At 41.9% G+C, this 218,941-nt stretch overlaps 3 protein-coding genes and 4 long non-coding RNA genes across 29 annotated transcripts; 3 read left to right on the top strand and 4 right to left on the bottom strand.

Moving 5' to 3' along the window:
* Window positions 1–4,031: 4,031 nt before the first annotated feature.
* Window positions 4,032–7,739, bottom strand: LOC311431765. The gene is made up of 2 exons (XR_014689631.1): window positions 6,770–7,739; window positions 4,032–5,219 (listed from the first exon to the last, which is right to left on the bottom strand). It is a non-coding gene; the product is annotated as an uncharacterized lncRNA (long non-coding RNA).
* Window positions 7,740–7,741: 2 nt separating this feature from the next.
* On the bottom strand, window positions 7,742–9,127 carry LOC311431763. The gene is made up of 2 exons (XR_014689628.1): window positions 8,951–9,127; window positions 7,742–8,572 (listed from the first exon to the last, which is right to left on the bottom strand). It is a non-coding gene; the product is annotated as an uncharacterized lncRNA (long non-coding RNA).
* On the top strand, window positions 8,805–37,867 carry ABHD3 (abhydrolase domain containing 3, phospholipase). 4 transcript variants are annotated; one of them, XM_084509607.1, is made up of 9 exons: window positions 8,805–9,058; window positions 10,126–10,289; window positions 12,815–12,997; window positions 14,358–14,403; window positions 17,183–17,295; window positions 28,441–28,614; window positions 29,261–29,309; window positions 29,393–29,558; window positions 35,846–37,867. In XM_084509607.1, exons 1-9 carry the CDS (start codon window positions 8,912–8,914, stop codon window positions 36,022–36,024), a joined length of 1,221 nt encoding a protein of 406 aa, XP_084365733.1. In that variant the 5' UTR covers window positions 8,805–8,911; the 3' UTR covers window positions 36,025–37,867. The 4 variants fall into 4 exon arrangements, with proteins under 4 accessions (XP_084365733.1, XP_084365732.1, XP_084365735.1 ...); XM_084509606.1 differs by lacking the exon at window positions 35,846–37,867 and adding an exon at window positions 33,153–35,837; XM_084509609.1 differs by lacking the exon at window positions 28,441–28,614.
* LOC311431764 lies at window positions 37,372–42,042 on the bottom strand. 2 transcript variants are annotated; one of them, XR_014689630.1, is made up of 3 exons: window positions 38,687–42,042; window positions 38,390–38,542; window positions 37,372–38,305 (listed from the first exon to the last, which is right to left on the bottom strand). It is a non-coding gene; the product is annotated as an uncharacterized lncRNA (long non-coding RNA). The 2 variants fall into 2 exon arrangements; XR_014689629.1 differs by having other exon boundaries at window positions 37,372–38,542.
* A 120-nt stretch (window positions 42,043–42,162) lies between these two features.
* Window positions 42,163–75,431, top strand: ESCO1 (establishment of sister chromatid cohesion N-acetyltransferase 1). 7 transcript variants are annotated; one of them, XM_084509583.1, is made up of 12 exons: window positions 42,163–42,288; window positions 44,981–45,084; window positions 45,289–45,487; window positions 46,067–47,438; window positions 48,115–48,226; window positions 49,266–49,329; window positions 51,559–51,673; window positions 60,898–61,029; window positions 68,282–68,371; window positions 71,183–71,326; window positions 71,730–71,917; window positions 74,568–75,431. In XM_084509583.1, exons 3-12 carry the CDS (start codon window positions 45,291–45,293, stop codon window positions 74,713–74,715), a joined length of 2,562 nt encoding a protein of 853 aa, XP_084365709.1. In that variant the 5' UTR covers window positions 42,163–42,288; window positions 44,981–45,084; window positions 45,289–45,290; the 3' UTR covers window positions 74,716–75,431. The 7 variants fall into 7 exon arrangements, with proteins under 7 accessions (XP_084365709.1, XP_084365714.1, XP_084365715.1 ...); XM_084509586.1 differs by lacking the exon at window positions 42,163–42,288 and adding an exon at window positions 42,355–42,500; XM_084509587.1 differs by lacking the exon at window positions 42,163–42,288 and adding an exon at window positions 42,842–43,533.
* A 548-nt stretch (window positions 75,432–75,979) lies between these two features.
* On the bottom strand, window positions 75,980–202,735 carry GREB1L (GREB1 like retinoic acid receptor coactivator). 10 transcript variants are annotated; one of them, XM_084509573.1, is made up of 34 exons: window positions 202,526–202,735; window positions 150,312–150,415; window positions 135,940–136,111; window positions 135,534–135,731; window positions 127,048–127,224; window positions 124,205–124,381; window positions 121,846–121,983; window positions 118,316–118,450; window positions 116,350–116,487; window positions 115,881–116,000; window positions 114,021–114,158; window positions 111,998–112,183; window positions 108,133–108,459; window positions 107,192–107,320; window positions 105,844–105,978; window positions 103,112–103,309; window positions 101,077–101,257; window positions 99,321–99,513; window positions 97,697–97,830; window positions 95,903–96,242; window positions 93,121–93,236; window positions 92,514–92,758; window positions 91,252–91,814; window positions 90,629–90,731; window positions 86,759–86,914; window positions 86,430–86,569; window positions 84,583–84,744; window positions 84,059–84,263; window positions 83,222–83,387; window positions 81,979–82,206; window positions 80,523–80,664; window positions 79,888–80,088; window positions 78,849–78,987; window positions 75,980–78,470 (listed from the first exon to the last, which is right to left on the bottom strand). In XM_084509573.1, the coding sequence occupies exons 3-34, from the start codon at window positions 136,106–136,108 to the stop codon at window positions 78,307–78,309; spliced, it is 5,943 nt and encodes a 1,980-aa protein (XP_084365699.1). In that variant the 5' UTR covers window positions 136,109–136,111; window positions 150,312–150,415; window positions 202,526–202,735; the 3' UTR covers window positions 75,980–78,306. The 10 variants fall into 10 exon arrangements, with proteins under 10 accessions (XP_084365699.1, XP_084365707.1, XP_084365706.1 ...); XM_084509581.1 differs by having other exon boundaries at window positions 121,846–121,968; XM_084509580.1 differs by having other exon boundaries at window positions 135,952–136,111.
* Window positions 202,736–203,239: 504 nt separating this feature from the next.
* On the top strand, window positions 203,240–212,392 carry LOC311432180. 4 transcript variants are annotated; one of them, XR_014689871.1, is made up of 4 exons: window positions 203,240–204,147; window positions 207,671–207,830; window positions 208,753–209,992; window positions 211,025–212,392. It is a non-coding gene; the product is annotated as an uncharacterized lncRNA (long non-coding RNA). The 4 variants fall into 4 exon arrangements; XR_014689872.1 differs by lacking the exon at window positions 211,025–212,392 and having other exon boundaries at window positions 208,753–208,870; window positions 209,729–210,518; XR_014689873.1 differs by lacking the exon at window positions 211,025–212,392 and having other exon boundaries at window positions 208,753–209,333; window positions 209,729–210,518.
* Window positions 212,393–218,941: the final 6,549 nt, after the last annotated feature.

Genomic DNA, 218,941 nt, shown 5'->3' with positions numbered 1-218,941 from the left:
ATATGCATCTAAGGATATGCATGTTTTGTATCACTCTTTGGTACGGTTGAATAAAAAGGCCTTTTGCAACCACTGCATGTGTGCCAGGAAAACCAACAAAGTCTGAGATGAGAGTTAGTGACAGCTCCCCTGGACAGAATCTGAAGGGACTAAATCTTCCCAGAGATTAATTTTTCCCTTATTTTTTTTTTCCAGGAAGGATATCTCCTGAATTACAGGTCTTAAGAGAGAATGCTGCTGCAGTTCAGCAGCAGTGCATGTGTGCAGATACTATCCTAGAGATTTTTCTCTTCTGAAAATCCTTCTCCTGAGCATTCCTGCTCTATCCCAACAGTCCCTTCCTCTCCTTCTGTTCAGGCAAATGCTCCCCTAACAGCTATTAGAGAGTTATACCTCAAAATACAGAGGCTGTATCATTTTACTGGTGTGGTCGAAAAAAATTAGAATCATACATTATATTATTTATGCTGTGAACCTGCTTGAAGGTTAACCAATTAGTAAGGGAAAAAAAAAAAAAAAAAAAAAAGATTTTCAGTTCTTGAACCTTTTATCCAAATTAGCCTTCAAAATAACCTTTAAATACCAGTTTCATAAGGAGACTTAAAAAGAGACAACAGAAAATGGGGAAGCTTTGGTGAAAGATTTCTTTTACTAGTGATGTTGGACATTAGTGGTTCTATCTAGTATATTTTTCTGCTATCAGCCACAGGAGCGTATATCAGCATGGAAATTAGAACTAGAGTGATATGCAAAATAAGCCAATTCTGAGTAAGCACCTGAAGGCTGTTTGAGACTCACAGAAAGATGGAGACAGAAGCACCAGAATGTGAGCAGCAAAAGGAAGAAGAGAGCTCTGAGCTTTGAAAAGAAGCTGAAGCAGAGCTAGAAATAAATGACTCAAAGGAAAGGTATAAACAAGAGGGAGATTCCATAGGATGTTGAATTCGCTTAACATATTGTGGCAAGAAAAGTGCCAGATACAACATTTTCAGGTGTGCATCAGCATTTCATTTGTAGACTGAGAAAGTAGTCACTGTAAGGAAACAGCTCGTTTCATTTTTATAACAGAAACAAAACAAACAAACAAACCAAAACAAAATATGTTGGCTTAGGGCCTTTTGCAAGAAGAGAGGGTTAGTTGTTTGGATGGTTAGTATTACACAGAGTAAGTGCACGTGGCATTTTCAGTTGTTTCTTCCATGTCTTTGGTCCCAAGACAGGACTGTTCTTTTTTGCTGATGAATGCTGAGAGTTTATCACATCCCCTAATCTTGCATTTACCCCTCTTACCTTGTTGCACAGAACAGCTGTTTTACAGCCTTAGAGCCAACACGTGTTCATACTTCAGATAATTTATCAATATTCAAATTGTGGGGAAAAGTGCTACCTAGAACCTTGCTACTGGAGTTAGCAGAAGGGTTTTTCTCTTTGTTTTTGGGGGTTTACAATGTAGAAATCATACCAGCTCATAACACTGCTCAACCCAAGCAGCAGCAGAAGCTGGGACTTAGGCTTTTTTCTGCCATCCTGGTTAGAGGAGGAGACCAGCAGGACAGACTGGCAGAGCAGTAACATCTGAATGTGCTGCAGCAGAAGCAACCAAAGCTCAACTGCCAAAGGCCTTATTTACCAGACCGGTGCTGCTGTAATTAACCACTGCTGCCTTCATGGTGAGGCAGAGCTCACTTTGAATACCTCAAGTAGGCACGGCAGAGCAGTTGGATCACAGGCGGGAGGAAGGGAATCCTCTGTGCTTTAGGCACACTCGACTGCAATTACAAAGGTTCATTAATATGCACTCAGCGCAGGAATCTCGATGCACGAAAAGACCTACAGAACTAGTTCCCTTCTGGCTACCCAAAATTACATGTAGTGCTGAGTCACACCATCCTCCAGCTGGTGATTGTGGTCTTCCCCACTGTCTCCTGCCATAGCAGAGCAATCCAACAAGGGGCCACGTGAGAAGAGCTCTGGTTTATGCAGAATTTGACACTGTTCTTCAAAGCCATTCCAGAGAGCTGCTTGCCTGAACTCTGCCTGGTTGCCTTGTGGTTCTGCAAAATGTCACGCTCCACCAGGGTATCTTAATATATGGATTTCCATGTACTGAAGACAGACTTCAGTAGAAGTTTTTCTGGACCGTCCTGTTTGATTAAAGCTGAACTTGCAACGTAGGAGCTGGAATATGCAGCGCAGAAAGGGGACTATGCCTATTCCAGGAGAGAATGTCAGGTGAAAAGTCTGCTTTTACAAGGTTTAGAAGAAAAGAAAAAAAAAAAAAGGAAAAAAAAAGACAAAACAAAAAAAAAGAAATCCAACTTCCTTGAAAGACTACTAACTCCTGCAGTTTTGAGGTTTTGTTTACTATCTTGCCATGAATTCTGAGTTCTCAGACGTTTTTGAACGGAGGATATATATATATTGCTTCCTAGGAATTGAAGAAGACCACCATGACTTTGTGGGAAAGGAAGAAAGGGAAAAGGGAACGAGAAAGGAGCGTAATCATCCTCCACAGAAACTTCTGTCTGATAACTTGCCACATCTTTTTAAGCAAATAGAAAGAAAAATGTTGTCCAGCTCAGCATCATCTAATGTATATATTCTAGAATCTGAAGAACGAGTTACGACCTGCAGGCCACACCTCGTTTGTCTGTAGTTTATTGTAGGAAATAAAACACCAACAATAAAACACACGACTAATTCCTCAGCCTCTGCTGCCATCACGTGGCCATGTGTCATCTCTCATTAAAGCTGAAATGCCCCTATCCTGTTCACTGTTATCTCTGCATTTCCTGTCTTATTTACTAGATTCATTATCCATCATGCAGTCCAATTTCTTCTGCAGTTTTCAGAAATGGAATAAGTAATTGGCATTGGATATTTTCCTAGTTTCAGCAGATTAAAATGTTTTTAATTGCAGATAAGTGAGCAAGAGTTTTGGTGGGGTTCAGGTTTTTACTGTGCAGCTGGCATCTCCTATGAAAGTGTTAATTACAGCACATGTAATAACTGACAATGTCAATGCCACTGTTTCGTTCCCTAACGAGTTCTATCTGCTATTTCTCTTCTAGGAAAAACAGCTGAACAGGGAACAGATTATAAATAAATCACTTTATTCTCCCGCTGTGAAAATAAACTAACACCTTGGAGATCTGCTAGGGAATGAAATGTCCCTGAATTTGGCTAAAATCCTCACCGTGATGAGAAAAAAAATAAAATAATAATAATAATAATAATAATAATAATAATAAAATACAACTCATCATTTTAGATTAAAGAGTATCTTTCCCTGAAAGGCCCATCATGGAATCTTCTCCCTCGTTTAAGGTTTTAAGTTAAGAGAGAAACCAACATACCTGAAAAGGGCATACAGACTACAATGCCACGTACTTCTGTTTGCACATCGACACAAATTCTCCTACTCAGGTGTTCCTCGGAGGGTTAAAGGACGTATACCCAGCTGACATTTCCAAATGCAAAGCCCCCAGTTGCAGGCCACCCAGCTGGGAAATTGCTCTGCAAGACAGGATCTGGGGGTCCTGGTGGACAACAAGTTGAACATGAGCCAGCAGTGTGCCCTTGCAGCAAAGACAGCAAATGGTAACCTGGGCTGCGTTAGGCAGAGCACTGCCAGCAGGTGGAGGAAGGTGATCCTTCCACTCTGCTCAGCACTGGTGAGGCCACCCCTGGAGTGCTGGGTCCAGTTCTGGGCTCCCCAGTACAAGAGAGGCATGGACACACTGGATAGAGTCCACCAAAGGGTCACTAAGATGATCAAAGGACTGGAGCAGCAGATTCTCAGCTGTAGTCAGAACTAGCCAGGTCCTACTTGTAGACTGAGAGGAAAATAAATTGGCTTCATGGGCTATCGAGTTATTTTAAGAATGTTCCTAATTTATGTGCTTGACAATTTTTATTAAGATCAATGGAACTAATCAAGTGCTTAGTCAAACATACAGTACAGTTCCTTTTGTTATGAAGGCACTCAATATGTAATACATAATGCCTGACAAAATGAGTTAGGCACTGAATAATATCTAGGTTTATTTTTAATAGCCTGCTAGAGCAGTAACAAATATTGAGTAACTCAAGCAGAAACTAAACGCTGTATGTTTTGTCGTAAGAGAAGTCTCAGTCACAACACAATGTAATCTTAAATTCTAATAAGTATGATTTCCAGTGCATTCTGACAGACTTGTTGAAATCTGCATTTAATAGAAATACAGCTAGAAAATTTCAAAAATACAACATTTTTATAGGTTGCTAAGCAAGACTATATGCTTTGCATAAAGTAAATATTTTTAATATACATCTAAGATCTTGTCTAATTATAATAAATTCACTATTAACATACTAATGAAAAATCTATGAAGAAGAATCTAAAAGAAAGAGTGATTGGACAAATTTCTGACCCCACTGGATTCAGCTGAAGCCATAGTATTCATGTGGGCAGAACAAAAGTTTACTGAATGTATATGGCAGTATTATATTTTTTTTCCATAGTATAAAGCATTTAAAATGCTTTGATTTTGTGGTTGAAGTAAAAGATGCAAGTTTTTTTTTTCCATTTTGAACTGTTTATAAAGGAATTAAAATAAGTAAATAAAAATGAAAATGTTTCATTTTAAGCTACAGAACAGATACCTTGGAACCAGGAGGAAATTTAACCTAGATTCAACGTTTAATTCTACTGCACATCTTAGGACAATTCTCAAGTCCTGTAGCAGCTTCTGATAACATTTTTAATTAAAAAAATAATTTGACTAAGAAAAATGTCTTCAGTGTATTTGCTCGCCTTATACTGAATTTAGTTTATTTTATACTGTCTTGTATTCTCAGTTTTGAGCATGACACAGATTGTCATCATTGGTTGCTGAACAAAACAATCACTTTTAAGTTAATTCACATTTCTGAGAATTATTTTCAGCTATATCTCACAGAGTTTGAACCTGTATTTTAACTCTTTGGTGAACATTTCGTGAACACAAAACAAAGTTTCATCACCATTCTTTAAATGTTGATGACGCCATTATCTACATGGTGATGAGCCAAATTTATGTGATCCTCTACTAACCACGAACTTGTGTTTAGCAGTTTGTCAGCTGTATTCGGATGCAGGGAATTGGTTTCACGAAGATCAGATCTCATAAGAGTCCTTCCAAGGGAAGTGAATATTAGGCAGCCTTCACGTTGCAACAGCTGTTGATATCTTCAACCACCTAAAAAGACAGAGAAACGGTGCTAAATTAGGAAGTTGCATTTGTGCTCAGGATACCTGCTACACCTGCTGAACTGAAATTCACAGATTTTAATTGAAGGAAATATTGTTAATACAAACATATTACTAAATTGTTAATATTGTTATACAAGGCATAGCATTCCTTTTAAATGCTGTGTTCTTTCCAGCTTTACATCTGGAAGAGCTGAGGATTGTTCCCTGACAGAGTGAAGAGAAGCAGCATGGTATAAAAAGGTAGGGAAGCATGAGAAATTGGAGATTAAAGTCAAAGTAGCAAAGCTCAAGAAAGGGAGAAACAGAAACACCTTTTCCTCATGCCACAATTATTGATTATTTATGTATTTATTTTACTCATGGACACCAAGAGTACAAACATAAACATGGCCTGGCAATTTCCTTCAAAACTTGAAGAGTCTCCAACATAGAACATTTGCATGGACTTTATTAATCCCTGACTGATTCACACTTTAAGGAGAAAAAAAAACTGTGATAGGCATGAAGAAGGCTTGAGAAATGCTGAGCTGAATTTTTCAAATGCATTTTTCTTCTTCTATTCTACTGCTGATAATAAATACCAGTAATAGGGAGTAACCCTTCTTTGCATTGATGGAAAACTTTTCAGATGTTTCATACGTGGACTGGGAACTTTTTATGTATCCCCAAGGTAGGTCAGGTTGACACAAAGGTATTTTTCCCATTTTGTTTGAGGAGTGGCAAAGTTCAGCTAATGTTAAAAGACCATAAACAAACAAAACCTTGAATTTAAAACTCTGAGGCTAAATGTCACTTGTCCTCTCCTCGGAGGTGCTGCTGTGCCAACTGAAGTCAATTCCAAGGGTGAGGCTACAGAGAACGGCGCCAGGACCAGCTTGCAATTGTCCACTGGGACATCAGTAAGAACATAGCACACACCTCTCCACCAGCTCCAAATGATCACAGAGACACTGAGCTTAACAAAACAATAAAATAACAAAGATAGCATAGCACTAGTGTAGCCTCCTCGTTAAAAGAAAACGCAAATCAAGCTGTGACTCACCACTTGCTTCTATAAATTATTATCTACTGATTAGGCAAAAAAATGTTGGGAGACAAGGAACAATCCCATGGCCTTTCCTTTTTGTCTAATCTATAACCTATTACAACTGGCTTGATCCAAGCACACTGGTAAGCACCAGGGAGCAAAGTGCATATACCAAGTGTCTCTAGGAATGTAGGACTCTGCTCCTTGGGAAAAAAAAATGCAAACAAACAAACAGTAAGAGTTCAAAAAAAGCTTATCAACCACCTTGTTTCCCCCCAAACCCACCCACACACACAAATTTGCAATAGCTAAATCACTTGGAGGTGGTTGCAATACAGGCAGAACATGGTATTTTCTTTTTCATCCCTGCAAAATTTGATGTAGGTCAAAAGAGAACCTTTTAAAGAATTAAAAGAAAAGGCACTGGAATCGGAGGATCTGATAGGAATTGCTTAGAAGAGAAGAAAGTTACTAACATTATTGCTATTGACAGTTATTGACATGCTTACAGGGTAAATCAGCCAGACAAAACTCAGCCCTTCTCAGTACACGGGTTTGTTTCGGTTTGCCTGTGGCCTGTCAGATACGCCTGACGTTCTTAACAGTCCCATGAGTAAGCGATGTGGGGTAATGGTCAAAGACCAGATAAACCTCATCAGCCTTTGTGTCCGGATCTGGTTTTATGAATGCAATCTCTCTCGGCCCTTGATCTAGCCACTAAGCTGCTGGTTTTGTACACCTCAGAAAGGTTTCTTTAACCACCAACATCCACACCTTCCGCTCTCTGGTCTTGTGTGTAGGTGCACTGATAATCCTCCTAGCCCTGTAGACACACGCTGTGTGCTCTTCTTTCTCAGCCACTTGGGATTTTTCTTTTCTTTAGTTTTTAGGTGACTCAAGCACTGTGCAGCTTAACTGGCATAGGACATGAATGTGGGAGAACAGTCTGCTGTAAGCAACAAATGCTTTCCTCCTTCAGATGTAGCAGGTTCTCATCCATCCTAAATTGTAGTCCTCAGTTCAGCCAAATTACAGTCTCTCAAGGTTCCTAAATTCACCTCGCTGATGAAGCCAACATGTTTTCTGAACTAAGCTCTCTAGCCCAGCTGCTCACAGCAGAGCGTTCCCTTATGGTTCCTACTTTGATGACAAAAGGTTTTGTCATCACCCATTCAACTTCCTTTTTCCGTACCAGAGAAAACAAGCTGCGGGGGAAACAAAACCCAGATCCTTCCTACCCTTTCCTTACTAATTCCCACACTCCTTTCAACAGCTGCAGTAGCTCTACCCCTTTGTCTCTGGAAACTGCAGACAGCTGACAAGATAGGAAGAAAAGGTATTTTTGAATTTCTTCAGAGCATGGCAATATATTCATAGTAGTTTACCTTTGTTAATACATTATTTTGTATATAAATAGAATTTGTATAGAAAATTTTTCTTAGAAAAATCCTAGAAATCTTAAAAATCTCAAGTCTTAGAAATTCTTAAATCATAGAAACTCCTCTTACTTGGAAAAAGAGAAAGGAAGACAAGTAACAGATTTCTGCTTGTCAGACTGAATGGCAAAGCATACTTGACTTTTCCAAACACCATAGCCCAATTAGCACTGCAATCAGAAACAGCCATTTGACTGCAAAATCTTTAGATGTTGCAATGGGTTTTTACAATAGTTCTCAAACCAGGACTGGAATCCACTCTTGCTGCACCAAAGCAGCACGTTTGACTCCATGATAGGAACATGGTAGCACTTTACACTGCAGAAAGCTTGAAGTCCCTTTCAATGTTTCCTTAAATTAAGCTCTGCAGCCCTATATCCAAGAGATTAAGGCACTTGCCATCACCATTTCATGGTGAACAAGTTGGGCCCAGAAATGCTTTCAAATTCTGTCAGATTTGCATCTCTCTGATAAGATCTGTCTGAATGAGAAGTAACTGAAATGGGCCACATGTCATGTTCTGCTTATATAGGTTTGTTTTTGGTGGTGGTGGTTTATTTTGTTTGTTTTGTGTTTGTTGCTGTGGTTCCCCATTCAATTAGACGTCAGAAAGTGGGCACAGCAAGGAAACACAGATAAGGCAAGCAGTGGAGGTGAACAACTGAATTTTCCTTGCAAGGCACAGTCTCGGCGAGCCAAGCCTGTCTTCTCTCAGCAGTTCACGGAGCTGAGCCGTGGAAGCAGGAGCAGGGAGGTACCGCTGCGTCCTGAGGTGTGTGCAGGGATCTCCATGCCAGATGCTCAGCGCCAGGATGTATCACCAGCTGCGCTCCTGTGACTTTGCCAAGGAAAGACGCGGACACGGGGCTGCTTGAGCTGAAGAGGGAAGCACCACAGTTAGCAAACACCTGAGGGCCTCAATGCAGCAGCCCATGCCGCTGACAGAGGAGCAGGCAGAGCTTCCCTGGGGCTTTAGGGACCGCGTCCAGCGCACCGAGCCCAGTGCCCAGCGCTGGGCATGGCACCGGCGGCGCTGCAGCGCCCAACGGCCCCCGGCGCGGCCAAGGGGAGCCGGGCGGCGGCTCCTCCTCTCCCCCTTCCTCCTCCTCCTCCTCCTTCTCCTCCTCCTCGTCGTCCCCTCCCTCCGCTCCGGGGCGGTCTCGGCCGCCGAGCTCCGGCTGCGGCAGCCCGGGGGTGCGCAGCGGGGGCGGCGGGATGGACTGGCAGGTGCTGACCCGGGAGCTGTCCCTCTACCTGGAGAGCCAGGTCCGCGTGGGGCTCTTCGGCTCCGGCGTGGGCTTGTCGCTGGTGCTGGGCTTCGGCGTCGCCTACGCCTGCTACTACCTCAGCAGCATCGCCAAGGTGAGCCGGAGGGCGGGCGGCCACCCTCCGGGGGACAGCGGCGGTGGCAGCCCCCGGGCAGGCAGCGGCGGCTCCTCAAATGGCGGCCGCCGCCGCCGCCGCGCCCGGAGGGGCTCTGCACGGAGCCAGCACCGCGTCCTTGTGGAGGGGGCGGCCCTGCCGAGCCGTGCCGAGCCGGGTGTTGGGCCCTCGGGGGAACGGGACGAGGCTTTTCCTTCCCCCTGGTCCGGGAAGGGGCGAGGGGAAGGGGAAAGGGCGAGGGGAAGGGGCTCCGTCGCCCGCTGTGGCGCGTTGGGGACCCTCGGGTTGCTGCTGCCGTGTGGTGAGGGCTGTGGTGCCTCCTGTCCACCTGCTCAGGAGTGGTTTCAGGAGGAGGTGATCAAAGCGTTTGGGAGCTCTCAAAGCGTTTGGGACCGTGGAAAGTGGCCCCTGGAGCAAGAGGGAGAGCGCCTCGTTGAGCGATCCATCAAGGAGAAACGCGCGTGTGGAGAGATTTCGGGCTGCTGAAGGCTCGCAGGGTGCCACAAGCCTCCGTAGACGGGCTGAGAAGGCAGCCTTCCTCACAAAAGGATGCTTTCTTTTCGTCAGAGGAAGAAAACGAGGGGTCAGGAGGACGTGCTGCCGCCGCTGCGTGTGCGTAGCAGCTCTCGCCACTTGTCCTCTCTCCTCCTGTTAACGCGTGCACGTTAGAGACCCTAGAAGAGAAGTTTAAGAAATGTGGCCGCTCAAACCCCATGCGGGGTGTGATGATTGCCACCCCAATTCCTCTGTGCAAATCTAGGCTGTGAGAAAAATACCTGTATGCTGGGCGTTATTAGAGGTGAGTACCCTATGCAGCTGGGCACCACACTGTGGGATGGGAGGAGGAGAGTCCTACCAGGCTGAACTAGGTACTGCAAGCGTTTGCTGTCGAAGCTTATGTTTGTATATCTCCTTACCATGAAAAGAAAAAGCCTTATAAGTAAATAAATTAACAAAAACAGTCTACTGGGAGAAGATTGAAACAGGCTCTCATTATATTTTTTTTTCTATGAACGCCCATGCCTGACTGTAGTCTCTCTTCCTAGAAACCCCAGCTGGTGGCCAGCAACAAACGTTTCTGCCGCTTTCTGGAGGAATATTGCCCTGTTGTGACAGAAACTTACTATCCCACGATTTGGTGCTGGGAAGGCCGGGTGCAGACACTCCTACGTCCCTTTATCACGTCTAGACCCCAAGTACAGTACAGAAAGTAAGTGCCTTTCTTCTGGAAACTGATCGAATTCTGTAGCCAGCGGTTACTTTGCTCTGTGTCACAGCTACTGTCATTGCTCAAGTGTGTGCCCATGTATCTGCTTTATGCCTCTCTTTGCAACTCCGTCCTAGGCTTGGAACCATTTCTGTCCTGGATTCAGCATGCAGTGGGTTTAAAAGGTCCCACAGAGCCCTGTTACAGCTCAGGGAGTCTGGGAACACTGGACTACTGGTGGCAATACAGGACTTGATGTGGTTATATGTTCACAGCTTGGTTGAAGTGGGAAGGGACCTCTGGAGGAAACTGGGCTAACCCACTTAGACCAGGTTGCCCAGGACCCTGTGCAGGCAGCTTTTGAAGATATCCAAGGAGGAGACTCTACCACCTCTCTGGGCAACCTGTGTCAGTGCTCAGTCACCTGTACAACACAGGAGTGCTGCCTGGTGCTCAGAGGGAGCCTCCTGTGTTCCAGCGTGTGCCCTTTGCCTGTTGTCCTGGCACTGGGCACCACTGAAAAAAGCCTGGCTCTGACGTCTCTGCTCCTTCCCTTCGGCTATTTATACACATTGATAAGATCCCCCTGAGCTCTCTCAGCCTCTCCTCAGAGGAGAGATGCCCCTTCATCATTGTGGTGGCCCTTTGCTGACTTCACTCCAGTATGTCCATGTCCCTCTTGTACTGGGGAGCCCAGAACTGGACCCAGCACTCCAGGGGTGGCCTCACCAGTGCTGAGCAGCGGGGAGGGATCACCACCTCCCTCCTGCTGGCAGTGCTCTGCCTAACGTAGCCCAGCTTACCATTAGCTATTTTTGCACGGGCACACTGCTGGCTCATGTTCGACTTGGTGTCCACGAGGAGCCCCAGGTCCTGTCCTGCAGAGCAGCTTCCCAGCCAGGCAGCCCCCAGCATGTCCTGGTGCCTGGGGCTGTTCCTCCCCAGCTGCAGCACTTGGCACATCCTTTGGTTGACGGGCATGCGGTTCCTGTGAGCCAGTTCCTCCAGCCTGTTGAGGTCTCTCTGGATGGCAGCACAGTCATCTGGTGCGTCAAATATTTTGGCGATTGAATGCCATCATTTCGGAAGGGTCATGCTGTCATTCTCTCTGTCCATTCAACCAACACATGCAACCTTAACCATCGCATGGCCACTTTCAGCCCAGTTTTAAATATATCAAACTCCTGGGATTTTCAGATTAATTTTTCACCTATCAGGTCTGTCTTGTGTTCTTTGATGCCTACATTCTAAGAGGCAAAAAATTATATATATTGTTTGTCCTCAGCTGATCTCTTCTCACACAGAAGTGAGGCTCGGTCTGGCAAGTGAGGCATTTGGCACAAGAGCTAAGGAGAAGTACTTTTATACTCCGGAACCTGGACGCAGCACAAGTTGTTTCAGCTCTGTTTGCATGGTAGAATAGATCCAGCATTTAGCAGCTTCCCTTAGTTTTAGTAACTAGGAAACATTTCAGTGGTATGGCCATGTCCAGTTTTTGTAGCCCTTCTTGTATGCTCTCCATTTCGAGGTTTGTGAGGAAAGAAATGTAGTTCCATGGGGCAGTGCTTCATTCGCACCATTTGAGATTGTGCTGGCAGCACACACCAGCATTGCATCTCCTGCCCTTTACTAAGAAAGGGTAAAGCTGACCTAATGAGTCCAACAAGGCTGATAAGCTTTAAAGTTTGGAGTAGGTGCTATGAAAATTGTGCTTTCAAATGAAAAATCAAATGTGAAGTAAACTTCAGTTTTGGTAGTTCCTGTGTCATACAATACATTCATTGCTGGAGAATGGGGAAGATGTTGAATGTTTCTCTCTCTCTATATATATATATACATATATATATAAGGACTATAAAAGGACTGTAACCTTCCTCTCATGGTTGAAGACATGCTTAGCTTCTTGGGATGGGATCACATTTATTGATTCTTAAGTTGTATTTTTTAAGCATGCATGCTAGCAAAGTTTGTGGAGATGAGAGTGTGAAATTCTGGCTTCACTGAAGCTGTGAAGATGTAGTGTCTGTCTGTGTTCCACATGTTAAAAACATAACAAAGAGCCATCCAGCATATGTGCTTATTCTTTGGGTAAAGAGAAAGTAAAACAAAAAGAACAACAACAGACACGTGATAGATGGTTAACACGTTGCCCAAAGCAGAGCCAGAAGGTTCTCAGACCACCCAAAGGAAAGCTGCGGGACACAAGCCCACATACAGTAAAAGGCAGTGCCAAAAGTCACATTAGTTACAAGCTTCCAGTCCATCAGCAGTGAGTGATGAAAGGCCAGCTCTTCGTTTACTGTAAACTGGAATTGTGCCATGAACTGAGTGTGCTAACTCATGTCAGCTGGAGGTATGGCTCTGTGTGAATGGTGAATGTGCAAACATGATTAGGTGGTACTTGCAGCGTTAAAACCTAATCAATGAGGCAGATTTTATACCTGGTATTTTTTACAGTTTAAGCACTCTTAATAGTACGCATTTATTTTTTAAATCTAATCATTGTTGTCTTGAAACGTGCCTTTCAGTGAGCTCATTAGAACAGCAGATGGAGGACAGATTTCGCTGGATTGGTTTGATAATAATGACAGCTTATATTATCCGGATGCCAGCACAAGACCTACTGTCCTGTTACTGCCTGGTCTGACAGGAACGAGCAAGGAATCCTACATTCTTCATATGATCCATCAGAGCGAAACACTGGGATATAGGTGCTGTCACCCTTCATTGCGTGTATTTTGTGTGTGAGATCACAGCTAAGTATGTATATGTAGAAGGTGTCTTCCTAACGCAAATGAGATCTAAAAAAAAAAATAGTTTATGTAAGAAAGCAGTAGTAATAATAATAATAACCACATTATGTAACCCGCAGTAAATTCCGAAGGGCTGCTCTGGTATCTGCAGACGTGCTGCAGAAATTGCAGTGAAGGCAAGCTACGTCTGCATAGGTCTTTGCTGCTGTGTCCTAAACTGTAACATCAGCACTCGCGTTACTTTTGTGCTTTCTTGAGAAGAGGTTTGTATTCAGCTCCACAAAGACTTGTATGGATGGGTTGCTGGCAGAAGGCCTCGAAGGAGGTCAGCTGCTGAGTGCCAAGATTGCTTGATTCAAGTCCCTGAGTGCAGCAAGGGGAGCCAACCTACTCCTGCTGGTGTTTTAGGAGGAGGTTTGTCACCTCTGAATTGTCACTGCTTAATTTATTTTTGTTATTACGGCTTCTGGTCAGAATTGGGTAAAATAAGTGGATTAGTCAACGAGTAAATTCCTTTATGTAATCATATTCCTGCCACTGTGCTTTAAAATACGTTGTCATTGTTCCAGGATCCCTATTTGGAATATTGCATTTTGCAATTGCAGATTGGTGTCTGCTACAGACTACATAATGTTCTTCAAATATATGTGTGTGTGTGAGTGCCTGTGTATATTTCTGGCTATCTGTTCTCTGGGGGTTTGGGGAGCTGCTCTACTAAATTCTGGAAGTAAAACAGCGCTTTAACCATTCAAACTACCTTTAAAATCACTTTAAAGCTTACCTGTAAAAATACTAGAGGAAGAGAGATCCCAAATCAACAACTTCTTAGAACTAATTCTTTAAGTATTCCTGAAGGAAATACCTGCATCTGATTACCTAACAAAGAAAATTATAACATTATGAAGGAGAACTTGAGTTTTGTTTTTTTTTAAACAGCAACATTTGAAAAATACCAAAATATCTTTTCATGCCTTTAACCCAGCTAAATATAGCATATGGCTCATAATTGGCCAGCTCTGAGCTCAGGCAGAGCATGATCCATATTCCGTCTTCCGGTAACCCCAGGGGTTCTTGTCCTGCGGGCTGACCTTGACTGACAAAGCACAGAGTTCACATAGAGTCCCACTGACTACAGTGGTATAAGGGTCATTCTGCACATGTCAGATTTTAGCATTTTTAGGACAGAAATTATTTATCTGCTGAACTTACCCATCGAACTGGCTCATTTTTCTTTATGTGTTTTCAATTTTTGGTGTAAGTTGTCCTTTTCAGGTGGACGAGCAATCTATATAACTCAGTTTGCTTTCTCAATTTTTAGATGCGTGGTTTTTAACAACCGTGGAATTGCTGGTGAGGATCTTTTGGTAAGGATGACTTTTAAGATAAACATCTTCTATGTGTAAGCAGGATGTATATATGTAATCATCAGTGCCTATTTGTAAGGCTGGATTTAACTGAGAGGAGCTCATAGCATATGTTGAAGATGCAGAGAAGAGAATCTAGTTATCTGGTAAATCAGTAACATGCCAATGTACATCTTTTATTTTAAAACTCAGAGACCAGCTGGTCAACACAATTGTTTTGTGAACATTTTGTTCTAGGAAATCACTTAAATTACCAGCATCTGTGACAGTAAAGTGAGCAATCCTTATACTTTTCTTCCTCAAAACACCAAGGTATTTAAAACGTATACGTCCAAGAAATTCTGTTCACTCAATGTGATTTTCTACTGTTGTTTTAACTTAAAAATCAAAATATAAACAGTGGCAATTACTTTCCCAATTGCCAATAGACATTTAAGCTATGATTTGGTTAAAAAGCCGTGCCATTAAATTGACCCGTATTATGTGGTATTGAATTAACGAATCCGATTTATACGGGTAGTCATACCCTGAAAATTAATTTTGTATTTTTCTCAGCAATTACGATACTAGCTTAGCTCCAGCAGATTTTTTTTTTTTTAATTATTTCTGGGACATACAAACCACATTTGCTTAGAGATAACTGGCAATTCCACAGATGATGAAATCGTGAAGCGAAATGTTTTCTGCATCTCGGCACAAAGCATGATGAAATACTGCTGAATAAGCCTCGTTTGCTCCTATACGTTTTGTTGACAGGTCTGAAGCTGGTATGAGTGTGCATAATACCAAGTATTGTTTTGCATTTTTTAATCCCCTTGTTTCAGCCTTAAAAGCTCGGAATGTTTTTCCCATAATCAGATAAAACGTTTCAATGCAAATATTGCTATGTTAGAGTAGTTTTCTGCATACTTTCAGAGATGGATCTACAAAGCAGTTTTGTGGCACACAAAGTCCTTATTGACGAATTTCTGAATCGCTAACAGAAAAGATCTCTTGTTTGGATGCATTGTGTGTATTTTAGTGTAATCGGATTTACATATTTAAGCATTATAAGATCTTACTGCGAAGCAAACCAGCTGAAATTATAGCATTTTCTGTAAGGGGGTTTCTACATTTTAATGTAAAATCCCTAGTTAATGAGTTTGAGGCATAGCTGGGCAACACAGTAGAAATAGTCATGCAAGTAATTCTTCTACTAGTCTCTTTAAAGATAGATGTAAATTTACAGTCTACAATAACTATTTAAAGAATCAGTTAAACAAATGAGAAGAACATTTTTATTGAAAGTTACTGTGAATTTTTATTATGGAATGTTCAAATATTGGATGACCACAGCCAATGTGAGCTAAGATGATGTTTCAAAATATCTTTGTACGCTGAGAATTAACTGAAATTAAAATGCAACTTCCCTCTGTAGTTTTATAAACTTTTAATCAAATATACTTTAACTTGGAATACATTAGACCCTAGGTACTAAAAATAATTTATTTTTCCTTGTAAACTTGACAACTTAATTAAAATGAGACACATTCACACCGTTTGTAATTAATAGGATGTAATAAAGGGAACAGTGATTCATGTGGATGAGAATTGGAAATGCAACATAAATGGAAAACATCTTCAGATTTAATTATCCAGATTTAGCTTTTCTCTCCTTTTTTTAATCTGTGACTTCAACGTTTTATTATTCATGTTAAATGTACTTTAGGTAATTATCTTCTTTTAATTAAACTTGTTAAAATTGTCCACAAATATCCAGCCTGTTTAGCTGAGAGAAAATTAAAAAAAAAAAAAAAAAAAAAAAGCACCTTAAAATACAGCGTTGCTTCAGGCAACAGATATGTTCAATCAACTCATAATTAAATATTTTTGTATTTTAGTTTTAATGCTTGTACTTAATTTTGGCATGCTAGCCTCTACCTTGAGTTAAGTCAGGGTTGTTAACATGTTTAGTAAGAACTGTATAGTTAAAATCTCTTGCTGTAGATGAAATCTAGAGAACTTACTTTACTGTGTTTTACACCTAAAAGTATTTATCTCCCTTACACTGCTGCAGAAGAGTCTGCAGATTGTAGCCTGTAGCAGTTGTCTGTGCAGGTGAGGCTCCAAAGCTATGCTTATCCTTCAAGTGAGTGTGTGTGGGGGATATCCAAATCCCAGGGATGGCCATGGAAGTCATGCTACCTTCCAACTCAAGGCTTGAAGAGATGCTGCTGCTGCTAGACAGAAAAGGGATAATGTATATGTTTCATTGCTTTTGTTAGTGTGTTAGTAAATTAAGTAAACAGCACTGGTAAATTTATCCATCTATTTATTTGCTTGTATTGTTTATAGAAGCTAAATACTGGATATTTTTCAAATGCCAGCTGACAGAACTTGAAGTCTGATCTTTTCTTTTGCATTTGAATGTGGGTGAAGACGGTCAAATTGTCATTATAACTTTATTTTCTCTAAATTACAGCCTTTATGATGTGTTTTTATTTCTGTAGGGTATTTCAAAAATACCAGTGCCTATCCAGTTTAGCTAGTGACTCTGTGTTCAGATTTCATCTAATGATTTGGTGATTGCAGATAGTGAATATGTTTATCACCTGTTTTGTTTTGTAATGATAGCAAGTATAATTCCTTCCTCCCCCTCTTCCTGAGATGTTTGCCATTTAGTGCACTTTCACGCTAAATTTATCTTATTATATAAAAGAACTGCTGTACATTTTTCTTTGTCCTTAAAGGATGATTAAAAAAAGCTTATGACGGTGTTTTTCCCTATGACTCCTTACAGACACCGAGGACTTACTGTGCAGCTAACACAGAGGATTTAGAGGCAGTTATTCATCACATCCACAGCCTGCACCCCTCAGCTCCGTTCATGGCAGCCGGTGTTTCTATGGGAGGGTAAGGTATTATGTAAGAGAAGTCTCAGCTTAACTATGATCATAAATAGGACTGTTGTAGCATGACTGTGAATGATTACTCTGCAGTGCTTATGGTACTTACCGAACTGCGACTAATTTCAGTCTGCCTGTAATTGTCAATATATGGAAGGCTCTTAGAAGCTTAACGCCTTCGAAGCTTTTAGCTTTGTGTCCAGTAAGGTGAAAAGTGGCCAGCATTCAGAAGCTGTCTGGGAGAGAAGACAGGAAACACAGACAGATTGATAGACAAACAGGTGGGCAATAAAATCTTTGGAAGCTACGGAGCCCGTCTTTGGAACAGAGGGCTAAAAAATAGGAACTAGAATTAACGTACCGTGTTTCTTAGCAATCCCTGGATATTAGAAGATTTATCTTCATTCTCTTTGGGTTCTGAAGGGTGGGGGTAGGTTATGCTGGAAGAGAGGTGATTATCTGCTCTGTCTGGCTCAGAAGCCAGAAGTAGTACTGCTGTTGAAACCAGTATGGGTTGATTATAACGTGGTTTTAAGACTTGCTGTGTCCTGGCTTCTCTCCAGAAAGCATAGCTAGAACAGACAGTGATAGAACAGTTCTTAGAAAAATCACTGCTAGAAACTAGGAAAAATATTCAGCCAGACTCTTTAACAGAAACTCGAGAACTTCCATTAAAAGTACTGCAGACAGGAGTCACTTTTTTGAGACTGCCCTTCTTTCTGATAAATTGTCTGTTGACATTAATCTTCTAATGACTTGCAGGAGCTTTGGGATAAATACAGATTTGTTCAAACAATAATGTGATTAATAATCAAATGAGTAACCTGGAAGCCCTGTAAGTCAGTTAAGCCACTCTTTTTCCCTTGGGATTTTGCTAGTGTCTTCAGTACGAATACGTACAGCCCTCTTCAGTATTTCAATGTCAATCTTTCTGGGAAGTCTAAGATTGGGCACACGACTCCAGATAGTCTCGTAAGTGCCAGGTACAGGGAAAAAATGACTTCACTAGACCTGCTGTTTTTGCTTGTGCTAACATAGCACAGTGTCGCTAGTTATCTTCACTGCTGCAAGGGTGCACAAATCGCTGATTTGTGTTCAGCTTGCCCTGGTCTTTCCCAGCAGTGCCGTTGTTTCTCCAGTCATGAACCTGTCTTGGGTGCAACACTTCGTGTTTTGTTTTGTTGAACTCTGCCGTGTGTCCGCCAGCCCATTTCTGCAGCCCGTTGAGGTCCCTCAGAATGACAGCTTTGTCACCCAGTGCACCAGCCACTCCCCACAATTCGACCTGCAAGCTTGCCAAGGGTGCAATCCATCTCATTATCCAGTTGTTAATAAAGATGTTGCACATTCTTGGCCCCGGTATTAACCCCTGAGTAACACCACTAGGAACTATTCCGCAGCCCTCTCAGCCTGGTGGTCTGAGCCAGTTTTCCACCCACATTGCAGGTCACCTATTGCCACCCTGTCGTTTCCAGTTCGGCTACGTGGAAGGTTGTCAAAAACCCTGCAAGGTCAAAATAAACAGCCTCTACTCCTTTTGCCTAATCAAGGAAAGCAGTCAGCTTGTCATAGAAGGCAGTCAGGTTGCTCAGGCATGTGTTGTCCTCAGTAAGTCCACTCTGGCTGTTACCAGTCACCTTCTTAACCTCCACGTTCTTGGAAATAGCTTCCAGAGGGTAGTCCCATAGTGCTGATATTAGGCTAACCAGACAGTATTTTCTCCTGTTTTTGTAGATGTGCGTGACATTTGTGTTTTTCCAGGCTCCAGGATTATCCCGTAATTGCTGCAGCATTTCAAAACGATAGGCTTACAAAAACCTTGGCTGTCTCCTTCCGGAGCTTTGGTGCACCACACCTGGTCCCGTATATGTCCAGTTTGCATAACTGGGCCCTAAGTCAATCTTCCTCTGCTGTGAGTAATACTTCACCTTTCCACGCTCTGCCAGTAGCCTCAGGGATCTGGAAGGCTGGAGGGCAGACTTCAGCAGTAGAGACAGGGAAAAAAGGTAGCCTAGGCCTTTTACAAATACTTTTGTCATGAGGTTCCCTGCTCTGTTCAGTAGTGGTAGACCAGGAGGGAATACAGGATGCTCAGCCTAACCTCGGTTCTTTGGGAAATCCTCTGGAAGCCATTTCCAGTCATAGGAAGGACAAGAAGGTGTCGTGGTTTAACCCGACCGGCAGCTAAACACCACGCAGCCGTTCGCTCACCCTCCCCCCTCCCTCTCTGGGACGGGGGAGAGAAATGGAAAGTGAAGCCCGTGAGTTGAGATAAAGACAGTTTAATAAGACAGGGAAAAAAAAATAACAAAATAATAATAACAATAATAATAATGATGATACAATGGTGATAATACGAAAGTAATAATAGTATGTACAAACAAGTGATGCACAATGCAATTGCTCACCACCCGCTGACCGATGCCCAGCCTAACCCCGAGCAGTCCGGCCCCCTCCCCCCGGCTAGCCACCCCTATATATTGTTTAGCATGACGTCAGATGGTATGGAATACCCCTTTGGCTAGTTTGGGTCACCTGTCCTGGGTCTGTCCCCTCCCAGCTCTTACTGCACCCCCCAGCCTGCCCGTTGGCAGGACAGAGCAAAGGCTGAGATGTCCTTGGCTTAGTATAAGCACTGCTCTGCAACAATTAAAGCATCGGGGTGTTATCAGCACTCTTCTCATTCTAAGCCAAAACACAGCATTCCACCAGCTACTAGGAAGAAAATTAATTCTGTGCTAACTGAAACCAGGACATCTATCCACCCCTTATTCCATACCATTTATGTCATGCTCAGGTTACACTCTTTTCCATACATTCTAATTAGTCACCTATAGTAATCATGGTAGTGATAACATACAGTATAATATACTATTTAACATGGTGCAATTCAGTTCATGGGCTATTCTCACCCAGTATTAAATCTCCTTGAGGTACACACCGGACCTCTCCGTTCTTTTGCATCACCCACCAAGTATATCCAGGTCCCTGAGCGAAAACAATTCCACGAATAGGTTTGCCTTTTCCTGAGGCAGGAGTAGCCCAGACTGTTTTACCCAGCATATTTTTTACATGCACTACAGGAACTTTATCCCCATCTACAGTACGTAACAGGTTTGATTGGGCAGGTCCAGCTCGGTTGGTAGATCCCCTAGTATTGACTAACCAGGTGGCCTTTGCCAAATGCGTATCCCAGTTTTTGAACGTCCCAGCGCCCATTGCTTTCAAGGTAGTCTTTAACAGGCCATTGTATCGTTCAACTTTCCCGGAGGCTGGTGCATGATAGGGGATGTGATACACCCATTCAATACCATGTTCTTTGGCCCAAGTGTCTATAAGGTTGTTTCGGAAGTGAGTCCCATTGTCTGATTCTATTCTTTCTGGGGTGCCATGTCGCCATAGGACTTGCTTTTCAAGGCCCAGGATGGTGTTCCGGGCGGTAGCATGAGGCACAGGATATGTTTCCAGCCATCCGGTGGTTGCTTCCACCATTGTAAGTACGTGGCGCTTGCCATTGCGAGTTTGAGGGAGTGTGATGTAATCAATCTGCCAGGCCTCTCCATATTTATATTTCAGCCATCGTCCTCCATACCAAAGAGGCTTTGACCGTTTGGCTTGCTTGATTGCAGCACATGTTTCACAGTCATGAATAACCTGTGCTATAGCGTCCATGGTCAAGTCCACCCCTCGATCACGAGCCCATCTGTATGTTGCATCTCTACCTTGATGGCCTGAGGTGTCATGGGCCCATCGGGCTATAAATAATTCACCTTTATGCTGCCAATCCAGGTCCACCTGAGCTACTTCAATCTTAGCAGCCTGATCCACCTGCTGGTTGTTTTGATGTTCTTCAGTAGCCCGATTCTTGGGCACATGAGCATCTACGTGGCGTACTTTCACAGCCAGGTTCTCTACCCGAGCAGCAATATCTTGCCACAATGCAGCAGCCCAGATAGGTTTGCCCCTACGCTGCCAGTTGTTTTGCTTCCATTGCTGTAACCATCCCCACAGGGCATTTGCTACCATCCATGAATCGGTGTAGAGATAGAGAACTGGCCATTTTTCTCGTTCAGCAATGTCTAAAGCCAGCTGAATGGCTTTCACTTCTGCAAACTGACTCGATTCACCTTCTCCCTCAGCAGCTTCTGCAACTCGTCGCGTAGGACTCCATACAGCAGCCTTCCATCTCCGATGCTTCCCCACAATACGACAGGACCCATCAGTGAACAGGGCATATTTCTTTTCATTCTCTGGCAACTGGTTGTACAGTGGGGCTTCTTCAGCACGACCCACCTCCTCCTCTGATGATATCCCAAAGTATTTGCCTTCTGGCCAGTCCATGATCACTTCCAATATTCCTGGGCGACTGGGGTTTCCTATTCGAGCCCGCTGAGTAATCAGTGCAACCCACTTGCTCCATGTAGCATCAGTTGCATGATGCGTAGAGGGGACCCTTCCCTTGAACATCCAGCCTAGTACCGGCAATCGGGGTGCTAGGAGGAGCTGCGCTTCAGTACCGACCACCTCCGAAGCAGATCGAACTCCTTCATATGCTGCCAATATCTCCTTTTCAGTTGGAGTATAGCGGGCCTCAGATCCTCTGTATCCCCGACTCCAAAACCCCAGAGGCCGACCTCGAGTTTCCCCAGGTTCTTTCTGCCAGAGGCTCCAGGTGGGGCCGTTCTCCCCGGCTGCAGTGTAGAGCACATTCTTTACATCTGGTCCTGTTCGAACTGGCCCAAGGGCTACTGCATGGACTATTTCCTGCTTGATTTGTTCAAAGGCTTGTCGTTGTTCAGGGCCCCATTCAAACTCATTCTTCTTACGAGTTACTTGGTAGAGTGGGTTTACAATCAGACTGTAATTTGGGATGTGCATTCTCCAAAACCCCACAACACCTAGGAAAGTCTGTGTTTCTTTTTTGTTAGTTGGTGGAGACATAGCTGTTATTTTGTTGATCACATCCATTGGGATTTGACGACGTCCATCTTGCCATTTTATTCCTAAAAACTGGATCTCCCGTGCAGGTCCTTTGACTTTATTTTGTTTTATGGCAAAACCGGCTTTCAGAAGGATTTGGACTATTTTCTTCCCTTTCTCGAAAACTTCCTCTGCTGTGTCACCCCACACAATAATGTCATCGATGTACTGCAGGTGTTCAGGAGCTTCCCCCTGCTCTAGTGCAGACTGGATCAGCCCATGGCAAATGGTAGGGCTGTGTTTCCACCCCTGGGGCAGCCTATTCCAAGTATATTGGACTCCCCTCCAAGTGAAGGCAAATTGTGGCCTGCACTCTGCTGCTAGAGGGATGGAGAAAAATGCATTAGCGATATCAATTGTGGCGTACCACTTGGCTGCCTTCGATTCAAGTTCATACTGAAGTTCCAGCATGTCCGGCACTGCAGCACTCAGTGGTGGCGTGACTTCGTTCAGGCCGCGATAGTCCACTGTTAGTCTCCACTCGCCATTAGACTTTCGCACTGGCCATATGGGACTATTGAAAGGTGAATGAGTCTTGCTGATCACTCCTTGGCTCTCCAATTGACGAATTAGCTTATGGATGGGAATCAGGGAGTCTCGGTTGGTGCGATATTGCCGCCGGTGCACAGTTGTGGTAGCAATTGGCACTTGCTGTTCTTCGACCCTCAGCAACCCCACAACAGAGGGGTCCTCTGAGAGACCAGGCAAGGTAGATAATTGTTTAATGCCCTCTGTCTCTAAGGCAGCAATACCAAAAGCCCACCGGAACCCTTTTGGGTCCTTGCAGTATCCTCTTCTAAGATAGTCTATGCCAAGGATACATGGAGCATCCGGACCAGTCACAATGCGGTGCTTTTCCCACTCATTCCCAGTCAGACTCACTTCAGCCTCCAATACAGTCAACTGCTGAGATCCCCCTGTCACTCCACAAATATAGATGGGCTCTGGTCCTTTATAGCTCGATGGCATTATAGTACATTGTGCACCGGTGTCTACTAAAGCCTTATACTTCTGTGCGCGTGATGTGCCAGGCCATCGAATCCACACAGTCCAATAAACTCGATTGTCCCTTTCCTCCCCCTGGCTGGAGGCAGGGCCCCCCTAATCCTGGTCAGAATCTTCCTCGTTTCTGTGTTTGAAGGACTGTCTGCTGGAAGTTGGAGCAGCAAACTTTTCGGAGAATCCCTTTTTCCTGATTGTTTTCTTTTGCAACTCACGTACCCGTGCCTCTAGGGTCGCGGTAGATTTTCCATCCCACTTTCTCATGTCCTCTCCATGGTCTCGTAAGTAAAACCACAGGGTGGCACGGGGTGAGTACCCACCATATCGTCTTCCTTGTGTGGGTGAACGCCTACCCCTGACAGCTGAGACACTGCTTTGTACAGGTGCGAAGGAGAATAATCTCTCTTCAAGTTGGTGCACCTTTTCAGAAAGTTTCTCCCAAGTGTTCTCCTTTGGTCGGTGGGCACTGGTTGGTTCAGGTGGGGAGGACAATAGATTCTCTTCAAGTTGGTGAACCTTTTCAGAAAGTTTCTCCACAGCTGAGACGCAGGCCTGTAAGGAAGAGGAGAGACTTTCTTCGTACTGCCGGAGTTGTTTAGCCGCTTCACCCACTGTGGGTTCCTCATCCTCTTTCCAGGCCATTATTGCCAATGAGCTGGCATATGATGATGGTGCACTCCGTACAAACTTCCGCCACATGGGTCGTGTACACTTGACTTCATCTGGATCTGTGGATGTTTGTTTGAGGTCTGGATCCTCATAAATCACTTCCCGTACGGCTAATTCCCTCAGGTACTGGATTCCCTTCTCCATAGTGGTCCACTTGCCTGGTAGACATAAAATATCTTCCTTGAAGGGATACCTTTCCCTCACAGCTGAGAGGAGACGCCTCCAGAGGCTGGTGGGTCGTGCTCCATCTGCAATTGCTTTGTCAATGCCGGCGTCTCGAGCAAGGGATCCCAGCCGCTTGGCTTCCCTGCCGTCTAATTCCACACAATTGGCTCCAGAGTCCCAGCACCGGAGCAGCCAGGTGACAAGCTGCTCACCTATACAGCGACCAAAATCTTTTCGCACATCTCGTAGCTCGCGCTCGTTTAGGCTTCGGGTAGTTACTGTTGCTCTTTCGGCATCCTCATCTTCCTCCTCCTGAATCCTTGACGGCCCAGCGTCGTCATCATCTTCGTCATCTCTATACTTAGTTTTGGCAGAAGCCTTACCTGGATTGGCAGAAGACTCTCTGCGTTCTAAACGACTTGAATTTCTATACCATATTTTCACCTTCTCTACAGGGGCAGCTTGCACTGCTACTGCTCGTTTCTCTGACACGGCCACAGGAGCTGGAGCGGCTACAGGAGCTGGAGTTGGAGCTGGAGCAGTTGCAGGAGCTGGGACTGGAGCAGTAGTAGGAGCTGGAGCTAGAGCGGCTTCAGGAGCTGGAGCTGGAGCGGCTTCAGGAGCTGGGACTGGAGCAGTTGCAGGAACTGGGACTGGAGTAGCGGCCGGAGCTGGAACTGGAGCGACTGCAGGAACTGGGACTGGAGCAGCTGCAGGAGCTGGAGCTGGAGCAGCTTCAGGAGCTGGGACTGGAGCAGTTGCAGGAGCTGGAGCTGGAGCGGCTGCAGGAGCTGGAGCTGGAGCGGCTGCAGGAGCTGGGACTGGAGCGGCTGCAGGAGCTGGGACTGGAGCGGCTGCAGGAGCTGGGACTGGAGCGGCTGCAGGAGCTGGGACTGGAGCGGCTGCAGGAGCTGGGACTGGAGCGGCTGCAGGAGCTGGGACTGGAGCGGCTGCAGGAGCTGGGACTGGAGCGGCTGCAGAATCCACCGTAGGGGTCACAGTGGCCGTTGGATCTGTCACAGGGTTTGGAGTGGCCGCAGGGTCTGTCACTAAGTTGACAGCAGTATCAATGGCAGCTCGATAGGCATGAGCCAGGCCCCAGCACGTTACAATGATTTGTGTTACTTTGGAACTGCCAGAATCATTACACCTTTTTTTCAAGCATTCTGCCAGTTTTTGAGGATTTTGCCATTGTTCAGGGGTGAATTTCCAACACACTGGGGGTGCCAACTGCTCTAGATGCCTGCCCATATCCACCCATACTCCCTGCCACCCACAACTATACTGCCTCCGGGCAGATCTCCGGATGAGCTTCATAAGTAGTTGTTTAACTTTAAGCAGAATCTGAAGTGCATTCATGAGGCAGAACAACAAGACTATGGTATTCTGAGTATTCCAGAAATATTCAATATCTTGGAGAGCTATTGTGACAAGCTCAGGGGATAAGAGGGTGGTGAAGGAGGAAGGCAGAGTGACCCAGGAGGATACAGGGGTGGTGAAGGAGAAAGGGAGAGTAAGCAAGTAAGGAAAAATATCCTCCCCTTTCCCCTCCACAGATTGACTCTCTAATGGAGAAAAACAATAGGTATAATTGCTAATAGTTCCCAAGATGCTGTTTCCAAAGTACAGAGTCCACGATGTTACTGAGTATAAATACCAAGTTAGAGTCATGACCAGATATCTTATCGTCTCATAAGCCATTGCTATAACACTTAGTACCATAATGGTCTGAAACCAGGGCCCGGAGAGGAGAAACAACACTACAGAGAGCAAATACGGAAAATAATGTACTATAATACTCAATTTGGAAAACAGGCGCAGCAGAGTTGTGATTAAAGCAATCAGCATTATGACAAGTGACTATTAAGCAGGTCTAATCCTTACACCAATTTTAGTTTAACACACTCTGATCAGATCTGCCGTTATCTCAACCTTTCGGGCCCCACGTTGGGCGCCAAAAAGACTGTCGTGGTTTAACCCGACCGGCAGCTAAACACCACGCAGCCGTTCGCTCACCCTCCCCCCTCCCTCTCTGGGACGGGGGAGAGAAATGGAAAGTGAAGCCCGTGAGTTGAGATAAAGACAGTTTAATAAGACAGGGAAAAAAAAATAACAAAATAATAATAACAATAATAATAATGATGATACAATGGTGATAATACGAAAGTAATAATAGTATGTACAAACAAGTGATGCACAATGCAATTGCTCACCACCCGCTGACCGATGCCCAGCCTAACCCCGAGCAGTCCGGCCCCCTCCCCCCGGCTAGCCACCCCTATATATTGTTTAGCATGACGTCAGATGGTATGGAATACCCCTTTGGCTAGTTTGGGTCACCTGTCCTGGGTCTGTCCCCTCCCAGCTCTTACTGCACCCCCCAGCCTGCCCGTTGGCAGGACAGAGCAAAGGCTGAGATGTCCTTGGCTTAGTATAAGCACTGCTCTGCAACAATTAAAGCATCGGGGTGTTATCAGCACTCTTCTCATTCTAAGCCAAAACACAGCATTCCACCAGCTACTAGGAAGAAAATTAATTCTGTGCTAACTGAAACCAGGACAGAAGGTGACCAGACTTAACAAAAACAAAGTATGCTCGAGTGATCTGTTTGCCTTTTGTGATGATAATGACTGGCTTCAGTGCTGAGGGGTAAGGAGTGGTTGTTGCTTGCTCCAAGCCTTTCTTTTGGTACCATTTTATTTATAGAAGCCCTTCTTGCTGTCCTGCATATCACGTGCTAATTCCAATTCCAGATGAGCTTAGTTTTTCCAAACTGCATCCCCTGAATGCTTGGGCAATGACTGTTTCTCTCAGGCAGCCCCACCCCTCTTCCACCTTCATGATACTTCCTTTTTGATCTTCTTCTGGAGTCCACATGGGGACTGTTTCCATGCTTCAAAATTAATTGGAGCACTTACATGTTTAAAATTAGGCAGGAGCAGAGATGCATATGCCTTACTAGAGGCATATTGTGCAAGTCATCCACTTGTCCTAATCTTACAACAATTTTCATAATTTATTCTTTTTCAAATTATTGTGAGGAGCCAGTTAAGTTATATAGGACATGTTTGCCCAATTGAGAAGTAAAATAAGCATTCCATTCACAAATGTTGCTACTACTGCAACATTTTTATTGATTTATGACTCAATTTTATCCTTAGAGAGTACAGACCAGTGGTTCATAGGTTCCTCCTGCCCTGTAGGTGAAAGGGAACACACGCTACCTAACTCCTATTTGTGCAACAGGTGACTTTCCTCATTGGGTTTGGCTGCCTGAGTAGTTTCCAGATGCACGTTCCCAAGCAGTGTTTGATGTTCTTTTCCAGCTGGTTCCTACCTGCTGGCGAGTTGGTAGGAGCTCATCTCCCTTTTGCACTGCTATCCTGTAATTTGGTAGGTAGTGCACGGGGATAAATTCTCTGTGCTGGAAGGTGGTTACGTGATGTTTTTGCTACAGGTTGCTGTCTCCTGCAGTATGACAGATGAAGCTAAGGTATAGAGTGTTGGTGTTCCAGGGAGCTGTATTAAGTCGTGGAGCTTATAATGTTTTGAGTTAAAGACTCGGTGTTAAAATGCTGGTTGGAAACCTTGAGGCCTCAGGCAGTAAAGTAAGACAGCTTTTCTGTCGCTATTTTTCTTTTACTACCTTCTTGGTCATTTAATTTTTCAACGTCTGAAGGGTCAGGTACTGGTGAACTCTCCTTTTTTAACTCAATTATACATCTTCAATACAGACTGTAAGTTGCAATTGGTCAGAAAGGCAAGTTTTATAGCATTTATTTAGCTCATAATTTTGTTAGTTTTATTAATTGTCTTTCATTTCATTCTTTGTACTCGCATATGCGTGAGGTATGGGAAAGGTATTCAAGCTTCAACTAAAAAGATAGCTTCTTAAAATGGGCAGGCATGCCAGGGATGGCTTGCATTTATCAGGCAGACTGATGAGATTTACCAGATCAGGAAGACTGAGTTGTAAAATTGCAAAACTTACTAACAATTAAGTATACCCGTTCCATGAGTAAAGTACGTTTACTTGACCTTCTCCCCTTCGGTGATACAATAAGACTAGTACATCTCTCTTTATTTTTAAATGCACTCCTACCTACATCCTACACAGTGCACTCAGCTCCTCTCTGAACGTAGAGAGAAAGCAAACTTCATGAGTCATATATTGATGACATTCACTACCCTGTAGAACTATTAGGCACAACTGTAAGGCTGATACAAGAAACTATGTGGAAAAAAGACAAAAAGGTGGCTGATTGTTATATTTGCTTTAGATTGAAGCAAACAACTTGATAGTATATATGTTTCTGTTTTTCATTTCTGTTTGTAGCATGCTTCTTTTAAATTACCTGGGCAAAACTGGCAGAGACACTCCTTTAATGGCAGCTGCAATTTTCTCTGCGGGTTGGAATGTTTTTGAGTCTGTAGAGTCTCTGGAGAAGCCACTAAACTGGCTTCTTTTCAACTATTACTTGACTACTTGTCTACAATCCTCCATCAGCAGGTGAGTTGCCTTCTGAACTATTTGGCAAGGTGGAAGGATGTTAGCATGAGATCTACAGCAGGTACAATAATATTGGCAAAATTAATGCTGTTATGACATTTCACATAGTTGTGTGCATTCTGTGGGCTTTGAAATCAAAAGGATTTTTGCAAAAAAGATTGTTATCAATGTGACTAAATTTCTCTGCTCCTCAAGGGTGTCAGCACAAGAGCAATGCACTTCTAGATTTATGGATGAAGTGAACTGCTTTAATTTTTTAGACATCTGTACATACTGAATTTGAGTTTTATACATGCATATATTTATATACTAATTCTTTTAAGTCAGCTTTGACTGCAAAAGCATGGAAAGGGCTAGTTCATCTTTTGCTTTATAAAATTAGGGTGTATTTTATATTCCAAATACTTAATTTTCTTATCTTTGGCATCTTTGTCATGTGGATTTTGACTATGTTGCTGGATGTGCCTGCGTATGAATGAACAATTCTTCTGCTCTTGGATTCCAGACAGATTTTGAATATGACAGAAAATTAAAAACAAGCATGTTCTTGTTAGGAAGTTATTTCTTCAAATGTATCTGTAAAGCAGGAGACTTCTGTTTCTACTGCAGAAAAAAAGTCCTCCAATTTTTCTTTCTTTCTCTTTAGGCATCGACAAATGCTGGAAAAATTATTTGACATGGATCTCGTGATGAAGGTATGTGGAAATGTTGCTTCTGATTTAGCTTGATGCTGTTTTCCAAATGCTGACATATTCCCTATTTGAATTCTATATTCCAGGCTAGAACTGTTAGAGAATTTGATAAACAGTTCACTTCAGTCATGTTTGGCTACCGTACAATTGATGATTACTATGAAGACGCTAGCCCATGTCGCAAGCTGAAGTCAGTAGGAATTCCAGTGTTATGTCTGAACTCTGTGGATGATGTTTTCTCACCGGGTCATGGTAAGTTTCTGATTTTTAAAATATATTTCCCTGTTTGTGCAGTCTTTTAGGACCAACTATACAGGTTTGAAAATGAACTATGTGTGGAGATTTATATAAATATTACTTGCATGTAGGATCACAACCTCCAGGAGTGGATCAGTCTTGCAATTTATGTAGTGTAAGACATGCAAAATAGCTGATTATAGAGATGCCTGATTAGAACAGAATGCAGGAGCACACGGGGTGGCAGTCATCAGTCCTTAGTAGGTAGGCTCTTTATAGTCAAAAGAAATATGCACGTGTAGGATGTGAGTTATTTCACTATAAGAAAGATGCCAGGTGTATTGCTCCCAAAAGTGCCCATTCCTATTCACCAAGTATGGAAGCAGCCTATAAAGAAGAACTCAGATACATATGTCTGGATTGTAGACATTCAGATTTGAACATAAGTGAAACCAAGTATTTTCCATTACTATTTTTCAAGCCAGTACCCTACAAAGAGTATCCGGGACTTGCTTATGCTTCAGATGACTTGAAATTCTCAGCTGTTGTTGCTCATGATCCCAATGACATAAACTCCGGTGCCTGAAAATGAAAAAGTAAGAAAACATGTAGGTTAGCATGTGGACCAGAATCTAGGGTAAAGGAAGAGATACAGGCAAGGTGAGCTTCTCAAAGGAGACACAGTGAAATTAATAAAAAGCTAAGTGGATGAAGCAGCAATACCAGCTAGTAACTGATAGGCTGAAAACCCTGTTTTCCTTCCTCTTTCTATTTTCAGCCAGCCACATGAGTATTATGAACATTTTGCTTTTGATCTGTAATCCTGTTGCTAACTGTCTTAAAAAAGATCTGATTGTTCCTGCAGTCTGTGTATTGGTTTCAGTGTCTGAGACGAACAGAGAGAACAAAAAAGTTAATGTAGAGGAAAACTGCTATAATGAGCAGGTGATGAGCACAGTCTCCAGTAGTAAAGACCTCCCATGTTTAAAGTTGAAGTTCATTCACTTGATTTATTTCAGGAAAGTTTTTTTCTGCCACCACAAGTGAGATTCTTGTAGAATGAGACACAGAATTGAAGCGAGTAAACAGATCAGAACAGCAAACAGAAGAATGAAGGAATTGGAAGGGGTTGTGTATTGTACCAGTTATGTGTGCCCACATGTAGAGCACGTACAGAAAGACACACATACTTCGCGTTACTGTTAGTAGTTTGAAGAGCTGTTGGAGACAAATATGACACAAAGAGAAAAGGGCCATTCCAGTGGAGTGCATCTACTTTCCACTTCTGCATCTAGTGCATCTACTGTTCACAATTAACAGTTCGGGGATGTTCTGAGACAGAGTTAATCCCTTTGTATTTACTGGCTTCTACAGGATTTTTTTCTTGAAATTGGCCAGTTGTGGTTTCTGTTACAAGCATATGCTGTCATGGAAATGAGAGTGGACCCTAAAATCCGTGTCCAAATGTAAAAGCAGCCCAGTCACCTGAAGATGAAGTTTGGTGGGTCTTAAGATTCCAGTGATGACTTCCCCCATAGTAACACGAGACAGGTGATCTAGTGTGCCATGCTTCTGCCTATCAGGTGTCTTAGAGAGGGAACAATGGCTTCCCCTCCATGCTTAGCCCTAGCTCAGTTTGTAATTTCCATTCTAAAATAAAATACTGTGACAGGAGTAAGATGTTTAGTTAGCACAAGTAATAGCAGCAGTGAACCAGACAGCGTGCCTGTGTCCCTCCAGGGTATGTTAACCTTTTCCACCTTTTTCCCACTGAGACTGGGACCTCTGTTAGACTAAAGCAAGCGCAGAGACCCTAACCTGCCTTTCTCCATTAAAATGCGTGGGTGGATAGGCATCAATTTATTCCTTCTCCACAGAGTTATGCTTTTGGCTGTACACCAGTGCCGTGGTGGTGACTAGTTTGCCTCAGGAAGGGCTACCGGAGGAAAGGTTGATTTACAGCTAATAGCATGACTTTGTCACGCGCGTGTGTGTATCCTTGGCTCCTTTTTAGTTGGTGAAAAGTTGTGCTGGCAGGGGACAAAGGGCACCCTGATTAACAGCCTAGGAATTACGGCTGATGCCACCAGTTACTGGAGGCCGCTCGTCTTCACGCTTCTGCTGTCTCTTGCGCTAGCAAACATAAACGTCTGGTGTCAGTCTGGGAGGTGACTTCATTCTGGCAACTGCTCTTCTGACCTGAAAGTGTGTGGCCACAGGTTAGCCTGTGGCAACCAGCAGCAGTTTCCACTGACAAGTGTACGAGGGATTCAAAGCCACAGACTTTCTTCTCAGCCAGCCCCAGTCTTCTGCTGCCTTTGGGAACTGGTTGTTTCATGCCTCATCAAGCTTCATCTCTCCTAATAATACCTATCAGCTTTTAAGCTACCTTCCATTGCTCTCGTGGATAGCTGTAGATGGTTTCAGGCATCTGGGAAACAGGCCTAGAGAACCCGTTAGGGAGAGAGCTGTGCCAGAATTCCTTCGTGATTAAATGGCCTTTATACAGCCAGCCACACCTGCCTTCCTGTAACGGAGTCTGGGGGATGCAAACCCAAGTCTCCTCTGTCATTACACAACTGGGACTTCAAGAGAGACTTCCTATAAAAAGCGCAGATGCTGGTTTTGTTGCCTTTTACTACCTGGCCACTTCTCAGCTAGCTTGTGATACATCTTGTATTTTCCAGGAATCATTATTGAACATATTGTGAAAATACACCCTTTGATCCTAGCCCAGGATTAGGAAGAAACAATTAATTTGCATTCCTTCCTTAATGTTGATGTTTAATGTGCATAGAGCTTGGCAGCTGATGCATCTGAAATTTAATTTCGGGATGCAGTTCCCGTACTGCATATGACTAAGTAATGAAAGCAAATGCTTTCTTCACCGTGTGACACTTCGCTCACCATCACTAATCGGAACAAGCTATTGTTTGAGGAAGTGTGTAATATAACCAAGTCAAGCCCTTTTATTTTGTAAGGGACAAATTAAGCAGACGGAATGATAGCATTCGTTGCCAGCGTCATATTTAACTTTTCATCTGAAGTGGCGTTTTCCTCCTCAGAGACTTTGAGCAGCTTATTAGGCGTCCAACTTAAATCCAACTTAAATTTCACCACACTAACACATAGCTCATTGCTGCTGGTGTGTGCTGTGCTGTGCCCGAGCTGAAAGCCTGCCCTTGAAGTTAGGTACTCTGCCAGCTCCCTCCTGATCCCCCGTGCCAAGTAAGTGCATGTCTGAACGGCCATTGTCCTGAACTTTTTGTTGTATGGAACTTCTCTGTCCCTCTGAATCCAAACTTAGAGTGTGTTATTTTGTGTCCAATTACGTAAACAGCCCAACTGATTGTGTTGCTTTATTGTACATAAAACACACCGATGTTGAACAAGGTAATTCTGCACGCCCATTTTTACGTTGTGGTTCTAGTAACACATAACAAGTCTGTGCACTGCTGGATCAAACAGCAGTACAGATTTTGATCCGTAGAACCAGATGGACGAGGTTAAATTTGGGCAAAAATGACCAGTAGCGCCTTTTGGCATGCCACTCTGTAACCCAGAGCACGTCACATCCAGTGCTCCATTAGCCTGCCCTTTACATTGCAGAATTTGCTCTCTCGCATTGTGGGTCTGTTTGTGGATGGCTAAGAGACCCTGGAAGCAGTCTTGAGAAAAGCACCACACCGCTGCCAAGCATCATTTGCATTTTGGCACTGGAGGGCACCACAGAATTGTTCAGTTCTTCTCCTGAGAAGCTGCAGAGCAAGGAACTCTGCTGGGGAGGAATCACACAAACGGTGACCCAGCTGTGTCAAGGCTGGCTGTGCCGGGGGCAGGCTTTCCTGTGCACCGTGGGGGAGGTAAGAGCAGGGATACAAGATTTGGCAGCTGCTAAAAATCTTCACTGCGGATGGAAATCGAAGGCTGCATATCCAGCACCGTGTGGCAGCTTTTGATGAGCGATAATCTGTGGCAGAAGTCTGTTGTGAATGACTGCGCGATGGCATAGGGCCAGCTTTCAGGATGGGGAAGGTGACATTCGTCAAGAGCTGTGTGTGGCTCACGCCTTCCCCAGCAGCGTACAGATAGGTACAGATACCCTCGCAGTAGGCAGAAGCTCACATGAATCACTGCCAACACCTTCATACACCACGAGGTGTTCACCCAGAGAACCCAGGAGAGCCAGACAGGAGACTCCTGGGCGCGTAACTGAGGCAAGACTCCAGGCGAGTGCTTGCAGAGTCTGGGGCCTGAAGCTCTGGCATGCTTTGGATTGCAAGAGCTGACACACTGTTTGCTGCACCTCTGGTTTCCAACCTGTGCTATATTACCTTGTCCAAGCTGTCAGGCCCTGTGCTTTTATCTCCTCGACTTCTCTTTCTAGCCTTGCCTCTGCAGTGCTATAGAAAGCCCAGGTACCGCAGATGCTATTTCCAGTTTTCCAGCTGAACAAAGGAAAATCCGAGGACTTTTTGTAGAGACAGTGAGAAACACAGTTCCTTCCAGCTAGTAAAGAATCAAAATCATTTATTAAATGATCAAATCGATGTAGGGGTTTAAGCATCCATGCTGAATCCATCCTGCAGGCCCCTGCCCCATCTATTTCAAGGTCCAGTCATTGCATTCAGGGTCCTGTGCGCCTTGCCCTGCCTGGCTGGCCTTTTACCCTAGCTGATGAAAATGAAGGCAAATTGGCATCGGAGGCACACGGCAATGAGTCTGCCAGCACCCACAGGAAAGGAAGGACCATGGGCATAAAGAAGCTAAAGATACGCAGAGATAATGACTGCTCGTGGACCTTTGAGGTAGCGATGTAGAAAAGTTAATGAAAAACCCCTAGAAAGGAGGGGAGATCTCGCAGGAAAGTTCAGTCAGAGGGAGATGTGGACATCTGAACCGCCCCCCCAAAAGTAGCCCTGAGTAAGTGTCTCTCTTCAGAAATACTTCTTAATAAATAAGGCAGCCGTAGAAGTCCTGTGAATGACTCACTGCTTTCTGTTGTGCCAAAGCATTTTTAATTTAGCAGTGTATGACCTAAAATCAGATTTATTTTCTTGTGGAATCACAACCTTTTTTTGACAATTCAGTGCAACCTCTATTACTCCTCTCTGGACAAAATGTGTGTTCTTTTGCTGCTGTTTCTTTTCTGTCAGCCTGAAAAATCAAAAAATCTGCATGGATTTTGTGTTGTTTATTTTTTTTTCCTCTATTCCATGAGGTACATTATTTCAAAACTAGAACTTCCAAAGGCATTCTTCACTGAAACGCTTGAGATTTCTGCTTGTTCAGGAGTATATTCAGTGCACTTACAATTTCTGAGGAAATCACTTAAAGTAGCTAATTTTTACATCAAGAGCACAAACACCAGAGTTCCATAAAGCTCCATCATTGTGTCAACCGGTTCACAGGAGCAGCCCTGATCCCACCACCCTGAAATACTTTGCAAATCCACATGCTTTCAGTGCTCATTTGAGTCTGCCTGCTGCCCTTTGTATATTGGTATTAGCGTGGTGACCCAGGCCAGGGAGCTGAAAACGAACCCAGTAGAAGAAAACCCCTTGGTGTATCTGCTCTAATCATCTGAATTCAACATTAAGGCATTTTCTGGTGGTCACAGTACGGTAGAGAACCACAAACCTCTTGGATAACGTGGGACAGGTTTTAGTGTCCTTGTGCAGTTGTTCGTCTTCCTCTTACTTTGTTTCCTGGGTGTATTGAGACAATGAGCTCCTCAGGGAGAGAACTGTCTCCCACTTTGTTTTCACGGCGTGCTCTAAACATGCAGTGTCAATGTATGGCAGTACAGATAGAATGATGATGACAACCTAAAACCTTCTTTAATTTTAGCTCGCGATGCCATTATTAACAGTTTTGTGTTTGCAGTCCCCTAAGAAAAGAATGGGATTCACAGTTAAGTTCCCAAGTTCCTCATTTTTTCCAAAGTCGAATATTGCAGCAAAGGTTAAAAACTACAGGCTTGATTGCCCTTTTGTTTGTATGACATGCACCGAATCATAAATATGCATCAACATGAGTGCTGTTACGATGAACCCATGGTTTCTGAAAGTTTTACAGCAGCCAGGAAAATCCTACAAAAAAGGTGAGTTAACGATGAAGAGAGAAATGTCTTTTAACACAGCTATGGTTCTAAGTCCTGCTGCGGTACATTTAAACATGCATTTAACATAAACGTGCATTTTTATTCATATGTAGCGTGACAAACATTTGAGAAAAATTGTTTGGTGGCTGGCATTTCATAGAAGAACGAGTACTTAAAGTTCTCCCCCCCACCCTTTTAGCTATACCAGTAGAAACTGCCAAACAAAACGCAAACGTGGCTTTGGTTCTGACTTCTTGCGGAGGCCACATTGGTTTTCTGGAAGGAATATGGCCAAGGAAGTGCACTTACATGGACAGAGTCTTCAAGCAGTTCGTGCAAGCTGTGTTTGAGCATGGAAACAAAATCTTTAGCATGTAGCTTTGGACCACTACTGTAGCACAGTGGCACATTCTGACAAGGGCAGTTAAGCTTAATGCACAAATTTTAACTACTGTAAGCCAGCAAATGGATGAAGTCCATTAGTACATGCAAAAATATTTTTTGCCTAAGATTTTGTAGCGAGAAACTAAATATTATGTTGTCACTTTTGTATTTATTTTTAATATGCCTTACTAAGAATGACCTTAAATGAAACAGCATTCTGCATACATCAAATTGCACTTAACCAAAACCATCGAGTAAATAGATTGTAATTCCTCAGGATTTTAATTTAAACTACTATATATTTAGGAGACTTAACGTAGGTGGCTTTTAATATTAGAATGGCAACGCTCAAAATAGCGTTTATTATCCTGTCACACATAGTTAAAGCTGATCTATTCCTTAGGTGAAAATCTTAAAATATGAAAACAAAAGGAAGGAACATGAAGAAGCACTGGTTCTTCACATAAGTCTAAATTGCAGCATACTATTCCGTAGCATTAGACTGATCTGCTTGTGCTGTTTTACCCTGAGAGTATCCAGATTTAGGGCTAGCTACTGTTTTTTAAACGATGTCAATGCCATATTCATTTTACATGATTTTTTAAACAGTTTATTTATAGTGTTTACATATAACCAAAAGATTCCTTTAAACCAGTACTGTAATAACTTATGTAATTGAAAGACATTTTGCATTTCAATGTTTGTGTATAGCCGGGTGTTATCACATATGTAATACATACTTCATATAACTGGTAATTTCAGTTATTCTGTCTGTTATGTTTATATTACCCTGCGAGAACATTTCAGTTTTAGAGAATAAAAATTAGAGCATTAGGAAAGTATTCATAAAGTTTGTTTTAAATTAAAAAAAAAAATAATCCAAACCCATTGTCTCTGCTGTTGTTTCAGATAATTTCTCAAACGGGTGTAACAAAGTGTTTAAGGAGACGTGGGAGCTGGGGGGTGGTCTCTGGTTTGCTGTTTGATCCTTTGTCAGCACCTCGGCAAGAGGTTGTGAGATCAGTGTTCTCCTCAGCCCTGCAGCAGAGCGAGAGCCAAAGCGGGTCCCTGAGGAAAAACAACAGTTAGATGCATTTTGAAACTGCTGGGAAGTCCTAATCTAGGGCACGTTGAAATTAAATCTTGTAACCAGCTTCTGTGGAGGTCCCCTCCCATTCTACTGCCTGATTCGGGCCTAGCCACGCAAGATCAGGCAGTAAAAGTGCAAAGGTGTCTTTGTTTTTATGTTTTGAGCAGGGTTGGAACCACAAGAAAACGTGGATAAAAAAGCAAGTCAGGTCTTCTGTCACAAGCAGTATGCGAACAGTCCTCTTGCGAGGCATGTTTCCTAGTAACAGCAAAGGCAAAGGAGGAACAAAAATACTTTTTGTCTTTAGAAGAAGAAGAAATCAGGACGTGCTATAGGAAAGCTAGTTTTGTAAGGTGGAAGGTTAAAGTAAAAATCAGAAAGTGCTTTTAGGTTTTGAGTTTTTAGGGCAAGGCATTGGTCCTTGTGCAAATAATAAAATCTAACTTCTTCCCTGGTAAGGAGAACAAGGAAAGTGACTTGTAAAAGTGAAACAAAATTTTGTGCATGTGTCTGCAACAGATGAAATCAACATGTTAGTAGGGTGCCTTATTCATCCTTACATTCATTTCCATTACAGAAGTTATGTTCCTGCAAAAACAGTGAGCAATAAACTGTGTATTGAGTATTATATTTGTAACATTATTCAGGTGCGGTATGTTCAAAACTCAGCATCAACTATGAATAACAAATGAAACCGCTTATATTAAAAACACACCTTACTGTTTAAATAAAAGTAACGTGGCAGAAGTTGTGTCTCTTTGCACTGTCTTATTTCACTTAGGTCCAATCCCATGTAGAGAGCCACACGGGACGTTTCTCTTTAAATGTGTTTATAAATGCCTATAAAGATGTTTGTTTAAAGGTGTGTTTCCCCCACCCCCAGTGTACAGTGCTTTTGCTTACAACCTGTTAGGGAACATTCATTGTTCAAAGTGACAAAAATCAGATTTACTATGGACATCTTCAAGCTTTCGTAGGTCAGATTTTCTGGAACACAAAGTGTAGCCACCTCAGATCTTGCAGGAGACACAACAGCAAGTAAGAAGTACTAGAAGCGCTTCTGCTACGTGATATCTGCAGACCTTGTACGCGTTGGTGGAAACACGGAGAATGAAATTCCAAGTCATGAAGGCTGCAGGCACCTCTTCAGGAAAATTTTCCTCCTCTCTCAGAGTCAAATCATGGCTGAAGTTGGAAGGAACTTCTGGGGAGATGGCAATCCCCGTGCTAGCAGCAGTGTGCGTGATGTAAATGCTCCAAAACATTTACCTCTTCGCAGCTTGCTCATGGAGCCAAGGCAAGGAATGGTTGATACCTGCGAGGCCTTCAGTCACCCAGGAACCAACGCTGTCTCAGTGTCAGAACACAAAGTCCAAGATTTGAATGTATTAATTTCACTCTTGCCAAACGGATCTAGAAAGCCTGAAAATGTAAAGCAGAAGGGAAAGCATGGCTCTGTGAGTGCACAGAAACTAACCCGTGGCGTGTATCTCACACGGCACAAAGGAAGGATCGGCGCTTTTTTTAGAAACCAGGGCACACAGCGGTACCTTTTACAAGACTTACCCAGCATGGGCTGTGGAGAACAGGACGCGACTCTGCGGGAGCTGCTGACCTGAGGCAGCTCGTCAAGGTCATGCCAGTATGGCAGCGAGTGTCAAGCTCCAAACAGCCACGTGCTGATCGTCACAATCACTCTGCGAGCTAGGCTGATCGCTACAGGGGTTAGAAAAGGGCTCCGTTTTCAAGAATTACACCAAGGATGTGGTTCTGGAAGCTTCTCCATACCTCCTCTCAGCTGCATGTTGCCTTTTCCAACTGAGTTCTAGCAGGCAGTTGTTTGGGTCCCTGAAGTCAAAGAAATGAAGCAATTCCTTAAAGATTCTTAAATTCAACATGCGAGCAAACTGGACAAGTCCCAGTCCAGTCCAGTTTATTCCGACACACTGTCACCCTGTGAAAAATGAGGAAACTCACTCCCAGAGTCATCGAGGTCATCCACAGCTCCTCTGGGCAGCCTGTGCCAGTGCCTCACCACCCTCTGAGTGAAGAATTTCCTCCTAATGCCTAATCTAAATCTTCCCCTCTTTTAGTTTAAAACCATTCCTCCTTGTTCTATCATTATCTAGCGGAGTAAAAATTCACTCTCCATCTTTTTTACAAGCCCCATCTAAGTATTGAAAAGTTGCAAGGAGGTCTCCCCAGAGCATTCGCCACTTGCTTGCTCAGATGAGATGCCTGATAACCAGCAGGGTGTGTTAGCGTGTCAAAGGGGCTGCAGGACCTCTGTGCTGGCTGGGCTGCTGTGGTTGACCTCGGGATCCTGCCCTAGGGCTGCAGTTTCACCAGCAGCTGCAGCAACGCTAACAGCTCCCTCCTGCCAAAAGTAGAAGGCTTGCTCTTCCTCCTCCCCTACCTTTCGGTATCCCTGATTCAAGTCATATGGCTCTCGGCCTTTAACTTTTTGGTTTTACCAGCCCAGCAAGTTAAATTTCCATGGCTAGCAGGGCAAGGTGCTAGAGAAAGGGTGGCATGAGGTAAGGAGCTGGAGCCCACCGCTGAGAGTGGCATAACTTAGAAGCAAGTAATTTTTCACTTAGCTGCAGTCAACAGGTGCCCCATCAGTTTTACAGTTAAACTTGGTAAATCGGGCTTAAATTAACATCAAATCTTTTTAGGATTACACCTGTTCTATCCAGATACTCCCTCTGTGTGACTGCAGTTCCTCCTTCCTCCCTCAAGTCCCCGAGTCCTACAGTAAATCCGTGCCCGAACGCTCCTGTTCACAGTCACCACAACGTCTGAAGAGAGCACATTTCTGAAAAGCTTGTGAAGATTTTGCTCTTTCAGTTAAGAAAGTGACATTTGCTAGCACGTTCACGCTGAAATCAGCGCTTCAAAATGCTGCCACCTCGTGTGGAAAGCTGGAAGTTTACTCATATCCTATCCCATGAGCCGAGCTTTTCCAAGTTTTCGGAGTTTAATGCTTTACGAGAACGCTTGCTTCTTTACAACAACATCCCTGCTGCTCAGCAAATTACTCTTCCATGGAAGGACGTGAGAAAATCTACCTTGACCTGCTTCGTGTTCGTAGGAAAGAGGGATGTGAAAACATGGTGTTAAATTTACAAAGCTAGCAGTAACATTTAGAAAAAAAAAGCTTTTATCATCCTCCAGGAGGTTTACAGGCTGCTCAGTGATTAAGGTATCTTTCATCTGGAAAGTATCCTGTAGGTTACCCTAGGAAAGCAGGAGGCCACATGTTGCTGCATTCGTTGTAAAGTCACAGCAGATTATCAAGCATTAAAGAGGAGCTGATACAGGGGGTTATAAATAATACGATCAGCTTTTTCAAAAACTGCAGCTGCTGAAAATTGCCATTTGTCTAGGACAAACTGTGCTTCAATGAAGTGTGTCGAGAAAGAATCACAGAATCACAGAATTGTCTAGGGTGGAAGAGACCTCAAGATCACCAAGTCCAACCTCTGACCTAACACTAACCAGTCCTCCACTAAACCATATCCCTAAGCTCTACATCTAAACGTCTTTTGAAGACTTCCAGGGATGGTGACTCCACCACTTCCCTGGGCAGCCTGTTCCAATGCCTCACAACCCTCTCAGTAAAGAAGTTCTTCCTAACATCCAACCTAACTAATCAGAAGACTTACCAAGGTAGGCAGTTTCCTGTTTTAGTTAATAAAGAGAGAAATTTACAGACAGAACAAAGTGTCTCAGGGAATATGATCTATACACAAGAAATCCTTTTTTGTTCAGCAACGTCGCTACACCTTCTAACAATTGATCCAACGTATGTAATACCAGTAGAAAACAATAAAATATTTGGAAAATCAATTTTAAAAGGCCTCAAAGCTATTAAAAAAATCAAAAATACCACTTCATAAGTATTTCAAATATTAACAAAAGAATATTTGTGGAAGGTTTACACTATATAGCTTGCCAGTACTGAGTTACTTGTGTGGACTGTCTGTTAGACCAGGAATCTGTTACCAGAAATCTGTATAGGAAAACAGAGATCTCTGGGGTTGATGGGTTGGCTAACACCAAGGTTCACAACACTGTTTTCCAGTCGTTGTGATGGAGGGAGGTGTACACATCACTGTGTAAATCTGTAGGCAAATAAACCTGGGCAGTGTCCACATTAGCAAGCAAGACGTACAAATAGGGGTGGGCACTCTGGAGAGACAAGCGGCCACCACACTGGGCCAGTGCTGTCTGGAAGAGCAGATCCTGCACCCGGCGTGCAGTAAGCCACTTCTCACACATTTGGGGGAAATACTGCTTTTATTCAGGCCTGGATATTGGTGGATCTTCCACAAATCGAGCACACCCAATGCTGGCTTCTTTGTTACATTTCATATTCCGTCTAATAAATTTTCGCTGTATATGAATTGTGCAGTAATGTGGTGTCATCCTTCTTGTCCCCTTTTCAGGCCCTCTGGGCCACGCTCCTCCTTTCCATGGGGGTCTTCTCTGACAAAGTACCCTCACTTTTTTTTTATTCATATATGGCCACACACCACCCAAAGGCAACTTAAGGCGACTTTCTCTTGCCAACTTTCCATTGTTTCTCCCACGAGGAGCACCTGTCCTTGATCAAAGGCAGCCTGGGTCAAACATTAAATGTAATCCCTGTCATGTACTACATCAATGATAGCTGATTAAAGGGGTGCTTAATTAAACACAGACAATACCCCTCCTTTTTTTTTTTTTTTTTGAAGGGAAACTTTATTCGACGGAGTTTATTGTAAATATATTCGTCTATTTATGCACAGTGCTGCACTTAAGACTTCTCTGGGAGACCTGGGAAGACACCAAAACGCGTTGTTAGGGACACTTCTGAGGCAAATCGCTCACCCTGAGGGGCGCCCACCTCAGGGCAGCCGTTACCCCCTCCAACGGCCGCCCGCTGCGCACGCGCGCGCTCCCGCCCCACCCCTCCCACCCCGCGCGTGCGCGCGCACACCCCCTCCCCTTCCTCCCTCCCTCCTCCCTCCTCCCTCTCTCCTCCTCCTCCTCCTCCCCGCCCCTCTCCCCCTCCCTCCCCTCCCTCCCTCCTCTCTCCTCCCCCCCCGCCCCGCGCCCGCAGCTGGGAGCCGGGCGAGGAGGGCGGCTCGCGCCGCCGGCACGGCCCCGACGCCCCGCGCGAGGTAAGCGGCGGTTGGCAGCCCAACGGCCGCCGTGCGCGCCCCCTCCCTCCCTCAACGGCCGCCTGCCCTCCTTCCTCCCTCCCTCCCTCCTCTTCTTCTTCCTCACGGGCAGCCCCGCAGCGCCCAGCCCCTGCCCGCTCCCGTCCCTCCCCGCCTCGGGCCTGCCTCGCCGCCCGCTGGGGCCTGGCTGCGGCCGCCTCCGCGATCGTGAGGTGTGTGTGTGTGTGTGTGGTGGGGGGGGGGGGGGGGGCGTCCCTCTGTCTGTCCGTCTGTCTGTCTCTCTGTTTGTCCCCGCGTCCCTCTGTCCCCCTTTCACCGCCACCCCCCCCCGGCTCCTGAGGTGCTCGGCCGGCCTCGCTGCAGCCCCCTTCTTTCCCCCCTTTTCCTCCCTCCCGGCTTGGCCGCGCTGGGACCCGCCTCATCCGAAGCGCTGTCAGGGCGGCGGGTGGCACTGGGCCGCGCTTGGAGGCCTCGCCTCTTCTGCCTGCCGCCCTGGGGGGGGCCGTGCCGCGGGGGTGCTGTGCTGTGCTGTGCTGTGGCACCCCCTGTACGAGCTCCCTCCCCCCCCCAAACCTGCCGTGCACCCCCTCCTGCCCGGCTCGCCCCTGCTCCGAGGACTCCGCGGTGTGGGAGTTGCGCGTCGCTGCTTCGACTTGATGCGCCGCAAGCTCGGGCTGCTGTTGCGTAGTTTGGTGTCGCCTTTCTTTCTCTGCCTTCTTCTTCTTCTTGCCGCGATCTGGCTTTTACCGGAGGGGACTTCTTCAGGGCAGAAGCTGCCGGGTGTTGGGCGTCCGGTGAAGTCCTTGCTCGGCTGCAAAAAAAAAAAAAAAAAAGTGTTGGTAGGAAAGGAATGACTGCTGAGGAGCCAGCTCGCTTTGTGGGAGGAGAGCGCGTTTGTCAGTGCCCCGAGAAGTAATCGTTTCCTCGGTGGATTGCGTTTTCTGTTGTGGTCTTGAAAGTCTTTCTTGAGTGTGCCTGGTCATGTGGCGGAGAGTGACAGTGATGTCTGTACAGGGCTGGGGGAAAAAAAAACAAACAAGAAGGTCTAGTTTAATACAGGGTGTGCGTCACGGTGTTTTCAAATTGTGAGAGTCAGTGGTGTGCTCTAAACTGCGAGAATCTAAGACCACAGACTCGTCCAGCAGCTATGCCTGTTATTCTCATCGTGAGTGCAATTTACAGTGGCCGTACCACGTCCCTGACAGGCTGTGGCCAGTGGAAAGCTGTCGGTTCGCCGAGTGTCATGTAAGAGCTCTTTCTCTATTGGTAAGGCATGCAAATTCTCTGACCTGCTTCTTAGGGAGAGACGGGGAAATGGCACCGTGAGAGGTGCTATTAGAGACTTTTTTTCCCTGTGTGTGTTCTTTAATGCCATCTCAAATACGACTCTCTAGTCGTGCAGCTTGTTTAAAGGAGAAAGATAGAAAGCAGCATTGGTGTCGATTTGAATGCGAGCATTACTTATCTTGTGTGTTTAGAAGTGTCTTCAGAAGAGAGAGAATAAATGAAAATGGAGTGAAGGACAATTGTAAGTCTGAAAGAATAGAAAAAGTTTACAGCTCTTCACTTTTTCTGTTTGGATAATTAATAATTATTAAAAGGAGCTTAATGTAAGTGTCTTTCAGTTGTTAGAGAAAGGCCTGTGGCTGTCCATGCTGGAAAGCTGACTGTAGTTGAAGTGAAGTGAAAATATCTGCTCAGTGTTACACAACTGGTAATTATGAAGTTTGACCTTAAAATCTATCAGATTTAATACCAGCTGAGTTAAAGTTTGAAAACTAACACAATTTTGTTTTAGATTTTTTTTTCTAGTCAGGCTGCCCTTGGCAAAAAAAAAAAAAAAAAAAAAAGGTAATTCTTGACCTAAAAAGGTAATATGGAAGCTCCCAGCACTTAGTATTCCAGCAAACTTATTTTTAATAGACTTGATTACATCTTTATGGAACAATTATTACTAATGCTGCAATACAACAATGGTTTCTTCGAATAAGAGATCTTAAAAGTTCCATAAGCTACAGATAGGTGTGAAAGATACAATTGACAGAATCTGTGGAGACTTGACTGAGAATCTCTGCTAGGTTTTAGTCTCTTGTTCATGTTAACTGCTGCATCATTAACAGCATTTCAGAAGACATCATTTTCTCTAACGCCCAAGGCAAATATCTCAAAAACATCATTTTCTAGGCTTTCTGTCTCTGAACTGTAGCCTAAGTGGAATTAGAAGGCATGGTTATTGACACTTGCTGGTGCCTGTAAAGTTCTGTAGTAGGAGCCACAAAATGTAGAATCTAGTGAATTTATCTGCTGTTGCTGTGGGGCATGGGTTTGACAGGAATCCCACTTTTTGGTGGGCTGTGAGAAAGAGCACCAAACTATTTTCTGGAAAAAGGCAAAATGCCAAGAAACTTCTCTTCAGATGGTACTAAATCTGCCACCTTTCAAAGAGTAAAAAGGTGAGGCTTAAGACAGCAAAATGCCAAAAATTGCTGGGTGTGAAAGGCTTTTGGTTTCATTTTAAAATTGGATGTCAATTTTTAAATGGCTCAGCAATTCATACTGATCATCTGTAAACTTTAAGCATTGTTTGAGGAGATGGAAAAGGGTGGGAACACTGAATTCAGAGCCTGAGAAGGAAGTTAATAAAGTGCTTACTGCATCTAAATACTATGTGAACATTTTATGTTCTTCATAGGTGTCATGAAACGCCTTGTTCATAAACATATACATAAGGAATGCTCTTGGCACACCTTGATAAGTCACTTTGGCCTGAACATCGATTGCCTCTTGTAAAAACCTGTAAGTAAAATAAACGTATTTTGATTTGATAGTGCTTTGATGATTTGTTCTCTGATCGTAGTTAGCATGCTCTGCCTCAGAAGGGAAAAGAGAGTATCAGTTACCTTGTTTTGTAAAATGGGCAAATCTTGGGTTATATTAACTGACACTGCAACAGCAGCTGATAAGGACTCTAAAAGCTGAATCAATTATTGTGTTTTACAGAAATGGCAGCTCAGAAAAGGAAGTCTGCGTTAGTAGAGCCTTCTGCTAAACGTCCAAAACTGGACAAGAACAGCAGACCATCATCAGCAAAGAAGGAAAAAGAGGTGTCAGATACAAAACATGTCTCAAGTAAATCCAAGTCTAATCAGTGTGCAGCGCAGGAGAAAACTGTACTTAAAACCTCTGTCAAATCAAACAGGTCAGTGACAAAGCAATAAGTAATTATTCTATATTATCTTGCTAATCTGCATTAGTGCAGAAACAATCTAAAGAGAGTGAATTTGAATTAAAGATACAGTTAAAATAGTTAAATAGTACTAGTGGGAAGATCAGCCCTAAATCATTGTGTGATATCTGTTACATGATCTTTCTCTGGAACCATGGTAGTGTCTTCAAATCCAGAAGGACTTCATCCAAAAAGGCTTCTGAAGGGGAAAAAAAAGTCTAAGCTAATACTTAATTTAAAAGCTACAAGCCACAAGTGACAACAATTCAAAAACTGCTAGAAATGTTAGAAAGCATTCATGTGAGGTTCATAGTTCAGTCTTGCAATGCATAAAAAACATTAAGCACTACATGTAAGAACAACCAGGTGGAAGTGGTGTCTTTTTAGAAAGATTCCAGAGAAAATGATTCTTATAAAAACACTGAAGATGTAGAATGTGTTATTTAAACAAAGAAACAAAAATATTAGAGGGCAGAGGCTTTTAGGAATGAGAAAATTTTATTACGAGTTCTACTTTCTGGATGCTGAAAAATAATTATTTGAATCTTTCAGTAATACTACCAACGAACCTGAAGTGGGAATGCGCATGACTACAAGATCTTCGGGATTCAATTCAAACAATAAAACAATACCTGACAAAAAAGTCCAACAGCAGCCGAAATCTACAAAAAGCAAGGAGGTATGCCAGAAAAAATCCGTGCAAGAAATTCCTAAGTCAAAATGTGCAACTGCTCCAGACGAGCCTGTTACGAGGAGATCCCAGAGACTGCAGCAGTTAACACATGTAGAAGTACCAGCAAGATCCCTTCGTAATAGAGAAGTTAAAGAAGAAAAACCTTTGGAAATCAAACAAAGTAGCCAGGCAAAAAAAAATGCTCACAGTGTTCCAGCAAAAGCAGTGAAACCTGCTGGAGCAAAAACAGAGCAGAAAAAGACAAAAGCAAAGCCAAACAATGCAAATGAAGATAAAGAAATACACGTAGAAGTGACCAGCTCTCTGAAAGAGAAAAAGGGTAAGGCAGACAGCAAAAACGGTAATTCCAACAGCCTTCAACCCAGTGCTCAGGAGTCGTCATTGTGTCACGATGACAGTCTCAAGGAAGTTAAGAAAGACCAAATGGGCCCTGTATCTCCGAATCCTAGCAACACAAAGAAAGCGGAAGCAGATTCTCCTAAGCCAAATTCTAAGACAGTCACTAAGGAAAAGCAACAAATGCATCAGAACGTAAAAACCAGTGCAAAGCCAAACAAGGTTTCACAGCCATCTGTAAGTGAAGCAAATGCAGCTGATCAAACAGAGAACGATGTAAAATCCAAAAGAGTAAGCATCCTGGAACTTTGTGAAGAAATTGCAGGTGAGATTGAATCAGATACAGTAGAGGTGAAGAAAGATTCCCCTAATGCCGAGTGCGGAAAACCAGAAGAAAAGCCTGCTGAAGTACAGCTGCAACAGAGTGAAACGCTTCCTCAGAAAGAACCTGGTCAAAATACTCAATGCAAACGTTTTTTCCCTAGCAAAAAAGGAATGCCTGTCAAGTGTACGCTGAATGGTAGAAATAACTCCTCAAACAAAAACTCTAAATGGACCAAAATTAAATTACTGAAAGCAAATAATATGAAGCAAAGTAACTTGCATTCTGCAAATGCCCCCAAGCTTGCTTTGTTAAAAAATTACCCTGAAGTTTCAGAGGCAAGTCAAACAGCCCCAGAAGCACAGCTTTCCAAGGCACAAGGCAAGCTGTCCCTAACAAGACTCTCGGAGAATGAGAGTGCAGCTTGTGTGCAGGATAAATCAGACCCTTCATCTGAAAGAGCTGGAAGTAAAGAAGTGGCATTAGAAATAAAACAGCCTGCAAAAAGAGGTGCGGAGAACGGTTTATTGCGAAACTTGACAAAACATTTCTCTGAGCCACGACCAGATGAGGTAAGTCATTTTAATTATGGTGGGTGGTGGGAGGGTGTTGTAAATCTGTTCTGTTTTCTGAGAATGCCATGGTCAGGAGGTTTGTCTCAGCAGTCACTATATTACAGTAACTTAAGAGTTTCAGATTGTATTAAAGGTCCTGTTACTGGAGTGTTATCGTAGATGGCGTGACAGTAACCTGGAAAATTAATCCTAAATTCTGTAGTTAATTAAATGTTGATGGTTAAAGTTTCCTGCTGGAGGCAGAGGCCGTACAGATTTCATACGGACACTTCTTGATGACTTAGGTTTGCATGGTTATTCTGTTCTGAAAAGTCGTGTTAAAGGAGGGAAAAATTTTTTCTCTACCTGAATCAGCTTCCATTACGAGTTAAGGTTCTAAAGGTAAAGGGGTACTATGGAAAGTATTTTGCAACCTTATACATAAAATGAAGAATATTTTAAGCTAAATTAATATCACAAACTTGAGTTTGTGATAATTAATTATCACACTAATAAATTAATATCACAAACTAGCTAATTAATTGCATTTTGTCTGCTTGAAATAATGTAATAGAAAAATTGGTGCTGTATTCAAGACGTTAATACTGAGTTAACGGAGTGGTTCCAGTAATAAGTTAAAGGCATTAAGTATCTCTGTTTTTTATTGAAATCGGATGTTTTCTGTTTTGTCTAGAGCTTTCAGTTACGTTTGGAATCAAGTCCAGAAAGCTCTCCTGTAAAGTATCTTACAGCTCCTAAACCACCAAAACAAATAAAAAAAGAACCTGGAGAAAGTGAGCCACAAGGTAAACACTTAATAATAATTTCTCCTCTTTTTCTGACCAGTTACACTGGAAGTATAATAAGTCTTCCTTTCAGAGGAATGATTCACAGAGTAAGGTACAGTTGGTGCAGAACTAAACTTTCAGGATTGGAATTTACAAACAAAAAAATCCCCTTTCTTTTTCCATGTAATAAATAAGCAAGCCTTCAATTTTTCAATTGGATTCTTCTCTTGCATCTGTTTCTGTTAAGGATCCTCTGTTGGTTACTGCTTCTTTTGAATAGGTATCTGCATTTTCTCCTCTACTTTATTCTACTTAATCTTGACCAAATTATTAATAGAGTAATTGCTCTCTTGTTTTTATTAAGTAGTTTTCATTTTTCAGCCTGTGAATGCTGTTAGTCAGACCTTGTGATGCATGTGATATGAATTTTTGACTCAAGTACATTTGACTAAGAATTACTATCAGTGGATCACTAGCATATCTTCTCATTAACTTTCCCCTTGACATTTCATCCTTTTACTTTGTGTTCTTGGTTTGTTGGGTTTTGTTTTGTTTTGAAAACTGAACCTGATTTTGAGTGTACTGTTTAACTATTTAGTTCTACTAAATAGTTACAACTTTACTGCCATTTTAAAGTATTTTTGCAGGATGTAAAAATGCGTTTTTTCTTTTGTCTATTCTTTTTCCTTCTTTTTCTTCTGTTACAGAATACACTCTGGGTGGTTGCATTTATGATTCTAATACTATGGAGAGAACTATTTCTATAGATGCGTAACCGTTATAAACAGATTTAAACTCTGGTGTAGTTTCACTACTGCACTTCCTTAGCTGCTGGCACACTGCTCTGCACAACTGACATGAAAATATTAAAGAAAAATGCATGCTTTTTAAAGTATATGTGGCAAAACACGAATACTGTCTCAAAGTTGCATCTCTTTATTGTTTATGAGCAAACTGCAGAATTGTCTTGAATGCGTTTTCAAAAAAACACAGTTTGTGTTATTTCCTTCGTAACTATAAACTTTATAATGAGATTACATTCTTTGATTAATTGTAGGTTTGGCTCCCAAGCAGGTGACGCAAACTTCCTCTACAAATCAAACTTCTGAAACTGAGAACAGGTATAGTATTTCATACATTATGAAATGACAGTCACCTTCCATAAAGTTAGGTCAATTTTTATTTTAAGACTGTTCTTCTTTCTCTAGCCTCAACTTCCAGTTTCAAATAAGTGACTTGCTTATAAAAAGGATTGCATTTTACCTAAATTATTGGGTGTTTTTACTTTGTTAAGAAAATTATTAAGTGAGATATGTAACTGTGCATTGATTTTAAAAAGTAGAATTTTGCAAAGTTGGGAAAACATTTGTAATAGTCTATTCCTCAAATCAGGTGAAAACCAGAAAGTATGGGAGGGATTGCTACATGATTTTCACTTACTGAATTATTTCACGTGCTTCTGGAAGGGTTTTCCCTTCCAGAATAAATTCCCCCTAATTTATTAGAATTAGTATAGTCTTCCCTTTTTTTTTTTTCTTTTTTTTTTTTTTTTTTGTATGGAAGAAGAGATTTAACTTGGGATTATTTTGTGATTGCTGTTAAACTAAGGTTCCATGCTCTTAAACGGTCACTTAGCGAGGCTTGATGTTAGTACTACTAAACTTCAAACTGACATTTTATACTCGATCATGTCACCTTCAGTTTTTGACTGTAGTTCTGTGACATAGTAAGAATAATTTTTTCATACCTGACGTCTTGAACAGCAATATAGTTGGCACAGTAGTTAGTAAATTGCTACTGTTTTCTGTGTTCATAATGGAAATAAGGAAAAGGTTCAGTTAATTTTCAGTACTCCATCTGAGGCCAGATTAACAATTCTGACTAACCAGCCCTTTTGTATGTGTTAAAAAAAACCTCTACAACTATGGAATTTTACAGAAAACGAGTGTGAAGGCAGAAGTTGAGGGAATCTTCCTAGTTAAAGGAAGATTTTCAGATTTTTCCATAACTACTACAATAACTATTTTTTTCATATTTTTATTCTTAACTTTAAAAGTTTTATGACATCTACTCGAATTTATTAACTTTATTAGCTGAACAAACCCGTATCGCCTTACTAGTTTGTGTGTGTATGTATATATAAAGTATATAATATATATATAATTACATATATATTATATATAGTATTACATAATAATATATATGTGTATTAGTCTTCTGAGAGCTTTTTTGTCCAGATTTCCATACAGTACTCTTGATTTATCCAAGGCTTAAACTATCATTCTATTTTGTGCTACTCCTCTTGTAACATGAAGAGTAATGTATATTATCTACAGCATAGCTCTTTTTTTGGGGGTCCTTAAAGTAGCTACTTAATGCAAATTTTGGGGCACATGGCTGGAGAAAAAAAGATCTTGGATTTTGCAAGAAAAATGCTCTTGCACAGAAAATGTTCCTTTAAAATATCTGGGAAAAGGTGTTTTTGTTTTGTTCTGTTTTTCAAAAGCTCACTTAGTTAACTTGCTGCATGTGCTACAGCAGCAACTGCCATTACGTATTTGCTCTATATCTTTAGTTTGCTTAGAAATAGAATACGTAAATGTGTGCTTTCAGTAGTTTTGTGTGTTTTCTTCTGGTTATCTCCACACGTTTTATCCAACTTTGGAATTGATGTTATCTTTCCCCCGAATATAGTAGAGGGTTAATTTTCTTGTTGATTTGTTATAGTGCTTTCCAGCCTTTCTTTCAGTTGTAACAAAGGGAGACTTAGCTGAGCGAGAAGATTGCAGTAATATATATCAATTTATCCCTTATGTCCTCTTCTTCCTCCTTCCTTCTTTCCCATCTCCCTTTACTGCCTGTAGTAAGAATATAAGTTTGAATTGAGTTTGAGAGATTTATGACGTATGTTTTATATTGCCCACTTACATTTGTGGGAATATTTATATGATCTGCTTTAGCAGCCTGATGTGTGATACCTGACACTAGAAACCTAAACCTTGTGTAGGAAATGTATAGCATGAGGCATCATCCTTCACGCTCTGAAAATTTCTCAGTTAATGATTCTGTTAATGGATGTGAATAACCTACCCTACTCAAAATTTTCTGGGGGGCGGTTACTAAAATAGTCTTGTAATTAGGCTGGTCATGGACTGTGTTTTTGTTTAATCCTCTTATTTGCCTATTTTTCCAGTAGAATTGCAAACTGAAATATATATGTCTGTTTTAGGTTATTAACTTGGATTTGCATCTTGTTAAAGTTTAGTTATACTAATCAGAAAAGCTTTAAGTGTCTGGGATGACAGATATAAGCAGTCCCCTTTTAACGTGAAATATGTTTATATTTCAAGGGTTCCATTGTCAAATCCTTCATTAGCATCAAAGTGCAGTAACTTCCTACCATCTGAGGAACACATTCAAAAGCTAAAAGAAGCAGGAAAAGATGGCGATAAGCAGCTAATCATAGTAAGTACTACCCTTTTAGTAAGGTTTATGTTTCTCAAACAAATTACTTTGGAATTAGCAGTGCTGTGTTTTTATGAACTAGTCTAAAAATCATTACTCATACATATTACTATTGCCATTGTAAATGATTTGTGAAAATTGAGCCCTTATTAAATTGTCATTCAATAGTTTGGAAAAATGGTGGCTGACTGACATTTAAAACTGATTCTTTTTTAAAAATGCTCTTCTGGAAAAGAGTGACTGTACAGTAAAATTTTGCTTTAGAGAGAATGAACTTGCCTTTACTTAGGTGCAAAATCTGTTTCTTAAAATTTCAGATGCATAAGGGGATTTGCATCTGGCAGGCTGTGTACAAAATTAATATGAATGGATTTATTCTTTCATTAATGAAGTATATGTTGTTCGGAGAAAACCTTTGTCTTGGAACAAATATATTTTTCCTGTGAACGCACTAATTTTCACCACACTGTTTAAGTAGCATAATGGTTTGGTTCTTTGTTCTCACCATCATTTGCCATTAGTTACCAAATGCAGGTATGTCCTTTAAAACAAGTGAATGCAAAATGAGAAGGAAGAGTGGTGTTTTTTTATCACAGAAAAGACAGTTGTTTTTCTGTCTTGTAGAATCACGCAACTTCATAGTGAAACAACCGGAGTTTTTGTTTGCTTCATTTTACTTTTTTGTTGATTAACATACCAGATAATCCTTGAGAAATTAAAAATTTGAAAAATGGAGCTGGGAATCTAGAATGGGAGGGGAAGCCAGGCTGTGAGAAAGAAGGGCTCAGTAGGACACTTGTCAGCAAAATTACCCCTCTCATATAGAATTGGTGGTCTTGCTAAATTGCATTATTTTTCATGTAAAGCATGGATTGTATAGATGAAAATATTAACCAAAATAGAACCAGCTGAACTCTGAATACTTTCTTGCATCCATACTTTAATATTTCAAAAGCAGAGCTTCTGAGAAGTAATTCGATAAGTATATCCTTGATTTGCCTAAATGATACAAATCTAGACACTTGAATGCCTACTCACAAGGTGATAAATGGTGTATATGAACAACATCTAACACTTCCTAAGTAGTTCACCTATTGTTTCTTTTAAAAGTCATTTTACCAACAGAGTTAAAATGTGTGATTAAATACCTTAACTATATTAAAAGGACTGTAGGAGTATTCCTTTTCACTACAGTGAGGTTAACTTAATTTTTGGTCATACAGTAATAGAGCTTAACTTAACAGTTGCCTAGGACCCTTGACAAGAAGAAAGATATAACTTGCTGCTTAGCTACTGGGGAAAGAATGTGGTTTTTTTTAACCATATATTCAACGGGAAGAGTTGTAAGTTCCCTAACCTAACAACAGTTTAGAATATAAAGAATGGATATCTATGAAGAACACTAAGGAAAATGGGAGAGACCTAGTTTCTTGTTTTCTGTGTGTATTTCTGGAAAATGCAAGCAAGCAGCATATTTCATTTTTAAATGTGAAAGTAACAGCTTCATAGTGTCTAATATGTTTCAACACTTCACACAAATCAAATTCACTGAGTTTGGAGCAGGCTTTTTATTCTGTTGAAGGGGCATTTTGGTAATGCCTGTAGATCACTTTACCAAGAGACCATTAGGGAAGGTAGTGCTCTGATATTCTTTTACCTGGGGGGAAAACTGATTTTAGCATTGTCAAAACATGTAGGAGATCTCAAATATTTGACATGTCACTTCGTAAACCACTATCCTTGACATTAGTTACTGTGCTGACAAGACATATGTCAAGTTATGTCAAGAATAGTTTGTGCTAGCGTCTGGAGGGAAAAGAAGCACTAGGTGGTCTTCCAAAGTACCAGACTTTGTTCATACAAATACTCAAAAGAATGGGATTAAATATGTCTAATACGGTATGGTACTTTTTGAAAGTAATGGTTCTGTTTTGCATATCCATGGTGAATTTCGTAAATAATGATGCTGAATGGCTCTGAGAAGGGTTGTTTTTTTTTGTTTTGGTTTTGGAGATACTTTCAAAGGTGCTTATGTACTTCTGTAATGATCGTCTTAAGAACAGACAAACGATTCATTTGGTTCAAAAGCTGCTAGCTGTTCACGTTGAAATTTCCCCCATACAGAAAACAGGCTTACACAGCCAGATCAGTGAAACTAGCATTTATAGTGTTGGTAAAAGAAAAAAGTATAGTTAATAGTTAGAAACTTTTTTTTCTTTGAAGTTTCTAATGAGAGGTATTAAGAGAAGCAGTCTCATTCTTCTTTAATTTGAGCAAAGATGGGGAAAAATCATTACTGTATTCTTTGTGGGGAATCACAGAAAGTCTCGGGTTCGAGGAGACCTTGGTCCAAGGACCCCCTGCCATGGGCAGGGACACCCCCCACCAGCCCAGGTTGCCCAAAGCCCCATCCAGCCTGGCCTTGAGTACCTCCAGGGACACCACCATCCACAGCTTCTCTGGAACATTTAACTCAAACTTTATTATACTTTTTTTTTTTTTTTTTTTTTTTTTTTAATAAAAAAAGTCTGAAAAGTTCAGTTTTGGGGTCTCTACTGTGAGTTCTGATTTCCTGGGTATCTTATCAATCCAGTCCCTATTAACGTGTACAGAACATTTTTTTTCTAAATATCTGAAAGGTTAGGCTTTGGAGGGGAGTTGGGCCTAGTTCAACTCCCCACAATACTTTGTTGTTTCACTATTTCTTTTTTTTTTTTTTTCTCTAATGAACTTCCCTAGTCTCCTTTGTTTAAGTTTGACATCTGTCCTTTTAATTGTCTTTACAGTATCTGAAGGCTCAGAGTCTGAAATGTTAAAAATATTGTCTGTGTATTCTAACTGTTTTATTTCCTGAGATACCTTTAGGGAAGTGTTATTTAGGGTAAAGCTAGTCTTTGTTTTCCATAATACGCTTTATTTTTTATATTCAGTCCTTAAGGATGTATAATACCTTCCTCCTTTTCCCATATGGTAGCTTTTAATGAATAGATTTGTTTTCTATTTTTCTGAAGTTACAGAATCCTTAACAAGCTTCTGGGCTCTGTGACTGCAAGAAGTAAAACTGTAATTTCCAGTTTTAGAAGTACTTAGTAGCTGTTCTTTCACCATTCTCTTTCTTGCTACACCTCATACAGTTACCTAAGCAGCTTTCAAACATTAAATTACTGTTGTTTTAAAGAGGCAGAGCTAAGACAATGTGCTGTTTTTTGTGTTCTTCAAATTTGCTTGCTCTTATACATCTTAAAAAAAAGCAAGGCTCTTCTGAGTGTGGCACTTAAGCTGAAAAAAAAAAGGAGGCATGTAATGCTGCAACGACCTTTGTAAAAGTGTGATAGGCAACAGTGGTACCCAGAGCGATGTCCAAAGATTTAGGTTCTGACCTAGGAGAGTACGATCGGTTCTTCAGGAGGAAATTCAGACTGAGGTCTCAAATATGTTAGGTTCCAAATCCTTTACTTGGTTTCAAGAAGCAGTCTGTTCTGAATGTTTGTGGACTGCACTCTCACACTTCATTTAAGTACTAGGTGTATGGTTAGTAGATTGACATCTTAAGTGAAATTCTGAACTGCAATATAGAGTAGTGCACTAAAATGATTTTTTTTTCCAAATACTTGAATCTCATGTGCAAATGTGAGAAACTGAATATGAAATTATGTGTTCCTTTAACTTCTGAAACTGAAAGAAATCCAAATATGCAAAGCATATGTTTTCAATTTTCATAAGATGAGATTTGTTCCTTTGAAAATAAAGCTAGTCTCTTGAAAATGATACTCAACAGTTTTCGGGAAGATCATGTAGAAAGATTGAACAGTGAAAACAAATCACTGATGTGATAAAAAGATAGTATAGAGACTTCTCTGTCTTTCTAAAGATCTGATTGAATTAATACCTGGATGGGAGCAAGTGTTTAAGAAATGTAGATCCTTACATATCCCTAAATATCAGCAAATGTGTGGATCAGGAGGGCTTGATACAAGATGCTTTTGATTCTGGGGTTTGAGTTGGTGCTATATGTAGAAGGGGTGTGTAGGCTAATTCAGTTTACACACCTGGCTATCATACTTGAATTGTTGCCTACTGATATTTCGTTTAAGCTTAGCATAGTTTCTTATTTGACTGAAACAGATAATATATAAATGAAATGTTTTAATTTAAGTTGAAAGCACAATCCTTGATGGAAATAATAAAGGAAGTGTAAAAGTGATTTCTTAGAGTCTGAAGAAAGTTGCCTAAGAAGCATTTAAAATTGCAGCTTTCTTCCTTGCCCTAGTACAGTCTGGTTCGCAGTTTCTCTGAAGAAGCGGAGAATGATTCAGGGGCAATGTTTTGTTGTTCATGTTAGTTAAATACTGTCTCTTGTTCTTTCCTGTAGTCCCAGTAAGAACATGACCAGGGAGGGAGTTTAGTAGAGACAAGAGAAGTCACTCTCCCTCACTTCTCACAAATCTTACCCTCTGGGACAGCTCTGTCCTTAGCGGGGCAGGAGCGGTCATCCTCTCCTACAGTCACTCCTTCCCATTTCAGCTCCAGCACAGGAGCCCAGCCTTCTCCAGCAAATTCAGGTGGCTTGCGTTCAGTGTCGTTGGTCCTGAGAGTTTCTGAGAGAATATTTCATACGGTTAGCTGGGACCAGCTACAGGAACTGAAGCAGCAAGGCTACTAGCAGTGTAACACACTCTGTAATATACTTGAGTTATGTTCTTACATGGGTTGAGAATGAATTGATCATCCCTAGTAAATATCGTGCAGGTTTGTTGTTTAACTTTGTATTTTTTTCATACTGCTTTAGCTAATGACTAATGATGTCATTTCATGATGGAAAATGACCCCTCCATTTTCATTTTTTTTCCAAGTCTATCAAATCAGATACATAACAGTTCTGAAAGTTTCAAGTTGGCTAAACTAGCTTTTCAGAAAGAGGGGCATTACTAATGTTTTAGTTTTTTTTTTTCTTTGTCACTGCTGTTGTAAATTCCATATGCAGCAGTTCATTTCAAAGTGAAACTTGTTTCTGAGTTGGGTCATGTCTTCTGATCCTCCTGGTCAGCAAGGGGATCCCCACGTCAGCTTCTGTCTTGAATGCATCTTTCATTGAAATCGCATTCTTTGACATTTTCGTTTTCTGTGGAGAGCCCCAAAATCTTTGTGTTGCTCCTTCCTGCTCTTCATTGTATTTCCTTGCCAGCCTGCCTGTTTTTATGGCTGGGGTTTATTCTTTGCTCTATGAGAAGGCAAGAGGAAAAAGTAATCTTCCTCTGAAACACACTAGGTAATAAAGAAGGAGGTGACCTAATCTGTGCCTGAAGAGAGGAAAAAAAAAAAAAAAAAAAAGGGCCCCTTTTTGTCTACTATGGAGGCACCAAATGCCTTTTTTGCTTGCAGGGCTCCTTATTCCACATATGGAGGATCAGCAGACATGCACCTTCTCAAAGAAGATATTGGTAAGACTTTTCTTTGTCTAACACAGAATTGAGAAAAACTTCTGGAGATTAAGACGACATTGCCGCAATGTTTGATTACAGTTAGCCCTGAAACAGTGGATCTTGGATATCCTGTGCTTACGTTAATGATTGCCTGATATGTCAGGAATGCTCAATTGTCATCTACACTCCCAGAATTTCCTTTGGAAATAAAAGTATCTTTGATCTTTATTGTTATTGTTTAGAAAACTGAGATTTAAATAGAGCAACACATTTTTATTCCTGCAACATCACGTTTTCGTAGAATCATAAGATGGTTTGGGCTGGAAAGGACCTTAAAGATCATCTCATTCCAGCCCCCGCCATGGGCAGGGACACCTCCCACCAGACCAGGTTGCTCAAAGCCCCATCCAGCCTGGCCTTGAGCACCTCCAGGGATGGGGCATCCACAGACTCTCTGTGCGAACTGTGCCACTGCCTCACCACCCTTGGAGTGAAGAATTTCTTCTTAATGCCTTATCTAAATCTTCTCCTCTTTTAGTTTAAAACCATTCCTCCTTGTCGTATCACTACACATTTTCTTAAATACAGCTGAAAAAGTCTTTCGCAGTAAGGTCTGAGAGTCAAAATTCTTACAACCTTTATTGAGTGCTTTAACAGTTTACTGCCCAGTACCTAGTATCTGGTGCTTGCTGAGAATATTAAAGTCCATCGATTTGAAGTTAAAGCAAGATAAATTTCATTTCAATATTTCTTTTTTAAAACTTCAAAAAAACATGGCTTTTTTGACTTTGATTCCCCAAATCTCAGTTTTAAAGGGTTTTATTTACTGTCATGTCTAGTGCATAAAGTTTGGTTTTTTTTCATTTGTTTGCCTATTTGGGAGGACTGGCAACCTTGAATGAACTATTGTTGTTCAGGAACACTTCTTATATCTTGATGTGTTCCTTTTCTCATTTTGCTTACGCAGTGACATACGGTTGAAAATAGATTCTCTAGGTGTTTTCTTCAAGTATGGAAATGTATTCTTCGTAACTCCTGACTTTATTTTGCATGCCCTGTTTTGTACAATAATCCGCATTAGATTTACAGAGCTTTTTTCTTTTTTTTTTTTCCTTCCCTGAAGCATTATGTCCTGTGGTGAGGGTTTGAAATAGTATTTAATTTACACAAAAAGGCCATCATCCTTGTAACCCGCAGGATATTGCAAAGTATTTGCTAAAATGTATAACCACCATTTGTTAAGGCTACAAGAGTCTAGAAGATTGCTTTAGATATTATCATGTGTTTTTCTGATGCTCCTATAACAGGTTTTTAGTATTAACCTGTGTGTGCCACCCTTTAAGTGCTTGCCAAAATTGTAGTATCAGTGAAATCCTTTTTGAGGACAAAATAAAACAAAACCCTGATATAACATCCAAGAAAGTTGGACTGTAAATTATGGCAGTACCATGCCAGGGAAATAATCCATTCCTAGAGACTTCCCCCACTGCATATCTATTTACAAGGTTAGATAGGATGAGTCAAGGAGCTTGATAGCTTTGAGGATATTCTTGTCCCTAATTCTTGATGTCTTCCTACATAGCTATTGTTTTTTGGTTAGCAAACTAATAGATATTATAGCTTAAATACTTAAAACTGCTCAATCTGAACAGAAATTGTTTCATGAAACTTAACCACTGTACTAATATTTTAAGAGCAGCTTTATGTAGCTGATTTTCTCATTTTTCTTTTAAGTGTATTGTTAGGCACCAGAGTTGACTCCCTCTTACTGTACCTTAGACATAGGGGATATGTTCCCCATCCTCAAGATAGGAATTACTGGTTTGATTCGATCGGTTCATCGTAAGGTGATCACCAGTTCCTGCTGAACAGCCTTTTCTCCTCTCATGTATAAACCCTTGAAATGGAGTACATCTTGGTGGCCAGCTTGGTTCCTTGTTTTGAACTATGTTGCTGCTTTAAAGGAAATCTGTAGGTAGAACAAAATGTGTTGGGTTCAGTTTTTACACCTTTAGAAACTTCCTGTTCTGACTTTGCAAATCTGACCTCAGGATTCATCTCTCCTCTTTCTTTTGTAAAATTAATATATACCCGTTTGTCTTTCTGTAAACATATGAACATACAAATTGACATCCTAGTAAAGCCATGGCTTCTCAGATTCAGCTTTTTTCTTCTGGCTGACTTCCAGCCAGAAGAAGCTGTTCAACTCTGAACTTCCTAAAAAGAAGTCCAGCTCTGAATTTGCATGACCAAAGCAGTTGTACCTTTAGTCTCTTCTTGGAAAGAAACTGATATCTACATGTTGGACTTCTCTAGTGACTGCTTGAAATAAGTTGCTGTTGTGTGGAGCACTGAGCTGGCATCTAGCTCTTAGACTTGCTTAAAAATATCTTTGAAGATGGAAGAAGTGATTTGTAAATGCTTCTGCAATATTACAAAATGGTTTTATCTGTAAAGTGGGCTTTTTTGATTGTGAATAAATCAACTATTAGAAATCAAAATTAAATTCAGGTGATAAGTTTTCTTGTGGATTTGTGTACTTTTGATTTGGTGTAGAGGTCAGTTTCCTTTAAAACAAAACAAAGTGGCAAGTGTTTTGTTTTTATAGCAATTTTATACCCTGAAACATACAATACTGTTACATGTTAAAATAGATTAAAAGTGACATTTACTGTTGCTTTCATAATCTCAACATCCAAATGTATTTAAAAAATAAAAAATAAAAATAAAACTGTGTTGGAACATTAAGCCATACCTTCAGACATGCATTTTTAGCTAGAGACTTCAGGCTAACTGGTATTCTTTAGCTCTTTGCAAAGGAGCACTTTCTACAACGGACGCTTCCTTCTTTATTAGGCATTGACTCCTCAATCTGAGTATATTTGCAAGCTGATAGTACTGTTTTAATGACTAAATCACAAAGCAATAGGTACTGAGTAGTGCCCTTACTTTGGTAATAGTTGGTTATAGAGTAGGAGAATAACACAAAGGTTACAAGTAAATATATGATCTTCTGTTTGTGTTGTAGCTGCTATCCAGTATATGAAAAATAAGCCATGGACTATTAAGATAGCAACTAAAACATGATAGTTACCAGCTTCCAATTAAGAGTGAAGACTTAAGTCCTGAGAATATCTTAAATATGAGGCTTTTAATCTGTACAAACTATAAAGTAATGGGGAGAGAGGTTTTTAAAACAATCATAATGCTATTTGATTGCCTTGAAACACCTGTTTTTTATAAAAATGTGATCAACAGTTGCTGACATATTGCTGGTCTTAATGATTATTTCTGTAATGTTTGTTATGTATGGTAGCCTTCCAAGCATTCAGGAAAATGGCTTACCTCAAAAAGAACAGCCAAAAGAACAAGCAGCAGCAGAGCTATAGAGAACACCAAATAGTGTGGGTCTAGATGTGGTTCATTTATTTTCTGTATGAAAGATGCTTATATTCACTGCAAGCAGCGTAACAACGGAAGAGTTACTTTTTAAAATTTCTTGAAGTAAAAGAGAAGTTGGTTCTTTATAATGTGGTAAGGAGAAGGCTTAATTTTGATGTTGGTTACTGTTTCCTTTGTGATTTGGGTTTTTTTGAGGCTGTGTGGATTTTCAGAAGATGGAATTCTAAATTCTGTACTTATTCTTGTGTTCCGCTCCATTTTAGCCTCTGTGTTGATTTTACTGAAGATTGTTTATACATTTATAACAGGCGTATCTTATTAGGCGGAAGCTCTGTTGAAGTTTGTTTACTGTGCTTGGAAATGACAAATAACTTTTTTTCTTTTCCTTTTTTTCAATAGGATGCAGGACAGAAGAGATTTGGTGCTATTTCCTGTAATATTTGTGGAATGCTTTACACTGCTTCAAATCCGGAGGATGAAACCCAACACCTGCTCTTTCATAACCAGTTCATAAGTGCCGTAAAATATGTGGTAAGAAAAAAATTCTTTTCTTCCTGTGTACTAGTTACAATTCCTATTATTATGTTGTTGTGCTTTAATAAATTAATATCACAGGAGGCCACAAGTCCACTTTTGGAAATAGTTTCCAAAGCCATAGCAGACAGACTATACATCACTTAGAAAGGTATTCAGTAGGATAGTGATGTTGCATTACTTTTGTATTCTATCTTTTACAGTTCCTTAGTCTTGTGGGATGGGGACGTGGTGGTGATAGGAAGACAAAATAATGTTACTGTTTGAAAGCGCTAAATACAGGCTGCTTCTTGCAGCGGTTGGATTAATTGTCAGATAAAGAGCTGACTGTTTTTGTAATCGTGTAATGTTAGATGATTTCTAAATTTGTCTTAATTATGTGTAATTAATAGAGAGGCTGCCTAGCAATCCAGTTGATACAACGTCATCGTGTATCACATACCAAATTAGTAGTGTGATTGTAATCTTTAAATATAAATTTAAAATATTATTCTATAGGTTCATTATATGTGTTATAGCTGAGTATCTGTCATATTAAAACACAGATTTGAAAAACCTTCTACAATTTTAAGGATGGTGTAAAATCAGCTATTTCACAGTAGCTGATATTACAAGACTTTCAGGAAATATCTGTTCACATGTCTGAAATCCAGAACAGAATCCACAAAGTCTATTTTCTTTATCACACATGTTACCTTCAGTACTCTACACTCGAGTAGATAAGACCTCCAGGATAACTGAACTGAGGCCACCAATTCATTTCATGTACGTGCCAAATGGCAGTTGGGCTACTCTTAAATCTCAAGCTCAATTTTATCCCATGATTCATAAATACAAAAATATATCTTCATAGCTCAAGTGTTTGAAACTATCTAGTAAATAGTTTTGGTATTTGTTCTGTTCTTGGTTAGTTTTTGCTGAATAATCCAGACATCTTAAAAGATCTTTTCTGATGTGCAGTAACTACATTGTAGGATGAGACTGGGCAGAAATGTTTTTTCATAATATTCCTGTTTGTCTTCTCCCCACAACCCCAAGTATTTTAGGATCTTGAATGTTACTGGAGCTGTAAAGATAAGTCATAGAAGATGGTGTTAGTTCTTCTGGACAGAAGCTGGCATATGAGTTCAGTAGTTATTTAAAGCTGCTAGGTTCACGTGGTGGAAGGAAGCTGCACTGAAATTTGAAATTGAATATTTTGGAGCTTGGAAGAGCTGAAATTTCTTACATGTATGTAAGTCTAGAGTAACAGCATGATTAACAAAAAAGTGAAAGAGCAGACTTCCTTAAAACAGTTGTAAATAACTATACATAAGTTAGAGAAAGTTTCCTTTGTTATAAGTACACCAAATGTTTCCTCAGCTGCTAGGTATCTTGTTAAAACTTCACAATTTTTATTCAGTCAAATTGTTTGTATTGTCAGTTCAGTGAGTAAACATTTTTATTTCTGAATCTGTTAGGAGTCTAGTTGTGTTTCATGATGGAATGCTGTGGAGTGAGGATGTAGCTGGTAACTGGTGTATAACACAAAGGAAGGAGCCTTATGAGTCTTTAAATCCTCATCTCTGTTTTTTTCCTTATAAAATTTTCATTGACTCAGTTTTCTGCCTTGCTAAGTAGATACATCTTTAATATTAATCATTTGACCCATAGTTGGTGGTTCTTTTTTGATTTTAGTAATGTCTATGACAGAAACATTCTCACCTCCTCTTAAAAAATAATTTGAATTGTAGATAAACCTTCTTGCCAGTGAATCGGTACACCATGTCTCTATCTGTTAATTCTTAGTTGCCCAGAAATACCAGAAGAATGATTGCTTGGTAGGAGGTTCACAGTGAGGATTTTTGGAAGGATGATTTGGAGATTTGCTTGGTTTCTAAAGATTTATATGTAGAGTTACTGTATTGAAAATAGGGCTGTGTTCCTTTCCCTGACACAAAGTGTTAATGGGACAGTAACATCATGCAGTTTAAAAATTGTACTAGAGAAGATCTTAGTTTGACGCAGGTGACCTTGGGATCTTACTACATTAGCTCTCTGGATGTTGTTTTTTATGTAGTTAACACACTTGTCATTGCTGTTGATTTGGAGGCCATTTTGAAATGTTTTCTAAGCATCTTTCATTCTCCTGTTATTGACATTCTTCATGCCATGTGATGCAGTCCCAGTCAGACTTGAGAAGACTTGTGTCAGCCTTTCTCCCTGTTGAGTGTCTCTTGTTACGTGCCTGGTCGTTTTATTGATGATTCATTTCACTGAATCACAAGAAGATGGCTGTGTACATTATCACACTAGAGCTTCTCTTGCTGTGAACTGTGAAAATGGACTTCATAATTGTTTGTGTCTAGCCTGCCTGCATAAAGCTTGTGTTTTTTTTGCCTTTATTTTTTCAAAGTACTGAGTGGCCAGAAGATAGTCTGCACATAAATAATAAACCTTATTCTCTTCAACAGAACATATTTTTAAAACTTTTTTTTTAAACCTTTATTAAAAAATCCTTTTTAGATATCTCTAAAAATACTATAATGTCTTCAGAGGTAGGACAAGGAGATGATATTGAAAAACACACTTTACACACTTTGTCACTGATGGCTGATAGAGACAAAAAGGAAATTGTGGGCATTATATGGAGAGAGAGAATTTGGCAAGTATAATGGCACTTTCTAAATGTGGGAATAGAATATTGGCAAGGACTGCTATGAGTTTCCTGAAGGGTATCATTCTCTGTTGATAGAAGCGTGGTAACTGAAAGAGCAAGAGGGTAAGGTAGTTGAGGACAGTCCTGGAGCAGGAATAGGGCAGTGTGAGATTGATCCACTACCATAGACAATATAGGAGTCTGTCTCACTATCCTTCTGGTTTCAGACATCTGAAAATCTCCAGAAAAAATAAGCCATTCTAGCACGTGCTTGCAATTGCATGGCTATATACATACCAATGTTAACTCCAGTAGTAAAACTGTAGGAGGGATGAGTGGTTCAGTTTTGGTTTAAAAAATAAATAAATACAAATCTAGCTATCTTTGTAACACCACTTACCATCACTTTAATCTCAGCAAATTTTTTAAAGAGCAGAATGTTTTTAATGAGGTTTTTAAGTTGCAGAGACAAATATTTAAGTTAGAAAATGCCTGTGGATCCAGGTGCCTGAGGTGAATGCAGTTAATATATTTGTATTTCAAGCTCATCCTCTTAGTTAAGAATATCTTGAGCTGAACAAAATTGGGAGAAGCTGTTGTTTGGGCTAATGACTTAACTGTCTAAGATTTAAGTAGCTATTCTGCTATAACAGCATCCAAGCCTATCTGTGAGGCTTGAAGATGTTGGTGAATTTTGTCATCTTAATATTTGATGCTTCTCTTGATTTGCATTAATTCTGAAATTGATACGTGTATGCAAAATAAAACATAACATTTCAAATAAAGTTCTTACCATTAGCTATCTTCTGTAAGAATCTTAGTTTTAACAGTATTAAAACAATGGTTACATCCAAGGATCTGAGTGCATTCTGCAGTCAAAACTTCAGTTTCCACATTACACTTGGAGGAAGTAGCGACAGAACATCTGTAACTTGATGAAAAAGTCAGGAAGAAGAATGCAGTAGGCCCATTTCTCTGCTGCAAATTATCATAACATTTCATAATAAACCTGATTATTAGGAGAAGAACATTTTACAAATGTTTCTCTTAGTCCTAATATCAAAAATGGTACCCTATTAACTCAGTTTTCCTCACTTCTTCAATGTTTTTTGAGGAAAAAATGATATAAGAAAAATACACCAGTTTTCATCTATATGTATTCATTTTGGAAATAGTTCTGGCTTGTCTCTACTCCATGACAGACATACACACATACCTATTAAAAAACAAAAACATATATAAAAGCAGATTTGCTGAAATTTGTCCTACTCTTACATAAGGACTTTTAAAACAAGGAATTGTGCAAGCAGTCTTCCATGTCTTCTAATTTATTTAAGTATTTTTAAAGACAAATCTGCATAAGACACAAACTATATCTTAAACTATAAGCAGAGCATATTTTGTGTGAAACTGAGCACCTGACATATCAGCTGCAGTGCTTTTGGAGCCATCTTTCCCACTGTGTTCTACACTGGTTGTTACATACATATATAATAGCCCGTGAAAGCACTGCACTGCACGCCACAGTTGTAATTACTAATTGTCCATACTGCTGTGTCCTGGTGCAGTAGCAACTGCCACGCTCTATTGTCCTTTTTCTGAATTACTTTTTTTCCTTTCGTAATTTTATTGCCATTGCACTTCAATAAGCAAGCACAGCCTTGTATGAATTGGGAGGAAAAGGTACAGGATAGTTTGAAACACTCAGATTAAAAAACAAGTTAGCTTTTCAGGGCATGTTTTGTATATGAAGTACCGGTAGGATAAGCAGCTGTGAGATGGCAAGGAGGAGGGCACTGCAGCTGTTACCACACACGATGGGGCTCTGCAGCACTGCTCTGCCTACCTGTGGCGATGAGGTTTATATGAGCCACGTTACAGCTACTTACAGGTAACCTGCTGTTAAGCACAGGCTTCCAGCGTCAGGGAAGGGTGGTGCAGCCATGTACTTTTACTCCAGGCCTTGCCGAACATGTGTCCTGACAGGAACAACAGCTTTCCTTTCAACTTGGTGTATCACAAGCAATGTACATGAATGTTTGGGCGCCTTGTGCAACAAAAAGTCCCAGTGCCCTATAGTAATGGCAAGCAAAAAGAAAGGGAAGAACAATTTTTTGACGCTGTAGTAGAAGATTATAAAATACCTTGCAGATACAATGCTTTTGTTTCTTCCGGTAGTAATGATTCCTGAGTTAAGGAGTCCTACTTTAGTTCTCAGTGACTGAAATACCTTTCAGGTTGTGTTTTGTTTCAAGTCTTTTTTTTTTTTAAATTAATAAGTGTGTTAAGGGAAATCATCTTCTGACCACGTGGAAGATACTGGTACTAAAGTGCATTTGATGTATTCTAGATACTTAACAGGATCTGTCCCAGCTGAAGCTATAGAACATTTTCCTTAAAAGCTTTGATGTTAGAATATGAAAGAGCAGTGACAAATCTTGTGCATTATTTCCATTAGTCTGGTTTAAAGGAAGCGCAGTTCATTCCTTACTAAGACTGAACAGTAAGGATACTGAAAAAGCAAAGCAGATAGATGAAATATTAGTTCATTTGTTTGAAGTACACAAAGCTGCATCAAAAACAAAGGTATAAGGGTTGAAAATGCCCTTTCTGATGTAAACCAAATGAACTGAAAGTTTTGGATGAGCTTAGAGTTTGCAGGAAGTTTTTGAAGAACTTCATCTAAAAGATACATTTCTGAATAAATTTCAAAGTACTTGAATTTAGAAGTTGCCCTTCCTGTGAATGTGGTCTGATGTTATAATGATATAATGATAATCACTTAAGAAAATAAATAGGCAGACGATAATAAAAATAAGTTATATGTATTAGAGTAATTTTATCTTCCCAATTAATTGCATTTTTACTGAATCATATTTAGACTTCTGCTAATAGGCTGTTGCTTAAACATATCACAACGGTCTGGTGGTAATAGAAAATGTTTCTGAACAGACTGCGTTTTGTTGGAAATGCCTGGCTGCTAGGTCAACAGAACACCGTAGCTTCAAATTTAGAGTAGAGTTTTCGGCATTAGGCCTGCACCATTCTGGATACTGTAAAGGAAGGACTGTCAGACGTGTTTTATTTCTCTGCAGGCATGTTGAGTGATGCTCACAGGTGGTTTAAAGTAGGCTACAGAAAGCTTTTGTAGGGCAAACAGGTAGCCAGAAGGCAGTGAAAGACAAAAAATGGAGAGAGGATGGTGTTTGAAGTTGGAGAGGCAAAGTCCGTGCCTTTTCTCACAGAATCAAAGCGCATGTCACAGTCCCACCAATGGCACTTCTCTGCTTTCATGGATATTGTAGCACTGCTGGTCATTGCCCTTCATGTTTAGGTCATAATACAAATTTTAGTAGTTGTCTTGGCATTTAGTGCAACTGCTACTGAGCAGAAAGGCAGGCAGGATTTAAATGGTATCTGTGTTGCAACTGTTCCCTTGCTGGGTGCTAAACTTGTACTTAAATAGTTCAAGACTACCAGCAAGCAGGTGAATTTCTAAAATTATTCTTTCCATGACTTGTTTGGGGTAAGGGATTAAAATCAGTGTGATTACATTGAGGTACAGATCAAGTGTTGTAACACCTAAGTTTGACATTTTTTGTGGTAGTTTATATGGCATTCATTCAGTGCCAAATTCCATTGCTCGGTCTTTAGCTGAACATTATTTTGTGGAAAGGTACAGATTTCAATGAGAATTATTCCATCAATATTGTTTCTTCAAAGGCTTTTTTATTTAAAGTTGCTTTGAGTTAGACTTGTAGATCAGCCTTTTCAGTGGCTGAAGTTACTTCTGCATTCAGTACTTTTAGGTCCCGTCAAAGCAACTTGATTTCTAATATCTACCAGTCCCATCTTACTAGATTTAAGTGGCTTTTTTGTTTTGTTTTTTTCCATGCAGGTACTGCTCATTATTCACCACGAGTGTGGATCTGAAGAAGAGTTAATTACCTCTATTTTTTTGAGTATGTTTATACTTCAGATACACACAACGTAGCCTCCTTCCCCATTAGATTCTTAGAAGGTAGTTATAAAATTTTTTTTTATAGTATCCTTCTTGTGGCTTTATTAGTTATGATCAGTAACAAAATAAACTATTCCTTACATTTTGGGCAACTGCATGCCAATCAGTTCACTTAGAACCTCCTGGAGGTCTTTCGCATGCCAAACTTTAAAACTGAGTGTGTATTTGTGGAGGTAACTATGTTAAAAAGAAATCTTTCAATAAAACTTAGGGTTTTTTCCATTCACTGGACTCTGGAAAATAAATATTACCTAGGTTTGGAGATCAGTTATGTGAGCCGAGTTTGCTACTTCAGTTTTAAAATTCAGTTTGCACTGCAGTCCTTGGGGGAAAAATCTAGTTGGGAAATAAGACACTTTGCTAAATTGCTTCTAGTTATAGTTAGGCTGTTGTATTGTACTATAAATAAGATCTTATTATATCTATTGTGCTCATTTTAAAAAGCTAGCTGAAGTTTCCTTCACTAGCAAAACAACTGCTAAATAGTTCGAAGTCTCTGCCTAAGTTCAGTGTCTAGAACAATAATATGCAATTTCTGTTTGTAAAGGTACATCTTGTGTATGGTTTAGATAAATTTTTGTTTTATTTAGGGATGGAAAAAGGAGAGAATTCTGGCTGAATATCCTGATGGGAAGATAATAATGGTTCTTCCTGATGACCCAAAATATGCACTTAAAAAGGTATGGTGAAAAGGACTGGACTTGTTTGTCTTATTTTGTTATTTGATATTTGATTCTGAGTAATGAGGATGTAAAATTTGTAGAACTAATGTGGGAGCAGTTGAAGGACTCAAAACTGATGTGGTTCTGTAGCTTTCTCCACAAACAGGTCAGAGCTCTCACTCCTACACACTGCTGCACCCTTCATAGGGGGATGGGTCTGAGCTAGAACGGAAAGCAGGGGTGGGAACAGCATCAACCAAATGAATTTTAATTTATTTTTTTAATATACGGAATGTCTGCCAGATATTTTGTATAATAAAAAAAAAATCTACTCTATTTAAACAGGTTGAAATGTATTGATCTTATTACACAGCGTGAATACCTGCACCATTCCCTAGATGATTTTTGGCTAAAAAGAGATTCAGTTAGAAAGTGGCCTCAGTCATCTATTCCATTCCCCTGTGCAAAGCAGGATCAGCTCTGGTTATGATGCATCTGATAACTTTCTAAAACTTCTGCTTTTTTTTAATAACTTCCTGAGGCTTTGTTGCAGTGCTTCACAGATTTCCCCTAAATGTCCAACAGAATCTCCATGCTGCAATTTTAGCTCATTCATGGAAGTCGTACTTCCCCAGCTGTAGGTAACATCCTTCTTTTCCTTTTTGCAACAGCTTCTGTGTTCCTGAACAAACTGTTGTTTTTGCCTTAAGAAGATTGAAAGGGTGTGCTGTTTTTCAGTTTACCCTCTTAAATATTATTTTATAGAGCTCTAATCATTGTCATACTTTCCACTAGATTCTTTCCATCTGTGCCATATCTCGTGTCTCTTTTGAAACTCGCCATCTAAATCTGAGCACAGTACACTGGCCGGGCTGTAGAGCAGAAGCATCTTGCTGGCTAGCCTGCGTTAGTACCTCTTAATATGGCATTCCATTTTTCAGTAGTATGGCACTGATTCACATTTTGCTGCTGGTTTGCTGTGACCAGGAAGTACTTTCTCACAGTACTGCACTCACAGAACGGCTGAGGTTGGAAGGGGCCTCTGGAGGACCTCTGGTCCAGCCTCACTGCTCAAGCAGGGCTACCTGGAGATGACTGTCCCACAGCACATCTGTACTGCTCCAGGGAGGCTGGGCAGCTCTGTCTGGGGAGGTTTTCAAACCCTGAGTCACAGGGTTCGATCTCATAGCTGAACCTGCTTAGAGCAGGAGCTTGAATCTCTTGAGGTACTTTTCCACCTGAGTTATTCTGCTATTCCATGGCTTGTGCTCCAGATAGTAATATTTAAAACATTTTTATTGTTGGTTGTACTACTCCAATCTATGTGTTTTAATGTGTTTCTGGTTTTCCTGAAATTAGCAAGCTGTAAGCTTTAACATTTTAATTGTGTAAGTCAAGAATTTTAATTGATTCCCTGAGATGCTGTGACTGCAGTGGGTTTTCTTTAGACTAAAACAGAATTTTCTAAGTTGCCATATTGAAAAAAGAATCTATGGCTTTTCTTACGGTATTTAATGCAGATAAGTTTGTTTACTAAGTTTAGTTTTTCTGGTGGCTTTGTCTGAATTTTAGTATTACATCAGTATAAAGTTTTGCATGTAGTTGCATTTTTTTTTTTTTTTTTTTTTTTTACTAAAATGACTGAGGAAGAAACAAAACCAAGCGTAAAATACCTAATTGGGGCAGAGGAAAAGAAAGCTGTAGCAAATGAAGTCATTTAGGACAGAGTTCTCTGTAATCCTGCATGGTTAAAGTTGAGAGCATCTACAGTGGTCAGCGCTGTGGCTGTGGAACAGCACTTTAAGAAAGGTGACATAATGTTTCAAATTGTTTAATCTGAATTGTCATTAAATGACTGGTGCATGAAGGTTAGATGAGAAAAGAGAGTAGCTGATACCAGGAATTTTTGAAATTACTTTAAAAGCATGTTTTGAAAACAATTTTCCTTTGATCACCGCTAATCTTCTATATTCAAAGCATCCGTAATTCCAGTATTGTTTTAGTAATGTAACTACAACATGCGTTGAAGACACTTATGCCATTTAATGCACTGCATAGAAAAGGCCACATTTATTTCGGACTCCTGTAAGTGATGAGATGTTTCAGTGCCTGGTTACAGGTATAGGATTCCCCCAGTAAAACCTCAGCTCAAGCGTAAGCTTTTCTTTATATTCATGCTGGAGTTCATAAGTTTCTTTTAAACTTGCATTAGCAAGTTTAAAACTTCTTTAACTAAACATTTTAAACTAAACATTGAAATTTTGAGTTCCAGTTAAGCTTTACAAACTAACGGAAGAGCCAAAAGCTGGAGGAAGGAGGCAACAGCTAATCATTCCGTTTCAGCAAACACATGCATGATCCCTTATGCAAACCCCTTGGCACTGTGCTTGCTATCATCTGCTCAAGACCCTTAATGGATTCATTATTTCAAGACTTTAAAAATAACCAGCTAAAAACCTTCCACTACACTTGTTTAACTTTTTGTATAGACCTCATTTTCTGGCTAAAATACCAGAGTCCACAGTTAGATAACGTGCATCCTCCCTGTTAGCCTTTGGCTAAATGAGTCTGGACTTACTGGAAGCTGATTTAGAGGTTTCTGCTCTTCATGTTTCCAGACAAGTATAATTTAAGGAAAACTTATGTGGACTTGTGTGTTGCACTTTCCTTCCAATAATCCTTAACTTCTGGAATAGTTTTTGGTGTTCTAGATAACTTAGTGTGTTTCTGTAAATCTGTAATTTTAATGTATATTTGTAAAAAAAAAAAAAATATATATATATATTTATACACGTGTTTCTTATGCAGCATTTCAACTTATTTTGACAGGTTGAAGAAATTAGAGAAATGGTAGACAATGACTTGGGATTTCAGCAAGCTCCGCTCATGTGTTACTCTAGAACGAAAACTCTTCTTTTTATTTCTAACGACAAAAAAGTTATTGGCTGTTTAATTGCAGAGCACATCCAGTGGGTAAGTGATTGAACTGGAGAAAGGTAGCCTCTTAAAGTTGGTGCTTGGTGACTGTGTTCTTCAGACATGCTGAAACTATAGAATTACCTAAGAGTTTGAGACTAGCCATTTGGCAAATAAGTACAGACACTTTAATGACAGGGGGTAATAAGAATTAGATTTTCTTTGTTGATATTATTTTAAATCAGATAAGATTTAGGTTTTTTTTTTTTTTTGTGAGGTTAAATCGTTTATCTTATATTTCAATTCTGAAATTGTCAACAGAAATCAAATTAGACAGATGCATTCTTTTTGGTGAGGCGTTTAACATGTATGTATGTTCAGCTGAAATATATTACCCAAGAATTGTATTTAATCATTAATGATGCTTTTATATAGTAACATATTTTGACGTCACCTGCAGGGCTACAGAGTTATAGAAGAGAAGGTTCCAGAAGTTAGTTCAGAAAATGAAAAAGTCATATTCGAAAGACAGAAAGCATGGTGCTGTTCAACGTCACCAGAACCTGCTATTTGTGGGATTAGTCGAATATGGGTATTCAGCATGATGCGTCGAAAGAAGATTGCTTCTCGGATGATAGAGTGTCTCAGGTAATACCAAAAATGTTTCCTTGGTTATATGAGTTTGATGGGCTGGAGTCCAAGAGATTTATTGCATTCCTTTGGGTCTCAGGCTTGCATCTTTACATTTCCAGCGATACTGGCAATGTAGAGGTGAGCGCAGTGGATGATTCCAGTGTTCTGTGGTGTTCAGTAACTAACTGAACTCAGTGTTCTGCAGGTTGTCTTAACAGTAACCTTTATGCTAAGTGCAGTTGTAATGAGCCAGCCTAGTCGACTGCAGATGAGCTTGGGTAAATTCCTCTGAGGTAATTACGAGTGGAGGAAGTGAGACTGTCTTTGGTCAGAGCATCTAAGGTCACAGTGTTAAGGACTGTGACCTAATCATTGGCCAAGTGTCTGTTCCGTAGAGGTAGCAAAGGGAAAAGAGCAGAAACAAGTACCTGGAACTATTTGATACAGTCAAGTGGCTAACAGCCGTACTTCAGTGATAGTTTTAACCTTTTTATTTTTTTTTGGCTTTGCTCAGGTTTGCTGAGACTTCTGAAACATTAACTTCCATAGAGATTTAGTAGCTTGTAATGAGTGTATTCAGCTGAGGACTAAGTACTAGATGCATAAAAGGACACAAAAATTCACACTGCTGTTCAGACAAATGTTAAAAATGTTGAATCTCCAAACCCTTGTTCATCTTTTTTTCCCCCCCCCCGTTCTCTGGAAACTCCTAAACATTAAAATACTTTCTTCTAGTGACATTTCCTAGAAGTCTGACTCCCTGTCCTTAGTGATGCGTAAAACTACCCAACTCTTGTTATTGCTGGGCTGTCAGGTTTGTGCCAGCTGCCTGGCTAGCCTCATCCTGTTGGAGTTTGTGGCACAGGGACGCTTGTGTGTCTGCCAGTCCTCACACTCTCAGCTATTTGGAGAGCCTGGCAAAGCTGTTCCACAGCAAGATAAATGCATCCAAATGGCTGGTGCAGTGACTCGAAATTTCCTGTTAGGTCACGTTCTGTCTGAACTATCAGCTGTAGAACTGGATTCAGATAAGCATATTACCATGATGATTTTGGGGTGCTTTTCTTTTTGGAGGCTGATTTTTAATCCATGTATTCAGTAGTGTCCTATAAACTATTTATGCTGGAAGGACTTCTTCCCAGAGCAATGCTTGAGCTGTTCCCTCAGTCACAGCTCTAAAGGATCCTTGGAGTCCTTTTTAATGGATTGTTACTGCTATCAAGAAGAGGTGTCAGTTCTCCTCTTAGCTGTGCACTGCACCTCACCTTTTACAGTTTTCTGGTGCTCGTTTAGCCTTCCACTAGATCATTTTTAATTTGCTAAGTAGTAGAAAGCAGGTTCACCCAAAAGAGCTCTTTTTTGATGCCCAGTTAGCTGGTTTGCAGAAAGGCAAACCAGCCTTTCTGCAAACCAGCTAACTGGGCATCAAAAAATGTGCACTGGATTTGGTGTGAGGGAGGGAGTGCAGGAAGTTGCAGAAGGCGACGTAAAGGAGCAAGGCCTGCTTTTTAATGGCAGTAAGCAGTTGGATCTGCTCAGCTGCTGGTGAAGCTTCAGCCTCAGTGTCTCCCTGAGCAAAAGGCAGTATGAACAGGATGATTCTGGTAGCCAGCTAAATCCCGCCTTCAAAATGTTGAAGGTATCCTAGCAGAAGTTAAGTTCACTTTGAGAGCGTCTGCTCCATTTCACTTGAGCTTGCAACGCTTGGAGTCAAAAATACACAATGCAATACATAAATAGGTCCTCAGACTGTCTTGACTGGTATTTTCCAAAATCATCTTCCTAAAGGTAGTAATATACTATTGAGAAGGCAATAAAGCTGGTAATAATTGAAGAAAGACTTTGTTGCTGTTGTCTTTTCCTCAAGATGTAATGGAGATGTCCATATATGATAGGTGTTAACACTTGCTCTGCAAGTACCTGCAAGTATATTTTACCAGAACTCAAAAAGGTAACTTTGGGAGTTTCTTCTGTTTCCAAAGAAGTTTATTTTGTTTTTCCCATCACCAAGGTCTTAAAGCCTGAGATCAGTTTTCTAACTTTGCTCACGTAGCCATCCAAAAAAATACAGTGGTATCTTTGATTCTTTCCTACCTTCAAGTAAGAACAGAACATGTATGTGATATTTTCATGAAGTTAGATCGAATCTTCATGTAATCGCTATTGAAAATGTATCACTTAGGAATTTTGTGCTATGTTCTTAAACGTCCTAAATTAATCCAAGCTGTGCTCTATCCAAATGTCAAATGTTTTGTTTATTTGTTATTTGTTTCTTCAAACTAGAAACTTGAAATTTCATCTGGTCTGTTGAGACCCCTCAGTCAGGACCCTAACTGCTTTGCAGCTTACATTTTCATTCCTGGTGATTGTAGCCCCATAGTTCTAGCAGTGTCTTTTCTGTGAAGAGATAGTTGGAATGATTTCAGACCTTCTTTTAAGCTCTGAAATCGAACTGTTGCTGCAACTCGGATGAAATTGCCCTCTACAAACACTTTTTAAGATACCAAAACCTTCCTAGCACGAATGATTCCTTTTGCCATTTGGGAAGAGGATATAGCAAATACAAATGGAGGTTTCTGATGGGTTGTAGCCTAATAGCATAAATACTCTTACGTTATTTCCTGAGGGTGATTAATGTGTTGTGTTCTTCTTTTCTTCCAAACAGGAGCAACTTCATATATGGCTCATACTTAAGTAAAGAAGAAATTGCTTTCTCCGACCCCACTCCTGATGGAAAACTCTTTGCGACGCAGTACTGTGGCACCGGCCAGTTCCTAGTATACAACTTCCTCAATGGACAGCATCAGACTTAACTGCTTCTGAAGGAATTCCCTTTTTATCAGGAGACTTCTGCCAAAATGTACTGAATTGGTGCAGACCTTATGCAGAAGCCAGGGCCATTTTTCTTACCGTGAACTCAGGACTGGTAACAACCAAAAGGTTGTACTATTTTATTAAAATTGTAAACAATGCAGTAATAGGCTAACTTTGTTTTTTTAAAAGAAAGATATTTTATTAACTTTTACAGAAGTTTGATTGTATTTTATCTAGTTAGTCATGTTTACATGCAGCAGAAAATTGTTCATAGTGGACTGTAAACTAAAATGCAAAGACTATAGTCTCACTGATGAGTACCTGCTGAAGTTCTTAACGTGGTGATATACCAGTGCTTAAACACCGCGGGCGGGTGAGGCAGCAGAGTCCAAGCCTGAGCTCCTGGCATGCATCCTGCGCACGGCCGGGCGTAAGGGCAGCCTGGGTGATGGCTGCGGGGAAACTCGTTTTACCTCCCGTCTCCTGCAGAGGTGGAATGAAACCCCCACGGAGCAGTGTGCTCTTGGTGTCCCTGCAAGTGCTGTACTGAGTATATACCTCTGTTAGCGGACTTCACTTGGATACTTGTCGCTCCTTCATAAAGCTCTCCTCTTTTAAAGGGTTTGTATGTTGAAAAACTGCTGTGGCCTTTCTTGATCTGTACATAATGTAGATAGATTGAAAATAAAATTCTTGATAGCTTTTTCTAAAGTTACTCTGTATTGATACCGAGTGTGAATGAATCTTCGGTGTGTTTTATACTTTCGTTTCTGTGAGAGATTACCTTAGCAGCTAAAGGCAGCTGCTGGGCGTTTGGAAGTGCTCCTTGGAAAGCAGCCACTGCATCTCACCTGCTTGGGACCGGAATCACCTGACTGACAACGCGTTTGCATTGCATGCTTACGGTCAGTTCCCAGCAGCTCTGGCTCAGTAGCAACCTGCTATGAGGTAAGATGGGAGGTAGTAGTAAGTTCATACTTGAAAAATGGCTTAAAAACCCTGCTGTGGGATGGGTAAGATTCAGGTGAAATTTAAACATTTGTGTTTTTTTAATTTTGGAACTCTAAGATCACAGGTACCCAGCCTGAAAAATCCGTAGGACTGGCAGGATGCTGAACTAACCTTTTTGTAACAAGTAACACTCAGTGTAGCACTATGCTGTGAGTTTCTCCGGTATAAGCACTACGTTTTAAGGCATTTAAAAAAAAAAAACAACAACAACATAAACTTTGTCTGGTGCAAACAGTTAAAATAGAGGCAGTCTTAAATGGTAACTTAATATATTCAAATTTAATGAAAGCACATTATAAACATACCATAGCCACAACTTCAGACAGTTTCAGTTCATAAACAATAACATGAGGTAGACTGACTAGTGAAGCTAAATTCACCAAGTTTTTGGTTAAGAAAACTTTACACTAGGAAAGCAACGTTTTGAACCCTCCTCCAAAAGTCACAAAAAGCAATTACATAAGTTAAGCAAAAAGCATTTGAATATGATTCTTTAAATCTTAGTTTACATTCAAATTTAACCTGCGAATAGACAGTAACATCTACAGGAAAAATATAATGCTGGCCAATTTAATACATTCATAAGAATGGCCTTGATGGTGAGGCTTAAACCGAAAAAGGAATAACGATAACCCAGATGTCAAATAACAGTATCCTTTCCAGGAATTCACAGGCAACAAGTTAAGTTTTCAACCGGCCAGGCCTACAGGGTTTGAGCTTCTTAGTATCTATCCTCTTTTCCATTATAAAGCTCCTTGCTTCTGCATGGCAGAGAGAGAGGTAAGGAAACTGGTTTACTGTTCCTCGGTAAAGGAAGGCAAATACGCTGACGTTCTGACTTCGTGCTCAACCTTCAGGACAATTTTGCACTGTCTCACCAGAGGGCTAACTTGCCAGAGTAGTCTCAGCACCTGGACTTTTAAGAACTTAGTGCAAACATCAAATACACAAACAAAAGGGAACCTTTTCCTGACGGCTCAGTACCTCACGCTTCACACTGAGACTCGGGGTGTCCTGCAGCCCTTCTGGCAAAACCAGAAACACTGGAACGCAGTCAGCTGCGTACCAAAAGCTTCGAGAAGCATCGTGTGCATTCCTACATCTTCCAAGTGTTAAATATAAGGCAGGTTGTGTCTGAAGGAAAATATAAGTGTACAGAACTGGGTTGTTCACGTGAAATTTGCCAAATGTACAGCATCAGAGTGAAGCTACATTAACACATTTATATGCAACCCATTTTCCTTTAGCCTCAGTCTAATACATGTTGTTTTTCCCATTTGTAAACACCTTTTCACCAGATAAAGAAGTTGCTCAATTGACACTATGTGTTTAAAAAAAAATGCAGCTTTGGCAAGTCCTTCTCCAATGAGTTGTAGGTCAAGGATAAAGCAAGATGTGTTAGGTTTGGGGGGATTAGATGAACGTACCTGAACCTCTTCTAAAAACATGCTGCACTTTTTAATAAATGGGGTTATGATGTGCAGGGATATTTTTATTTTGGAAAGATCTGGAAACACCAATCGGTTAACTGCACGAGGAAAACAGCGTACTGGTGTGCTTCAACCCTGAAAGCCGAATCGTACCGCGCTGCATTCTTTCTGGAGCAGCTCGCAGGCCACAGCCACTATGCACAGGGGTCAACCAAACGAGGGGCTGGCGGTGCTAGGCGGGGGTTGCTTCTGGACAGAATCTCTCCTGAGCAGCCCCAGCTCCTCAGGATTTCCCCCCTAAGCTGTTGTACGCGCTGCTCTCATTCAGTTGGACTCTTCTTTTCTCTCCCCAGTGCAGCCCCGGCACTGCTGCCCTCCTGGCACCTGAATCACCTACGGCTGTGAACAGACAGACCTGATCTTACACCTGCAGCCAGCTGGAGCTGCGTGAGGACACCGAGCAAGCCAAGGTACTTAGCGGGTGAAGTAACGCTGCTGGGAGCACCTGTGTGCACGGTGCCTGCCACGCCTCTGCTGATTTGTTCAGGTTTAAGTAGTAAACTTAGAACACCTGTGGAAATTTTGCCAAAGACAGTTTCAATACATACACAATTACAAATCTTCAACTAACACTGCACAGAGAACAAGACTATTCCTTTTAATACAAATACCTACGTTACATTGTAGTTTCAAACCCCTGAGTATTCCCGTACCGAAGTACAGAGCTGAAGAGAAACAGCGGGCTCTCCTCCACGTATCTTCAATAAATCCCATATGCTGCGCTGAGTTTCTTGTAACACATTCAAGCTAGCAGCTGCGGAAAGCAGCCTCTTCCCCTAGCTCAGCTGAAGGTAAAGAGAATTCTTCATTGACCAAATCACGTCCTCTTCCTAGATCCTACGCCTCGGCTGGCGGTGTGATTAGTGCCAGCGGTTGGGACTGATGAGAACATAACACGAATCCATGATCCTTCAAATCGTAACTGCTGTGGTAATTTTATACCTAGGAATAAAGCCTACTTTAGAATTTTGGGGAATCCTTTAGAGAAGTCTAGATAAATATTGGTTGCACTTTGCTCCACAGTGATTGTACTTTTTTTTTTTTAAAAAAAAGTTCTTTTTTTCTTTGTTATCGGTGTCTTATCGAAGCTTATATATGGCGTCCAGTAAGAAAATAGAGCGGTTTGTCATCGCTGCTGTTAGCAGTTTGAAACTCATCCCGGAGGCGGAACTGCCACTCGTCCTCCAGCTCCAAGCGGACTATCGTCTGCCGTAGCGAGCTTCTGTCTTGACATATGACGCACAGCGTGGCACCTTCAATGGAAAAGCACGTTAGATCCTCGGTACAATAACAACTGTCTTTTCTCAATTCATTGCCCTAGGCAGTGTAAGTACAAGGCGTTAGTATCAACTGTAGCAGAGCGCATGATGTCACTTTATAATAACATAATGAACGTGATTTATCAAAGCTTAGCTAAGGTTCAATTGCCTGCGCTTACTACTAAAGGGGCAGCATTTTACACTCCAAAAATAAACAATCCATCTGCTGCTTCTGAAAACAATGTCAGCAGCAACCGCAAATGGAGCTGCTTAATGAACCTGCTTGTTCTTCTAACTGTTCCCTTTTCCTCCGTGCTACCGCTTCACAGGCAAGCAAGGCAACGAGGCTGTGCAGCAGGGCAAGGTGATTACCTTTCAGAAACCTGAACCGCTTGAGGAGGTCCGCGCCCACAAAAGAGTCACAGAGATAGAGCAGAAGTCCGCTGAAAAACACCCCTTCGCAGTTGACGTTGACCGAGTGCGGGCGGGAGCTAACGTAGCATATCGCCACCTGGAACAGAAGGGGAAAAGAAAGGCAGCCCGTCTCCATTAGCAAACGTTAGTTAACTAATTACACGGGCACTGAAACTAGCAAAGCACCAGCTCCTTTGTGCAGCCGCGTGTCTTTTGCTGGCCGCAGTGGCCAGCCAAGTGGTTGCCACCACTGGGACTCTCCCGCGTTTCAGTGCCGTGACGCTTCCTGTACTGAAGGGTTTCTCCTCTGCCTTGCCACTGACCTCCGTGAAACAGGCCAGAAAAAAACTCGTGTTGGGCTTTCCCTCTGCTTCAGACCCTGTTCAAACTGACTGAAGGGTTCAAAAATTACATCTGCCTATCTATAGATACACTTGCAAAAATAATAAAAAAAGTTTCCCTAGAAGCCCATTTCACAAAAAGAAGAGCCTGTAAATAAATGGAGAGAAGCACTGCACAGAAAGAGCTTCGTCCATCAGTGAAGCGAGCTACCAGAAGAGTCGCATCAGAAACTCTCAGCCAGAACAAGCTTGTTGCAAGGATAAAGCAAGCACAGATGATAAAATGCTGTAAAAATACGGGTGTGACAGTGATCTGAAAACTTCTGTGGGTAGCTGTACAGAAAGCTACAGAGCACACCCAGTTTTGTCACAGCAAAACAGCATCACTTCAGGACTTTTGCTCTACGTGAAATATTATTTACGTAAGATGGACGTGCTCCCTCCCTCTGGTCTCTGCCCGCACCACCCAGCGAGGAGGTTTTACTGCCAGCCCCCCAGAGCTCCTTCAAGCTCAAACACCAGAGATGTTTTACATCAGCATCTTCAAACTTTACCCGTGGTGCTGGGGGTTCACAAAAGGGGGTTTTCAACCTAAAGAACGAGTCGCAGTGAAGATTGGTGTTTACCGGTCCCCGTTACCCCTGTGTGTTTTGTACCTCGAGCCCGATGTTCAGGTAGCAGTCAATGGCCAGCACCGGGTTCTTGAAGTTGTGAACGGCCTTGGGGAAGAGTTTGTACGTCGCGTGCTGAAGGAACTTCTCCAGGAGGAACTGCGATGGGGCTGCCAACAAGGTATGCTCACTGTCCGGGGCACAGACGTACTGAAGAGGCATTATTGGTGCCAGGCTGTCCGAAACCTGCAACAAAACCAAGGAGAGCAACTTTTAACCCCCCCTCTAAGTGCATCTTCTCTGCAGGAGTTCATCCAGTTAGGGAAGGGGTCACCATGGCAGAGAAGCACCCACAGCTTATCCGGGCAGCCTGTGCCAGTGCCTCACCACCCTCTGAGTGAAAAATTTCTTCCTAATGCCTAATCTAAACCTCGCCTCTTTTAGTTTAAAACTGTTTTAGTGTAAAACCATTAATAGATCAGGAGGATTGTTGTTAAAAATTTATAATTAGCCATGTATTTATTATTTTCTATTTAGGTGGCAGCCCTACCACAGATTATAAATGTTAGATTTCAAATAAGCCCTAAATAAACATAAAGGGCTAAAAAATTCATTCTTTCTAAGGTAACCAGGTCCTGACTTTACCCTCAGTGTAGGGGGGAGCACACACATACACTCACCATGATTTTAGGCTTAACGATGAAGTCCTTTTGTCCTCCAACCTGGATATGTTTCTTCATGACACTGAAGTTGTTGAAGCGACAGATGAGCAGGCCACTGCTGTTGGTCCTCAGATTAAAATCTACATCTTCACAGAAATACCTGGACATTAAACACAAGTTGACTAAACCAGCTGTGCTGCTGCTGGGAGTAAGCCAGCTTTCACACAGCCTCAGCTAAAATGCATCAGAGCTGGCCTAGCAGTGATTTCTGGAGACAGTGCGATACGGTTCCTGTACAAATTCTCTGCACAGCGCCTAAGAACCATTTCCTCAGCGTGTTCCCGGTGTAGGAAAGCGGTTTCAGGTAATCCAAAGACAAAACAAATCTTCACTTTTCAGCATGCCTGCAGGTTTCTTCCTCGTAGCAAGCTTGGCCATGCCTCTCACCCTCGTCATGTACTGGCACCGAGCACTTCGTCCCCTCCCTTTTGTTTTCCCTTCTCTTTTTTATTTATTTTTTTTTCCCTGTATTTTAAAGTTGACATATTTTAGAGCGCTGCAGTGTCCAGCCTCCAGAGAAACGGGCTTGGACAAATATTTGGCTGCGGGAGACAGAGCAGCAGAGACCTAACGCGTACCCTGCGTTACTTCAGATGTGACGGTCCTGTCTGTGGGCTGACTCCCATCTCATGATTCAGCCAGGCAGAGAACATGACATCAAGCGCTCTGCAAGCCATGCCAGACCCTGGCTTGCACTGGCTGGCTGCAGCTCCTCGCTCAAATACACGGGCTCCCTGAAAATAGCAGCAGGAGATGCCCCAGGGCCAGAGAGGGGGTTTACTCCAAACTCACTTGGCCACGATCAGGGGGGACAGGGAATTGGATTTTGCCAGCCCAATGTCTGCGATGAGAATTAGAGGTAAAACCCCATGACAACAGTGGTTTATTTAAATGTTTTAGGATGGAGTTAGAAGGAGGAAGGGAAAAAAAGGAAGTTTATAGCGGAAAGTTAACTGTTCATCTCTTTAATTCCCAAACCAGGTGGCAACAGGGAGGAGAGGTGAGTGAAGTGCCAGGAATCCCTCCTCAGGGCACGTGGCGTAGCAGTGCTCAGCCTCTGCCTACACTCCTGCTCTCAGTCACACAGCAGGCTCCTGCCTCTTACAAAGGCTCCACACGCTTCCTGTGACTGCTGTCACTTTGGCCTCTTCCCTCTATTATTGCTCTCCTCCTCATTTATTTTTTTCTCCTGAAGCTTTTCTTCTTTGATCCCTGCCCCTTCAGTCCTCTGCAGCCCTCCCTTGCCTCGCCTCACGGTCTCCCTCTGGCAGCTCTTTTGGTGCAGCGCGCACCGCTGTGCTGTGATCATGTACCTCAGCCCGGACCCTCTGATTTATCCCCAAAGCATTTAGAAAACGCAGTGACAAGCTGCTCGTCACGCCACCCCCTTTCAGCACCAGCACGTCTTGCCTACCTGTTCAGATCATATTGCACATTCTGGGTCAGGTCTATGTTGAGCAGTATAAAGTCACGCACGTGGCACCTGGAGAACGGAGCCTTCGTGCTCCTGGCATTCAGCTTGCTGTTCCACTTCTGCACGCCCAGTATTGCATAGTGAACGATTTTGGGGGTGGCTTCCATGTGCTGGAGAACACTCTTCAAGGAGACGTTCTTACTGGTACCCTCAGGCTCCAGGGACTGGCTGCAAAACGTAATCATACAACATACAAAGCTGGCTGATTATGCTTATAGAACACGTGCCATATATAAGTGCTTCTGTGTGTGAATATATCTATATATTTGTATAATTAATGGAATGTATATACAGGTCCAAGAAAGTCCATTAGCAATCATTACTGTTTATTCTCCGTGCTGTAAAATATATAAACAAACACAGACTTTAAACAGCAGCCAATTCATCTTATCCCCTCAATTTACTCCTCCGAGGAAAACGGGCTCTTCAGCAGAATCAGGTCTTGTGCAGCAGTGTAGAAAAGGAAAAGGAATCACCTCGTGCAGCATTTCTGGAAGGCTGTTTTTTCGGTAATGAACAGCACAAGCACTGAGAGCGACAGCTTAAAGCCTTCTGAAAAGCAGAAGCTTCCACAAAAAACCTTTCATTGGTAAACATAAATTGAATCAAACGAAACGAGGGAAGTAAAATACTGAGAAATCACCCCAAATAGTCACTGAAAGCGCGAGTGGCTTTCGGCACAGCTGTGCACAGGCAGAGGTTTGCTGACGATGCTCGCTGTGGGACACGGCCGTAAGGGCAGAGCCAGGTGGAAGCGTGTCACAGCGTTAGGTTGGACGACGGTGGCAAGCAGGACAAATCTGCAGCCTTCCCACTGCTCTGAGTGAGGGGCAGATGGTAGCAAGGAGAAGGATGTGTTTTTTGGCATTTTAGGGAATAGATCTAGTATCCAAGCGTGCTGTTCCTGGACTATTTAACTAGCAATTGAGTAGATAATGACTGCTGTGAGGCCTTTTGGATAGCCTGCCTGATGTTTCTGCATCCAAGTCACTGCCAAAAGCGGCTCTCTTAGCCGTATTTTGAGTGCACTCCCAGCAGTTCCAGCTGCCCTGCTTTCCCAGCTGTCTGGTCTTCCACTCGCTGTCGGATGCTACAGATGAGCCGGAGCTGCGGGTGCTGACTGGAGCGGTGCTGCTTTCCCTGCTGGGTCAGAGAAACTGCCCTGCGCTGGGTGGTGACTCACCTGGACTGTTCGTGGACGCTGTGGATGTTCCACAGCACGCAGGAATCATCCATGACCACAATGAAAGGCCACACACACTGGCGTTTGACCCCCAGCTCCTCCAAGCGGTTTCGCTCCAGCTCCAGGTTGTGGTAGGACAGCTCCTTAATCAGAAACCTGGCAGCACCTGAGGAAACACCGGAATGGGGACGGACAGAGAACTCGGTTTGACTTCATCGCTCTCTCTTCCCAAAGGAAGGCTACGCAATGAGCTGCAATCATTACCCTTTATGAACTTGGTGCTCAGAACATCTCAGTTTAAAAGGAAATCTAAATGGCCTCTTTTCAGTGTGACTGCAATCTAAAAGGCAAGCTATGAAGAAAAGCAGGCTTTTTAAGAGACTGCAGAAAGTGATGTAGTGGGCACTGAAAGAATAACTTGAATCAAAGAGTGTCTGAGATCTGAAAACTGAAGCTATTTAAAACTTCTCGCAGGAAGAACTCCAAAACTCCAGGAAAATGAAGTCCAAAGTTCAAGTCCCCAGTGTTCAGCTGCAGTTAATATTTAGCTTCAGCTAACAGAAAAAGAAAAATGTGTAAAACGTCTAGAATGAACATTCACACAGCAGGGCTGAGCAAAATGACCAAATACGGCCGAAAAGCCATCAGATTTTAAACTGAGAAGGCAGTGATCACTGCAAATATCCCCCCTATGTCCCTCGCAGCATTTCTTTCAAACCACCACATTCTGCACACAGCTTGCTGCTATTGCCACAGCACTGTGAAGCGTTTCACAAGGTGACCCGTGTTGCCCAGCACGGATGTTGGTGTTTTCACAGCACTGCCGGTGTCTCTTACCAACGCCAGCGTTGTTGAACATGCCAGGCAGGACGAGCATGATGTGGTTGGGCCAGTACTTGCGGTACAGCGGCATTTCGTACTCCTTGACCACCAGGAGGTGGAGGTGGCTGATGCCTTCCATGGCGTGGTAGAGGTTCAAGAGGCCATGTTCGTGGCGTCCGCTTGATGGAGTGAAGATTGGACTCTTGACTGCGTTCAAATTCTGCTAGAACAGGAGACATTTGGCCAACATTACATAAAAACCTGGTTATTCCTGACATGGGTTTTTATTTGTTATATATTCTGGTCTTGAACGTTATTGATCATTGCAACACGCCAGGACTGGGATACTAGGAAGACAAATAGGGACAATTCTCTTCAAAAACTCCAGTTCTAAGGAGAGTTAGGTAAGAATTATGCAAAGGACTAAGATGAAAGAAGGAAAAAATAAACCTGCCAACCACCACTGACTTGCAAACGTCTGTCAAGCTGACTGCACTCAGCGTATGCAGCCAGCAGATGGACGAGAGCAGCACACGCACCTTGTCAGAAACAAGTGGGAGCCGCATGCTTTCGAGATGTTTTCCTTGCTTGCTGAAGACAAAATGGTTCTCTTTGGACTTGGGGATTATAAAATGCAGTTGCACTTCTTCTCCTAGCATCGAGGATGAAAACGTGAACGCATGCAGGGTGGAGTCAGACACCTGTATAGAACAAAAAGAAGCGGGAGAAGGATTTGCAAGCAGGTAATCCAAAAGGAGCAGTTGGCAGCCTGCTCTTGCAGTCACAATACTGGCAGCCGCCATGAAAGAACATCCACAACGTTTTCTTTCAGTAGCTAACTTTATTATATTCTCATTTCCTCTCCCATAAGCTGCATTGTTTAGGCATGAAACTTGCCTCGCTATTACAACAGCCAGCCTTCTGTACCAGTAATGATCTTTGGCCCACCTGGGCTCTTCTGAAGGCTATCTGAGCTGGAAATTATTTGTCGGCATTTACAAGGAGAAATGAAATACACAGACACAAGGAAAGAAACCGTCCCAACAAATTTTCCCAGAAGATTCAAAGACACAGGTAACAGCGGGCTCTGCCTCCACAGCAGAGAGCTCTGCCATTCACAGGCAGCAGCAGCAGCACAGCCGCATTAGGGTGGTATTTGTCCTGTGGCAGCACTCTGGTAAGCAGCTAAGTAACCAAGGCAGACCCCGTTAACAAGGCTGTGAGGTATCTGGGTGAGCCTGAGTTTGCACAGTGCTGCACGGAGCCATGTACGTGGATACAAAGTGCCTGCGTATCTGGTAAGACTTCATCCTCGAGAGGCATGTGTCTTAGCTCAAGGTCAAACCATTTACTCTTAGCAGTCACCCCTCTATAATCTTTACTAAACAACCAAAATAATCAGCCTAAGTGTGGATGAAGAATATAAAGGGTTTTATTTAGGTTCTGCTAGAGCATTTCCGTATCTTTTCCCCTCCTCATTACCCAGTGACTCCCCTTTGGCTATCTAATTTCTCTGAGTTTAACTCTCCTAATTCTACATGCACAGCTCAGGCGTACAAGGGGATATTCATATTTATTACTCGTCACTGTGTTTGACAAAGATGTGTAAAGGGAACAAAGGAGTCCTTTGGGAGGATTTGCTTGTGTCAACACGCTGAATGAAGCACGAGGTTTCAAACAGATCTGCTGGGGCTGCTCTGCAGTACCTGACACTGTACAGTTCCAGGTCAGCCTGCTGGGTTAATAACAAGCTGTTGGGAAGGATTAGTAAGCAAGGAAAGAATGAACTGGGGTGAGAAACCTCCTAGCCAACCATTGCTGGTGGTTAATAATGTCTGAGCTATCAACCAGGAAAAATCTTACCTGCCAGCCTCCCGTGAGCACAGCTGTTTATTCTGGAGCTCAAAAGGATTACGAAACAGCTAAAAATGATCCTTTTTGTCCCGTGACTCGTAAGCTACTGTTGAGAAGCACGCACAACTACATGCAAAGGGAGGCAGAAGTAAGGCCTTCAAGCCTCCCATCAGAGGTGTGTGGATGGCTGGCATTTAGGAAAGACAAGCATCTCCCTCAATTTTACAGTCCTCTGCCACGAGACACTGTGAGCCCTGTGGGCAGGCTGAATAACGCTTTGGCTCGAGACAACTAGTCACAATATTCACCCTTTGTCAGAGGCAGCTGGAGAAGAGAACTGCTCGTGCAGAACGCAGCAGACACAGTTGATGCTCCAGGGTCTGTAGCTCAATATCTCCCCTGAGAATGGAAGAAATTAAACAGCTCCATCTCAGGGAAGGTGAAAGCATGAGTCCTGAGGCCAGAGCGGTATGCCTGGGGAGACCACAAGAAAAATCAAGGATGCGGTTTAGCCGTGGGCCTTGGCACCAACCTGTGCAGCAGGGTTCATGTCCATGTACTGATGGCACTGCTCGCAGTGGTGGAACGTGTTGTAGGCTGCGTATTTTGTCAGCATCATGGACACGGTCTCTCTTTTCTTCGCTTCCTCTGGTTTTGTTTCTTTGCTGGTTTCTGTAGAAGAAATGTTGTGAGTGATAGAAACCAGAGCCCGGGAGCCTGGCAACAACTGTAAAGAACAAATTGCTTTGTTCTGTATCGTTAGGAGATAAAAGGCTTGTTTAAGCTCACGTGTCTAGTCAAACCAACATAAAAATAATTTCTGAAGGAAAAGTATTCCTAGAAAATTCTCCTTTGGCTTACCTTGTTTCACTCTTGACAGTTGTTCTGTGTACACTGGGCTTATAGTTCTGTACTTGGGGTCGTGTACACTCAGGTCGAAAGGCATTTTACTGAAGGTCTCGATATCTGGCCAGTGGTCGTTGCTGGACTGAGTAATTTCACTGCTTTCCGTATGATCTGCAACAACACACTTGAGGTGAGCAGTACCAGGTACCCATTAAATGGTGTTTACGTGACGTTTGCTGATTTACAATTGCACAGGAGTTCCCAGAGGTGCACAAATACACGCACAAAAAGACATCTTTTAATGTCATAAGCATTATATCCCTGCCCATAGCAAGGGGGTTGGAAATAGATGATATCTTTAAGGCCCCTTCCAACTCAAACCTTTCTGTGAATATTGCCAAAATTCAAATTGCACTTGGCATAAAGACATTTCAAAGAAATGGCAATTTATTTGAATTGGAAACTGTGGGGTGAAGCAGCCTCTTTCTGCTCCGCTCTTCATCAAGCTACCGAGGCATAATTCACTCTGTGAATGATGTTATGTTTATACATGAAGTGCTCAGATGAACAGTTCTGTCCGTGCAGAAGGTACAGGCAGGTCTCCAGTCCCTCTGTGGATCCCTTTTTAAGACATGGAAAGGAGAGAACGGGGCAAACAAGAAGCAAAAGCATCCAAAGGCAGAAGGATGAAAGCAAGGAGAAAGAAGGTGCATAAGTTTATGAACTGATATGTATTATAAGCTGATAAAATATATGATAAAGGTGGTAAAAACACATTCTTGAGAATGGGATGCGACCAGCAAGGATCAGCTGGAACATTTTTGCTTCATCCAACAGAGCTAAGTCCAAGGTAGAGAATCAAGTCTCAGTAACGTGAACATGAGAAAACGCTGGCCAAAGGTGACAAGCTGGAGCTGGGACTGGAGCTTGAATATGAGCTGATTCCGTTTAAAATCAGAGGGAAAACCACACAAAAGCAGGGAGCTGAGGTTCCTGATTTCAGAAAGGCAAACTCAGACGAAACGAATGCTGGGTCTACACACAAGGACACGCTCACCCTGCCCAGACTGCCCCACAGGGCTGTGAGCCAGCTGCAGTTCAGAGGCTGTTACCTCACTGGCACTGCTCAAATTAACACGTGCCACGGATGAAGTGAGGCTCATTAATGTGTTCACAAAGACAAATCCTGAGAGAGCTGGCTCAGTAAGCCCACTAGACTGAGGACACCAGGGACTTGCCTGTGAGTGAGGCTTGGATTTCGTGCAATCCCGGCTGCCAAACCATCAGCAACCACCACACCGAGCAATGCAAGAACGCCGGGAGGTGTTCAGAGGCAAAAGGGACGCTAAGAATGAACAAAGTCCAAGAGGAATGGAAACAGCCCATCAGCAAATAAAGTTCTGACTCTCACACATCATCAAGTGCAAGATAAATAAATAAATAAAAAATAAAAATAAAAAAAGCTTTGCAAAATGTCAAGCTGAGGAAGACCTCAGAAAAGTGCATGGAAACAAATAAAAATTTTCTTGGCTATAGCAAATGCTTCACTGTAAGCTGAGATGGAAACACATCTCTAAAAGCTTGATACGCACTGAGAAGAATGAGAAAGAATAATCTCCATGCCACTTTCCTGAAAAAACAGGTGTTTGAAATCAGGTGCAAGCCTGATTTCAGTGCAAGAATAATGCAGATACCATCACCATTTCAGAGGAGATCTATGAAACTCTGCGTCCATTACTTTGACCTTCGTGTTATTCAAAACTTGGGGAGGATGAAGGAAATAAAGATGCTGAAGTAAATGAAAAAATGCAATAAAACTCAGCATGGGTTGGCCAAAGAAACACCACACTACTTTCATCACACAGATATAACATACCTATTTCTTTAAACAAAAAGCAATGCCCCACATCTTACCTCTTGGCAGGTAAAGTATTTGATATGATGCCGTACGACAAATTATTGGCACATTGGAAGAAAATGGAGACAATGAATGGTCTGCAAAGTTGATTAAACAGAAGATGGCAGCATGTAACATCATAAGCATTAAGGCAGATGGAGATTAGCAGCAAAGTTAGCAGAGATCAGCAGAGGGGCATAGTGCTGAATACTTTCCCTAATGTCACTGTCTCCAAAAAACACCACCCAACAACCACCATTGCCTTAAGTTTGCTGGTGACACAAATCTAGGAGTCACTGCCAATATAGGGAAGGACTAGAAGAGCATCCAGAAAGAATTCAATGCCCTCAAAAACGGTAGCAACAGCCACTGGATAACATTCATCAGAAAAAAATATGAGTCATAGGACTGAAATCAAGGACTAATAGCAAGCATTTCTGCAGTAGGCTGGGAGTCCCTCAGCTGGAAATGACTGAGGTGCAGAGGCACCCGCAAGGATCAGCATCAGTGAAATGGGAAAATGGAGAAGCCAAGTGGTTTCCCCAGTCGGGGGGTTTCCGTGGAGGCAGGGAAACACAGGAGCTGTAGCAGTCTGGGTTGGTTAAACGCCCCGCAGGGTCTCACATACAGCTCTGGTCAGCCAGGTACCAGAAGAATAAATTGCAAATGGATGTGCAGAGAGGAGGTACGAAACCGGTGAGAAGAATAATGAGCCTGTCATTTGCGAGGATCCTGCAAGCCGGCTCAGGCTATCTAGATGAAAGCCGAGAGGGAAGACGATTGCTGCATGGCTACATCACAGAAGCAAACATCAAAAAGGAGCAGAAGTATTTTGATTTAAAATAACACTGTTTTCCTTCTCCCCCAAAATGTTTACAATAGGGACAGGAGTATCTTTGGGTTGGGGAATCAAAAAAAAAATATTTTCAATCATCAGAGCGTTAGGGCTCTGGAAAAGCATTCCAGTAGAAGCTGTGGGAGCAACAAACCCACAACCCAAAACCCCAAGTAAACCCCATCTGCTCTTCTGACGCAGCTTCATGCATTCCTGAGAGGGGCGTGACACAGCTGCTGGGATCACAACAGACCAGACTGCATGGCACAGAATTGTTCATACTTTTTGATTTCATCCTAAGTTTCTGGGGAACTTTAGTTCAAGTAATGAGGTAGTAACAGTCCCCAAAGCTCCAAATCCAAGGGGAATGCATTTTTCAAAAAGTTAATAGCACTTTCTGAGCAGAAATGCAAATTAATCCTTTCAAAGGTTTGAAAACAATTGCATTTTCTGGATGTCAGGTCACAAAATTCATGCACCACAGAGTTAACTTCACTACAACCACAGAGTTACGTAAAGAACACCCTAAGAGGAATCAATTTGAAAAGGGTTTGTGCTTCTCAAGGCCAAGTCCTGCCACAGCAGTTAATGGATCTGTGAGATCTGACAAACGAGCACAAATTCAGAGAGGTGTCTTCCCCCCAGCCTTGTTCTTCACCATAAGATCTGGAAACTGGTTACAGAAGACGGTGTTACTAAAAATTGGTATCTAACTGGCAATTAAACACAAATAAATAATTGCTATCTAACTGGTAATTAAACATAAATAGTAATACTGATGTTTCAGCCAGAAAAGTGATGTTCTTCAATCTGTTTTGTCTGTTTAAAAGCAGCCACAGCTTAAAAACTAGCAAGCAGATGTTTCCCACATACAGTTTTGTATTCATGTTCATTTCAGTGGCATAAAAATAACACCAATCCAAAATACACTTCAAAGCTCTCAGTTAAGACCCATGTCAAATTTACATTTTTAATCATCTCTGTTTAAATATATGCAGGTGCCTACAACAGGTCTAGCTGCACAGAAGTGGACAGGACAAGTGGCAGGGGTCATTGAGGAAGTCTTTGTAAGCCTAAAAAACTTGTCACTGCTTATTAATATGTAACAGAGTCACTTAATAACGCATATTAGCGATTACTTCTGAATACTCACTGGCATTTATTTCCTCTTCATCGTACACATCTACTTCCAGCAACCTGATCAGCATGCGGAAGAGGATCCTGAGGAACTGCAAATACGAGCCAGTCTTTCCCACCTGAACCAGAGGTGAAAAACAGTCTGAATGCCAAGCCAGGCTACCGCACAGGAAGGATATATTTCAGATCAATGCATTTGGGCCTACCCCTGTTATTTTGCCATTCTAGTGTTGCCTGCAAACAGAACAAGACTCAGTATTGCCCGTTTTGCTGAATGGTATCACAAAATGTGAGGGAAGTCTGGCCCAGAGCAGAGCCTGTATCACATTTTTTATGCAGGGAGATCACCACTGATAAACTGTTTACCCACTGCTATGCTCATGGCAATTTTATGCCCAGTGCCATCCCCCAGTATGCAACATGCCTTCAAAAACCAGGACATGTAAAGAACCACCCTTCCTTTCCTCACCGCTTCCAGCATGAACTTAACCTTACATTCTGACCGATTTTTGATCTCTAAACGCATCGCTGCGGGCGAGTTTCACGGGGCCTCTCAGGCACAACCTCCACCTGCCGCAGTCCTCAGCGCCCGTCCTCTCACCCTGCGAGTAAGGCCAGGGGAAGGAACCGTGCTCTTACTTGTGGTGGGCCCGTCAAAAGCAGCCGCCTGGGGTGAAAGCTCCTCAAGCCAGACGCCTCACCCTGGCCGCCGAAGTCCGCGTGGTGCTGCCGGGCCGTCGTCCACTGCCGGTAGTAGAGCGACTGCTCCTCGCTGCTCATGTCCTTGTGGAGCAGGGGCCTGAGGGAGCTCAGCCAAGCCACGTCGGCGTGAGGCAGGAGGGACGAGGAGGAGGGCAGGTTGCCGCTTTTCTGCGAGCTCAGGAGGCAGTAGGCCGCTTTGGAGAGGATGACGATGCGCGGCAGCGCGGCGCGCAGGGCCCGGCTGTCTTTGGCCGAGTGGCCGGGCCACCGAAAGGCCTGGGAGACCGACGACAGCGACGAGAGTTTGGAGGTGGTGCTGCTCGCCAGCTGGTTACCCAGGGAGTCGCATTCTTGCTTCAGGGTCTCCCCAGCCGTGAAGGCAGGGTAAGCCCCCTCGTCGACCGAGCTGTGCGCCACGGTCTGGAAGCTGAGCGGCGGTGCCTGCTTCTGAGACTTGTCCGCGGCGCTCGAGGAGCTGACGCCGTTGTCAGCCAGGGAGCCTGGCGAAACAGAGAGCAGGCAGTGAACAGATACTGGCTGGCATGGGAACAGGGCATTCGTTTCACTGCAGCCTTTAGGTGAAGTGGGCTCTGCTCCCTCCTCCGTACCAGGCAGCTTTAAGTGTGTGGTAAGATCTGGTGCCTGGCAAGGGCTTGATTCAGCTGCCTTAACACCTCAAATTCATAGGGAAACAAAGGGAAGGAGCTAGAAGTGCCAGGCAGAAGCGAGGAAGGAAAGGTCTGGTGGGAGAGGATTCTCTGCTGAGGCCTGAAGAGGTAGGGCAAGACCCAGCCACCCTGCTGGTCTTGGCCAGGAGGCAAACACCCACTTCTACCCACAGCTCCCCCCCCAGTTACACAGCGTTTTGCTATTCCTAACATCAATGCTGTTAAATTTCTACTCTGATTTTTAAGATCTTCTCAGGATCCACCTGACAAAACCATCAGCAAACGTGAAATACAAGATTAAAGAAAATAATAACAAAGGACCCGTCCTCCCACTGCAACGCTGCTGCGTTTTAGCTGCAGCCAGGGAAATTGCTCCCCACGGCAAGAACCTGCACATAATATTTCACAGCTCAGCCTGCAGCAGGGTACAAGCCGTTCCCGTTTGATGAAGCACCTCAGTATTTACATACAAATTCCAGCGACGGATAACCAAAGACTTACTCTTTAGAGCAGCAGCAGCAGACAACTGACCTGAGGTCCCGGTGACGGCGCTGCTGTTACTCTGCGGTCTGTCCAAGTCTATCAGCAGCTCATCAGAGTCATTCTCGCTGCCATTAGCCTTCTCCTGCTCCTTCTCGCTCAGGTCAAGAGCTACAATGGGCCCTCGGATCGCCTCCTTGGAGACGTAGCAGCATGCCAGGCCCACTTCTTGCTCTAATGCAGTCCGAGTTAAGTAGCTCGAGTCAATGAGCCGCAGGTCGCAGTACTTCAGCGACCTGCAAAAGCCAAGCCAAGAGGAAAGGATGGTTTGTTTTCTCCGACCCTGAACAACACTCCCCGTCTTTAATTGCTGATTAAATATTCACGAACAGTTCAACTAGTGAATATCACATCATTTTAAAACACGCTGTGCTCCTTGGTGCTCTGCACAGATGTTCCCTGACCCATGCAGTGCAGGAGCTTCACTTTTCACAAGCCAGACTTTCCAAAATTTGAAACTGTTCCTAAAGTCCCTTATAACGTGCTTCTTTATGAAAAAAATGACCCGTTGGTATCAAACCACATAACTTCCCCCCCAAAAAAAATATTTATCAAAACACATTAGAAAACACCCATATTACAAGAGCCGTAACAGCACCTGGGGAAGGTTTCTCCCAGCGGATCCTTGCCCGTGAGAATAACAATGCAGGGCAGCCCCTCCAAATCCTGGTAGGTGCGAGGAATCCAGTCATCCTGCTCATTGCCCCGCCAGGCCTGTGAACAGAGAGCATCCAAGTCACGTCTAAATGAAACCTTCTCAGCCATCACCTCTTGTTTTATTTTGTTTGTTTTCAGTTCCTGACTTTGCTTTGCACACAGGGCTGCGCTTGGCTCAGCAGGGCTTGGTGAACGCGGCTGAGTTCATCAGGGTTCTCTGTTTTGGGTGAAGCCTCCTCAAGCACTGCTCTGTCTTGAGCAACTGTATCAGCATTCAAGCAAGAGAAGCGTGAGCACCACACAGCAACTGTGAGAAGGAAGCAAAGCTGACAGACTCAGGGACCATCGCTTGGAAAGGCAAGACGCCAGCCTTCCCTTTTCCAGACAAGGAAAAGAAGCCCCAGTTGTTTCAGAATCAGCAGGTATCTGAGCTACAGCATTCGTTCTGCTGGAAGAAGATTCTTCTTCTTTCTTTTTAATAATGGACAAAACCAGGTTGGAAGAAAATTCAGACCTAGCTGAGGCACGGAGTCTGTTGAGCCAAGTCCTACCGATGGCGAGCCCAAGCACTCAAACTGCCCATCAAAATATTGACCTGTGCATGGACAGATATCGATACAGATTCACCACAGGTGTATCAATTACAGACTCATGCAAACTCTGTGGAAAACACAACCTAAAGCAAGAGCCCTGTCTTAAATTCCCTCTCGGTTCTTCAGTTCTCAGCCCGTGTGCTCAACCTGTTCTTCCCTTACGCTTCCTCCTCCCCAAAAGGCCACGTTTTATGACTCATTTTCTCAGGCAGATGAAAGGGATTGGAAAAGAGGACTCAATAGCAGACCAGTGACTCAGCATGCCATTTTACCTTCTGAAAATTTCCACTGAAATAACCTATGACTAATTTTTTCTTAGCTTCGGAAGAGCATGATTTGGAACAGCATTCCCCTTCTCTGTTACGTGGCTCTAATTTTCTTTCCCCAGCCCTGATTTTTTTCCCCTGCTGATTTCTGCATCTTCTGTGTAACATGTTCGTAGAAAAAAAAAAAAAAATCCTCCAGCTACCTACCAGCCTCTGCTGGCTCAGTTAAACAGCCCCAGCAGCAGAGAGAGATTTTCTGGCCCAGCAGGGTCAGCCTGGCTGCGCCTTCCCCGTGCTGGAAGGTTTTAAGAAAGTGCACAGCAAGAAAATGAAATGGGGGAAGGCAGATTCAAAACTGATTTTTCTTTCTTCTAGCCTAAAGAATGAAAAAGAAGCCTGAGTGCCTGGAGGTTTGAGCTGGAAACCCTCATGCTAACAATGTATTTTTTGCCCAAAAAAATACTCAGGAGGGGCAGAGAGCTGCAGCCCTTCTGAATGGCTCCCAGATTGACTTATTACACTTAAAAGGTGACCTCTATTGCCATGACAGCATTGCTGGTCTCCCCTCCTCGCCAGGGCACCCACAGGTGCCTATTTCTCTTCCAGGTGGAGACCAGAAACAAGCGGTGACCCTCAGGGGCTGCTATCAGGACTGGCATTATCCAACACCTTCGTTGATGACATGACAGAGGGATTGAGTTGGGGTTGTTCAGCCTAAAGTAGAGAAGACTCTGGGGAGACTTTATAGCAGCCTTCCAGTACCTAAAGGGGGCCTGAAAGCTGGGGAGGGACTTTCTATCAGGGTAGTAATAGGACAAAGGGCTTTAAACTAAAAGAGGGGAGATTTAGATTTGACATTAGGAAGAAATTCTTTGCTCAGAGGGTGGAGAGGCCCTGGCACAGGCTGCCCAGAGAAGCTGTGGGTGCCCCATCCCTGGAGGTGCTCAAGGCCAGGCTGGATGGGGCTTTGGGCAGCCTGGTCTGGTGGGAGGTGTCCCTGCCCATGGCAGGGGGGTGAAAGTGGGTGATCTTTGAGGTCCCTTCCAACCCAAACCATCCTGTGATTCCCTCTCCTGCAGCAGACGGGGTTTGAGAAACAGAAGGGGTGGCTACTTTAAAGGACATTTTACCTGGTTTTGGTTGTAGAGAAGCTCTTTAGGAAAGATTCACAAAATTCCTTCATTTTCTGTGTGCTTTAAACGCACTGTAACTCATAATGAAACTGAAAATGAACCTCTGTGTGAGACGTGAAGCAGGGATCAGGACAGATAACCTGAACTACATTCAAGCTGGTAAGAAAGGCGACCAAACTTTTTTTTAATGTAGCAAGGTTCATGCAGGAAGTGGATGTGGCTCGTTGTACCAGCCTCTTATAAATCCACGCAATTAGCTTGGTGCATATGTGCTGTGCAGAACAGGCTTTCAGCACGCAGCGGTTTGAGAAAATAAGTGCACAACAAACAGAATATTTTACCAGTTGCCAGAAGAGCAGAAGATGGTTAAGGCAGAGCAGACAGTCAGATACACTCGAGAGATAAACTGGTGGAAATAATTAGTTTGTCTAGGGAGATCCGAGCTCTGCTTTCAGAGGTTCAAAGAGGAAACCTGTCTGACTCATGCTGTTATTCAATTTTAACAAGCAAGATAACATCCGGTGTTTGACTTCGGGGACCAGAAACAATTCAATTTTTTCCCAAGTTCCTAAATCATTAATGCTCATCAGAAGTCCTGTATACTTCCCTGGAAAAGATAAAGATCAGGGGCTCTTTTCCTACACAATAACGAAGTTTAAAACCTGTGGGAACACACACGAAATGCGTCCAGCGGTCAGATGACGACACCGAAATTCGTGGTTTCTGCTCACCTTCAGCCGGGTCACAAAGTGTTTGGCAACCGTAAGCTCTGAAGCGGGATTCCCGAGGAGGATCTCGAAGCGGTACTGCAGACCCAGCTTGTCCCTCACTTCTTGTAACCTCTCCTTGGCCAGCATGGCCAGCTGCACGGACGGCACCCTGATGACGAGCATGTGGCCGCAGCCGTTCTTGTCCTTGCCGGGGGAAGTGATCAGGTCATCCATGATGCTGAGCGTCTCGGGTGTGCTGTGATCTCTCAGCGAGGCCATGGTCGTGAGAGCCATCAGAGCCTGGGAATACTGCTGGATGAGAAGGTAGCAGCGAATCACCATGCTGTGCAGCCGAGGGTACCTTTCGGGAGATAAGGGGTCTGCGTTAGCGCATGCAAAATCACAGCAGTGGCTGAAAATTCACCACAAAACAGGACTGTGCAGTAAAGATGTACCCATTTTTTTCTGTAGTGCTTGAAGAATGGAGCCTTTAATTTTCACAGACCAAAATTTCGCTCAAAACCCAACTGTGTTTTAATTATTTTCTGCATTTGGAGAATGTTTAAAGTGCAAAGTCCTGCTCTTGAGTAAAAGGAATGACAAACTCCTGTCGTCTTTATTTGGGACAGAACTTCAACTGAAGATCTTTAACTTAACGGAGATACGGATCATCTCAGATCTGCTTCACCCCAAGAGCAGGGGCTAATAAATTTTGCTCTCCAGAAGTTTTCTGCTTCTATGAACTCAGAGGACCATCACTGCTTCAAGTGGTTTCTGGAAGAAGTACTTCATGATTTCCTATTTCCCACTCTCTCCACCAGAAAGTTAGACTTCTCTATAGGGATTGCTGGCTCTGAGACAAAACTTTCTAGTCTGATCCTAACCTCAATACTAGGGCAATATTTACGTGTGTACTAGACCTCCTTCATCCTCTTCCCAATCCACATCTTAAGAAAAGAAAGAGAGCAATAGTGGCCACTGTCTCTTCCCTTGCCCTTGGTCAGAAAGGCAATAAGAAACTTAAAGAACTGATCTACTGAAATTACTTGACCTTACTAATATGTATCACGTTTATTAATTACATATTTTTAGACAATATGGATGTATTTAATGATTCATGTTGCTAATTTGATATTGCATTTTACTTGTTAAATATAGATACAGTTTCAATTAATCATATTGACTGATATAGAATAGCAAAAAACCGGAACTGAAGGCAGAACAATCCCATTCTGTTAAACATGGAGACATGAGAACTATATCCCGAACAGTTACAACGGATCCATCCTCCTGATTTGCAGAACAGGTTAACACCACGTTGCTGGAAACCATACCATTGCTTTTGTTTCTGTAATGTGAGCATTTAATTCTGTCCTGGGGATGTGCTATGAAATGAGCTTGTTCAGGCAGCTACAAGGTACTTACAAGCCACTTTCAAGCTCTCAGCTGCACGAACCAAAAACCAGCTCATGAAATAATAAAATTGCAGTTTTTGGAATGACATCGCTCTCCTGGGCCACCAATGACAAATTTCCTGGCAGTCTCAGCAGAGAGACAGCAGAAGCAGTGAGGTATGAAACTTCTGCTACCTGCCTAGCTCGGACTGCCACTGCATGGGCCTCATCTTTCCATAAACAAATGAAGTACATCCCCTGCTTCTTCAACAGTACAAAATTTGTTATGAAAATAAAAATTGCACATGCTTCACGGATTCCCAGATCAACATCAAATGTCATCATGTCTTCATCTGCCTTATATGGGGCTCATCAATATATCTGTACCCTTAAGATCCCAATTAAGCAGAATCCTATTTACCTTTCTAAAAGCGTGTTGACCATTTTTTCAAAGGTTTCATCACATCTCAGAAGTGGACTTGTGACTCCCCATTGGAGGGATTTGCTGTATTCATTCAAGCCAAAGTACAGCTTGTCTTCACTTGCAGCGTCATCCTGTTCCATACAGAGTTAGCAAAAACATAAGAAAAGCTGGAAACAATTTTCATTTCTTTTGTCATTAAAAAAAAAAAAAAGCAAAAAGTATTTTCCAAAGCTAAGTATCCTTTCTTTCATTTCTTATTCCTCAATGATGTTATTGGTTTGTTTCAAGGAATACAATAAAATGCAAATTGTTTATTACAACTTACTATTTGTCTACACTTAGGGAAAGACAGGTGTAGGTCCTTTCAAATTTTTCAATATATCTTCTACCTTTGATTGCAGGAGGGTTTCAGAATCCTGATACTTCTTTTCTGGCTCCCTATCTCTGGCTTTATATCTACTGACAACTGTTATCTCATTTCTATTTAAAGCAGAACCTGAAAACAGAAGCATTATTCATTTCCAAAACTCTTCTTGATCATCAGATCCTACACATCTCTAATGACAAACAGAAATTGATCATTTCTTTGCTGGAACATAAATCTGCTGACAGCAATCAGAAAGGCAGAGCATTTACTGCCTGAAATTTCATGAGGTGCCTGCTGGCAGCACAGCATGGCCTCCAGTGCATTTACATCACCAGTGATCACTAGGAAGGTAATTAATCACATACAAACTCACCCTTTTTTGTGAGTTATCTGTTTAATCAGAAGACTGAAGTTATTTATTTTTTACTTTGGGGAAAAAAAAAAAATGTCTAGACCATTTTACAGAACATCACCACAATGGCTTCTATTAACAACCAACCAAAAAGCAAACTTTGAGTATTCATTCACTCCTTCATTTCCACTATTTCATTTGACTGTTAACATACTGGGAGTCTATGGAAATGGCTTTTTAATTTTAACTTTAACTTCTTTCCAGCTAACATTTTAAAATATAGAAACCAATGGCCCACTCAGCACATTAAAGTCAAACTTGATATAATTTTTTTTTCAAACAAAGAAAAGGAAAAAAGGGTATTTTTTAGCAAGGGTAGGCAAAACATCCTCAGAAACAGCTGGCTGGAATGGTGAGTAAAGGTAATGGTACGGGATGTCAAAGTGACTTCTCGCCTCCTGTCTGGCACTTGCTACACCGTGACTTGTTAACCTAGCACACCATTTTTATTAACATTTGAAAAGTTGTGAATAGACTTGACAGGCTAGATGACATACCACTTACAGTCAAAAGTTAGACTGCTTGAAAATGTAAAGCCAGCTCCAGAGGTTTCCAGCATGTCTACAGAGCTTTGTCTGATCAGAGCATAAAAAGTCATTTTTGTCTTCTTATCCATCTTATGTGACTGGATAGAGGAAAACACAAAATTCCTGGGCCTAAATGTCAACGCTACCTCTACTGTCATCATCCCAGGACTGTGTAGCTAGAACCTGACTAAACAAACTCCAGCAGAGAAAGAAGTCCCTTCTAACACTTCGTTTGAATGTATATATCTGCTAGGTTCTGTTAGGTGAAGAGTCAACATTAAGATTCACAATTAAAATTACAAATTAAACACTCACCACGGTATCAAATTGTATCCAATGTACCTCATTGCTAGAGCTGATCCTGGACTGCTGCGTTTGCAAGGCGTAAGGAAAAGAGCTGACCTGAAGAACAAGGAGGTTGAATGCTTCAAGGACCTCCCTGCAATTAATAACTCTATCAGCCAGACCATGACTAGGCTCACCATGTGACAGGGAACTTGAAATGGCACTGCAGAAATAAGAATGCAAAGAATTGCCTTACTGACATCCCGAGATTCAATGGGTTACTCTCCTCCTCCAGAAAAATCTCCAAATGACCATGGCACTGAGAATCACAGCTCAAAAAACTCTTTGAAAGGGTGAAAGATGTCAAAACCATTTGAGTGTTCTCTGTGGGCAGAGTCAGGCAACAGGGGGGGGAAAAAAAAACACTAAATAAAGGACCAAAATCTGCTGAAAGTAAGAAGTTTAATTAGTGTGCCAATTTAAAAGATCATCAGACAGAGGAAACCAAAACTAAGCCAAAGCTGATGTCCTTCTTACTGAGGAACACTGTTGCATGAGTTGTGGGGTTACGATATAGTAACAGGTTTATAAAATCTACTGGATTCTTCACGCAGATACATTTCTCTAAGAGACTGGGAACCTGCTGTCATGATTTCCAGCTCCTGGAATCACCTTGGCCTCCAGGATAGTTTAGTGTAGTGATAGGACAAGGAGGAATGGTTTTAAACTAAAAAAGAGTATTGTTAGATTAAACATTAGGAAGAAATTCTTTACACAGAGGGCGGTGAGGCACTGGCACAGGCTGCCCAGAGAAGCTGTGGATGCCCCATCCCTGGAGGTGTTCAAGGCCAGGCTGGATGGGGCTTTGGGCAACCTGGGCTGGTGGGAGGTGTCCCTGCCCATGGCAGGAGGCTGGAACTGGGGGATCTTTAAGGTCCCTTCCAACCCAAACCATCCTGTGATTCTGTGATAAACAAGAATTCCAAATTCAGTATAGCAAAAATTCAATGGGGAGGATAAAATAGGAAGAATGTTGCTTTTATCTATTTTTAGCTATCTTGCAAGGAAAGTATTTTATTATCTCTGCTATCCAAATGAGTCCCACAACCTAATGCACCATGTCTAAATCACATTAAATTTTTTCTCCTCAGTTTATTCAGAAAACAAGACCAGAACTATTTATTTACTTCTTTCTTTTTGTCAATAGTAAAGTTGTGATTCAGTGTGAAGAAGTGTTTTTGCACATGTGTACGTGCTGTTCTGTGCAGATCTGACACTGACCAACTTCAACAGTTTTTTAAATCCTTTTCTTACAGGAGCTAGTAAAAAGTATTAGATATATATAAGTCTTCTCGTAATAAAAGCAATGTTGTCATCAAGGATAAAAGCATGAATTAAAACATGGCTAGTTTGAGAATGTGAGACAGCTTCAGGTTTGCATACAGAAAAAAAAACAACAGGGAAATAGGAAAAAGGCAAAGGAGGAAAGAAAGGTGCAAATTTCAGCCCTTTTTCCTGCACTTCAGTACCATAGCTCTTACCCCTGTGAACGGTTTTATTAGGGATACAACGATCTGAAGCTAGTCTCATCCAACTTCAGCTGAATCAGAATTAGCTAAGTAATTAGTTAATTATTTATCAGGCTCAAGTACAGCAGACCATTTCTGATTTTGAGGAACAAGATGCCTTAGGCCTAGAGGAACCTCTAAGTGGTAAGTCTTTTGGAAAAGCTAACAGAAAGATACTGGGAGAGGATTGTTTTCCTTCAGTACATCGAAGCACCTACCTTGTTAAATCTACATGGGCATTGTCATGAACCAGCACAAACAGCGTATATGGGTTCTGCTTCACTCGTTTCATGAAAACCTCAAATTTTGTTTGAATCTCGTTGTCTAGCCGAACCACGTACTTCTCAGCTCGCTGATACGCTGTTCCATTGTCTTCCAGGCCCAAGTCCACAAGGACACCTACCAAAAAGGAGAATGCAAAAAAAAAATCTTTTCCTCTGAGTACATCCAATAATTAATTGTCATCTGTAGGTATGGTCTGACAAGATCACAGCTTAGACAAATCATTGATACGCCTCGGGAAGAGGATTATCACAATGCATCTTCTCTCACAATGGAGATGGACATCTGCTTCTTCACTTCTGGCTTTCCTACAAAAAGTGCCTGAAGACCTTCCAAAGACTTCTCACATTACCAAAAAGGAAAAAAATAAAATCCACAAAAACTTCCAGAGCAGCACTCAGTTGGCTGTGCTCCACGATACTAGGCCAAACATCCCATTATTATTAGGTAATATTTTAACCTTGCCACAGTCAGAAGTAGTTACTCGGGCCTTTCCTTCACAAATACCTTAAATTTATGTAAAACTAACTCTAGTATCATTTTTTCATACCTTGCCTCTGCCTCAATATTAGCAGCTAAATGTCAGTAAAACACAACTACTGTCTAGCAGTCTTTGTAGTGACAAACTGCCATCATATTCATAAAATAGGCAAGATGTGTGTAGCACTGAACACCTTCGGAGTTAAAGAAGGAGCAATAAACCACAGTGACATGTGGGTCAACTATCTATTTGCCAGGCTCTTAATCATTTTTACAATTGTGTAAAACGTAAAGTAGAAACCACTCATTTAATATAATAAAATGAATGTGAAACACTAGTATCAGACAACCTCTGGTGTAATGTGCAGCATTATTAAGACACACACGTGATAAAGTAAATAAAATGTGTGAAGAAACAAGGAATGGAACAAAAAAAAAAAAAACAAAACACAGCAAACAAGGTTGCATTAGGGAGGAAAAGAAAACCCTATTTCAAGTAATCTAATTCATTCTTTTCCTTTTACTAATAAAATAGCACCAAGCTGAGAAAAAATACCTGCAGAGATGGACCGTAACATTGAGCTACATCAAGATATCAGCACAATCAGAAACCGTGGGATGTTTTAGTTCAGAGTTGAAAACAAGAGGGAAAAAAGCCAACAGCTACCTAAAGCCACTCATAGAAACATTACACTGGAAGCTCATACCCATAACTTTCAAATGCAAATACAAGGGATTATTAGATACTGATGAAGGCAGAAAAGAAGTCCTGCTGGTGAAACAAACAGAAGAATATCCTAAATATATAGCTAAATGACCAAACAGCTATACAGACAGTCCACAGTTCCATTAGACAGGATTTTTATTTTTTTCCTGAAAAGAAGCTCTTATGCTTTTCTGGACATGTCAATCACTAACAGAGTGGATAAAAAGGGTTGTTTTCAAAGGGGACATATTCCTTCACCTGGATACTAAAGCTTTCTTGTTCTTCTTGATGTATTTAGCTGTGGTGAGATGCAGAACTCAACAAAAAAACTCACTATCTGAACCAGTATGGCAATTACTGTCTGCTAGTGTGAGTGTATTACTCATTTACCTATGTAAATGTACCTGCACTTATGCTTGTGCTAATACACGAGAGCAAATACACAAATGTCTACCTAGAACAAAAGGCACTAGCAATCACAGGGGATAAAAGATCTGAACAACTGTATTCACTCATCCTCCCTCTCTCTCTTGACAGCTGGATACTTCTTCAGGTCAAGTATTCCTCAGATCTGTATGAATATGGCAATTCCTTTTGCCACTTCTGCTGTACAGCTTGGGCCTGGTTTACGAAAGGAAGATGTTATGAATTTATCAATACCAACTATTGGAGCCAATAAAAGACATGCAAAATACAAAGAGGAGCGCTTATGTCAGAGATGATTTAACGGCAAGCACATACTTGGGTGTGATTTAGCAGTCTCTTTTTCCTCCCCTTCCTTTTACCTGATTGTCGGATCCGTTGCAGGGTCTGCTGCACCAGGACTTCTGAGCGGGGAACGATAACGATGAAGTCTACTTTGCTGAAGTGGCCCAGGTCCAGGCTCTGATTGCCACTGTCTGCTATAGCACAAACCTGGGACAAGAGCTTTCTGGCAACCGTAAGCTGTGGCTGGTAAATTTGGAAGGTATCAACATCCAAATCTAGAGTGTGCGTGTTTGAAAAAGAAAACAAAACACAACAAGAAGCATGTTTACTTCCCCACCCCCCAACATACACGACCCTCCAAATCGCCTACCCTCTACTATGAGAAAAAAAAAGCAAAAGAATCACTCACCAGAATAAATCCTACCACTCTGGAAAGCTGGGTACATACCTCAAATGTCAACTTCCTCTTTTTAATCAAAGTGTGATTATCTGTCAGATGACCTCAGGGACAGAACTGCCCATTTTTAAGCGCTTTAAGTGTTTCTGAGCATTTTTAAGCATACTTTTAAGCATATTTCAGGAGCTTCCCTCTCCCACTCCTGCCAGGAGAACCAGCTGAGGCTATGGTGCTCAGGGCACCACGGGAGGAGAGCCACCACACCTATGAACCTGAGGAAACTGAGCCTGCCTTGATAATCCTGCCAAGGAGATTCTAGCAGGGCAGCAGGAAGCTAGGAGTTCATTTGTACATCAGGTCTTGATGTACAAATTCATTTGTACATCTCGGATTTCTTGAGCCCCATTCTATGTAAGCATTGAGATAGCCATGGGTCTATCTGTCTTATCCTTACATATACTACAAAGGGAAGATAAGCAATACACTTATGAAATAAAACTCAATTATTTTTTGGGAGGAGAGCATTTATTTGTTTGGAGGTTTCTTAATTTTTAACAAAATCTGAGTCTCAGATTTAACTGAGCTTAATAAGTGTCAATATACTACTTGCAGAGAACTGGGGGACTGGACTTTTTATAGGCACGTAGCAGAACATTCCTGTTTCCTGCAAGAAAAAGCATGTTCCTGTTTTCAGTATTTCCAGTAGGCAATTTCTATGCCTGACAATCCATGTTTAACTAGCCCCTGAACGTTTTCAGCTTGCAGGTTACCAACAGTAAAATAGGATTTACCATAATCCCATTACAGTTTTTCTTTCCATCAGTTTTTCTGCTGGGTTAAATCCTGATGAACAGTGTTTATCATTAAAAAATAAAATAAAATATAAAATAAAATAAAATAAAATAAAATAAAATAAAATAAAATAAAATAAAATTAAATTAAATTAAATTAAATTAAATAAAATTAAATTAAAATAAAAATCCAGACCTAATACAAATTTAATACACTAGAACAACAGTTGTTTTTTCAAGTAACAAACCACTTTAAAAAGTGTTATAATTTACATGAAAACTTGAGGTTATTTGGGGATGGTTGGACTAGATGATCCTGGAGGTCTTCTCCAACCATAATGATTCTACATTAGTTTTACAAAGATGTACGTGTGTTCATGTGTGCACTTATCTCCTGTTCAGACCTGCTTCATTCCTGTGGATCTACTTTGGGAGAAAGGTCCCACTCACTGCCCAGGAGGCTTACCTCCCCTTTTTTTTATTCAGGCAGATTCCCTGTAGTCATTGTATGGCCATATTTTAAAGACAAAACTAGCCCAAAATAATAGTTTTGAAAAAAACATGAAGGATTAAAAAATCACCACTGCACATCATTACACGGTAAGAACAAAAATAAAACAATAATAATAATTTAAAACAAAATCAAAAGATGGTTATAATTTCAAATTAATCCTGTGTGGAAGCTCAAGGCTTGTCCTTCTGGCAACCACCCTAATTGGATCTTCTGATCCATTTGCAGACTATAAACCATCTTGGTTTTGTTCAGATTTAACCCTGAGACGATTAATTTGAACTAACTAATGTGAGTCAGAAGCATACCTTTCTTTCACAGGGAAAACAAAGCTTTATTGGAGACTGAATTTGCTTTAATACTAGACCTAAAAGAATCTCAGTGTTCACAGCAGCTCAATGTATCTTCTTTTACCATTACTGTCATACGAAAAGGAAAGCGTGGTTAAAACTCCGAATAATGAAACAATTCCAAAATGGGAAAAACGATAATTAGCATTTTTAGGTAGACACTCCTAGCTCATCCACTGCACCTAAGTATCCCCATCACAGTATGCTGAATAATACATATATCAAGTAAGAAAATTATAGATTATGCTTGCCTAGCACACTCGCTCCGAGATCCTAAAACACTCTCCTCAAAAACTGGGAAGAAGTAAGCCCCAGGGCACAACTGCATAGTACATATTATTACAACTTGACATGTGGAAAGTGAGGAATATCAAAAGTTAAAACTTAGGAGGGCACCTGGGGAGAACAGCAAAGAGAACACAGTTCTCTTTGCCATGAACATAAAATTACATACCTTTTCTAGTTGTACAAGGGTGAGATGAGGCCACACTGACATCTTCTCTACTCTGCTTTGTGCAGAACAGAAGATCACGTATTTTATCTTTGAATTATAAAAGTTAGGGGGAATAAAAGTTGCTGAAGCTGCTACTGTGTTTTTCCATCCAGGAGACTGATGTATTTCTACATCCAGATGGCAATATTAATATTTGAAGGTTGGCACACTGACTACAGACTCTTCAGACTCTTCTGAGGCACATGCATTTTGACATTTAACAAACCAGTCACTTACTTCACATCTTGCATGTTAAAAAAAAATTACCTGGTTCTTGTGTAGAAACCATGGCAATCGCCTCCTGTGATGATACACACTCACTAACATCTCCATTAAAAGGAATAATGACGCTTTCCCCTCGCTGCTGTAGCATTTTCTCTAACAGCTTGTCCAAATCATCACCTAGTTAAGAATTAACAAGACCAAATTATTTGGAAGCACTTTAAGATAAATGATGTATAACATGACATACAGATGTTCTCACATGGCTGATGGCAAATCTGTGAAGGGGCAGCGGACTGGAAATAAAGAGAAGAGAGGGCTGGGAAATTTGCCAATTGAATAAACACAAAAAAAAAAGAGAGGGAGAGGGAGAGGGAGAGGGAGGGGAGAGGGAGAGGGAGAGGGAGGGGAGAGGGAGAGGGAGAGGGAGAGGGAGAGGGAGAGGGAGAGGGAGAGGGAGAGGGAGAGGGAGAGGGAGAGGGAGAGGGAGAGGGAGAGGGAGAGGGAGAGGGAGAGGGAGAGGGAGAGGAGAGGAGAGGAGAGGAGAGGAGAGGAGAGGAGAGGAGAGGAGAGGAGAGGAGAGGAGAGGAGAGGAGAGGAGAGGAGAGGAGAGGAGAGGAGAGGAGAGGAGAGGAGAGGAGAGGAGAGGAGAGGAGAGGAGAGGAGAGGAGAGGAGAGGAGAGGAGAGGAGAGGAGAGGAGAGGAGAGGAGAGGAGAGGAGAGGAGAGGAGAGGAGAGGAGAGGAGAGGAGAGGAGAGGAGAGGAGAGGAGAGGAGAGGAGAGGAGAGGAGAGGAGAGGAGAGGAGAGGAGAGGAGAGGAGAGGAGAGGAGAGGAGAGGAGAGGAGAGGAGAGGAGAGGAGAGGAGAGGAGAGGAGAGGAGAGGAGAGGAGAGGAGAGGAGAGGAGAGGAGAGGAGAGGAGAGGAGAGGAGAGGAGAGGAGAGGAGAGGAGAGGAGAGGAGAGGAGAGGAGAGGAGAGGAGAGGAGAGGAGAGGAGAGGAGAGGAGAGGGGATTAATAATTTCAGTTCTGTGCCTTTACAGCTAATGGTGACATCTGATGATGTCAGATGTTACAAAGAAACACACTAGAAAACAACTTCTAATACCTGTGCTAAAAGTGCAAACAAAGAATGATGCCCTCCTGTCAAATTCAGCAGTCCAAACAGTGCTAAAAATGTTTTGTCACAAGAGGAATAATTCCCACTGCACAGGTGAAGGCTGAGTACTTCTTTACGCTCACTTCATGAAGGGAAAGAAAAGATACTTCACAGTGAAAAAGGGAAAACTGTATTCATGTGTGATTTAACTGCTGAACAGAAGGGAACACTGACCCCCCCAAAAAATGACACAATCCCTGTCTTTGCTGGAACTTCTGTTTGTTAGGATCACTTACCTAAAGATGTGTTTTTGAAATGTGATGCCAGGAAACTAACTTTCCCTGTGATGAGCTCATAACTAATCTCTTTCAAAAATTCACTGGTGGTAAGCATGCTTTCTGCAAGTGCTCTAGATTGATATTGACCTGGAGAGGAGGGGAAAAAAAGCAAGATCAGTCTTTAACACAGCGCACTGTGAACGCAACGTTTTCATCCTAGAGGTAATGGGCATGCCGATGTTCAGTTATGGATCTCCACTGCCTTTACCCAACACCCTGGGAGAGAATCTCACACCTATTTTGCTAGAGACAGGAGAAACCTGTCTAGCACATTGTTTGCCAGCCATTGTCCATAGGTTTGCACACTTGAGTGACAAATGATATGCAAAATAAATGTCTGTACCTTAGATGGAGTGGAGGATTTTGGTTAAATATGAAAAAGTAATTATCCCAAGTATAGAAGAAGAAAGAACATTACTAATTTATATGAAGAATCTGAAAATCAACATGGTAAAAAGGATAAAAAGCATATTCTGTTTTACAGTGATCTGCAGAAGACTGTGGTCTATCCAGTACCCATCACGTAAGATAGCACAGCTGTTACATGAAACAGAGGACAGACAGATTCATTTGCCACTGGGTCACTCCAAGATATTTTCTACGAAGCCAAGCCAAGATATTTTCTAAGAAGGTATTTTCTAAGAAGCCATTCTCTCAATTCTCTCAAGAAGCCATAAAGACTTCTTGATATGCACAGTTGGTTTTTTAGGTCCTCGTGGACATCAGTACTCCAAGTCTCGATGAAGGAACAGTGAACATTGCAGAGCAAAAATATGAAGGAGAGTAAAAATTTTAAAAAGGATGTAAAAGCTGGAAATTTCAAAGCTGGAACAACATCTTGAGAAATTGCATTCTGCAAATTTCCATTAAGACTCACAGTGTACTGCAAATGCACTTACCCAGGACTACCACGCAGAATTCATTTCCTCGTATCTTTGATGCGCAAATGGCAACTACGTAATCCGGGAGCTTCTGATGATGTTTCATTTCATTCAGAGACCTCAAGGTCTCCGAGATGCCCTCTGCCAGCGAGTTCTGGGTAACGACCACGTGCACGAGGTCCCGGGACACACTAGCAATTAACCTAGCAAGCCAAGGGAGCTGACCTGGCGACACAGAGATGCACTGTGCACTTATCTGCAAGGATCGCTCTCTCAGAGTGAACTCCTGCATAGCTTTCAACATGATCTGCTCAAATTCTTCCCTCAGGGGTATCTGGTCAGGACCTACGTGAAAAACAAAGAGGAGAACAGTATCTCATATCAAAATGTTACTGAACCAGGATTAATCTCTTGTCTGTCTTGATGTGACAAGCTCTTTCACTCTATTTTTTACATGTAAAAACCCTTTTCCTCATCATGCATACACATAAACTAAGTACAGATACAAGCAAACAGGTTTAACCTCTTCTTTTACGGTTTAATGTAGCAAATTTTCAAACTTCTAATTTTAAGAAGCACAGGTACACACAACTTTAAATCTGCAGTCCTCAGAGTTTGTAAACTGTGTTGTGAACCTCAACTGGAAAATCGAAATAGAAGCTATCCTATCTTAGTATCAGTCCCCCAGCTCAGCTTTAAATAAGATTTTGTTCAGTAAGATTTATCTCATGGTCAAAGACACTCAGGAACCTATGAAGAATATTCATGAATGCAGAGCAAAAAGTAACCATAGTTTAAATTGCCAAGATCCCATGGCAGTGCCAAAGCAGAGAGCTTCACACTTCAGCAGTTTGCTTTTCTATGACAAAAAAAAAGGGAGTTAAATACCAGTGATATGTGAAATGCTGTTGGTTTTTTTGTTTGTTTGTTTGTTTGTTTGCATGTTGTCTTTCAGGGCCAAAGAAAAGAAACAAAGTGAGCAGTGAAAAAAGGAAGCAGAAAAATTGTGTGAGAAGCAGGGCAGGGAATGGGTAAATAAACCAAGTGTGCAATACGCAAAATTGCTGCGGGTTGTCATTTTGCCTTTTTGAGAAGTAAATATGGAGAGAGTCATCACCCAATTACCATAGGATGGCAGGACAGCTATAGATTTCTAAAGGCAAGGCTGTTCACATTTTTGCTGCGAAGTTCTGATTATTTAATGCATGGACACGATGGCCTACAAGGCATTGGTGAGAGTTATGGGTATAGCTCTGTATTTCTAATGATCTTTTTGGGAAATATATTTTCTCTTCCTTTCTAAGGTGATGATTTGTAAGAGAAAAACTTTTCAAAATAAAGTTAGTTATCAGAAGGGCACTGATAAGGGAATATGCTGAAATTGGCACCGTGCTTAATACCACAGTTGACTCGTGGCAGTCTTTCCCCACAGCAATTATCCAGAAAAACAAAGGAAGTGAGATCGTCTGGGATGAAAGACAAAATGAGCAATATTTGGTGACAAACAGTTTCATAAATACAGAACAGGTATCAGTCAAAGTTAAAAGAGAGGATCTGATAGCTTCTCTGCAGAAATGAGTATACAAAGGGATCGTCTTCACTTCAGAAAATGAAACTACCAAGGAATAATACCATATAAAATCACGTATGGCAAATACAGGAACTTGAGGTACAAAAATAAAGCTTGAGAATACTTCACTATGAATGCTGTCAAAGTTAACAAACGCGAAATCCAAGTAAGCAAAGGCACTAGGCTGTAAAAAGCACTGAAATCAAATATTCCTTGATAGTTTTTTAGTTATTCCTTTATCAGTCAATGGAATTTACAGCAACACTATGGCTCACAGTCACAGCTTGAGCTGGGAATAGTCTTCATAGTAGGTTTAAAATGGAAGTATCAAAGACATACTTATTTTGTTTGCTTTGATTTGTAGCGTCACTGTGAGATTGCTCAGAAAACGTAAACGCATACAAAAATATTTTGCACAAGTAGTGAGATCTGAAAAAATTAGGCAAGGCTCAGGCTGTGTCGTTCTTCTGTCTGCTTTTTTGATCTTTGCCCTTATCTTATGCTTTTGGAATATATTCTGGAAGTAATAATAGCTTTTAGCCCTACTTACTCAAGAAAGAGGCTCACATGAATAAACTGCTAATTTATGTGTGCAATTTGTCTTTTCTCCTCGTCAAAAAGCTTTGGAACATGACTGCCCTCCATCTTTAACCTGCTTTGATTATACAATATGGGATAAAGGCTACAACTGTCAGGATTCAAACAGCTTGAAGTTTGGAGCAAGATGAAAACCTGTGCCATGCTTTGATCCCCGTGTTCTTCAAAACGTATTTACTTTGCCCCCTCATTTCATCTCGCACTCCACATATGTCCAAGAGGAAAACTGCTCAGCTTTCAACAGCTAGTACCCAAAGCCAAACTCAACACCTGCTATAATATGGGAACTTCTTTATGCTGAAGGCACAGTGCTTCCTAGACATAGCTCAGCTAAGCTCCAGAAGCTTTGAACAAGGCCTGCTCTAGCTTGCAGCGAAGACAGACTGAACATCCCCTTAAGGCTGGATTTGCTTATGGAATGTGCTTCACTGGCTCCAGGAGATTCAATAAATCATCTATTTTTAATTGGAAATGCTGTACCAGCTTGCTGCACGATTCCCTGAAGGAAATTTGCAAGCTGCCTCTATCAATCCAGAACTGTGTGAGGCAGCTCGTTTTAAAATGCAACCTCTACAAACTTTCCACACCGAGGATAAAAAACTCAAAATAACAAAATTAAGCCCACTGAGAGAAGAGCAAGAGAAAAACATTCAGCCAGTAAATAAAAGAAACACTTTGTCTGTTCCAACCTGGCATACAATGGACTATTAAGGGCATTTCCCAGCAGAGAATGATAAATAAAGCAAACAGGTCACGGAGGGCATTGCAACACAGAAGATAGCCTCCTTCCTGTCTATAACACTTCTGCATCAGCAGAGAACAGCAAAGCAGAAGAACACAGGGGTTAAACCTAGGCAGAGTGCATTTACTCCCCAAATTATAGTGTTATCACCAGCTGTACTTTTGAAATGTCTGTATGTTTCAAACCATTATGTATTACAGATGCCCAAACAGAAATCCAATTGAGGAAAAGCAGCGTGATCCTCACAAAAGTTACTTCACACTCCTGTATAATAAACAATATCTTTTCAAATACTGAAGTTAAGAAATAGACTGCTGTGAGAAGCTTCCTAAAGCTGTCCTGCAATATTCTTTGACTTCTAAATCTTTACTGTTAACATTGTTGTATTTTACCCTAAGGTAGGGAAAAATGGACCTGTAATGAGAGGAAGAAAACGTGCTTTGCTCTCAAACTTGCAAAGGATCCGTTTCAAATACATTTGCAAGAATGAGATATTCATTGAATAACTTGCCTAAGTCTGAAAAACAAATGTGGTTTTCATGTAAACGGTGCTGTCACCAAAACAATGATGACCATCACACATCTGCTGGCATCTGTCACGAAACTGAATAAAACAGAACGAAACTGAATAAAACAGACTGAGAGTCCTTAGAAAGAGCTGTGATAACTGATGGTTTGATACCCTAAGCAAATGAGTTATCTGCATTGCAAATGAGGAGCCATTTTCACAGAGGTGACCTGGTCAATCCCCATATGGAGAGCAGAAGCAGTATCAGTTCTTAAGTTCGCTTCTTCAGTCAGATGTTCAAAGGAGCAAAGTCACACACACTAGATGGAGCCACTTACCTCTCCCAGGCACAAAAAAAAAAAAAAAAAAAAAGACAGAAAATTGGCTCAGAAACAGAAATAAAAAGGGTGGGGAGAAAAAAGACAGTAAGAAATAAAAACTGAAGTGCTTAGGACAAGCTGCTTACCTAGTTGGACAAGATACTGAATAGTTAAAAGTATCATGTTCTCCACACTTAGCAGCTGACTGCTGGTCAAACCCAGGAGATCCAGATCCTTGTTTTCCAGCTGTGGAATCTTGTAGCAATTCACCAGTAAGGGACTCACAACAATATCACCGACATTTCCATAGAAATAAGGTAAAGTGCCATAACCTTTCATAAACAAAACAAACAAACAAGTGAAAAACACAGAAATTGACAAGATAATCCATTACATGAAGTCTTGCACAACATAAACGTTTCCAAACTTCTCCTAAATGTTACCTTGAAAAACATCCTGCATCACTGGCCACTCCTGACATTATAATTTCATATAAAGGAAGTGAAATAGGCCACTGCTCCTTTGCTGTTTTTTTAAAAACAAGTGATCACAAAGATGTGCAAAAGCTATGGATAACTGCATACCATCGGGATAATAATTATTTTTATCCAAATACAGATGAGAATAATATCTGTTTGGGCCTTAACCTGACCTTTAGATACATATTCTCCATAATAGAGTGTACAAAACCCAAAAATCAATGGAAGGAAAAGAACATTGATCTTAACATTATGAAAACAGCATCAGTAACATTAGAATTGATTCAGCTACCTCAGTATCGCCGTGATTAATTGCATTTTTTTCCATGTTTATGTTCTGTTTTCATACACAGGCTAAATAAACATCAACAACTAAGCATGCTGTTCTGTAAGGCAAAGCGTATGAAAACAGGCTAACTCTTCTTTTCCTTGAGAATGTTTTCCTTTAAAAAAAAAAAAATTTCCACGCAGATTTTGCCAAACCCATCCATTTGGGTACATCTGGTTCTGTACTATTAATAGGACACTGCTTCTCAGGGACACTAACATTTAGCCTAGCTGAGGACTTCATTGGCAACTCTCCAAGAGCCTAAGGGCTGCATTCAATTTGCACTTAAGCTGATAACTGCAGACACCCTCATCTTTAATAACGAAGCGTCTCTCTGAAAACATTAAAGCACCATGCTAGAACTTCAGAATACGCTTCCAGAAAAAAAAAAGACTAAGCCAAACAAACCAAACGAAGTGTAACCCAAGCCTCGAGGGTTTCACTAGCGTAGATGGCCCTCTTAGTTCTTTTGAAATTGCTTGTATTAGGATTATCTCTGTAAGTGAGGACTCTGAGAACTTCTCTGTGTCTTCATGAATGATGAATTATTCCATGGACTGTATTGACAGGCGTTTTCTCTTAACACTAAAGCTACTTTATACAAGCAGCTGTATCATGCTGGACTGAAAAGGGATTTAAAGAGTTAAAAAAAAAAAATCACTCCTCAACATTTTGGCAGTACTGGCCAAACCATTTTTGTTATATATTATGCCCTTATTGCTTAGCTTGAAAAGGATATTCACATCACAAATCATACTTTTGAAGTAAAAGCCAATGTCTTTCTCAGGGTTAACAATGTGCTTCATAGAGCTAAAGAATTTTAAAAGCCTGATCTGTTATCTCAGTCACTTACAATAACGATGGACTATAAAAGACAAAAAGTTAGTACGATTCACTTCTGATTAGCCAGGATGTATCAGTTTTCTGGTTCTCATGCAGAATCCCTGGGCTTCAAGATCTGGATAATACATGCTACAGGAAATATTTTCTTGTTTTGCAAGTTGTTTACACTGGGAAGCTATTTTCATTACATGGAAATATTTCTATTCTTGGATTTTACAAAAATGTTATCTGTACAAAATTTCAGTTTGGCCAGAGGTTTTGCATCAATTTGACCTCGTCATGACCCGTTTGCAAATCAGGTCCTCTCAGAAATCTCCAAACTTCCAATTTTAAGTGTTGAGCAACTAAGTAAACTATCCATGACAAACCGATTACATACTGTACCAAATGTCAGAACCAACAAAAAGAAACCAAAAAACAAAACAAAACAAAACAAAAAAACACCACCAAAAACCTTTCTCTTAGGGGAGCATGCATTTGTTCAAAATGCAGGATTTGACTCCCCAGTGTCAGACTTACCTATCAGAATCACTGGTCTGACTCCCGAGTTATTCAGCAGGTTTTCAGGAACTATTACAGTCTCCCCTGCCAGGATGGGTTGAGGCTGTAAAATTCCAGTTAACATGGATTGAGGAACTGGGACTGACAAAAGAGGCTCTATAAAATAAAGAAAAGAGAAGCTTCCATTACTAAAAGGCTCATACTGTGATTTGGCCGTATGAACAAATAAAAAATAAATAAATAACTCCAGATCACAAACTGTAATAAAATTCAAGAGGCCTCTGCATTTCCTGCTATAGTTTTAAGGAATTTAAATTAAGAGCCTATACCCTCCTGTAGACCCACCCCTAAAATAAAACTGTTTCTGGCCACTGTATTGTTGGTGGGAACGAGGGAGGAAAACACAAGGTTGAATATGCATCTTCAAACAAAGCCAAGTACTAAGCCAAGAGGCCACCTCTAAGACAGCGGCTACCTCTCAATAATACCTGTCAAGAAAAGGGAAGCGACTGCTCTGACTTCTGGCCTAGAACATGCGTAGCTAGGAAAGAAAACACAAGCCAAAATCTCAAAGATGTCCTTAGACAGTTGTTGGAAGGATAATAAATAAATAAATAAATAAATAAATAAATAAATAAATAAATAAATAAAAGGCTTTAGGCATGAAAGTGCAAAAGCAGCTTTCACAAGTAAAAAGAAACAAAATGCAAAAACGTGTCATCTGTTATCAGGTTTCGGTGTGAGGCCTCCTTCAGAAGTTTCTCAGGCTTCGTTTGGTTGTTTGTAACAGATTTTTCAAACAATGCTATCTCCAGAAGACATCAGAGGCAGCATGAATAAATGTATGCATGCATACATTTTAGCTGTGGAAATAGCTGTGATTGATTGGAGTTGCTCAAGCAGGCAGGCCTACACTAACTACCACGTAACCCTTCTTCCCGTGATAAATATCTCTGCAAGTCAGTTCCAAAACATCCCAAACGCAAATCCTCCAAAGCAGAGTTAAGAACATATTGTGCATGATGACAAACATGTTTGTTTTTGTGTTTTTTTTTTTTTTTATCCTTGGGTGTTTATTCTCCTATTCTATAGAGAGATCAGTAAGCAATTGTACGTTCCCCTTTACCAACTATTCTGAAACTCACAACTGCAAAGCCCATAAATAGGGAACAGTTTCATTAGTAGTTACGCATAAAGAGATACCTACATGCACGTTGATGACTATTCACACGTATTTATATTTAATCCTATTTCACATCATGCTATCACACATCCCTTCTAGATGTGTCTATCCCTTTTCCATACATATGAGCTATTTGGTCTCATAAACTTTAGCCTTCTAAGCAAAGATGACCTAGGGAACATCAGTGTCCTTTCTTAAGCCAGAATTACACAAAGGCATTTTTCCTACACCAGAACTGAGTGTGCTGTTTCTGTAGCATGCCACACCAGGTAAGAGATGATATATTCAAGTAGAAGGCTAATGGAAATCCTTTAAATGTTCGAGTAGAAGGATAATGGAAACCCATTAAATATGTTCATATATACACACACCTGCACAATTGCAGAAGAACTGAGCTATCTTTGGGGAATTTAGGTGTAGATCCTTATAATTTTCATCCTCCTTTTTCTCTCTCCCCCAGGAGTTTCACCTTCCCAATGTACCAGCTGAGATTACAGAAACAATTGTGTGCTTTTCTGGGTCACATGAAAAACTCTCCACGGTGCCCTTAACTACTTCAGCAAGCTCTGTTATGTTTTCTGTGCAACCCTTAAGAGAAGGAGCACAGGGCTACTGATCTGGCTGAGAATAGTTTTTTTTTTTATTTTTTTTTTTATTTTTTTTTTTGACAAATATCTGTATCATTCAAGTTTTACCTGTTCTAGTTGAGGGCCGAATTGCAGGAACAGGTACCGCTAAGCCAGGAGGAGGGACTGGGGAGCCAGGAGACCATCCCCGGTGACGTTTCTTTGGTGGTCCAGAACTGGACATTGATGCTGTGAAAAAAAAAAAAAAAAAAAAAAAAAGGCAAAAATAATCCTAAGTGCTGTTCTTCCAGACTCCAGCCCACATTTCCATTTCACCGTGGTGTTGAGCTGGTTTCACACTACAGAGTTCCAGAGGTTTACACCCAGCCTTACATGAAGGCAGACTATGATGTGAGAAATGCTTCTACCTGTGTCAAAAACTACAGCGTTGTCATTAGCAGTCATGCCAGACACCAAAAGGATCTGTAAAGACTGAATTGCTCAGCTTTCTTGTTTTTTGAAGAAAAACAAGATCACGAATTTCAGGTTCAACAGCCAGTGCAGCTTAAAAGGGACACAGAGCAGAGGTTTTCTTTACCTTGGTCTCCAGCTGCACAGCCAGGGATAGGAGAGGTCAAGTGAGGCATTGGCCGAGCGACTGCAGAACTCAATACATTATTTCTTCCTCCATTAGCGTTTCCATTAGCAACATCAGTGGCACGCAGTGAAAGAGGAGCTGAGTATAATAAAATACAGAGTGTGTGGCTTGAGACAATCTTGAAAACAAACAAACAAAATAATACAGCAGCATGCAGACACAAAAGAACAGGGCAAGATGCACGACTGAAAGAAACCCACTCCAGGGAAAGCATGAAGAGTACTTGGCAGAGAATAATTTGGACACACGCTGCAAAATCCTAACCTTGAAACAAGTTCTCCACATTTGAAGGCAGAGAGAATAGGATGAAGAAAAAATCCCCAATCCAACAGAATAAAAAAAAAAATACATACAGAGAAAAATCACTGGGATGCTTACGATACATTTTTAGACACTGAAAATTTTAAAAAGTGCTCGTCATGAATTTGTTTTATAAAGATTTCTAAACCTCTCTGGTGCATCTTTGTATTTTCTCCCAGTTGTCCGTGTGCCATGCACACTGAGTCACTCCAGGGCTCTCGTCTGGAGCCTTAGAAATGGAGACTGGGCAGGCAAAAGAGGACAGGCTGCTGTGAAGTGCACACGCTCTGAGTGTTACTGAGGCAAACCATAATTCATTCTGCTACCTCTGCCTAAGACAATCCTCCAGCCCCAGCCGGCCTGACACCCTGGCAGGCCCCACTATATCCAGATCACAAAATGAAACTACAAAAACAGAGGATCACAAAAAGTTATCTTCACACTTCTGAGCCCCTTCTTATTCTTTTTCAGAGTTTCATATTTATTTTTTTTTTCAACAACAAATGGCATAAACTGCCTAGAGTGGACGTGGATCCCAGTAGGGAGCATGGCTCCTTTCCATATCCGCCAGCTCCACTGTGAGTTAGCTCCCAAGAAGATTTCCAGGGGCAACAGCAGGAGATGGTGCAGCAGCCTGCTGATGTTGGCTGCAGCAGAGAGCCTGAGATAATGGTATTGTGCTTAGTACACTCTAACGTGGAAGTTGAAATGGTGGGAAGTAATTTCTGTGCGTGATAAATTCTCTTACTCAGATACAGCAGGGAGAAGCACTAGTTTCATTTACCTGAAAGCCTCATTTTCTGCTATTTTGCACAAAACTATGTTAATGATTTATTTGACACAGGTACATTCATTAAGTCCAACAAAGTAATATGCATATATAGCAACGTATATTGTAGAAAACAGCAAATAGAGAATCACAGAATCATTAAGGTTAGAAGAGACCTCCAAGATCACCTGGTCCAACCACCCCCCTACCACCAATGTCCCCACTAAACCATGTCCCCAAGCGCCACGTCCAACCTTTCCATGAACACCCCCAGGGACGGCGACTCCACCACCTCCCTGGGCAACCCGTCCCAGTGCCTGGCTGAGAAATGTCTCCTCATTTCCAACCTACCCAATGTCACATGGCATTTCCTCCTAGAAGAGGCTTTTAATTTATTAACCACACAACAAAGAAATGATTAATTACAACAGCACAGATATTAAACCTCCTTAAAGCAAGACTGTATTCCACAAAACGCATCTGGATTAACTATATTCATTGCAAAAGAACAACAACTCTCAACTAATGGGGCAAGAATTAGTGGACTATCAAGAGGTGACGTTTTGGCCCTCCTAGGTATCTTAGGAAGTGCAAGAGGTATATGACATGCACTTTTATCAGAATGTCAGATCTGAAAGCCGTGGTATGGCTCTGTTTGGGGATAGTAATAGACATGGAAGATTTCTGTGCAGAGGACCTGTAGAATATGATGGTTTTAAAGAATCCTAGTGAATGCTTTCCTTTCCCTTTTCCACCAAAAAGATGATTCCTTTATTTCTTTGCTGCTAAGCAGACAATTCCCTTGGCTCTCAGTTATCCTGGAAAGCAAAGTGCTACCTGCAGCAAATGTCTTTCCTACAAGCTGTACTGACAAAGCCAAAGGTTTCACAATGTTCTTGTTCCGAGACGGGTCTTGAGTTCCACTTAAATTAATAGCAGAAGACGATTTTGCTGGACTGAACACTGAAGAATCTGAAAAATATATATATATATTCAACTAAGCAGTAATTAAAAACTGTATACATAAGTATATATGTATTGTATATACAGAAACACGCATACACATTTATCTACACATATCTGCATACAAAGCAATCAAACTATTTTACACTTAAGAGATCATTTAAGGATATCTTGTAGGAGTCGTAACCAACATTTACCGGGCACTTCTGAAGAATCTAGTAATGCACTAGACCCATGACAGATCTCTTTCACAATATTTTGCATTCACAGAACAGTTGAAATATATTGTAACTGTAGAAAGAGTTATCTCATTGCTCCTAAAAACACCCCTGTGGGATAGGCAAGTAAACGTGGTTACCCTGTGTTACAGATGAGAAAGCTGAGGCAAAGAGCTTATGTGACTTGCCCCCAGCAAGCACAGGGAATAAGCACGTGGAATAAATTGCCTAAAAGGCTGTGGAATCTCCATCACGTGAGATTTTCAAGCACAAGTTATTGAACCTCTGTCAGTCTCAGACAAGCGTGACTTAGGGCAGGAGAAAAAAAAAAAAAATCAAATATCTAAGCTCTGAAGATCACCTTGCAGCACTACTACTGTAAGGCTAGGAAAAGTGTATGCCCATTTATAAGCCCAGGTAAGAGATGAAAGGTAGCTGAGCCCAAACTCTCTGCATGAATTAACAAACAGCAACTCCTTTGAGCATTTTACCAAGGCATTAACAAATAAATAAATAATAATTACGGATGGATAAACTGAACAGCAATAAAAAAAATAATGTTTGCCCAGTATAAAAATGTAAATTGTAAAAGATTCAGAACCTCTCAGCATGTAGACCCCTGGTTAAGCACGAAGGTATTTAACATCTGCCATTTACTTCAAAGAAAAATTCAGCATTGGGATGCTGATACACCGGCAAACCCAAACTTACGACCAAGGTGGAAGAACATTACCCCAACATCTGTGCAGAAAGGAGTCTGCAAGAAGTAGGCAACGTAGGCTAAGTTCACCTACAGATGTCCAAGTAAAACAGCCAGGGAAAGAAAACAGAAGGCGAAAACCAACTGGATCTGGCAAATACATTCACCCCCGGGTGACACGCCATTTGGTGAAGGATGGGGAGGGCGTCTGCTTTGCCATATGGGATGGGGAACACACACAGAAGCCTCGGCTGAAAACCTCGTCCATGTTCACGGGACAAATGCTGAATGGCTAACACACAGACCACCAGCTCTGAGGCTTTGGAGGAAAGCACTAGTCTCTCGTTAAATACGATGCAGCAAACATGTAATGAGAAAGCTTTCCTCAAAACAAACTATCCAGAAGCTTCGGGTCAGGTTTATTTGTCTCAGTTTTTCTCCCCTTCTCTCATTCTGATGTTTTCTTGGAACTGTATCTATGAAATGAGATATGGCTGGTATATGTTTAAACATCACAACCATACCTCAGCAGGACTCTTACTAAAATTGTTTAACTTTCTATCGAAAAACCCTGTTTTCAGTTGCTTTTAAACATCCAAACTGAAGTTTTCTCTCCCACATTTCCACCTAAACCTGGATTTCTGATACTGTTGCCCTGCCAATAAAAACACATCTCTTTGTAAAAGGAGCTGTGCCTTCCCGTGCCATTTTGAAAGAGGGGTGCAGCGCTTGACTACAGTGTCGTGGCCACACTGTGCTGTCAGCTTTAATCAGGATGTTGCAAAATTCTCTTGTGCTGCAATTTCCATCATGAAATCAGCAGCTCAGTGCGGGGCTCGATGTCACTACCTGCCTACAGGTGTCGTCCTAGAATGGGGAGCCTTAACTGCTCACTCACAAAGGCAGAAAACAGAAACGGTTAAAGGGAAAAGTGGGTGTGAGTTGCCAAAAAATAAAGAAAACAATTTTGGGAAGTGACTTAACTAATAAGTACTTTGATTTTAAAACAAGAGACCATTCACCTCAGAGTACCTATGAGGAGCTAGGAGAGAAAAAGCTGCACCACCATGGGTGATGCACGACAGAATTCAGGCTACAGGAAAAAAAAAGGTGCCCTCCCCCTCCTCTGGTCACAGGGAATTCGTATGTATGAATGTGGCATTATCTTCACTAGAAGATAACCATAGGAGGAGATGAAAAGCTTTTGACAACTGTGACCTAAGAGCACAAACAGTGACACACAGAAGAGGCAGGCAGACCGAGCACTGCAAGGAGTGATAAGGAGAAAGCGGCATGTAAAAGGTGTAGCTATTAACTCGGCAGGTACAATAGAAGACAAAGCTGTGCAAATATTGTTATTTCGAATAAATAGCTTCTCATGCATCTGCGCAGGTCTCATGCCGGGATTGGGAAGCCAACGGATCATGCAGTGAAATGCAGATGTGTGTGGGTGACACTCTCCTTGCGTTTTAACAAAAGCCTGACAGCCGGGGCTGACCAGCTGGGGAAAGGGCCTCTGAACACACTGCTCAGCGATTGCAATGCCAATTTAAGAATGCATACGTTCAGGTGTTGTTTGCGACAGTTTTATAACTTTTTAATTTATTTTTATTTGTTTTAATTTTGCATGTTTTATCAAGCTGGTTTTCTTCATCTGCATTTCATACTCCTCAGGAGAAACGTATGCTGTGGTACACACATTATCAACCAGTTACAGCAACCAAAGTTTTATGTTTCTATTTTCGATTTCTCAAGGAACAGCACAGACACAAAAACATAAACCACCATAGGTAAAGCTGCAATGAAACAATGGGAACAAAAGCTCAGAGAAAGCACCTCAGCTATTTGTGATAAATAAATTAAGGATGCTGCTTTTTTTGTCAGCCAACATCTGTTTGATTTTTATTGTTTCTCCTAGATTAAGTCTGTCATTAATAGCTTCTCAGAACTAGGAAGCACGTATGAGATGCGTGCTAGTTCATGTAACTTAAAACAACTGGATGTGCAGGGGGAAATCGCTTTACTAAGCACACCCACGTGTGAAATACAATTGAAATAAAGAAACAAATAAGCAAATGCATAAATAAAAGCTGTCCCCCTCAGCCCAAAAGGAGATCTTCTTCCATTTTGAGGCAAATACCCTGGTCTATGTACTAACATCCCACTATAAATGTGTAATCCAAGTCTTTTTAGATCCCCCAAAAAATAAATAAAGTAAAAGGAAACAAGGAATCAAACAAATGAATCACAAGATCATTTAATGCTTTTTTAACTGAGTGTTCTGATGAGAGCTAAGCTCATCTTCCACCTCACCTCGGTCTTAAACCTCTCACAAAGCCAACTCTGGAAGGTATCCTCCCAGCTGTGATCCCCACATGGCTTGAAGTATAACCACCCACTTCTTTACGGCATCATCCCTCAGCCAGCAATATCTGCGGTAACTTACCACCCCCAACGGTTATCGTTACAGCACCTTCAGCTCCTACCTGTCTGAGTGAACCCTGATTTGTATCCATTAGCTGATCCGCCCTCTGGGGTCGTGGACGGTGACACCGCAGAATTTGGCTTAGCAGGGAGGCTAGCAGCAGCTGATTGCCTGCTTCTACACTCTGCAAACGAAGCAGCTACAGTACAGATTAACAAGGCCTGCCTTCCCCGGTCGGAAAGCTCAGCAACACAGGGCCGGAAGGCGACACAATGGTAAAAGCATACATCCAGCACGTACAACAAACAGCAGCAAATGGCAGCATTCGACAGAAATACAGCTCAAGCAGTTTAGTCAACTTTGTCTTCTAATTAAGCAAACCTCCCCGGGGGCCGCTGAGAGTGCCAGGCAAATAGAGACCAGATGCTGCAAGATGGCAAGGGCCCTCGGCTCTCAGCTTGCAAGGGGCTTGAAGGCATTGGACATGTCCCAGGAAACACTCAGCCACTTCTGTGGCAGAACCTTTACAAAAGCCATCATATGTTGCCCTTTAGAAGGAAAATTGTGCTGACACATGGATTCTTAGTGTGTCTCCAGAAAATCTTCAGGGAGATCCCGTCCCTGGGAGCCTCTGTCTGGATGAAAATTGAGTTGAGGGAGGAGAAAGTAACTTTAAATATCTCATATCATTCCATTTTTTTTTAAACCACGATCTAATCAGGTTTTGTTTTGAAGAGAAGAGGGTGTTTAATAGCGCTTCTCTTCCAATTAGACCTTTAATGTTAAGGAAAGGGCAAAGGGTTCCTGGATAGATGGAATCAATACGGGGATAGCGCCTATCAATGCCCATGAGATCAATAATTGGTCAATTTTCTAAACTTTTGTAGGTTCTCCAAACACTTGCAATGAGCATATAATCAAAAGCTAGCCCTGCATCTACCTCTTCCACACATTTGTGATCAGAAGGAGGTGTAAAACAGTTTCTCATGTGTGTTACCCCAACAGCATTTACCAGGTCACACACCAACCCCAAGTGCATGAACATCAGGGGTTGCAGAGAAAACATCCCCAAAGCCAGCTCTGCTCTTCTCCTGTGTATGCCAACATGCTAGCAGCTTAATTAGTGCCTGCAACCAAAACAAAATCTACATTCAGTGAAACAAAACGAAGGGTGACTCCAAATTACACTTCCTAACCAAGCAAAGATCAAGATTGTCACGAGTAGCCTCGCAAATGAACATTGCCAGGCAGCACAAAATGTTCCCATGAACAATTTGCTAAACAGCGCATCAGACTGCACTGTGTTGTGTGGATAAACCCTGCCATAATTCATGGAAAAATAATACAAAATAAGGTTTCCTTTCTCAGTATCTGGAACTTCAAAAAGAGGCTATCAAATTAAATTTCTGAAGTTTTAAAGGAAAAAGCAGCTGAAAAACACATCCACTCTGAAGCAGTAGTAAATTATGCTTGGAACAGAAAAGCAGCTGAAGGCAAGATCCCTTTGAACCCCAAACTGATGCAGTACTACAATTACTCATACAGTTTTGTGATAACCATCTCTCTGGTGTCCTGTTGCCATTCACACGAGGATGTGACTCTTCAGAAGTCTGTCAGTCCTCCTGTGGAGCTTCTCCTCTCCTCACATCATCCTCTTTGGAACAAGAGGCACCAGCTCAAACTCTGCCTTTACCGAGGGATACAGGCAGCCTGCATGTGTACCAGTTTGGCAGGCAGCGAGTAGGTGAACTGCTCCCTCTTCAAGTCTTGGTACGGCTCTAACTCAAACATCGTGCATCCATCAATACCAGACCCGTGGTTACCTTGCCTCAGGGTCACAGATGTCATTCTCGTTAGCAGATTCATTAAGAATATTGCACGGATAGAGGGTAAAGCCCACGTGTAAAACACACTGTAAATGGCAAGAGTATGCAAGATTTCTCCTCTTTCCTTGAGATCAGTGACCTGAGCTTTCTTAATCTTACGCTGTGCTGGCTATCCTCAGGCATTAGCCGGCTAGAATTGCACCTGCTGAGATGAGTATCAATGGAAAGCCAGTGCCAGAGCCCTGGCTGTGAGTCATCTTGCTCGAGGTAGAGAAAAGAATTAGCAGACTGAGGAATCTTATTTCTTCTACCAAGGTGGCTGCACAGCCCAAGGATAGATTTAGGGCTCCCAGTGAAAGCACAGGGAGATGGAGGAAGACAATTTATGATTGTATGGTTACTGTTAAGACTTAATAATTTGGCACGATACAGACTTCAGTGAAATCAGTGGGAATTTTCCCTTCAATCACAAAACAAATTCAGCTTCTATAGTTTCCTTTTAATGCATACATTTTCAGCAGCAACTTTCAATTTTTCATTCAATGTCACATCAGCATAATAAAAAACCTCTAAGTGAACGGGCACCTTAATTACCTTTCCAGCAAATAAGAGGTCCCTTTGACAGTACACCTTGGGAGCTCCTTACTAGGTAGTACTTTAAGTGCTTCTGCTTCTTTGGCTGAGTGGTTAATTTCAGGTTGATATGATTGGAAAACTCTGTGAAGTACCGAAATCCTCTTTCTCCACAGCCTATACAATTCCCAGAAAATCCTGGACAAATGAAACAGAAACACACAGATTACATGGCTTTGTGAGAGCTGCTAGGAATAAAGCCACTTCAACCTACCTGCACATCCAGTTCAGGGTGATTAGAGGCCTCCAGCCACCATGTGTACCCTGCACAGACCACTCCTCAGGCAGCAGCCAAATGCAGGCAGGTTTTGTTCTTAATTTTTCTGAAATTCTTCCATCTTTCTAGGCCATACCCATTTATGCTGAAATTCCACCACCAATGACCCACTCTACCCAGAGCAGAGAGCTACTTGTGGGGTCGGGAGGAGCTATGATGCCAGACAAGGAAATTTCCATAGGCTTTCCTATTTCTGTTCTGCATTTCTACATTAAATGCATGGGCTCCAAGCTGCATGCTTCCCTTTCTTAAAATAGGGGGCTAACCCAGAGTACCCACTGCAACTTGGTGTAGCTAAAATTAGCCTAATATCTAGTGACTTCCTCTGAGACTCCTCATACAAGGCACTCTCCAAGTAAACTGGACTTTACACCATATTAAAGGCTTCAAAGCATTTATTTAAGGTCAAATGCTTAGATTTTCATTGCAAAAAGTAGAGGTGCTTCAAAATGTTCGTGAAAACTTGGAACCTCTCATCAAAGTAACAGATTTAGGAGTAAAAAAAAATAAGCAGAAGGCTCCTTTTCTGTAATATTTCTCACATGCTTTCATAAAAGATGACAAAATTTTGGGTTGAGGTTGCAGGCACAGGGTCTGGATTGAGGACTATATGCACCCCTGATTTCCTGTGGCATTCACAGCTACATCAAAGGCAATGTTGCACTGCAGCAGTCTGAAATCTTCTAGAACAAAGCACAGAGCATATTCTAAAATGGGCCTGCCCTTAAATCCTTGTTGTTTGAATAAACCCACTTTCCTCTATTATCTAATGCTGAACAATTACATTCTTTCAGCTTGTTTGCTACTCCACCAATCTTTGAATTACTTTCAACCTTTAATGAAAAAATACTTTATATTCTTTCTGGAACATCAATAATGATTTCAAATAGGGCTAGGCTGATGAGTACCTAGCAGAAACCCTTTACTTTTGATTTTTTTCCATTTATTAATCAGTTCAAGACCTATAACAGAACGCATTTTTCATCCTCATTACTATCATTATTTACCACAACGCCAAGCACATCAGAGAACACTGGTTCCTACCTACACTCACCTGTCAGCCAAATTCCTAGCTTCATGAAAAATACTTCAGTCTGCCTGTCTAGCAAAATGCATTTTCCATACACTCATTATTAATTAGGCCATTGTCTTCAGCCTAATTATGCCTTATTATCATATTTTACCATCACATTGCTGAGGGTGCCAAGAAGTAAGCTTCTTCATCCTGTTTCTCTGGAGACAGAATCAGTTCAGACTGAATCTTTGCTCTTAGGTACCAGCTACAGAGCCACAGAGGTACTTGAATATGTCACATCAGCAATGCCAGAGCAGAGCTGTGAGTCACTAGGCTCAGTATCAAATGATATCAGAGATGATAAATTAATACAGACCTCAGGGTGCGAGGTGGAGGGCTTACCAACAAAGACAAGCACAACCACGTTTGATTAGATTGAACACCAGCTGTCTGTACATCAGATAGTTCGTATTGATCAACTCTTGACACTTCCCCTGCTCACCGGGGAGCAGCTCCTACAAGGATGGCAGCACACAGCGGATTATTCCACGATCCCACTTCCCCAACTGTATCCAGCAAGGACACATCACACCACAGCTCTCATCTAATTCATGCCAGTGAGATTTCTCCCATAGATGCAAAGGTTTGCAGCACGTGGTAGCGTATTAAATACGCTTAAGGGAGACAAAACATTAACAATCATATGTACAAAAAGGAGGTATTTTCAACAGTTACGCAAAATATTGATTGTTTCCACCAGAATTTGAGCAGTGTGGTTAAATAAGGGTATTTATACTTCGTTGTGATTTCTTCTCTGTTGAAAGGTCTTTCTCAATATATGCTAGGCAGAACAGTGACTACAGAGAGAAATGAGAACATAAATGCAAATCAGGCTATAGGAGCCAAAATACATTAAATCACTTTTACTAGGCTGTTGTGTACCAGTAGTCAGCCAGGCAGGAAATCTAGGTGTTTACGTGCCTGTCTTCAATGATCAAGAAACATTCGTGTATTACAATTTTAAAAGCTCATAAACATACCCAGCTGTGATATAAGTGGTGTTTTTTACAATCTATGTATTCGAGAGTCAAATTACCCTCAGAGCTCCTGTTGAAAACAACGTTCCTGGTGGAGCCAAGGGCAAAATCTGTCCCTTAATCCACAGCAAATAGCTCATCTTCTACAGTTGCATGAGCATATTTCTTCTTAATGTTGTAAGCATCAGTAGAGATAAAGAGTATCCGGATAGTTCACATTTAAAATGCCAGGGCTGCAATTGTCTTCAGCCCACACAGAAATCACCCAGCTTTGACTGTGGTTAACTGTGGAATCAGGAACTTGTTTTAAAATGGGCTTTTCAGGGGGAGGCTCAGCTGTGGGTTTAATTTAATAAAAACAAGCCTCTCCTCAACATATTTCTAATAGAAAGTCATTAGCTGAAATGATTTTAGTCAATTTTGAACCGACCAGTTTCTCTGAATTATTACGGCATGAAGAAAGAAAACCTCTTACCTAAAAGTGCATTTTTTCCATGATCATCTGGCAAAAACCGCTTGTCGACAGCGCAGACGAGAATGTGCTCAGGAAGGTTTGGAGACTTGGCTCCCACTAACAGGAAGCCTGCTGGGATATCAATTTGCTCCATGCACAGAGATACTAACCGTAAATCCTTGCCTGCTTGACAAAAACCTAGGGGAAAAGACCAAAAAAAAAAGATAAATCTTCAAAAGATGATGTTTAAATTTCTTCTTTTATCAGTTCCATAGGCAAATGGAGCTTTACAGCTTGATGCAGTAATTTATTTATTTTTTTTTAATTACCTTTTTCAAGGGAAATTGAGAAAACTGAGAAAGCATCTCATCAAATCCACCAGCTTAGGGTTTCAGGGACAAAAGATATATATTTTTTTAAAGAGATCCTGAACATACACAGGCAGAGAACAGAGATGTCTCTAAAGATAAGACAAGGCTCAAATGGCTCTGAAACTGTTGATTTTTCACAAACACTGAGAATAAGAAGGAAAACTCAAGATTTTAAAACAGAAAACAGCTCTCAAAACATCCAAATATTTTTTTTTTTCTTTGCTGAATTTTAGTTTTCACTCTAAATTCAGAAATAGCAGTTTCAGTTTTGTTGCTTACAACAGGCTGCCACTGGTACATAAATATCAGTAGTACAAAAGTATGATAAAGATTGGTGCCTGAAGTTTGGTAGCGACCAGTAAAGGAAAAATATTATCAAATATAATTTCTAAACTGTCTCTAGATTAAGCAGGAGATGAAGTAATTCACCACTTCAATAAGAGGTTGCTCTTTTCAACCTGCTCTGCAACTATTTACTGCTCCTGTCAGCTCAGGCACAGGTCTTCCAGAAGGCATTTAGCATTTCTTCCTGCTTCTTTTTTGTCGGAAGCTCGCTCAGCCATCTCTGGACACGCATTTTGAGATGTACAGCACGTTTTCTATAAATCTCCAGTTGAGTTTCTTGAAGTCCCAATGGGCAGCAAGACTTCTAGCCTCCACTTACTTTTTCCCTGCGCACACATACGCAAAGAAAATGAGAACACAACGTTGGCTGTTGGACTGCTGGTTAACACCAGGGTAAGACCAGGGATGTGGGCACAACCGAGGAGCAGAGTGGGCTTCCTCTGCTCCACGTCCTGCGGCGAATAGTTGGCAGGTTGGGACACACGAAGAAGCAGGACTGGGCAGCCCAGAGCTCGGGACTCATGGTGAGTTTGGTAGCCACCCACCAGGCAGCCACATGCAGGGTTTTCTAAAGGCTGGATGAGATAGCTTTGGGGTTTTCAAATCCCTGAGTAATTTGGGGACCTTGGGAGGCTGACACGTATCAATATTTTGCCAACTCCAGCCAACTCCAAAGTTTTTTTTTTTTTTTTTTTTTTTTGACTTAAGTACATGAACAACAACATTTAAAGCCTTTCATTAACTTCAGCACTGGATCACAATCTCCCATCAGTTTTTTGTTCAGCTCCATCATATTCTTTTTCTTGAGCAAGATCTACTTTCAAATTAGGAAGTGACAAGTGTCAGAGAAAGCAGCAGTCATCTGGTTTCCTCTCCAGGAAAGGACATGATCGCAGGGGGCTTTCTGATTTCCCTTAGGCAGAAGGCAGTGAAAGCACCAAGTTTTATTAGGAACCAGACTCTATGGTGTGTTCCCATCCAGTTCCCACTTCTCCAGCTCAAAACCAGTGCTACAGCCTGGCCTCACACCTCTCCCAGCAGTAGCTGATGGAAAACAAACTATGTTGGGATAAATACAGAGTCTAAAGGTATCACACAGTCATCCTCTGATCATCTCTCATTAGCTACAAGTACAAAAATACCGCAACACAGACAACACATGCATGCACCAGCATGAACCAGTATTTCAAAATAAAGTATCACCATGACGTATCCTGTTGAAACATGGTTGTTAAAAACACATCAAAATTAAACCTGAAATTCCTGTAGTATCTATTAAGACTTAAGCTATTAATGTGAATTCATTGCAGTTAATTTAAAATATTATTCGAGCAGCCCACAGCTGGTACAGAAACTGTAAATAAATACCAAAGGCACTGACTGAGCATCTACAAACACAACGTGATCATAGCTTAACTCAGAGGCACCTCAGCCAGCATTAATACGAGTCTGCACTCTCACGTACTGTGCTGAAACACTTGATTTAAAACCTCAGCAAAGACAATGAAAGCTAATGTTTATTTTTATTTTTATTTATTTATTTATTTTAAATCTCCAAACTTTACCAGGCAAGGATGATGTGCAAAGTGGAAGGCACCCAGTCAGCTCTCATAAACCTCCTGGCAAGCAGCAGCTTGCTGAGGACACGGCACCACGCATGCTGGGTCTTGTGCCCACACACCCACGAAGGGCCGAACCAGTTGGTGGCTCGGTGTTTCCTTCAGCCGCTCAGTTAGCTCAGCTGGAGCAGCAGCTCATTCAGGCTGAGAGCAAGCCCAGATTTGCCCTCCCACATTCCTTCTCCCAGCCAAGGAATTAAAATGAAGGGCCTGAAGTTTTTATTTGTTTACAAATCGATGAATTGTAATGATTGCTTACCAATGAGAAGGAAGCAAGGTTTTAGGGGAAAAAGCATTAAAACTGCCTACTTAGAGCAAAACTTCTTTCCTGATGAGATGCAATTGGATTACGTTAAACTCTTTTTAAGGTGTATTCCTTAAAAATGTATCAATCCTAATCAAATGGAGGGCTGCCAACTTAAGTATTAACTAGACTTTTCACTGGAATTTATATCTTAAAAAGTTGAGATAAATATGTGAACAAAACTCCCTTCCATTCAAAATACTAAGCTGCTTATTCAAGTGTTTATGCCATTTGGATATTATGTCCTACATTTTCAAAACAGGCCTCAAGTATTTTGGGCATTCAGTAAAATCTGAGTATCTGACAGACTTGAAAAATACCGCAGTGTATCTAGATTTAAAATAGAAAAATTACCCGCCGCTGACAATGTGGGCAAACAGGAAATCTGTAGATAAGGATTATGAAACAGCAAGTGTGATAAGATTTCAAGACAGACTTAAACCTGTCTCTCTAAACAATTGTTCTTTAGCCTTGTCTCTACCCCAAAAAATTCTCAAGAAATGCCCAGAAGCACAAACATTGACAAGAAAGAGGCTTTTGAATGAACTGTTAGCAATACCTGGACACCAAAGAAAGCAGGAATTTGATTATCAACGTTGTTAACATCTCAGTATGGACTTGCTTTCCAAAAGGGTACACGACTGATATCCAGAGAGCTGCATACAGCAATTGGGCAAGGGGTAACAGTCAAACTAAAAACCAGTAGATTTAGATTGGTCATTAGGAAGAAATTCTTCACTCAGAGGGTGGTGAGGCCCTGGCACAGGCTGCCCAGAGAAGCTGTGGGTGCCCCATCCCTGGAGGTGCTCAAGGCCAGGCTGGATGGGGCTTTGGGCAGCCTGGGCTGGTGGGAGGTGTCCCTGCCCATGGCAGGGGCTGGAACTGGGTGATCTCTGAGGTCCCTTCCAACCCAAACCATATCATATGTGAAACTTGGAGCCTCTTTGGATGCTCGAAGGTTTTGGTGTCCCCGTGAGGTGAAGCAATGCTCCAGCACTCCGCAGGATCTGGGACAAAGCAAAATCCAGGCAAGGAGCAAAACCACTCCATCTACTATTTGAGCTGCTGCACATCACCATTTTGTGCGAGTCCGCAGTGGATAAGGATGAGGAAAACCCTAAGAAACACCCCACAACATCACAGCACCTCAACAAGTTGATGAGCATTACTCTAACCTTCTGGCAGTACCTACTGAAGCAAACCTACGTGTCTCAGTTTGATATCCCAGGCAACAGCAGCCTCTTCCCTCAGACTTGTTGTGAACACAATTAATATTTCTCACCATTTAGGCTCTGTAGGACTGTACTGTAGGAACGCTGCATCCTGTACAAGCTACAAATAATACCTAAGATCCCCTCTGTATCCGTCATCTCTTACTCCACCCAAAGTAGGGTCTCTCAGATCCCTTCCATGCCCCTCTTCTTCCTCCTTGCACAATCTCCTCCTGCATCTTCCTCCGCTTTGGCTGGCGACTTCTCTGCATCACAGGGATGTACGTGCAGCCCGGCTGGCCAGCACATGCCTCTGTGATGCCTGGGCTGTGGAAGAGCAGAGCTGTAATTACCTCACTGCCCTCGGGGACACCAGTTTGGGGGCACGGCTGTCAGCTCCTGAGCTTTACAAGCCTTGCTGATATTAGGGTCTGCCAAAAGTGGCAGAAAGCCACTTCCCCCGGCTCCCCTCCTGCCAGGGACAAGCCCTGCTGATGGACGAGCTGCAACAGGGGGCAGCACAGGCAGAACCTCGGAGCCTTCAGGCTCCTGTTTGCTCACCAGCAGCCACAGCACCAGCAAGGGGAGGCTGGGGAGTTTGGCCAGGTGCTCACTTAGAGCAGGAGATGCTTGGAGAATGCAAATCTGCCGCTGAGCAGTGAAAATCTCGAATCTTCCTTCGGAGAAACGCGGATGGGACGCTCTCAAGAGGCAGCCATCCGTTCCTTCCCTTGGCTTTCGGGACTGCAAATCACTCTTCTGGTTGAATTCCTGCTGCTTTTTAAAACTAAATGAGAAAATTCCACACCAGAAACATTTATTTGGAAGCCAGTAATTGACTGCAGGGAAAGAAACGAGGGATTAACCACTTTCTCTGCTACATTCTAGCTATAAAATTGCATTTTTCTAGCCAGCAAGCAACATAGAGACCCCAACCTTCTCCCCTCTCTGTTTTGCATGACTTTGCATTGCAATATAATTATCTGCTAGAAATAAGCACTTCCACATTAGTAAGGAGAAACCAGGATGTCTCTGTACAAGTACAACTTGTGCTGCCCACGTTGAGGGTTTCGACAATGCAAAATCTATTTACATTTCATAGCTTTTCATTTATAATCGAGTTAGCACCTAAATTTCCATGCCAAGCAGCCCTAACACATAGCACTCTTAAGAAAAAAAGAATGGCACTTCAGAGTCCCACCGGCTTATGGACCTTTTATGGACGTCTGAGCAAGAAGAGGAGAAAACCTCTGAGCCACTGAAATAAATCAGCTTCTCTGTATGAAGTTGTTTATCAACATATAAAAAGTATAAAACCCATAAAAAGGAAAAGCACACAGCCGAGCCGTGCCACTTAAATATCATCTTCCCACAGGATTTCAGCTTTGTTTTAAATAAGGAACAGGCATTTATATTCCAATTAGATTTGCAAATACCAAGAGCAGTCACAAAAAAAAAGAAAAAAAGAATAATGAATGGCTTTCACAGACGTTATCTGCATTTCTTTGAAAGCAAAGTCATTAGTTTTTGCTTCTGAGAAGCACATTTGCATTCTCTGGCATTACCTCATTTAGGTTAACGCATCTTTGTGAAAATAAAAAGGTATCCTCACAACTGTTCACACCCAGCGGTCCTGGAATCTTCTTAAAATTGAAGTTTTTAATATGTCTTTCCTTTAGGGACCAATGGCAAGAAGCGGTTCCAGTGTGGGATACCAGCCCCTTGCTGTACTGCAATAAATGGGGTATTTTGCATAAAGAATTAGCTTCCAAGAATTGCATATGAATGACTGGTCACTGTCACTTGCTATTGTAACTTCACAGTAACTGATCAGGTGTTAAGTACCTGCTTACCTAATTGCCTCTGAAACCACCTCGGCCCTTCTTTAAGCAGCAGGTAAACTGAGGGTTTAAGAACAAAAGAAAGGTGCTACTATTGTGCTTCCCACAGCCTGCATAAAAATGCTATTCCACAAATTAGAAACGGGCTGTTGTAAAGCTACAGCAAACAAGCGGTTAAGGACACTTTCTTGTATTATTTCGTTGCATATTTGAGGTACCTGTACGAAAAGTATTTTTCTTGAAGCCTTGTTTTCACGGAAGAAAAAGGTTAGTTACAAAAAATCACGCTGAGCAGAAAAAAAGGCCCTGAAAAGATGTGAGCCCCCCAAATGCTATTTTTCTTGATTGCAAAGCCCTTACTTTGATTGCTAATAGTAAGGATCAATGACAAACGCGATTGCTCTTTCCAAGGGCTAGCAGGAAAGTTAAGGGATGTAATATTATGGCCAGGAAAGTTAAGGGATGTAATATTATGGCCAGCTCAGAAGGTACACCCACCAAACTGTCACTTACTTGTGAAGCACTCGTTTTTTACTGATGAAAAAAAGGGCAACGAGAGCTTTCTGCACCCATGTGACTGACAACTCAGCCATCTGAGCAAGAGAGCAGGTCATCACAGAGAATAATATAACGATTATGGCATAAATCCCGAGTTCAGGACAAGCAAACAGCACAAATTCCTTAAAAGGGAGAAAGATTTCCCCCCCCTCTGTGCTAAAATGTGGGAGACGGGTTTTACAGCAAGAGGAGCTCTGAACTGCAGATTCGAGCACCAAGATTTTGCTCTTGGATAAGCAATGAAACGCATGCTCAGCTTAAAGCATCCCACCAGTTACAGGGACTTCAATTAGTCTAACAGTGTTCTTTACCATTTTCCTAATGTTATTTATCTTTGTAATTAAATAACTAAGATAAGGAATGTAAACAATGGCAGCGATTGTATCTTACGTCTCTGGCAGGGCATATTCATGAGAAGAAAGATGAGCTATCAGATTAATATCTTGCTGAGATACGGTTTGCAGAGCGAATGTTTTGGAACCTGGGTGTTTTAAACAGGAGTAGAACTGTTCTAACAGATCATCAGCAATATTTTTTAATGACGTATTTTCCTTTCTGGACACAAAAATACTGTTCTCTTACATCAGCTGCTCAAGGAAAACGCTAGAGAGGGATAAATTTTGTGAAGTTAGAATGGTAAAGTTGACAAAGAGTAAAGAACAACCCTAAAGTTTGGAAGATGAAGTAACTTTCTCCTAACCTACTCTGATCCTAAGACTTCTACATGAAAATCAAACCACAGAACTGCCCGTGTAAGGTCATCTTTTTCCAGGACATACCAGAGAGCGTAATATTGTGTGTACACATGAGCATATAGTTACATGTGCTGTGCGTGTGCAGCATAACTAGGCATAATCTTGTGACAAGCAGTATGCAGCCCCACCTGACAGCAGGCACTTGACAGCCAGCAGCATGTCAGCCAGATTGCCTTGCAGAGCAAACCTGGGCAGAGGCAGCAAAGGCACCTCTGTAGTATTTAATCTTTAATCCATTTACACAGCATCTCAGCTCTTGTCCTGGTTTTATACCACTGTTTATAATACACTCACACTTTCCCCTTCTCTGCTCCAACCAATTTAGAAGCCTCCAAAGTATAGCAAACACTGCTTTTTGCAGTCACCAGCATCACAGCTGAATAATAAACTCCCCCAGCAATATTCCCCAGCTTCCCTTAGCAGCCAGTCTTTTTATTCTTTCTTTTACAGGGAACTGAAGGTACTCTGTTATGTTACATCGTTACGGAGGGCAAACATGCTGCTGTGAACTACATTCAGAAAGGATAAATTAAAAAGAAAAAGTCAACATTTGCCAACTATCACTCCCCAAAAGGTCAAAGGATTACCAATCACCAGTATATCGCTGCATATAACCATACACTGCAGTAAAGTAAAAAATCATTCTACAAACTGCAATTTTTTAATGACTCCTACACAAGGAAGCCCATAGTTCCTGGTGAGAAGGGTTGTTTGTTTTGAAAGGGGGGGACACTACATTTTTAAGAATAAGTATCAGTAGATCCTCTGTCTTTAAGGAAGTTAAATGTTCAGAACACACAATTTCTTCAGAATTCACTATTAGGGGATAAAATGAACCACTTAGATAAAGTTTACTTGGTCCATTAGGTATATTCATAATGACGTGGCCCTTTCACACATTTAAAAGAAAACAAAAACAGTATCATCAGGAATTTTCATCACCTTGAACAATTATCAGGACAGCTCAGGGTAAGCAATCAATGGCCAGTAAGCAGATGGAGAAGAGAAAAGAGACAAGCTTCCACTACCATCCCTCTTATCACCCTGGTAGCAGAAGGAACACCAAGTCTCCTCCCCATTTTCTCCCTCCAAACTCTTCCTGCTCCCCACGGAAGCAAGAAAATCCAGCTTTGTCTATGTTTCTGAGACACTTCAGTGAATAAGCACTCTGTCAAGAATTTTGGGATAGACTGAGAACCAGTTATGCTGATGCTGACTCAAGTAACTTCTTTGAGGACAGTGAACCAATGCTGACCAAAGAAAATAAGGGGCTTTCCTAAACTAATAAAGCGTCACAGTGAGTTTCAGACATTGCTTTCAAGTAATACATTACATTTTATGTACTGAAGAAAGTCCTCTTACTCTATGTTTTCTCAGATTTAAGGCTTTGACTATGAACAGTGCTTCCAGACTTCCTAGCTCAAGACTTTCCAAGTTTAGAGACCACACATAATGCTAAGAACTGGTTGTAAAGATCCCCCAGGTAAAAGAAAGGACACTAACCATCAGTAGTGCAAGACCCTTCTGGGGCAGGTTTTTGTGAATATGGGATCGGTGGACTGCTTGAATCTGACATGTCTTCATCCTCCTCTTCATCTTCCATTTCATTAACCGTTTGGTTGGCAGAAAAGTCCAGGTTTCCATTTTGCGAGTAGCGATGTACTAACTCTTTATCCAACTCTTCCACCTTTGGCTTTACATCTGAGCAAGAAAAAAATATAAAATAAATTCTCCATCAGCATGTGCATCTATTTCCTTTTAAAATAACCAGTATACCATTCTCTCTCCTCAATGAGGCCTCAAATTCAGATTTTGTGTTACACAATCAACTGCAGCACAGCTTTTTGGTTTTTAGTAAAACACATCCCACCCTTTTCTCACACAGAAAAACAATTGAAATGTGCCATACTTTCATGGTTACCTTCCGGCAAGAAAGGAGGCTGGTCAGGATCCAAGTACAGCTGTGAGAAGATCGGCCGTGGGACAACGCTACTACATCTCAGAGAAGCTTCGATGGAGTTATGAAGAGCTTCTTCAAAACGGGCAGATTTTAGTTGCCCCGCATATGAATTCCCCATGATCTAAAACCGCAAAGAAAACAGTCGATAAGTGCATGGGAAAGTGCATACACAGACCATTTACAAATGATCAGTGAGGTCTTTTTATGTCCATCATGACAGGCATTAGCTGAGACCTGAAGTTAGCAATAATGCATGCTGTGAAAATAACACCTCTAACTAGTACTACACGTTCACATTTCTCTCCAAATCTGGTGGACAGAGAGACATCCTCTCATTTCAATAACAGCTTTTAGCACATCTCAACCAGCTGCTTTGTGTCTGCTGCATGTATTTCCTCTCAGCAATCTCAAGAACCCCTCTCATGTAGAATTTAATGGGGGATAGATAAAATCGTTATTATTAACGCTCATTTTCAGAGCAGACTACAGAACTGAACATTAAAAACGTCAAGTTTGGCTTTATCACTAGTTGTCTACCTACGTCTACATGATTTAACTCATGGTTATGCCATCATTTACAGAGAACTCCTATATAGACGTCCAATAACTTGAATTGTTTCTCTTGCTAATATTAACTGGAATTACATAGAAGGTCAGTCCTCTGTCTCTTCAGGGTCTTCAGCAAATGCTGTGACATGGTTTTATTTTAAATTGCTCTTTACACTAGTATTGTGATAACGATCGTTAAAATATCTATTTTGACAGTTAACATTCATGTTTATATCAATGATGAATTTATGAACTTCATGACATACTCAAGCACAAACAGACCTTTAGATCACCACTTCTTGGGTGACATTATACACCCCACAGCCTGTTATATTTGTGCTTTCAGCATTAGGATACAGACTCTCAAATGTAAACATTTAGTAACAGGATGGCCATGGAAGGTTTTACAATGAGCTGCGAGACTCAATGAAACATGAAATTTTCCACTTCGCTGGGTCATTACACCATATGACATTTACTCCAAAGAAACGATGATCTAACATTTTCCAATATTCACAATACACAACTGCATTTTCAGATCATCTTATTTCAACAGAGGTAACTTTTCCCCCGTTAAATCAATAGATAGAAAAGTACAAAACCTTATAATGTTATCTTTGGACTTTCCTTCACTAGATGTCACCTAGCCCTATGACCAGGAAGAGACCTTGGCCAAGAAGATAAGTTGGCATTTAGAAAATCTACAATTCTGTTCGTGGTTGATTGCTGGGTTGCTCAAGGTCTTCAGTGCCACCTGTAAAAGGGCAGTGATGATGACAGCTGCTTACCACAGTGTTTGGGAGCTCCTGGTATAGACAAATATCCAAGAGCTACCTATTTGTACCCTCCTGAAATACTTAAGCATGAAGCTTATCTAACTGCTCACCTCAAAGGTTGGAGAGAGGCTCCGTTCCCTGTTCAGCCAAAGACTTTGTACAGCTTTGGGCAAAAAAAAATCCACAGCTCTGACTTAGCCCTGATTCTAACAAATCTGGGAGCAACAGCATTTCTCCACCCAAACTGGAGACAACATGAATATATACACAATTTCTTAATATAATGCATTCAGGTATTTCAGCAGTAATGTATTTAAGACAAACAGATTTTTTTTTTTTCTTTAAGTTTTCATTACATTTGAATAAGGCAGGGGACGTGTATAAACACAGAACTGTGAAGCAAATGAGGAAAAAAAGTTATGCTGAAGCAGGATTAGGGTTGCAGTACGAGTCTTGTCAGGTGTCTTTGAACAAATAGGTGGAGAACAACTACCTGACTGAAATCCTGGTTTTACTGAAGCCAGTGATGATATTTCCACAGATGTCAGTGAAATCTTGACAAACACATAATTCATTTGGATTTCAGGAGTGCATCCAAAATAAAAGTCTTCAGTTAAAATGTCAGAGCATCATCTACCTGAAGTCTCTTCATACTCTGCATTTTCTATAATCTATGTGATATATACAGTTATGCCAATTACTTTAATTTTGGTGGGAAAGTATTAATTAAATACAGTTTGCAAAAAGGCTGAGGTGTTGGCTAGGCAGGGCTGTTTGATTTGCCTTCATGGAGCCTACCCAGAGAGGCCTGCCTGTGGAGGGCGACTGTCATGGACTGATGCGAGACAGTGCGCTAGGACGTTTCTTGCTTGCCGAGAGAAAAAACAAGAGTATAAGGGCATTGGAAATGCCAAGTGAAGGAAGAATTAGGAATGGGTCTCTTCACGGCTTGGAAATGGGGCGGGAGGAAGGCCTGTCTGGGTGCATGAGGGCAAGAGGGCGCAGGCAGAGGTACCGTGAGGGCGAGTGGCACGGCGAGGAGTGGCAGCAGCACAGCAGCCTCTCAGCTGTGGCAGGGGAAGCTAGGGCCCATGGAGACCAAATCCAGAGAGCCAGAGCTGGGCAGCTGATGCCCTAACACCGCCCGAGGCCATTAGGACAGCTGGGCCTCATGTGGAGTTCAAGGGAGCTGTGGGGAGAGGAGGGGCTGAAGAGACCCTCCCTGTGACAGAAAGCAGCTCTCCGGGGCCAGCCTCCTGATCCAGCCTGCCCAAAAGCCACAGGCACCGATTTAAGACCTTCATGTTTCTGCTTTTGAATCTACCCTAAATCTACCCTGGTGTAATTAGGGAGCACGGTAGCGAGCACACCACAGACGCTCTAGAAATGGGTCTGTGTCGAGGGGCTCTGAGGGTGCTGCAGAGAGTTGAGGGGAAAACAAAGTGGTGGGGGTTGAAGGGAAACATAGAGGAAAAAACGTTTCTGTTATGAAAACATAAAATGATAACATGAAAACCTGTTGTCCTTCCATTAAAATGTGGCCAAAATTAATGATTTAATACAACTGGACATGATTAAGGAACACCTCCCTAATCTCATACATCCATTTTTCTTCTGTTGACACCAGTATACCAGTGCCCACTCCGACACCCACCATCCTGCGTCCTGTTATGTAAAATATATATATGTAGTAAGATTTGCTGCTACTCTTTCTCGTTCTCCCCCCAGAAAAGGAAGAAGGTTCAGTCATCTCCCCTACCCCACCACCCCTGCAACTCCAGTCAGGCAATTTTTATTGATGTCCTTAAAACCTACTACAGAGAGACTGAAAGACACGATTAAAATGGAACAATTTCAAACCGAAATCTGAGGCAAAACATGAGATGGAGGAGAATTTCCTTAGGTTCAGATGATTTGCACTTCCCAGCTCTATCACTCTGTGGGAACTTCTCTGCAGAGGTCCTGACACTAAACCACGAGTCCCTACCCAGCACATCCCAAGCATCCCCACTGCTGCTGTGCTTCTTCAAAGCAGATTTACTAAGCCCACTTCACGCCTTCTTTGCAGCGGCCCAGCACTGAACTGGAGGATTAAGAGAGATTTGCTGGAGTTAGAGAGCTGCCTTACAGCATCTGAACTGGGGTCCTTACAAAGAGACATGAACAAGGCAGTCCTGAAATTCCTCTGACCTGAAGGCAAGCGGAGAAGTATTAATGCTGCGGGCTTTAATCAGAAATCAAATATGGATACGATTTACAGAAAGCAAAACTAGGACTGCCGGGTGCTTCCATCCAGACAGAAATGGGAGGAAGGTTACAAAAAATGTCAATGATGGATTTTAGCTCTGCATTGCTTAACTGTGCTGTGAAATACGCAGGGAAATCTGAATGACTCTTTCAACCACAGACACTGAATTTACAAGGAATTCATGTTGGTTCAAGCAAATAATCTGGTTTTACACAGTCACCTGGGTTTCAAGAGATCTGTGTAGAACCAGGACACTGGATGTTCAAGAAGAAACAGACCCCAGCTCCTTTGCAGCTCCATCAGACTGGCAGCATTTGAGTACTGTAAACACTACAAACTCATTCTAGTGAGAAAAATAGGTGACTGTGGCCCTGTGCATATCCTTCCCTCAAAAAAAAAAAAAAAAAAAAAAAAAAAAAAAAAAAAAAGGTTACCTTCTGAAAGTGGACTGTTACCCAGTAATTCTTCCGAGCAGATCTACATACTGAGTTGAAGGCTTTGCTAGTAAAAATATAATCAGATCATTCAGTACACCAGATACCACATATTTGGCCTCCAGGTGGGTCATGACCCCAGCAACTTTAAAGGAGAGGAACTGAACTGGAGGATGAGGGAGGGGGTGAGTGTTGTTGTTATGGCTTAAAGCAATTTCACAATTACCTGATAGCGAATGATGAATCTGATGCAAACACCCTCCATTAAGTCGGCTCTATCAAGTCCTTACTTTGTGTTTAACCTAATGATGTAATTGTATTCTCCAAAACACATAATCTGACTTCTGATCTGGCCTAACCCCACAGAAAAGTTTCTCTTCAAAGGAAAAGAAAGCAAGTTCCTTGACAAAGGCACTGCCAGGCCCAGGACAGCTTCTGTATCTCAAAGGGTCATCTTAGGCAAAGAGAGACCAGGCATCTATTTATACTGTAAAATTGTTTGGGAACTGGTTGTTTCAGGTACATCTAGCATTTTCTACTATTTGCATCGTCCTTATTGATGTTCTTAATCATTTATTTATTTATTTATTTATTTATTTATTTACATTAGGGAATCATTAGGATCTATCATGAACATGCATACAGCAGAAAGGATGGCAGTAACAAACAACAGTAACAAGCATATATGATAATTAAAATTAGGCTACAATGACAGAAATATATACCCAGCATTAACTGTAGCACTGAGTGGGGAAAGACTTATGGGAGGGTCAATACAAGAGTGCAAGACAAAGTGTTCTCATTAACAGACCCCTTATCCCACAGCCTTTGTAAGATCCTTCCCCCTCCCTCCACAGTCCTGTCATGATCCTGAGATTCTCACCCTGCTTTTGTCTGTCTTAGGGATATTCAAGCTCAACTGTAAAAGAGTTTACAGTTTTAGGTGGTGACTGACAGCCAATTCATTCACAAAGCTTTCCAGGAAAAAATACTGATTAGTTTGTACTGACTCTTTACAGTGGTGTTTCCTTTTCCTTTTTATTTTTTCATTTATTTTGAATAAATGATAAATGATAAAATATCTTTTATCACTTAAAATCTAGTCTTTCAGCCTGATGCTGTCACTACCATGTCTGAGTGAGGAACAAGAAAGACCAAGAACATTTTTTTTTTTTTTTCCTGACAAGGTTCCTCCTCTTATTACTTAATTTGTAGTATCTGTACTTGGATTGCTGCATCAGATTACCTGGGATTTGGACAATTCCTTGGCCAGAGGCAGATAAATGGCTACCCCGCAACACAGAACAGAAAGCAGATCAGAAGTGGTGCTAAAAAAAAAAAGGCTGCTACACCCTGGTTACTCCATCCCTTCTAATGCCAGACTATCCCTCTAGTCTTCAGGCACTGCTCATGAAATAATAAACATACTAAAAGTGAAATTCACACCTGAATTCAGCAGGGTATTAGTAAGTTGAACTGATAAGGATAATGATACCAACTTCAACCCTCAAATACTGCAAAAATAAAGTCTGAATTGCATTTTAAAAAATTCATTGATGTAGCACTGTGGCCAAAAATAAATAAATAAATAAATAAATAAAAGGAAAAACAACCAAAAAAATGGAAATTGAAACTCAACCTCATCTCTTCTACTTGAAACTCAGAAGGTCTCCTTAGTTCTTTTTAACAGTACAATTTCCCAAGCAGTAGGAGTTTGCTTGTAAACTCGAGAGGAGTTTACAACTGCAATCAAACTTAAGAGTATATTGTGAGGTGCTATGTCACAGAAGTCTCCCAAAGTTAAGCTCAAGTTTTACGAAACCGTAGCTCAGCAGTGTTAAGTTACGAGTTCAGCACTCATGTTCACTGCCTAACATCCTGCGTTTTCCTTCACCTTTCACGTGCTCTGATAAAACCCTCTCAGGATCTGTAGATGCAATCTTTTGCAAGTCTGAAGTTTTTTCAAGTGCTGTTTCAAAGTTCAGTGGTCAGAATAAAGCTATGTAGAACTGTCAGTAGCAAGTCCTTCTTATCCCCAAATGAAGCTGAAAATCATTTGCCAGATTCCCACTGGTGAAGCTTTGTGAGTTGAACAACACAAAGCTTGTGCTGGCTTTACTTTTCGTCAGGCCATGGCTCCCACTCAGAAAATACACGCCACATCCCAGGTAGTCTGAACTCACATGCCACAAGAGAAATATTGGTCCAGTTGGTGCTCTGGGGATGCTGAACACAGTCCTCTTGTGAAGACTGAGATGATTTAAGGGTTAAGCATGCACCAAGCTTCATGTGATACCACCTCCTCAGTAAACAGATGCAACAAACAGATGGAAGAAAACATTTGATCTCGCTACTTAGTGTATGCGAGCTCACCTACAATGACACAATACACAAAAATCATGGAGGGCTACTCTGTGAATAGATGACAGTATGTTAGAAGCATTTAATGCAATATATAGCTACCTGAATACAAAAAAAAAAAAAATGCTTAAAGTATTATAAATAGATTGGAATATTAGTGGAGCAAAACTGCAACTGATACCATTTGGCAGGCTGCTCTGAATCAAGGAACCCCTTAAGACAGCTGCTGTAAATGCACAGCTAGGCTTCACGTGCTAAGAATGCCTTCTGCAAGCAAACGCTGGGCTCCAAATAAGCACTGCACGTCCTGTCGCCACTTGCATGCGCCCATGGACATTTACTGTCTCTTTCACACTCTCATCCCCACAGCTGTTCACAACTCCCTCAACAAAACCCAAACAAACTAACAAAAGCTTTCACAAATACATTTCCCCAGTTAACTCCTCCTCTGCCTTCCTACCGTGGAAAAAGGAGAAATGAGAAACCCTAACTAATTAGAAACCATAAATGAACTGCAGTTTGTGCTTACAGTTTTTCAAAATGATTCTTTTGAGTCTTTTGCCTTTGGTGTTTCATGGAAAGTTTTGCAATACTGGACAAGCACAGGAAGATGGCAACAAATTTGACCCTAAGGGCTATAAAAGAGTGGAAGAGTTAATAAAATGTAAGTTACCCATAGTAAAAAAGTAAAGTTCAGTAGCATATAACCGTGAATGAGATGATCTAGTAGAGCATGAACCTTATGTGAAGAGGTCTAAGCCCTTCATGATACAGCAGCTTTCAAAAGTTAATTATGTTGATTTTACCCATTCTGCCTGCAAGGCTTTTTGGAGTCCTTTAAATGAAATTAGCAAAGAAGTTATTGTGAAGGTTTTCTAGGGTTTTTCAAATTCGTTTGTGGAAGCTGGAACAAATCCTTTTATGCTACTTCCACCATGCACATAGGGAAAGGAACAATTCTACCTTCAGCAGACGAAGTACATTTTCTCTTTTCTTTCAACAGAAAGCCTTCAAAAAAAAAATAAAATTAAAATGTTAATGCCCTAAAAATCTAGCTTTTCATTTTGAATTTTCGGTAATGTTAAAAGACTTCCTCACTTTCAGAGAAGCATGTGCTCACACTTCGATGCTCACACACTGACTGCAGAGGCAGCACAAGTAAACCACCAAGGAGTGCTTTTGAAAACCTCATCCTGCCTCCTTAAAGCCCGTGCACTCATACATAGCTTTCACCCCTTATGGTCTCTCCCCCCCTAAATCAATAGGACTATTAACCACGTTATTAATGCCAGTGCAATCTAACTAAATCAGTCATGATGTTTAGTTTCAGTTCTAGGATCAGTGCATACTTTTGCTGAGTAATTTTGATTTTGCAGTTGTAGATATGGATTAGGATTTACTCTCCCAACAACTTAGTGTCTTAGCACGATTAGGAAAGTTACAGATTTGAATCCTTTTGGCTACCACTGCTAACACCATAGCAGATAAAAAAAAAAATGTAGTACCTAAGTAATTAATGTAATAACTGAAATGTTTTTCTGATCCCAGATGTGTACCTGTTTCCAAACCCGAAAGATTTTCATTGAAATTTGGTTGTTGTTGTTATTTTATATATAGTTTTCATACGCACAGATATACAGGCATTCACTGACAAAACATATTCTATCAGTAATACATAGATCTTACTGTAAGCTGCTAGCTAACAAACTTATTTAGTGACTTCTAATTACAACAAATTAATTAGAAACACAGACAGATGTGTTTATACTGTTTACATTAATGTGTAAGGTAAAATGCAGCTGCTCAGTCAGTAATTAGTTAAGTAATTTAAAGCTGTGGTTTTAAAGTAGATGTATGTTTACTTCAATGGAACACAAATAATACCACTTTTTTTTTTTAAAGTGGATTTTTAAAAATTTCTGTGACTTTGAAACTCGATGAGCAGTCTTGTATCTTCCCAACTAAGAAAGAAATGCAAATCTGTATCTGTCAACAATTTTAATGTTGATAACTATCTCTAAAATTGTTTACTTTCATGAATTATTTATTTTTTTTTCGCTGAGGGGCTGCTTCTATCCTGAGAAAGTGAAAGAGAAAGCACCCGGTGTTTCAAGGGAGACATATAGTGACATGAAATGGAGAACCCATTTCAACTTGCAAGGCTAGTAAAAATTAAAGCCATGATGGTCTATTTAGCTACTGTGGCCTGAGTGTGTAGAAGCCGAGCACTTCACCTACAACCCCAAACATCACTTGAATGCCTTATCAGTAAAGTTTGTGATCAACTCAACACCAATGGACTAACAAAAATCACCTTATTTTTTTTTTTTCCCCTGCACACCCTCTCCACACCAGTTCTCATGGTCTGCCCTAAGACATCAATCTTTTAAGTACATCTTCACATGCTTAGTGTTGTTTTATTGTTTTCAATAGGACTACAGAGTAGGACTTTGCACTGTGGCTTAACAAACTATGCATGTAAATTACTTAAGTCCTTAGGTCCCTATGCTGCAAAAAAATCTAAGTTTTAAACATCCACCACTTCTCTGGGCAACCTGTGCCACTGCCTCACCACCCTCTGTGAAGAATTTCCTCCTAACATCTAACCTAAATCTCCCCTCTTTTAGTTTAAACCCATTCCGCCTGTCCTGCCATTGTCTGCCTGAGCCAAAAGTTGCTCACCATCTTTTTTATAACCCCCTTTTAAAAAGAAAAAAAAAGGCAGCATAAAAATTTGCTACAAACATATAGAAAATAGAAGCTAAAACATAATCCCTTCTGATGTATCTCAACATCCGATTACACAGTACAAGCATTAAAATCTTTACTAAAAATCAACCTAGTCAGCTACAGCTTCAGTAAAAGCATTTTCTCCCAACACCTTTTTTTTTTTCGGTTTTCACTCACGTGCTAACTTTTAAATAAGGGAGACAGAGAAATTTTTACTTCCAAGCAACAGAAAATAATTACTACGCATCTTGCAGAGTTATTACTTATTCCACTAATTCTTAATTCCAACACCATGTACTAACTGACGCTACTAAAAACCTCTTTCCGAGGCATAGTGGGAATACAGATTACATTGGTTCTTTAAACTTTCCAAACAGAGATGACCCAATTCTTCAGGAATATCTACTGAGTACTTTGTTTTTCCAACCTTCATGTTATCTGATGCCTGCTCTGCTTTGTGACAGCTGTAAAAGACTGAAAATGAAGCTCCGTAGTAGAACTTTGTAAACTGTCCTTTCTTTTGCTGTAAGCAACCCTTTTTTACCCCCGGAGCTGGAGTCATCACGTGGCAACTCCTCAAATATGCAAACCTGGGAGTCATTTCGGGGCCACTCTCCTGCTGGGGTTACCACCTCGAAAAACAGACGGGCTCTGCAGCCAGGGCATGTCTGCGAGCCAGCCAAGAACCTCACACGCTGCCTTTCCCACTTCTTCATCTGCAAAATGCGTATGCCTGCCAAAAGCACCACAAAGTTTTGCTCCTCTCCCTCTCGCGTAATGTTATTAAATTAATCCATAACACAGATTTCTAGATTAAAACATAAAATTAAATCAAGAAGTAATAAAGTATGTCTTGAGAAATCAAACTGCCTAAAGCATTGGGATAAAAGGCGGCTGGGTGGGTTGCTCATTTCTCACCTCTCTCAAAAAATGACTCTTTTCCTCCCTAAAGCCCCGACTGAAAACAAGGTGAGTCTGAAAAAGAGTTCTTGTTTTTGTGAGCTTTGGAAGTGATCGTCCCAAGAAACAAGCCAACAAAGGCAGAAACAAGTCCCTCTTCTTTTGCAGAGAGCCTGGGTCGGAATATCTGTTGAGCCTACTTGGAGCACGTTCCTGTGCAACTCTTCCAAAAACATTGTTTTCAAATAGGTCAAAATGATCATATTTCTGCTCATCTGATCTCTGAATCCATTTTAAAATGGAACAAGCAAACCGTTTCTGAAACTCCCATGCAGTCTGCAGATGGAGAGGCATGGCTGATAGCATTCTCCTGCAGCCACTTCTAGTCAGTGCTGCAGAGACAAAAAATAAAGCTGCTTTCATGGCCACTTCTATGCAGAAAGCAAAGCACTAAACAAACAGGAAAGCATAGGTCAAAACTACAGCAATCAGCTTAAACCCACAATCTTGAGTTAAATATTGCATGGACTTTTTTTTTTTTTTTTTTTTTTTTTGTGGTGCCACTGCTGTGACTTGTTTATATTGCTCATAGAGTTTCAACTGAAAAAAAAAAAAAATAAAATAAATCACAATTAATTTCTCACAGAATTTTCGTGGAAATGAACTTCAAAGTGTGGGGCGCTTTGCAGAGTTCTTCCTTTTCCTTGCCTGCAACATGTGTTTATCATGTGTCAAAGCTGACTACTTTCTCCCCTCCCCAGAATACCACAAATTCTTCTGTAAAATAAACAAAGCTCTGTCAAGAATCTCTGAAATTACCAGAGGCAGCCCCTGTTTGAGATCAAAGATGCCCATCACTGCTGGGCCTTCTGCAACATCCAAGCTCTCCGTTACGATGAAATGTTCCACAAACAGGCAATCAACGGAACAAAACATGAACATCACATCTAGGGGATATACCTAAAAAGAAAAACTTTGCCATTCAAGCTACTCTCAGCTAGATGCTTGGAAATCCCAATGGGTATTTGTGGGAAAAATACCCGTTTCTGGGTATTCACGTAATGCCATTTAGATCTGAGAAAGAAAAACCTTGGCCTTTACCTAAAAGATGCAAAAATTCAAAATTACATATTGTTAGCACTTAATAGAAGAAGGAAATTTCACAAATTTCATGCTTATATTTGTTCTGAGATGCAATTCATTACTTGCTCTGACATGTTGTGTATGGGGACTTTATGTCTTGGAAGAAGAAAAAAAGATAATGAAGTACATTATTTATTTGAGACACTGGATGTGCTTCCCTACTTGTTTTTCTCCCAAAAGGAAAAGTCTTAAGGATGTTTACAAACTGGGCTTAATTTATCTGCACCATAAACATGCTAGCAGAGGCAATTTTGATTCCGAAAGCTGCTATTATGGTTTAGTGAGTCAGTAATACAAAAAATTCACTGCTTCTATGCGCTCTTGAAAGCACTCATAGAAAACTTCCAGTGAATACTGACATTCAGCATGAAGAAAATAGCTCTCCTAGTATTTATGTTCTGCTGTGGCAGCAGTCACAGAAAAACATTACGTGCAATATCCTCACTGCGGGCTAAAATCCACTCGGGGAAAAAAAACAACACTGATAAACATTTCATAGATCCAGAACAATTTTCTCCAGCAGATGAGAAGAAAATCTTAGTAATACATGTAATTCCATTTCACGTGTTTCGCGTAATTAAATTACTCAAACAAAATAAACAAAATTAAAATACTTATTATAAATAACCTGCTATTAATAAACTAAATAGTAATATATAAACAACATAAACAACATTAAATATTCCAGTTCAAATACGTATTTTTCTAAGTGGTTTAATCGCATAGCTCATTTTATATACCCCTTAATTCCATATGGATATGAATTTAAAATAGGATATTCATATTTACAGGGATAAAGCTGTAAACAGCCATCTTATTGAGTTCCTATGGCAGAAGCCAGCCCAATCTCATAGATAAATAAATCACCTTAATTCTTTCTTCATCTGCTATTGCCTTCTTGCAAAAGAATTAAGCTGAAGCCTAGAAAGTCAAAGTTAAGGCCTGACCTTCCATCTCTATCCTATCAGTCCGCTCCCTTGTGTACCCCTCAAACACACATGCTATCATTTCCTGATGAGTTTAGAAGGGGTTATCAGGAGAATTTCAAGACATGTGTCGGTTTTGTGGCAACTTGAACGCTCTACAAATATCATCTGTGTTTAATAGGCGATTTGTATTTTAGTCGGTTTATCCATTCACAACTTTATTTGTTTAAAGGTGCCTTAACCTTGACATAAATCAATGCTAAGCATCTGTAGATAGCACTTTAAAAGAGTTTAAAAATTAAGCCCTTTGGAGAGCCATCACTTGCAAGCAAGTTTCTTTCCAAAAAGAAAAGAAAAGAAATGTTTGTCAAGTTCTTTGCTCATTGTTTCCCCTCCTCCCCTTTGAAAATTAGGCAATTTCTTCTTCAGTCTTCTTATGGCACTTTTTTTAAAAAAAAGTTTGCAATGAACCACCACGCTTGTTACTATAAAAACACTGGCTCCCACGTACCTTTTTCTTCCTAATTTGACAATGACTGTTTGTGTAAGACAGTAGGGCCAAAGAGGCTGAGCCCCCGGGTTGTGTCCTGCGGCCACCCCCCTTTCCAAAGGAAAACAAAAAGCACTGAACCTTTTCTGCCACATGCACCGTCCTTCCCCCACCACCTTTCTTGTGAAGACAGCCATTATTACATTTCCTTTCTCGTTATTTACAAGGTCTTGGCTCTGACATTGATTTCTTATCTGTTTCTAGGACAAATGTTAAGTGTTAATAATCTGTCACTTTAAAGGAAGATAGTGCTGAACAAATTATAGGAATTAATTACTCAAAAACTAAACATTTTTGCGAGCATTACAACACGAGCAGCAAATATTGCTCAAGACCAGCCAAAAATATAGTTTCAACCAATTAATACGTGTTATCAGATTAAAAAGTTATAATTTAAACTAGGCTGAACCCTGATGGTCTAAAGCAAATCTCTGGGGAGATACAGGGTGACGCCTGGCGCAGCTCCCTAAGGAGCAAAGCCTTTTAATTTCTAAGTGCTGGGGCTTACTTTTTACTTTTCGATCAAATTTTAGGATCAAAAGGTGAAAGTTCAGCCATCTTTTCAGTTACAGGACCTTTAAAATGATAAACATTTGGGACAGCGAAGTACACTTCTACTCTAACTGTCCTTTCAGACCTGCATTGACCGCACTAGAATAGCTGCCAACATTTGGTAAGGATTAGCCTTTCATTTAGACAAAAGAAAGCATTCCTTAGCTAAATCAGCACTTTTTGCCATCAGACTCATAAAACCTTTTCACAACACAGATTTTCAAGAGAATCCTTTAAGGTTTTAGGATGCTGCTCCTTTTACTAAGTAACAAAATACACCCCAGGGTGTCTCATTGACCACGCTCGGCTGTCCTTTGACCTCCGCAATTGTTTAGGCCTAACTTCAGGGCCGCAGGATCTGCCTCCCCCCCACCAACGGGGCGAAGGCTGCTTCCTCCTGGCACCTGGGGAAGCAAAATGCTGGAGCTTCCCCCCTCCTCTGACAGACTTCTACCACTGTCCAGATGTTGCCACGGAAAAACCTTCCCGCAGCCAGGTTTTGGGACCCCGCGAGGGCCACTCGGGGCCTGGGCGGTGGCAATGACCCCCTCGCTCCGCTGGGCCTCCACGCTGCCCTTGCCCCAGGGATACAAGAGGTCATAAAGCATCTTCAGCCTTCTGGGTACACCGGCTATTTAAATGCAACGGGAAAGTATGCAAGCCCAATATTGTGGACTGAGACAAGCCTCCCCCTTTAAGAAGCCAGAAAACGCGCTTGTGGGAATCTCAGTTGGAAGCACAAATCTAGCCTGATCGTCACAAAGATCTGCATTCTTCTTCCCATTTGTTTTCAACCCTTTGAGAGGACAAACAAACAAACAGCCACCCTCCAAGTGCATAACACATACATTTAGCGAGCAGCTTAGGTATTTGCAGTGCCTCTAAGTAAAATACCAGAAGAAAATCATTGCAGCTTCAAAAGAACTGCCATTAAATAACAAAGTTGAGCTCACTGTGGATATATAAGAAAAAATTGAAGCACAGATCAGTCCTCTTTGAAGAACTTGAAGTCTGTACACGATTAAAGCAAAATAAAATTGTTATTTACAGGCCACACCATTCTTAAAACGTAGTCGATGCATTTGAAAGCATTAAACACAGCACATAAACAAACACCCACATATTCTCTGCCAGGAAAGGCAAGTACAGTACCTTCTCAGATTCCTTTTAGCCTATCTGAAATGTAGTCATGATTAAAGGATGCAGCCAAGAGGTTGTGAAGCCTTGCTGCGAAGCTGTTTGTAGCTCCTGACCACCTGGAAAATAAGAAGGGAGAAAAAAAAAATAGAATGAGTTGTTCCAACATAAATTTAAAACGAGCCAAGAAAACCTGCTGATCTACACCTGGGCTGGGGGCAAAAACTGAACTAGGGTGGGGAAGGGAGGGCCATGGAGTGGGTGAGTTGTCAGTCACATCATCCAGGTCCCTAATGCATTTATCTGAAGTTCCTATTTTAATTCCTGTGTGCAAGCTGACTGCAATAAAAATATATTTTTATTTATAAGAATACTTGTTTGAAGCTGCATTGCTTCTTCCCTGTGTTATAGCAGAAGAAAAGTACAAGCTTATCGTGGTGTCTGTACATTTTTGATGTTGGTTGCTGTATGAAATATTAGGAACTGACCACATCAACATGAGAAATCGAAGCGGAACAGACACAACAAAAATAAATGATAATTTCGAAATAATCGTTCTGCTCTTTGTTTAAAAAGGAAACAAAATGAATGGGAGAGCAGTTATCTACCCCAAACTAGATATTGATGTTCAAAATCGATCGAAGGCAGGCTTGGCTGGCTGCTCTCCTTTCTGACATCCCATGAAGGAGTTTCATTTCTAACAGAAATTATAGTTCATAGAAGAGAAGGCACATGAAACACCCAGAATGACAACAAGGTTGTAGCGGTTCCTCCTAAAACACTGAGGGCTGCATAGGACAGTAATAAACATCAGGACAGGCTTTAAATTAAGTTATCATTGACTCAACTCTGACAAGACTTTCTTAGGCATACAAGCTGGTTTGGTTTCTTAATGGAAATAGACAATATTTAGCCAAAAGATTTAAAGGAAGCTGCCCTACTGCTCACAAATGGGATTTTAGGCTTAAGGCTGGTGCCACAGCTTCAGACCAGTCGTCAAAACCAGAACAAATGCATGTCTCTTCGATACAGGTCTACAAGTCAGGTTTTAAGATCAAAAGCAACACGGCTTCAGGCTTCTTCCCCCTCCTCCTATTTTTAAAAATCAGCCTATTTAGGCCATCAGCTCTAACCCTTAGCTCTTACCAGGAGAAGGGTTTTGTTCAGGATCCTTGTGTTTCGGGGTCAGACATTTAAACAACTCTATTCCCAGGGACCACCGATGTTACCCCGCACCACGCATCCCCCCCAACGCCAGCAGCAAATCTCTCCCAGATGGCCAACAAGGTTACCGTGCACGGCTCCTGGCCAAACTGTAGGGCCCTGCAAAGGCTTTAATGATCACAGAACGCCAGTAATCCAATTCCAGCAGCTCCCGGGTCTGAAATTGCTATTTTTCGGACACGTGCTGAACATTTCACCTGCTAGTAATGACATTTTTGTATTTTCTTCTAATTACACTCAAAGCTAGGACCTTTGGCCCTAGGCCACGGACCTCTATTCAGGCTGCACACATTCTCTTAAACGCCCTGATCCTTTGTTGTCACCCTCAGTCTTTCATCTATTATTTACATCCATTGAGAAGAGAGATACTCCACCATTTGTGACGCTTTAAAGCTTCTAATCATCTTAATTTCTTCGCCTTTTCAGCCAGCGCTTCCCCTTATGGACCAATGCCAATAAGTGTGACAAAATAATTTTGCAAGCCCGGATCCTCCTGGACCTTTTCCCAAACCTTGACACGCACCGGGCTGCGCCTTTTGTTCGCGGCCGGCTGCTTTCGCCAACACAGAGCACTGCTCGTTTCGGGGGGCCGGCCTTGCCTCTTAGCACTTTAGGGGCAGTTTTCTTGGGGCTCGGGGTGTGTTGGTTTTTTTTCCATCGTTTTCTTTCCATTAAAACCTCCGACTCGATTAGCCCAGCTGCGTCGGAGATACGGTGCTGGGTCTTCCCTGGTTTTAAAACGCTGAGTGCTGTCTGAAATACAAACTGCTACGTATTTTAGGTTTCCCCCTTTTCCAAAATCTAACCTACAGAGAGGAACGACTTTTATTTCCCACTGTCACGCCCCCCCTCAGTACCAAAAGCTTCCCACTCGCTATCTAAGGAACACAACGCATCGGCAGCCCTTCCCCTGGTTATTGGCAGTATTGATTTCTCTTGGCCTTACAGCACCACGTAACAAAAAAGACAATTTCTTCCTCTGATGTTCAGATCACATCCTTCTGGTCCTCCCGTATTTGCAAGCAGGAGGTGAGCTGATGGCATTTTCATCAGGACACAGAAGATCTCTTCAGAACACATCAGCCCTTGCCTTGGTTTCCACTACTCGTGGGATATGGGAGCGTGTGATCCATCTTGGCTCTTTCTTCCACTATTGCCTGGCTTACTTTTGATTTCTAACAGTGCTTCCTTGTTGTCTGCCCCCTCGGAAAACCCCAGCCCCCTCGGCTTTTCTTATTTTCACCATTTGCTTCAACCAGCAGTTCACTTGAGACTCATCCATCTTCCACTGCCTCAAGTGACAGATGCTCTTAGGAATGACCATACTGCTGAGCGAACAAAAGATAACATCACCTCTAGGAACTCGCAGAGAAATACAACTTCAACCCGAAGACAGGGCTGTCCTGATGGACACAGCACCATAAACCTCTCCCAAGTGAAAAAAAAAAAAGAAAAACAATTGCAAAGAAAAGGAATATGACACAATCAAAGGCCAAAAAGAGTATTTGTTTTGTTGCAGCTGTAGTTAGTGCTGTTGACAGCCTTTTTACTTACTTTTTTTTTTTTTTTTTTTTTTTTTTTTTGGCTCTTAGCACCCCATGGAAGGATTTTGTAAAATCTACATGTGATACAAATTAAGAGGCGCAGACAGGGTGGGAATATTCCACACAAAAGCCGTCTCGAAATTCCTCCCGAATTTAGCGGAGGAAGAAGGCACTCCTTTTTCAGCACTTTCGGCAACGTGGTACGCGAGTCTTTCACCCAAACGCAAATATTACTTTCTTAAAATCCACACTTCCTACAGCCCAGCTGTCGCTCTGTTAAATTGTAAAGGAATTTAAACATACTCACAGTACAAGCGTGTGCATACGATGAAGAAATAGCGGTAGAGGAGTAAGATCATTTCAGTGTCACAACCGCTTGATAAAGCTGTAATTTGCAAGTAACAGCTCTGCCCTGTTTTGACATTTGAGCACACGCAATTTAGATTTTTTCTTTTAATTACAACAATAGATTTTGCAGCTAAAGCCCACACACCAGCCTACAGAACAATGTCTGTTGCGAAACTAAGACTTACACTCCGTGCCTGATACGACTGATGGAAGACCCTCTGCTTCAAAATACACCCAGTTGGTGGAACAGGACTTCTTGTAGGGATAGAAGCAGTCATGGTTTGTGCTACAAATCCCTTACTTAACAAAGAAAAGCTCGTATTAACATCCCCCGGCGACATACCAGCAGAAGGGAAGCCACGAATGCTGCGAATCCTTTCTCTGCAGTGAGCTGCGAAGAGATCCCCTCTCTCTCTGCAAAGCTTTAAACAGCACCTCATGATCGGTTTGCAAACGCTACAGGAAACAACCATCATTACAGTATGTGAGACTGACAGCACGCGAGGCTAATGGACATAAAAGCTGGAGTTGTAAAACCAGGACCCAGATCGGGGGCCTACTGAGCAAACGTCTTCTGTTTAATGTAAAGTCTGGGGGAAATCACAATATGCTTTTTTTTTTTTAGCCGTATTTCTTAATAGTAAGTAACTTCAGCTTCTCTGTCTGCTCAGCAGCTGCAAAAATAAAAAAATAACATCAAAAAGTTGAACCCAGAAGCACTTTCTTCCTCCAAGTGGCTCATGCCAGGCAAGGTGTAATGGTTCATCTTTTAATTTAGGTAGAAGAAGAAGAGGTTGTATGTTTTATAGGATCAACAACACCAGAAACCACCTCTCTCTTTCCTTTGTTAAAACTGTGTTATCACTGCGGTGAGCTACAGTTTTAGGTCCCTGTCCCGACCTGGAATCTCTCTGCTGGGCTCTCCTAGCATTGCCAGCCTCCAACTACCAAACCATAGGCACAGAAGTAAGGTAGAAATTCGTAACATTTAATGTAGGTGGTTTTCCCATAGGATGCCACGCAGTGCCTTTCTGAATGTCCAATATATGGAGAATAACTACCAACCAGCCACATTTGGTCCTTCCCAAAGAGAAACCACACTGCCTCCATGGAGGCATCCCAACTCCAGCCCCATGCTACCTTCGCCATTCCTCTCCCTTTCTGAGCCACCAAGTAATCTCGCACTGAAATGTTTGATAATGCCCCGTTCAGCTGGAGAAAACACTTAATTCAACGTAGGAAATGACAGTATTGGGACACAACTGAAAAGAGTTTTATAAATGATTTTTCTCCACTGCCTCCCAGCCTGCCCAGTCAGTCCACATCACTCTGGATTCGCATCCCTTGGCCAGCGGCAAGGCTCAGGGCATGCCACAGCTGCCAAGAAAGCAGGGAGAAAAACAAGTTTGGGAGATTTACAGGCACCTTCTGCTTTGGTATCTGAATCCAAGTAGTAAAATATAGCCTGCCTTACAAAATCTATACCCTAGACTCGAATACACATCTTATCGTAGGACAAGCCTTACACGTTGTATCTCCAAATATTTATCAGAGTGGGGAGATGTGTTTATAGTTAATATGCAATCCATCTTCTGCATGCTGCTGGTTTTAAACAAGAGAAAGAGCGAGGTAAAAGGTCAAAACTACTAGAAAGAGCCCCGAATAAAAGCCCTGACATTACAAATATCTTGCCAGAAGAGCCAAGATGCAAAATGGGTTCTTGGAGTCAAACTCCCTACAGAAGGGTTCAGGCCAAGGTTATGGATCCAAACTACGATGAATAATAACTCCATGGTTTGTGTCGATGTATTTAGTAACAGCAGACTGCTCCGAAAATCTCTCATTTGATGGGAACAACACTGTTCGATTAACACTGAATATTTTTACATGTCCATTTGTAAAAACCAGTTCTATTTTAATGTGGAATAACTGAATATTGCTCTCACAGGTAACTTCTGCCGTTACTATGAAGTTATTGACACTGAAACATGACCTTGAAATGACAGCTCCATTAATGCAAGTCTTACCGAGGAAGGTTTCAAAAAGCCCCGATTAAATTAACTACTTTTAAACACAATAGGATCAATACGTATGCAGAGAATGTACACCCCCATGGCAAGTCCTGCTTGCTTGATTGATCAAAAACAAAAAAATCCCGTGGCCTTCCAGATCTCAGCTGGTGCCAGAAATCCACATAGAAAAAAAAAAAAAATCCATCTAAATGAAACTCTGAAAAGGTTTACCCTTCACCAGTCTATTTGCACTTCAAAAACTCCTTAAGTCCTTCAGCTAAACCCCAGGGTTGAACCATTTCAAAAATGAGAGGGGGATGGCCATGATTTATCTTCCTTCTGTGCCCTGGACAGAGCCGTAAAATCTGCCTGCCTGCGTGCATGTGTGCTGTAGACTCGTTTTCAGGAGCCTCGCAATATTTACCATTTTTAGAAGTAACGCTGCCCGATTCCTTCCTGTCATTTATCCTGAATTTGCGCTGACAGAACATTTGCTTAAGAATATGATTTAACCCTACCCCTTGTATTTTGTGTTATCAAACCCATTTTTAGCGATATGCTCAAGATCATTTTCCGCCCATACATAATCGATGCGCTAGGTCACGCAGGACGCGTTTTTCAGTCCCCTGTACTTCCAGATAGGTTACCAACAGAAGGCAAATGGAGATTTCATGGGTCACAAACTTCTGGGTCACAAGGACCTTCAGCGCTGCTGTCAGCCCAGTAAAACTCAGTCGATACATTCTTGCTTTATACGGCCGCTATTAAAAATACCTGCACCTGAATTTCGACACGTTTCCTGGAGCAGAAGCGCCAGCTCAAAATGACTGCAATTCCTTGAACAGAAATGAACGCTCCGACACTCGGTGAATGTGTTAAAAATATAAACTTATACATATATAAAATGTACACCCCCCTCCAACAACACAGCTGAATTCTGTAGCATCAACAGCACACAGCAAGGGCCGAAACGTGCCCATGTATTTTAGTTTTTCTAAAGCTTTCTCCTACTCTTTAGACTCAACCCAGTAAGCCACATATCAGTGAAACAACTCTTATCACTCTAAATTCTTCAGGCTTGGATAAACAGATAGATTTGCTCCTGAGGTAAGTAACAATAGATTCAATATTATCTACTTTTGCCTGGAAAAGGGCCTGCTTATTTCCAAAATCCTTTTCAGGCTTTGATTTTATCACAGATTTCAGTGTCTTCCATTCTAAAATAACAGAAGAAAATGAAAACTCTTTTACATAGAGATAAAAACATGCCAATCCTGCCACTGTAAGTCGAGTCTTTAATTAGACTGGTGGGAAGCTTGAAAAACATTGACATTGTGCTTGTTTTTGTGCAAGCCAAAGACTGGCCACAGCAAAATGGCAGGCCTAATCTGAAAAAAAAAGCCTAATCACTCTATTAGTCCCCACTCAAAGCAGCAAGGACAGTTAAGTAAGAGGTTGTGGATATAGAATGAATGGCATCTTTCTCAGCATCTGACATGTTCCCCAGCTTAACTCCTCAGAGCCCGACGCTCTCCTCTGCTTTAGAAAACGAGTACAAGATGTTGGAGCATATATTCTCTGTATTTATATATATATATTTCATGTTTTTTAAAAAAATCTCTGGTATAATTAGAGATCTGTGTGCTTCTGCAACATCTGTAATACAATAGTTACCTGACTATGTCCTTCACTCGACTGCACTGATGATGTTTTTCAACTTGCATCTGCTTCTGGAGTGCTTGCAAAATTTAAAATTCCAGCTGCAGCACAGTAAGTAAAACTCTTCAACTTCCCTACATATGCCAACATCTGCTGTTTTAATAGAAAAAAAAAATCCTGAAGGAAGGCAGAGGTTTGTCTCTCCATTTGACATTCGGCAGCACCAGGAACAACTTTTATGTGTTATTTATTGTAATCAAGAAGTTTTGAGTGTTTGTGCATTTTTTTCTGTATTTATTTGTAAATCCTGAAAAAAAAAAAAAGAAAAAAAGAAAAAAACATTTTGATCAATAGGCTTTGGTACTTCATTTACAACGTGACCATCACCACAGCCAGGTAAATCAACATTAAAAAATGAAGTCTGAGAGCAGAGGGGAGAAAAGCTCCAGAAAAACAAACAAACAAACAAACAAACACAACCAGATCACAGTGTTCTCCAAAAAAAAATAAATAAAAATAAATAAGAAACAAATAAATAAAGGAAAAAAAAAAAGCTGGAAAATTGTAACGAAAGATAAACAAAAAATACCCTGTGGATTCATTAGCAACCAGGGTGGCAGGCCTCCGTCTAATTCCCTTATAAAAGCCCATGACTACCTGCAGAGCCTGGGAGTGCAAATCACATTAGTGGAGACACCAGATGACCAAAGAAAGCACTGGAGGCCTGGTAAAACCAGTAAACAAAAGGCAGCATTCCAGCTGAATACCACTGCTAGAGTCAGCATTGTAAGATGCTTGGATCTGATAACCCAAAAGCAGATTAGCTGCAGGCAACAAAAGAGTAAAATGAGAAACAAAGGGGTCATTTTGACACATGAAGAAATCATTTCCATTAAGCCATCTTGGGTTTACTGTGTAGTTATAAAAACTACTCCTACTTGAAGTGACATCTGAAGCAATGAAGCTGTGACAGTGCGGAGACTTAGAGGAGCTCCTGAAATAAAGCATTCCTCAATGCAATATCATTTAAGAGACGAAGGAGCCTCTTTGCCTCTGAATCTTTGTGGCATTTTAGAGACCTAATAATGATTTTAAAATCTGTGGCACTGATTTCAGTTAAAAGACTACCATGTTTGTTAGGCTTGATGAACAGAAAATTCATTCATTTTATCTGTATTTAAAAAAAAAAACTCCTGCAGAGGAGGGACGTATTGCAAAGATTGTCGTGTCACTATATGAGAAGGCTCCCTCTCCCTCCAGCCTCCTTCCATGCTGCACACATACGTATCTCACTTCTTTCCTGCGTTGTGAGTGAGCAAAAGAATTAAATTACATTCCTTATCAGAAGCTGAGCATTCAAAGGATTTTTTATTCTGAAGCAGGTCTGGGTATATTTCCCATCACTAGAACCAAACTGCGAAATCGAGACGTAGAAGCCTGTAAGAACAGAGAGACCACAGAGAGAGAAAAGTTGCCAGGCTAAAATTGGAAAGTTTGCCACAATTTTGTCTTGTCCAGTACACAATAAAGCATTCTATATGCTTGAAAGTTCATTAGTGATTTTTTAAAGCATCTGACAAAAGTGGCAGAGTACTCTAAGCGCAAGGGCAAGCCGATCAGCTCAGAATATTCAAAGAAATGCTCCGACATTTAATCCAAGCAGATGCCATATTTCAGTCACCATGGGTTTTTCTAAGCAAGGTTACTTCAAGTTTTGCTGCTCTGGGTTCCCCCATCACTACAACCATCCAGCAAAACAGAAACCCTGTCAGGACGTGCTGCTTAACTGCTGTTCCTCATGGCCACACGGGACGGCCAGATCTCCCTAAAAATGCTCGAAGTCTGTATCTCTTTGAGGAATTCTAGTTATTTTTACATAGGGGCAAGCACCTGACTCACAGCGTCCCCTGAGCTGGGACAGCCCGACCATGGCTCTGGGCATCTGACTGAACATCTGGGAGGTGGAGGGACTCATCCTCTAAGACTGCAGTCAAGGTCTACAATCTCTTCCACATTAATGCTGCTTTTGCTGAAAAGCCCTCCAAACGAAGACATCCACAGAGCTCCCTGAAGTGGCACACTTGAGCAAAAATGTGGGCCACAAATACCAGACAGGAGAACAGTTATCCTGGTGCGGCAGAAACCATCCGCACAGACACTATGTCTCATGCAGACGCTGCCTGGCATGCCAGAAGTCCAGGTGCGTTTCTGAAAATACATATTGAAGCATTTTACTTGAAGGTTGGTGGAGAAATGAAACAAATCGCTCTTCGAACAATTAAAAAGAAATCTGGCGTAGACAAAGGCCTAGATGAAAGACACGGGACTGGGAAAGGATCAGTTCTTCCACATCTCCAGTGCTCTGGCATGGATTGAAAGAGAAAAAAAAAATAATCAGTCTAGGCAAGAAGAGGGTTTTCAAAAAGAAGAATTTCATAAGAAAACGAAGGGATCTCCTTGTTCTCTCTCACACACACTGAAATAGAAAGGAGACCTCACAAAGACTCGGAAATAAGGAAAAAATCATTCTACTGCTGAAGTACAGGAGGGGAGCAGCGGATGGCAACACTGATAAGGGGCTCTCTGCTTGTGATTACAATCCCGAGAGAGTCTGCTAAAGGTGGGATGAGGAGAGTAACAGCATTTTCTCCTTCTGACATCATAACCTACTTACACTGAACTCCTCAGGACAGAGCCTACCTTCCTTTAAACCAGTACAGACCTCTGTTCTTGCCAGGGCTGCTTTAGAAACCACTGCAAAATGCATCGACTGAGAAACCCAGAGAGAGAGCCTGGAAAAGAAAAGGCATTCATATTCCCAGCTGTTAATTATAACTTCACAATCAGGACTACACACAAAGGCATTTAGCAATCTAATCCTCTCTACAGCTCTATTAAGCCTGACTTGCTGCGAAACGGACATCCCCGTCTGTACCCCCTGTCCTTCCCAGGAAAAGGCTCCGCTGCTGCTGGATGTGCTGGCTTTCAAGGCCGTACCCACACACAGGTCTAGAAGGAAAACAACATGCTCTGTGGAGTGGGAACCTTTTCACTGAATTCAAAAGCGAGACAACGTTTTGTTCCCCACTTATTATATCTTTGTTGTACAGGCAGTTTCTGAGAACAGGTTGTGTCAACGCTAAGTAGGGAGAGAAATACTGGCTTCCCTGCCTGTCACCCCTGAAATCCCTACTGTGACAATAAGCAGGACTTCCCCACCATATGCTGCACGCTTCTGGTGCCTTCCAGAAAGCCTTTTTATCTGATGCTGAGAGCAGACTCCTGCCACAGATCTGAATACGAAGGACTGAAAGCACTGCACGAATGGGAGATGGAGTTGGGGAAAATGCGTGGTTGAGGATGGAAAGAAGCAGGACATCAATTCTCACAGATGCTATCTTCACTTTGTTGCTCCTATTCCACCTTGTCCTCCCATGTTTGCTCTCTGTCCCTTACCAGTTTCCCACCACACCAGCTCTTTTCCCAGCTACAAGAAGAAGGAAACCCTACCAAGATCATCTTTCCTCTGCTGATGCAGCACAGTTCTTTCTTTAGAGTACTGTCTGGTTTACCCTGGCCTATTTTGGCCGCCCTCTGAGAAAACAGCAACTCCTTCTTGCAGTTTTTTCTTCTTCCCTGAGTACCAATCCAGATCTCAGCTAATGACAGGGTTTGAGATCTTTGGGAAACCCTGAGAAACCAACAGAAAGATGAAAATTACAGTATAAGAGGAACAAACAGCCATTTTTCTTTTTGGAAAACCAGAGGCCAGCAGGATAACAATTCCAGATAAGATTTAAATAAACATACGTGGGAGGTAGCAGGAAAGGCAGTGGGTTCCTCATGCTCAGACGCATACAGGTAATGACCTCTGGCTCTCTGGCTCTCCCAAAGCTAACAGTGCTGGTTATTGCACCCCTCCAGTGTGATCTGGAAAGGATCCAGTGCACTACTGATTACATTTCATCCGCGGTTAGTTTAACCTTTGAAACATGTCAGTCAGCGGCAGAGAACAGGCCAGCACGTAGGGTCAGCTCAACCTTTTTGGTCCCCACATTCTCCCAGTGTTTGCACAGAAAACAAGCCTGTGCCCAGGGATTCCTCCCTGACAAATACAAAAAGACACGACGGGGATGTCAGCAAAACAGATTTTATTGCAAGGTGCCATCCACTCATCTGCCAAAGCAGGGAAATACTTGTTCTCACTTTTCCAAAACTTTAAGGAAAAGTCCATGGAAATGCTCTCATTATGAAGGCAGAGATGCAAGTGCCTTATGTAATGCCAAATACCAAGAAGATGTTGCAGATCACTCCTCCGTGACTATGGGAAGAAAAAAATTGTTCTACAATGACACTGAAGCAACTGGATCAGCAAGTGTAGCAAAAATACTCTGTGCTAAAAGGAAGGTTAAAAAAAAACAACATAAAATCCTATTCGGTTGCCCATTTTTTCCAAGTTCACTTCCTTTCCAGAACACTCTCTTTTGAGACTCACATTTTGTCTGCTGGAGACCTAATTTTCAAAAGAAAAACCAGCATCTTCAATTGCCTTGTACTTCTACAGAAAAGCACAGGACTTACCAAGATCAGATACTTTATCCCTTTCTAAATATTTTTTTTTTTTAGGTTTCAACAAAACCCTTAGTCACGGGAAAACACATGCAACAGGAGAGTAGCACTGAGGTTCTTAGCTTCAAAAAGCTTCTAGTTAGTTATTTAGGGTTATACATTTTCCTTCTGCAGACTGAGAGCATTTTAAAGTTATTAAAATGGAAAAAAAAATCAATTTTCCTTGGGAACTACTGCCCTCTAACATAATAGCAGCGATGCTTAACTGTCCCTTGGAGCATGTGCACTTGGATTTTTCATTATTTGGGTAAGTGTTTGTGTGGACGGCTCAGGGAACACAGGCTTTTCAAAAGCCAGGAAGAGGTGAAAAAGAGGTCACTTCGGCAGAATTCATTTTCTCTTAAATTCTCAGAAAAGAAAAAAAAAACAAAAACAAAAACCACTGCTGAAGAGTAGTAAAAGCTTTCAACTCTTCCTCTCCCTATTAGCATTTTCCTGAGGTTCCTGCGCTTATAACACAACGGTACCCAAGGCTGTACCCCACCACCCTTTTATCTCCTCCTCTACCATACCCCTTTTAACTCCTCCTCTAGCATTTTAACATTTTAAACACATATTTTAACACAAGCACTGGCGACGGTCCTGAAGGCAGGAGCGGGATGAGGCCTCCAGACACCTCTCCCAGGCACCATTTCAGCGCTGCCATGGTCGGCCCGTTCCCTCTGCAGAGGAAGGGAAGGCCTCCCCTTTTCTTCCACTCATACAGCCATAAAACCCTCACAATCCAGCACCAGCTCAGAGCTTGGCCTCTAAATTTTCCTAAAGGAAAGATCAGGGTCCTCAGAAACGGGCTGAGAGCCACGTGGGCTCGCAGGGAGAGCCGTGCACCGAGGTTTAGTACGCTGAGGTAGCGTCGGTTCGCCTCAGAAAATGGAAGGAGGGTGCTTCACTAAGCCCTCCCAAAACACACACCAAGCATACAAAACAAAGCCTTGGCAAAATTCAGCCTTAACTCTCCTCACCTCCCCAACCCTCGAGGCTCTAAAATGGTCAGAATCCAATGCCAAAGTATGTAAAACACGAGATACTTTTTTCGTTATTTGTATTACCTCAGAGCCCGCAGTGTATGTGCCAGGAAAGGCGCTGCGCAGACCTCAAGGTCAGCTCCTGCCCAAAGTTTCCACATGAGACACGGAGGCACACGAGGAACACAAACACCCCCCATGCCCAGAGGACAGGGCCCTGGACTATGCTGGCTAATGCCAAAATCCAAGCCCAGAGCTGGCCTGGCCCTAGATCAAGGTCGGCTGTGTCTGCCCCATTAGGCACTGAGGGCTGAATGGGTCCCAGGGCTGACATCTCAATAACAAGGAGAGACAAGGGGCAGATAATGGAGAGAAAAAAAAAAAAACCCTCAGGGACTTGAGGGCCTTGAAAGAGAAGATAAAGAGCTTAGGTTCGATGCTATAAAGACAAGAAAATGCCAACAGAGGAATGCAAAAAAAAAAAAAAAAAAAAAAAAGAAAAAGAAAAAGAAAAAGAAAGGTAACACAATCAAAGTGACGGGCTCAGAAAACAATTTTCACCCAGAGCAAGCACCAGCCTCCATTTGGCCAGGCCAGAGAACAAGAGCTTGAAGTAGCGACGATAGGAGGAGAAAACCTGTGTTCCCCCCCAAAAAAAATGAAAGAACAAAAGCACCCCACCATGGACATGGGGGAGGAAGGCTCTCTGTGAGGGAGGGATGGACACCAAGCGTCTTCATCGGGCCGAGCTCAGGCTGGCAGCTGAACGTCCTCGAGGAGATGTCAGGGAGACGGCCGAGGTTTCAGCTCGAGCCCGGGGAGACGGGTGATTCACTTTATGGCCTGTGAGTGCTTCCCTCCAAAGTTCACACAGGAAGATCACATCCCCTTCAAATGAATTGATGCAGTTCATTTGTCGGGGGGTAAGAAGATGACCTGCTCTCATTTCAAAATGAAAACCCGCGAGGTCTTCGGCAGATAAAAACCAGCAGAAGTGCTATGTGAACAACCTCTGCGCGTGCTTGTTGCCCCATTTCAGTGGGGTTTACACCACAAGGCTACTCACACGGGCCCGCCAAGCCAGAAAGGCACAGTGTTATGTCCTGTTAAACCCCACACAAAGGCTGTACCCCTCAGACGATGCAAATGAAAACTCACAGACTGTGCAGGGAGATGCTCCAGCAATGTAACTTCTGGATTAAAAACAAACACAAAGCAATACAGTTTGTGCTCCACAATGGATACCTGCAAAAATGATATGAAATTGGATGTTTCAAGAAAAAAAAAAAAAAAAGTGTGAGGCAAGCAATGTTCTTCTCTCAAGTCAGACAAAACCCATATTTTTATTAATGATAAGAGACTCAGTACAACTTTTTTTTTTAAAAAAGCTTCTTCAAAAAGTTATTCGCTGCCCATCCCGTTATCCAGTTTCCTGTGCCTTCCTCACATGACCTTGTAATCCTTAATGAGGTTTCAACATGTTAAAATAAAGATTCAAGCTGAAAATAAGTGTTACCTCCACGCTGAGGCAATTATTCATGTCAGGCATTCGATACAGTAGACAAAGCACCGTGGCAGAGGGACACGAAAGAAAAAATGTCATTTCGCTGCCACTGAAATCAGGCATTGAAACCTGTTCATTGATTTTCCTTCATTAAAAAATAACTGATTGTAAAAGAAGTGTTACTTTGCAGGATCAAAGCCTATCCTACAGGAAACGCACACACAAAGCATTTGGAAATGAGGGTTAATTTGGCATGCAATTTAACAGCATTAGCTTTTATCAGCAGCATTTCAAGGTCAGGCACATCCATGTTTAAAATGTTTGGTTTTGTTACTGTTTCGACTATAGTGTACTAGAGGTCAGCAATTTTAAAATGATATTAATTTGAAGGAAAGCTGCACCAAAAATAATAAATAAATAAATAAAATAAAACAATAAAACACAACAAACCAAAAACCAGCCATCAATACTCGTAGTCTACCATGGCAAACATCAAAACTATTCCAGAGACACACAACTAAACTAGTGATGTGGCTCTTTAAGTCTCCAATTCCCTTTTATTTGTCCAAGACTTAACCCTTCCAAGAAAAAAATAAAATCAACAGATCAAAAAAATGCTCCCCATCTGAGCACAGGACTAAGTCACATATCGTGCCAGACCAATGGAGTCCCCTCAATGAAATACTTTGTGCAACATTTAGAGAGCTTTTTGAAGAAGTAACATAGCCAAAATAGCCTCAAATTTTAGTGTTTTTTTTTTCCAACTTTTTTTTTTTTCCTAACTGAAACCTATTCAGTTCAGAATTCAAATCAACACATTTTATTCATTTAATTCACATTTTATTCAAAATGTGAGATCACTCATTTATTATAGTCTACATTTAGTTTCTTTAAAACGTACAAAAGGGCAATGGATAAAATAAATTATTAAACAGAGGTCCACAGCTCCAATAATTAAAAAAAAAAAAAAAAGTACTCCACAATCACTTATTGGAGATTTTCCTTGTCACTGAAGATTTAGAAACTTCAAAAACTAATGCGCAGTTGCATGCTTTTGCATTCATGGTTCTGCTATGGAAAGGTTTTCCACATCTCTTCCATGAAAGCTTCATCTTCAGAAAACCTAAAAAACCCACAATGCTGACAGACTTCAGCAGCGGCTGGCACCTAATGTTTCATGGGATCAAGTCAGTACTACACTTGAAACAAATACTTTGATCAATCAGTCACTGGCAGAACCTCACAGCATCGTGGACGTATGCCTAAGAGCCTTACAAATGCTTACAGGACAGTGATGTTACAGCACTGAAATCTCTTAAGCCTCTTTCTTTGCAGTTTTCTGTCACCGTTCAGAAGAATGCCACCAAAACAAGGGGAAAAAGTTGCTCTCGCTCCTTGCATGAGCATAATTAATCTTCTGACACCTTGACAAAGCAGCTTGTTGATAGTGAAAGAAAGGATTTTTCTGATTTCCTCTCAAGACAGGAGATGGCCTTTATCCATCATCCCTTCTTCCTGATCTCTTCTTCCAGAGCATCCCCATCAGCAGAACTGTCTATCAGAGCAGACAGCAGGAGGGAAAGGTCTGAATGATTGATAGGGCACCAGTGCTTGGCAGTGCTATTTAAGTGTAGGAACCCATTGTTAGAAACTTACTTTACAGCAGTTAAACAAATATAATGGCAACCAATTCAACCATTGTCCAGCTAGAGTCAGCTCAAGCTAATAAGTAAAGTTAGCTAATTACGCTGATCTGATTTAAAATCCAGACAAATTGTAGAGAAGACAGAGTTAGCATTATTACACACTGAAGGGAGAGAAGTTTTAGAGGGTAAAGTTTTAGACATACTATGCTTTCTGAACTGAATTATGGTTTGTTTCCATCTTCACTCTTCTTTGTGAGCAGGATCATACACCCAGGTCTCCTTTCCTTCACTCTTAATCGTGGATGTGTCTGCAAAGTATTCCTAACTAATAGAAATAAAATAGTATTTCTTGCAAAACAGTTTGAAGCACCTCCTCCTCCCTACCTCCCCCAAGTTCTAACATATTTACTTGTGAAGATCGTGAGGAATTTCAGTTTCTGAGTGGGAAAAAAGTTAAAAATGCCTTCTTAAGGAGGGTACTACATACAACAGACCAACCCAAACTCTACCCTAGTAATGTGTCTGTGAGGATGCTGCTTTGGTGCAATTCACCACAGAAATCCTTATATAAAGAAAAAACATTCTGCATACTTCTCCAAAAAGATGCACTTAATAGACAAAATACTATTTTTCCCAATGTGAGAACATATTTGTGTTATATACATATATATATTTAGATTATCTTGTAGTTCCTGTCCATTTATACCCCTCACCTTCCCCCAAAAAAGATATGGAAAAGACTTGGGTAAAATTATATGCCCATTTAATTCTTTTCTGCACTCACAGAGGAGAAAATGGTGTTATCCATTCCTTCTACAGCTCTAACTCTTTGACAACTGCTGGCCATGGAGGAAACGAGTCCAGGTCAGAGAGGACTAGGGCATGGCACTCTGGGAACTGCTCCCAGCCAGGGAGGTCTGACACCGTTCTTGGTGTCCTATTTTAAACATAAATCAGGCCACAATCTGTACAGACCTCTGCCTCACAAATGTAACCACCAAAGCAAAAGCCTGCTAGAGCCTGTGTTGTCTCTCACTGGGAAAGGCCAAGGAAGGCAGCTTCATTCAAGACACAGGAGCTCAATAACCCCTTGGTTTATCTATGCCACTCCATCCTTGACTGCTTAGTTTAGGACTTACCCCCTATAAAAATAATTGTGCATGCTCTCTGGCCCTGAACAATTCCCCACGTACTTATTTCACTCAGTTACACCAAGAAATCTAGTTAGCGTTTTTCCCTCTGACGTATAAAATCAATTCAGTAAAATTAGCTGTCCAAAAAGTAAATGCAGTATTCTTTCCATAAACTGCATGAAATTTTAGGGGCTACCAGCCAGGCTGGAGCAGTCTGTAAGGTAAATAACGTTCACGTCAGAGCAAGAGCAAGAAAACCGCGTGTTCCTTCTGCAGAGAAGACTGCAGGCCACAACCCGGAGAAAGATCTCCGTGTCTCTTCGCTGGTATTTTACGAGAATGCAAGTGTTCAGAGTCACTTACAGGAGGAAACGTGGGCTCTAACTGTGTGGTCAGCTACACCAGTGGCAAATCTCCAAAGAGGCAGAAGCAGGATCAATGTCACCTCACTCCTGCTCGGTGAAGCACTTTGTCAGGGTCCTGTCAGAATTACTGCTACAGCGGTCACAGATGTTGATACTCCCGTTAATTCAAGACTGGGAAGGAAAAAAAAAATATCCCCGAACTTTGTTATTGTTGTTTTATTATCTTCTCGCTTCCAGTCAAAGCATACCAAAGCTGAAAGCATGCAGAACTCCGAAGAACAGCGCAGATTTCAAAGTACTTTTATTCTTGGGTATAGCCATGAAATAAGAACAAACAAGAATGGGAACAAAACCGTGACTGGTAGTAAATAGCTCTCAAACAATTACAAGCTATTAGTTACATATTTGCCTCAAATTAGTAAGACTAATTTCCTGATATCAAGTCCAGAGCCCGTAGGTACCATAAACCAGAAAGAAAAACAAATCCCTGCTTGCAGTTTTGGTTGGTGTCTCTGCCTGCAGCAGCTGTACTGCTCCCCAGATACTTATCTCCCAGATTTATCATCTCCCAGATTTTTCCACAGCCATCTCACACGGCAGAGCGGGGAGCCCCCAGGAAAACACACTCCTCCCAGTCTTATGGGCAATTCCTGCAAATTCCAAGAAATCAAAACCTCGTTCAAACTTCTTTTCCTCAGATCATGCGCTCAATTTTCCCATTCCTCGTTCAGCTAAAAAGCCCCCCTCAAGAAACAAAACAGATCTGTCTGTCCTCAAGGAGACCCAGGTGTCCAGCAGAACACAGCTCCACAGGAGCTCATTCTGAAAAGGGGACGGGGTACCCGATGTGAAGCTTTTTGGTGCCTCTCAAAGACCACCTTTTTTCTGAAGTCAACTGTGGGTACCTTCACAGTGCACTGATGAAGAGACATAATTAAGAAAAAACATGCTCATGCCTTTTCTGTTTGATCCTAGGAAGTAGGATGTAGATGTGCATTCAGTCAGATGAAATTCAGGGAGCACAGAACTCAGGGTGGTTTTTGCTGGTGGTAGCTGTCACAAGAGCAAGTGCAAAACATTTCCCTAAGTGCTTCCTGGGCACTGAGTCATCAGCTAGCAGAGTCTGGATGCAAGGTGTTGCAAGAAATGAGGAATCTGTTTGGGAAGCTGAGGTCCATTTGCCTCGTAATCAAATGCCGTGATACTTGGTATGACAATTTTCAAGGTTGTGCTAGGGATAGATGTAGTCCTACCTACACCATGAGCTGGAGCTGGCCCCCAATGCAATGGCACTGCAGTCTCCTGAAGAACATGACAGAGAAAGCTGATGCCAGCAGAAAAGGTCCAGCTCAAAGATGCATGACTTCTAGACTACCAAAAAAAAAAAATATATATAAAACACTATTTTAATCAATGCCTTCTCTATACGGACCCTCTGAGTGGGTTTTCAACCAGTCAGTTATCTGCCGGACCCCATGAACTCTTTTCCTTCACAGTAAGAAGGAATTCTCCCTTGCTACGCTGATAAACAAGCTGTTTTGAACTTCATCCAAGCAGGGAATTTTATGGAGTGCGTGATTACAGTTCTGGTGCCCAAAAATAAGTCACACGTCCCTTGCTAAACACAAATATACTTGTCAGTTTGTTTTTGGAAGCAGCATGCATTTCTATCCTGGAGATGGATGACAGTGATGAAGAAGCTTTATGACACAACATGCCACTTTTCTTCTTCGCCGATTCATCTATATGCCCAAAGTTTTGCCCTTTCACAAAAAATAATAACGATAATAAAAAAAAAAATAATAAACTAGGAGCTACAAAACAATACACAACTAAAACTTGCGTCAGATGTAACAGAAAACTACAGAGAAAAACCACAAGATGTAGGATAAACATAAAAAAAATACAGTAAAAGCTTTATTCAATATTTAGTTGTACTAGGAAGCGAGGTACAAGCCAGAGGAAGCACACTATGGCAGTTCCTCTGACTTTTTGCATGCAGATTGAGCTGCATCTTCTGAAAACACGTAACTTGGCACCTTGGAAAGGAACAGCAGATGAGTGCTCTTCTCCATGGCACACAGCTAGCAAAACACATCTTTCTTGGAGCTCGAAGCAGTAATTCTCATTTACAACAGAAACCTCTGGTCAAGCTTTCAGCTTCAATGAAAAAAAGAAATGTTTTTTAGGCTACAGTAACAAAAGACTTTGAACCAGGACCGGTAGTGAACTGTAATGGTATTTAGAGATAACACAGCCTCGTTGAATCATCTTTTTAATTCTTCTCTCAACAAAAATAAAAAACCCTGGTAAAATTACTGACAATGAGGACATGGTTCCTCACAAGGGTTTTCTCATTTACTGTCTAAAAGACAAGCAGAGAAGAAATATAAGTGTTACTGGAAGTTCTCTACAAGCTACTAATTTATAATTTAAGATTATTTGTATACATTATTTGAACAAGGAAAAGGGTCCATCTAATCCAAAGCTCCACAAGAATTTCGCCTCTAAGCTATTAGTTGGATGTATTTTTAATAATTCGGGGAGATATTTTTCAGCAAGGTCTACAGTTCCACGAATCTTTGTCAAAAGTTACTGCAAAGGTCTTAAAAGAAGTGGGTAGCATCGCCACAATTCGTCAAGAACCTACATCAGAGGTTTTGTTATCTGAGAGTCAGTTCTTATGTTCACATATTAGCAGTGTAAGGTAGGTAATAGAGGGGTGAAAGATACTACGAGACTAAGTACAGATGTTTCTACCATTGTCAGAGACACGGCTGGTCTCAAAGAGCAAGGACTGGGAACAGTTCATCCCAAAATATTATTAGGCTCAGATTTTGGGCCAGTCACTTAGAGACTTGCCATCAGCAGCTGCTTGGTGTATGATACGAATATAAATTATAGAAGCTGGATTTATAAAAAAAAACTCTATATATTTTTGTATTGTTACTTCAGCTCAATTTCAAGTCACTTAAATTCAGCGTCTGAAATTTAAAGAGGTGTCTGAATGATTTGAGCTTGTTCAGTGCGCGCTGTTCTCATCATGAACATTTAAAACATTTCTTATCTTCAAAAAGCACATTTTGTTCTCTGCCACTCAAGCCTGTGCACCAAACACTAAGTTAGAAATAAAAGCCGATATGTTGAGATGAATTACGGTTGTTTTTCGTGGAGATGAAGTACGGCAGAAGAAGCTGGTTTTCCTTTGCTTTTTCTACCCCAGGTATGGGTAAGGATAAAGTAATGATATAGGGTTTGTTCCTTGCCTTCTAGCAAGCATGCTGGCATTTTTGAGCTTTAAAGGTATGTTTTCAATTATCTGTGAAGTCACAGCACTGCACAGATGTAAAGCTGCAATTACTCTTCATAAAATCCTACACGACTCAGTGTCCGCCCCATCAGCATCCCTGGCCAAAGAGATTGTAGATTAGTCACTAACTGCAGCATCTCCACTTGAACACGGTGGGAATTGATGTAACCCTTTATAGGGCAACATTTACCCCAGTGAGTGAATTAAACATAATCCAGTGATCTGCAAGGCTGGCAACTATTTTCACTGTTATTATTTTGTGCGAGGTGTCCTCACACACATCTCAGAGCCTTTCTTTTCAGAGTAACCACAGCTGGACAGGAAAACGCTGAAGTTAAGCATGACACGCTTGGTAATATTAATTCTGGAAAGCAACGATTTTACATAAAAGGACTTTGTAGTTTAGATAAAACTTTTTCTTCATAGCAAGTCCATTTCGGAGCAAATATGAGTCAAGAGCTATTATAATATCTGCTTTTTCTTTTTCCTCCATGCTACATTGCTGTGGGTCTGCACTCGAAGTATTTGAAGACCAATTCCATAACACTTAGTAGAGGAAGTGAACAACAAGAATATTTTTTCCAATCACCTGTATGCAGCCTGGTAGACTGCTCACAGATTTATACACAACAGTTTTCAGAGAAAGAGAAAGAAATGACACGAGCCGAGCAGACTTGAAAATCTGCAAAGTTCATTCATCACCCACGTTGTCTACATGAAGTCCAAACAAAGTAAAGTGAGTTTGTTCTTAAAAAACAAGCAAACAAACAAAAAAAAACACCTTACTGGGTACACCTACCATCACATCTCATAAATAATGCAAGAAAATACGCTGTTACATAGTGAATGTTAAAATACAACTATTACAAGTTCTCTAGAGCAGGTACACTTCACCTCGGCAGGCCATTTCATTTAGTGCATTTTCTTCAAAATTCAGTTTATGCCCATGTGAAAGTAAACCAACTTGCAACAGTAGCTATTAAAATGAATTTTGAAACACTTTTTTTTTTCCTAGTCTACATAGTAGCCTCATTTCTGCTAGCAAGTTATCCACCACTAGATTCTGTGGAAATGCTAAATACAAACAAGTTTAGACGCTAGCACCTCAAGAAGATTAAACAATTTTATTTATTGCAGACCTGTAAGTGAAGTGTTCAAAGACTGTCATGTTAACGAAATTTAAGCTAATTGTACAAGCAGCAAAGTTGCAATACGGTTATAAATTGAAACAAGCTATCCCAGATTGCAAGGAAATGTCTCAATTTTCTACTCTAGTTTATTTAAAATCAACTACATTTTCAGGGATTATATCTGCCCCTGATTTAGCTTTCTCGTACGTGGTCTTGCTCAGTAATTATCACGGAAAAACAGAGAAGACGACTTTACAGAGAACTGCAGAACCTAAAAAGCAGTTTCCATTTCGAAGTCAACCCAACCCAAACTGACAGACAATGGAATGGGTTAAGAAGGGTTCTTCTAATTCATCATGTACTACGGAGCCAAAGAAATCAGCAACGTAGAAAATTATTTCAGTCAGTTGCTAAATATCTTTCAGAGCTTACGTGCACATAGATTTTCCTTGAATCAAATGCAGCTATCCCAAGTAGCATGACAATGTAGAAGTGAGCAACTTGACATAAATATCTTATGCATTTATTTCAAGAACAAAGTGTGATGAAAACATCTACCCAGAGTAAGTACCTCACTCTCCCTACGGCTGAGCAGGCAAATAGGCTAAGATACCAGCAAAAAGTGGGTTTAGATGCACCTAATCCAAAGAGAAATTTGAAGATCTGCCTTCACCTATTTTGCCCCTATACTGCAACAAATGCTATATTGCCATGACTTCACACCGTCGTGAAACGTATGTCATCTTCAAAATCAACTTCACGTTTAAACGCTCTTCTTCCTGCTCTGTCGTTTCTGGTGATAAATAGTAGGAAATCAATGAGAAAACATCATTTGAAGTGAGCCATTCATCATGTACCGAAAAGGGTAAGTACCCCATAAATTGCAGTGATCCGCTTCCTTCTAGGATCACACAACAGAAGGCAACATCATTTGCATTAGCAATTTTTACGACCTCCGTCGAAAGAGGATAAGGTTAGGAAATGGCTTATGCTTGTAAGCTATAAAGCATTTGTTGGGTGGGGAAGGAAGAAATTTTTCAAGAGAATCGGAGTTATCGGTAAAGCAGAAGGGGGTGGGGGAAAGGAAGGGAAGGAGGATACATGTAGCAGTCCTATCAACTACTCATCTTCATATTTAACAACATTTTGGATTGGCAGGTCTCTTAGGAAATGCTGAATATTTTAGTAAATTTTACAATCAGTCGAACCTTATTATTTTGCAATGTGCATGGAGGCTCAAGAAGTCAGCTATCATTGCCCACAGCTGCAATGAACAGCACTCTTCCACAATCTAGGGACTAGAGGAACACTGAAAGAAGTAAAAAGGAGAATCCAAATCCTGTGTAATACAAAATATCAAATAAAAATATGAGATTTAAAACGAAAAATAAATTGTATGAAGTCAAGCGCTACATTTTCCCTTAGCACCCTTCCCCACTCCACCCCCCAGGCTACATTTTTTTTTGCTTTCTCCACCAAAAACAGGCAGGACAAACACATGGGGTAGAGAAAAGGTAAATAAACCTTGTAAGTTTCGATGTGCCCCTTCACAACTCGCCAACATGATACATAAGGATTTAACTAAATACCAGTCCCACAAGAAGAACAAAGCTTTATATATGAATAGGCTCCTAGGGTGCCAAGAGTGATGTTGGGTGAAGGCACAGGAAAAGAAGGGAAGAGCTGGTTTTCTTCTCAAATACTTTTTGAGAATACTCATTTTACTGTATTTAACTTAGAAATGCTTCTCAGATTTCATTTGCCATACCAGAGAGACTGTTCTTAAGGTAATTTCACCCAAAACCTGATGAGATATTAAAGCTCATATACCAAACCGTCAGTCTTGAAAACAAGTTGTAGCAAAGAAAAATCCTCATGTCTCCCCAGATTAAAAAAACAAAACAAAAAAAAACAAACACCCAAGGTTAACAGGTAATTTAAGTTTCAGGGATGGAAAACCAAATTAAGTGAAATGATTGTGCATTTCCTACGACCAAAGGTCTACTGTGCACTGTGAAAATTATCTGAGCTGTGTTAGGCATTAAGACGATCTAAAGCAACATCAGGTCACTTCCTCATCTTCCATACACCCACCAAGAATTAAGCCCAAATATTTCAACAAAATTTGCCGCAGTTCAAAAATTATCAATCAATATTTATGCGTACAAATCTTGCAGCTTTGTTTTTTCTGAATTTCCACTTTACAGGAGACAGAGCAAGTGGCTCATCTCATTGGAGCCAGCCATCTGGAAATCCAGGTTCAAAGTCCTGCGCTCACCCCAAGGCTAACCTGGAGATGCTTCCACCAATATGACTCCAGTCCTTGGACCGTGCTGGTAAAAATATGATTTGTCCACATGACACCAAGATACACGTTTTTCCCCTCAGAGCTATCACTTCTATGCCACCCAGAGATGAGCCCTTCACACACACCAGCTATGAAGTTGCTTTCAGACACCAGCAGCCAGGATCAAATCCTTGTTACTGCAGTCATCCATCAGAGGGGACAGCTGGCCTTCACAAGTGAAATTGGTTTCACCTACATGAAAGCTCATTAATGAGCTTTATTTATTTGATATTTCAGGCCAGCTTTCACATGTTTTTTTCTTCCTTAGTGAAAAGTTTTTTTCCAAAATAGCAAAGTGGATAATTTTAATACTCTAATTCACTACATTTCACTTCCTCCCATCCCTGCCCCAACAGGGACAAAACAGAGGTGACACTACAGAGTCCAAACACATTTGTACAACACTCCCCTACAGGACAGAAACCCAAACATCTGCAATAATGCACACAGAATAACTTCACTTACAAGGCAATGCTTTGGCCCAACCTTTTTACCACACAACTTTGGTTCAATTTTTTTACCCCACCGTGCTGGCAGGAAGGGCAGAACCCCCCCATTCAGCCAAACAGCCAGAAGGCAGTAGGTTTTCTGGGAGCAGTGTTCCTAAAACCTTGTTTCACGCCTCAGTTTCTAGCCTTAATCCACGACCCTGTCTTCTGATACCTGCGGACCCATTCCCAGCCGGGCTCCTTGCCCTGCCATCCTGCACAGATCGAGCCCGGCCTCTGCCTCACCCCCGACTCCAGGCTTTGATGTTTGCTCTGGCAGGCTGCAACTTCTTGCGTTCCACATCACAGCCTCGCTCCTTCACCCCTGCCTTGCCCCTGAAATGAATGCATTTGTACTCCTTTGCTCCCTGACCTTGCTTATTCCCAGCCCTGCCCACGACCCGACCTAGGTGCTACGCCAAGCCCTACCAGGCTCATACCTGATCACGGGGTATTCCTTGGCATATCCGAGCCCATATCTGCGTTTTGGCTGATGGTTTCTTGTCATGAAGACAAGCAGAAGTCGAGCAGCACTGCCACTATCCCTACAGCTCACGGAGCGCCACGGTGTTTACAGGCTTGAGAGGTTTATCGACAGCAGAGAAATAACACAGGTTAACACACACACAAAAAAAAACCACTTTCTATTTGGTTTTAGGCATTACAAAGGATGAAGTGCCTTGGCAAAGTCTTGTTCTTATCTTTGGTTTCCAAACCCTCAGCTCCTTGTGCGGCCAGTCTGATCTCCTTCACCCTCTCCCCCTGCCTACAGCCATTGCTCTGAGCTCCTCTACTTTCATCAGAGTTTTTCTCCCCAGGAGTACCTCAATTTTCCCTCAAGAACCTCCTACCTGCACACTGCCTGGATTCGACCACTGAAATCCCTCTCACACACACCCAAAAGTCTCCTCAGTTTCAGAGCCTGACCTTCAAAGGGCTCAGAAGGGCCAGGGGGGTACAAGCAAAGGCAGAAGTCCTGCTCAATCCCTTGCCTCTGTGGGCTGCAACAGAGTCACGAGGGAAGCAGGATTTTAGCAGCCCACCACCAGCGTGTTTCTGAGCATGAACTAGCTAGAAATGTTGGCTTTTAACTCGGATAGCTTTGGCTGACTTCTGAAGGGACAGCTAAGATGCAAACTCAAGATAAAATTGATCCCATGCCAAGCACAAAGTAACTACAGTGCAAGGCTGTTGAAAAAAAAAAAATAATAAAAAAAGAGCAAAAAAGAACAGTGCTCTTACAATGTTTTCCCTTCTGCAAAGGACGGGATTGTTTCATCTGTATGCTTGATGCCAAAAACTGCCAAGTAGGATGACTGAAAGAAGGGGGCAGAGAGAGCAGGCTGAGGGCTGTTCAGCAGGCACCCCTTTCACACCAGCAACCACAGCCTGGTGAAGCACTTGTACAACAGAAACTACTTGCAAAGCTTAACAGATTATATGTATCTAATTCTAGATGAAACTGGTAATGTAATTTTTTTTTGTCCAAACCAACCATTCTCACTGGTCCCTTTCGCTTGTTTCTGAAAACCACTCTTCTTTCACTGCCGATTTTAACCTTTGTAAGACTTCTAGCCTTCGTCTTTCCGCCACTCTCCCAGCTCCCAGAAGGGCTCAGACAGGAACTTTAAGCCTACACACAATTATTTCATACACAGCTGACTTTAGGCCATCTCCTCTACAACTCCTTTAGCTTATGACAAAGTTTACGTGCATTTGCTGTTACCACTCACTGCCAAAGTCATTTGCTGCCTAGTTTCCAGTCTCTTGAGACAAAGTTCGTCTTTTTAGTAATAAATCCATGACTTTGTAAACTGATAAAATCCCGTTGCAGAATCACATCTACCATTCACGGACCAGGAGGCCACAGACTCCAGCAGACACAAACTCACCAGCTCTACGCTGCTGAAGCTTTACTGTGTGCAGGGAAACGAGAAGATGGCCTCACTTTTAGTCTTGGCAACTACGAAAAAGTCAAAAGAGACAAATTCAAGATAAAAAGACTGGGTCATCTAACGCCTCTTGTCCTCTCAGGCTATGAGGAAATACATTACCTAGTGCTGTATCCACTCCAGCTCTGACCCAGCTTAGTGATGTCTGACCTGCGCTCTCTCCCTCAAAACACTAGCCCAGTATTTTACTGCTTCAAAAGTCATCCAGTGCAGGGCCTGAGATCTGTGGCTTCCAAGCAGCCAGTGGCTTCATGTCTCCATTTCTCATTTTTAATCTTTGTAACGGGGGACTAAAGCTCAGAAGGGTCCAGAATTGGAAAAATCCCACCCTGTCCAGTACACACAGTGATACACAAGTGTAAGATTGCTGTACCTGCATGCTAGAACAAGTTGAGCCTGGTGTGATGAGGAAGAAGAGTATGGGAACCAGAACAAGAAACAGAAGTGATTTGGCCACTGAAGGAAAAGCTGGGTAATGGCTGGGTAATGGGTAAAAGCTGGGACATGAGAATATCATGTCGAGGAGCCTGAGAACTGATGACTGTACACATGGAAGAATTGGTTAAGAATTGATTCAAAATTCAGACAATTTTGAACACTTGAGCTAGGGTGGTCAAAAGAAGCTGAAACACTCAGGGCCACACATTTACAGCCACAATTTCCTCCAAACAAATTATTCATGAATAAAATCCAAAACGTACATTGATGCACTGTCAGCCAGAAGTCATTAAAAAGCTTTGTTTGAAAGGCATAGGCTTAACTCAAGAAGTCTTCATTCAACTTTGATAACTTTTTTTTTTTTTAATCTTTCGAAAATACACTGTCAACATTCACACACATGGTTTGGATCTATAAAACCACCATTATTTTTTTCTCCAAAACTTTAGAAGTAAAACAAAGTCATCCTAAAAGAAAGAATGTGTTGCAAACATGTTACTTACTTTTCTCTTTTGAACATGGTAAATAGCATTGCTAGTCCAGTTTTACTGGACTGAAAAATAAAGCTAGCGAACCAGGTGCTCTTGTTTTTCACTGAAATACGAAGGAAAACCATCTCAGGCCACATTTGCTTCAGCTGGAGCAGCACAGACGGTTGCACTGAAACCATCACTGCTCATAAAGCACAGAAGATAAGTCAATAAACCGACCCTTTCAGATCTGCCTAGTGCAGTAATTGTCATCACTATCCAGCTGGCATTAAAAAAAAAAAAAAAGTAGCCATGATCGTGACCTTTGCATTTTTACAAACATTGGCTATTGTCATGAGGAAGACCTCTTTGGCCTCATAATTCACGTGCTGTTAACAACCAGCAAGAACCCAGCATGTTGTGTCAGTTACTAAATAATGTAAGAAAAATGGGATGTCACACTCATACCCCCACTGCTCCTGTGCACAACCATGCATATTGAAAGGTTCAGGAAGATTAAAACCAGTTTTAATACTCATGGTCCTTTCTTGGACTATATTTTTACTATTTTGGGGGCAGGAAGGATTATTTGTTTTTAATTAGTTGGATTTATCTTGTACTATCATGTTTTGCCTGGTGCTGAGGGAAACGTGGCTCATGTAATCAAGTTTTCTGTATCCTTGTAAACCCACAAATCAATTCTTTAAAAATTAGATGTACAAAAGGTAGTTAGTCCCACAATATCCATGAAGAAACCTGGCCAGTTAGGCCGGACGTCTGACAGTGTCCCACCTTCTGGGGAAAGGCAGTCCAAGAAGAACCCACTGGAAGGACTGACCCTAACTACGTCCCAAATACAGAAGAAGTTTTAAGTTCTGGTTGCACAGCTGAGAAATTCAAATCTTTAGGAAGCGAGGCATCGCCAGTTCTGGTGCTCCTGGAATTGCTTGTAATACTTAGTTTTATTACCTACAAAACCAACAAGGTCCAGAAAAGCAAACTGTGCTCTGCTTTCCTCTGGCTCACTGCCTGCAGAAAACACCCTGCGAGCACAGGACGGAGCTGGAACGCTTTCCGCAGCCCACCTCATCCAACTCGGTGACCCATGCAATCAGAGAAGAATGATGGGATGGTCGCAACAACCTAAAACCAGGCATGGCATGGCAGCCCACAAGCCTCATTGCTTCGCTCACACGGTGACCAACAGCAGATACTCAGGGAACACAGAAACCGTGACTTTCCCGTAGGAGTAATTATCCAGAATACTGCCCCAACCTCCGCTGATCCACAGCTCAAGGCTCATTTCACAAGAGCTATTAATTTGTCCAACTGCTTTAAAAACCACCTACCCTTCCAGCACACCAATGTCTTGAAAAAGGAGCATCACAACTCACCTCACGCTTGCAGTTATCACCTTTTGTTTGCATTCAGCACAGTACTTACTAATTTCATGATGCACCTTAGTTCTCTATCTACGGAAGACAACAACAGGTATCACCATCTGCCCCATGTTATTTTATGGACCTCAGCTGTCTTTCTCCCAGGCTGAAGTTGAGTCAACTTAGCTGCTCCTTACACAGCAGTGGCTCTACACCTTTGATCACATCACTTTTTTTCCTGTGTTTTTTTTCTTTTTTTTTTTTTCTCCTATGTTAATATCTGTTAACTGGAGAAAAGGGAAAGTGAGACAAATTGCTCGTGACATTCAATACTTAGATATGCTGAAGATTCACGTGCATGGCAGAATCATGTTTTCTTTTTATTCCTTTGTTGTTGTTTTTTTTTTTCTTCTAATAACTTAATATTTACTTTTCTTTGTCTTTTTTCCCCCCCTCACTACTACGGTCCATTAAGCTAGCATGTGAAGAGCGCTCCCCATTACAAAATCAAGACATGGTTTCTCAGCAATAACTTACTCAGAGCATCCATACAAAACTGAAACACATGCACTTTCCAAGATATATGCTGAGCAGTTTCTGAAAGGAAACGTTTTATGTTCCCTGTACTACTATCCCAGACCATCACCAGGACAAAAATTAGGACAACGGGAATTGGGCTCTACCCTTCCTCATCTGTTACCATCGTCTGTGATTCATTGTTACAGTGCTTCGCAACGAGGAGGAAAATATTGCATGTGAAAGGGTGATAATAAATCATAGGTCAGCTCAAGCTGACTAGAAATTCTGCATATGGTAGTCGAACGGCCCAAGAATGCTGACAAACCCTTTTGTGAACCCAGCCTGAGATTTATTGCAAACTAACGCGGTATTTAACTATATCGCGTCTTCACCCCTTACTAAAAACGTTCACGAGGCAACAAGTTTCATTAGAGAAGTTTCAGTAGAAAAGGGGATTAAGTCCTAAGTATATATTTCGTATGGATATCTTTAAGAATTAAGTAATTGAGTATTAACCGTTTTTCAGGAAGAAAACGTTACAAGCAAATAGAAAGATGATCTGAATATATTTCTCTGTCTGCTCAGAGTTTGAAGTTTGTTACTAGAAAGTGATGTAAAAAATTAAAATAGACTACCTGGCCTGATGATTTTTCAGCAGCCTGGCAGTAAGTGACACTTTTCATACGCGGATAATCACCCACGCACATGTTGCTCTGTACTGACCAGGCATAAAAGATCACAGAAGCAGCTGAGCGTGCGCCGTGTGAAAACCAGGAGATAAGGTGGATTTCTCCTCTCCCTCCTCCTGAAGGCTGGCAAAGATCAGTGAAATTAAACACTGCCCAAGGCAATTGTTAAAAGCAGTTTGGCCATTAAAGTCATGTCATCTGGTGACCCAACTGACCTACATTAAACCCAGGCTAAAGGGCAATGTCATCTTTCTTTTCCTTTAGATAGCATGACTTCGCATCTTCGGCACAGATGGAAGGCAACCCCTTTGGCCTTCTGCCTTCGACTGGATCCCTCCTCACAAACCAAAGCTAGCCACAACCAGTCTTTTTGCTAGCCACAACCCTATCTGAAAAAAAAAAAAAAAGTGTAATTAATTATCATCATATACATTTAATTTGGATTGTCTGAATACACAAAATGACTACCAATTCGCAGAAATGTTGTCCCACGGATACCAGGAGGGCTCACTCCACCTCTCTGACCCACTTCAGCATCACTACGCTCACAATCCAAGTCCTTTGCTTGCAGGGCTGCAAGAGAAACACCCCCTTCAGGCACCCGTGTGTGACTGTGTGCTGCGTGACTGCCTGCTGTACATTTTATAAGCACATCAGGAATTCGAGTGGCTCAAGTAGGTGCACGCACGTCGACTGGTTTGGTGAAGACAAGTATAATGGAGAGGGGGATTTTATTCTTGGTGACTTTATGGGAAGGGAAGCAGATGAGAAGCGAAGAACAGGTCTGGGCTGCTTATCATAAATCCCTCATTTATGCATAGTTACTGAGGACAACCCCCCAGCTTATTCAGTCACTGTTTCTGATAGCGATAACAGTCTGCTTAAAAATTTATATATATAATTGTTAACATTTTGCAGCCTCAGAAAGGCTCTCGAATCCCTTCTATGTTCCATTCTCCCATCAGGGACAAACACTCCATCAAAAACAAAGAATATTTTTACCTTTCCTCCCACCTTTGATCAATGTGGGCTGCGAGACGACACTAGTTTGCGTTGCGAGCGCTTTCCTGTTTGGCAACAAAAGCCATTTTGAAGAGCTGCCAGGGCACCAGGAATGAAGTTTATAGCTTGATCCTACAATGCCTGCGCTTCTTCATTAGGCATCTTTGTCAATGGGAATAAATTGCTAGGCTGCCTAACAGCTCCAGCAAACAGCCCCTTCTCATGGGAATTGTTCTTTTGAAGCATCAGAAATCTCAAACTTTCTAGGATTTCGTTGCTTTTCTTCAGTTTCAGCTTATACAAGTTTATAATCCATATGTTTCATAGTCTATTTCTTTAGAAATTCTACATCTGTAAAAGTATTAGGATGTTTCTACTCACGTAGCCTTTAAGAGCTACCGCCTTATTTGAAACAGAGACATACTGCTATTGATTGGATCCCATTAAGAAAAGCTGTGTGTAAATACACTAGTCTACAGGGATAAAATATTAAGAAAAAAGTTAAGGTTTGCTTATTTAGTTTCATCTTCAAGTCATAAGAAGAGTAGGAAGCCTAAAAAAATGGGTAAAATGAACAGCAGATCATGCTCTTTAGGGAGCACATTTTAGACTGTACAATATATCCTGATATATATTTTTTTTGCAAGTTTCATACATAGAAATGGAAATTGTGTCTTTTAAGATCTGCTCCTGTAGTACCTGTGGGCACTACATGACTCACCATTTTAATAAGGCATCAAACCAGCAGCTGAAGCTTAGCAAAGAAAAATCTCTAACAGCAACGAGTAGCTTTTTGCTTTGTTATTTTTATTTTGAACATCCATTTTCAGAATAACTACCCTTCCTCATTCTTTTTTTCCGGTGGCAACTGGCTGAAGTGCCTGTTATTTTGTGTAATTATGAAGAAACGAGGCAATGAGAACCTTAAGAGAATGGCTTGGCACATCACTCAAACACAAGCGAGATGCAGTTTGGGAGCAGAATAGGGCGGCATGAAGAAAAGGCAAAGAACCCTGTCCTCGGGATTTCCCAGCACAAAATACTTCATTCTCCATCATGCCCTAATGCAATAAATATTACCGAGGCTTATCTGGTGCCTGCAATGAATTACAGAGTGCTCACCACATACATCATGTTTGCCTTTTGTACCGTACTGGCTCTCCCTGCCTCTTGTCGAGATGAAATGCTGTATTTGTTGGGAAGGCAAGGTCACGCTTGCTTTAAACACAGGCCGCAGACTTCCAGATAAAGGAAAGCTCTTCCATTTAACTGTGTACTAGATTTGCTGTGAACTTATCCTAAGCTAAATAAGTGGTTTTATTTATTTATTGTTTTGTTTTAATTACTTACACTGTAATTTCCACGTTAATTAAAGGATGTTCTCTCATACTGTGTTTGAAGCACATTTGCATAACAAGGCCCATGCAAACTTGCAGGTTCTGGCTCTGGACAATCACATTTTCTCCCCCAAGCCTAGTTGCATGCTTTCCTGAAACACCAGTGAAAACCACTCAGAAAATCTCTTTAATTTCTATTCATGGCTGAATAAGGCACAACAAGTAAAACCCTTATACTAAGTGTTCCTCCTTCCCCCCAGCAAAAGAAGAGGCGCAGCAAGAGAAGATAATATGTACAATAATAAAAATCCAGGATGACAGAGCAAGGAGTATGAGCTAACTGCACAGATTCTCTTTCCAAATTTTAAAAGAAGCCTTTTATTCATAAACTTGTTTCTTTTGCTTCTTTTTCCCAAAAATGAAAGCAGTATTTTGTCAGCCTTGCTTGGACTGCATGCAGTTACAGTTTACCTACTCTTATTTGCTTAAGCATGGGTTACCTGTGTATTAATTAAATGATATTAATGATTATCTGCATATTATTAAATTATGTAGATTTATTTCTGCTATGAGACATTTCTTTTTTTTTTTTTTTTTTTTTTGATAGCTATTACAAGTTGTCAGGCAAACTTGTACTTCCCAGCTGCGAAGCAAACAGCGTCTGCCTCCACTGGACATGTTGATCTAAGCCCGAGTGCCTGAAGTGCCCACTCATCTGCAGTACGAAGCAACTGGCAGTTCTGCTGCTAGGACAGTTCTGTGCATCCAGCTCTGCACTTCTCCTTTATTTCCTCTGCCTCATTAGAGACGATGATGCAGTTCCATTAAAGTATAAAGTTACTGTTAAGAAAAACAAAAAGGCTGTTAGAAACAAAAAATCATTTAAAATTAGAATTGGAATTAAAAAAAAAAAAAAAAAAAAGGTTTTAAATTCTCTTGTTTGTTTTTGGTATAAGATGTATTCCTGCCTTTTGGATGGGGAAGAAGAGGGAAGAAGGAAGGTGGGTTTCCATCCACAAATTGCAAAAGTCCATTGAGCTGTAGGGTTACAGCTGGGATAACTGTGCACAGAGCACCCAGACATCCTCTCCATTTCCTACGTGAAGGTCCTACCCTGCCCCTGTACGCTGGGGATGGGTGAATGTCCATCCCTCCTCCAGCAGGGAAGGAAAAGGCTTATTACAGAACGGAAAAGAAATCTGCTGGGGGGTATTACAGCCTCCTGTCACATTAACTTTCAACGATGATCCCAAGCTTGTAAAACAACAACAAGAATTTCCATTAACAAAACCGAAACAACAGAAACCAAAACAAAGAGGCAACAAACAAACAAACAAAACACAGGAGTTCTCATGAACCCTTCTGCATTGAAGCCAGTACTTATAATCTTAACAATTTGGTGATTTATTTTTTTTTCTAAGGAACTTACAAGCTCTCTTCATATGCTTCCAATGGCCACAGGCTGAATACTAGTATCTTGGGATCTCAGAAGTTTTACAAGATAAAAAAAAAAGGAAAAAGAATTTCTTTATGTCTTCCCTCTCTTTATAAAGCTTTCAGGAAATTTAAATAAAAGCAGCCCTGCACCAAGCTTAAAACATTCATATATATGAATTAAAATTTTAATAAACAATTCTAATTCTATGGAACACAGTATAATTTTTTTTCCTCAGGAAGAAGAGAGAGAGAGAAAAAAACTCTTGTCTTCATTAGTTTGCAAACATTTTGATGTCCAATCACACCTTTGTCCAGGGCAAAGTAAGAATCACACATGGAGAACGATTAAGGAAATGACCTGATCAAATTAAAGGCTTCCCTACAAACACTTTAAAACAATAATCTGTGAGAGATGCTTGCCAAGCACCTCCTGTCCTTCGTCACAGGGAAGGATTCAGCCTGCGTTCAGCTTCACCCCTCTAAATGCAGACTTGATGTGTGATGGTCGTGGCTTATTTCAGCAGCACGGGGATCTGGCCCACAGTGCCTGTGCGTGGGTTAAAGGCTCTGGAGAATAAGGGCTCCTGTTCAAGGACAGAGAGAACGATACCTGCATCATCAGCTGTCCCAGAAGATTGTTCCCAGCTAAAAACATTTCCTTTCTGCCAAGGAAGGACTCCATCCACCAGAGCTCAGCTGCGTTCAGCCTGCTTTGTACCGCACACAACAGTCAGTGTGAAACAGCTGCCATGCCTGAGACTGCAGCACAGAAAGCTACAAACCACCGCATCCCAGGCTCAGTCCCAAGCACACTTCATACATCCAGCCTCGCAGAAACTCTGTAATAAAGCTGTGCCAGAGCAATCGCCTCAAAGAGAGATGCAAAATGCTGCTTCCCTCACAAGCAAAGCGCTGCCTACTCCTAGAAATTACCTGGTAGGGTTACTTATTCAGAAAGTGAATCTGGCTTGTGAACAATGGTTTAAAATGGTATTTTCTTTTAAAGAAGCCTTGTTTAAGCAAGGGTTTTATGCAGAGTCAGAAAAGCTAGTGCAGAATTAAGGATGAGCCCAGGCTGCATACGTGAACGGGCAGCATTCAGCTCAGTTAGTTAAAATCAAGTATGCAAACTCAGTTACCAGCAATGAGAAGATCAGAAATGTAAATGATTTAATACATATGAAGCAATATTTTTTAACCAATGAGAGCCCTAACAACACAGTTTTAAATTCTCCCCAGCCTCTTCAAACCCTGCTCACCCTATCCTTCTAGTGGTATAAACCACGAGCAGCTCTATAGCAAGGCACCACCAAACGCTGCTGCTTTAGAAGCTGTTAAACAGCAAAAAACTATTTAGGAGGCAAGGGGAATGGAGGGGAGTTAAAAAGAAAACACACTGAAAAACACCAATGAAACAGTATTTAAACTCTGTTCTTACAAAGATAGCAATTAGTGCTATGATCGTGTATTTATAGCATAGTTTAAATAGTTTGTCTCATGTAAATGCAAAATATACATATATCTTTTTAACATTAAAGCTAGTATGTATTATGAGAATTGTATAATAATTTAATTAAAACTTCATTAAAATTTCATTTGGGGGAATGAAAACTATGACACAAAGCTGAAAATGACTCCCCTAACAGCCAATCCATAAACCAGCTTTATGTGAAGTCCTCAGTAGTTTCAAGAGTTAACAGCTGCACCAATTCTTTTTTTATTTTATTTTTTTAAATGACTCTCTTACCACAGTCACAGAAGATGCTCGTTGCAGCAAAGCACAAACTTTCTAGAAGCCAGTAGAAACAAAGCCAATAAAAGGAGTCATTTTCTTGAAGATGCTTTTACAAGTCTGATCGTCTCCTTCACAATCCGGTTTTCCAGGAAAGACGCGAACAAGAGTATTTCTGCTCGCGCTAAATGGACACAGAGGAGCAGCAACAGAGCACGATGGCCTTCAGAGCTCTGCATGTAGTTAAAATGTTTCTTAAAAATAAAAAAGCCTTTTCCAATTTGTCCCTGGATGCTTCGTTTTTAAAGTATGATTTCACAGACACAGTGGTGTGGGATTAACACAGCCTGTGAGATTCAGGTACCTGTCTTAGATGCATGATGAACTGACAAACAACACCCTGATGCAAGTCCGAACTTCAGTTTCCTCAAGACAATTCTGTTGTTTGGAAAAGGCACAAAGTTACTGTCTGGTACTCAACATCTGTATTCAAAGAGTCCCATAATGAATATGCCTCACAAAAGGCGTTTCTCTGCCTAAAATCCATGCCCTAAACCAGTGGGACATTTCGTATGCAGCCCCTGAGAAGCAGCACTGAAAATTTCGGCGAGAGAGGGTAATTGATTCATTACATCTATTTCTACTATATTTCTTTTTTGTATTTTTGGGTCCCCATTTCAAAAGGCATTGTTTAAATTGCCCTAATCTGCAAACAGCAACAATAAGTGTAGCAAATACTTGACAATGAAGATGTAAAGCCTCTAAAAACCTGTTACCTTAGTAACCACGGGAATGCAGGAGAATAAGAATACACCGAGTGTCAGGACATCATTTTGGATTCCACAGGGTTTGGGTTGAAATACAGTCAGCTTTCATTAGCTTTTTGTTTTTCCCAGTAGGCCCTTGGACTTTGAAACAAAACCTGAATGACAGCTATGAGCAATTCCAGCCTCGCTCCTGATTAGCCACACCAAACAAAACAGCTCTCTTGGTGCGAACCCCCCACCATTTGCACCCAACAAGCCTTGAAACAAACATTATTTATGCCGCTGACCCCTCTGGATATCACTAATAAACAGCATTCCAAGAAGAAGAGGAAAACAAAGAGCCACTTCCCTGGCTCTTGATAGAGAATTCACTCCAAACAAACGCGCTGCTAGAAAAATAAGCCAGGATGCCCACCCGGGACATTTCGGTAACCCCACGACCAGTTTATTTAGAAGCTTACCGGGGGTGTTAATTCAACACAAACACTAAGAAGAATTGAGCTGCTCATTTCGGCAGCACCGTATTTTACTCACGGAAGGAGAAAAGCAAAAAAAAAAACAAAAAACAAAACAAAACAGCACAGCCCCAGCTAAAGCACTGAGCTCCATGCCCCTGCCCCCACCGAGGTCTGCGGGGAAGTTTGTGGTCAAGACAGAAGAGAACAAAGATCTTCCGACCGCTGCCTGGAGCCGGCTTAGCTCCGAGACCATCCCCTTCTTCTCTGCTGCTATCTGGTCACTCGGGAAAACAACCTGAAAAAAAAAAAAAAAAGCTCCTGGAAAAAAAAAGGGTCAGAAAAAGAAGCTCGAGCATCTGGATTACGTTAGAGCAGCCCCTCCAACACCTCAGCGCCCCTTCCACTTCACACACACGGCTTCACGTGCTTTTCCCTCCCCGTATACAATGGGTGGGTGCCGAAAACCAGAGGGTGGCAGCTCAGCCTCCTCGCCAGAGGATGGAGGAGTCGGCGGTAGGTTAGGTTAGGGATACACAGCAACGTGGCCAAGCAAAACAGCTGCCTGCTCATCAAAACTAAGTCCTCTCCAAAAGCCTGGTCAGCTTCCCAGATACAACGATAAGGCAGAGGGAGAAAAACAATCCTGGACAATTTTAGCAAGAAAGGACTTCAGAGGAAACCACAAGTTCTGAGAAAATTAAAAAAAAAAAAAAAGGCTTCCTAAGATGTTTAAATAAATGCCTTTTTTAGCATGCAAAACATTTTAATGTTATTAAGACCAGGTACAAACTTGCATAAGCCAGAAATTCTGTATCTTCCCAAGTTCCCCTCTAATTTATCATGTCCCTTCAAACCTTCAGAAGGTTTTGCATACATAAATCCACCAAGAGGCAGGTGAGATGACCCAGGAGAACACAGGACGGGGCTGATCATAAGGACTGGTCTTCTGCGAGGCACTTTCAGGGAGCTAAAAGGAAACGATGCTGCCAGAAATGGTCTAAGTGGAGGAGCTCAGCCAGTAGCCAAGCCAATACAAAGCAAAGACTGGAGGACAAGCACAGCCTGGTATGCCCAAGGCCTGGAGCTCTTCCGAAGGCAAACATTTACCTGGGAAACAGCTTGTAAGGCAGAAGAAGGCTGTGACAGTCTTAAGGAGGTGGACATGCATCTCCCTTGAACACGTGTGGTTTGTTTTGTTTTTCTTTCCAAAGTTAAGCTTCAGCAGAAAGCCGCTTGTTGGGGAAAAATAAATAAATAAATAAAATGTTTCTTAAAAGCCTTTCTTTTGTTGCTTCCTCAGGAGAGGATGTCTGCTCAAACTCGTATCAAGGACAACATCCTTACCAGCTCTGTAAACGGCAGCTGAGTTGCAGCAGGATCAGTATAACAATGACATACGCAAGGAGCTTACATCAATTCTCCTAGTACGAAAGAGCAGCTGATCATGACCCTACCACTCATTACCCTATCCCTATTTCATGTCTCAAAGAAAAGGGCTGCAGAATGCTCTGACACCAAAAAACATTGCTCAGACTGTGTTCTGAAGGCAAAAGATACACACAAGTAACTGCATCCTTGCACAGCAACATGAGAAGGTGAACACAAGCAGATGCCGGTCTCCTACGGACTTCCCTTTCTCAAATTACTGCTCTCCTGCATGTAAGGTAAGCCACAGGGGCTGTGCCTTCTGAACAGCAGATCTGCAGCTGCTTTTATCTGCGAACAAAGGACACATTGCATCTGTTTTACTGGGAGAAGTGCAGTGCAACACGACTCAAGACAGCATGAAGATAGGTGCAGGCCAGCATCCTAACTGCTCTGTCATCTGCGCAGGCCACTGACTTACCTGCTCACCCCAAACGCTGGGAGAACTGGATCTTTTGTCAGTTCCCTACAATTTGAGCTATACAGCTTAGCAACACTTCTTGGAAAGGAACAGCAAAAAACAATCTTGATAAAAATAACCACTCACTGCTTTCTCTCTGTCAGGTAAAAACCGTGTTCCAAATATCTGGGACAGGATTTTCAAGCCTGAAATAAAATTCTCAAGTTCTTTACAGAAACTCCATTCTGCAGGTGGGGGAAAAAAAAATAAAAATAATAATCCATTCTCAAACCAATTCAGAAGGGTTTTGTCCTTGCAAACTTTACATTCTCTGGCCTCAAACATCAGCCTAGTTTGCACAGTTCTATGAATGTTTTTGATCTCAATGTAATTTCAAGGCAGTGTGAAAATACCTGAAAGATTATCTATCACTTTATACCACAAGGGAAAAAGCAGCACGTTCAATTCATTTTTAAAGAAGTGGTATCAGTACACCCACCCTGTTAACAACATTTCCAAACTAATCCAGAAGTAGGATTTTTCTACTGCGTATTTAAAAACCACCTCACAATATATTTGGCATTAATGACTGAAATAAGCTTGGTGTGTCACTCCACAGTGAACTGGATCAAGGAGCCAATCCAGCTGAAAAATTAACCTGGAAAAATAAGTTGTTTTTCAAGTGGATCAGTTCCTCTGCCAGATCACAGTATATGGCAAACAAACAGCAGCAGAACAGGGAAAAGGCTGAGGTTCAGGTGTGGAATTGGGTAACCAACAATGAAGATGCAAGGGCAGGTAAGCACCAAACAAGCCACAGTGCTGTCAAACATCTAACCACAGGCTCATTTGCACGGTTTGATATGAGCCTTTTATTAAGCTAAATCACAGATTTTAATTACCTCATGTGTCTAAGAGAAAGGAAAACCACAAGTACGCCTGACCCAACATTCACTCAATCAGTGTTTGGCAGGCACTTTGCCACTGGCTCAGAAAGATCCTAATCCAACCTACAGCCAGGATGATGCTGAAAAGCTTCAGCCTACATCTCTTCTACATGTGGAAGGCAACCTAGAAAGCATCTGGGAAAAAGAGAAGAGAAAGATATAACACCTTTCACTGTGTGAAGTGACTTTAGGATATTACCTCCAAACTTCTTCTCCTGAGTGACAAGTAGGCTAAATTCAAGTAAGGGAAGACCTGTAAGATGCCAAGACTATTCGGATTGAATCCCTTTCCTTCTCACCCTCCCCTGTAATGCAGCATCATAGAAATATTCCAGTAAAGCGTTTCACAGACTGAAGGATGTAACAGTACCAATCCCTGTCCTGTTGCACTGAGGGAGTTTGCTCTATTTTTGTAGATATTACCTGTCTCCCTGGACACACACCACTTACTTTTTCTCCAACAGATACCTGGAAGCACAAGCTTCTTCTCTGAATAATGCTTTAAGCAATGATGGTAGCTACAGAGCACATGCTTGCATGTGCGTGCACCTTGCACCCTGCATGCATAAAACTAAAGAAAAATATAGGCTTTTGCAATATAAATAAAGCAGATAGCTCAAAATAATCTAATCAGAGTCCAGATCTATCCAGTGCTCTACTAACTAAGCAAACATCAGGAGGTACTCAGAGAATGATTTTCTAACAATTAAGCAAGAACAATAGCAAATATTCCATTTGCAACCAAAAATCTCAGATTGGTTTTCAAAGAAACAGTGGGGATTTCTTTGGTAGTGGCTGCAATTAATTTCTGCTCCACCACCACCACCACAAGGCTTATGTGCCCAAAACCACAGCTGCTTTTCCCTCCCCCCTCAATGACTCCACCCTACAAAAAGGGCATTATTAATACCTCTTGAGGGAAAAAAATGTTTCAAGTATGTATGTTATACTTTTCTGTACCTATGGGCATTCCACAAAATGAAAAAAAAAAAAAAAAAACAAACACACAAAACCCACAACATAACAAATAAAAAAGCAGCAAAACACGGGCAAGGGACTCAGAAGGAACCCAAAAGGCCCTAAATGTTTTTCAAAAAACCTGTAATAGGCCTGTTAGGTGGTTGCCACAAGCCAACCTGCTGATGCAGGGCAATGTCACCAACAGTATCCTTATCTGCAAAGGGGAACAATCAATTGTTTGACAGAAACAAAGGGCAGCTCAACAGGAAATCAACCGGCTCGGGACAGATGGTCACTGAATCAAGTTTCACCCCTCCCCTCTCCAAAAATAGGCTTAAGAGGCATTTTCTGTTACCAAGCAACAGCCCAAAGGAAGGCATAAATCTTCTTCTGCGTGTTATTCCCCTCCTCCCCAACACACACACACACACACTCGGTTCAATCCACCGGGGTGGTGTGCCCGTGTCTTTATTTCTTTTAAGGCCAGGGTATGGGGCTGAAGGCCGCTGCCTTTCTGAGGCGCCGTGTAGGCCGGCCACCATGCCACCCTCGGCCAGGGCCCAACAGGAACCTGAGGGAGGATCCCCCCTGCCAGAGCACAAATCCCGTTTATTGTTTTATAAGAAAAACAGTATGACCCTGATCATAAAGCCCCATAACTACTTCAATCCATAAAACCCCTACAATTGAATCCTCAGAAATGTGTGGTGGTGTCTTCAGGGCAACATACATGCCAGCACGCTTCGAAATACCCCGAATGCTCTGAGTGCCAACTTGGTAAGGCATCAACCACCGAAGGTCAGAAGCAGCATTTTGGGGTACTGGGGTAATCGATGTTTGTCTTCCTGCTCGGCCAGAGGAGAGAAGAGAGCAGAGAGGGACCCAGCACATTTTGGTGTGGAGAGAACTGAGCAAGGAGGGGAGCATCAGCTCCGAAATTCAGGGTAGGAGCCGGAGAACAAACTGGTTTATTTGATCCCATATCATCCAAACTAGTAACAGGCAGGCTAGCCACAAAAGATATGTGCTTAAATTTAGCTATACAAAGAGTAACCTACAAAAAAAAAAAAAAAAATTTACAATTATGACCCTCACAAAAATTAAACGGGGAAGAAAAAGTCTCACTTCAGCAACAAACTGGGCAATCATCCCTTAAAAGCGTGGCACCTGGATGACCGCTGACACATACTCAGACTACTAAAACATATGGCCAAATAAAAAGAAAAAAAAAAAAAAAAGAGCACCCGTATGGGGGCAGGGAAGCAGTTGTGCCAGCATGTGGCCTGCAAATGCTGCATTTACGCCTTAACCGCTGCTCGCTTCAGTGAGCTCAGGAGCTTCTCCCAGCCACAGCTTAGCCCGTTGTCAGTCTGGATTTTATATTATCATTTAACAACGATGGAGGTGCTGGGTAACACCACTGCCACGGGTAAACACAGCCCCGGCTGTGGGCTGCTCTGCAGACGAAGGGCCTTGGACTTTAGAGTCCATTTCGCTGCGAAACAGCCTCGGCGGAGGCTGTCCCAGCTCCCCACAGGCGGCAACCGGATCTCGCAGGGAAACCGGAGACGGGGACATTTAAATTCAATTAATTAAGTTAATTCAAATTAAACAGAAGGTTTGGACACGAAAAGCCTAATTTGTTTGTATGCCAGGAACAGAATTGGGTCTACTGTGTCCAAAACTGTCGTGACAGAAGCATGAAGCGCAGAGGCCCAAGGTCATGACAGGAGACTTGAATTCAAGACCTGAAGCCTCAGCCGCGTAAGATCGTAACAGCTAATCATTACCATCATATAATGCTTTAAAAACCTTCACAATCCGCTTTTTACCAATAGGGAAACTGAGGCACGGAGAAGTTGTGTGTCTTCTGTTGAATTTGGGAGCAAACCCAGCTCTTCTGCAGCCCCCAGCCCACGCCACATGATTACCCTGAGCATTCAAATGAAAGCAAGTTGTCATTTCTTTAAATTCATGGCCAACATCAACATTTTTACAGCTGATTTCCCTTGCCTCTCTCCAGATTAGTAAGAGCCCTGTAGTTGATATCCACTTTTTTTTTTTTTTACCCTAAGCTATTCTCTCTGATAAGACACGTAATGATAGTTATCCTAGCACTACTCAGAAATGGATACACCAATTTTTCTAACACGTTCAGGATTTGACTAAATTGGACATAGAAAACCTACAGTTTTTCCCTAATGCATGTTCGTAATTTGTCTACAGCATATTAACTGAATTATGGACTGTGGGTTTTGTTTCTTTGGAACATCGGTGTAAAAGCTTTGAAATACGCCACTGCAACAGAAGCCCTGTGCCCTATTATGTGCTCCTACACAACCCATCATACTAACAAACCTTACATTATAGCTTTGCATAAGTTTGTCATAGTTTTAGAAGCTTTCCTCTTATATCCACAATTCTATGTCCTTTACACTGCACTGCCATAATAAGAAAGACATCCTGACCTAGGAGGGGAAGGAAAGACTGTGCTTCTTCCCCTCTTAAACACGACAGCAGGCTTTATTTTAGAGACCAAAGAAAATTTGATATTTCTTGGCCAAGGTGGAATCCCCAGACACACTGTATGCTTTCTGGCTGAAATGCAAGAGGATTGAAGTTTACCTCAAATCTTTCTCTGAGGTGAGGTTCAAGGAGCTTGCTTGCCAGTGCCTTTTTCTAAGAAAATGCTAATAGATTTTCTGGGGATCCTCTAGTTCCCAGACTGCTAGTACAGAACTCCAGGTCTTCTGACTCAGCCTGAGGTATTAAAATAAACCTTGCACCTGTAATTGATCCAAACAAATGTCCCTTTTTTTCCCCCCATGGAAAATAATACCAACTGGCCATGTTCAGAGCATAAGAACATTCCTCAGTTACCTCGGACCTGCTCTGGTCAGATGTGCTAAGCTTAAGCTAAACTTACAAAAATGTCTTTTCTCTAAATGAAATAATACAGTAAGAGAAGAAGTGGAACCCAAACATCAGTTGAATACTAAGTCTTGTTTATTAAAATCATGAGTGCTTCTCTCCAATGGAGGAGGGGAACAGAAATAAAATGGGAAAGAACAGCAATCACCAGTTAAAAAAATCTCTGTTAAGTAAAAATAAGTCTAGCTGGAGAACGTTAGAAGGAATTACTAAAAATCAGGGATAGGGAAGCCAATAACGACTAGATAGATCATTGCAAGACTCATTTTCAAAATAAAGTCACAATTTGAATAAATATCCCTCATCTGGTTATACAATTACACTGCCTTCAGCTGTTTACTCACCAGTCTGATGCCAACACCTCTCAGAAGAGGACAGTTCTCTTAAACTATTTTTTCCTTATATATTTGTAGTTTGCAGCTATTTTTCCTGGCACACATAATGACAGCACGGACACAAGAAGATTCACCCGTCTGTTCTCTTATCTCTGCACGCTGGCTGAAATAAACAGTTTGTGGGATTTATTCCAGATTAGAAAGGCACTGTGACAACATAGAGGCCAGACCTCATTTTCAATGTGTTTTTTAATGAGAAATTTATCAGTCCCTCTCAGCATGAATTGCACTTTGGAACGGGGAGGGAGCACCAAGCTGTTTTAATGAACTCATCCAGAGGCCAGCCTCCTTCCTGGCATTAGCCTGGTTCATTTTCTCTCCTTTGGGGCAAAGGATAGGTTATGAATCGTAACAATTCTGCTCTAGCCCTTGCTAACTTACCAGTCAACTTCTTCCTAATAGTGGGTTTCTTAAAGAACATACAGTCTCTAATTGCCAACTTCTTGTTCTTCTTTTCCCCTTACCTTTTTTTTTATTATTATTATTATTTTTTAATAAAACCTCAGCTTCCTGCAGTGTATTCAGATAATCATTTGGAACAGGAAAAACTACACTGTCATCTAGCTTCCACTCCTCTTTTCATAACTGGAACTAAAAAGCACAACCCCCTTCTTTCCATGCTTGGCTGGTTTTCCTCTGCATATGGAGTGTGTTCAGCTAGAATACGGCAGCTAGAAGGGAACTACAACCCATGTACTGAATCACCACCTAAGCATCAATATGTCCTGGAAAAATAAAACATACGGCCACGCATGCAAGTCAGTTAGCAGAAACATGCAGAAGGGCATGTAATTGAGAACAGCAATTCCCAAAACTCACCAATTACCAAAACAGTAAGCACAAGTGATTGACTGAAATAAAATAAGCAAATCTCTCCTCCGTATGCATGCTTTATTTTAGCCCTGACAAGGTTTAAAATTAATATGACTGGCTTATTTTAAGTTGCCTTGCGGTAAGATGTTTGATTATGAACATTAATCTAGGACTGATTTTAGACAGTGCACCAAAGCAGGTAGTATTATTACCCTTTGGTGCTCAATCTTCCAGCCTCATCAGGCCAACCAGCCTCTGATGGAGCACTCGAGCTCACACCCCGCAGCCTCCCTACTAAAATAGGACCAAAGTCTCAGTCACAAGGGCATTTTTGGGTTCCCATCCAGTAGAATGACCAGACCTGTGGACAGCTGCCAGTAACAACTCAAAGCATCTCCCTGTCGATATGTACATGTTGATTTCATATCCCATCATATTTCTGATCACATATAGAAAGCACATCTAGCACACCAAAGAACAACAGGATACCCAAACAGTTCATGCTGCCATTAGTCCATTTCTTGAGTGCTCTTGAGTCCATTTCTTTAGGGCTCTTTCCCACATTACAAGAAAGAGAATAATTTAGGTTGGAAGGGACCTCTGAAGGCCATCCAGCCCAACTTCACACTTAAAGCAGGACCACGATGGAAATACTGTGAAAACAAAACACTGCTTTTGGTTTGTGGCTGATCCGCATCGATGCTTTTGACTTCTCAACTTGGCAAATTAAAATGCAAGGTTCTCAGTTATTCTCAGCTGGAGTACAGTGAAACAAGAACTAAAGTTCCCTGTCTTAAAAATAAAATTTCAGAGGCACAAAATCCGTCTTTTCGGAAACTCAAGAAAAAAAAAAAAAAGTGTCCCGTTTCATTATTTATTTGTTCATTCTGTTTCCCAACACACAGTTATTGCAATTTGGACAAAATACTAATGGACTACAAAGCAAAGATACAGTCGCATGTCAAGGTTATACATGGAGGTCCATTCCGTACTTGTTTATATAGGGAATCAGAACAGGGAACACAAGCTTAGAGATATGGTATCATGAGACATCACAAGTACCAGAACTACACAGCATCTGCTGCATTCCCCTCTTTTTTTTCCTCAACTATGTGCCCCTGAACTGCACGTTACTGAATTCAAGCTTGAGCCCCTTTGCACAGGACAATTCAATTAAAACACATCTGGAAGAATAAATTCTTCTACTGACTAAGTCCCAGATCCAATTCTCATTTATTACACTGCTGGGACAGTATCCCTTAAATACTATGATTAAAAGCAAACGTTTTTTCCCCCTTCTTCTTCTTCTCCTTTTAAAAGGCATCAAAGCAACAATGTTTGGATTCATTTTCATTTGTTCTGAACCTACAGGTTACGTGTATTCATTCTTTGGATCAGGAGAAACTCTGCCCAAATTGAACTCAGCAGTTAACCCATCCAAACTTAGCAGATAATCAGAAATGGAGTTACTGGTGACAGCGAACGGAGCTGCAAACCTACACTGCTCAACCCTTATCACAAACACAACTGTCTCATTTCTCCACCGAACCCACACCGCGACTGGAATCACCCCAAAGCCAGGGCTGACAGAAAGCCAGCCAGCTGCGCCACAGATGAGCACTGAGCATCCATCCATCCGCACAGCCATCAGGCACAAGGCATCTCTCACTAAAACAACCGTGCTGGACAGTCAGCAAACAAACACTGCTCATTGAGAGCTGAGAGTTGCCAGAAGAACGCTTCCCCCTCACCCTGTCCCAGGCTCTTCTAGCCCAAGGTCATGTCTGCTCTTCAAAATTAAAGTGTTTTTTTTTTTTTTTTTGGTGATGCTTTTTGTTTAAGAGTTTCTGCAACACACTACTTCAAACAATATTTTTTATAATATTTTTTTATAATATTTTAAACAATGTTAAACAAATTTTAAGCAACAATAATAATTTATAATATTTTAAAGGAAGCAATCACTGAGCAAAGAAAAAGAATACTCTGACCCTTTAAGACATCGGGTCCCAACATTTTTAATTCGTGTCCTTTTCTGTAACATGCACACACATGTATGTTGTCCTCCCTTGTTTCTCAAGTCCACAGTTTAGAGGTTTTCTGAAGGAGGCAACTGGCCATGCATTTTCTGTGCAGCACCCAAAAAACTCAGGCACTTACTAAATGTATTAATAATAGTATTACTTATTTAATGCCACAAAACAAAAAATCCTGTATGGTTAGGAAAGATTCCTTAGTTCAACACCAAGGCTTGCAACAGCTAACATGTTTTCATCTCAACACCCTTGAAATATAGCTTGCTTCCCACATCTGCTAAAGTCATGATTGTTTTTTCACCCTCTCCCTCCAGATACACAATCTGGCAGGCAACTCATCTTCCCCCTCCTCTAGAGGCTTGGAAACTGAGCTGACTCTCTTAATCCAAAGGAGAAAAAAAAAAAAAAAAATCTGGCAAAATCTAACCTTCAATTTTTGCTGAAACTGCTGCCATCAGGACTATGAGGGATATGCACACCCCTCACATTGAAGTTATTCTGCTTTTACACACCCCAGCAGTAGTTCTGTGTGCCTTAGTCCCAGACATTAAAATCTAAATGTCACATACATCAGAGTTGTCCTTGGCAGCAAGCTGCTTACCTTTTCTTGATGCAGTGAAGGGCATCAGAGCTGTAAAAATCAAGACCCGTTACCCAGTGATTAAAAGAATCACTTAATTGCACTACGAGTTTGATTCTATGTAAGTGGTTTAAAGAAATCAGAAAATCAAGCTTCCTTGACCAAACAGCTATTCTCAAAGCGGACTGGGAGCATGCAAGGATGGAAGAATTAAGCCATGCAAGGCTCTAAAGGAACACAAAATTTGGGAAGCTCCCTGGCAAGCCACTGGGGGATGGTAATAATAAACACGTTAAAACTGACAGCATGACAACCAATGCCTATCACCAAAGAGACAGGAAGAAGAGAACTAAAAGCAAAATAGTTTTATGCCAATAATGGAAGGACACGAGGCTCTGGGCAGGCCATGGGGCACTTCACTCTCTGCAGCTCCCAATCCTAAGACCAGCAAGACCTGGTTTTGTCATGTTTGTGCTTCATCCTGAGACATTAATAACACAAAGAGGCAACAATAATGCTTATAAAACTCTGCCCCAAGTCCCCCTGTTTCACCAGTGACTGAGTGGGTACGATGGAGGAGGATGCTCCAGAGAGCTCCAATCTAAGGAGCCAAGGATGCTGTGCCACGTTTCAGTCCCTAAAAAGTGGCCAGTTCCTCTTGACTAGGAAGATTGTGGAGGATCAGACACAAGGCAATTTCCAAGCACGCTGCTAATTACTCTCAGGACTGGGAAGACAACGAGGAAAGGACCACACACACCTCACAGTCCCACTGAGCGCTGGCACTGCTACTTTTGGTGAGGTGCACAGATGAGCATTCATTTACAAAGTAACCTGAGAGTGCATTTCAGCCCACAGTTACCTCCTAACTTCACTTGCCTCAGAGTGCTCTGCTCAGATCGTGCCAACAGTCTTGACAAGAGCCACCGAAGTCTAATTACATGATGATGGTGATAATAGAAGAGAGACCTGGAGCAGCTTTTGCACAACGTTTTATGAAACAAGTTGCTCCAGGCTTGTTCCTGGCACCGCTATGACAGATGTCTGGTAATCTCTTGAGTAACAGTATCTTAAGTCTGCCCACGCTGTTTTGCTGTTCACAGCTCCATCAATTTGGAAAAACTCCTTCAGAATAACCTAAGATCCTACCTGGGGAATATTAATTGAAGGTTTCTATCAGATCTTGTCACACTGACTCAGGCTGCTTCCTACCAAGTTACTCTTCTGGTGATTTTATGTCACAACATCCAGTCTTTGCCATCTTCCCATTTTACGGACATTTTATTGCAATTACAGTGGAGCAAGTAATAAAAAGTTAAACATTGTCAAATTCTTCGGTTATTTTGCATTTAATCGACACCTGCTCTCAGACCCTCACATAGTATATGTATTTGGTTTTGGTCTATTAAACCTCTGAAGCACCATGGAAGTTCAAAAGCCAAGTCAGTGAGAATTACACGACAGACACTGCAATTCAAACACTCGTTTACACAAGTCCCCGTGGCCTCTCACATCCCAAGAGAAATTTTGCAGAAGCTACACCACAATTTGACTAGAGTTAGACAACAGAAACCAGCTGACATGGCTTCAGGAGTCACCCAAATTAGAAATAATTACGTTTTAGAGTAATTTCTATAATGACCTCCGTATTTCTGCTTGTGACTCCCAAGCTAACCACAGCAGCACACAAAATTTTGCTGCTACCCCTGTGAATGAGCGCCGTCCCAGGTCTCTGTCACCCACAAGTTGCTCAAACAGATATTCCGCAGGTTTTTTTCTTTTAAATATATTAATTACCCTAATAAAATATTAAGAGTCTCATATTACTGGATAATTCATCATTATAAGCACCTTCACAGCATGACTTCTTATTCTGGGGTTATCCTTACTACCTACTTGCTAGTTCAACCATGCTCAGAGTTGCAAATGAGCCTCTGTAATGATTAACTGCAAATTCATTTACCAGTTCCCCCCTTACAATATGAGGATACTTTCAGAGGTCTTGGTAACAGGATGCATTTGGGATATACAAGACACAAAATCAAACCGTTGACGTATCTATGTGTAAAATACAGCACGAAACAAAAGAATCAAGTTTGGGATTAAAAAAAAAGAAAAAAGAAAAAAAGAGAAGAAATGAAAGAAAGAAGCTGCAACTATATTATGCAAAAGCGTTTTGAACAAACATCCTGACAAGCAGTAGTTTAAGGAAAGTCATGACAAAACGGGATTTGAGAAAAGTCAATCATGCTGATAAAAAAAACCACCACACATTAATTGTAGAAACTCAGTGGTTTTTTATGATTGCCACTGTAATGTGTTTCTGAATATTTGAGATATCTTAATCAGTTACTATTTCTAATGAACTCCAGCTCGTGGGACTAAGTCTGAAGACGTCATTGTCAGAATGTCAAGGCTTATTACCCCTTCATTTGTCAGTCTTCTCAACAGTCCCCCTTCTCACAGCTCTGTTTCAGAAGCAAAGGAAAACGTGTCTTCTTCATTACGTGTGAGGAACGATTCTGCAAGCATGGCCACGATAGATACACACATCTCAAGGATGCATTACCACTGAGGTCTAAAACCAAAAATCTGAAGCGTTTCATACACCGATGATTTCACAACTCTTTTTTTTGTTTCCCAGGATTAGAGACGTGATGCCTTAATATCATGTCCAAGCTCCAGGTTTTGTTAATTACATCCTACCTACCTAAATACCCCCTGTAGTTTCAATTAGACATGGTATTCTTCTTCACTTCCCGTCTTGATTATTGTGCACTGTTGCTAAGCACTAGTTAACAGTTGCCACATTCACCCTAAGTTGGCTGCACTTCAGTGGTCATTCAAAGAATTAAATACAAAACATATGGTACAGAACCACACAAAACGTAGAGGCACTTTTAAAAACCACTCTAAAATGCTTAATATGAAAGAAACAGCAGGGTACCCCCCTCAAAGTAAAATCCTTACAGTTCTACATCCACTTAGGTTTTCCTAGAAATATAGAAAATTACAGAGAAATGCAGTAAATCACTTTCTTTTAAGCTATCACTAATAAAATTTCCTTGTGTGTATTTTTGACATTATACTGAATCTAGCTTTCCACTGAACGAACAGCCCAGCATTCATAATGTGATAGGCTTCACGGTACATAGCTTTTTCTAGATTTCCCTTAAAAACTAATTTCCTTCCCCAAATCCCACTGCAATTAGTCTCCAATTTTTCTTCTTCCTTGTATCTACAAAATACTTTGGACATGACTCGTTGAACCATCAAATATCAATGCCGATGGCAATGCTTTTAAAGCAGACCTTGAACCAAACCTAGTTTTTGAGCTCTGGACAAACTTTTGGCACTTTCTAATTACCCCTTCTATTGTCTGTGACACCCTCATGAGATCTTAGGAAACTTCACATATTTTAACTAACCCAGTAAAAGCGAGGTTTTTGAACCTAAAATTCAGATTGTCTATTCCCTTTAATCTCATATCTTGGGCTTAAAACCTGCCTTCCCAAAACATCATCACTATTTCTGATTGTTACATATCTACAGCCAAACCCATCTAACAAAAATTATTGGTATGTACAAATAGGTTTTCGTAACTAAACTTTTGTTGTTAAACACCTCAGCCATTTTTTTTTTCCACAAACACTACCAATGCTAAATAAAAACATGCATCGTATTTGTTATCTGTATTAACAGATGTGTAATTAAACCTTCAAGGTTTGAAGCCCAATACTTCAAACAGGTAAGCACATACCAAAGATTACTCATTGACTTTATGGGGAGTTTTGTGGGAAATAGGGCTATGAGAAAAATTATGCCTGTGCTTGAAATCCACAAGCATTAAGATGAGGAACAAATAAACACTTCTGAGCAGCTCTGAGAAGGCTCTCCAGATCCTTTTTCCTTTGCAAAAAGCTAATTAAAAAGATAATAGCATCTATCAGGCTCCATAAAACACAGTTGTCCTACTCACAAGCAAGTTCTTCACGGCAAGGATTGATATTTTCACAGCAAGTAAGGGGGCTTGTTTGTTTGTTTGTTTTCAATCTTTCCAGTGCTTTTGCAATAAGCTTGCCAATCAACTGAAGACCCTCGTTTTTCTTTTGAGGGCATATCCCAACCAGGGCAAACAAAAGCCAAGTGTAGCTGTGCGTTACAGCGTTTACCAGCACAGAAAGCCTCTACCTGTCCTCCCTGGTGTCACACACCAATCCTCAACTGAGCCCCACGGCTCCTCGCTTGGCTCGCAGCTCTAAGCCACTGCAATCCCTGTAACAAAAGCATAGGCTGCTTTTATTGCTAAGGAGTCAAAATAATTAAAGATCGTGCTTTCTTCTTCAGCAGTCTTTTCTTTCAACCTTTAAAAAAGTCTTGATAGGAAGGTATCTGTGACATATGAGGAATGTGAAACGCAGCTTTAGTCACATCGGGCGCCACTCAGTGGGTAAGTCACAAGTCACCAACTCGAAGTCAAATGTGATTATGTTTAAGATGTTGCATCTTCAGGTTATTTGTAGCAAAAATACCGACAAGGAAAAGGAACGGGAAATATTTTTTCACAGGGTGGTGACACCCTAAGTCTTACACTGCAGAACACAGACTAGCGCTTGCAGGCTTGGGGCCTAAATAAACAGCAACCAGCGACCTATCCTCGGGGTTTTGACCAAAACCCTACAATCTGAAGAAAGTTTTCACCTTCCGGAGACTTCAGCAAGCAGCCAGGAAGCACTCGGCAGGGAAGGGGCAGAGCCCCCCAGCTTGCCAGCGCGGCTCGTAAATCTGTCAGCCACCTTGGGGCGCCCACACCGACTTCACTTTTTATTTTTTTGTCCTCACGGAGGACAAGCCGGCCGTGTCCTTACCCTCTGCTCCCCAAAACCAGCCGGCACCCCCACAACCACCCCCCCAAAGCCCCGTGCAGCCTGAGGCGAGGCAGCCGAGCCCCCTGCCGGCGGCGGCGCCTCACGGCAGCGCGGGGCGGGCGGGCTCCCCGGCGGAGCCACCTGCACCCCCCGCACGAAGCCCCGGGGATGGGGGGGCAGGTTTCACACCCCCTAACACCCAGCCCCGGCTCCTCCCAGCCCCACCTCGCCCCATCCGTGCGGGGTCAGCCGCCCCCCAGCCCTAAAACGACGGCAACAAAGGGCCGGAGCCCACCCGGGGGAGGGCAGCCCGCGGGTGACACCGGGCGCCGGGTGGGCGGCAGCGAGCCCCGCTGCCTTTGTGCCCCCTCCCCGAGCCCCCCGCCTTACCTTGCCGGGCAGGGAGAGCAGAAGTTGAAGCACCTTCCTTCCACCCTTCCCTCACTTTTTTTATTTTTATTATTTATTTATTCCTTTTTTTTTTTTTTTTTTTAAATTAAATCCCCTCCCCTCCTGCCGCCCGGCAGCCCCGCTGCCGCCGTCTCCCCGCGGGTCTCGGTCTCCCTCTGCCTCTCCGCCGGGAGGAGGGGAGGGGAGAGAGGGGAGGAGAATGGGGCGGACCCGCAGGTGCCGCCCCTCCTGCCCTGACAGCGGGGAGGAGAGGGGTCGGGGGGCGGCGAGGATGATGGGGGGGGGACACGGGAAGCCCCCCGGTGTGCGGTGGTGGAAGGGTGATGAAGAGTGGGGAGCCCCGAGGAGGGCGCGGGGTGATGGAGGGGGCTGAGGGGCGCCCGGTCTGGGAGGGAGCCCGGGGGCAAAGGGAATGGGGCAAGGGGAGGGAGCGGGGAAGGCTCGTAACGCTGCAGGTGGGCTGTGTAGGGATGGGGCGGCTTTGGGAAGGGTCGTGAGGGGCAGCTGAGGTGCCTCGGTGTGCTCAGCCCCGAGCAGAGCAGGCTGAGGGGAGGCCTCATGGCGGCCTGCAGCTCCCTCACCAGGGGAGCGGAGGGGCAGGCACTGAGCTCTGCTCTCTGGGGACAGCGACAGGACCTGAGGGAATAGCGTGGAGCTGGGACAGGGGAGGGTCAGGCTGGGGGTTAGGGAAAGGGTCTGCACCCAGAGGGTGCTCGGGCACTGGGACAGGCTCCCCAGGACAGTGGTCACAGCACCGAACCTTATGGAGTTCAAGAAGCACTCAGACAATGCTCTCAGACATCCAGGGTTTGGTTTTTGGCTGGTCCTGCGTGGAGCCAGGAGCTGGACTCAGTGATCCTTGTGGGTCCCTTCCAGGAGAGGATATTTTATAATGTCGTGATTCTGGGCTGGGACATAGTGAGGCTTTTCCAGCCAGATGGCTGTGTGCGGGAGAGAGGGCAGGAACTGAGGGCAGAAACTTAAGAAGCTTAAAACTTGCCCAAACTGATCCATTTGTGTGTGAGGGCATGAGGCACTGAGCCAGAAAGAAGGTATGGACTGTCCTGAAGGGAAAACAGACCTCACTGGGGTGTCACAGCATGTGGGGTGCTCAGACAGCAAAGGTGGCTCAGTGGCTGGGGAGGGCAGAAGGTGGCACCAGCAGGACACGTAAGTTCCCGCAGGAGAGGTGGCAGTGGCCAGCCAGGGCTGTGGGCACAATTTGTCATCAAAGGGGCCGCCTCATGTCTTGTTTTGGGATTAGGTAGACATTGAGCTAGCACAAGCGTGGTAAAGAAGAAGCTGGAAGGGCTTAGTGAGCTGGGAGGGTGCCGGAGATGGAATAGAGAAGGACACTGTGAGCATATTTGTGTTGGAGGTTAAATTGAACGGGTTCAAGGCACGGCATGGCAGACAGATGAGGGAGTCTGAGTGCGTTGGAGGGGATGGATAAAGAAGGTTCTGGAACATTTCAAGCTCTAAGTGGAGCCAGAGGCTGTGTGCAGAAAAGTGGCTTTGAATCTTCAGCGTGCATGAAGATGAAGGTCAGATTTAGCAGGAGCGTGGGAAGGAGGCTAGAATTGCAGCAGGGCATTTTACGGGTAAATATCCATTGAACTGCAGAAAAATGATTTTGCCTTTTCTTCCCTTTACCTTTTGATTAAGTTACCATATGAACCATCTCCTCTTTTTCCTTTTTCCCTTTTCAGAGGGTGTATCCCTGAGCCTTTTTCTTCTCTCAGGACCATAGGTATTACAGGCTTATCTCATGTAGTATCCTACCTTTCTGTCTCAACAGCTAAGAAAAAAAAAAAAAAAAAAAGTGACAAAAAGAAGTGGTAGTATCATTTTTCTTTGATAGGAACCTGCTGCTGTGTGATGTTGAGAGGCAGAAGATGTTCAGTACTTTTCTCGCATCCTTTTCTTTTGTATTTACTGGTAAAAAGACTGAGTTCCAGCATCCTTGCGCGTGTTCTCGTTACCACAAATAATGAGACTTTTCATCAAAAAGTGATAGAGAAAAAACTGTTCTTACTTCTTGGAGAAAATAGAGATAGCACAGAGCTGGTGTGGCACTGCAGTACTGCTTCATCCAGCAACAGGGAACAAGGGTCTGTCTAATAGCTAATGTAGATGGTTTCAAATATTCAACAAAATTAGCCCTTTTCTTAATCAATCCAACTCTTTCTGATAGGTTTTCTTTATTGGTTCTTTTTCTTTATGCCTTGCTAATTTGCAGTGCATTTCATCAATGGGAATCAATTAGGATTGTAATAACGCATGCGTGTATCTGTGTAGGTAAGGTAGAGACCAAAGGTTGGGGCATATTATTATGCAGTTTTCATAGCCAACTTGACAGGGAAGAATCTTTACATGTAACATATACAGAAAATATCTACAATGCTGTCTTGTATGCCCCTATATGAGTACGTATTTCTGGTTGCGTGCTTTTTTCCTACCAACTTCTTTGGCTACTGCCATAAACCCTACAACCCTCTTACATATACTGTCATGCCACAGCTATTCTCAAAAGCAAGGTACCTGCTCAATAAAGCTTGTTGGCTACTTTGATTCTGAGGGGAATTATGGCATGAAAATAGTATGAAAACTACAAATCAGTTGGTTTTGATGGGGCTATTCACATACTTGAAGTGCTTAGAGCTGGCCTTCAGCTGTGGGTTTTCCAAAGATGCACCTCCATTAGCCTATTTGGTGTCTATGTATTTACAATTTGCTAATAATATGACCCTCAACAGTAGGCAAAAATTAGGCAAAGTGGAGCTGAAGAGAATCTGCCAAGTCAGATCAAGCTCTGTGGGCAAGTCCTAAACCTTTGCCGCTTTGCCTGTCCTAAGCAGTACACTTAATTTTCTGGAAACTTGGAAGCTGATAGCTGTAAAAGAGTTTAGGCTGCTGTTCTAATATGTCCACTTGTATATGTGGACTACTCTGTTGATACAGTGCAAAATATACAGGAATTAAGCAATATCAGTGTCAGCCCTGTGAGATAATATTGCCATGTATCCCTGAGCAGATTTAGACAGTGACATTATTATTGCTTTAGGAAGTACATGAGAGATTCGAAAGCATAGCAAGGTGCCTGTAAAATGCCTGTTATAGCATCTGATCATTCTAACCTGGATGGCTTAGTTACGACAAAATCAATCCCGGTTATTGCAGGCTAGATTTTCCCTGACCTTTGAGCTTCATTTTACTTAGGGAAGGTGTGAGAATTGTTCTGATAGTTTTAATGCAATAACTCTTTTCTTATTTGGACTTATTTTTGTTTTGCCTTTTTTTTTTTTTTTTTTGAAAGGAGGAAACATTCATTATATGTTTCCTTCTAACTTTCTATTTTGACTATCAACATTTACAGCTCGTAGGGTGGTTTCATCTGTGCCGTCTGCGTGCCATATTGCACATCAGATGGCAGGATAAAATCTGTAACAAGAACATTTTGGGACATAAAAGTCTTTCAGGGTTTGAAGCCACGATACTCACGGCACAAACGTGCGGAGCCGCTGGTGTAACTGAAACAGAAGACACAGAACGCCAAGGCAGCTGCAGAGGGAAAGAAAGGGGAGACCACACAGTTTGGGCAGCACACAGGCCACGAGAACAAAAGAACGTTTGAGGGAAGAAGAAAGTGTGACTTCGGGCAGCGAGAAACTGGAGTCAGTCATCGGGAATTATTGACAGCAGACATGCACTCACGCGGCGATTAGGGGCTCGCTTTGGGAAGCCGTGTCAGTTAACACCGAGGTAAAGAGGCGGCATCAGAAAGGCACCTGGTTTAACAGCACCATTTTCTGATCACTGGCTAGGCAGCGTTGTCGTTCATGTGTTGGGTTTTAGCCGTGCTCATAGCCACCAGGCAAGGCACCATCAGCTGTCGTATCTCCTGTTATAAAGGACTGCCTGGAAAGTAAACGTGGCATTATGGTTTGTGCAAGAATTGACAAGCCCCCGGTTGAACCACAGAGGTTGATAGGTATCCTTCAGTCTCAAGCCCTCACAATGGGTCTCATTGTCCCCTGCCTTTATGTAGCTCTTCACTTTCTTCACAATTTCCAATTTAAAGAGCAAAAGGAACAAGATCCCTTTGGGTACAGCATGCTAAATACTGTAGCTAGTAGGAACTGCCAGTTACCCCTTTCCTAGCCATGAGTGCAAACTTCTCAATAATTTCAACTTTTTTTTTTTTTTTTTTTTTTTAATAGCAAAGGTGATCTTAGATCATTCTGGACCAGAGCTTGTATTTATATTTGTCTTGCCTGTTACATAAAAGTAGTCACTGATAACTCGATATATCCAACCTCAAAATTTAGGTTTCAGGTAATTAAAAAAATACAAATAGGAATGAAAGGGAACCCTCTGCTTTAATTTCTTGTTATTCACAAAGTATCGATTTTATACATGCTAGAAGCAGTAATTTTTTTCCTTGAAACAATTTTAAGAAGGTTTTATTTGATCCAACCTACCAAACTGTTGTCATTAAATTCCACCTGAACAAAGTGTCTGAATTGCAGCAACCCTCTCTTGCAGTTGCTAAGAGCAAACTTAGCTTTGTCTTCCTTTGTTGGGGCTAAAGCAAATCCCACCACCCTGATGGGTAATTCTGATATGAGCCTTGTGAGTAACTTTCTGCATGAATCACAATGGTCTTTTATGATTTGTTATACCTTTCTCCTTTTATTATTGCCGTGAATTATTCTTTCCCTAGTTGTAATACTGTGAAGGGTCTCTTTAAAGTCGAGGCATCGATGAAATGAGCACTACCCAAATATTTGTGGGCTATTCCCTAGAGAGCATTTATTCCAAATGGAAAAAACAGATGTACAGGATGAAACAGAAGCAGGGATGGAGATGGGGAGCTGGAGTATGTAAAACTGAATGTTTTTAATGCAAACACTCTGAGGGCAGAGCTAGGAGCAGAATTCAGGTCAGGTTGCCCAAATGCCCCGTCCAGCCTGGCCTTGAACACCTCCAGGGATGGGGCTTTCCTGGTGGTTTAGCTTTCTATAAACTTTCTATAAAATACTTTCTATAAAACTTTAGAAAATACTTGGTATTTGAAACTTTCTACAAAATACTTGGTATTGCAGTGACAGCTCTTGTTTACAGGCTGACAACCGTACCCCATCTAACATGCAAGACCCAGTGGGATGCCATTTCCTTTGCTAAGAAGCATGCCCTGAACAGCAGACTGTGCCAGTAAGAGGCAAAAGGCACCGAAGCTCTGCTTTGAACAGGAGGAACTTCTGGCATCTGCACGAGAGAGTCTGTAAGAAATCTTCTCTTTATAATTCTCCATGTAATTTGTCATATTTAATTTTGTATCAGGCAAGGCTGTTCAAAAGTGCTACCCCTTTCTAAAACTTTCAGAGCTACTGTGAAAAATTAAGTTCTGTATTAAGGAGAACTAGGTAAGGTAGAATTTATCTTCGCTGAGATTCATCTTAGCTGAGCCTTTTCAGAGTTTTTTTTTTTTTTCTTGTATAATTTTTTATTTTAAAACCATTTTCAAAATCCACTAATCTTTCAGTGGAATCCTCTTTAGTAACTAAGCTGTGCGTTATTCTAGAATGTAGCTGACTGAAAGGTGTCATACAGTGTGAATTTTTTTTTTTTTTTATGATTGAGCCTGTTTTACGTACTCCCTAGAATTAGCACAGTCCATTTTGACCTCTGTCAATGGGAAGATAAGTTCTAATTTTTACTACACAACAAAGCGTTGTTGATACATCGTTGTTTTTGAAAAGGAAAATGAAAAGCATGTTAACTGCTTGCTTTAAATGATTCAGGAAGAGTTTTCTGCTTGTAGTTGGATTTGTGTACTTCGACTAAACGTAAAGGATTTCCACGTGTCATACAAATGGAACGCTGCCTTCTGTTTAAATATTTTCAAAATGCAAAACTGAATGAAAACCAACCTCCATAAAATGGAAAAGCATGCCTGCAACTGACTGTGCAATAAAACATTCAGCTGTGCTCTGGCTCATTCATCATCTCCTGGTTGTTTTCTAAGACACAGCTTAGATCCAGTACTCCTAAATTACTTCTCCATTGCCAAACACATAATTTAGTCAATAATTTTACAGTCTAGAGTGAAATAATCCTTTTAAATAGGGCTTACTTACAGAGGAGGTAGTCCTGCCTAACTTAAGCCATCTAAAAGTTAATCTCTTATCTATCTTTATTTACAGATGGTGAAAACATCTGGTCAGTGCTGGCTTCACCCTATTCTAAACCAAACAGCTTCAGAAGGCAACCTCTCTCCCCTGATTCTCCCCTCATCGACTTTGAAGGAGCTTAGAAACCTAGGTGAGACTGCGCACTGATACGGTCCCTCTCCTTGTACTGCCACCCCTCGCTTACTACAGGGATATAAAACAGTTCCCCCTGTTGTTCCCTGTTTGACTTGCACAAAAGAAGCACTCGGGCTTTCTACAGAGATCTTTCCCCTGGCTCATTAGTCGTAGATGGGAAAAGGACAAGTGGCACTTCCATATCAGCAATTAAATTCATACCTCCCAAAGGCTTCTTTTGTTTTCTCTTCTTTTGCTTTCATAGCACTGGCATGATTTGATGAGTGAAGTTCAATGGTAATTTATTTATTTTTTTAATTTGCAATGCTTCCTGCAGTTGTTATCAGTAAGCATGGTGAATCCCATCAAAGTAAACATATCAGTGCTGGCTGATGTTTCTTGTGATATTTTGATATTTATTCTGCACCTAGCTGTAGAATGGCAGCGAACATGAAGACATGGAAATTGGGCGCTTATGGGTAAGAAACAGAAATCCCACAATTACAGATTTCCTGTCATTAGTGTCATGTTTGTAATGCAAGGCATTTTTAGAATTTTAAAAATTGCTTTACATTTTTTTTCGCTGCATACAGTCTGCAGGGGTTTATCTATCTAGGGTATCAAACCTTCCTCTCGGTTTGTTACTCTTTTGCTTTGTTGCCAGAAGGTCACAGATGTGTTTGAGCTTTCTGGGGTTTTAGAAATGGGAAATATTTTTAAAGTGAGTTGGATAAGACAGCACGAGCCCTCAGTGTGCTTGGTTTTGTCACTACTGCCTTTACCCAGACAAAATTCCTGCTTAAAGCAGCTTACGGTAAATTCCCTGTGTAGCTGCCAGAACTAACAGTCACTCCCCTCCTGGTTTTCCTACCAGGTCCACACACATCACGGTAGACCAGACTTCATCCGAATGAAACGCCGAGCTGCTAAGTGAAGTTAGTGCAGCATTCACTGTGTCCTCACAGGCTGAGGTGCTGTCAGCAGCAGCTCTCTCTCTTCACCTTGCGGAGGCAAATCTCTGAGCTTCCTGAGCAACCTACTCTCATATTTATAAATTCCCCGACTTCCCCAGAAGGGTTTACACGTGCGTGAACACAGACGTGTCTTGGCTGGGTTCTCTCCAAGTACTGAAAGCCAGGTAGGTGTGTGCTGCGGGGTGAGACGTGCCAGCTGGCTCTTCCACAGCCAGTTTCCCCCAGAAGCTCCAGAAACATGTCTAAGAGCTGCCACACCTCTCGTGGGGAGCTCCCAGGGTCCTCGCCTTGAGCTGTCTTAACCTGCACTCTGCAGCTGTGCAGGCACACAGGATTTTAGCTGCTCCTCTTCCAGCCAGCTCTCATTTCTCAAAGAAAAATAAAAAGTACAAAGTTAATTCTGCGGCATCCACGTGCCCACAAAGCTCCCTGCAGGAGTAAATTTGTATGCGAGTTACAAGGTATTAATTATACAGCACTTAATACTTAGTACAATATTAATACTTTAGTCTTCTGAATATTCCTCTTTGCATGTCATTTTCCTGGGAGATTAATTTTTTTCAATGCATGGTAAAACTTTTGCTTTTAATACTGAGTTACATTTATTTGGGAATCGGGCAAGTTGGCTGGTTTGTAAAGATTAGTATAATTTGCCATCTTTCACTATATTTATGTTTATGTTTATGTTTATGTTTATGTTTATGTTTATATTTATATTTATATTTATATTTATATTTATATTTATATTTATATTTATATTTATATTACAAAGTGCTACCAAATGTGCAGTGGGTTATGGTCGTGAGCAAGCTGCTCTACAGCTTTGACATTCCCTTGAGTCTCCTGTTGGCATCAGCGAAACAGAATCAGAGGAGCGTCCCCAGGTGCATTTTGCAAGCAGTCAGAGATGGGATTCAGCCTCAGGTTTGTCAGCAGGGAGGGCTCTGCCTGGGAACCTCCAACAACCAGCAAATAACCCTCAAAGTAACTCTCACCGCCAGCTCTGGCAGTGTGGGATCCTCATGACTGCAACATGAGGTTTCAGGTCACTTCTTATTACGAAAATACCTATGGCTACAAAAACTGGAATCATTAATGCTGTGGATTACTTTTAACATAAAGCTCTAATTAATTAAGAATTATGTTGTCAGTTAATCTCTATTAATTTATTTTTTTTGTGTGTTTGTGTGTTTAAGGCAGTCCGTGTCCCAGCAGCTCCAGAGAAAGGGTAGGTCCAGGCTATGCAAAATGAATCCCTCTGGGTTTTCTAGTTTGTTTACAAGAGCTTTTGTTCATCTGAAGTAACGAAAAGCCAGCTAAGTCTCTTACTGTCATAACCGTCTCATACTGTCATAAGTCTCTTAGTGTCATAATGCTTAGCAATCTATGAGCTGGAAATAAAATATTAGACCATATAAACAAAACTTCTGCTTCCAGAGCAGCGCTGTTTTCAGACCAGTAATCCCACTTGTATGTATATCCTCCCTCCTTTGCTGTTTTATTTTTTTTCCTTAGCCCTTTAAGAAGGATTTTTCCATTTTTTCTTCTAAGAAAATTCAGTTTTATTTAACATTTTGTCTTGAACATCAGAAGAGTCCTCTTGGGTTTTGGCACCCCAAAATAAAAATCAGGCATACTGCTGTCTGGCTCGGTAGGAACCTCAAAAAAGCAGTAATGCTTTTCCTGAAGTGCCGATGGTGCTCTGCAGTTGGTAACGCCAGCTAACGTGGAAACTTGCAGTGTTGCCAGACAGCCATAGTCCTGCTGCTTGGATCCTCTCTGCATCTGCTGTCATCATCAGAACCAGGAACTTGCATGTTATCCAAAAGAAAACTGGAAAAGCACAAGACTCAGAGGTATTAATTTCCAAATAAAGTTGAGGATGAGGGGAATATCACATCTTATGTGAGTGGAAGGTTTCAGGAAGGAAATCCCATTGACGGTGAGAGTTGAAAGCAGATACTCTAAGCAGCTTACAAAATCCTTCAAGAGATGCTACTAGGGAGAGGACCAGAAATTCCTAAAATCAGTTTTGCCATGTGTAGATGGACGTGAAATGGAGAAGGGCAAACACAGTGATCATTACTGGTGGAAAGAGAGCCTGGTCTGGCTTCATCAAACACCTTGGTCAACTACCTGGTCTTCTCCCTGCTGGCTGACGGGAGGAACGGTGTTTCCACTTACACCTTATCTGGTTTCGCTGGAGCAGAGCTGCTGAGCAACCAGTCAGACCAAGAGCGTGCACAAGAATAAATGCCACCTCTCTGCACAGGGCTTGTCCTTCATCACATCACGGTCAAGAGTGCTTCCTTCTACTGTGAGCACCAGTTGACACTCGCCTGTCGGGGAATAAGACGGGGAGTTCCAGCAGGATGCCAGGGAAGAAAGATCTGCAAGCACTGGCTGCCCAGAGGGACCGAGGGATCTCCATCCTTGGGCACGGGGACAGCTTGGCACCAGGCTGAGATGGGGCTGGAGCGGGTGCTCTCCAGAGATCCCTTTTTTCTACCATCAGGAAGCAACCGCATAGCAGCTCAGGAAAGAGGTTGGGACATTTCTATGTGCTTTCAGCTTCCCAATAATTTTGTCTCTGCTGCTGTAGCTAACATGTAAAAAAAATAAGTAAGATAATCATATGGCAGTGAGGTGTGATGATGTGGATGGCTTGCGTACACATAAACACACATGCACAGACGCACACAAGCATTGGCACTAGCTGCTCGGTGGGAAAGCAGTCCAGCAGCTAAACGCGAGGATGGAGGGAGGGGTGCTTGAGGTTGAAGAAACCCTTAGAAAAAGAACGACTTCTTATTCTTGCCAGATTTTGTTTCCAAGGTGCTTGTACTGAGGCCCTGTAGCAAACTGGGCAAGAGCTGTGAATGGATGGAAGGTAATATAACCAGCACCCAGAGCTGGTTGCACAACTCGGTTCCACTCTCACCCCTTTCTGTCTGCACCTCCTTTCCAAGAAGTGCCAGAGGGAAGGAATAACTTCTCTCTCCTGAATGGGGGAAAGTCCACAGTCTTTTACTCTGGTACTTTCAGAAATCCAGTAAAATAAATCATCTGACATTTATCCTGGACCTCTGAAACGTTTAAAGTTTTACCTGTTCAGGATAACTGTGCTAGGGGCATGGTTTCCATCCCAGGGGAAAGATGTGCAAACCTTGACCTCAAATGTACTTGCTTCCAGCTATGAGAAAAATTCAGGTTCATTGAATAGTTCCAGGAAAGTAATCCTTGATAATTCTCAGAAATACTTACCTCTTTCAGATAAAAAAAAAAAAAAAAAAAACTTTGTTCTCAAAAATTTTATCATGCTGGTCTCTATTTTACGCTGCTTTCTTGCCCGTAAGTGAAATCCCTGGGGCATCAGGAGCTCCATCTCATGTGCTCTGGGTTTCAGACAGCAAGAAGAAACCACCCTTTCACTCTGCTCCTGTATTGTCCCTGACCTAAACCCAGGAGAACTAGGCCCAGTATTTCAGCATAACAGCAAGAGCAGTACCAAATCCTGAACGACTGTAAATGCTTTAGCCCAACTGTGCATCTGAAGATTTCATTACCCTTTTTATGTCTGCTTTGCAGCGGGAGTTTCTGCTCAGCTCTTGTGCCCCTCTTTTCTGAGTCCTTTTCAGAGCCTGGGCTTCACAGGCCGGTTTCCCATCTTACTCCTGTGGCCTTCATTCGCTATTCCTAGATTTAGAGCTTGATGTTTACCTGTAATAAAGTATTACCTTCCATGCTTGCTTTCTGTTTACCATCTGATTACGTAAGTGACCTATTTTCATTTTAGTTCCTCTGGTCTTTGTGTCTGTGGCAATATTATAATTTCATGTTTTCTCTGCTATCACTGATCAAAATGGATGATGGCCAAGAAACAAGTCCTGTGGAGCTCCCCTCGTTAACACCCCTCTGAACAATGGTTCCTTGTTTAGCGTTCAGACTAAACAGTGGGTTAACCAGTTTCTGAACCATCCAGTATGTTAATCTGCTAGAGTTTATTGATCAAGAATTGTGCAAAATGAAAGCCTTGTGCTTTATACTTGTTTATTATATGAACAAAACTGTCTTTATGAATTAAGTTTACTCTTCTCCAAGAGATACCAGGTTATCTCAGCAAAATCTACTTTCTGTAAATCCATGTGAGTTGGCTTTTACTTCCTTTTATTTTGGTATTTATTAGCACAGACACTTTGGCCAGCATTTTTGTCAGGTTATGGACATCTGTTGGGCCAATACCCAGAATAATAATAAGCCTGATGGAAATGCATAGCCTGAAACATAGCCTGGTTTCTTCTGTAAACCTTTTAAAACATTATTCCACCATAACCTTTTTTCTTAGCCCCTGGAGATCCCCTGGACTTCCAGTTCTTCTAAAAGTGAGTTTTAGTGACTCAAAGTGATCTTCTGTCAGCTCTTTGAAACTTTGGGGATGCTAATGGTATACATTTTCCAATTTTAGGATGCCTGATAGTAGCAGCTGTTGTTTAGAGCCTATTGAGGCACTTACTCTTTCATCAGCAGGGGTGATGCCTCTTGCTTTTTTCCTCAAATGCAGCACAGAGATACTTACTGAAATTCGTAAAATAAGTCCATTGCCAGCCTTTGTCCATCTTAAGGTTTATGCCATGGTTACAGATGCAAAAAATCCCACGCAACCTTGAATCAAAAGTGAGATCAGAACAATCTCCTTGAAATGTGTTTGCTTCTCCTTGAAGTTGTGTTTGCAGATTGAAGCTTCTCACATATCTGCATCACTGTTGGTGTTTCTACTGTTTCTATAAAGGAACTAATACAGTATTAAAGTCACTTCTGTTCCAGTAATTTTAGAACTGCATTCCACTTAAACTGCTGTTACCTGTACTTCTGCTGTTCTTCATCTCTGCAGTGCCCTTGCGCTTCCTTCAGTGATTTCTGTGGGTCTAAAGCCTTCTAGTTGCTGCCATCCAGCCAACCCTTCTGTACATTGTATGCACTCCTCTAATTTCTATAGAACCTTTTATTTACTAAGGAGAGTTTGATATTTGACCAATACATCCTTAGTGTTGGAGATGTATTAAAATGCTCTTAAATATGTGGTATCAGCCACATTTTGCCATGTATGAGCTTTCTTACAACTAAGTTTGAAGTTTTCTGCGATGTAAGCAGAAGGCCAACAGCATCCTGGCTTGCATAAGAAGCAGTGTGGCCAGCAGGACTAGGGAGGTGATCATCCCCCTGTACTCAGCTCTGGTGAGGCCGCACCTCGAGTACTGTGTTCAGTTTTGGGCCCCTCGCTACAAGAAGGACATGGAGGTGCTTGAGCGGGTGCAGAGAAGGGCGACGAAGCTGGTGAGGGGCCTGGAGAACAAGTCCTACGAGGAGCGGCTGAGGGAGCTGGGCTTGTTCAGCCTGGAGAAGAGGAGGCTCAGGGGCGACCTTATCGCTCTTTTTAGGTACCTCAAGGGAGGCTGTAGCGAGGTGGGGGTTGGCCTGTTCTCCCACGTGCCTGGTGACAGGACGAGGGGGAATGGGCTTAAGTTGTGCCAGGGGAGGTTTAGGTTGGATGTTAGGAAGAACTTCTTCACTGAAAGGGTTGTGAGGCACTGGAACAGGCTGCCCAGGGAAGTGGTGGAGTCACCATCCCTGGAGGTCTTTAAAAGACGTTTAGACGTAGAGCTTAGGGATATGGTTTAGTGGAGGACTTGTTAGTGTTAGGTCAGAGGGTGGACTCGGTGATCTTGAGGTCTCTTCCAACCTAGACGATTCTGTGATTCTGTAAAATCAACCTTTAAGGAACTTTCTGCCTAAAACGCTTTCTCCTTTCCCTCTCAGCCCTGCAGGGCCCGGCCCGCCATGCCCGGCGTGTCGGCAGTGCCGCCCAGCGGTGCGCGCCCGCCGCTCGCCGCTCCCGGCCCCGCGGCTGCGGGCCCTGAGGGCCGAGGGAGGCCCGGGGGGAGCGGGGGGACCCGGCCGGGGCTCGGTGCCGGCTCCCGGGCTCCCTCCGTGCTCGGCCGAGGCCCCTGGCACCGCCTCTGAGTCGTGCAGCCCTGTCCTGGGGCACTGCTGTACGGCTGGGAGCAGGACGCTGCCTGCCTGCCTGCCAGCGCCAGGCTGCTGCTGCTTGGCGGAGCTCGCAGGAGCTGGCGACCTGCCCGCAGCACCAGCATGCCCCACGGAAAGTAAAACAAACAAACAAACAGAGAAATGTAAGCAGAAATGAGCCCTCAGACAGGCTTCCTTACTTGGCTCTGAAGATTAATTATTATTTATTTTCGTCTCGAAGGAGGGCAGAAAAGGTGCTGCCTGCCTACCCTTGCTCCCTGTGGCCGCATCTCCTGTGCCAGTCCAGTCACTGCCCTTGAATTCCCCTTTTTGCTTCTGAGAAGACATCGTTTTGGGCTCAAAGGCAAGTCCCGGACACTCTGCCCTCAAATTGCTGATACACCGTCTCTGGATCTAGCCAGCCTCCTCGTGAAGGAGCGAGGATGGAGCGCGGCTGATGCAGCAAGGAGGCTGAAAGCAAAGCTGCACGGTGAGACACCTGAGGTGAAGCAAGAGGGGCAGCAAGGAAGGGCTGCAGCACACAGATGGAAGAGGCTCTGGCTTGAATCTCCCACCAAAGGATACCAGGGACAGTGACCTAGAGATGGAAACGTGAAGTTGGGAAGTGTCTGATAGAAGAACCGTGAATGCTTCTTGGGGAGATCCAACAATAGTCAAGCACCAACAGTATCAGAACAAGCCCCAAAGCACCTGTACAAAGTTAGCATCATTTCAAACATATTTCAGCTAAAATCCCGAGTTTTTACCAAAGCGTTTTACAGTATGGGACTGCAGACTTCTGATCTGATATTACAAGTCTTAAAGCCAAATGTCCTGTGTCCCCAGACTGCAGCTACTTAAAATATCTTCATTTTTTTTCTTTGCATATTTCTCAACTGAGTGGTGGTGTGGTGCCATTCAGATTACACCATTCAAAATAGCCATGGCCTGAGGTGATCAGATTTTAGGAAAAGTGTTTAACGTAGGATCTGTGAACAGAGCTGGAATGTGACAAACAGTTTTATTGAGCTAATTCATTGCACCAGGTAGGGTCATTCACAAACGTAATTATGGAATAATATTTAAGCTGGTTTTTTTAGACCTAAAATTCCGTGATGAAAATTTAGAAATACTTAAAAAGTTAAAAGAAGAAACAAGGATGAAGACATTAGTTTTGTTTCCCTTTAGCGGGAGAGATTTATCATCAACAGATACAAAATGAACAATTAACCTTTACGTTGCACATTTCAACCACAGATTTTAAAGTACGTTATAAAAGGGGTCAAGTATCACTGGCATAAAAACTGAATTAAAACCAGTGGAATTGCTGGCTGCAGCTCTGCCAAGGACATAAAAGCAGCATTAAATGCTGTTAACTGTCTTGACTCTTAATTCTCTGTATCTCATGGACTACACTGACTCTCACTGCTGTAAACTGGGTAATCTGTGCTGAGATGTGAAGGTGAAAAAATGCTCTCTATGCACTTTGGACCTTAGCAAGGTTCAAAACACATGAGCACATGAATCAAAAGGCACTGCATAAATCAAACACGCTGTTCTTTTCTAAAAATTTTCTTTAGCATTATTATACCGTGTAATAAAATTATGTTTGACTTAGCCTTGAAAAAGTGTTCTTTAGAATAGTTTATAAACTGCAGACACTGTTTCTAAAGCCAAAGAACAGATTTTTTGCTCACAGGGTTCTGCATGATCAACTCATGAAAAGCTCAGGAGCAATGGACGCAGCTTCCTTTGGTTTTGTCTGCATTAACGTGAGGACCTACTGTAAGCTGTAGCTACAGCACATTCACTGCACTCATGATGCTTCCACAAGGATTAAATTTATACCACAAGGTATAAAACAATAATTTTTTTCTTAATTTTCTTCATTCTTTACACTTGTGTTTTCCCTAGAAACAATGCATGCTCATGGCTGTGTACACTGAAATACCATTAAAGATTTATATGATTTAGTAAGGCAACACATTTGCTGACCACTAAGGAACAGGAAAACTTTAATAAAGCACTGCTGGACTCTTTGGATGGCCTGAAACTGGAGGTTCCTTGTGCCTGGTCTATCCACTGAACTCACGCTGATACTACACCACAAAGAAGCTCATTCCTCAAGAAAGCCTTTCCACCATCACTGCAGTATATCCAAGTAATTTCTATTCCATAATCAATGAGACAAAAATGCTCTAGCTATAGAATATTTGCAGCATTTCATAACACGTCACCCAAATAGCAGATCTCTGCTACGCCAAGTTGGCTCAGCTGGAAGACATTTACACCTCAGGCCTAGGTCTCAGGTCAGCTGTTGATACTAACAGATATTTTGAAGGTAGGGGAAGGAGTGCCTCATTGTTGTAATTGCTGTCCTTTGGCTGAAATGCTCAAATGAAGTGCATTTTCTTCTGCTGAGAGCTGTTTATCTCAGCGTACATGTAGATACAAACAAACAGAAGATGGCTGGTGTTTTTAAAGCCCAAGAGTCAGTCCCGGCTTCCCAGCATGGTTCTCAGGCTGCAGAGGCCAGGCTCTGCCAGCTCCAAGCTATCATTACTTCACCAACTTGGAAGCCACTTGGGGTTTGTTTGTTTTTCTGTGCTATTCCCATGCTTGAAAAGTTTTGAAAGAATTAATCTGCCCTATGACTTCATAGAATCACAGAATGGTTTGGGTTGGAAGGGACCTCAGAGATCACCCAGTTCCAGCCCCCTGCCATGGGCAGGGACACCTCCCACCAGACCAGGTTGCCCAAAGCCCCATCCAGCCTGGCCTTGAGCACCTCCAGGGATGGGGCATCCACAGCTTCTCTGGGCAGCCTGTGCCAGCGCCTCACCGCCCTCTGAGCGAAGAATTTCCTCCTGATATCTAACACAATCTAACTTGTCAGGGGGGTGGCCAATGACTTTTGGATAAATGGGAGCTGAGTCCCTACTGAAATCAGCAAACCTGAGCTGCAGCTGATATGTCAAGTGAGAGCAGAGTTGTACTCTGAGATACTTTATCTGTGGGATGAGCAATGCCCAGAGGTGAGACCTCTTGCCAGGAGTCCATCCTTCAGCTGAACACATCCCAATGGC

This window comes from Aythya ferina (genome assembly GCF_964211825.1).
Source record: "Aythya ferina genome assembly, chromosome: 2".
NCBI lineage: Eukaryota > Metazoa > Chordata > Aves > Anseriformes > Anatidae > Aythya > Aythya ferina.
This window is presented reverse-complemented; position numbering and strand designations above follow the sequence as displayed.

Bases quoted from the DNA above. Each gene is read 5' to 3' on its own strand.
- GREB1L (XM_084509573.1), bottom strand. From the start codon at position 136,108: ATGGGGAATTCATATGCGGGGCAACTAAAATCTGCCCGTTTTGAAGAA. The intron at 97,831-99,320 runs GTGAGTGTTTAA...TGTATGGAACAG, and splicing joins GGATACAATTTGATACCGTG to GATGACGCTGCAAGTGAAGA. The intron at 86,915-90,628 runs GTGAGTATTCAG...GTGTTGTTGCAG, and splicing joins TGAAGAGGAAATAAATGCCA to ATCATACGGAAAGCAGTGAA.
- ESCO1 (XM_084509583.1), top strand. From the start codon at position 45,291: ATGGCAGCTCAGAAAAGGAAGTCTGCGTTAGTAGAGCCTTCTGCTAAA. The intron at 49,330-51,558 runs GTATAGTATTTC...TTATATTTCAAG, and splicing joins ACTTCTGAAACTGAGAACAG to GGTTCCATTGTCAAATCCTT. The intron at 61,030-68,281 runs GTAAGAAAAAAA...TGTTTTATTTAG, and splicing joins TAAGTGCCGTAAAATATGTG to GGATGGAAAAAGGAGAGAAT.
- ABHD3 (XM_084509606.1), top strand. From the start codon at position 8,912: ATGGACTGGCAGGTGCTGACCCGGGAGCTGTCCCTCTACCTGGAGAGC. The intron at 10,290-12,814 runs GTAAGTGCCTTT...CGTGCCTTTCAG, and splicing joins CCCCAAGTACAGTACAGAAA to TGAGCTCATTAGAACAGCAG. The intron at 14,404-17,182 runs GTAAGGATGACT...GACTCCTTACAG, and splicing joins TTGCTGGTGAGGATCTTTTG to ACACCGAGGACTTACTGTGC.